Source organism: Mauremys reevesii, linkage group 20, assembly GCF_016161935.1.
Source record: "Mauremys reevesii isolate NIE-2019 linkage group 20, ASM1616193v1, whole genome shotgun sequence".
In the NCBI taxonomy this organism is placed as follows: Eukaryota; Metazoa; Chordata; order Testudines; family Geoemydidae; genus Mauremys; species Mauremys reevesii.
Window position 1 is genome coordinate 16,658,184 of NC_052642.1, and position 288,358 is coordinate 16,946,541.

General features: G+C 43.3%; 5 protein-coding genes and 1 long non-coding RNA gene across 13 annotated transcripts; all 6 read right to left on the reverse strand.

Annotated features, from left to right (window-relative positions):
• Window positions 1-215: 215 nt before the first annotated feature.
• Window positions 216-79,154, reverse strand: LOC120387429. Of its 2 annotated transcripts, XR_005590162.1 has the most exons (6): window positions 79,090-79,154; window positions 78,726-78,909; window positions 18,126-18,225; window positions 14,352-14,461; window positions 14,055-14,252; window positions 216-288 (listed from the first exon to the last, which is right to left on the reverse strand). It is a non-coding gene; the product is annotated as an uncharacterized LOC120387429 (long non-coding RNA). The 2 variants fall into 2 exon arrangements; XR_005590161.1 differs by lacking the exon at window positions 18,126-18,225.
• CCDC182 (coiled-coil domain containing 182) lies at window positions 33,038-33,764 on the reverse strand. The gene has a single exon (XM_039508169.1). The coding sequence runs from the start codon at window positions 33,656-33,658 to the stop codon at window positions 33,197-33,199; it is 462 nt and encodes a 153-aa protein (XP_039364103.1). The 5' UTR covers window positions 33,659-33,764; the 3' UTR covers window positions 33,038-33,196.
• Window positions 79,155-84,505: 5,351 nt separating the features above from the next.
• Window positions 84,506-88,889, reverse strand: MRPS23 (mitochondrial ribosomal protein S23). The gene is made up of 5 exons (XM_039508167.1): window positions 88,760-88,889; window positions 87,848-88,024; window positions 86,361-86,438; window positions 86,126-86,249; window positions 84,506-84,976 (listed from the first exon to the last, which is right to left on the reverse strand). The coding sequence occupies exons 1-5, from the start codon at window positions 88,801-88,803 to the stop codon at window positions 84,821-84,823; spliced, it is 579 nt and encodes a 192-aa protein (XP_039364101.1). The 5' UTR covers window positions 88,804-88,889; the 3' UTR covers window positions 84,506-84,820.
• Window positions 88,890-98,556: 9,667 nt separating this feature from the next.
• Window positions 98,557-221,861, reverse strand: CUEDC1 (CUE domain containing 1). Of its 3 annotated transcripts, none has more exons than XM_039508133.1 (12): window positions 221,740-221,861; window positions 193,793-193,954; window positions 128,349-128,988; window positions 123,730-123,857; window positions 116,691-116,817; window positions 114,321-114,504; window positions 110,859-110,942; window positions 108,513-108,599; window positions 106,202-106,295; window positions 105,089-105,147; window positions 103,676-103,746; window positions 98,557-102,841 (listed from the first exon to the last, which is right to left on the reverse strand). In XM_039508133.1, exons 3-11 carry the CDS (start codon window positions 128,637-128,639, stop codon window positions 103,679-103,681), a joined length of 1,122 nt encoding a protein of 373 aa, XP_039364067.1. In that variant the 5' UTR covers window positions 128,640-128,988; window positions 193,793-193,954; window positions 221,740-221,861; the 3' UTR covers window positions 98,557-102,841; window positions 103,676-103,678. The 3 variants fall into 3 exon arrangements, with proteins under 3 accessions (XP_039364067.1, XP_039364068.1, XP_039364069.1); XM_039508134.1 differs by lacking the exon at window positions 221,740-221,861 and adding an exon at window positions 220,714-220,843; XM_039508135.1 differs by lacking the exons at window positions 193,793-193,954; window positions 221,740-221,861 and adding an exon at window positions 220,714-220,853.
• Window positions 221,862-230,489: 8,628 nt separating this feature from the next.
• VEZF1 (vascular endothelial zinc finger 1) lies at window positions 230,490-246,098 on the reverse strand. Of its 5 annotated transcripts, none has more exons than XM_039508128.1 (7): window positions 245,913-246,098; window positions 239,141-239,946; window positions 238,405-238,468; window positions 237,230-237,413; window positions 235,445-235,576; window positions 233,110-233,154; window positions 230,490-232,807 (listed from the first exon to the last, which is right to left on the reverse strand). In XM_039508128.1, exons 1-7 carry the CDS (start codon window positions 245,943-245,945, stop codon window positions 232,380-232,382), a joined length of 1,692 nt encoding a protein of 563 aa, XP_039364062.1. In that variant the 5' UTR covers window positions 245,946-246,098; the 3' UTR covers window positions 230,490-232,379. The 5 variants fall into 5 exon arrangements, with proteins under 5 accessions (XP_039364062.1, XP_039364064.1, XP_039364065.1 ...); XM_039508130.1 differs by having other exon boundaries at window positions 239,228-239,946; window positions 245,913-246,097; XM_039508131.1 differs by having other exon boundaries at window positions 239,249-239,946; window positions 245,913-246,095.
• A 26,917-nt stretch (window positions 246,099-273,015) lies between these two features.
• SRSF1 (serine and arginine rich splicing factor 1) lies at window positions 273,016-277,043 on the reverse strand. The gene is made up of 4 exons (XM_039508136.1): window positions 276,710-277,043; window positions 275,905-276,089; window positions 275,379-275,551; window positions 273,016-275,131 (listed from the first exon to the last, which is right to left on the reverse strand). Exons 1-4 carry the CDS (start codon window positions 276,901-276,903, stop codon window positions 274,937-274,939), a joined length of 747 nt encoding a protein of 248 aa, XP_039364070.1. The 5' UTR covers window positions 276,904-277,043; the 3' UTR covers window positions 273,016-274,936.
• Window positions 277,044-288,358: the final 11,315 nt, after the last annotated feature.

The window sequence follows — 288,358 nt, forward strand, 5'->3', positions numbered from 1 at the left end:
TCCTTAATATAGTGATACTCTTATAGCTCTTGCAGTCTATTGTGTACACTGTTGGAAGACTAAGGACTCTCTATTCTAAGAAAGCTCAGTAACTATGTGCTAAAAATCCTCCAGACATTTTTCCTAAACATCCCTCTTCAGCATAACTTAATACTCCAGGTTTGTAGTTATATTTTCTGCTCACCAGGTGCAAAAATATTAAATCAGCAACCTACCCTCAATTTTGTTCAGTTAGATGGTAAGCTCTTCTGGGCAGGGGCTGTGTCGTCTTCTACTTCTAGACAGCACCTAACATTTTGGGGGCACTGATTTAATATAAACAACAATAATACTAATAAATAGAGGAAAGTATTTAGGCTTTTTCTTATCTGCATTAAGTTTGAGGACACCCCCTCCACCCCATAATAAAATGCTTAGCATTTGTATAGGGTTTCACATCTTCAAAGCATTATACAAATATTTTGTTCTACTACAGCATCTTTCGTCCAAGGATCCAAAGGACTTTCTACACCTTACTTCACTGACAACACTGCGAAATGAAGAGAACACTACTCACGCACTTTTAAACAGTGGGTCTGAGCCAAATCCCCAGATCTGAACTGTCCCAAATTTTTGTGATTTGCGCTCTCCTGTATCCATTTTTGCTGATGGAGTTTAAGTGACTTGACCAAGGCTATGCAGTGAGTGGGTGGTAGAGGTAGGGATTAGAAACTTCCAGGTTCTATCTTGTCATCCCACATGTAGTCCAGTGGACCAAGCTGCCTCCCAGTTTTCTGTTGTAGAAGTGGTGGGTACTCTTATAACGATATATTAATGTTATAAGACCCTCAGATATGAGCATGCAACTCCTGCCGATTTTGGTGGGAACTGTTGGTGCCTACTTAAGGGTAGAACTGGACCTAAATAAAAGGAGAATGTCCTGGGCAAAGATTAGGGGAAGACTTGAGAAAACAACAGGGGAAGGGACAGTATCTGAAGGGAAAAAGGGATTGTGGAAACCCAAGCACTTATGGTACAGTACACAGACTCCTAAGACTAGCAGTTTCTTAACAGAATTGCTGTTTAAAAGCGCCTGGCTTTTAATGACTGGTTTTGTAATGCAGTCCTTCTCCCCTTCCCATCAGGCTTGAATTTCTGATTCAGTTACCCTATTTTAATAGACTGCACCCGATTCCCAGTAGTCCCCATGGGGGTTTATAACAACATCCTTGCTCCTTCATTCTGCAATCGCTGTGAAGTAGAGTGTGCACCCTGGGGCCAGGCAGTTTGAACTTGACACCATTAATTTCTTGGGAACACAAAGCTATAACACCGGCTCATGTATGTACACTCCATATGCCGCTGGATATATAGACTGAAGCTTAAACCAAAAGACATTTTATTCCAGCAACTTAATGCACTCTCTTTCTCCCCAGCTTTTCCCAGCAATCCAGTTTGAAGAACTATTTTTAATCTCAAAACAGTCTAAGAGCACTATATCACCTGTCCCTACTGAGCACGTACTGCTTTGGGGTTTATATGCTTGTTCCCAACTCTGCGTATAAATACTTTGTATTTTAGAAGCACTGTGTATAGATGATCATCCAGTGTGAAGTACTCAATGAGGGCATGCAGCCCCTTGCAGAATCAGGCACCGTGTGAGGAAACTGGCACCCAGTGGCATCCTATGCAGCTGTCAGTAGGAGGTCCACGTGCATCAAGCTTGTGGCTTAATGGCAAAGTTGCCATTGAACTGAGTAGATCACTAGGACCATTCAGCAGAGATAGCAGCTGTAGCGTTAGTAATTCTGTAACTGACAGCACACTTCAATATTAAGAACATGCATCCATCTGTCAGTATCGATAGCCAATGACATTGTGTAAATGCAACCTCTGCGGAATACCCTGTGCTGGATTTATTGATCAGATACACTCTGGAGATTAAGCTCATTGGCTCTTTGGAGTGTCATGTGACTTTGGGCATATTAGCGCAACTAGGTCAAACAAAGTAAGGTCACCGATGTAACACAGACATGGAGTGACAAAGTGTGACCTCTCATTGTGATACCAGCTTACAACGTAGCAGTGTTTATTTCTTGCAGCTCATGGTTAAAAGCTTGTCCTGCACATCCTTCTGTGCATTACAGTTTGTATCAATCAAAATAAAACTAGGCCCCGAAATGCAGCCAATGCTAAAACGATGAAGGTATTCCACTTAGAGCCTTCAAACATGACGCTTAACAATGCTCTGCCATTAGCAATCAGCGCATCAGCCCGGCATTCTGGCCCGTTTCATAGAAAATCAAGAGGCAAAATAATTGAGTCAATAGTGATACAAAGGGATTGCTCCTTCAGCCCTATTCTTCGGCTAACAAGCCTTCAGCAGGGCTGAAAATTCAAAAGCTCAGGGAATCAAAAAAGAATTGATTTGATTCAGAGCTTCAGTCTAGGCTGTATTTAACACATCATTTTTGCTTGCTCTGCCATACAATAGAAGCTGTTTGAGGGAAGAAGGACTTACTTTGCGGGGGGGCGGGGGGTGAATAAAGGAGAACACTAAGCAAGAATCACAAGGGCAGGAAAATTCACTCGCCCTTCAACTTCATAGCTGGAATACACTGCACACAAAGCCAGTTTCAGTAGGTAACGGTTCATGAATACGCACAAGCGGCACCTTCTAACACCTCTTTGTTCAGATGGTCTGGATCAGCCCAAAGAGCGATAGACACAAGCCATGAAGTTCGGATCTCAATCTGAACTTACCCCAGTTTGAGGGGGTCTGGATCAGATACTCTGATATCAATCCACCCAGCTGAGTGGGCTTGAAGAGCTCAGAGCCCAGACTTGGATGTAGTCCCAGCTCTAGCTTGGAGAGAAATGCGGGAGTCCCACTGGACAGAATTCATATGAATGTTTCTCCATGTTTGATCCACCTGGGTTCACATTCCTCTGTCCTTGGAGTTTCTATTTCAGGTTTGAGTGAAACTCAGATGGTAACTTCAGAGTTTCAGCAGGTTTGGCACCAACCACCTAAGCCTCTTCAATTTTTTTTAAATGCAAAACCCATGACCTGGCCCCAGGTCTGCATAAAATTCGTCATGGGGATCTCTAAATCACCTTTCAGTGGAAGCTGGTCCAACTCTGGAGTTTGCAGCATGATCCAAGTGTCACTGGACATTATAGTTATATTCCCAGTTTGTAAGCGTTATTTTCACCCTTGGCACAAACGCTATATGAAGACAATACAGTCTGCAAAACTCCGGCACAGCTCAGATGAATAAAGGATGCTATTCAGTCCTAGGTTAGAATTTTCTCACTGGGCAGTGCTTAAAGGCAAATTCTACAAGTGGAACTGTCATTCACAGCTGGGAACTCTATGCAGGGTAACAATTACAACTTGTCTCTTACTGTTGTTGTATTTCCTTTGTTTTCCTGCCATAGACTAGCAGCTTGGTCAGTTTCAGTCTGAGGTTAGGCTGTTGTCCCAGTCGACTCTGCATTGACATGGATTTTTTTGGCATCATCCCCGAAGACTGACAAGGTTTCATTCATCTTCTTTCCAGAAGTGACACCATTAGGTTCTCAGACACTGTTAACATCTCCTCAGGTTTGCTTTCTGGTCTCACGGAGAATTCTGTAACCATGCTATGTCTCATTAAGTCAGTGGGTAAAATCAGACTATCATGGAGAAAGAGAAGTAACCAGTGACACAGACCAGGTCTGCTGTTTTGTGTTCTCTCTCTGCTTCACTGGAACCATTGATGATTACTATCCATCAGGATCAAGGACAGCCAGTGTGGTTTAAGGGCACACAAAGCTCCTTGCAGATGACATTTTATTACTCCTGAGAAATCAGATAACTTTACTTCAGTAGGAACAAACATGGGATACTTCTGCCCAAAGGGGGAAATAGGATTTCTGTTTCAGAATGGTACTGGTATCCTGCTAATTCAGGCCCAAACATAATCACAGATCGCTTCTCTATGTTAATAAAATGGCAACAAACAAACAAAAATTGCAACCAACTTGGGGACGCTTCAGTCCTGTGGTGGGGTTAGCTCAGGTGATTAAAATGTGGTGCTATAGCTATTTGAATAATCTTCTTAGTACAATACTAGTGATCATGCCCTAATTCCCTCTCCAAACAACTGGATGGCCTAATTAGAGAGGCTTTAATTAAGGACAATTAAAAAGCTACGGCAGGCTTCATTTAATAAATTGCAGAGAAAATGCAGTCACGTACCTGGACCCACTAGTAAATAAACGTGTGCAACTACCAGGGCATGTAGAACTAGTAAAAAAATAGCAGGAACATCCTGGAAGTGCCGCAAACCTCTCTGTCCTTCTCAGCTACCAGCTCCTTCCCACCCCACAAGATCCACAGCTGAACCCACTTCCCAGCTATCAGAATGCCCAGATGATATCCTGGCCATCTGAAAACACCTAAAGAGCTTAGTGTCTTTTGAAGTCTAGCCTCCCCTGCAAGATTCCATTTCGAATGATACTTTGCACTTGTACAGTGCATTTCAACTGTGAGTGTTCAATGGCTTTACAAAGAGCTATTAGTGATAAGCCTCAGGAGACATCTTTGGGGCAGTACTACCATGCCCACTTTACAGATGGGAAATAGAGGCAGAAGAATTAAGTGATTTGACCGTGGCATCACAGAGAAACAGTGGCAGAGCCATAAATAGAAGCTGAATGTCCTTATTTCCAGTTCACTGCTCTGTTCATTAGACCCTACATTATTTTTAAACTATTTCTTGCCTAAAAAAGAAAATACAAACAGCATAGGTGTTTCTTTTAGCTCTACAGTCCTCCAATGCAGGGAAAGATGTTTTTTCTTCTTAAAAAAAAAAATTATCTGTGCTTATAACCCAAACAACAGTTTGAAAGGCCAATGTACTACAAGGCGGCTGCCCAATGCAACTTAAAATGGCAGAGAGACTAAAATCTAGAAGTCAAGTGGAAATTCCAATTCAACTGCACTAAGACTACTATAACATCTTTACTAAAGCTGGCTGGGAAATTTGTTATTTTCACACACATCATTTTGATTAAAATAAAAATGTTTATGTTGAAAATGAACTATTTTCACAAAACTCCATATTGTGACCAAAACAACTGGTCCCAAAAAAATCCTTTGACCAGCTTTAATCTTTACACACACATCCCATTTACAATCCAAGACGATGAGCAAACAATTGCATGTTTCAAAACGTGTCACTTTTCTTCCTATTCGCTGTCAATAGGAATAATAACAAAAACTAAATACCCGTACACATGTGCGCATACATATATACAGGTTTTAAAGCATTACCACTGATGCAAGTAAATTCAAAAGGTCCTGGCTTAACACCCTGGTGCAACATAGGCTCAGAAATTTTAAACAGACTTTGGAATAGAAACCTGTATAAAAAACACTCCTGGCACACGAATGTGAAAGCTGTTTAGACTATTTCAAGTGCACTATTCTGTACATTCCATAGCACGTAATGACCCTTAAATTATCACTAAAAAAGGGGGACTGCAACTTTAAGGCTATTATACTCTTAATGAAGTCCATATGCTCTCTGCTGACACAGAGGGGACATTTAAATCCACCACTGAGGCAGCTGATTTGATGTGTTGACGAGCAAGTCATGTTGCTATAATAAGAAGTGTTTATTTGAATAATAAGGTCAGGGAGTTAAGTAGTTGGTATTCCACTCCTATGAAGCAGTTTGCACAGTGTCACTAATAATTAAAGGGGGTTTTGACTAATCTAGTTGCTCTTCCTAAATATACTCCACTCTGTTCAAGAAACTCATCAAAGCAGCAAAGTGATCTTCGAGGTTATTAATCTCCTTTGCGCCACAGCTGGAGCAAATTTATTTGCTTGAATTAGCATGTAATAAACTTATAATAAAGCTGCCATATCCCTCACTTCAGAGATATAGTTTGTGTAATGGGTAGTTAAATCTAGGTAATGTAGCAATAGTCTTTAGGCTTGGAAATCATAGCAAAAAATATGTAGTGCTGCATTATCTCTAGTGGTTGGGCTGCAATGTGACTTCTTCCAAGTCTTGGCAATTTTACAAAGCCTGCTGAAGATCATGCAAAGAAAGGAGCTATCATGGTGGAAATTACTGATGATGCAGCAGTATTCATGCCAGTAGCACAGCTCTCTCCCGGGCAGACATTGTTCACTGCTGCTCAAATATTTATCATCTGGTAACCATCCTGCCTTCTTATAGCTGTGGCCTGAAGACAGTACAGCAAGATCTAGTTAGCGGTAGTCCTCAACCAAAACCACGTGACCAAAGCACCCTTTGAAGTTTGGGGAAGTTCAGAGCCACAGAAGCTAGATCTCATACTGATGTCAGCTCAAGGAGAGCCTTACGGAAGAGGCCTTTGTTTTTGGAGCACGGTGGCATTACATTCAGACATATGGTTAAGGTCATGATTCATCTCTGTGTACACATAAGGCCACTGATTGTTATGAAAGGTTCCAGCTCAGATTCCAGGGGGAAAGATAAATGAAGATTATCAGATTTGAAAGGCATAATCCTCAAATATGGGGAAAACCAAGGGCCAGAACAACAGGATTGGAATAAAGGACTGATGAGTTTAATGGATACAAATTCTTCCTCAACTCTTCAGAATTCAGAAGCGTGCCAGCACCTAACAGTGACAGAAGGTAGAAGGAAATGAAACCAGCCTTCCTCCTGCATGTTCCTACACAAAGTCATTGTGTTCCAGTCAGGGGCGGCTCTAGGCACCAGCAAACCAAGCTGTTGCCTAGGGCGGCCAAATCTAGGGGGCGGCAGGCTGGGCCGCGGACGACCGGACCTGCCGCAGGCATGACTGCGGAGGGGGGCGCGGCCGCGCGGGCTGGACCTCGACCTCGCGACTGACGGACCGCGGGGCGCTCCGCCGCGCCGACCCGGCCCGCCGTCCGCGCCCGCCGCGCCGCGGGGGTCCGTCCCGCCCCCGTGTGACGTGGACCTGGCCGCGGGGAGCGGAAGGGGGGCCGGACCGAGGGAAGAGGGAGCGCGCCACACACTGCCTGGGCAGCCCCTAGCCTATTTTCTCCCCCCTCCTATGGTTCCAGTGACATGATGAGTGGAGGCTGTTCATAGGAGCGAGAAAAGTTAACAATCCTTAGGCACTGCCCCATGCAGTGAGCAAGTTTCAAGTCCCCCGTGCAGCCACGCCTGGGCTCATAAGTGTACACTATTAAAAAGGATGGGTCATCGGTGGAGAAAGGGCATCTACTCCTCAGCCTCACTCCAGCTAGGAGGGAGGAGTAATCTGAGACCTTCTTTAATGCTCACCTTGCATCTGTGTGTAGATAGATATTCCTTGCCTGCAATGTGCAGGACCAAGTCCCAAAGGGGACAGTCAGAGCTAATTTACAGCAGTGGGCAAAGATCCTAATATAACAGATGCAGGACAGGATAGGCTTTGGTCCTCCTATGCCGACCACGGTACTGCAGCATTTCTGAAAGCCAATCATTTAGCAAGCCATTGTACAAAGTTGAACTGGGTTGAAGGGGGAACCAGGGAATCAAGTTGAGATAGGATGGAGGCAAAACTGGCTGAATGGAGGACAGAGAGTTGGGGCAGGCTGGAAAGACTTTAATCTAGTGACAACTGATGCTAAAGGAACGAAATAGATTTGGCATTAAATCTGCTAACACCAGCAGGAACCGTGGAGAGGATGAAATCTCTGAATTGGGTTGAACTTGGTGCAGTGTATCAAAGTAAGAGGAATTAATTTGCTTCAGTTCACTAAGTTGAGCCTTTATAGTTTGCAGTTTCTCCCACACAATAAATCCTGTCTTTCTCAGCATAACACTTGCCTTCCAATCTTTAAACAATAAGAAATGGCTGAATATGGACGAATGTGGCTAGATATCAAAGTTCAGCTACACAGGGAAGGTTCACCCCAACCCTTCCTTCTCAATTGTTGTTATTCTCAGACGCTGAGCAGTGAATAATTTCTTTCCTTCCCCCATCCCAGCCCCACCAGAGCTTTTCTGTATTATATAAGGCCATGGGCATTAGCCAGAGGTGTCAGACAAGGTATTAAGGAGGTGTCAATGGTGAAATAGCAGGGATTACAGTAAAGTCTAAATAAGGTGTAAAATAAAACCAAAAGGTGATAAAGTCATTGATAAGAAAAGCTGGAGAAAAAGAGGAGTGCAATTATTTTTCATCTCAGTTGTTCAGTCTCACAGCGCATTATTTGTAGCTTTCCAAGACTTAGGTAGGATTCCCTCCCTCCCTTTTTTGTACATCATATTCCCCTCTTAGTAATGTTATGGCTCACAGGTGTTTTTACAATAAAAGAACAGCAAGAACCCTCTTCACAAAAATAATCACTGTCATTCCCAAGTTGGCTGCGTTACATTCTGTTCTCCTACTGAGTTTTCATATTGAGGGAGAGTCATACTGTGCATGCTATGGATGCATTTTGTCAACTAAATATTAAATGGCTGACACAGTCCAGCATACGGGGAATCCCCATTGCTCTGAAGCACTGTGAGGAAGTTCAGATCTGGTAGGCTTGAGCCTGTCTCCAGTTTATTGTGATATTCCGGACTGAACAGTCTTACAGAGTCACACAGGATCCTAGCCAGTAGCTGGGAAGAGGAAAACCAAATGTGAGCCAAGCAGATGTACCTAGTGGTGTGGTCTGAGCATCATAAAGCTCCACCAGGACAAACAAGAACGACCATGTAGATAGTAGGCAAGGAGCAGTGGCAGGCCACCTGATGTTGTGAGAACTCCTACCTATGCCTTACCAGAAAAATGAATAGGGGAAAAGACCCAAGCCTACAAAGACAACACACAGAGCTGGATTAACCATGGCCATTTTGGTTCTCGGTGGTTTGTGTAAACCCTTTTTGGGAAGACTGATCCACCTGGGTTTCCTTGCCGGAGTTTTTATGATTCATTCAAACAACAATCAAAATCAAAAGTAGCAGCCAAATTTTGCCCAGTTTCAGGGAATACACATGTGAATCCACTACATTCACCTCCCTAACATCCTAGACCGTGGGCTCCCCCAATCATGCCTGAGTTTCAGATGAGACAAAACAGGCAGGTTTCACCGGCTTTCAGATTTATGAAAAGCTTTGCACAATTCTAGTCAAGAGGCAACAGCAGGGCACTCAACAGGGGGCAAGCGACCGTACCCATCAAACCGCATTAAACCAGTGTTATTGTACTCCCACACACAGCCCTTCTGAATGGTAATTTAGACTATTTCTAGGGTTCTTCCATTGCTTCTCCTAATTGAAATTCTCAGTTCATACCTTTTGAAATAATTAAGAGCCAGAATACTGTCCAGTGAAACAATACTTGTACAATATTTGTATAATACAAATAATAGTCTAATCTGTGCCCTCTGGGGTGTTGCTGCTCATGTTGCAATTCCCTAGTTGTTTGGTAATGTGCCGAGCGCACCACTAGCCTGAAGGCGAGCATTACAGGTGCTCCAACTTCAAGAGGGTTCAACTAGTGAAACGGAGGAAAAACATCTAATTGAATGTTGCCAGGATGAGACTCCGCATTTTCCAGAGAGATGTACGAGCCAGACATGCACTTGTATCAGCCCTAAAAGTGAGGACACACACAGAGTTGGCTTAACTTGCTAGTGCACTGCACACACCACTAAGGCTCTCAATCCAGTGGGGATGCTGCATCCACAAATGCAACCCTGCAATGAAATGTAAAGTTTTCTTTTTTATTTCAATAGAAAAAAAATGTCCTAAGGAATTATATGCTGAGGACTAAAACCTATAGAGTTACTACTTATGTATATGAAATTATTTCATTTTAAGTGTCAGATTCCCAGCCCTGGGGTCTGAAATCCTCTATTAACCCACACAGTCAGATGCAATGGCACTGTCTGTCCAAGTTGTCTCCATTTTACAGAAGAAGGATGGAGGGGTTTTTTGGGGATTAAGACACTGAAATGGGATTTAGGAAATCTGCCTCAGCCTTAATCACTCTGTGCCTCAGTTCCCTGTCTACACATTGGAGACAAACCTACTCCCCTTTCCCACACCTTTTATCTCCCATCTAGCTGGTCTGCTCTGAAGAGTTTGCAGGCTCTCTCTAGCTATAGAATCATGGAAGTGTAGGGCTGGAAGGGAGCTCGAGAGGTAGGCTGAGGCAGGACAAGTAAACCTAAACCTTCCCTGACAGGTGTTTGTCTAACTTGTTCTTAAAAACCTCCAGTCATCTGGATTCCACAATCTCCCACCTCTTCCAGAGCTTAACTACCCTTATAATTAGAAAGCTTTTCCTAATATCGAACCTAAATCTCCCTTGGTGAAGATTAAGACCATTACTTCTTGTTCTACCTTCAGCACACATGGAGAACACTTGATCACCACCCTCTTTAACACAGCCCTTAGCACAGTCTTCTTTTCTCAAGATTAAACATGCCCAGTTTTTTTAACTTCTCACAGGTCAGGTTTTCTAAACCTTTTATCATTTTTGTTGCTTTCCTCTGGACTCTCTCCCATTTGTCCACATCTTTCCTAAATTGTGATGGCCAGAATTGTACACAGAATTCCAGCTGAGACTTCACCTGTGCAGGACAATTACTTTCTTTGTCTTACATACAACACTCCTGTTCATTCGCCCAGAATGACATTAGACTTTTTTGTAACTGCATCACATTTTTTACTCATATTCAATTCATGATCCACTATAACCTCCAGATCCTTTTCAGCAGCAATATCACTTTGCCAGTTATTCCCCATTTTGTAGTTATGCATTTGATTTCTCCTTCCTAAGTGAAGTACTTTGCACTTATCTTTATTGAATTTCATCTTGTTGATTTCAGACCAATTCTCTAATCTGTCAAGGTCATTTTGAGTTCTAATCTTGTTCTCCAGAGTGCTTACAAGCCCTCCCAGCTTGGTGTCATCAGCAAATTTTAAAATCATACTCTCCACTCCATTATCCAACTCATTAATGAATATACTGAATAGAACCAGACCCAGGACTGACCCCCACAGAACCTCACTAGATACAATTCTCCCAGTTTGATAGTAAATGACTAGATAATTACTCGAAGTACAGTCCTTCAATCAGTTTTGAACCCACCTTATCATATAGTCATCAAGACCATGTTTCCCTAGTTTGTTTATGAGTCTGTCAAGTGGACCGTATCAAAAGCTATGCTTTTGTACAGTGCTTACCACAATGGAGACTTGATCTCTGTTGGAGCCTCTTGGCTCTACAATAATAGAACTAACTACAAATTATCAACTCTGACCTGGAGTGGCCACCTGTTGTTAAGAGGGTTGTTAAGTCTTTGTGCCCATTCAGTCTTTGGTCTAACTGTTGGGACTGTCAACAAAGGATTCCAATTAATGCCCATTATGGCGTGTTTCATTACGTAGACCAAGACTACCGAATCCATGTCATATACAGGGGCGGCTCCAGGCCCCAGCATGCCAAGTGCGTGCTTGGGGCGGCATGCTGCGGGGGCCGCTCTGCCGGTCGCCGGGAGGGTGGCAGGCAGGGTGCCTTTGGTGGCATTCCTGCGGAGGGTCCGCTGGTCCCGTGGCTTCGGCGGACCCTCTGCAGGCATGCCTGCGGGAGGTCCACCAAAGCCGCGGGACCAGAGGACCCTCCGCAGGCACGCCTGCGGGAGGTCCACTGGAGCCGCGGGACCGGCGAGTGGCAGAGCGCCCCGCGCGGCATGACGCCGTGCTTGGGGCGGCGAAATGTCTAGAGCCGCCCCTGGTCATATAGGCCAAAAAACCAAGACAAAGAAATTCACACTCACTACAGTTCTGGGCTGGATTCAAAATGATGATCTCCAAGTGAAAAGCACACCAACTACCCCCTGAACAATCCAGCCTGCCTTCACGGTTTATTTAGTTTGATTCAAGTATATATTGATACAGGACACAAGTATTCAGACTAACAAATACAGTGTTAGGTGACATTAGTGCACAGTAACAGAGATGCGAAAATATATCCTGTAGTAGCCTCCACCTCCCATAATAACTCTGCCTACTCAAACTGTCTCCTTCAGCAGCTCCCAGAGAACTAGCCTATAACCTTTCTTTTATAACCTCCTCCACCTCCCGAAGCATGTAAACCTCTTATAAGGACTAACCACTCCCTCCCCCAACCCCCATGCCACATTGTCCTATCTGCCTGTCCCCAATCCCTGCCTGCAGCGCACAGCATCAATATTGAACTTTGAGCCTATATGGATGGTACATAGTAGTATGTCTTCCTGTTAAGAAGGGACAGATCAAACGAGAAACCAGACCAAGCCTTTATGCAATCTCAGAGGCAACACTGTACAGCAACATAGTAAGAGACAGGCTCTGCCCTGGAGAGCTTGCAATCTAAATGGACGAGCCAGACAAAGGGTGGGAAGAGAAATAGAGGACCAGGGAAGGAACACAGCAGACCAATAGTAGAATTAGTATTAGAATCCCAGTGTCTCGAGTCCTGGAGTAACATTTTCAATAGTGCCTGAGTGGCTTAGGAGCCTACATTCAACTGATTTTCAATGGGGCTTACACTCCTAAAGTCCCTTAGACATCTTTGAAAATGTTACTCCCAATCTAGTGCCCTAACCACTGGCCTATGCCGCCTCTCCAAATCTAGCTAACTCGCTTGCATTCATTTTCATTTTCTGTCCTTCCAGAAGCACTGAAATACCAGCGACCTGGGAGGTACTGAAAAACCTCACAAGAAAGCCTCTTTTCACGAGACTTCCAGCTGAATTTTGCAGACCCAAATGGTGAAAACAAAGGTCTGCACTCAGGAACATGCTGTGCCACAGGAACATTCAGCACTTTACAAAATAAGAGCAGCTTCTTCATTTACCATCTGAATTAGATACAACACACAGCAGAGTATGACAACAGACAACACTTGGAGGAGGGGGGAAGAACACACGAAACGAAGATCATGTAATTTGTTTGGTTGCATAAGCGTCTTAGTCCCAGTTGTTTTCATTTGTTATATGAATAAAATCAGGTAGGAGAGCAGAAGTAGATGGCAATGGAGTGTGATTAATGGTGAAAAAGTAACCAAGAGGGAATTCTTAAAAGGAATTTGGAGGAGAGTGAAGGCATCTGGGCCACTGGATTAATAAATATCACCTATCATCAGTGCAGTAACTGAGCAGCTCTACAACATTAATAGATTTATCCTCACAACACCTTGGTATCCATAGGCAGGAAGTTTGATCCCCATTTTTACAGATGAGAAACTGAGGCACTGGGTATACTAAGTGACTTGCCCAAGGTCACACAGGAAGACCTGATAGAGAGTTTTGCAGACCAGAACATCAACCCAACAGCTCCTAAATGAAATGATTCCATCTTTTTTTTTTTTGGTGCAGTCCAAAACAGCAAAGCCAATTAATCCACGTTATCCACTAATCAGCCTCTGCATTTCTCTTCTTTATTTTTAAAAATCCATTCTTAATTAAGTGAGCCTCAGATCAAAATTCTAAAGACTACGGGCAGCATGGCCAAGATTTTCAACAGTGGCTAGAGATTTTTGGGTGCCTCAGATTTTGGGGACCTGACTGGAGACACTTTAAAGGAACCTGGTTTTCATAGGGTGCATGCTCAGCACTTTTTGAAAATCCATCCCCTTTTAAAGTGTCGGGAGCTGAGCCCCCCAAAATTGAAGCCTGCCCCCACCCCCAAATGACTAATCCCTTTTGAACATCTAGTCTTGTGTCTAGATGAGTCAGAAGAGTGGAGCTAAGCCTAGCTCCAACGCTGACTGACTGAGGAAGCCACTTGGCCTCCCTGTGCCTCATTTTCTCCATCTGAAAAAACAGGGATAATATTCTATAAAACCCACTCAAACCTACTACAGGAGCATTGAGAGACTGCCTATAAAACACCTCGAAGCTCTTCAGTTTAAAGAGGCGCTACAGACGTACAATGTATTATGTTTTAACAATGTGCTACTTTGTATTTGTTCAATTTTAGAATTTCTTATAAACTGTTGGCAAAAAATCCTAGAAAGCTGAAAACGTACACAGGGATCTCTCTATCAATTTGTGCGTAATGTAAATAAAAACATACCGTATGGATAGCACCATGAACCCAGACAGCGGTAGGTACGTTATCTATGGATCTGACAGAACACTGTTTTGATCAGGATTTCTTGGGTTTCATGGTCCTTTGACCATCACATGACATCCATTGTTACGCTGCGGAGAATCATCCGTTGCCATCCCCAGAGTGAAGCCCTTGCCTTCCAGAGCTACAGCACTATATTATCTGAGATATGAAAAACACAGATATTTTAAGATGAGAGTGTCAGCAAGGGTCAGTTTCAACTTGGCTATCAAACCGAACTGTCAAGACGAGAGGACTCACCTCCATCCTGCAAGAATACATCAATCATTCAGACAACCCTCAATCAGACAATAGGAGCTTTCTTGGAGGTTCAGCAGAGATTAAGAAGGTGGAGGATACAGCATTATTGCCTAAAAAAATCCAAACAAATGATTTAGGAAAGCAGGGCATAATCTTAATTTCTGAAAGTCTTACTCTCACACTTGTCAGCTGTTCCCTTATGTTGAACACTCCCCCTCCCGTTAGGGCTTTGAGGAGTCTCGTGCCCTGCCCTGGGAGGAGGGAGACATGCTGTATATTTTTAGAACTATAATCAGAACTACATTCCAATGTAAACTCTGACATTCACAGTGCAGTTTTTCCAAGTGGAGGGAGACAGCACAACTATCCACCAGCTTCACAGAATCCTCCAGGCTGCTCCCAAGCCTACATCACTAGCAGGCAGATTGCATTGAATAGAAGAGGTTTGCCAACTCATGTGGCAGTGAACAGATAGGTCTCAATCGATCTCACATACAGACCGCTCAGCTATTTTAATATCTGTCCAAGTCTGGAATCTGATCTAGTGCACGCACTGCCATAGTAGCTAGGTGTCCTGTAAATGAAGTGAAGGTTATTTACTTGTAACTGAGGTTCTTCAGGGCGGGACTTTGCATATTCCCACTCTTGGGATATGTGCCGGCCAATGCCATTGAACTGTGCAGCTTTCTACTAGAACTGCCTGGTCAACTGCTCATGCACTCTCCCTGCCCTCAGGCTCCAAGCATCTTCTGAGGGCGTGGCTATACCACCTCACACAGTTCTTTACACAGCTAATGTGGAGCGTCTAGAAGATAGGACTCTGTACTCCTGGGGGCATTCTGCACCATAATAATAAAAATTCTGCGCACAATATTTTAAAATTCTGCACATTTTATTTATCAAAATAACACTACAGAATTACACCAGTTTCAATTATTTTGGTAGTTTATTTCAAAATATCTGTCAGCAATATGTCTAACAATACAGACATACAAAAATTCCCCCAGGAGTAGAGACAGTTAAAGAAACCCTATGACAACCCAGTTCATTTCTCTGCTCCCTTCCCCGCCTCCCCTTTGCCCAGATACCCACACCCCCTACCCACCAGAAAGGGTCCTGCCCGGTGGCAAGACTAAAGTATTTCCTGTGTGATGAGCTACTGAAATATTAAAATAAGCTTTTTAGAGACTGAGAGCAGCAAACCAAATCTAGAAAGGATAGAGAAGAAATAATGGATCCTAGTGCTAACATTGTGAAATGCATCCTTTGAGGGTACACGTTTAGCTTTCTTAGATCTAAGGTTGGACGAAGACCTTCATCTTTCTTTGGAATTAGAAAACAGCAAGAACAGAATGCTTGATTTCCTCAGATTTATTGGAACCACTGCTGTAGCACCTTCTGCTAGCAGAGACTTTCTCTCTATTTTTAACTGCGCCTTGTGAAAGGGGTCCCTTATAGGGAGGGAGGGTATCAAACTAGATGGTACAATGTTCTTTATAGTATCCAACACCCATCTGTCCATGGTGATCTTTAGCCACTCATAACGTTGGCTTAAATGTAAGGGAAACAGAATTCAAGATTGGTTTGCTTGCTATCAAACCTACAGTCTAACTGTAGGCAAAGAAGAGGTGCTAAGCAAATCCTTTTGCTTCATTTTGGGCTTAAATGGCCATCTCTTGTATGACTGAGAAGCAGAAGATTGTTGCTGACGTTGCTGTTGGTAGTGATGTCTTCCTTTGTTAAAATAAGAAGACAAGAATTAATCGGGAAGAAGGGGGATAAGACTGTCTTTGGTACCTTAAAAATGGTGTAGACAATCTCCTTTTGAAAGGCTGTAAAAGACCCAAAGAGCCATCTGTAGATCTCGTTCCTTTCATTTCCCCCCGCCCCAATAAATCATCAGTTCTTGAACTTAATAAACCATCACATTCAAAGGGAAGGTCCTCAACTTTAGACTTCTCCTGTGGAAGATTAGAAGAATGCAACCAGGCATGTCTTCTGAGAGTTACTGACCTTGAAGTAATACCTGAGATATCAAAAGACGCCATTAATGCTTGCTTCAGATTTTGACCCTCCTTAATGAGAGCATTAGGGAGTCTTGAGTGTCCTTCAGATAGGTTTGTGGTCAACAAAGATTTAGTCCCACAGGTGGAACTGGTATCTAGCCATGTCTGCTAGATAATTAGCTATTCTCATGTTTTAGGAAGAAAACTGTTCTCTTCTCCTTCCCTAAAGTGTCTAGTTTTCTCCCACTATTAGTGGGAGTAGACTGTATACCTCCTGATCTTTGAACTGTTGCAGTCACTACTATAGAGTTAGGCAGAGGAGAAAGAAAACCCCTTATATGGAATATGGTGAAGCTCATCAGCCTTGTTTGCTAGTGGAGGACAAAAAGAAGTATTCTATATTAATTAATTAACCAGGCACTTTTCTTAACTATCTAAAGGGTCTTGATTCAGAGAAGGCTCAGGTACGTGTGTCAGCAGTTGGAAGGAACTGAGGCAGTAACTGCAGGTACCTTATTTATAGCCGTGCCCGTAGAGTCTGATGGCGGGGGCAGGGAGTGCACACAATTGGTTGACTAGGCAGTGCTAGTAGAAGGCTGATCAATGGCACCAGTTGGCACCTATCCCAAGAGTGAGAATATGCAGAGGAAACTCGAAGAGCTAACATCAAAGTCACTTTGCCAGCACGCCGCCCTCTCTTTAGGCTGCTTCCTTAGCTGAATCAGGCACTTTGACAGTCTTCCAGGAAAGAAAGTCAGACTACTCCCTAGCTTCACTATGGGGGGGTGGGAGGAGAGGTCTTATGTAAAGAGATGGGTATCAAGACTCTGAATGTGGCTAGATTCAGCTTCAGCATAATTTTTTGCCTGTACGGATTCCAAAACACACACACACACACACACACAGAGTTTGGCTGATTTGCATGCATGAGAGAGAACATGCTTTGGCCCTTATGAGTCCTTGGGCACTTCATGAACTAAAGGAAGGCCTGTGTGCCCAACTTCAAAGCTGCATTGATCGCACTGTTACCCCAAAGATAGTAAGTCCTTTTCTCCCCATTTAAGCCTTATGATCCTGTCCCAGCTTACTGAAATTTACCTCCACAAGCTTTGAGTTCTGGTGGCCAATTCACTTCCCACTAAGTTATACAAGGACACGGCAGCTCATATATACACTTGCAAAACTCCTTTCTAAAGTACTGTTCAAGTTCCACTTCAATCATCCAGCCCACGTTTTTCACTTCAACTTTCATTAACACACTTGGAAGGTGTTTTTCCACAAGCTAAGCGTCCGTTGGGTTCTAGTTGGAGCAGACAAAACCCATTAAAGTCCATCCAGATTTTTGTTTCTTTCAACATCAGCATATTAGGTCAGGCTGATAACCACGTCAAAAGTGACTGTTTGCCTGCCTTTCCCAGGGTGGTTCTCTAGTGGGGCTGTCATTTGTAGGTCATGTGAAAAGCCCATTCCATTAGAGGCATGTCAGTGACCGTAGCTGGTCCCAGGATGGTTCCAGCTCACAAGATTTGTGGGGTAGCTGCATGGCACTCACCACATATTTTTTATTCAACATGATTGCCTAGGCAAATACATCCTGGGTGTAATTCCAGTGACCTCTACAGAGTTACACCAAGGGTGAATTCATTCCTGCAACTGAAGGTTCTGCTCTGTGTGAAAAAAAATGATCGACAATGGCAGTGTCTCTTTGATTGTGCATGGTTGTCTTTTCTTGCACACAGTTTACTAAAATAAAAAAAGTTCTACTTACCCTGATCTCTGACAACATGCGTCAGTCAATGGTGCAGCAGAACCAGCACTGAAAGAGGTCTCACTGAAAGTGCAGACAGGACTAAACCACTCTGAACATCCTTTCAGACACGGAAAATGTTTGCCTGTTGGTTTTGTTATTTTAACCAAAATCATTTCTACTGCAATTAACAAAAATAAAGTCATGTGAACATTTCTATGGGTGTTAGGTTAATTTATTTGTTTGCTTGTTTTTTAGGGGGTCAAACTTGTCCTGACCGTGTCCCCTGGTGCTGCATTTAGGAGCTACTAGCAGTCAAAGTGGTAGTAGTTTATTGGGCTATACTTGTGGGTAATTTCAGTATTTAATTTCTGGCCAATTCTTTTAATATTGCCAGGTCCCCAGACAACAACAGGGAAGACATTTCAAAATGAGCACATGTAACAAGCATGTCAGATATTTTGCCCACTCGGCACTAGGAAGCATCAGACTCACGATCTTGACCTACCTAGTCCATTTCTTTCTTTCATTAACATTTTTTCCCCTGTAAGACTATTTATACAGCTGAAGCTTTGCAAGGTTTGCCATGATACAGCACATTGCATCCTGCTGCTATTTCAATTTCATTACAGCATAAACAGCAGTATAAGTGAGATTAAAAACACCCCTCTTTCCCTCATACTAACAATCTTCAATTTATTTTTTTAAAAGCTATTAAAGGCTATTTTAAACAACAAAAGGCTGGCCACATGAGGAGAAAGACAAGCAAACAGGTGTTGACAGTCATCCTCGATATCTGCTTCGTAACAAGCAAAAAGAAATACCGCAGACTGCCCTCCCTGCCTCTCAGTGAGGCTTGGAAGCTAGCTCAGATCTGGCAGGTGTGCGGACGACATTCGTTAGAACAGATGCGACAATAAATAACACACCAGAGCTTTGACGCACAAAAGTACACACTATATAGGGGAGGCCGGTCATTCTTTCCGTGTCATTTCTAGCTTGCATATGTCTATCTTGAAACAGCCTCGCCTAGCCCCAGTACCCGAAAGAGAGGGACGGTCACATGAAAACTCTGCGCACGGAAAGGAACCTCTAACAAGGGGGAAGCACAAGCAGGGATGAATACAGGAGCCAAATGTCTGGTTCCCCGCTCTACCAGCACGCATCTAGGCCCATCCCTTCTTGTAGTGACTGCCCCATCTCAAGGGCTCAACCTTCCTGGGCCCCAGAATGTAATCACAGTCCCCATCACAGAACTTAAGTAGAGCCTGTGTGGCAACATCGTCACGTCAGTCAGTCTGAGGGCTAGAGATGCAAACAGAACCACCGGTCAGTCTGTGTCCAGCAGCCCCAGTAAAGAATCCTCTTTGCATTCATTGCAACAGAGCCCAGTCTGCTCTACCTCGAGGAACATGACAAGCCCCACAAGCTGCCCACACCTTTGCTGGGTCTACAAAGAAACTCCACCCAGCCCCTTGTTTTTAGAATAAAGGCTTTGCCCTGGTGAAGGCTACCCTCCAGTCCCTTCAGCAATGCAGCTTCTTGCTTTACCAAACCTCTCAAGTTTATTCTCCACCCCCCCAGCCCCACTCCTTTCCTTTCCCAGTTTGCTTTCTTTGATTTATGGAGCATGGGAAACATCTTTCAGCCATTCTGCTCTCGGACCCCCTGAACAGGCAGCAGAGAGGTCTCTGCACAGGGTGAAAGCATGTACCTTAACAACTAGGTGAGGGAAGGGAGCAGCTGGAGGAAAATGCATTGGCTGCTCGCGCTCCCTCCCCTTTCCTAGTAAGGTCGGTGGAAACGCTGGCAAATGTGTTTTTTTTAAATGAATTGGTCTCCTTATGTTCTCTTGCATTGCGCTGAGCACAGCCTGAGGACAGGTCTGATTCCTGCATAGACCGGTTTATCATGGGAATCAATAAGAAAGGGAACTTCTATTGCTTGTTTCCGTTTATAACATTTCCTTGCAGCCAGTCTCAGGAGCTGCACATTTAGCAATCCAGATAGGAAATATTACTGCTTAATTAGAAATGAAACAAACAGGGTATGCACGCATAGGTTAGCGGCTGGGTGCTGGGAGAATCGCCATTTGATTGTGCTGCTGAGATAATTCTAACTGTCACATTCAGCTGTCAGAAGCGGGTAGTGGATATAGCCTTGGGGAATCTCCATAGGGAATGCAATACCTCGGATTAAAGCTAACTGGCCACAGTAGATCAATGCTGCTCCACAAGAAATACAGCTGCAAGCGCATTTATCCAAGTGAAAGTAACGAATCTCCAATAGTCAGACGTGCCAGCTGAGGGTGATGACCATTTTCATTGATGACGGATATTACCAAATCAGCCACTCGACAATGAAGTGCTCCGATTTTTTTCAGGAGGATCCTGATGTTTCTATCGCTGATGGGAGCCTCATGCAACTCTCAGGAGTATTAAACTAATAAAGCATCTGCTGGAATACCCAGTGAGCCACAACTTAGTTTGAGAAATGTCTGTTATGGCGGAATGACACTTCTCTTGTTCGCTCTGTGCTGGCACAAAGAATCAGACTAGGTGCTACTGTACTATAAAATATTACTAACAGGGCTGGCAGCAGTCCCAACCAAGATCAGGGTCCCACCAGGGTAGGTGCTAAACAAACGTAGCAACATAGAAAACCCCAGTCCCAATCAGCTTGCAATCTAAATAGACAAGTCACAGGGCAGGAGAAATGATGCACCGTTGTCTCCATTTTACAGATGGGGAACTGAGAGATTAAGGTACTAGCCCTAGGTGGGATTTGAACCCCTCCCAATCCAGAGGGGTAACCACAAGATCACCCTTTCTCTAAAGTATCAGAGGGGTAGCCGTGTTAGTCTGTATCCACAAAAACAACGAGGAGTCCGGTAGCACCTTAAAGGCTAACAGATTTGGGCATAAGCTTTCGTGGGTAAACATCCACTTCTTCAGATGCATGGAGTGAAAATTACAGATACAAGCATAAATCTTTCTCTAACGAGCAGCCCTGAGAACTTAAATACTATAATCCCAAAACCAGGGACAGCACAGATAGCGGCAGTGCAAGCTTACCGTCCTGCGTTCACGTTGTGCCTCAATCCTAACTCAGCACCCATCTCTGCGAGGAAAGCAATTTAGTCCTCGGTCTCACTGCTGGGAGGGCCAACTGCGATATGGACCCCGCTCTACAATCAATGGAACGAGGCACTGAGCAGCTGTGCAATAGGTAACAACTTTCAGCTACTACCAACCTGGTCTGGATTCAACCTACAGAGACCCAAATGTGAAAAAGAGCTCTGCATCCCTTCAGCCAGTCTGCTTGCCAGGCCAGTTTTCTAAGGTCAAAAGATACAACCTTCAGTAGTTTTACTGATTAAACCTCCCCAAATGGCATCAGCATGACTCACGCCTGCAAGATATCGCACTCTAGTGGACAGAGCCCAAGACTGGGAGCCTGGAGAGCTGAATTCTATTCCCAGCTCTGCTGCTGACTCGCTTGGGTCAAGTCATACGTGGCCTGAACCAACTCTCACTGAAGTCAACTGCAATCTTTCCACTGACTTCAATGGGAGCTGGAGCAAGCTTTACGCCTCTGGGCTTCAGTTTGCCCATCTGTCAAAAGTCATCTCCATTTATGCAGGGTTTTCAGATCTAGAGAGGGAAAGTATTAATGGGAAGCGCAAACTAGGGAAGTTGGGGGTGGTGGCGAAGCAAGAGGAGCCCTGCATATGAATTGTATATTCCCTCCTTTCATCGTTGCGCTGTATTATTGCCACACAAAGTGGTTATTGCTGTATCGTACAAGGGGAATCGCGGGAAATCTTATTTTAAAGAGAGACAAGACGGGAGAGGCACTTCATCTTATAGGGTGATTGAAATGTAATCTGAGTTCTGTTTATATACAAAGCACATGGAATATATTTCTTTGTTTAACATTTAAGCTGTACAATAGACTCATTGAGATGCCACATCTTGTTTCCAAAAGCGTCCCAAGGGAAAGTCGGCTGGGGAGGCGAGAGAATGAATCAGTCATACTTACTGCTCAAATACATAAAGCATCATCTGTTCAAGCAGAGGGAATGCAAGGTACAAATAAAGGCCCAGATCTCCCAGAGTGCTCAATGCCTGGGACACACAGTCGAAGGGAACTCGTGGGATGATCAGCAACCCACAGGATCAGGCCTGCTGGTTGGCTATAGCAAATAAAAATATCCAGATCCATCTTAAGGTCGGGTCACTCCCTGCAGATGGCATGCATGGTGCATGCTGGAATCATCGGACTTGCAGCAGCTGCACCAACTCACCTTTCTCTCAGGCCACATTATAATTTGACCCAAGAGGTTGAAAGTGGCAGCATAGATCCAGATTGCTTCTCCCCCTCCCTGATTCCCCTGGTGGCAGCAATCAGCCATGCATTACACTGCTGGCCACTCAATGACACCCTGTTGATTCCGGGTGCCCTTTGAACACAGGGTCCTGATCCAAGGCTCTGGGACCTAAGGAGAAGTGCAATATGCAGCCAAAGCCCAGATCTACAGATACCAGGCATTGAATGGATTGGGACCTCTCAAAACCGGATGGTTGGGCTGACCTGGCTGATCTAACAGTGCTGCTGTGAACAGAAAGGAGTGCTACCTGGGCACTTTTGCTTCTGGTCCTGCAAGCTCTGAGGAAAATTTAACAAAATGACTTTTGTGAAGCTTCATTAAGACTCTGAAGGGCTCGTGGTTCATGCTTGGCTTAATTGCTGGGGAAGATGGGGAATGGGATAGTGCATGGAAAGGGTCTTATTTCAACCTGTCCCTGACAGACACAGCCCCCAAAGTTAGGCCTGGGTTCAGAGTTTGATGCATATGCAAGTCCCATCGCAAACCAGGGTGGAAGCCTGGAAGGAACTCAGCCCATCCCATGTTCTACCTCAACAGGCCCCTCCACTCATCCACATTTCCAACTCCTGGCTCACGCACAATTCTGCCCCAGGCCCGCTCGACACTAGGAAAGCTGCTACAAAAATTCCAACCAGTTTTAAAACCAGATGGAGCCATGGCTTAGACCCGATCCAGGTCGCTGGAATCATTTTGAAGTAAACAAGTTACAAGACCACCTTGAAGTCGATGAGAGAGGCTGAATACTTGGCGCTTCTGGGGGATGGGGGAGGACCCACTTATTTATGTGTCTAAATACAGACTTTGGAACTCAACTCCAAGTTCCTATTTTTGCAAATGTTGGCCCCAATCTAGGGGTAACCTAATTTATCTAAATATCAACTGGCTCTGTGAGCATGGGTAAAAAAAAGATTGTAATATTTGCCTCAATTTGCCCATGTCTTAGATGTGTATAAAAAACACACACTATTTCACAGCGTCCTGGGAGTTTTAATTATCCAATGCTGTAAATCACCTCTAGTATCTCAGATGAAAAGTGCTACAGAAATGCAAATTACTACTACAAAGGGCCTTTAAAATGGCTTGTTTATCCAGATTCATATTATCTATCCGCATATGATGTATGAGCAGCATGTAAAATGATCTGTCGTGTTCACTTCCTCTGCTAGTATTGAGGGCAGCTCCATGTGTGCATTCATCTAACTATCCAAGCCCTGCTACTGAAATGATCTTTATCAGTGTATAACTCATCTTACTTAAAAGAGATCACCCATGCCTCGTGCCCAACGTTTTCCAGGTTCATACAAGACATGTAGTATAGGAAAGCGGCTGATTTACGCAGTAATATAATAGGACAGGTGGCCGGAGCTGAAGACCAACCTTAATCATAACACTTGTCACATTTATACTTCAATTTTGAGGTATATTTTTTTCACATTTGTTGTGTTTTATATGAACCAAAAGGTAGATCTACATTACAGTGGGGAGCATTCCTACCCGTCTGGGTAGACAGACACCTGCTCTACTCCAGCTAGCGCTTGAAAAATAGCAGCGTGGACACTGCCACCTGGGCGGCAGCACAGGCTAGCTGCCTGAGTGCAAGCTCGTCCAACCACCTGGGTCAATTTCTATTTTAATATAGTAGAGCTAGTGCATTTCTGTCTAGCCAGGCTGGGAGGCACACTACCAGCGGCAGTGTACACGTACCCAAAGATACAAAGGATTTGCCATACCAAATCAGAGCACTGATTCCATCAGAAGCCAGTAGCTGCTGGCTCCAGGGGAACCCAGAGTCAGCCTGTAAGTTACAGCTGATCACAGTCACCCCTTACTATATGGCCCCAAATTGATGAGCATTGTTTCCTCCCTCTGCTGTCCTCACTCAGTATCATCTCGGGAGGGGAGAATTCCCCTACTCCCAGCCTTTAACTGCCCTGCATTGTAGCTACCATCTTTTTAGTGACAGAACAGATCCTCCATCCCTTCAGTATCCATCCAGGTCACTCCTTAAAGAGCAAGAGTTGACTTCTACTAGCCTGAGCCAGGGACCGGGATCAGGACTCCTGGATTCTATTCCCAGCTCCGCCAATAAATCACACCCTTGCACAAGGGGCTTTATCTCTTCATGCCTCAGCTTCCCTACCAGCGAAATGGAGATAATGCCTCTGGGGTGTGTTCGGCTTGATTAATTGGTGTCTGCAAAGTGCTTGGAGAGCCTGGAGGCTGCTCTAGATATAAAATATAAGTATTATTAATAAAGAGCACAATTTGTAACTTCCTGGCTGCAGTGAATATCAGTTTCTTTATTTAAACACACTTTCCCATGCGCCACTCTCTCTGTTGGTTACATGGCATAACTATGGTCTAACCTGGTTTCTTGGGTGTTTTATTATGGAACATTTACACTACAGTCGCATGTAGAGGCATAGATAGGTCAAAGATTAAAGTGCTCTAGAAATCAAGGTGTATGCAGGAGGAAACCAGTTATACTAATTTGCTCTTTATAATTTACATTACATCTAAAAGACCCACAGATCAGTGCCCCATTGTGCTCGGTACTGTACAGACACAGTCCAGGTCCCAAAGAGCTTCCTATATAAATAGGAAAGATAGACCAGGGTCAGAGAACAAAAGTATTAGTATCCCCAAAACAGAGCACATATAGATCAACTGATTTGCTCCATGGCACAGCCAGAAACTGAACCAAGATGTCCTGAGTCCCAGGCCAGGCCCTAACCACAACAGCATCCTTTCCTGTCTCGATTTAGACCGAGTTGTGTTTTACCAAGGTAGCACTTGGCTATTTCAGTTTCTTTCAACTCACAGAGAATAGTAACAAGTCACCTGAAACGCTGGGAGAAACCAGACTATTTAGGAAAATAAATGGGCTTTTTTCCTTAGGCGATCAAAGCGTTAAATAAAACATCTAATTGTCATTCCATATTCATGAAGCGGGGTCTCAGTGAGAGTACACCTGTTGGGGGATGTGCATGCTTTGTTTTCCAGTGGGAATAATTGGTGTTCTGAATAACAGACAATTTGTTTGTTAGCAACATGTTTCATCCTTTTTTAAAATACGAAATCATTCATATTTATGAACACCTCTGTCACTACCATATGTTGTGCTCCATCTCCATATATGAAACAAACTGCCTTTAATTTTTATAGCTACACAAAAAATGAGCAACATCTTAGTAGAACAATTAGATAAGAAAAAAGATCATTTTCCCCGCATAGTACAAGTATTTACAGCGATCTTTTCCCCCATAAGGAATGTATTTAATGGATCATTTATTTAAATGTATTTGCAGGCCAGCAGTGGGGCTGATAATAGACTAGAAGGCATTCTATTTACAAGAAGTGAGTGAATTTAATGATGTGTACTGTGTTGCCAGCCCCAAGCATTGGGGGAAAAAAATCATGAGTCAGGCTCCCAAAGTCATGAAATTAACTTAAAAATAATAAGTCTGAGTTCTTTTTATTTGCCTTCTGCTTTTTGAGCATTAAGAGTGCACTCTGTTACATTTTCATACTTTTCTCTGTAACCACGAGAGCTAGAAACTTACTTTTTTTTTAAAAATGAAAACTGATGTGTGTCATGTGACTCCATGGGCTTGAAAAAAGCACCAAATATCCCCATACTCACACCAAGAGCTGGCAAAAATTGGCTCTAGTGATGGTGGTGTCAAGAGAGTTCGAGCACACGTGCCAGAGAGTGGGTATATTCACTGTCACCCACTACTGGATGGAATCATAACTTGACATGCAGGTCAATCATTTTACCTAACTTTGGGCCATGAAACTGACTTGTCTTCAAATAACTGTACAAACAGTAATGCTCTGAACCGCACCCCGTTTCCTGACATCCCCTGTGAGGAGGGTGTTATTGCCACATTCATTTTACAGATGGGAAAACAAAAATAAACTCAGTGATTTTCCCAGGTCACCCGGAGAACTGGGCAGATCCACAAGTATTCCTATCTCCCAGCATGAGAATTCTCAGGCCACCGATTCATGTCTTGATCTCACATACTCATGAGAACTGTAGATACCATATGTACACAAGTAGAAGGTACCACCACTTGTGGTTTCTAACAATCCTATGCTGTGGTGTTTCTTTTTCTGCTGTATCAGTAAAATCAATTCAGATTTAGAAGTATGCAGGGGTGTGACATGGGGAGAACTCACTGCCTGCAGTACTCTGGACAGAAAAGTCACTCTTTGGATTTAGTTGGAGCTGTCCTTTACATCTTTAGATAAAAGGCTCCAGACCATAAACTGGAAAGTCACTGTATTCAATCCCATGGCCTAGTCGCTCTAGTGATTGCTGCATTCACAATCTGAATCAATTTAGGATCAGCTATTTCAAATCTGTCAGCTCTTATTACTGTAGCTCACACAGCCCTACCAAGCCTAGATAAAACAGCAATTTGATTAGCATGTGTGCGCGCATTATGTGTATGCATAATATCCTATCCAAGTCTCATTGCTTTAGTAAAGATTAATAGATCATAGCAAGAACTTATGGGGGTGAGGGGAAGAGAAGACAGGTCCAGTTCTCAAAGATTCTAATAACAAAGTGACACAGAGAATGCCAGGTAACACAATACAAATATGTGCTGGCTGCAAATGTATTAGCCTGATATATATAGGGTATTACGATATAGATAGTGCCCCATATGCATATACCTCAGTAATATCCATACTAAGCACATACATACATATTAGTTTTCTCTTGCATATAGATTCTCCACAGAGCAAAATCTCAAATCTGTTTCTGAAACATCACAAACCCATTCTCTATGGGGCAACTCCTGCTTTTACTACTACTATCAGGAATACTTAACAAGGTATATATTCAAAGCACCATACAGATATTACTTACTGGAACGAGCTACGGTTTTCAAAAGGAAACCCTCAAGAAGGGGCAAAAAAATAACATCCCATCCACAGAGCTTTTGATCAGCCAATGAAAATTAGTTCAAATGATTTAATGCTTTTCACTTGTGTTTCACCGCTAGGGTAGATTTGGGGATGGAGTTCGTTGGACTCCAGAAAATTCTCTCTCCAGTCAGTGCAATTCAGTGAAGATCATATTGTATATGATACAAGCTTATCATCTGTAGCATTTATAAAGCCAAGCCTTTGACATTTAAACAAATCTTTTGGATTAGACTCTAGCAAATTCCCAGGAGGGGACAATGGGAAACCATATGCATGTAGCATTGGCCAGCTGCCATAGTTAGACACAGAGCTTACGCACAGGAGTGGGAGCTAGGCCTGGGATTTGAGATATCTTTATTCTAGTCCTCACTCTGCCACTGACCTGCTGGGTGACCTTAGGCAAATCACTTCACCTTTCTGTGCCTCTTTCCCCCTCTGTAAAATGCTGCTAATGATACTTGTTACCTATCTGCAAAGTGCTTTGAGATCAGATAAAAAGCGCTACAGAAAAGCTAGGTACATAGAGTTGGTTTTCATTTCAGGGCTGCCCACACCACCTCTTAACCTAAGGTGAGCAATGCCCATGACAGACAGCATACAATGGCCAGGAGAGGATCTGGACCAATCACACACGGCAGATAAATAATTAATCGTGTGTCATTGTTTAATACTGAATATAAACAAAACAATCAAAGAGTTAACAGTTTAAGAAGCAAGATCACTGCAGCCAGCCCCACATTCCTAAATATTATTTTAAATTTGCAAAATGCCACCTCACTAAATAATCAAACTCTGCTGCTGCATCTCAGAAATTGCCACCTGCGGCTATTACTCCAATTTTAAATGCATCCGCAAGTCAATCTTTGTAAATTCCACATTAAATATTGATCCACCCTGGAGAGGTCTAATACAGTACGTTTAGCAAAGATGTGTTAAATTCAAATAGGAATAAGTAAGCCTGGAAGCTCGTCTACATACAATCAGAACGGAAAATGATCTTGCTGGTGACAAATAAGCCTGCGTTGGCTAAACTCCTTTCCCACCAGGTAAAGTGGAGGCAAGGAAGGGTTCTGTGATTTTGGTGGGTGGACTGGTCACTAAACAAAGGAAGAGCTGAGTGGTCACTGTCCCAGGATCTCTCAGGCAATAGAGTGCATAGCCACAATTCAAACATCATTCAGACAGGCCGAGTTCCTGTATCAGTTGACATCAGAGTTCCAGAGGGCTTGACATGTGAATAAGGGAGCATCTGAACCTCGTAATCTGAAGAGGCCTGAGAGTGCCTTGTTTCTCTTGGGGACACAATATCTAGACCCTGCACCACCAATGTTACAATCAGAAATAACCCTGCCTCCCCAATTTGGAGAGACGGGGGTGAGAGAGAACTGTAGCAAGTATCAAATTAAAGCCCCTGCTTCCAAATCCACCTCTACAGGTTTATTTTCAAGCACAGATAAGCTATTTTCCAGAGAGGGTTCAGATGCACTTTTAGGGCTCAGATTTTGGCACCAGCAAACCCTTGCCCTGCTCACTCTCAAATCCTAATTCCAAGCCTCAGCCTGAATTTAGCCTGGATCCAAATGCATATGCAACATCTTAAACCATCAGCTGGTGAAAATAGTGTTTGAATTATTCTGGGGAGAGATGGAGAACCACAGAAAAAACAAACTTTCATGGAAATCAAACAGGAGGGCATCCTGCCCCGGTAGCCTTCTTTGAAAATCCAGCCGGTCTGGTACAATCTGATGCCTTTCAAAGACAACAACTGTGGCTCTTCAGAAGTACTTGATAGCTGGGGATAGTTTCTGCTATGCAGGAAGGGCCATCCCTCCCATCTCAAGTCAAACTCTTTCACTATTGAGAATACAGGAGGGGATGTTATTTTAAATACACGGTCACTTGAAAAGTTTTTTAAACCGTTCTCTTAAGCAATCACAAGAGAACCCCACTGACTGCTCTCACTGCAACAGTAAGAGTGGAGGGAAACCCCACTGCATTACAGCCTATGGCGCCAAACACTGGAGTAAATAAAAACTCTCCTCCCCTTCCCAGCTCCCTTTCTCCCTGCATCCTGCCTCTCCAGATCATCTCTCTCCACCCCTCCCATTTCCATCCCTCCAGCATCTCTCCCTTCCTTTCCTCTCGACTGCCTTATGGTGATAAGGAAGGGGGACGAGTCTAAAGCAGCCCCTTATATATTTCCCTTCTCAATCCACATAGGGCAGGGGTGGGAGAAAGAGGGCTTCCAGGCCAGTCAATACACTAGCTCAGAGTAGTGCTCCTAGCCCCTACTCTGCCTCCCAATATCCACACTCTGCGCAGCCCCAGCAAATCTCCACATACTCTGGGCTCTGCCCAAATAACAACTCCTCCTCCCCTTGGGTTCCACTGACTCACCCCTCCCTCCCCAGGTGCCATTTTCTTAGACCCCAAACCCCTGCCCACATTTTGTTTCCTCCATCCCCTCCGTGCAGTCCCTTACTTACCCAGCATGATTCTCCAAACTCTAGGGAAGCCAGGGCCTCCAGGCCAGCTCCTCTCTGCAGTGCTGAGTTCAGTGATCCCCAAAGTAGGCCATACGGCGGCCTTACACCCTCCCACTTGAGTTAAGGGCAGAGAAGTAGCTAGAAGCTGGTTCCCTGCCTGCCTCAAGCCAGCTACACACACAGCTGCAGCTAACCTGCCTTAATGTGCACATGTGTAGTGCATTGCCCCGGCCATTAGAGCAGCCCCAGTTAAAGGAATCCCTGTTTGGCTGCACTGTCCAGTTTATTTTTGGTCACACACACCCCACCCCGAATTTTACACGGCAGCCCCCACAGTCAATTTGAAGACATCTTAACTCCCCATGAAACCCCTCCTGATCAGAATACTGATCCCTGGTGCATTTGGAGCAACAGAAATGAGAAGGCTGAAGGTGAATTAGAAAAATGTCCATTGTTTTTCCATCTTGTGAAATTTAATTGGTTTTTCTAAAGTAATAATGATGATGATGAAAACACTGTACAGGAGCTGGAACAGACAGGGGTCACTACAGGCAAATGGAGAAAATTAATATGTACTTATTATACTGCCTCATTATACACTTCATTCCTTACCAAATCCAGGAAAATAAAGCAGAAGCCTACCAGGCCAGAGGGCAAAAGGAGTGACAAACATTGGGCCTGATCCTGCAGTGTAATGAATGAGGGTGGAGACATATGCCCTCAGAGACCCCACTGACTTCAGCATAGGGGTCTGCCTGCATGCCCCATATTGCAGGGTTAAGGCTGGGGCCAGCAAACAGCTCCCTCCATTGTGCATCTCATTATCAGTCTTTGGTTTCAGGGACTTTACAAGATAGCACAACATTTTTTCCCCCAGTTCAGGGCAATATTTTCCTGCTGTTATCCTGTGAGCCAGCCCACGTTGGTACAACATAAATCTAAATAGAAAATGTGTATGTGCAGGTTGGAAATGCCTAGACATCCTGGAAACATCGGCTTGAATCCACGCACTCTGACTCAGCCCTTCATCCTTCTAAGGTACATAACCTCAGGTCCATGTATTTTACAACGTGAGATGTGAGGGACTTTTTCCTAAGACCTAAAACCCAAAGCCCTTGCAGAGAGATTAATGATCCTGTGGCAATTTCTGTTCCAGGAAGGGTTTCAGCGGGTGGTTTTGGCTAAATTTTCCCCTCCACACACTGTTGTGCAGTGCACTGACTACCACACTACACCAGATGTGGCTGCATTTTACTGTTACTGTATGTATTTATGACCTGATCTTGCCCTGGGATGTGTGCAGAGGTCCCCACTAACTTCAGTGGGACTCTGTACAGGTACAGGGATCTGTCCACATGAATTCACTTATAGGATTGGAGCAACAGTTTGCAATGTTGTTTGAAATTCTCCACGATGAAAGGAGACATAATTAATATAGGTTGTTTTATATGAGTAAGGAAAAGGATCTGATGAAGAGAGAGGGCAAAAACAGGGTCGTTTGGGGTTTGTTAATCAATCTCCAGAGTCGGCTGTGATCTGGAAAGGAAGGTTTCCATTTTATCTAAACCCACAAAGTTTGAGGCAGACAGTTCAGACAGCTTCAAGTCTGATTCACCTGTAACTATTAAAACTACAGGAAAATTGGGCCTAAGTCAAAACTCTTGATTAACTCCCCCACAAACTTTGGAAGTGTTTGGATCCAGACCTAGATGTTGCAGCTAACATACATATGGCTATAGGCGTACCAGACATTTTATTTTACAGTACCATAAAATTTCCTGGCTATAGAGCCTTCCATTTGGGGATTGTGAGGCTTAACTGAGTCTCACAACACCCCTATGAAGGGATGTGTTTTACATATGGGCAAACTGAGGCACAGAGCAGCTAAGTAACTTATCCAAGGTCATGCAGTACCAGAACCAGAATCCAGATCCTCAGACTCCCAAATCTGTTCTTCAACTACAAGACTCCCTCCATCAATAAGAAGAAAATATGAACTCAGAGCCTTTCTTTACATGAAAGGGTACTGGAGACATGATGATAAATTCTGGAAATACGTTTTTTTATTTTATAGGATACTTAGATCTAACTAGATTTGTCCAAAAGGTTTATCCCATAAAATGAGACCAGCAAATATTTTCCCTTTCCCCCACAGTCCATATGGCCTCTGCCATTCGTTTGTGCGTCACTGATTCCTAGCAGAGAGCGAGCTGAAGGTCACCAGGGTGAATTCCCTTTGCTGCAATACATTTTTGTGAGATGGGATCAATATCCATAAGATCAGCAGCAGCACCATTCACACTGACCGGGGGGAGAGCTTGGAAAAGAATGGAGCCTGCGCAGAGTCAAAGGGGGAAAAAAAAACTTTAGAAAGAAATAGTGTTACCAAACAAAAATCACTATCTGTGATCTGTTCCATTGCTGCTGCTGCTGCCTTTTTAAAATTTCTTTTTCTATTTATTCTGGAATTGTGGGGGAAAATGAGCAACACTGGAGTTATTTTTGTATGTTTTCTATGCTATTATGGGAGACTCAGAGGAAGAGACTGGGGCCAGACAATGGTGTCTGAGACAACAAGAAGGACTAAGGTATAGGAGGATGGAAGGGAAATCAGAGCTGGGGAACAGAGGTAACTTCCTGTACTAGCACCAAAGCCCCCCTTGTTCTATAGGGTTAAATTCTCTCCTCCTCTACATGTGTGTGTCACTGAACTCAATAATGCAGAATCAGTTGCTGCATTACAGAGACGAGGCACAGGTAACTGGGAGTAACAGGCACGCTCCAGAGCTCAGTGAAGTCACTGGGAGTATGTGTGTTGAGGTCAGTAGGTTTTAGATTAGGCCCCACATGGCTCTAAACACACATCACCTCCAAAGGGGTGGCTCTGAGGACACAGATCACTCCTGTTTTGTGATGTCAGCAGAACACTAAATGTATAAGGCCTGATCCTTTCAGGTTCCAAATGCCCCCAACTCTCATTAGCAGCAGAAATGGGAAAGGGAGCAAGGAAGGGCAACAAAATAAAGGAATGGACAGTCTTCTGTCTGAGGAGAGAGTGAAAAGATCAGGACAATTTAGTTTAGACGGCAAACGAAGAAGTGGTATGTAAAATCATGAATGGTATAAAGACCCTCTTTTTATAGCTTGGTTTCCAAATAGCGAGGGTTTTGGCATAACTGCTCAGGTATTCAAAGATCAGTCTTGCTTGTGAGTCCAGAGCAGTTCTCAGGTACGACACTATTATTTTTCCCCGTTGTCGTTGAGGATTTATATACCTAGACATTTTTCCTCCAAAGCCTCCTCTCTAGATCAGCACATTTCGCCCGCAGTTCTTTCTCCCTCGGCAGTAAGAATGTGAGTACTTTGTTCCGTACTATGCCTCTGTCTTCTTCTTCCCTCAGCCGCTGCTCCACATGGTTGCTTCTGGTTTCAAGTCTTGTTACCACCTCCATCATGTAGCTCAGGGTGCCCTCTATTTTACAGATCACCCTTGTCACCTCTTGCTTGAAATCCTTCATGTCCCTCTGCATGTTTTTCAGTTCTTGCTGCAGTTTTTCCACGTCTGATGCATGTTGGCTGCACATGGCCGATGCCAGCGTCGAGAGGAGGCATCTGGCTTGAGGATTATTTGTCTCCACTTTTTTACTCGTCAGCATGTCCAGGGTCATCGGAATAGTCTCTTCTTTACACAGTGCCATTGTGCTTGTCTCAAAGAATGATTGGATCTGGTTTGCCATCTGAAGTAGCAGGGTGAAAAGCAGGTACCAGGAGTGAGTCCCTCAAGCGGACATGTCCTCCATCACATTCCCAGAAGTCCTCCTCTCAGGGCAATGGTGAAGGACAGGTGGACCAAGGCATGGGATTGTGACCTCAGGAGTAACTCAGCCAATTGTAACACTGGTGGCATTAGCTCATTTACATACTGCAGGCCTGTTGAGCGAAACACTGTTAAACTGGGAGCCAGAGTCTGGTGTCAGACACGTACATTGGTTTAAATCTAAATTAGTGGAGTTATTCTTGACTGTGCTCAAATCAGAATCCTGCCTTGTTTCTTTAAAGCACCATATTCCCCTATGATGCTAGATATACATTATCAGAGAATCACAGAAGTTATAGGCAGAACACACCTATTAGATCCTGCAGGCTACCTCCCCACTAGTGCAGGATTGTTCTCTATAGAACCTTTTCTAGTATTTTGTCCAGTTTAGTTTTAAAACACCCAAGCAACAGAATTTCCACTGCTTCCCTAAGGACTGTTTCACAGCCTAATACATCTCACTGCCAAAAATTTCCTGATACTGGGTCTAAATGTTCTTTTCTTAGTTTCATCCCATTAGGCCTAGTTATACCCCAGTGTATCACACTAAGCTATTCCTCTGTCTCATTGGTGGCAGGAATAATAATAATGCTGAATTTTGCTTCTGCTTGAAAAGTCTAATCCCATAGCGATCCCATTAAATTTAGCCCTCTTGTTACCACATGATTCTGAAATACATTAGAGCTTCGATTTTGCATAAGACTTGGGTGACACCAAGCTTTGGTAATCTCAAGAGACGGTACAGTAACCTAATCTCAGGTGAAGGGGACACACAGACATTTGGGAATGAAATGGCATTTCCTCAAATCAGAGTTCATAAAATAGGGCTTTCACCTGTATAACCCTCTGAGAACATACGCATCATGGAAGAGAACATAACAACAATGCCTAGCCATTCGCGTCTTTAAAACCCAGTGCCAACAGCAACTAAATGAAGACCCCAGTTCTGCAAAGGGATCTGCACAGGCCATGGGAACAACAGACTGGATTAGACCTGAGACCTGTCTACTCATTATCCTATCTCTAACAGTGGCCAATACCAAACACGTCAGGCAGTTGTCAGGTAATCTGTCCTTCCCCCCACATTAGGACTCATCCTGAGCCACCCTAAGGGTCAACCTTATTCCTCCTTGACCTCCTATTGTTGTCAACAAGACTCCATATGGGAGCAAAGCTCCTCTTGTATGGACCGGGACCTAGAAGAAAATTCTGATTACATCAGCACCTTGAAATACAATAATGGTATTAACGACACAGAGCTCTTACAGGGCCTGATCGAAAGCCCACTGAAGTCTCTGAAAAGATTAGGATTAGGCCCATATATAGCACTCTGCATCTTCAAAGTCCTCCACAAAGAGTAACTAATATTATTTTTAATGATTAGTTTCATACGACAGGATTTGTGCAGGTTCATTTGGCACTGAGCCAGCTGTAACTATTTGTAAACCATGTGGGTTTTTGGATTTGGTTTATTAAGATCCTAAATATAGTTCTCTGGTGACATCAGTGCCAAGAGAGCACTTTTTTTCTCCATAGATCAAAGGTGGACTTTTGTTCTCTCCATTGGGAAGAGCGAGTATGCTGTAGCTCTGTCTGTTTAATTTCATTTTGATTGATCCTTCAACACTCTAACTCGTCCTCGAAATATCTTGGGCAAAGTCCTTGTTTTGATCAAGAGGGGGAAAAGGAGGGTATTGAAAGAATCTTAAGTAGGAAGAGCTAAATATAGTTAGGGGAGGAAAGGGGAAGGCCCAAGATGCCTTTCTTCCAGATAAAACCTCGAGAATGTTCAAGTAACCTCATTTGTGCCTGCACTCACTGCTTTGGTCAAAGAACTTTAAGAGGCTATAACCCCACACACTGTCAGTTTCCATGAGAATGATGACAGCACATGGCTAAGTAATTAAAGCTGCAGTATCATACATGGGCTCCAGGGTTTACCATGGTCTGATGAAGGACCAGGTTGCTTTCAAACCCCAAAACAACAACAAAACAAAATAATTTCTATCCTTTAGTGTTCATAGAAACACCCTGGAAAGCATGTGAACTGTACAAGCATTCAATGTGTGTTCAGGGCAAAGAAAAGAAATACCATTTGGTACAGACAGTACTTCTGCATGGTATGTTTGGGGTTCAATAGTTCCTGCCGGCCCCCCAAATCCTTACAAATGTAAAAAGTAATAACAACAACCATGACATTCCCGTGGTCTGTCTATTCATTCCCACTGACTACAGAGGCACCTGCTGGTGAGTGAAGAAAGTGCACAGTCTTCATTCTCTTTGGGGGATATAAATAATCATTAATAAAAAGGAGACCATATTTATAATACACACCCTGTTCACAGGGATGTTGTGTGGAATTCATGAATGAATGTAAAGTGCTTAGAGTGCCTTGAATGGAAGGGCTACAATGGAAGAGAATGGAAGAAGAATGGTCTTGTCATTAAGCTAATAATTGTGAGTCTGGAGATGTAGGTTCTCTTTGCATCTCCGCCACAGATTTCCTGTGTGATCTTGGGCAAGTAATTGAATCTCTCTGCCTCAGTTTCCCCTCCTAAAATAGGGATACTACTTCCCACTCCACAGGGTGTAAGAATAATTTCAATAGCGTTAGGAGGGGTTCAGATATTATGGCTTTTCTAAATGCCATAAAAATGCCTATAAAGCATGCAAAGTGTTGTTGTTACAAAACCAATACACAACAACTCCAGCACATCTTCTGTGTGAATGGGGAAATACTAGATTATCCACTCCAACACAACTCCACACTCTCCCATGGGATTTTCAAGGAATCAAAAATGAACGTTAAAATGTATCATCATTTATATTTGGCTTCCTTGCAAGATCACCCCCTGCTTCATTACTCCCTGCCTAGAGGAGCAGGCGTGGATGCTGATATGGATATTTCTATACAGAAGAGAGAGACATAGGGAAGTCAGTCTAGAGGTTAGTGAAAATGAAGGGGTGTCAGGATGTCTGGTTCTACTTCCATCTCTGCCAATGACTCATGTGACATTGGACAAGTCATTTCATTCCAATGTGCCTCAGTTTATACATCTGTAAAATAGGAATAACTACCTCCAACAGGTGATTTCAGGCTTTTCTAAAGTACTTTGAGAACCTTGGTTGAAAGATAAACATTGGCTTCAATAAAGTTATCCCTTATTAACATCATGTAAGTCAGAGGAGAATCAAATTCATACTCAGGATTACCAACATCCTCAGTTCCCCAAGTATCCATGGAGACCCAAGCACTTTGAACATTATAAGATACACTGGTTGGGTGAAAAGAATTCACAGAACAGGATCACATATATATAACATGATCTGATATGTGATATGTGGAGGAGAGGGGGAATGTTAGTTATAGGATCTAATGTATATGGGAAGCAAAAGTACCAAAGGGGGCGGTAATTTTGACACAACCATCTCTACTAAGGTCGCTGGAGAGTTCATTGAACCTTTCTGAAAAGCATATTTCTGAATTTTGAGTTGAGAATCAAACTAGGAAAGTTTCATATGGGTTGAGGGCTTGGCTACACATACTTCACATGCCTCTATTAGAGGTACTTCCAGCCCTACGTTTCTATGATGGAGTTCCAATAAAAATACAGTTGGTGGGAAACAATCCCTTTTATTTTTTAACCCCCCAAATACTGTATATATGCCTAGAATAATATGAAACTCATGCATAATACCCAGATTCAAACCCCATTTCCTAACCACTCACATGAAATTTTCATTACAGATTACTGCCCTGTAGTGGAACAGAGGGCAGCTTTATTAGAAGACACTGCACAGCAGTCTAGCAGCAGAAGAATGTGCCAGTTGACAGCTACAGATATTCCTCTGTGAGATACGGCAGAGTGGTGGAAATGAAACAGATTATATAAAAAATTTAATTCAGAGCAGTTTCTGGTAAAGAGTCAAAGAACCATACAATTCAACATTTATATAGACAAGGCTTCAAGGGAACTCTTAAAAAAGAAACTGGAGGTAATGTTAAGAAACTCTGGCTTGATTTTTTTTTTTTTTTAATCAGTACACTGGTTTGTACCATTTATACCCTCCAGCAAAACAGTGCAGGAAATGTCCCCGGCTTTTATTGCCCTTGTTTGATTGCTGTTGCTTACTGTCCCCTGCCCCCCTCCCATTTTGCTTTTGCATTGCACTCCTCTTGACATGAGGGCAGATGACACATTTTGTAATTACTCTTGTCACCAAGGCAATAATGCATTTTTATGCTTGTTAAGGATGGGGCATTATCTTCCCCAAATGTGTCCACGTGTAATTCCCCCACCCTTCCTAGCCGCTATGTGCTGTGCTACAAAAATAACTTAAAAAGAATAGAGAAGAAGACAATCCCTTTTCTCTGTGATTAATTAAGGCTGAAATGGAACCCCAAGGCACGGAACAGTAAAAATACCTGTATAATTTCCAAGGTGTTGCAGCTGCGACAATGTTCCGCAGCCCCGTGACTTTCCCCCAATGTCATTTGTCATAATTTGACACTGATAAAGAGCTTCTCCAGTGCTGTGTCTTTGCAAGGCAGCGAACATATCCATATCAAAGCCTCTTGTATCCTCCTTTTAGAAACAATCTGCTGCATTTTTCTGGCCTAGTTTCCTTTCAGATCTCAAACATGTGTTCCCCCCACCCCCTCTACACACTCACACTCTCCCTCTGGCCTGCCCCCTTCCCTCTCTTTTCCCTTGTTCTAGAGCTCTGACGCTCCTCTAGAGGCTAATGATTAAATATTCTTTGGGAAAATGGTAAGGGGTCATTCAGGCTCCACATTCCACAGTATTACAACTTTTAAAACTCAGATTAATGTAATCCATCAACCACAAACACACCCCTGCTAGCATTTTAATTAAAATACATAGGACGTCTTTGTGGGACCATATAATATTTGCCAACAGTGTGCCGCATTCTATTCTAAATTAAGCCAGTGTAAATCCAGCATAATTTCACTAAAGTCAAAAGAATTACTCTGGATTTACACCAGTGGAATAGGGCAGAGGCTGGGACAAGGAGTGTTCTGTAAATTTAATTTTCTCTGCTTTACACCAGGTAGTACAGGAAGGAGTCATTGAACTACCTGCAGACAAAGGTCTGAGCAGAACAATTTTGTGGGCCCTTACTAGCCTGGAGCTGCCGTAATATTATTCTGAGTAACATAAAGCTAAACTTTTTTGTAGCACAGTGGAAGACAATGTCTGCCTGTTGGGATGTCAACATGAATTATGTGGACTTAAAAAAAAAGCACATCCTTCCCAAGTTACTTAACTTGCAGGCCACTGGATTACTGCTTCCCGAAATCGGTACTTTACAGCTCCAGCCATTTCCACTCAGCTTACCTGGGAAACATAAGATGAAGCATACTCATGTCTAGGGCCAGCTCCAGGGTTTTTGCCGCCCCAAGTGGCGGGGAAAAAAGCCGAGATCACAGTCAGCGGCAGCTCCACAGCACCACTTTCTTCTTCGGCAGCACTTTAGCAGCAGGTCCTTCCCTCCAAGAGGGACCAAGGGACCCACCACCGACAGGGGTGGCTCCAGACCCCAGCACTCCAAGCGCGTGCTTGGGGTGGCATGCCGCGGGGGTCGCTCTGCCGGTCGCCGGGAGGGCGGCAGGCGGCTCCAGTGGACCTCCCGCAGACGTGCCTGCAGAGGGTCCGCTGGTCCCGCGGCTTCGGTGGAGCATCTGCAGGCATGCCTGCGGGAGGTCCACCGGAGCCGCGGGACCGGCAACCAGCAGAGCGCCCCCCGTGACGTGCCGCCGTGCTTGGGGCGGTGAAATCACTAGAGCCGCCCCTGACCACCGAATTGCCGCCAAAGAGCCGGACACGCCACCCCTTCCCCTTGGCCGCCCCAAGCACCTGCTTCCTGTGCTGGTGCCTGGAACCAGCCCTGCTCATGTGATGAGTAATGAACCACTGGGAATTTCTGTCCAAGTAGAAGCGTTAATACACATGATCCGTTATTAGAAAGGGTTATTGATAACAGGGAGATCCTTACACAGCACAGAAGAGTAAGATTACTTTGATAGTCAATAATGATGATTCAGTCCCCAGACTCCAAAGCTGTCTGTCTACTTAACACAGAAGAGAGGGGAAAGACGTTCTTGTGACCAAAGTACAGGGTGGGGTGTCATGAGGTTTGGGCTCTATTCCCAGATTTGCTGTATTCCTTGGCATAGTCCTCCTTTGTGCCCCAACTTCCCCATCCATAAAATGGGGATAATAACACTTCCTTACCTACTATGAAGACTCATTCTCATTCAGTATTCCATAGTTTTTAAAGCACCTTAAGATCTTAAGATGGAAGGTGCTACAGAAGTGCAGAGTATTATAATTAAAGCTGCAGCTGTAATTGGGAAAATGACTGTGAAAATGGCACCTCCTTATTTCCCATATCTGCTCCCTGCATGTCCTCAAGTCACAACACTTAATTTACTAACAAAACAAGCACTTACCCCATTAGAGTTGCAGAGCTAATGCAGATAGAGGAAAATGAACTGGCATCTATGCTGCCTAGTCCATCAACAATGCAGTAATGGAAGCTAGGAACCTTTTTGCATCTTTTGATTTGCAAACTGAGTAAATTTGATGTGGAAGACCATGAGAGAGAATAAACAGGGAACTCCATAATGCTGTTTTTACAGAAACGCTTTTCTGTTTACAATGGCACTTTAACAAGCATTTTCTTGTTTTTGAAAAAATACAGACAGGGCAGATAAAGTTACCAATTAATTAGCATCACATCACAAATGTAGCCTCCGTATTCCCCAGCCATATGGTAAGCTCAATGCGCTTCCAAAGAGCAGGGACATCCACAAAGGCTTTATTACAAGGTAGCAGATTAAAGAACCCTCTGGTTATATGGAGATCAGAAAGAAAATACCTTATTCTGGAGCATTCGTGGGGGTCAAGGAACACCGAAAGGATGTTGAGAGCCAGTTGACTTTGTGAGAAATGAGCATCACTCCTAGTCAATATCACCATGGACAAGATTTTAACTATTATCCTAAGTCAACCCTGAACAGGACTGGACCCACAACCGTTGAATCTACCTGTCTGGCTCAAAGACAGACCATCTGTTTCCATCATTCTATAAATAAATTCCCCATACTTCTAATTAAATCTCCCAGTGGGCTGAAGTGTGTGTCCAGCAATTAAACATATCTGAGATGAAACCTTAGCCAGCCATGTAAAATCAGGAGATTCTCTCCATTTCCACTATGACTGTGCAGCTCCAGTGACCACAAAGAGCATCTGTGGATGGTATTAGAGGGCCATAAATAAATATGAAGTGACCATATGCAGCTGCTGATGGCAGTAATCTGTAAGAGGTGTTCCTCCCTCTCATTCAGCAATGCCACAAAAAGCCACAAGAAAAAAAAATCTGAAATCAACGGAGGTTTTTCTGAGTTAGCAGCACAGGATTCTTAGATTAGAGTCCTTAAATTCTTAGGGGAAAAGAGAAGATTTCTGGGCCTTTATGTGGCTTTTCTCTGAAGAGCCAAGGGGTTTGTATATGGTTTGTACCTTTACGTTCAGAAGGGGATGATTTAATGGTTTGAAATACCCAGCTTTCCTAGACCTGCATCATATCTCAGCACGATCGACTCGATCCTTCCTCCTTCTGAAGCAAATACATTCATGCTCTCTGCAGTTTACTATGTGTGGGTCTTTAGATTGTCACCTTAAAAACTTAGGTCCTCCCTGTGTGACGATGGCCATCTTGGCTGATATGCCAGAAATTGAACCGGGACCTCCAGAGCTAAAACCATCAGCCACTAGATCTTGAACTAAAGATCTGGACCTGTGGGCTGTAACACTGATATCCTCTGTTCATCGGCACAAAGGGGAACCCAGAACATACAATCACCAGTGGGTTACACCTGCTTCATGTGGATATTAAAAATTCCAGGGCACTTTTCATGTCCCAGCCAGCATTTCCCATGTCCCTGACTGCTCAGCACCAGTTGGCTGCTTCTCTCACCCCCCAGGTGGCTACATTTCAGTAGCGGAGAATATAAATCCTGTGTGCTTAGCACTTGGGGATCCTCTGGGATGAGTGGTACCATATAAATATACAGTAGTTCTCATTGTTAGCTGCATTGCTGTCCCTGAAAGCTCATGCACTGTCTCTGAATTGAGTGATGATGATGATGATGATGAAAGGTCGAAGTCATTAGTAAACAAGGTCCCCAACTGAATTTAGCCAATACACTATCTATTTTTGCCTTTCTCCAGGAAGTCGTGTTTGCATTTTATGTCAGTGGATATCTGCCTCCAAGAAACAATGCTTGGCTGACAGGAAGACAACAACAAAAATCTGACCACAGCCAGAGATCAGTGGCACTGAAATCTGCTTCCAGATCCCCAGTGCTGTGCATATGTTTTCTAACAAGCAAATGAGTCATTCCTCAGTCTGAAGCTCCATTTGCAATTCAGTAAGACACAGCAGGGGGGTCTGTGCTCCTTCTGCATTAGCCGACCTGTGTCAGCATTTTCTTCTGAAGCCCTGTAGGCTTTCTGGTACACAACAAAAAATCAGAGGACTTTTCAAAGCCTTAATGGTTTTGAAAACAACATGGAGAGTTTTCTTTATTGCAGAAGAGGTAAATGAGGTCCTTCTGCCACAGGGACAAATTGGTCATCATAATAACATAAAATAAAATAATAATAATAAATAAGTAAAGTATCATACAACACCAAGTACATACAGGTGAGGACTGGTGTGATACACTTCTGTTACTCAGAGATGCTGCTAAGTGTGAATTACTCAAAGTAAAGATAGTCAATTACAAAATGAAAAGATACAACCTACAATTAAGACATTATTTAAATGAAAGCAGATAATATCTTGCCCTGCCCAGGATGACTGACTGCTTTAAGCCTGTGTTAGAATTAATGTTGAAGCACTGATATGCCAAGGTCCTTTTTCCTGACACCTACCTTCCTGCCTTTTTGTAGCCCCAATAAAAATGTCCTGGGCATGATTCTACCCAGAACACCTGCTGAAGCACGGAGTGGTCTTGCAGGAGTGAGACCACCTTCACACGATTACCTTGCAGAACCAGAAGTGAACTACTGGTCAATGCCTGTCCTGGATGGTGGTTTCAGGTTTCTCTGAACTTTATCTTCAAGAAGAGAAGGAAAACCAGCCTGTCCCCCAACAACCCCAAGACAAGGCTTTGATTGGAAGTTCTCCTCCTGTCACTGTGTCCTCCATCTTTGTAGGAAGTAATCGAGGGACAGAGCTGACTGCACTCTGGGCTTTTAAAGCAGCATGGTGTTCACACCATCCCTCGTGCTCTGCAAGGGCAGAGAGACTCAGCTCCACTTTCAGACTGATTATCAGATTTTGCACTTACCCAAAGCACTTCATAAATATTAAATCACTAAGCTTCACCCCACCCTAAGGGGGGCTTCTCTTCCCAATGAGCTGTTTTATGCACACACATGTTGAGGGCACAGTTTAGAGGGCTCGGCCACTTCATATGTTAGACATCCTCTGCCAGGGGCCACTATCCAAAATATCAGGAGGGCGGACACGATGTAAGAGCTCTCGCCTAGCTCTAACTTCCAGGATCCTCTACACATACACGTTATACGCATTGGGCTACATTTTCTAAAGTGACTAGTGAGTTGGGGTACCTCCACTTCTGGGTGCCCAACTTGAGACATTTGAAAGGGTCTGATTTTTAGAGAGCAGGGGCTCAAAACATTCTGAAAATTAAGCCCCTCGAAGGTGTCTTGAGTGGGGCTCCCCAAATTGCTAGTAACTTTTGAGAATGTAGCTCATTTTCTTTGTTTTCCCCTTCACTTCCTTTTTCCCTGCATGTCTCACCAGCCCTTTTCAGCTTCATAGTTCAGCCTACCTCCTGCGCCAGCACTGAGCAAGCTGAGGCTTTCCTCCTACAACACCCTCCTTAAAACATACTTCCTTCAGCATTATGCTCACCGCTAATGTCCTCTTTTCTATCATCTGTTCCCGCTCTTGTGCCTGACCTTGTACTCCTAACATACAATTCATCTAACAGAAAACTCCACAACTAACAGGATGTGTGCCAAGCAAAGCAATTCATGTGAGTTTCATCATGCATCTTCCCCCACCTTCTCAACCATCCCTTCGTCTATATTATCCCTAATATAAAACCCAGTCTGTGAGGTGCTGAGCATTCCTGCGAGGTGCTGAGCAGCCCCAACTCCAGCTGAAGCCATTGATCATTTTACAAGACGGAATCCTTACATTACAGCTCCTTGCAGCAGGGCCATTGCTCTCCAGAATGTGACTTTCTGACTGAATCGTCACATGCACCCTTTACACTGGTGCAGCCAGAGGGACACTGACTACAAAAAATGGGCAACCATGCATATAAGTACCTCATTTGCCTTCGCAAACAGATGTGCATGCAAATCATGCACGTTCAATTTAGGAGCTTTGAAACTTTGGTCCATTAGGTCCCTCCCTGTTTAACAGAAATTAGTTTTTGGCATCCTCTGGCTAAACACAAGCACCCAGTCCAGCCTTTCATTTGCATTTGATGTAGCAGGTCTCAAAGCCAGGATGATTTGGTCTGTACGGGGAGGCTGGTGAGGGGTGGAGTTTGGGGTCTGGAAACAAAAATTCCATCGGGAACAACATCAGAGTCGCTCTGGAACAATGTGGCTTTAAGAGCTGCAGTCCAAGTCAGAGGTGATGACTGAGCTGCTGAGACCCTGCTATTTCCAACAGACACACAAAAGGGAGGTGGGAATCAATCAATCACGGTTGGCAGATTGTGCCATCTATTTGCACCTTGCTTCTCAGTGTGTTGTTTGCCAGGGGGGAGGGGTCAAAGTTCATATCAAATGTCATTAATCATCTTCCCAAAAGCTGTGTGCTTATTGGACAGTCCTATTAATCAGAGGCCTATCAGGCCTACAGCCTGGTTAGGGCTCCATTGTCCTGTTCCTTACCTATCATAGAAAGATAAGATTATCAGTGACAAGCCGGACACCCATTGAGTAACACTGGAGTGGAAGAATAGGATTTTTTATTTATTTATTTATCCTCCTGTCTCAAAGATGAGTTGTTTCTTGTCTTGTCAAACCACATCCTTTTCTCTAAAGAATCAGCTTTAAGAATCCAATTTGTCAAGCCGGACAATCATTTGAGAATCCATAAAAAGCCTTGGTGACTTTATCAAAAAAAATAAATCAGAGGGTTTTAAATGGTGACTGAGAGGGATTTGAAACCAGGTTGAGTGGCCTACATCAATTAATCTTCAGAGAGCTGGGGCTTTGTGATGATGAAGTGGCAGAGAAGTGTCAAAGTCTAGTTACTGGGTTTTAGGAGATAGAAGATATTGATATTTTTCCTTTCCTTTTTCTCTCGCTCACCTGCTTCTCGCAGTACAAATGGTAAAGAAATATTCACCTGGACTGAAGAGTTGCAAAGATAAAGGGGTAAATAAGCACCCACATCTCTTGGCAGGAATTTTTTTAGGCTACTCACATGGCAACATGAATTGGGGTTGAATTTCCTCTTTGCCTCTGTTTCATATCCTAATAGTGAGGATAATGATACACACACCCGGGGGGGAGGAAGGGGAGGAGAGTTATATTACTATCAGAGATGGACTCAAGGCACAACATTCCGATCAAGATTTCAAACACTTCTAATTTCAGGGGGGGGAAGGGTAGAGAAGCCCATTTTAAAGACAGGGTCTGTTTGGAGGAGCAGAAAGTAGCCTGAGGTAGAAAGTGCAGTGGGAAGTAATTGTGCTTGAAAAACTTCAGACAGGAGCATCACTGGAACATGAACTCTGTGTTCCCCAGAGGCCTGAGACAAAGTGCAGATTGTTGCAGCACCAGCATTTCTCTGTGTTGATGTCAGCTGGTCTCCTAAAAGGCCCATGCTTGCCAGAGGAGGGCTCCTGCCCTTCGCGAGCACGGAACCCGGCTGCCTGCACCTATTCAGGGTGAAGCAGTCATACTAGCCAGTCTGAGGTAGCAGGTGAACTATTGCTACACATGACCCTGAGGTGATATTCAGGGACAGAACTGAAGACAATCAAATCCTATTCCTCTCTTAGTTATTTAGATCGCATCGGTCATGGTAGTGTCCAGATGCTGACTGCATAGCACACCACAGCAAATGGCACATTCAGCAAAAGGGAAGTGCGCTCAACTACTAGGAAAAACAATGTGGAGTCCTTGTGACACCTTAGAGACTAACAAATTTATTAACTACTAGGCTCACTTGTCTGATCTCTTCACTGTTCGGGTCCGTTCCTTGACATGTAAAAAAGCTGCCACCCACTAAATCTATATTCTTGATGCTCGTGGAGGTGAACTGGACCTTCTCCAGAGCAGTAGATACCTGACTGATATTTCTGGTGATGTTAGAAAACTGTAAGCTTAGGTAGTATACAAAGCATCATGTCATATCTGTCTGAGGCAGAGGCAGTGGCAACTTTGGGCAGTGGGTATATATGCTGCACATTATACACATTACATATAAGCCTTATGGGGCCACAATCAGACCACCACTCATTGCGTGGAACCCCTCTCTGCTATTCTGTCCTTTCCTTGCTTTCTGTGGCTCTGGGAGTCTGGAGTCAATATCACTAAAGCCTTTTCACCCCAAGAATTCAGAGCTGCTAAAAGTGGATTCATAAAGGTGACTCAGACTATGAAATGAGCCTACTGTATTCACCTGTCACTACTCCTCTGCCACAAGCATTTCACTACAAGAGATGGCCATTCCTGAGCTAGCTCTTTTTGTGGTGGGGAGTTTATCAATGACATGAATTGCTGCAGATTATTGATAGAATACTAGGAATACTCTGCACTAGTACAGTGTCTTCCCTGGGAAGATCTTCAAACACCTCTCACTTCTTGCACTCTGAGGAAATAGGCAAGCACTGTGACAGTACAGTATCCATTTTCTGAATACCATGAAATAATTTTGGATAATCAACAGTCCATTTGATGTAATTAATACACATTGAAGGGCTGATCCTGTTTAGTTTAACAGAGTTTTGGGAAAATGAGGTTCAGATAACTGAGGCTGCATTGTATCCCCATTTTACAGACTAGGAAACTGAGGCACAGGTAAGCTGGATGACTTGCCCAAAGTCACATAGTGGGGGAGGGGCAGAGCCTAGACAAGAAGCTTGGAATCCCAGTTCCCATTTTTGTGCTCTAAGCACTAGACCACGCGGCGACTACCAAACTCATCTTATGTCACATGCAGAATTTCAAACTCAAGTCCTTAAGAGAAAGAGCTGTGTGCTTTACCCCCGCCCCCAGCCATCTTCCTCTTAGCTAGTTGTTTATGTTACAAACACTTAACCAGAATATCCTTGAGATACCTTGTTAGCTCAGTTATGGAAGGCCGAGCAGAGCTGATGTAGACACGTTAAAGCAGCGACAGATTCCTACAGTACTTTATGAAACCTGACAATCCAACCATTCTCCATTACATGTGTTTTGTTTAGCTACTATTTGGAGAAGGGGGAAAAGGAGAGAAAATGATAAATAGCTTCAGTTAAAATCTGGGGTCTGAGAAAAGTATTGAAAGCCTAAAGAGGGACCTTAGGGATTATGAAATAAAATGAAGAAGTTGGTAAATGAGGTGTTTGACTGAACATATACAGTCACCTGAAATAGCAATGGATTTTCCCAAATGCTTAATAAAAGCTGACAGCCCATATTGTTCTTCACTTTCTAGTTACGCTGCTACCCTGGGAAGCGTGCGGCCGAGGGATTGGAAGCCTAAGGTAAAGGCACCGAGACCAAAGAAACACAATCAAGAATTAAAGTGACTTAGAGGATGAGGGGATGAACACCAGGGACTGGGGAGGGAAAAAAAAAGACCTTGGGAGCGATGGAAGCACCAGGGCTTGGAGAAAGGACATGCTGCCACTCACCAATACCGACAGCAGAATGCAGGGAGCTCCAGATGGTTTTTTGTTTTAGTACAATAAAAAATTTAATCTGACAGGCGAGTGTGTGATGCTGGAAATAATAATTTTTAAAGAGGAACCTAACAGCGGGATCAAAGGTATCTCTTACTGCTACAAAGAAAGGAGACCGGTTTTTCTTAATACAGTTGTGAGTTCATTTATAGCTTTAAAATGGCATTTCATTTCAGAAGTATAATATAAAGGACACTACAGCTGTTTTCCAGTCTTGAAAAACAGATTGGAATTGGAAATTGGCCAGAAATGTTATAAGTTGGGGCTTCGAATAGAAGGTGATATCTTTGCCAAATAAATATGGATGTGGATTTTTTTCTTCCTTCCCCTGAATATTTTTGCACTGTCATTAGGTGATGATATAAAGACACTGGCCTCCTGGTGCAGTTTAATTGCTCATATATAGAAAAATGATGAGCTCAGGCACTGGCTAGGATACTGGCAGCCTTATTAATAGATGATACCTATTCTGAGTTTAATTCTCCTGCACAAAGAAAAACAGATGCCCCCAGTGAGAGTCCAATTCAGCAAAGCACTTAAGCATGTATTTAAGTGCTTTGTTAAACAGAGAGGGACTTAAGCTTCAGCTTACACTTAATCATATGCTTAAATCTGCTGAATTGTGACCTGAAACACTAGCAAGAGCTAGGTTTCATATTAAGTCAGCATTTGTGTTTATAGTCTTACATTTTTTTCTTTCTGGCTGATCTATAGCCCCTATATTTTTTTTTTATCCAGCACTAAATTATTCCTAGTGTAAATCCAGGTTACCTCAGGCTCAAAGCATGAATTGTTTTAAGTAGCACAAGGTTTGATCCAAAATCCCAGCTCTTAATTCTCCCAAACATCTAAAATTCCCCTTATTTATTTCTCAGATTTATCTCCATTGTGTTAATGGACACACAGGGTATGTCTTCACTCCAGAGTTAACTTGGGTGATCAGTGCCCAAATTAGCCTAACCCAGGTGTAGGCAGCCACGCTGCGAAGTCATACTCAAGTTAGTGTGTCCTCACTGACACTGCACTCACATGCATGCATCCCTAGGACCTCTGGGGGCACATTCCATGATTCTTTGTGCTGCAATAAACTGAGCGACTCTCTGATTCTTTCCCAGTGAATTGTGGGAGAACTTGTCTAGCCTTCTGGACACATGAGGGAAAATGTGGGAAGTCAGTTGAGGACCTTCAGCAATCGAATGGCTCAGACTGCATCCTCACTGCAAAGTCAGTGAGTTACCAGTCCAAGTGAAAGCAGCCCCCTAGCTAGCCCAGTTTGAAAGCACCAATTAACTTGGGTGAGAGGGTTTTGTGTGTGGATGTAAAGGGAATTAGGGGCAACACCCAGGTAAGACCCCAAGTTCACTCTGTAGTGAAGACATATGATAAGATTGTGGAAGATATTAAAGAGTGTACAGGGGACAGGAACAGATATATGAGGCACCCACTAAAGACAAGGAATGTCAGAAGGAACCGGGGGTGCTGGAACAATTTGTATAGTGGGGGTGCTGAGAGCCATTGAACCAAACTGTAAACCCTGTATATGATGGAAACCAAGACGGGGTGCAGCAGCACCCCCAGAATGCCTAGTTCTAGCACTTATGGAAGGAAAGCATCTAGACACAGTTGGTGTGAAGGCTTAGTAGGAGTTTGAGTAGCAGACTGAGGGCTTTTTTATATAAACACTTAGTTCACGGCAATCTGGAGCCTGCTGCGCAGTGAGTGTCCACGGGGACCCTGCTACTATGCACTAAAAGTTCTGTAATGCACTTTTATCTACTCTGCTTTGAAACAGGAGTAGATTAAAGCGCACAAGGGAACTTTTATTGCGCAGCAGCAGGGTCCATATGGACACTTGCTGTGCATCAGGCTAGTGAGAGGTAGATTTATACCTCAGCTTGCCCCTAACTACAAATAAGGGGGCTGCTGGAAGGGATTTGATGGCTTTCTTTATTGAGAGATTCTTTGCTATAATGCTGCAGAACTGTTAGGGCCAGATTTCCAAAGCAGGACACAACAGAATGAACTCACCCATTTCACTCAAATATGCTCCTATTTGCTTGCATTGAAATAGCAGTGTGTGTGTACAAATGTGAACTTTTGCTGACAAAAATCATGCACCTGCATTTTTTCTCCCTCATTTGATCCATTAGCCAATGGGTTAATGCGGGACGGTTTCAATGAATGTAAGTGCAGAAGCAAAGCAGCAAATGGCTCTGGATTTTTAAAATCTGGTGAGTGCATAGAATAGAAACATACACATTAGACATGAGCCTAAGTGTCAACATTAAGATCTGGAATTCCAATCCCACTTTTTCCCCTCACACCAAAGGGGCCCATTTCTAATTTACAACCCCAGGCAAAAGAAGAACTGCTAACTTAAAGATAAGCTTGTTATAATAAATACCATAAATATAACCAAAAAATAGACACCAAGAATGTTATATGCAAAAAAACCCTACCTTACCATTCTTATTACTAAAAAAAAGAAAATACTAAGATAATGGAGGTAAAGAATCAAATACTCTCGTAGTTCATACATTTCTCACAAGCATCTACACATGAACATTATTAACAGACAGTCCCATAACAACCTTACCTATGCCCTCTATATATTTTTTTTATTTTTCATGTAATACAGTTGTGTGCATATCAAGGTGCCAGGTCAAACCTAACACCTTATTGCAAATCAAGGGGAAATTGTCTTTCCAATTTCCTAAGATGTGACCTTCAACTCCTAAAAAGGCCAACCAGTCATACATTTGGAAAGCTCACTTCACACGGTGCACATGAAGATTATCATTTGCATTCACCAAGGATTCTAAAGGCTCAACCCAATTCTCAAATAACTTCTGGTTATCATGTGACAGATGGTAGCTTGGAAGTGAAGCTACAACTAAATTGATAGCATCAGAAAAAGCAGGGTGTACAAATGGCTTGAGAAAAGGGATGATGAGATGTGACTGAACGGAATCCAGGGACTGCAAAGCAATAAAATGGGAAAAGACCTGCAATGCAACTGGATGATGAGAAAGTCTTTGTGATCGTTCAGTGAAAAGAGGAGTTAAAGATCATTGGAATGGACAAGACAATCTGGTGGCAGTGCAGAGTTGTGATTGCCTCCAACATGATGGGAGCTAGCAGAAAAACAAGGGGTAGATTAGCAGCATCCACTTTCCAAGGACTGGCTTAACCTATAAGCTCATTCGGGCAAGGACTTTGTCTTCCTCTGTATTTTGTACAGTGCTAAGGAATAATAATTATAATAATGGCTAAGAAAGAGTGACCCTCGTACTTCATAGAGTAAGCACAGTGGGGAAGAGAATAAGTGAAGAAAATGGTAAGAGGATGAAAGTAACAGACAACTTTGTTTTAGCAGATAGCGTTTTTGATGGATTGCATTTTTCATTTTGAGTCGGTATCTACCCCAATGTCCCACAGTGCACTGTGCTGTGGGAAGTGCCATTATTCAGATGAGAAATAAAACTGAGATCGCAGCCACTTGTGGGCTTTAGATATTTCATGACACTTCTCACTGGAATGTTAACACTGATATCCAGGCCAAATTTCAATAACATTCAGTCTCATTAATATGGCTGGTTGAAAATGTTCCAAACTTTTTTTTAAAAAAACAGGAAAATTGGGGTTTCAACTGAATAAAAACGTTCATGAAAAGTGTCTGCTTTCCTTGAAAATTGTAGCTTCTTCAGCAGAAAATTGAAAATTTCCAAACCAAAACTGTATCAATTTTCAGCTGAAAATTTTACAGTTTTAGTGTTTTCACAGATTTTCATTTAAAAAGTTTAAATTTTCCCCAGGAAAAAAAATGTTCCAACCAGCTGTACTCATTAAGATTTTCCTGCAGTTTCAATTGGACATGAGATCTTTCACTTCCCCTCCTAAATGGGTACACAGAGTCAACGTCTGGCATTTAACAGTTGCTTAGATGAAGAAATTCCTAGCTTTGGAAGGTAAGATATAAATGTGAGCTGGAATATCATTACAGAATTAATGGCCTTCATCTCCAAAACTGCAAGCATCTACCCAGTGACCAAACAGAGCACCTCCATTAGTTCAGCCAACAGAGGGAATCTGTACAGATGATAGGATCTGATTCCCTCCAGTAGGAGACAATTGTACCAGAAACACATACACCAACCAATTTGTTACAAAGAAGATGTTACTCATTAATGGAGAGCATAGGGCCATCAAAGCCAAACAGTGAGAGATCAGCTTGTCTGAATGTAAGGCATGTTGCAATAATTAAATGCGGAAGGAGGGTTAGTAAAGAGTGTGTAACCCGGCAGGTGGGATCAAACCTGAGACCTCTGGAGCTTAGTGCATGAGCCTCTACAGCATGAGCTAAAAAACAACTCACTGTTATCTAAGGCTGTAGAGCAGACTCATTAACTGCTCTCTAAGTGGTCTCGGTACCACTCGATGGAACAGAACGCCAGACCCAGAAAGTGTGTGGGTTACAAGTGCACCAAACTATTCTAGGCAAATAGCCAAACTCTCGCGTAAACAGATCTGGGCTGAACCTTTTGTTCTCCAGAATTCTGAAACAAGTAGGAATTTACCATTCAGAAAATTCAAGAGGCTATTTTTCAGTGGTTGATTCAACCAGCATTGCTATGACTTGATTGGTCCTGAATTCTGCTTGACTGACACAGGATATGCCCAGGCCAGGAGGCAATGAGAGATTCAAATAGGAAAATACACATAGGCAGCAGTTAAGGTTGGACAACATGGACCAGATCTCCATCTGGTGTAACCCTATATAGCTCCATTGAAGCCAATGACGCTACACCTATTTACACCTGCTGAGAACTTGGTTCTATCTAGATGGAAGCTAATGGAAGTTTAGATGGAAAGAATGCATAAGCTGGCAAACAGAAGGTGAAAGTCTGCCTGCTTGGAAAGGACAGACTGACTACAAGCATTTAACGATAGAAACCTGCATCAGCCTTGTTTAATGGATCCTACCTCTTTATACTTAGATCAAACTCTCTAGCGCATATAGTTTGTAGATGGATATTTTTGAAGGATATTAATGTATAAGCCACATTTTGTATGCATCCTTCACTCTCCACCTCCCTCTTCCAGCCCTACTATTACTGAAGCCTGAGAATCTTAACCCCAAGTGAACATTCATTTGTATCCTGGGAGTAACTGAGTGTACTTTGGGCTCTGAATTCACACATCCAAAGATTTTCTAAAGGTTATGCAAAGGTTAACAAACAATTAATATGTTGGATCAGCACGCTGGCTCTGTTTGCCTAATTTCTGAAATCCAAAGGCTATCAGGCAGCTCAACAGCATGATTCTAAAAGCTCCAGTTCCCTCAGTGCATTTATACTGATACTTCGTTCTTAAATCCAATTCCAGCATGTTGGCTAATTTTTGGTGATGAAGATAATGATAAGTAGCAATGTTCCAACAAGCATCCATTTCTTTTACCTTGGACATTTTTAAAGTTGTCTCGTCTCAAAATATATGCCATGTAGGCATTTTGCATGGTGACGTGTTAGTCTTTGTACACCAGGACAGATGGATGGGTTTTTCTGTATTTCTATAAAACCTTTTATTTTGTTACAAGCTCAGATACTACGGTGATGAGCAGAGTATAAACACATAGAGAGATTAGATGGACTAGAATAGATCAATCTGAGGTCCTCCAAGTTCTTTACAAATGTTAATTGAGTTTCAAAGTACTCAGCAGAGGCAATGGAAATATTTTAGATAGGAAAACTGAGGCACAAAGAGATTGCCCATGGTCACACAGTGAATCAGAGCTTCGAATGGAACCCAGGAGTCCTGAGTCGAATCTCTTGCTGAATTTACCGAGTAACGCTCCCTCCAAGAAACACTTAGAGGCCAGGGCCAATATCAGAATAGGCATCATGTGTTTTTATAATAGCCTTGCTTGTATTATTAATTACATCTCAGATTATTAAAACTGAAAATAATTTTAGAAAATAACTTTACTTCTCACCATGTCTGCTAGCGATTTGCTGTTGCCATTCACTCATCTTGGATGGTAAACTAAACCAGTCCATTTCATTTTTAGTTTTACTGCGTTTTACTTTCAGGCTTCTCATGTACTAGCACAGTTTTGTAATTTTGAACTTCGAGAACCCCAAAGGAAATTTTAAATCCAACCCAAATCCATTTTCATTTAAACTGAAAACAGTTCATGAAACCTTTTATTTATATTTTGGAATCCTAAATACTGGGTTTAACAGAATTAACAGTGTCCCTTTCACTGCTTCAAAATAAAATGGACCAGAATAAGAAACATTTTAAAACTCTTTCACTTCTGCATTTAGGTTTCTAAAAGACATTTTGAAGACATGGGACCCATTGCTGCTCCTGCAGAAGTCAGTGGCAGTTTTGCAATATACTTAAATGGAAAACATCAGGCCCTTAATAAGTATTGGTTTGGAAATGCAGATGTATTTCTATCAAATGCCTAACAATATCCTAGAAAGTCCTAAGGAAAAAGTGAATTAGATGAGGAATTAGAACAGGACTTATATTAGATCTCTTATTAGAGAGTTAGGCACCCGGAACATATAGAACCCAGAACTTGTCAACAGAATGTTTGCAACAATTTAAGTGATTACTCATTCCTGCTTTGCTGAAGTGTTATAGGTATGTGCAGGATAAACAATGAGGTATCTCACACAATGGAATTCTCTAGACATTTATGAGAGAGTCAAATGTCATGTACATAGAATGGAGTTTCTGTAACCCAGCATCATTCTTCCATGTTATACTCCAAATCTCTGACAAAATGTTGGGAAGGAGAATAGGGCTTACTCCTGAAAGGTTCTGGAAACCTATAACTTCACTTGACTTCAGTGTGAATGGCGGATGTTCAGCACATCTCAGAATCAGGCTACTAGACCTACAAGTAGAAACATTGGGCCCAACTAGACCTCAGCTGGTCTAAATCTGTGCAGCTCCATTGATTTCACAGTGGTTTGTACCAACTGAGGAACTGGCCTACACATTCTAACCTGATGGAGTATGGATGTGAGGAGAGAAAAAATGAATAGTAAAAAGAAATTCATGGCCTAAGTGAGGCACTGGCTGCCTAGGAGCTTGGAAGTGCTGAGTAAAATTTGAATTGATCCATGTTCAATTCCCTGCTCTGCTACAGACTTCCTGTGTCACTTGAGGCCAGATCTGCAAAGATATTTAGTTGTGTAAAGAAGCAGATGGGCGCCTAGTGGAATGCTTAACAGAACCCAGGGACCCAACTCCCACTGAAGTCAATGGGAGTTAAGCACCTGGGTGCTTTTTTAAAGTCCCACTAGGCACTGATCTGCCTAAATAGCATTAAAAATCTGGCCTCAGTTCCCCATCTGTAAACCAGAAATAGTAGAACTGCCCTACCTGTGAGGATAAATACATTAAAGACTGAGAAATGTTCAGATAATTCGGAATTGGGAACCATATATGTACCTATGGATGGGATGGAGGGCCAGAAGAGGTGTGGACAACACTATCCTGAGGAGGAGTTAGAGTTGATGCAGGCAGAGCTTCACAAGTGGGATTCTCTCTCTTTTTAGGAAGTCAGAGATCCCCTCCCTTTGCCCCGCTGGATAAATTGAAAGGAAGCAGAATTTTGCACAGTATATAAGTTATGCAACTTACTTTGCAAGACATTCCAAGTGGGGGACAGAGATGGATGCCTTTTATTTTACTTTTTTAATATAGCTCCTCAGGCCCTAGCAACTGTGATAGTGATACACAAAGATATTAGACACCGAGCAGAAGATGTAGACCAAGAAATTCCTTGTATCTCAACAATGTTTAGATTAACTTATCAAAGCAGCACTTGGAGGAATGGATTCATGAAACTTGGGATCTGGGCTCTGCTCCCAGAGGGCCAGGATGATGCAGTGAGTATGAGCAAAGCCGCAGGTAGACTGTGCAGCCCAACAGCTGACCAGCTGCCTGCTGGAGCGGACTCATGCTCAGAGGGCTACCTCTTGGGAGGAAGAGCAAGGGCTCGGGAGTGGGATAAAGTCAAGAGCACACTTAGAGCCTGGGAGGCTGGAAGGAAGGGGTTGTTGCAATTGCTGATGCAATTTTTGTGACTCAGGGCCCAGTTTACTCCTAATCCCCCTGCTAATACCAGTGGAATCTGTATTATTTTTTTAAACCACCACTCTGATCAAGCAGTTACAAAAAAACCCAAACAGCTGCCATTTTGCTGGAGCACGCCATAAAGCCATGTGGGAGCTGCCCACAGCAGCTCTAATAGCTAAACAAAATTGTTCCAAGAGCTGTGCACAGAAAGCAGCCATTGCTACTTCTCTATTAGAAACATAATTGCAATGCTTAATACCTGGAAAAGGACAATATGGACAGGGAAAGACAAGCTGGACCTGAACCTCTGAGGTGCAGAGTGCCCTCTGCATTCCTATCAACCTCTAAGGGTACTAAGCACTGGGTATGATTAAGACTAGTGAGGGAAAATATATCTGCGAGTTGCAGTAGAGGGTGTGCGCCTTTACAAGAAACCAGACAAATAATTTCCTTCCTAATTATTTTGCCAGGAACCGATATGAGAAAGAGCCTGGATTTCCCTGGATTAAATTTCCAGTAGGTTATGTAGATTATTAAGGGACTGTTAATGGGAAGTGGGATATTGTGGCAGCAATAAAAAGTAGATGCTGGATAGGAGAGTTTGCAAATATCTGACAATTATCATGGTATGAAACTCAAATTGATCTATGCAGCAGCAAATGGCCCCTAGGAATATATCATGCCTTGTCCAACATGATTAGTACTTAGCTGATGGAATTTATACATGTGACAAAGACACCTATATTGTTAGATATTGTAGCTGGCAGTTAAACCTACCTACTGGTATTGAGTGGGGCTGATTTCTTTTCAATGCCTCTCTTTTCAGAGGTCTGAGAAACTAATGTCACCAATATATAGTGAAAAATTGGCAACTGTTCCCTTCCTTTTCTCATTGGTAAACTTGCTTGTTTTATTCCAGGCATTATTGTTATTATTTGTATTAAGAATTTATATTTAATAAGTAGTAGGTTTACAACAAAAGGAAGTACTTCACACAATCTACAGTCCACCTGTGGAACTCATTGCCATGGGATGTTGGGAAGGTCAAAATTATAAAGGGGTTAGAAAAAGCATCCGATAAGTTCATGGAGGATAGGTCCACCAATAGCTATTGGTCAAGAGGGTCAGGAACACAACTTCATGCTCCAGGTGTCCCTAAACCTCCAATTGCCAGAAACACCCGGCACTGGCCACTGTCAGATAATGGATTAGATGGACCAGTGATCTGACCCAGTATGGCCATTCTTATGTTGTAGGTAGTGCCTAGGGATCAGGGCACCATTGTGACAAGAGAAAGGGCCTGCCGTGAAGAGTTTACAATAGACAAGACAAAGGGTTGGGGGGAAAGGATGCAACATACAAGCAAAACGAATAATGGGATGGTCTGCAAATGTCATGTTCGTTCAGTTAGTTAGTTTTGGGGGTGTTTTGTTTGTTTCGTTTTGTGGGGCAGGCACATTACTGGGAGCAGATTAGCTAAACAGAGAGACAAACGCAGGGGCGAGAGGGGAGGCTAAAAGGAGAGGGTAAGGAAAAAAAGGGACGCAGGCAGAGTCTGAATCCTTGGTCATCAAAATCAGGATGCAAATGTAGAACATTAGACTGTATTAAAATAACCTGATCAACACTGGTGCTTTGTCTTTTGCAGTCCAGGATGTGGGTTTGCTTTCCTTCAGGATCATTAACCCTTTACTTTGAGGAGAAGGAAAAGAGAAGTGCCACTGCCCCTTTGGAGGATAACAGCTCTTGCTGCTGGCCTTACAGCTTGTAATGATAGAGAAATGCAATCAGTAACCATGCAGCAGTGTCACAGCTGGGCTCTTAATGACAGTTGAGAAGGTGACTTGTCAGTGGATGAATGAGACAACTCCTTTGTCAGGCACTGAAGCCCCTCATGTTTCCACTGTCCCACTCAGTGCTAAGCGACAGCCAAAGGCAAGGAATGCTTAGACATGTAGTCCTTGCTCCTTCTTGCCATACTGTAGCTGCATTCCAGGGAAAGACAAGATAAGATGCCTCACAGGCAGGGTTCCTTAACTCGGAGAAAGGCTGAAGTCACCTTACCACTAGCTGTATCTCAGTGCGAGAGAAAAATTTTGACTAAAAGGGAAGGAGAAGCAAAATACACTAAAAGCAAAACGTCCTGTTTCTCTCTTAATTATAATCCTATTTTGTGCAGGAAACCTGTCTTTCAGTTTCATTTAATGGTTAGTTTCTATTTCAATTCTTCTTCCACTCTATTCTCTTTTATAATGTTCAGTCCAGCTGGGTGATGGATTGATAAAGGATCATCTGGCCAGGAACTGACTTGCTTGGAATGGCTAGCACGTGCACCTAACGTCTCTATCTTTTTAAATATTTCAGTTATTTGAGATCTTTATTTCACATTTCGATTTCCTGTAGTACAGTAAATTTATCTTAGTCACTCAGTCAAGTTCTCTACTGGCTCTTCCTCCCCCTTATCTTTTCTTCCTCTGTACAACCGAAAACATCTACATTATCTTTGCTGCCGATAAACCCAACTGGTGGTAATCCACAGATCATTTTGATAGGACAGCATCCAAGTCAAAGGCAGAACTTTGAAGTACTGTGTTTGTCATGGGCTGTAAGCTCATTGTTTAAACCCAGCACCTACTTCTTTCAAGGTGAAATGTATTTTACAGTCTACTGAAGTAGAAATGTTCTTGGATGCCTGCTGAGCAAAGATGGCACCTCCAAGGTCCAAGAAAGATTTGTAAGGATTGATTTAATTATTTTTTGTAGTTAGAAGTTTTGCGCCATCTATCTATCTATCTATCTATCTAGTTTCCAAGGGATTGTCTGCACTTAAAACACTGAAGTGGTGCAGCTGTGCTGCTTCAGTGTAGACACTACCTATGCCAACGGGAGGGGGTCCCTATTGGTGTAGGCACCCACTTCCCCGAGAGGGAGTAGCTAGGTCAGTGGGAGAATTCCCCTTGACCTAACACTGTCTACACTGGGGATTATGTTGGTTTAACTATGACGCTCAGGGGGGTGGATTTTTCACACCCCCGAGCAATATAGTTATGCTGACCTAATTTTCTAGTGTAGACCAGGATTTATATGGCTGCCCTCACCATACTGTCTAAGTAAATACAATAGTGAATTTAGCCACCTACCACCTCTGTGAGGTAGGAAGGACTGGTGGAGAACTGAAGTACAAAAAGATTAAGTGACTTGCCTAAGGTTACACAGGAAGTCTGGGCCAAGAACTAAACCCAAGTCTCCTGAATCCCAGCCCAGTGCCTTAGCCTGAAAACCATCCTTCTTCTCTTAAAATCAAAAGCAGCCCCAATGTAAGTGGGTTCATTTACGTCAATGGAATCACACCCGCTCATATCAGGAGTGGACAGATTCAAATTCCTGGGGCCAAATCCTAATCTATTTGATCTGGGTTACAGCTAAACAGACAAATGCCCTTTTTTCTTCATCCCTTCAGGGTCTGGCACAAGACAGTGACCGTTTCAGGGGGTCAGTTAAACTACGATCTTACTATAACCATGCTGCTGATCCTGAACCCCAGTCCTGATTCAAGTTCTTCCTAAACAACATATAGAACAAGGGGATTTAACTCCCGAGAGGCAGGAGGGTAGGCAGTAGCAGCAATCAGTATGCAGACTGTCTGCTTCATTGGCCCACTCACCCCACGGTAGAGGTACGAACCCAGCAGGTAGAGAGATGCAGCCATGGGTTAATAAAGATGAAGAACAACAACAAAAAAGAACATAACAGTCGCCATCACATAATCTGCCCCAAGGAAATGAAAAGCTGTAAACCACAGCGTAGGCCTGGCTACCCTCAGGGTGACGATGCATTTTGGTCACTATTGACTGGGCTCTATTCAGACCAGTGACCTCGAGGTGAAAGATACCTGGATCCCACTGAGGAGACACCCAGTCTCTTAATCTACATGTAAAAATCTTTTACACATTTTTTAACTTCGGAGCCATTAAATCACTCTCCGCTTTCCTCCCTCCCCCACGAAGAATGCTACACTAGTGAGCTCAAGTGGATGCCAAGGTCGCAGCTTTGAACTTGAAGCGAGCTGCATTGCCTGATGAGGCGCAGGAGAACGCCGTACACTGTACATTTCAACCTCTCTTCTGGAGTATCCGTTGCTCATTTCCCAGCCCTGACAGAGGCTCAGCATGTCCACATGCAGTCACCTGCGAACATTTCCCATTACAGACACATCTGCCTCCCATAGACTCGCTCACAAGAAGAAATATGAACAGTTTAGATCTGAGCAGGGGAGGCCTGCTGTGGTGCTGTCAAATGCTGTATAAGGGAGGGCGGGGGGAGAGTCCGATGTTCTGACTCAATGCTTCAAACTAGTAAGAGACCTTCTCTCTCTCCCTCCCCACAGCTCTTCGCTCTTCAGTCAGAGACCCTCGCCGGTGGCACCCAAGCTTCTCCTTTTGCTGTGTTCACACCAGTTCGGGATGATAAGATCCCAGGACATAACAAGATAATTTCTCATTTTGCATCAAATGACGGTTTGAGAGATGACTAATATAATCTCTCCCTGGGAGTTTGTGATCCACACTTTGCCCTTGAATGCTGCTCAAAATCACTGAATGCAGCAAAGCTGGAGCTCTGTGGATCAGCTGCTTCATATATTTGGCTGGCTGGTCTCTATAGGCCCAGCTTTTTGAAAATAGGAGAGTGGGCATCTCTAACTATTTCTATGATAAAAGAGTTTGCATTCCAACCAACTGAAGAGGATATTTATAAAGACGGAAGTGAGAGCAGCAGCCAGTGTGTCCAGCTTTTGCACTTCTATAACACCTGCAGTCTGAAGATCTCAAAGCACCTTATACTTGAATAAAACCTCACAGGCACACTTTCCTATTGCGTCACTTCTTTTTCCTGCTCCCTCCCACACCAATCTGTATAAATTACACTCATTTTGCACACCCCATGACTGACAAATCAGTGCAAGTGACACTACTTTACCACTTACACCACTTATTTGATTGACTTGCAACCCTGTTTAACTGGAATTTGGCCCAGATACTGCCAGGTCTCAATTTGGCCTATGGTCTCTGACTCTCAGAGCTTGTTATATAAACTGGGTAAAGAAACAATACAAATCATAAGAGATCACAGAGAGGAAGATGAGCATATCACAGTGATGGATGGATACACGTGTACGTATTGGGGAGCATGAATAGCCCATGTGTTTAATATCTCATAAATCTCATTGCAGATACCTTGAGATCTAAAGAGGGGCCCAGGCGAGACTCTTTTATCAGTGTCATCCTGAACTTTGGAAGGATCAGCTAAGCAGAACTTGGATCAGAACTACCCCTGGGTTTGATTGTAGTTCTGCAAAACCAAAACCCAACGGATGAGGCTTTATAAATACAAAGCCAAGAAAACACCTGGTGTCTTTTTGTCTTTTTCCAGAATTAACCGTCTCATTTCTGGCATTTCATCCCTTTCATTTTCAAATCCAGCTGGAACCAGGAAGAAACATGAAAAATGTTTGGTTTGAATTCTGATGAGGGAGAATCCTAACTGTATTTGATGCAATTTGCCATTTCCCTACTTTCTGGAAGCTGTGTATATATCTATTTAGTTACTTGTATGGCCCCCATCATCATAACATCCAAGCTCCTCATAGTGAATTCATCCTCGCAAGCACCCCCCTGTGAAGTAGAGAAGCATCATTAATCTCCCCAGTTTCACAGATGGGGAATTGAGGCACTGGGAGACTAAGCTGCTTGCCCCAGGTCCCCAGGGAGTCTGGGGCAGAGCCGGGAACTGAATGCAGGTCTCAGTCCCGAGCCCCAAACACAAGACCATCCTTCAAGAGAAAGGGAGCAGCATTCAGGGGCTCCCCTCTAGCCCCTGCTCCCAGGGGCTATTCAGCTCTGCAGTTAACATGAGCATAGCCAGGCCTTACTGGAATGTTCCCATTCTATTCCACGCCTTTGTTTCACTGTGCAGCTAGAGAGAGAGAAAAAATAATTGGATAGGAGTTCAAATAAAATGAAATGGACTCTGATGTGTTCCTCTTAATAAGCAGCCATCTTGAGTTTAAAGGGGTTCACTGTATGGGAAGGGCTAAGCCAGCAGGACAAATCCCTGTTTGTTTTCATTTTTGCTGGGCGTAGTCAGCATCCCTCAGATTGACAGAGGGAGCAGGCGATGCACACGAGCAGTTTCCCTGCTAATCAATTTGACTGACATTGGGAGCAGCAAGAGAGAGGGAAACCCATCACCCTTCCCCAACGTCATCTCATTTGCGAATGTCAATTAGATGATCCAGACTGGAGTTGAATTTGCTCTGGGTTAAGGTGTAGGGGAACAGCCTAAAGGCTAATAGAGTAAGATGCTGTTATGCTGAGTGTGACTCTCAGATGGGCAGTAGAAAAGAAGGGCGGGATGACATTTTGCCAGCCTGTATTTGTAAGGGTTTAAATGATTCCAACCACTCCCTGATTTTCAGACGCAGCCTCTGACCTTGCACCTGCAACTAACTGCAGAGGCCAAATAATGTGGATTAATTTTCTAGCACTTAAGTGACTGTGGGCACAAATCAAGTAGTTGTCAAATGTCTACATACTATAAAAATGCATGAGCAATTTTTTGTGGATGCAAAATCAGAGGCCCAGGAAAGAGGGAGAAAGGGAAGGGAGAGAGAAGAGAGAGAGATTAGAAGACTGTATCCTAAATTTGAAGTAGTGTGAGCAGATGAACTTTTCCATCTCTGGCTACTATTGTTCTAATAATATGGGTGTTGCCATTAACATATCCATGTTTACCACACTCTGGTGTCTGTGTCCCAGCAGCACCTTCCTCTGCTAAGAAGAGAACACAAGTGTGATATCTCAGATACTAGTGTGGGGTAACAGGTGACTATTTAATGGTGACCATGTTACTTATTAGTGTTTTACATCTTCAAAGCAGTGCACAACCATCACCATTAGGTCACCCTAATTATCCCTGTGAGTCTGTTGAGTATCACTATCTCTGCTTTACAGACGAAGAAACAGACACAAATTTTCAGTGACCTGCCCAAAGCCACCTCTGAGCTGGGATTGGAGATCCTGGCTCACAGTCCCATGCTTGGTCCACTAAGACCGTGCTGCCTCCTCTGTCTCTTTCTCCTAATCACACACCCACTATCAGCCACCCTTTACAGAGCGTTTCCGAGGGCTGCTGCCACTTCTGGAGTGCAGAGTGTAATTCATCAACAGCACGGTGGGTAGTGCCACCAGCAGGAGGCTCTGCTGGACTCATGATCACTGCCAGGAACTTGGGGGGGGGGGGGGACAGATTCCCACTGAGACTCTGAGTCAGAGAGGAAGATTTGTTGGAATATTCCCTTCTGACTCAGACTCTTGGCTCAGGAGAGAATTCAGTCATCAGGCTTATGGGCCTGGGCTCTCTAGTTCTTGTTTTTCCCCACTTGTTTATTAAGTAAATGCTGTTATTGTGAACTATGAAACGGCAAAAGCGTACAACTGTTTCACTGTCTATGCCCGGGCCCGAGGGATAGGCAGTAAAAATATACATTTTACTGGAGTCGGAAGCGTCAGTGGGCGTTGGGTCAGGCCCACTGAAACCAATGAGAGTCACTCCAGCGGGATTGGAGCATATGCAGTAAAACAGGCCACGGGGCACTAGCAATGTGGGCAGCTAGAACATGAAACTAACAACTCCTTTTGAGACCAGCAGGGTGGCTCTGACATGATCCTTTCTGCAAGGTTCCGTGGCAGGCCAGTCAGAGTTGGTACGGTCTGAGCACGGAGAGGCGGAGTTTAAACACCGCTGTACTGGGGGCTTCATTGTGGGAAGAGTGTCCTAGCCACTGTGGGGCCCACACAGACACAGCAGGGCTTCCCACAGCCACAATCCAAAGGAAAGGGCTGTTACACCCAAGGGTTAAAGTGCAGCTCACTCCAGCCAATTTCCACACAGAAAGGAGGAAGCCGCTCTGGTTCCAACCCTCTTCCTAACAATCCCAGCCCAGACTGCCCCGTCTGTGCCACGCTTACACTCCAATCGTACACCACAAGGAGGACGTGTTCGCCTGTGGGCACAGCCCAAGATCAAAGAGATGGGGATAAAAGTGGCTCTACACCATCTCTGCAGTTCCCCTTCTCTTGGAACCTGTCGGGGGCCAGTTTAACCCCTCCTCCGCATGGCAACATAGAGCAGCCTCGGGACTACTCTAATTTGCACCTGGCTGCCTCTGACTCCAAGGGGCCATTCCAGCAGCTGGGGCTCTCTAGGTAATAATACAAGAGCTCTTGCTGAGCACTGATTGCCCAGAGGAAACCAGAATTTAGTCTAGATATATGTGAGTGGATGGGAAAGGAGTGAATTTACATGGGGGGGGGCATTTTTCTTTTTAAACGAGACAAATTAGCCAAAAAGAAGAGTGGTGAGGATGGGGGTGGAAATATCCTGTTATTCTATCCAAATATCCCACTAAGCGACTTCCCTTCTGAAAAGGTCTGAAAGAGTTAAGGCGGCTTCTTTCTGTCTCACAGGCTGTCAGCTCTGCTGGTGTGCCATGTGGCGTCCCTGCCGACACTAAGCAGTCACATGAAACAGACAGCTGTGCAGAAGCCATCACGTCATGAATGACATTTATGAGTGTGTGTATAAAAGTCCCAAGACATTTGGGCTTCTTTGTCCTTCCCCAGTACAGCCCTCACTTTCCCTTCCTGCCCTCCCAAGTCCAGCTGGTAACTCCTTTGCTTTAAAAGCAAAACTGCAGGGAGAGAGAACTGCGGCTGACTGAGAAATGGCAAGCGAGTCCAGCATCAGCTCACAAGGGACTTTGCAAGTGTCCTCTCTCTTCTTATATGTGCTGCAGCCTGAAGGGCATTGAAGGGGTTAACCCCATGACTGCCCTCTCTGACATCATCATAGTGCCTACAATCCAATAACTGCACCATGATGAGAAAGTTTGCATGTGGGCCGTCTGCACTTTGCTGTTGCTTGTTAACCCTTTGAGGGCACTGAGCTTTTCATGTATTTTCAAAAGAATGGGGCTCTGAGTACATTGCTTCCAATGGTGCCATCTCCACCAGACTTCAGTCTTCCCATCCTCCCCGGCCTTGGTTAATTCCTCTTATTCGCCCCTTGAATTTCCAGAGAGGTCACAAATACGAGAACATTTCCGCCCCCAGACCACAAAAGTTTAAATGTCTCTGCAATGAAGAGTGGAAATGGAGTCTGAGACGCCATGGGAAACATCATCCCTAATAACAGCTTCATCATCCCCATGATCTGACTGGGGAGCGAGCAAATAAAAAGCCCTAGCTAAAATAAAGTTGTCTTCTTGTTATTTCTGTTTTCATATCAGCACTGTCTGAACACCACAATCTTGCTGGACTCTGACGGATCGACTACTGTGAAAACAGCACCCCCTGCTGGCAAATATTCTGCACAGGCTCAAGGAACCTAAGTACTAGGACTGCCAAACCTGAAATGGACAGATTTATTGTTGGTAGAGGTTTGATGAGAGAAAGAATGGTCTGCTTCACTGGCAGCCTTCAGCTATCTCTCTTTCACCTCTAGGCTAGATTCTGTCATCGATACCAACAGCAAAGCACTAGGGTAGGGATAGTCAATTATTTTTGGTCAAGGCCAAATTTCTTGGTCAAGGTTTAGTCAAAGTATAGACTCCAGAGAAACGTTTTCACATCGCAATAATGATGATGATGAAGAATAAATAAATACAAAGATTTTGGCATCTGTTCAATAGCATCTGACGGTCTGGATTTTCCCCATGGTCTACTTATTGACTATCCCTGCACTAAGGTATGATGCTCCATCCCCAGCCCATAGTATCTTCTTTTGAACAGGACTTTAAAATAAAAGAGGTAATTGGCCTGCATATTTTTGACTGTACTGAAATTTTTAAAGCATCAGTAAGATATCAGTGAACAAAAAGAGAATTCTATCATGTATTCATACACACACACACACACACACACACAGCAGATAGGTAAAGATTTTGTTCTGAACATTAATGTCCAGCTTTTCAAAAGCAGCTTCTGACTTTGCCAGCCCAAGTTTATGTTCCTGAAAAACCCTAAGATTTGGGTTCTGCAGCCTGCAATTGCCCATTCCAATTGATAAGTTCTGTAGAAGAAGTGAAAGGTCTCTAAGGATTACAGCACGACAGTGAGTCAGATGTTCTGCTGTGCCACTGATTTACTGTGCGACCATGGGCAAGTCACTTTATGTCTCTGTGACTCTGTTTCCCCATATGGGGAGGGGAAATTAGCACGCTATGCCACAGTGGTTACAAAATCTTAATTGGTTAATGTTTATAAAGCATGTTGAATTTCTCAGATGGAAAATCCAAAGTATTATTGTGTGTATTTACAGTGTATATATTTTATATGGGATTTTTAAATGCCTCAGGGAGGCATTCTGGGGCCAAAATCAATTGAGTTTGGTCATCTAACGGCATCTCACCTCCTGGAGGGTGGAAATACCATGAGAAGATCTGAACTCTTGTTGTTTCAGACCCATAAATAGCTCCTTGGCACATGAAAACACGCACAAAAATAAATATACCAAGATATTTATATTTATGTTCCTTGCCATGTGATTTGCACATGCAAATGCCATATGCAGGAGCGGATTTTGTGTATGCCAAAAAATTGGGTGTGAAAAACTGAGATAGTAATTTAATATGGCATGTTGAGTTTCATCTGAAAACTTTCAATTAGTCTACAGTCAATTACTCTGTGACTTTCAATTAGTCTACAGTGGGAATCTTGGGAAAAATTCACTAAAAGGTTGAGTCCAATATATTGATGCCAACTAATTATTAATAAGGGAACAATCCTGCTTTGACATTGGGTGGGGTAGATTACATGGTATAATAAGTCTCTTTAATTTATAACCTCTCTGGTTCTAGGATTTGATAGTCTACAGCATCAGACTTTCTAAGAATGAATATTCAGTTATGCTAGCTAGGGTTTTGACATGCTGGTACGTTCCCACGTAAGTAGCTAACAAAAGGTTTCTTTTCTTTCTTTCTTTCTGCAGAATGCAAACAATTCTTGGCACTCTTTTTTTTTTTTTTTTTGTTAAGTAAAAAGCTTTTTAAAAAATACCCACCAATCTTGTCTGCTACGAAATACATGACCTTTCACGTCTCTCAAAAATCACTGGGATATTACATGCAAATTTCAGTTTTCATTAAAATACCCATTATCTCAAAATCCCATTAATATTCACTATGAAAGAGTACCTAGGAAAAACGGAGAAAATCCTTATTCTGGTTGTATCTTTATGCCTTTCCTTGTGTCACTGTCTTTTCCCAACATTCTTTTCCTTTCTCCCCGGTCTTTACACAGCCTATTTAAATGCAGGATTGTGTGTAGCACCTTATAAACAGAATTTAGCAATCACAAAAGGTGTGGAACGGATAACCCTGGAAGCTGAAGTCTTCTCTCTGTCAACAGTACAGAGAGCACCAGTGCAAGCTTCCCCACCAATAAGCCTCAAACCCCAAGCTGGGAAGACCACCTCTATGGGTAACTTCACTCAATGGTCCTTGGCCTTTGCTGAAACTGCCAAATTAGTGCTAGCTTTGGTGGTGATTTTAGTGATACAGAGCCCTGTCCACCAGGAGAGGGGCTGAGACCACCAACCTCATTTCACATAAGCCACCAGATGGATACAACTTTCAATCAGAGCTGGATTAAATCAGAAAGCTAGAGATGAAAAGCTCTCTAGCCCATTACCATTTCTCTGAGCCATCCAGTCCCCTGGAATTAAGCATGGCAGTGGGGTTTCCAATAAATATGTCTACAGATCAGTGATTTATTCATAGGGGGAGCCATGGAATTTCCTAAACCCTCTTAAATATCTGTTTCCTGGCTCCAAACAGTCAATAACTTGCCAGCAAGGGAACATATTTGTCCTCTCCTCAATATCTGTTTTCTGCTTTTCATTATAATTTGCTAAATAATACATTACAATGAGTTATTTATCACACTCGGCAGCTTCAAGATCTTTATATGGCTCCCCCTCCCTAGGAACTTCACAGATAAATCACTTACACAAATATCTGACTGGCACTGCCCTAGTTCTGAGTTTTCTCTTCACGTGTACAGCACCTGTGCGCATTGGCTGTGAGGCTCCATTTAAGACCCATTCGTCACTAAATTAAACAGCAGCTCTTTGCCTCAGGATACTGATGTCTCTCTCTATTACTCTTCTACTTGTGGTCCTTCTATGGATGCCAGGCAAAGGGCAGAGGGAAATAAAAATAATGAGAGAGAGAATAAGGGGGGGGGGGGAGAAAGGCTCTTGGAAAGTGCTGCTGGGACCGCCGTTTCTTCTAGTCCTAGACACTCAGACAATCAGTGGAAAATACTAGCCTGGTACCCCAGGAAGGTGGAATCATATATTGAAATAATTGCCAATTTGATTTGTGGTCTTTGGGATTTTTGTTATACTCTTTAAGGAAGGCTGGATAGTCTGGGCCAGCGTAATTAATGGATCAAGTGCCAACTACATTGAATACCACATTTTGATCTATGAATCTGCACACCAGCTGCGTTCCTTGGGCACAATGCAGATCGCAAAGCCTATGACAAAGTGTGAGAGAGCTGGGGACACACATTTTCAGCGGAGGGGATCTGGCTATGGAACAAATTCCCTGAGGAGATGAGGCAAATCCAGAGTCTGACCACCTGCACAATACATTGCAAAGCTTTCCTTTCTGAGAAGGCCTTTCACCACAAACGACACTCACAATGAAAACACTCTTTTTACTCCCCAATCCCTCTCTTCCCCCAACTGCCTTCCCTACAAAAAAACATACATGTCAGAGATGCCGTGAAGTCCACAGGGAACTTTGTTATTAGTGGTTTTACTTGTAAGGCACTCAGACACTGTGGTGCTGGGTGGCAGTATAAAACTCTACAGGTGCGGCTACGCTGCAGCTAGGTAATTCCCAGCTTGGGTAAACGTACACACGTTCGCTCTTATCACGCTAGCATGCTAAAAATAGCAGTGTGGCTGTAGCGGGAAGAGTTAGTTGTCCTGAGTGAAATCCTCTCCAAGATGCTAGGTACGAACTCAGGTGGCTAGCATGAGTCACCACTCATGTCAGCTCAGCCACGCTGATCTGTCTGCCAGAGCTGGGAATTACACCTCCCAGCTGCAATGGAGAGATACCCTAAGACAGACAGGCGGACTGTGGTTAAAGCCCTGGCTTGGGACTCGGGAGACATGGATTCATTTCCCAGCCTTGACATAGATTTCCTGTGTGACCTTGAGCAAGGAACTTACTTCCTCTGCCTGAGCTCCCTATTTGTAAATTGGAGATAATATTTCTTCCCTTTGGCTGCTTTAACTTAAGGGACGGCTTCCGTCCCCCCATTAGCCCAGAATCCAGAGCGTGCAGAGGCGGCTTACAGGACCACCTTTGTCCCAAGAGGCACAGCCCTGAATCTGTTCCTCAGTCTTTGGCTTCTCTGCTAAAACAGCGAACCAGGCAGCCCATCAGTGCCAACTGTAGGGGTAGTTTATGCATCTAGACCTCCCCATCTGGGAGCTAGATTGAGTGCCACTAAACTCATTCCATATGGCTCACTCAGTCGCTACCAGTCTTTCGAGGTGAAATCCTGGTCTCATTGAAATCAATGCCAAAGCTTCCATTGACTTGAACGTGGTCAGAATTTCACCCTGGATCTCTATCAATCTAGACACTATCTGAATCAGTGGTCAAGAAGCAAAGGGTCCTATAGTCTGTTTGCTAATCCCACGCACCATCCATTCCCTACTCCCTGCATCCACAATTGTGCTCAGCGCAGGTCCCAGCTATAAGGGACAGCCTAGCACTGTAACTAGGATGTGAGCCTAGCCAGTTCTAGTCATGCCAGAGACCTGACAAACACTAGTTGAAACCTGATTGTTCCTTTGTAGTGTTGTAAATGCTTACAGATGTTTGTTGGCTTTCATCTAGTCTGTGCATTCCAGTGGAGAAAAATACCAGATACCTGTAAATATGTAAATATTTTAATCTCTTTTAAAAAAAAGATGAGCTTCTAGTCTGCCTTTTTTTTTTTTTTTTTTTTTTTTTCCCTTTTTAACTGCAGGAGCCTGGATTTGAAAAGGCTGGAAACATCCTCTCTGCTGCATGGGCAAACCACAGAGGAAGGATGATGATGATAATCTAAATCAAACACTGTAGCAGATCTGATTGTCTTCATTAACTCCTTGAGCACTAATCTCAAACTCCCCTTCGTCTGCTGGCAAGATTTTCAGGGACAAATGAATGAAATCTGGGACAGTGAATCTGAATATGTGGCAATGGATCAAGCTGCCTCCAGCTGTGTGCCAATACATAATATACAGCGCGTGTATATTTACATACCTTCAGGACTGAGAGTCTCAATTTGGTAGACAGTTGGCACAATCGCATGCATGAATGGGAAACACAAACTGAGCCAAATCTGAAAGTTAGCCCAAAAAAAGGGGAGGTGGGTAAAGAAGGGAATTTGGCTCTGAAGCTGTATCTACATTATAGAATTGAACCATTTGTAAAACACAGGTGGCGACAACTGAATTAAGCACAAATGATTTAGTGCACTCACTCTAGCCATGGCGAGCCAGCCAAAGGTGCTCTGCATGGCAGCCCCAGGTCTAGTTCAGAGCTGTTTTAAATTGTTTCGGGTGCAGTGGCCTCTGGGTACATAACCCACAGCTCCTGGCACAGCTCCCGCAACAGCCCATTTCAGGATATTTTAAAAGGCATTGAGGGTGTCACGGGGAATTGTGGAAGTAGAGATCAAATTCTCATAATTTCATAAGCAAGTCCCACAATTCCTTCTTTTTTGGACTCTGGAATACAGGGCCTCAACATGTGCACCATCATAGGAAGATGAGTGATGTGGCCTCAAGTGTAGCCCTTTGGATAAGCAAAATCGCACACACTGTATGCATAAATCATATAACTGTATGGCAAGCACGCAGCTGGGCATGCAGTTACCTGAGTTTGTATGCAAAAATGTCAATATGTTGTGGGTGAATCTGCAGTTGAAAATCTAGGCAGGGCCCTGGGCTGGGAGTCCAGAGACCTGAATTCTATTCCCAGCTTAGCCACAAACATGGTGTGTGGCCTTGGGCAAGTCACTTCACTTGTGACTTCTCTTTTCTCCTTCTATCCTTGGTCTGTCTCATCTATTTAGAGTCTAAGCTATTCAGAGTAGGGACTGTCACTCACTATGAGTTTGTACAGTGCCTAGCACTCTGGGGGCCCTATATCAGTTAAGACCTCTAGGTGTTACTATACTGTAAACAGACAACCATAGAATATCAGGGTTGGAAGGGACCTCAGGAGGTCATCTAGTCCAACCCCCTCCTCAAAGCAGGACCAATTCCCAACTAAATCATCCCAGCCAGGGCTTTGTCCTAACCTTAAAAACCTCTAAGGAAGGCGATTCCACCATCTCCCTAGGTAACCCATTCCAGTGCTTCACCACCCTCCTAGTGAAAAAGTTTTTCCTAATATCCAACCTAAACCTCCCCCACTGCAACTTGAGACCATTACTCCTTGTTCTGTCATGTGGTACCACTGAGAACACTCTAGATCCATCCTCTTTGGAACCCCCTTTCAGGTAGTTGAAAGCAGCTATCAAATCCCCCCTCGTTCTTCTCTTCTGCAGACTAAATAATAATAAGTATTAGACTTCTGGACCATAAGATCTTTCACTCGCACATTATCTCTCAGTCATGGAGATGTGGGCCTTTTCCATACAGGGCAGCTTCAGTGGAGCCCAGTGTGAATCCTGCATATCCAGCCGCACCTGGCATTACAATACCGCATCAGCTTTGCTGTCATCAGCAACTCCTGCACCCTCCGAGGGCAAGGGGCTAGGCTTTGTCCCCACATACTGAATTAAAAACTACATCCCCGAGCCCTGTTTGCCTCCTGCATCTCCAAAATCAATGTTGTTTGCTCCCAAACATCTAGTGGCAGAGGATGACTCAGCTAGGCCCCTCCGCAGACAATGAATGGGAGAAAGGCACATTGTGCGGCAATGACCTCATTTACAATAACATCAGCCACTCACGACATCCCCATTGAACATGAGCTCAGGCGATTGGCCTTCACGAGTGGTGGAAGTGAAGAAAGGATGCTGTGTTCCATCACGGAGCACAGGGAGTGGACAGAGCCTCGCTAGCTTTCCGATAGCCAACAGTTGCAATGATGGATTTTAATAAGAGTTGCAGTGAGATCTGCACGCGTGCAGGAAACTGGTAATTTTCCAGGGCGGGGAGCTGGGGAATTCTAGACTGAGTGACTCACTAGGAAAAAGAAATTGGTTTGTTCAAATTGGTGTTATTTCCCCCTTAACTGCTGTGTGCGTGTGGTTTTCTTTTCCTTTTTCCTCCCTTCCAAAAGAACTCAGTGTTGACTGTCTTTATGTGTGCAGTCAGGACGAAGCAGGGAAGAGATTAGTAAATGTCTGCACGCATAACACCCGTGGTCCAGAGACAGACGAGCAGATGGCCGTTCTTAATCTCCCCATCCTAACTGTCACCCCAGCTCAGGAAACATGGGAAAACTCTCATTGGCTCCACTTATTCATTTACTAAGGTCTCCGTGTGCTCTTGGGTGACAGTGATACTGTTTGAAAGCGCTGAACTCAGAGGGGAGGAGCTGGCGAGCTCAGTGTTTAGGGGGAAGAGTTCCTTGTGTCTTCGTTCCTAGTTTCGATCCGGCTTGCTCTGTCTTATGTGAAATTGCTTTTGTGTGGGCACACGTGCACTCAGAATTTACACTGCCCAGTTATGAGCTCATATGAATGTCTGGGTTCTATTCCCATTTCCGCAACTGACTAGCCATCAACCTGGTGTGAGTCACTTAGCCACTCAGTGCTTCAGTTCCCCCCTCTGTACACTATTTCCCAGAAGGGGCTGCGATGAAGCTTAATTAATAGTCTGTAAAGCTTAATTAATTGTCTGAGATGCTGTGACAAAAGGAGTTAGCAGAACACCATTTATATTATGGGAGTGACCAAAGGTCCAGATTAGGACCTGGGCCCTGTTGTGCTGTACAGATACTAATGGACAGCCACTGCCCCATTATTAATTACTATTATTTTTCCTAATATTAGAGGGAACATAATTTGGGGACAGAGAATGTGCATTTCCCATAATCAATTTTTTCCAGCTCAGCAACAGTGGAACTGACCTGTCAAAACAAATTATTGTCTGTGGAGGCTCGTCTCTCATTCCACCTATGACTGTCCCTTGCGTGGTACAGAAATATTGACTGATATTCAAAGCGCTCATTATTTTTTATCATAAAACACTGGCCAGAGTGGAATCATGGTCAAAACTGGCCAAACCTGTTCAAATAGAGCCAGTTTTTCCTTCACTGCAAGCAATGTATGAAGAAGCATTAGACTGTAACCTTGATATTCTTCCTCTTTTTTTCTGCAAACCTCTATGATCTTTAATAAAAATAAAGCTTAACCCTTCCCCTCCCTCCCCCCCGCCCATTCACACGTACACACAAATTAAGGGAACCAATACACAAAACTTCACTTTGAACCATAAATTCTCATGGGTTTTGCCACAGATTATGATAACAATACTTCCATCTGAGGCCTTGAAAGCAGTTGGCAAACATTCATTCATTAAGCTTTCTTGTTTCATATGGTATACAGGTAAACTGAGGCACGGAGTGACCAAGGTGAGCAAGTGGTAGAAGAGGGAATAGAATTGAGAAGTCTTGGCTCTCCTGTTCTCTGCTCTACCTACTTCATTATCCTACCTCCAAAGCAGCCATCGCTACATCACAAACCATTTGTATCTCTTTAAATAGATGGGGCCAAATACACTCCTGGCCTAGGAGTAACACCCTTGACTTTTGTGGAGTTGCCACAGGGCTGAATCTGACGCAGGATGTTCACAGGTGACTTCTGTGCATTATCCTTTTCTACCTACTGCCCTTGATTACTTCAGTGCTGAAACGCAGGCAGCCTCACCTAATCGGCCCTTCGTTTAGCCAGACGACTGGGGGTTTCCAAAAGTCTCCCCCTGCACAATGACTTTATATACACTAACAGCCGCCGCGGTCATTCCCTGGGTCTCGCTCATGCCAAGGGGGCTGGATTCTTTGGAAGTGTCCCCATGGAGTACTGAGTGATGTCGGCTGTGCACCGACACAGCCAGCTGATAGCACCTGTGTCCCGACAAGGGCCTCATCATTTGGTTCCCTTGCTGATTACATTGTCGGAGGAAAAACTGGTAAGATGCTGGTGATTCTGGCTAAGTGGGAGTGGCACCAGCTCTCCCTGAAGAACCTTAAAACCCCTCTCACTAACCATGAAAGGGGAGGTCAGTGCTTGACAAAGGGCAGGTTTTTATTGCTGTTGAACTGAAACACAGAGGTCTCTATTCTTCAATCAAGGAAGATACAACTAGAAGGAAAAGTTCTAGTTAAGCCTTAAATGACCTTTCCAATTATATAGTGTCTTCCATCCAGGGAACGCACACTGCTTTACAAATACTGATAAGTTTAACCTCACAACGTCCCTGGGAAGCAGCTATCATTGTCCCATTTTACAGACAGGCAAAATGAGGCTCAGAGAGGCAAAATGACTTGCCCAGCGTGTGTAGCCGAACCAGGCACAAAACCCAGTCCCTCTGTTTTAACTGTCAGACCATCTTTCCATTTTAGCCAACTAATCCAAGCTACCGAAGAGGAAGGGACCACCAATGGAGGGCAGGTAGGATGGGGAGGGTACAAAGGGAAACGCAGACATTAAAATGCATCTTCTTTTTATTTAAAATTGTATGTCAATTAGTTGCAGTCCTCAAGCTCCTGGAAAGCTGTCTTGGTGTTGCAATGATTTTGGGTACCATTCCCCTGAAAGCTAAGGGGTAATCTACCATGTAGCCCTACCATCTCAGGAAGGATAATCGCGGCAATTCTGGACTGGACTCTGAAAAAAAATCTCATAGGGCTTTGACCAGACCAAGCTGCTAGGTAAAAAACTAATCTTCACCTGCCAGCCTTCTAAACTTTATGGAACCCCAGAAAATTTATGAGAGTTGCTTATTAAAAAGTTCCCCAACTCATTTCTCAGTGTGTTTGATGTTGATTTCCAGTTAATTTAGTGCTCCTGAAAGCAGCCAGCCGATTTAAAATCCATGAGATAGATGGAGCCCCACTGGAGGTGTGGCTCATGGAACTAGCCAGATTGACAGCTCTGGAGAGTGAAGTCCTCTGATGAGCCAGAGACAGGTACAGTATGAACAGCATCGGTACGGCTTTCTCAAACTGCTTTGCTAATGGGCTTCAGCTCTCAAGGAGCAACTCACAATGGTGGGAGAACAGTTCCAGTTTCACGACCCACTTAGTTTATTAGGACCGTCAACAAGGATGTCAAACGTGGCAGGTTTCTGCGAGGTGGACATATGTCCTCAAGGTACTTGGCTGAGTCCACCAAATTCAATTCACACAGGCTAGATGGTAATGATTTTCATCCTGTTCAATGCTGGGATGGATTCAACTTACAAGTGAAAAGCTCCATATGTCCTCACTGGTTCTCTGAACCACTCTCTCGCTCTCTACCACCCTCCACCCCCCATCTTTATATCACCTTCAGATATTAAGGACTCTATATTTTAAACAAATTTGAAATAAACTCATGGTTTTTACTGTAATCTTGTGTCTGTATCTCCCCAGCATGATTTATAAAAAAGCTGAGGGTTTTATTTATTGCCGACTCAGAATTTGCTATCTCCAAACATCCAGTTCGCTCATTATTTCATTTTGACTTTTTCAGAACCGAAGAGCTAGTCTAGTCCCATGACTTATTCATCAGACTATGATTTACACACATAATACAAATCCGATCCTGAATCACGAGCTAGGGGCAAGCCTCTATAATTCATGCCGCTCCCTTACACACCACATGGACACTAGGTCCCCTGCTGGAGCTCCACAGAGCGCTCTCTCTACAGAGCAGATTAATTGTTTTCCCTGGGATGACTCACTTCCTGGCACCTCCTATGCTCAACATGGTAGGAATGGTCTGGCAATTCTCCTACTGCTGTCGTTGCAGTGACCCTATGGATTAGCCACAACATCTACAATTACAAATGCACAACTGAAACAATTTGGCCTGATACTTACTTACACCAGGGTTTGGGTAGCATAACTCCTTTGGATTTAGTGTTTTATATCCACTTTGCACTGGTATAAGGGATCACACTGGGTGCAAGGCAACAGAGAATGCGGCTGTGGCCTCAATGGAGTTCCCCCTGATTTAAGGCAGTGTGAGGGAAAGAATAAGCAGGAGTCAGGATCACTTCGTTAAAGCAGAATTAGACACTGCCAGGACAGGGAGGTTGTTGTGTTCTCAGACAGCAGCCCATGTACCCGTACGTGGGCAGAGCCAGGCATGTGCCACACCATATCATTTAATCACTCCTTTCTAGCCAATATATACAGCACTGTTCCAAGAAGCTTATAGTAACTTTTTGCACAGCATATATTTCCTTTCATCTGAGCATCTCCGAGTAGCCTCAAACAATTCAGGAAGTCCCCAGACCCCCTGTGAGATAGGTAAGCATTTTATACCCATTTAACAGATGGGTAAAATTGAATCACAGCAAGGTTAAGACCAAAATTGTACTGTAAGCCAGATCCTCAGCTGGTATAAATTAGTGTAGCCCAGTCTACCAGGAATAGACCCAGAGTCCTGAATCCCAGTCCCTTTCTGTAACCATGAGGCCATGCTGCCCAGCTTCACCTCTCTAGAAATAAATCCCTTGGTAGGTAGACAACCCATAGGTGCAGAAGTGATCATGTCTGGGCTGCAAAGCACCTCTCTCCTTTTTAAAGGCAGACAGAGCATCTCAGCATCCTGCTACCTGCACCATGAATTTCCTTTGGCATTTCCAGTCTCACACATGAGAATTCATGAGACCACAATAGGAAATTAGGTTATTTTTAAATAAGAGGAGGAAACGGTGTCTTTGTGTCAGACAAGTGGAAGAAATCCAGGACCAAGAGACTGCAGAGCCTCGCCACTTCAGACAGCAGGTGCTCTCCAAGATGTGGTTATGGCAACAAAATAAATGACGGATAATTGCTTTTGTGACAACTTGCCAATTAAATTAGACTCAGCAGAATAACATAATGACAATTTGTTATGCTCTGGTGGGCACTAACATACCAATCATAATTAAATGCTATGACTGAAATAGAATGCTGCTCTACACAGGAATATATAACCCCAATTCCCTCCCAGTGAAACATTATAGGTTCAGTCTTCATTTTAATTTCTGGAGGATAATAGCATTAGCCCACATCAGAATGAGCTTGGAATATGCATACAAGCAGTAGCACAGGGAAACAGGCCAAGATGAGGACAGCAGAGTTGCTTGAGCTCCTGTGGGTACCCTCCAAAACACTCCTTATGCATGGGTGCCTCAAAATAGTGGGGGACACGCTCAGGTCACTCATATCCTGGGGAGATTTCCAGATCCCTGAACAGAAGGAGCAACCAAAAGAGACAGGGCTCGAGAATCCAGCCCGGCTTTTAACACGCAGCCTAGTGCTTGCTGGATCAGGACTGTGGAGGTTTAGTCAGGGCAGACTGAGTGCCCATGCAGTGCAGACTGGATCAGTAAAGTTCTTACATGGCCCAGCATTAGCTCTCAGAGCTCTGATTTAATGAACTCCCATTAACTGGGAGCACAACACAACATCCCCCTTTTACACCATTCCCTGAATCACTTCACAACTAGGCCCTGTTCATTAAAACAAAGACTTAGCTCATAGTTATCTAGATGAAAATAATTCGCTATCAGGTTCCCCACATAGCCCTAGTTATCATGCAGTAACCGTAAGTGAAATGCACTCCTGTGCAGAGGAGCCAACACAAGGCCTTTGCACCACTTAAGTCCCACTTACACCCTCTTTTGCGGGCTTAAGTGTTGCCTAAGGGCTCGTGCTGCCTCTCTGCACTGGATGAATTTCACTGGGTAACAATAAAGATTGACTTGTTTCCAATATCACTGGACAGTAGAGTGCCAACCTTTCCACAGGACAGAACCTAAACCCTTGCTCTCTGCTACCAAACCACAGACCCGATGGCAAACTAAGGGCCACAAGACTCAACCGTCTTGGATCGCTGGCTATGTAGGCCAAAAGCAGGCCAGGGTATGCAAATCCCAAAATGTGTAGAGTCTGGGTGAACTGAACTGAGATCTGACCCACCCCAAGTTTTGGTTTCGCAACAATTAAAACCTGACCGAAAAGGTTCTGAAAAACAAAACCCAACCTCTCAACCTTTAGTTGTTTACTAACCTGGTTCTTCCAGGATTGCACTCATCCTTCCTCTGCTCATCAATAATCTCTCCCTACTCTCCCTTTCCAGAACTGTTGTCCCATGTCTTGTTTATCTTAGACTTAGCTCTTTGGGGCAGGGAATGTTTTTTCCTCGATGGAAGTTTAGAATGCTAATTAGCAAATTGTGCCATGTCTTAAACTGCACCATGTAAATCCCCAGCACTATAGAAGCAACATTTAGTATTTTAAAAAAGGATAGCTCAGTGGTTTGAGCATTGGCCTGCTAAACCCAGGGTTGTGAGCTCAATCCTTGAGGGGGCCATTTAGGGATCCGGGGCAAAAATCTGTCTGGGGATTGGTCCTACTTTGAGCAGGGGGTTAGACTAGATGACTTCCTGAGGTCCCTTCCAACCCTGATATTCTATTATATGATTCTATGAACCCTACTGTTCAAATGATATTCTTTAAATAAATATGCTCACTGTACATAACAGATGCCATTAGAGAGCGCATTGCTAAGAAGCAGCGGGGCACGGAGCTGACGCAAAGCTCTCCTGAGAAGTAGGTGTTAATAAAGCCACTTACTTGGTGTTCTCATACGAGGTGTGGATATCACACATACAGAAGCCTCAGACTCCAGTTTTCCTTGGGTCGACAGTTCCTCAGAGAGCTGCCTCTGCTGCCACGACCGCTTTCCTGGCAAATGAGTGTAAAATGACCAGCTCGTAGGCCTAGCCTCCTAACCGTCAAAGACCTGCCGGTGTAGACCCTAATCGGAATGAAAGAAAGAAAGAACGAAAACGTACCCAGATCCTGTTCCTTGAGGGGAGACGGCAATTTACACTGATAAAAATCTATCTAAATTCCAGGAGTGCAAAGGAAGCGCCAAGTTATAAGATTGTCGTGCTCCTGGGTAACAAAGGCCCTCGTACCCTTTGGGAAATCTCACCGTATCTTTTAGAAGACGTCGTGTATGAAGAACGAGACACCTTCACCCACCCCCCCACAGGAAACTAAAGCTCCAACGGACACAGCTCTCTAGAAGATTCTGTAAGGAGGCCCCAATCCCACAAGTGGGACTATGTAGAGGCCAGTTGAAAAAGAACAGCATTTTACTACAATGCTATTTTGGTTGTAATGAGTGCTGGAGTTCCAGTATTTGGGGTTCAGAGTCACAGCTTTATCTAAAAAGAGACGACATGAAATAACTTATTACTCACCTCTCTGTAAAACGTGGAGCTGGCAAGGCCTGATCAGCTGGTGTTCAGCAGAGCGGGTGAATTGTTTTGGATGCCCCAAATCTAGGATATGCTCCTGTAATTCTTACTTCCACTGACCTCACCATGGGATAGCATGGATGGTATTTAATCTTCCAGCGTGTGCCTAATAATATAGTTAGAGATGTGTTACTGCTCACTAATGCATATCCAAGCTCCAGCACAGTCTAGCTTTGTCTAGTGGTGAATGCAGGGGATGAGAAATCAGAACTGTAGGGTTCTAGTCACTGCCTTTACCTCGCTGTGCAACCTCACACACATTACTTCAGTGTTTGTGCCTCACTTTCCTCATTTGTAAATCAGGGACAATTGCCTATTATATCAAGAAGCTGCCCAAATTCACGGCCTGCTCCTACAATTTATGCAGCTAATCCCATCAATGGAGCCCCTCCAGTTTATACAGGCTGCATGAATCCACCTTGGGCTAGTTCTTTCCCGGATGATACCACACTTTGAGTACTAGGGTCTCTCTCTAAAAGGCTTAATTCTGATGATTGATTTATCTATAAGGATTTATCTATAACACCTCATCAGCGTGAGATTCGGTTGTAACAGGGCATGTTTTGTGTACTATTGTCCAAGACAGAAAATGGGGTTCAGTAGCAGACTCAGTGCATTTGCAGTCAGACAGTGTGGACATACAGAAATCTCCCTTCCTGGCATAGTGCTAGACCTTCAGTATATTTGCATCACTTACCTTATTGCTAATACCATTATAGCAAACTAGCAACCTGAATGCAACGTCTATTGTAGGGAGCGTGTGGTCAAGTCATTAAAGCGGGAGATGTTGGGAGTCAGGATTTGTAGGTTCTAATCTAATGACTCTGCTAATGACTTCCTGCGTGACCTTGGGCAAGTCCCGCAGGCCAAAAATTTCAAGCACGGCCAGTGGCTTTGGGTACCCAACTCGAGAAACCTGGAACCTTATTGTCAGAAAGGCAGAGCACCCACAGTTTCTATTGCCTGAAAATAGGATTTCTGGATGCTGCTAGGAGTGAACAGCCTAGTAATCAACACACTGGCATATACTGTTACTTAAAGTAGCTCAGCAGCCATGGTGGAGCATGGCAGGCAGATGGGCTGCTACATGAACTCCCTCTGGTTGGCTTTCAGGAAGAAAGAGGTCAGCAATTTAGCTCAGCAAAGGTCAGATGGCTGCTCTATAATGGGGTGTAGGATTCCGAGGCAGCTAAAGCCTGGCTCCAGTCATTAATGAGTGTCACAATACCGGAAGCCAGGTTTGCCAGGCATAAGGAAATTATTTGAATGCATGATTTTGTCCTGTGAAGGGCAAATGACAAGGTCACATCTGCTCCTTTTACACAAAACCAGGAGAGGCCTTTCTCAGAACACCACAGTTGTTAGGCGGTAGATTAAGTGAATTAGACAATGCAGTTTAGCTTCTTATGTCCAAGTTTAGCTAGAACCTCTATTATTACATCATCTTCAGTTCTGATTACAACAGTTAAATATCCCTACAGACACCAGATCCTAGGGAACACAGGGGATCTTTTTGATGGATGTTTTGCTTTTTCGGTGCTAGTATGAGACTGCAGTAACAAAAATAAAAAGGCAGGGCCAGTGTTAATACTAGTACAATGCACATCAACAGCAATTTTCATCTGTGTATCTGAAATTACTTTATGCACGCTCATTAAGGCTCTCAGGCAATGAGGAATACAATGAAAATACATGAAGAAGTGAGAGGAGAGATCTGAGAGAGGAAACATTGTCACTGTTGCATGTATTCATTAACAGAATTACCAAAAAATTAGTTTTCCTCCCCTTCACACATTTGTCTACTGTGCAATAAAATAAACGGACGTGCTTACGGGGACTTCGCTCCTTTGGATTCCTAGATTCTCTGTAACTCCCACTGTTCACTCACACAGACTTTCTCAAAACTTGCAATGGTATAAAAGGAAGCTGACCTATACCTAGACCCCTGTAAATAGTGAAAATGCTTCAGCTCCATCTAGTGGACAGAAGCCAAGAGAACATGATAGATGCCAACCAAGCTTTCCACAGCGACATTTGAAAACAATCAATATCTCATTACTAACCGTAATCACAAGCCGGTGTTTGTTTTTGTGGAAATATACCTCAGTGAGGGACACACGCTCACTGCACGTGTTGGTGGTACAAAGTCCTAAAAGCCAAAATAATTATTAGTAGTGACCTGCATACACACATGCCCAAAGTAGGAGTGATTGATTGCGTATCTTTTTCATCTAAGCTCCTAACAAAAACCCAAAGCTTCAGATGAAGCTACTGACCTTTTGCTAACTGCTGGAAGGTAAATGCTTGATAAATAATAAATAGCTCACCCCAGGCTTTCGCTTAGAACCTTTTAATTAAAATAGTTGAGCTCCTCTAAGGTCACAGTGACTGACGTTTGAGTCTGAGCACGGCAAATGCATCCATCAAGTGTTAAGTATAAAAAAATGGAGCTCTGTTCCCAACGGTATTTTCTCTTGATTGTATAAAATACTTAACTTCATGTCTTTTACTGATGGCCCCAGATTCCCCATTACCTATCAGCCCGAGCAAATCCTCAATGCAGTAGAGCAACCCCAACTGCTTGGCTCAGCTGGAAGCATCCTCAATATGGAGGTCAGCCAACAAACTGCTATAGACTCCAAAGGCGATTTTTACACTGCAAGCTACCTAAAAGCAATTTCCCTATCTATGCCATGTGAGGGCCAACTACCTCCCTCATCACCAGGGAGACCTGACCCCTGCCTGCTCATTTAACATGTGCACTCACTTATACATTTCTAATCTTTCCAGTTAATTGGGCCATATTATCCACTTGAGAATAATAGCACACATGCACTCCACTGAATTATACAGCTGCAGACCTATGGCTACATGATAGTGGAATATGGCACAGTGTCAAATGTCACTGATCACACATCTGACAGCCAAATGACTGTTATCATGCACATCTCCTTTCTATCTTCCATGTCATAGCAGTTTAGTTTATAAATCAAGTTTGGGCTACATCATGTAGCACTACTAATCTAACGCAGCAACAGTACAGAAGAGCACGTTGTAATAGATCCTTTTTTATGTATAGTTAGCAAAACTGATGGGTAGGGGCTGGATAGTTATAGCCATTGTTCAGTCATGCAGGGGAGAAAAGGGAAGTAATGTCTCCCTTAATCTCCTCCTCAGATTGTGACTCTAATCATGAGGGAGAGAGCCAGGACTACCCACCGGCTACTCCCTACTGTGAGCAAATGGGAGGGGGGGGGGAAATGAGGCAGAGGAGGCAGGAAATGAGAGAGACCTTTGCTCCCCTTCCCTCCCTCCGCTGACTGGCCAGAGCAGCTGGTCAGGGCACAGTGGGAATAGACTGCTCCTCAAAATGGGCTAAAATAATTTCCCCACTCCTCCAGAGAAGTAAGGGAGAAATATTGACTCCGAGTCTTCATTGCTTCTCTTGTCTGGTCCTGGGGCCATATAGCTACATACACAGGGCAGATTGTGAGGTTTTAATCTAGCCCTGAATTTGCAATCAGACATCTTTATTGCTCATGATGGTTTAGAAGGATGGATGGGGCAGAGAGCAAAGCTTGAGTAAATAAAGGCTAGACCTTGCTATAGCAGCAGTTTGAAAAGAAAAAACTTCCTCTCATTTCTAAGTTTAGCAATTTGTTACAGAAGTAACTGATAGATTACATGATCTCCTGCTTAGTCTCTAACACATGAAGAGTTATATGTGATTTCACTTCATGACTCCTTTCCTTTCACACTAATTTGTTTTTGTTTGGAAACTGCATCTAATTATTTACAGGTTAGGAACATCTTCCACAGTAATAAATGCAAAGGAGAGAACATTCAAAATACTGTCTCCATAAACACCTTGACAAGAGTCCAGACCAGGGCAGTAGAGACAACACTGCATTGCAGGAGATGCAGAACTATTGGTCCCTCTCTTGAAGAACCCATGGCCTTCTCAGCTGTTTATACTAGCACTTTTTCTACCAGTAGCCTAGCAGTAACCAGCATAGGAAGGTTAGTGTAATTTTTTACAACTATGCCATCTAACTTTACAGGAGAACGGTAGGGGAGCAGTGCTGAAAATTCTTGGTGTAGTTTCACCATTCTATGGTGGCTACATAAATTTGAGCAGAATGCAGTTTTTTCAGAAGAAATGAAACATACAAGAGTTTACACTCAAAAGCATTTTAAACCCCATTTCCGGTTTGCATCCTGTGTTGCCAAACTACACACAGTCATCATAAAAAATTGCTTATGGCACCGCTGCTACAGGTGACAGTGAACTGAAACACACAGAACATTCGTTAACAGGAAAAAGCATAGATTATCCAGCATGAAACCCATTGAAAATCCCTTTAAAGGATTCTTGCCATTTTCTAGGGAAGAGGGGGGGATATCTAATGTTTATTTTTTTAAACTGATTGTTAAAATACATAGGACAGCTGTTTGAGTAATTGTTTTTGCTTTATACTGAAACACAAAACCCCTAATTGTAAACAGGGGACGTTAATGAATACTGAACAGACATTTTCTGAATACAATTGTTAGCCAATTGGTTAATCTTGAGTACAAGTCAACAGTTGTGTTAATAATTTCTCTCTTCCCCACCTCTCATCCACAAAGCCAAGAGACTCCTCTCCCCCAGACTACTTCACTAAAAGCTCCTGCCGCTAACTACGTGTAATCTTGACCTTTCTCTTCACAGATGATTATCAACTGCCTTACAGAGTTACAGCAAGGGCCCATTGCAAGATTACATTTATGGGTATTGTTATGGTTTAGCAGAGTATGAATAAAGAAAGCGGTGAAGTAGGAGAATGTAACTAGAAGATTAACAGATGCCCTGTTCAATATATACAGTAGGCCTTAAAAGTAGGCCTTCTCTACTAAAAGTTAAACAATGACAGTCGCTGTTTTATGCAGATATTTCAGCAGGTAAGGCTACAAAGCATACACCACTTCTACAGTAGAAGAAGAATTGCTTATTTAACAATGATGAGACAGTCACAAGACCATTTATCCTATCCGACGTGAGAAGATAAGCCCCACCGCAACAAAGAAATGACACACCTGGGGAGGGTGTAAGTTTAATTAAAATGTTTAATTGTCTAAGCCATTATTATCTCTAATACATTTTTCATCTCAGAGCGCAATTCAGAAAAATAATCCTCAAGACCTTTGTAATGTAAAGAATTATTCCTACTTGACGCAGAAGAGTTAAGTGTCCTGCACAGGGTCACAGGCATCAATGCTGGACAACTAAACCATGCCTCCCTTGAGTAAATATCTTCCTGTCAAAGAGTCTGTACAGTTCGGACTACTGGCATTCAACAGTTCAGAGGCCATAAACATGTTACAACACGTGCCAAGATAATAATGCTGAGAAACGTAGAACTGTTAGGACAAGGGATTTTCCTTCTTCACGTCTGTTGATTCGAGATGCTCCTCCTCCTGGTCTTGCTTCTGTTCCTGTCTCTCCTCCAACATGGTTTGAAGATTCATTTCTAACACAAGATCCCTGGTTTTGGCCTCTTGACGAGTCTGTTGTGCTACCTACAGTTTACAGGAAGATGATCACCATAAAGTACAGCTACAAAGAGTCCTGACTCCCCCACCCCAAGGGTTTCATGAAAAGTTGATTAGAAAGCTGTGGTCCTAGTGTGTGCCCCAGAAGAGCCCAATGCATAGACACTTGAAGAAATAAAGCATCAAGACTATAATTTACTATCATCTTAGTCTGAGTTAAGGTATGAGGAGATTCAAGGCACTAAGCGTGAGAAGCATAAAATATAAGTGGAAAGGGGTTGCCACCTGTCAGGGATCTGGGAAAGACTGACCCAACAACAACAACAAAAAAGAGAGAGAGAGAGAAAGGTCACAACTAAACTGAATTTCTCATCTTTCCAACTTTTCTTCACCCAGCAACAATTCTTCTTCTTCCTCCTACTACACTTTAACTTGAACCACATCCTTCTTCCTCCTCAGCAACTTTTGCAGAGGAAAAAACAGTGCTGGTGCTCAGTTTACCAGTTATAATTATATCCCAGTTATACAGTATATGTTATATTCTATAACAATATCATACACACTGCCATAAGAATATTCTATTAGCATATACATTCTTGTAAAGGCATCTCATTTATTTTCTAAGTACTGTACCACAAATATCACTTATTTCAACACTGCTACCTTTTACAAGCACTTAATGTATTAGGAATTGACACACTAGGACCACCCTTATAGGAGAAATATTTTTTATAAATTAAGAACTGTGAAAATATTTTCCCCTGAAGCGGATTAATATGTCAGTGTCTACGTCAAAGTGACAGAATAGCCCTTATTATTCTTTACATGCACTGTTTGTGAAAGGTACTGGCTTGACAGATCTGGAGATTGAAATCCTCCATTCAGGCACAGTGCATTCTCTGTCTCAGAAATGTACCTCAACCTTGACATGGTATGACCACTTCTATGGCAGAGAGGGGAGTTAATTCTCCATGTCTAACTCAATTCTTGACTTTTCTGCTGAAACTTCCAAGAAGGGGGCCCAATTCCTGTCAATTTATGTAGACACCCAGGTGCCATAAAACAGTAATGCCTTTGTCACTAATGTCCTGGGATGCATATAAACTAGTGACCTAAAAAGCGGTTCTGTATCAATTGACCAGCCACCTTTCTGAGTTTTTTTTAAATAATGCATACATTTGCTGTTCCTTTTCTTCGTAGAATGATCCCTCCTGCTAAAAGCTTCTTTCCTGTTTCTTCAAACAATTTTTCCGGCTCAATTTTTCCTTCTTTTTGCAGTTCATTGAATTTCTCAACAAACCTAGAATTCAAGATGTTTGTTACTTACCAAACAGTAACAACAAAACATTTTAGTCCATTAATTAAACAAACTGAAGAGCTAATTCTAGTTTAATTCTAACATGGAGCTTACCTCTGGCAGGTGGATTTAAAGTTTAATTGTGACAGTTCAAAGGCTTTTGGACCATTCCCATATGCTTCATAAAACGTCCTATTCAATAAAATAAACACAGTTTGAATTTCTCATTAATCCGTGTATAGGTGATAAGTTCTGGCAGAGAAGTTAATGAACTTGTAAAGCCAGAGAACAGTTAGTTTTGGATAGAGCAAAGATGATTTCCCTAACTACTACTCTTCCCACTCACTATATTTTACATTTATATACTGTTTTTCATTCAAGCATTATCACTTTTTAAAAAGATGGGTTAACTGAAGCACAGAAAGGTAAAATGACTTGCCAAAGGTCACACAACAAATTAATAACCATGACAGGGGTAGAACCTGGGTGGCCCTTGCTCCCGGTAACCTGTTATAAATAAGACCCTGTGGCCACTAATACTCAGAATAAATGCAACTATACTAGTTCTTGAACACTTGTTAACTGGTACAAGCATTCTGTTGACACAAAGCGCTTCACAAGAGCTCCAGGTGGTTGAAGTGGTGCGGTAGATGCCCTTTTCCCACTGTAAACCAGGCTTGATCTAAAGTGATGGTTTTCAGGTCTACTTCAGTGATTATAAACACATACATCCACAAATGCAAGATGGAAGGATCATCCTTAGAGGTTTTTAAGGTCAGGCTTGACAAAGCCCTGGCTGGGATAATTTAGATGGGAATTGGTCCTGCTTTCAGCTGGCAGTTGGACTAGATGACCTCCTCAGGTCCCTTCCAACCCTGATATTCTATGATTTCCCTATTGTACAAATGAACAGCTAAGCACATAAGAGTTAATTAAGTATCCCAGAGGTAAACAATGGTTAAAGAGCAGTTGTATTTTTCTCCTAATCTATCATTTTAAACATGGAAGAGACATTTTTAAAAATTCTAAACAAATAAATGAGTTACACACAGGAGCAATGGCCCTAGTAAGATGTGACAGCTAGGTACATCTGCTGGATAGCTGTTTGTGCCACCCTCTGCAGCGTACTGCAATTTTCAAAGGGAAACTGAAACCTCTCCTGGGTGTTTCAGGGCATAGATCAGAACTCACTGACACTCTGAGTGGAATATGACAATCTTCAGAAGTTTGAGAGCCGGGGCCCGCATGCTGGAGCTTGGGTCTTCAGCCCTGCAGGAGGCACCTGCCAGGATATGGGGCTTCAACCCCACTCCTGCTGAAGCCCCAAGGCCCAGCAGGCATGCCCCATGTGGCTGAAGGCCTGAGACCCTCCTCCCCTCTGGGCAGAAGCCCCTACCCCACCACAATGCAGAGGTCCCAAGCGTCTTCCCCGACACCCCCGGTAGGTGGAGAATGGGAAGAGAGCGTGGGGGTCTCCGCAAGTCGCACTTTAACTGTATAAGAGCTGCATGAGCCATGGTTTGGCCACCCCCGGTGTAGATACTACTGTGACTGTACTACAGGAAAACTTGAAAGAGATGGAAGGCTACGGCACAACGCACGCTCGGATCTCATCCTCTTGGTACAGAATGGGAGGGATGACATCCTTCACTTTGCCATAGCGCTGACGGGGCTCCCGGTAGACGGGCTCCCTCAGCGGAGGGAAAGCGGCATACACATCGAACCACAAGGGCTTCTGAGCCTCGGCCAGCACCCTGGAACGCAGCAGATCCCGTGTCCTGGGAGAGAGAGAGAGAGAGATGCAGAGGGAGCAGGAAGAACATGAGCTGGGAGCAAGGTGAAAATCAGGCCTGCTGAAAGGCCCAAGAGAGAAGGGATACAGCCTGCCCATGGGAACCCGCACTGCACTGGGCAGCGCCGGGGCACCTGCGCTCCTATAGCCCCCACCTACACATACAGTACCCGCCCCCCCGACACACAGTATTCCCTCTCCCACCATCTCCCCCCACACACACTATCCCCCCCTTCCCACACACATATCAGTTTCAGGGGCACCAGCCCTCCTACAGCCCCTACCTACACATACAGTACCCCACCCACCCACACAGTATTCCCCTCCCCCCCACAATCTCCGCCCATCCCCCACACGCACCATCATCCCCCCCTTCCCACACATATATCAGTTTCAGGGGCACCAGCCCTCCTACAGCCCCTACCTACACATACAGTACCCCCCCGACACACGCAGTATTCCCCTCCCTCCCACAATCCCCCTTCCCACACATATATCAGTTTCAGGGGCACCAGCCCTCCTACAGCCCCTTCGCCCACCTCCCCGACCCTAAAAGGCCCCCCCCGAGGGAACAGCCCGTTTCCCCACACGGGGCAGGGAGGTGGAGCCCGCCAAAAGGGGCCCCACAGGCCAGGCAGCGGGGAGGGGAGGAACCTGCCCTCTCACACCCCAGGCAGTTGGAACCCGCTCGTAGCAGGTCCCGCCCCCGGTGACCCCGTACCGGGTGAACACAGTCCCCAGCTTCTCCAGCCGGCTCCCCGCCATGCTGCTTCCCCACGTCCGTCCTAGGCCGCCCCTAGCAACCGCGGCTCCTAACAACCGCCTCCCCACCAGCAGGCCCCGGCCCGCACTTTCACCCGGAAGCGGAAGTCAGCGGCCGGCCGGACGACCGAGCTGGTGTCAGACCCACACAGCCTATGGCCGAGTGGATTCCCGAGACGGCTCCAGCAGCCAGGTAGAGGCAGCCGATGGCCGAGCAGAGCCGAGGCGGATTGATGAACCAGGCAGAAGCAGCCAATGCCAGAGGTCTGGATGGGGAGGCAGCTGCGATCCCTGATTTAAAGAGACAGCCCCCGTTTTGAGGGCACCCCACGCCGTGTCAGGCTGTCACCCAGGCACATCACACCCCTGCACGGCCGTGGCACCCAAGCTTGTGCTGCTGTCCCCTGTGTGCTGGGCATGGAGGAGCTGAGCCTGCAAGCCACGCACCCAGCCTCATGCCCTATGGCGCACAGGGCTGCCAGTTTTGGTTGGACAGATTCCTAGAGCCTTAGGTTTCATCACATGACGTAATCTTAAATTAAAGATTCATCCTTAATTCCTGGAGCGTCCAGGGCAATCCTGGAGGGTTGGCAACACTAGCAGTACATTGACACACCACAGACACCGCTCGGACAAACCCAAAGGCCGCCACAACCCAGGGCCACTCCCGTGGATGCCACGTGGCAGTTGGGGATGGTCATATGTGCCAGCCCCTTCTGCTTCCCCAGGAAATCTCCTTGCTCAGATGCCAACCCTCTCTGTTTTAAATGATCCCAACTGGGCAGAAGCCCATTTGATATGGCAAGATTTCTGATCCTTAACACGATTTCAGATCCTATGCACGTGCATTCACACAATTTCTGATCCTGTGCACACATGATTTCGGAGCCTGCACACACAAGCTCTTTAAACTAATCCCTGCATCAGAGCAGGCTCAAGCTCTGGGCAGAAAGATCAACTGGAGCGTGGAGGACTACTGAGTAGTAACAGAAAGGATGGAGGGCTTGCCGTTGTAAAAGGACTGAGATGCTCTCAGAAAGGATGATCCCTAATTCTGGCTAAGCTGAATTCAATGTAGGAACCAAAGGGAAGACATGATAGAGTCTGTGCTGACCCGGGCGAATAATGGCCCCACATGCAAAGTAGAACAGCTACAGAAGCAGCAGCTCCGAATAGCTGGAGCTAGTGATCACACTGTCCCACAACATATCCCTATGCTCCCTGCATGCCACTATACTGAGGGCAGCAAGGGGTCTGACACGGGGCTGTTTTGGAACCCTTGTTAACAGGGATGTTCCCAAGAGGAGCTCTGCCAGCTTTGCAGCCCCTCTACATATGGGCTGATACGATTTCATGGGACTAGAGAACTCATGAACCTTTTACTCTGAGGTTGCAGGTTCAAATCCAGCTCAGCATGATAGGGACAGAAAATTGTCACTTAATGTGAAATGAGGTGGCAGCCTATGCTAGTTCCTAGCAGCCAGGTATCTACATCATAAAACTTGGCAATTTTTTGGGCACTCTCAGAAAAGAAGCCATAGATGGAAGGGGCTTAACACCCTTCCTCCTCCTTCCCCCCTCCCCCCGGGTGGCTCCTCCACATCAGGGATAAGGCATGCCTGGGAGGCCAATATGGGGGAAGTTCACAGCATTGTTGCCTATGCACTACCATATTCCTAAAGAAAATATTTCATTCTCAGTGCTATCAGGCCAGCAACTTTCACATACACTCAAATCAAAACATTAAAAAAAATATATAAAGCCTCAAAGGCCCAATACTGAAATGTTTATAAAGGCAAGGGCTCAAATACTATGCCAGGCATACACATAGAAAAGGACATGGGAGGACAAATGCAATCAGCACTACTAGGACAGAGTGTATTAAGTGGGAATTTCTCTGGCAGTCTAAAAATAGCCTGACTGTGGCTTGTTGCTCAGTCAACATTGTGATTTGTTTCTAATTACATTTTGCACCTATGATTAAACATCCTGAAATATCTCCGGCAGGGAATATAATTTCAGTCGCACCTTGCCTTGCCTTGATCACCCTTCCATTCCACAAAAAGAGCTTTGATATCTAAACAGTGTCTTTCATTGGGCGGGGGGGGGGGGGGGGAGAGTGACTCCCTTGGCTATTACAACACTGTCTTTGAGAACCAAGCATTGTGGTGTTGCAAATAAATCATTCTTACAAAGTAGGGCAATTTCTTTGTCAATGGCAATTCATCCAGTGAGGAGCCCAGGCAGAGTCACATGAATGACTGAACATTACACTAAGTGATGCACTATTCTAGTATGTTATCTATTGCCAGCAATGCCTGGTAACTGCCATTTCCTTAGGCTATTCAGCTTGTCCCCTGAGTGCTTGATGGTTAAAAGAGGATATGTCAATGGAAATCAAACGTAGCAAATTTTCAGAGGCCCAGCCCCTAAAGTTGCATTTGTGATTTTTCTCACACACACACTTGAATCTGCATGAGAAACAAGGAAAGATGGATTGGAAGCCACAGTTTGCAATCACAAAATCAGCAGCACCAGGTATGTCAAAATTTAGAAGTGAAAATGGGTTGGTGCAATTTTTAATCCCTGCACTAAGATGAGCACAGATAGAGCCATAAGCCCGTAGGGAGCTCCACTGATTTCAGAGTTCGGCTGACGCTGAACACTTTGGATAATCCCATCCTCCATTTTATGGCCTCATTTTCCAAAAAGGCTGAGCGCCCGATGTTCAACACTTGAAATCAAACGAGCTCTTGGGTGGGCAGCATGACAGATATTGCAATCCCATACAATAGCTTTGTACAATATCGTATTGGTTATGAATAGTTTATGTATGATTGTGTTATACTCCATGGGGGAGGGTTATCACAGCTACTACAGGAACAAAAAACGGGGTTGATGAAGGTGAGTCACTGAGAACTCTAGAGAGATACCGCCTCCGGACTGGTTTGCATAAACTGTTTCAAGATGGGTTTTCTAGAGACTAGGAGACAAAGAAAAGGGCTTTTGGTATAAAAGGATGAGCTTGAAGTGACATAGGGTCTTCTTTTTGATCCAGCAACCAGACAGGACCTTCTATTCAAGGGCCCCAACCCTTGTGGAAGGATTGGGAAGACTTTGGCCTACTAGGATCCCATAAGCTGATGGGTAATTCCTGGCATGTGTAGTGTGTGAATAATTCTGTGAATTGTTTTTATTATGGTTTCTCTGAAATGCTTTTACCTTAGGAATAAAGATGCTTGCTTAGAAAGAGCTGGGTGGTAACTTGTAACTGCTGGCAGTATGCTGTTCATAGCCCTGGGGAAGAAAGCAAAGCCTAGGTGCTGGTCTTTAGGCACACTGGCTTGCTGAGGATATTACAGTGTAAGGCAGAGGGCTGTGCAGCTTTAAAAACCCCAGCCAGAGGGGAGTGGGACAAGGGTCCTTACCCAGAGATGGTGATGGCTAGAAATCTGAGACCAGACTGGGCACTCCCGGAGTGGACCATGGAGGCAGGGGATACAGGTGCAGTTACCCTTACACTGTGACAGGCAGCACCTTTGAAAATCAGGCCACTTATTTGGATGCCTAAATATAGACTTAGGCTCATACTTCCAAAACTCTTGGTCTTAAGAATTATTGTCAGTGAAGATAATGAAGTGTCTGGGTCTAGAATGTTGATAGCAAAATCCCAGACTTGAAGCTAACAGTCGTAACCACATTACACCCACCAAACACATGTAAAAATGTACCAAAGCCTGTTGGACACACCTCCTTTATGATTGATTTGTTTAATCTGTTTTGCCTTAGCCTGGTCAGACTCCTATCTCAGCTGGTGGATGATGAAGGACATCTGAGTTGAGGGGCAGGCACAATCCTGGGAAGAGGGACACCCGTATAATTTTTATCAATTTCTTTCAAAAGGATGAGAGTGTGAATGAACAGTAACTGTGACAGGCACTAAATTTTTCCCTTAGGAAGAAAGCACATCTGAGAGTGCGAGAGTACAGCATCCATATGTCTGGCAACTTACACAAATTAAAGTCCTTAAGCTCATACCATATGTCTAAGAATAAAGCCCAGCTGGCTTCAGAATCATGTAGCCTTGCTGAGGCTGCAGCTCACTTCCTCCTGCTCTCTCACTTCACACTCTCCCCCTCCAAATAATACTTTGCATTTACCCTAGCTACATGGTTCCCTCCATACGAGGGTCTGAGTGCACTCAGCTCTGTGTTTGTTAATACTTACCCTGCCCTAGGACACCAGTAAGTCCCTATTACAGAGAGGGAAACTGAGGCCTGGAGAGGGTAAATAACTGAATTAGAGGCTCCAGAGTAGCCAGAGGCTGTTCTTGCCTTTGTTGCATTATAGAGGTGAGACCTATGGAGTCAGACAGTAATTGGTATGAAAGGCCAGAAGGGACCATTATGTCTACAAAGGCCCACCTACTTCAACGCTAGGATCAAGCTAGAGCTGCACATACAAGGACCTGTGTATTCTACAGGCCACACCTCTCTGTTATTACTGTTGAGGACAGCTGTTCAATGCTCCAGTTTAAGGACAACTTTGGACAATGGTTAAGCCTGGGGATCTAAACTAAAAGGCCACATTCTCGGTTGCTCTGTAGCTTGCGTTGTCACTTACCCTTGTGTGAAGGGGGTGAGAAAGGATATCAAATAGTAGCATTTCATACGCTCTTTGCACATGTACAAAATGACCACCCCAGGGGCTAGTCTACAGAGAATCAGCCCTGGCTGTTTTGGGGTATTTTCTTGAGGACAGGTGGTACCTTATGTTTCCACCATGTGGCAGCAGATGTAACGTTTAGCCTGTCAGATGCTGGCTCATCCAGCCTGATTTTCTTAGTTTAATTTAATTTTATTTCATTTATGGATTTCACAGCAACACCAAGGTTATCTGCTGTGCATAAATAACCTTCTCACCATTACAGTATTTCCATGAACCTGACTTCCAAGAAACAGAGATCAAGAAGTAATCTATATTTATTAGCTACACTCCTCCGTTTCCCTCTAATTACGGATAGGTCAATGTGAAAAATACATATGGTAATTTCAGACACAAGCCATTCAATCCATCTTCAAATATAATAAACACAAGAGGCAATAAATCTACCTTAGAGATTGTCCTCAAGCAACAAAATTTGGATCCCAATCCAAAACCACCTTAGCGTTTAGAGTGATTTGGATTCAGAGTTTTAGTTGGGGACCATTTTATCATCTCAATTCACACTTCGCGGAGGAACAAACTTCCCCCATTAGAGAGAGAGAATTAAAAAGGAAACTACAGATTGCTGTCCAGGACTGCATTCATGGCCACACTAAGGAGTTAGCAGGCACTAACCCTTTAAACTCATTTCCAAAGCTCCAATTTCCCACTATTTATAACTGCAGTGTTGGTAGGTTAATGATGAAAATTACTTGCTGCAATAGGAAGTTTCCATTCACTTTTTCAGCTGAAGTTTTCAGGTTTTCAGCCTCTCATGCTTTTTACAATTAAGGTAATAACAAATACTTTGTCTAGCACTTTGCATCCAAGGATCTAAAAGCACTTTCTCATGAAGGAGGCTTCACAACTCACTGGGGAGTTCAGGGACCTTTATTTTAGCAGCTGTACAGAGGGAAAACCCAGCAGAGAGATGAGATGTGATCTGGGCATGGTCATAGAGCCAGTCAGTAGCAGAACCAGGACCCCCTGTTGTAGAGGCCTCAGCTCTATACACAGCTCCAAGCCTTGGAAGTTCTTCCAAGCAGCAATAAACTCTGAACTAATAATAGCAACTGTCTTTAGGTTAATCTTACACACATGATCTGCACTGGCTGCCCGTTGGTTTACAGACTAAACTTAAGGGTGTTGCTTTGGAGACCGCCTTCGCTCCTCATAAGTTTATTGGACAGAGAATTCGCTGCAAGGGGCCCTCAGCTTTGGAATCTGCTTCTCCCTGCTGCTCCAAAATACTGCTGGGCTGGTGGCTTTGAGGGTGGGTTGCAAGGCAGGTCTGTTTGCATGGGCTGCTATACAAGTTGGGGTTAAGTCTCCAATGGGGAGAGAAGCTGGGAGTTGAGTTCTGCTGGCTGGCTGGGCAGGGGCACCAAAAGGCTTGGATTTTCTGTAGAAATCCAAAGGACAATAAGCAGAAGGATCAGTTCTAACAGCCCCTTGCTGTGTGGCTTCAGTCTTAGCTAAAGGCCTGTCCAAAAATAAATAACCATCCTTGTGCAATTCACGGATTGGCCACTGCAAGGCAACAGAATCCCAGTCCTGGTGAGGAACCAACATGTTTAACAGCGAAGGGAGGTGGGGAGGGCTAACACAACTGGAAATCAGCAGAGCACCCAGCTGTAGTTCAGGGAAATGAAGGCAAGGTCAGGAGGCGGCAAACAGGATAATACACCATGGAAGGCAAGAGCAGGAACATAAGAACCGCCCTACTGAGTCAGACCAATGGTCCATCTAGCCCAGCATCCTGTCTTCCGACAGTAGGCAATGCCAGGTGCTTCAGAGGAAATTAACAGAGAGCTCTGTTAGGAGAGCCCTCTGAACCCATGGTCCCCTCTGCAAGTGCTAATCCATGCTTGTGGTGGGGGAACTCAAACATTGGCTTAAAGCGCCTCTCAGGCTGATAATTCTCCCCTAGTTACAAAAGCAGAAAGATCCAGTACCTGTATGGTCCCATCACTGTGGTATCCAAGTGCCAGTATCACTCAGGAAGGGAGCTCAGGGCTCCTAACTAACTGGCTACAGTTAGGTCTGGAGCTGTCTATTTATCATGCACCTTAAATACAAGAGCATCCTTCCAGAGCAAGAATAAGAGGCTAGTGTTGTCTTAAAGGCCAGTGAATGCTAATAAGTCAGCATTAAAGCCTGCTGCGGTGTGCCAATGCAGTTACTGTATTGCGGCCTGCAACGGCTGACTTAAAAAGATGCATATGAAGGCATGAAAAGTAAGATCAATGCCTGCTTCTCTACTCATCCCAAAAATAATCCATCAAAGATGCAGCACTGATTTAGGTCTTCTGAACAGAGGCCAAACTGCGAAAAGTTGTCAAGTTCAGAATCAGACAGCCTCATAACGTTAGATTCATATTTTTTCATCATGTGTTTGGTTCTGGCCATTCATTCATCATATTTATAGGTGCACTTATCTGATTACCTGAGCCAGGCAAAAATCTTCCTCAACAAAGTGGGCCAGAACCTCAGCTGCTGTATAGCAGCAAAGCTCCACTGATACGCTATGTTGATTTACATATGCCAGTTGAGGATCTGGCCCCTGTAATCACAACTCGCCTGATTTCAGGCTTTACCCCAAACTTGACACAGACCAGAACTGTGCAACTTACAAGGCATTCCTGGTGGATTTGCACAACAGCATTGCCAAAACTGTCTGTTTTGCTCAGATTCCTCTTCAAAATTTTAGGAGATGTTAGGTGTCAGAACACAAAGCACACACTGGGAAAAAGCAAAGATGCTGTCACTGACTGAGGAAGTGAGATCCACAAGCTCCACCTTGCTTTAAATTGTCTACCTTCAATAACGTTTCACACTTCAAGACATACTGATCCAGCCAGTGAGTGTAAATATATGGTGTTGAAAATTAAGAACACATATTTCAGAAATAATACCTTATAATAAATGTATTCCCTTTCCACTAGAAGACAATGTGAAGGAGCCTGAATGTACGTTTGACAGACATGGGGGAGTTGATGTATTCCAGACAATGAAACAGTTTAAAGAAACTGCACGCACTTCATCCCGAGAGACTTATTTTCAGCATTAAGTGGGTAACACCATATTTTTGATAAAATGCAGTTCCACATTAATATGGCTGACTGTAGATGTGCCGTGAGCTTACACACACACATCTGATGTCACAACTGTCCCTGAGCAGCCTGGATCAGCAATTCTTGTTCATAAATAAAGCCCAGCTACAGAAGATCTGATATTGATTTCACTGGCTAAGAGCTCCATCTAATGCCCACTGAACTCAATGGAATGACTTGCACTGGATCAGGTCTTAAATGCCTACATATGTCAGAGGAAAGGGTGTGAATGGTACATGCCCTATACAGTAGAATGCAACTGCCAGGATCACGCATTTACTAGGGAAATCATTCCTCAATGTTTCCTAAGGTCAATGGGCCCACCTGACTCTTACCCCAGCCTGTGCAAAACTCATGTAGATGGGCTTTGCACAGAGCCAGGGTGTGATGCTGCCTGCCAGGCTGTGATGAACAATCAGAGACATAAAGCCCCCTCACTCACCTCTAAATCCTGCCTTAGAATCTTTGGTCCAAGCGAGGGCTGCACTGGTAACTTGCTAGAAGCCTGAAGTAGGTCAATGCACGTTTGATATGGAGGGGCTGCCCATGGAAGGAAGAGGTCTCAGGACATGTTGCTTCCTCTTGACCCTGCAGTCACTGCCAGCAGCTCCCCTCCATACCAAAGACGGAGACAGATACATTGCAGGACTTGACAGCAGGCAGTTGGGTCAGAGGCTACACCTGTTTGATTCAGAATTCCTCAAGCCCTTTCCCCCTCATGATAAAGCTTCAAATTTTTCTTCTTGATCCATACTCTGAGCTCCTTCACAAAAGGTGTTCTTGAGTCATGACAAGTCCGTGACTACCACAACTAACATTAGCTCTCCCTGCACCAATCTGCTGCTCCTGCAAGGTCAAGTGGCAAAGCATTCAGAGTCTTTCTGGAGGAGGCAGAGGATGGAGAGCTGCTTATGACAGGGATCACATTTCCAGGAAAAGCTTTCCTTGGGTTTACGAGTCTCCTGTACTGTAAAGAGGGGTGTTTTTGAGTAAAAATTTCATGTTACAGTTTATAACCTGCCCCCAATCACCCATTAGCTGCCCAGGCATTCAATTTAGGACTGGATGAAAAAATTTCCATCTAAGCCTTTTTATTTTGAAACCCGCGGCTCATTCAGCACACAGCTGCAGCTGTGACATCCTCAGGGCCATACAGGTAGTAGATATATTGCATGGATGCAGCCCACATATCACACAGAGAGCTACATATGCAGCCCACAATGGTAAATAGGTTGAGAACCACTGAAATAAACTTTTATATGAAAAGCATCTGGTTTTTGCAGATTTTTTTTCCAGATGTTCAATTTTTCAACAAAAACTGAAATATTTCAATTTGGATATGTTACCTCAGTGCCTCTTCGGAGTTGTAATGTTGTCACTTCATGTCCCTGATTTTCTATGGGCCAGGCTTCCCAGACAGACTACATCTCCCATGATGCACCCCAGCCAGGGATGGCCTGATGAACAGCTTCTGGTCTCCACAAGGGGAAACTGTGGTGCATCACCGGAGTTATAGTCTAAAATTTTCAGTGGGGGGCAGGAAAAAGCCATTTGCTGACCAACTGTAGTTCAGATCACTTTGGCAAGAGCTTGTTGGAGCTCTGCTATGGCAGTCGGGCTGTTCAGAGAAGTCCTCCTTCCTATTGCTTTGGAGCCGCCTACTGGATTGTGCACTACACAGTCACCATGAGTGAGGCAATAAGAAGCCCTCACTTCGAAGAGCTACTCATTCGGTAACAGATGAGCCATCGAGAGCAGTGTCCAGAACCGAGATGAAAGAAAAATTTGTTTCACTTGATTCTCAGTTTCACTTTTTTTTTTTCGTGGCCATAAAAAATCAAAAGCAAAGAAAACCAAGGCATTAGGAGTACAACATGACTTTATTATATGAATTACTATTAAACATCTTTAAGAAAAAAATACTTATAGAAATAAGTTCTAAAATAGCAACACTCACAAACATCACAAGTCTTTTTTGGTTTTTAAACCATTTCGTATAGAAGCGATACAAACGTCACTGAGTATTGTACATTTTTCTAGAAGAAATGCATTTCAGCTGTCAAGCCTGTCTTTGTGACCTTTCCGCTTGTTAGACCTGAATTTTTAAAAAGGAAAAAAGAAATCACCCTTCCTCCTCCATTACAATGGTATTTGGTGCCCTCGGGACATTTGGAAATGGCTATATGGTTACATCATTCAAAACGACTGCGTCACGACTAGGATCTAAAGGTGCATTGTTAGAACGCATTAGCTAGCACGTCCTAAAAGTCCTGCATAGACAAGGCAGTGTAACACATGCTAAACTATGCATGTTAACATATACACTGCCTTGTCTACACTAGACATTTAGTAGCTAGCACTTGTTAGCTACCACATGCTAACACCACACCTACCTTTAGATCCTAGTCTAAACAAAGCCAGAAAGATGTAAACCCCCCTGCATATCAAATGCAGTTCAAAGAAGTCATGTAACAATATTATTCTCCTCCCATTCACTGCAATGCTAAGTTTCTAAAAAACCACCAAATACTCTTTACTCTGCCTGGCTTTTTATATGCCTACAAATGTGGGTCAAGGGAGCATCACATCTCAGTATGGGCTCTGTCCTGGGGGGTTCTGAGCACTCAAACCTCCAACTGACTTTGAAGAGAGCAGTGGTTCTCAACTTTTTTTCATTTACAGATCCCTAAACAATTTCAAATGGAGGTGCAGACCCCTTTGGAAATCTATTGTCTATATATAGTTTTCAGTCTAAGTCTTTCGCGGACCCCTTAGACACAGTCTGCAGACCCGACCACACGTTGAGAACCACTAGAATAGAGGACGCTCAGCACCTCACAGATGTGTTCAGTACATCTCCAAATTGGCCCTAATAGAACAATGAGGCAATAAGCCGCCTCTGGGCTAGTCTCCAGCTGTGCCGCTGCAGGCTTTTAAATGTAGATACAGCTTGAGATTGCATTAAGAAGATGACCTTGAGGAGCTATGTTAACTGACACAATGTCTTAGAAGTCAGCATAGAGAGGGAGAAGTTGTGCTAAGCATTGTGTCAGCCGGCCATGGTTAACTCTATGGTTCTACTCAGCTTTACCCATGACTAGATGATGAAATGTTAAGCCCACCTTGTCCTTGTCTATAGTGACTGTTAACACATTGTTAGTTAACATGACTCCATAAGGTTGTGCTATAACACAACTTGATTTCTAGAGACGCGCCAAGGAGTAAAAGATTTCAATAAGCCTAGCACTAATTTAGCAGCAGGGCAGCTGCTAACATACAACACGTGTGTCCTGTGGGACAGGTGCATTTGTATTTTTCCCCTCCTTCTCCCTCTAATCCACAAAGCACTTCCTGGAGACCAAGCTGTCTTAAAAAAATGCGTTTCTGCTGGGACAGGCAGCACAGTTTCCTACCAGCAAGAGTCTGAGCTTCTGTTTGTTCGGCCGCTGGTGCCTTTTTGCATTCATGGAAACTTAGCTCAAAGTTAAGTCCTCAGTAGTCAAGAGGAGTGGGAACTTTTACAAGCTGATCTGATTCCAAGCTTGATTTTCTTCCAAACATGCAGAGCTGCTTTAGGAGAGGGAGAAACAGCCAAGCACTTATTAAAGTAGGAGCCAACTGAGGACAGGAAAAGGTGGGTGGGGGAGAAACAGACCTTCTAATTCTAAGGCTGGGGATAAAAGTCACTCCTCCTCCAAAAGCCCTTCTGTTTCCAGTGGTAGTGCTCCAGCTTCACCCTTAGCAACCAATATGTATGTACACGTACACACACACACATGTACACACACAAGTACACACACACACACTTGGGGCCTTACCCTGAGTACTGCTGAGCAATATAGTGCCCACTGACTTCAAAGGGGCCAGTGGGTGCCTGGCAGCTCCCAAAATCAGGCCCTTAGTCACTTCCTTTCTCTGAACAGCCTCGAAAGCATATTCCAGGAACCTCATATCCTGCGTGCTGCAGAAGCTTCCAAGCCACTGAATTCTTGTCTGAGCACAGATGACCTCATTTGAAACTATTCTAGTCCCTGGAGCAGGCAAATTTCTCCCGCCACTCAGGAGGTTTTACCAAAAGACTCATTGATGCTCCTCTCCCTTTTATTTTTTTAAAGGAACAGACACCAAAAACAGGCTTGGGGTGTGGGTGGGGGGAGTTGAATCTTTAGAGGATCTTTAGTGTTTGAGAACCTCAAAAGTTGCTGGGATCCCAAGGCATGGCTGCTGTTCGCATCCTGATTCAAGCCTGCATGCACTTGCCCACTGTACTGTTTGGGGTTTGCAGCAGCTCATGTTCTGACTGGGAGGTCAGGGGCACAATAGCGACAGTTGAGGTGTTAGTGTAGTATCCCAATCACGTTCTGCCAGGAGGACGTGTCACTTCAGCAATAGACACATGGACCCTTTTATCAGGAACCTCTTGAAACTCCGTGCCACACAGACTCAAAGTCCTTCTTCACTGAAAGGAAGTGCTGTGTGTGCCTGAATCCACTTTGGCTCATCCCTACTAGTTCTGAACAGTGTATCAAATTACTCAGGCCCAGACGAGGAAACCCACCACTGCCTTCGTGTTTCCATTGAGTAGCTTGATTGAATGCCAGGTGCATGGAACAAGAGCCTCATGCTCAGCAACTTTTAAAAAGAATCAGTCTTGGCACACGCTTCAAAGGCATACAGATTCTCCAGCAGATTTTGAAAGGAGCCTGTCAGGGAGTTTAAGCCTGCAATGTGGGCTTTTGTTACAAAGCCTAATAGAAAGGCAATGAAAACAGGTTTTTGTTGGACTGATTGCTTGTATCGGTGCGTCTTCCTGCTGCTTTTGCAACCCAAACGCTGCAGCGCTTGTGCTACTGCATGGGACGCAGAGAGTGAGACGGACTAGTCTATTCTCGCTACCCACACTGAGAAGTAACTAGTATTGATGCAGAAAAGAAAACTTGCTTGGAGGGAGTTATTTCCGTTATTGACACTGCTGTTAGTAGCACAGGGAAGGAATTTATTTATTTATTTATTTTTAGCCTGATAGTGTCCATTTCAATTCCAATGATTTGAGCGTTACTTTTAATCCCCACAATGTTCCACTGTGCCACCAGATTCCAAGCTCTCTCCAGAAGGAGGGATGTCATCTCACACTGATTGGCGAGATCTGAACCAATCTCCTCTTCATTTCATGTTATAAGAACTGCTCTCAGGTCTGTGCCCATAGACCATGTGAGCTCAGCTAGAGAAAACCCACTCATGTCTCAACCCGAGGCCCAATTCTGATCCCACAGAAGTCAACTGTGAGACTCACAATAAGCAGGATTTAGCCTATGATGTACAAACTCAGAGGTGAATCAAATAAGGCCCCCATCTACAATCCCCTCCCATCTAATCTGGTAAGTGTTTCCAGACCGCCAAAACTCATTGCCTGCTACATAGGGAGCAGCCAACTGTCATGAACAATCCAAATGAGAACCCGTGGGATATGTTCTAATTCAGAGATCAGCAGGGAGAACTAAACAGCGTTGAAATTCAGCCCTCCCCCACCCCCATTCCTGCTCTGTAAAGGTACCATAATATCACAAGAGCAGCAGCACAAAGCTAGAGAAAGTGGTACATTGGAGGAGAAACTGGCCCCAGCTTGGTGTCTAGTTCAAGGCATTTTTATCAATGCCTGAGGCAAAGGTTTAATTCAATGTGAGATGCCCAGGAGAAGGCCTTTTCTTTTTAAAAAGACAATTTATATTATCCTGCCTATTACCTGATCCGGATCCTGACTTATTAACTCTTAGTAACAACAACAATAAACAACATTTTTCAGGTCTTTTTTTTATGTGCGTAAAGTTACACAGATTGCTACAGTGATATGTTTAAAAATGGGCAAGCCAGAGCCCATCTGTTCAATGTATTATTGTTATTATTGTTTTTAATTCATATCCAAATCATGTTTATATCAAAGACGGTGGGGGATAGGCCATTATTCCCACAAGCTTGAAATCCGTTATCTTCACTGCAGTGACTGAGAAAAATTCAGATCAGCTGCTTAGTTTTGGTTGCATTTGCTGGATAGGAAAGAGGTGTTTTCAAACCCGCTGGGAAGAAAAAATTGTGCCTCACTTTAATACTTGTACTTCAGAAGAGGATGATAGTGGGGAGAGCCAAGGAAATTGTTTTTTCTTTGCAGCCATCTTCTTATTAAGACTTTAACAAATAAAGCCCAGTTCAGGCAATGGATCTGGGATCTAGAAGAGAAGGGCAGGGAGGGGGAGAGGAAGAAGTGTATTCAGTCAAAGCTGCTTCACTCATGGTGCTGAAACAAAGCCTGTCACTGTCCACTGGATATTTTTAAACCAACCCACAAGGATTCACTGAACTTGATTCATAGGAACAGGCAGGCATGAATATTGGAGCCTCTGCATGGTTTTCATCAGAAACCTCATGCTGAGTCCACCCACATACATTCTTCATGGAGGGCAAAAAAAAAAAAGGGAAGAATTGGCCCAACAGTTTCTCTTACATTCTTCAGTACAAAGGTCAAAGTACCTGTTGCTATCCACACAGCAGCTATTAATGGGGCTGAAGGGGCAGACGTGGGAACAACAATGGCAGAATAAGTCCCTGTGGGTGACATTCACCCCAATGCAAGCCCCATGTGCAAGGCTTTATGCACAAAGACCTACTTAGATCCTTAACACATAGCACAAAGAACTCCACACATCCTCTCTGAGGCATGGTGATTTTCACCCTAAGTCACCAAGGATGTTGTGGGGCTGGTGCTATCAGCTGTAGCTGAAACAAGAGGAAGTAATCCATCCTGAGAAAGCCAGGGAAGAACAAACAGCTGAAGCCAACTTTGCACTGGAGCACCAGGGGTAAAGCTCAAGGCACTTGTTTACTCCATGACAGCATTCAACAGATCCTTTGAATTTTCTTAGGCTGGCACTTTGTCCATTGGCCCAATTGTCTAATCTACATCACTCAACTGATCGGGGGTGCGACGGGGAGATGGGCTTACAACAGGATAGCTGAGCTGATTCCTGTAACTAGCTGCACATTACTCCCCAAACACTTCTTACCATTTATTGTCCTTCTTTTGGCCTCTCCTCTTCCTCGTGTAGCTGCTGCCTTCTTGCTTGGAAATCCTCATCTGAAAGGTATGAGACAGAGCTGTGTGGTCAGAACTTCAGGAGATCCTTCCCGTATCTAAACAAGGTGGGTGGGAAAGCTGCAGCAGTGTCAGGGGACTGGAAGGGCCTGGGCATTGCAGAAGGATATGGGTGACTGTCATTCTTGGGTCACTGGTTGGTTCAAACCTGCCCCGGGCTAGCAGTGAACAAAGCCACTACTGTTAGATGGCAGTTCAATGTCCTACGTGAAATGAGTAGGTGGGTATCAGCCCATTTCCTGCTGCACGAGTGCCCACTTGTGCAGCTGGCACCTTGGTTGGCTGCCTCAGAAGATGGGCCTTGGTGTGAATGGGCTATGGAGACTGTACCACCCTCTCACCCCTTGTGGTGCTTTTCCTGGGTCAGGGGAAGAGGCTACTGCTGTTGTGTTGTCTTATAGACAAACAGTGGACTTCAGGTCTCGGGGCTGCTGATCCACCACCTGGTTACATTTCCGTTAAATCAGGGGTTCTCAGACTTTTGTACTGGTGACCCCTTTCACACAACAAGCCTCTGAGTGCGACTCCCACATATACATTAAAAACACCTTTTTATATATTTAACACCATTATAAATGCTGGAGGTAAAGTGGGGTTTGGGGTGGAGGCTGACAGCTCGCAACCCCCCATGTAATAACCTCATGACCTCCTGAGGGGTCCCGACCCCCAGTTTGAGAACCCTTGTGTTAAATCTGTGCACCCCTGTTGCAAAGCCGAGGCGAGCGTTACCCACCCAAACCTACAGAGGGTGTTCTTGGCCCTTGGGGAAGGAGGCCCTACTTCATTTCGCTTGGTGATCCCGTCGTCTGATGAGGAGCTGAACTAAAAGAGAACGGGGGGCTGAACAGCCAGAACACATGGGGGAAGGGGACCAGGAGGAAGGGCCTGCTCACCCCAAACCTCATTCATATACCTTGGTGAGTTAACACATGGGTGGAGAAGTATCCGTTGTACAGTACAAGGTTTGAAATTAAGAGAGATGGGAGGAGCCTGGCTAAAAAGTGGGGGAGTTCCTCATCCTGTCTCTGGCTTGGGGGAGCTCCCCCATGCTGTTCCTGGTGCAGAGAGAGCTCCCCCATTCCTGTTTCACTTTACATTAGCCACAGGGATGGTCCAGGCCTGCTAGCTCTTTGCGTTAGGAAAGGGCGACTCAGGGAACAGGTTCCAAACAGCTAGCGTCACAGGCAGGAAGGAATCTGCAAGGAAGGAAGCTCCATTTTTGGTGTGCAACCCCTGCTATTTGGGGTCACATACCCCCACATACCACAGCAGTGGGCAAATCAGCTGGAGACTTGCTCTCTAGCAGAAACAAGCATTGTCTTACCACATGAGTGTCCTTCAACGTCGTCGAGAAGATTAGCTGTGGAAGCCGCTGTCCCCATCCTGCACTCTCTGTTAAGGAAAATGTTTGACAGACCGGGATGTAAGTCACAGACTTGCAAACAGCCCATCACAATTGACTCCAAGGGTTCGCGGTAGTTACCAGGTATGTTTCCAGTTGCATTCTGCTGCTATCTGGCATGAGATCCGGGTCATAACAGATCAAGGAGGCCATGACAGTGGCACTCAGGTACCAAGGCAACATACTTCGGACAGTATTAACGCAGCCACCCTACGGAGAGGAGTCTGGGGATAACAAAGCCCTTTTACCTCTAGGTCTTTATCCGTGTGCCAGCTAAAATGAAAATGGAGAAGAAGGGGAGGAAGAGCTGATGGATGAGTCACCAGCACTGTTTCTCTTGCATCACTGGAACTGAGCCGTGTCCTAGGACTGGCATGATAATTATTTAGCACATGTGCTTTTGAAATTAACATGCCACTAGAGAAACTCTCCCCACAAAATACAGTTTCAAGGAGGCTTCAGCAACAAGCGAATCATCTTAGCTGGGATCAAATCAAAATATCAGCTCCAAACATACCAAGACTTCAGGGAAGTTCAGAGCTGGATCCGAACTTGCATACATGATGAGCCGTGAATGTTCGCTGTGGCTTGGATCATGAAGGCTGTAAACATGTGCCTTTTGGTTACTGACATTGTTTTCTCCCTGAGCTATAGCTCCCTTCCACATGCACAAATCTTTGCCCTAGTTTCGGGGCTTACGTGAGATTTAAGTGGTGCATGGACCAGTGATTCTCTACCTTGTCTATACCAAGAAACCTCTTCCCCATGCCAGGATCCTCCCTCCAGGATCTTCCTCCCACCCATCCTGTTAAAATTCTTCCCCCTCCCCTCCACCCCATTGAGGAATATGGGATGGTCAGAATGGTTGTGTCCCCTAGCCCTTTCCATGACCCCAAGGTGGAGAACCCTGGCATAGGCCTCGTTCGAGCCCTCTGCAGCAGAGTTTTGTTCCAAGGTGTGGGAGCTGGGACTCATCCTCAGGAAGCTCAGTGTGATCAAGGGGTGGGATGACAGCATCACATGCTGAAAGGATACACCTGGTGCTTCAGTAAGTGTTTTCTTTTTGACTTCTTCATCTTGGTCTTCTCTGAGAAAGCCCTGGCAAGTTCAAACAGCTTCTTGCGTGTAGCTGAAAGGAAACAGGCAGGTGAATGGCTTGCTCTTAACCAGCCATCAAAAGTGGATAGAAAACAACAAGTATGATAGATGCCAAGTTCCCAGGCCATCCATTTGGGATGATGGGGCTTTGATTCACCCTCTACATGCTGCAGGGCAGGGGATGACTGAATCAAGATGAATTTGCCTGCTTGAATGAAGAATGCACAATGCCTTACTGCTTAGCCTTAGGAAACCAAGGACCCATAAACCTTTCCAGGCACTAGTACTAGTTTCAGTGATCAGAAAGAATATAATTTGATCCCTGCAGGAAGGATTCAATTGACTACACAAAAGCTCTAACTATTCAGACTTTTTTATTGTGATTTCCATGACATTCTTCATCCATGACTAAGCCAAATTCCCTCTCTCCCTCCATCCCCATCCCCACACTAAACAAAGCTCAAATAAACTGTGGCCCATGAGTCAGTCAAACTGCATGAGGTGCCCAATTTATTTTACAACAGGAGAGTAGCCTGTGGCTTGCTGGAAAGAAAGAAAAAAAGTGGGAAGAGTCTCTTTTAACCCCTCCTTCTCTAGCCTCTATGTTATTATTTAAACAGAAGCTAGAAAGGATTTGCTTCTATTCCCAGGAAGCTCAGTCCAATCCATGATACGGAGTCATGCTCTACAATACATACATCGAAGACAGGCATACACACAGGCTTGCAGCATGAAGGAGCATGCCAGATCTGATGTCAGAGCAGCCCAAGCAATTTAGCCAGTTTCAGCACCTATATATGGCAAAACCCCACTCATCGCCTTTGTCTATCGGAGGAGACTCCTAACTGATCTGCCGGCAAGTGGCAGAGAAAATCCATCCAAGCCACATCTGTCATCTTCTGGGGTGGGGTGGGAAGAAAAGAAAAATCGATTCCACTTGAAGAACAAACTCATTCAGGAAGCAGTGCTGCTCTCCCACATCACGGGGACCCTCTTCATGAGCGATGGAGCCTACATCATGGCCTCCTCCCTCCCCCTTTACTGTTTTAACCCATTTGCTTGCTGGAGATCTGGTATCATCCCCACTTTCATCCCCAGCCTAGACAGATGGGGCTAAGTGCTGTACATGACCGTCCCTGCCCCTATGAGCTTAGGGTCTGGGAGAGAGAGACATGGAAGGCAGGGCTAGAGTGCAAGCTTTTGGGGGCAGGGACTGTCCCTTTGTTCTTGTTTGTACAGCACTTAGCACAGTGGGTGTCTGATCTGTGACGGGGGCTCGCAGGTACTATGGGAAGGCAAATATTATTAATGTGCTGGGAAGATCAGAGGAAGAAACATCTTGAAGTTTTGCTTTTCTTATTAACGCCCTTCCTGCTGGCACTGTGGGAGGAATGAGTCCAGAAAAGGCATGTGCTGAGGGAAGAGGAGTGGCTTGGTGACTCAGGATGCAGAGGGCGTTCCTGGCACAGTGCTGCACCGAGGTGAACCTGGGAGCCTAGCATGGCTAGTGTGGCTGGGGGCTTCCTGTGAAGCCCATCAACAACATTGCTGAGGTTACCCAGAATGCAACACCTAGGCACTCACTGGACAGGCAGCAGGAGACCAGGAGTCAGACACGCATCTCCCACCCAGCACTGCTACCATGGCAGCTTCCTCAAAACCAAGCTTTCTCATGAATTTGAAACTGGCACAGGGGAGGTTGGTCTATCTCTGACCAGGGCTGCACCCAGGGCAGAAGGAAAGCACAGATGGGCGCAGAGTGTGGGGCGGAGGACCCAGAAGTCCGGGATTACAGAAGGCAAATGGAAATCAAACCCCAATCTGCTCCAGGCTTTGGAGATGGATTAGTGCAATTTGGATTTCCCTATTTGATACTCCTAGTTCATTCTCGCCAGGCTTAATGCAGCCTTACACAGCACAACGCATTAAAGCCCTTTCTAATCAAAAGCTCAACTCTCAGCTAAACATGCCTTGCCCTGTTAGAATCACGGGGTGGCTTGACAAACATGAATAACTTCTGAGGCTTGGAGGGGAGATAAGAATCCTGTATCTTCGCAGATCTGTGCATACCCGGGTACTGGCTTGCACATACACACACACATGCATGCATTGCAGAGTGCTTTAGCAGAAAAATGCCTTAGCACTAGATTCAGTGCTAAAGAATCCTTACTGCTTCACCTCCTCCGCCTGCCCACCTCCTGCCACGCAGCCTTCCCTCTGCCAATACGGAACCTAGAAACAAACTCACATTTTCCCATGTGTTTCAATTTGTCCCTGAATAAGGCATCTTCAGACACAGCACTGCTGGCCTCGCTGGTTACAGGGGCTATGTCACCTGAAATGCAAAAATCTGGTCACTAGGGGTTTGTAGGGGTGGAGCAGGATGTGCAGAGAATCTAAGCTGAATCATCACCATTGACCCAATTTCAGCTCCAGTGAAACAGTGGCCCTCTACCACAAAGCAGCTGGCAAGCATCTCTGTCCTGGGCTGAATAAGACAGAATAAGAAAAGAGCACACATAAAAGATGGAGACCAGGGAGGAATTACCAGCAGTTCCTAGTGCACAAAGGGATAGTCTGTTCTATCTCAATGAGACAAGCCAGGTGGGATGCAGACAGGGTTGGATTCTGTGGGAGGGGACACTGGACGGGAGACGGGATGGAGGTCAGCAAGCACAGTGCTACCTAGGCCTCTTGGGATCAAAGTGACCCTCCACATTCAGTTGCTTCCAGTACAGTCCTCCCTTTAATAGGATTACAGATAAGCGATTACAGCTGTGGCTCTGTTGATTTCAATGGAGCTGTGGGTGATTTCTGCCTGCCTGTGGACTTGAATCTCCAGTGCTCTACAACTTTGCTACCTGTGCAGAATGAATGCAGAGCAGCTGTAGGTGCTACCACTCTGACCTGGCAGCTTTCACTCCTGTGCACAATGGATGCACAGGAGTGAAAGCAAAAAGACTACACAAAGTGCAAGGCCCTGCAGAATCAGGCCCCATCTAGCAATGTCTGTTCATACAGAAAAAAAAATTGCCTTCTGCTGAACAAAAAGCCTCTTGCTTCTTTGAGAGAAAGTGACTCCAAGTCACCCAATCTGCTAATTTTATTTCTCAGTTGGTTATTAGATCATGCTCCAAGATCATTCACATTACCATGATGACATAGACAGTTAATTAAGAATGGAGAGAGTTTAGAAGTCTCAGCTGTACTAGTGCAGGCAGCTGATCTGGGTGAGTCACAGCTCCTTGTTAATCGTATCCTTGTGCTTCGCACCCCCTTTGTCAAATCTGAGCACAATTGAAATTCCGTAACCTTAGCCAAAATCGTCACGTCAAGCCTCGATGAATAGCTCCATTCGCCATGTCCTGCTCTGTAGTTCAACATGAAGATACTGACAGACACCAATGCTAATTCTGTCCTTTGGAGGCAGCTGCTATGCAGTCCCTAAGGTTAATCAAGATTACTCAGATAGTTGGTATGCCTGCAAGGCATGATCCCCGGCTCCTGGGCTAGACAAGGGCATGTTTTGTTATACTTGGGAACTAGATCAGAGTTCTCTTCATTCTACCTCCACTCCCAAGCAAAATCTTCAGAGCCATGCGTGGCAAGAGAGAAAAGGACTAAGATGGGGAATGATGAGGACTCTTTTAGCCCTGGGCCAGTGTAGAAGCAATGATGGTTTCCAAGTTTCATTTGATCAAAGCTCAAGGCATGTGCTAGACTCTAGACCTGAAGAGAGAGCGGAGTAGAAAACGGCATCTTACTGTCTCCTTATTGCAACCTGACTGGAACCTAAGCTTTGCGAGTGCTGAGGGATTGTGACAGTGCAGGCGCTATTAATACAGTGTCATGTAGGCCGGGGGAAGTAGCAAAGAGGCTAGCAAAGGTGTGCCACCCTTTTCTAGGTCATTTTGCCCATTCCCAGCAGCTCCGGCAACTGAGAGAAAACAGAAATTCTCTGCTGCAGGATAGGAAACTTAAGGGGGAGGTTTTCCAAGCAAAGACAAGAGTTAGGGGCTCAACCCCCACTGGCTGTTCCAACTTCCCTTTGTGCCTCTGAAAATCTCCCCCATAACTTCTACTCACACCACACTATTTTTACAGTCATCAGAAGTCTCCTGCAGCGTCCCTGCCAATACCCCCTGGGGAGAATTCCTTTCCAGCCCCAAACCTAAGGCGTTTTGGAGAGAAGAAAGGGCTTGGTGTCAATAGCCACCGAAAGGAAGGTTTTCACCCCCTGCCATTCATGTCACAAGGTATGTCTCCACTGCAAAAAAGGTGTGTTCTTCACTCTGGTTAAAACAGCAGTAAAGATACGGCAGCTTAGCTTTTAACTTGGGTTAGCAGCTCGACTTAAAACTGATAAAGCAGCCTGGAGCTGAACTTGAGCTGCTACCCAAGCTGGCATGTCTTTACTGCTATTTTAACCTAAGCTGGCTAATTTGGGTTAGAACCCACTTTTTTTTCTTCTCAGCGAAGACCCACCCGCAGTGTGGCCCTCTGCAGACAACGCAATGGCAGAAGCCTTAGAAATACGAAAGCAGCTACCCGGAGATCTCTGTGATCATATGCTGATGCACGGCTTGTAAATTACCTGGTTGTATAGAAGAAAAGCTGAAATCATTACTGACGGCAACACTGGTCGACTTGGATTTTTTTGACTCATACTTCAGTCGATCTGAAAAATAAAAAACATTCAAAAAGCCCTGGAACCCTGAATCATTTATTCTATTCTCCTCGACCTAGCCAGGCATTACATTGCACTCACTGCCAAAGGTGTTTTACAGCTTCAGTGTAACAAGGTCTGGAATGAGGAAGGGAGTCTGGGGCAGGAGCAGGGGAAATTTTTTTTCTTAATCTTAAATTTGTTTTTATGGTTTATGAAAGGGACAGAACTGACAGTCCAGAAGGCTGAAGTCCTCCATCCACAGGGTAGGTACAGCCCTTGAAGGCAGTAGAGCCAGCTTCCCCACACTGCTCTGCCAGCGTGCCTGATCCCTACAGGGACCACACTGTGGGGCTGGATAACTGGGAGTTGGGACTGAGACCCACCAATAGCATTGTTAAAAACAGGAAGTCATTTGGACTGGCTGGCTCAGTTGAATCCAAATCACCGAGCAAGCATCTGCTTCACCCAGAGGCTGGGTTTTTGAATGGAAATGAAATAGCACAAAATGTGACCATGTTAATATAATCAACTCAGGCAACAAATGCTCAGACTTAGGTTTCTAAATGGCAGACATCTAAATCCAGATGTAGGCACCCAATGAAGAGCATCCTGATCGTCAGAAATGCTGAGTACCCCTGACTCCATCTGAGGTCAATAGGAACTTGCAGGTGATCAGCACTCTGGACAATCAGGCCCAAAGTATAGTGCGAGCTGAAATTAATTGCCATATGTTGTGATTGGACTTAATGATGTATGATTTGTGAGAGCATTTTCAGAAACTTGGTATGTCACCAGCACAACGAAATACACTTAAAGAAATTGGCTTGTATGGTTTTACTTTCAAAAGCTGACAACTCTTGTCAGGAAAAGATTAAAAACAAATGGGTAATAATCCTTGTGTCTGTTAACTACATGCATCTCTGATGGTGTCAGAAGAGAATATTCATGCTTCTGAAAATATGGATTCAAAGACAAATCACAACCCCAGATCAACACATCTTCTAATGCTGGGTATGTTTAAATCAAGATCCAGGGTCAGATTTTACAGATAGGCACCTCTCTTTATAGTGAGGCTAAATAAAGACCCTGGGGCTGAAGGCCCTTTCTTAATCTGAAACTATGGGGGCATTTGAGATCTGGATCCCAAATGTGCAGCTTTGTTTTGAAGCAGTGCAGTTAAGCTAGACCTCAATGCTGCCTGCTCTGCTTTGTTCTGGGTTCCATCTGTCAGCAAAGTGAGCAAACGCGGTCTGAAGTGCTGTCTGCTGTTCTGTCGAGGAGCGGGATCCCAGCTGGCAATAAGTGATAGCACAAGAAAATTGGGCAAGTGCTTTCCAAACAGTCTTTTTGCTGCGCTGGAGCACATGCTCTCTCCACTGTGTCCCTCTGCCTCAGAGGAAAAGTGAGGCTACATAATGCTTGAGGAATCAAGAGAGGAAGTGAACTGTGCCCCCAACACCGCCGCAGGCTCTGAATGCTAGCACTCTGCACATGTAAAGCATAAAGCTAATTGGTGGTAACTCTGTGCCTCCACATCCCAATCCCAAGAGTATAAGCTCAGACCCCCTTCAAAACCAACAAACAAGGCAGTCAAGCAACAAGTGCAATCCCATTTCCTTTACAACTGTTCCCTCTGAAAGGATGAGACAGCTAGAGCACAGTGGGTATGAAAATCTTTGAGAGGTGCAAAACCCACTGGGCTGTAGTCTCACTTGAAGAACACTGCTCCAGCAAGAGTATTTCAAAGGCTGGGTGGACCTGTTGGACAGTGTGTGTGCATGCACACACACACTTATTTTGTACAGAAAGCTGTGTTACTGCAACGTTCAGTTCAATCGTAAAAAGTCAGGCAAGGTAAAGTCTGAGGGACCAGCAGCCAAGTTAACTCAGCATGTGCGCCCCTCTCTACTTATGTTATATACACTAAACATATATTCACTATATATGTATTCAATCAGTAGTATAAGGCACCATTTGAAACCTCTCAGAAGAGGTAACGGTGGCAATCCAACACATAAGGCTAGTGTAACACTGAGGGGCAATCCCAGATATTCACGGAAAGATGGAAATATTTCTCTGTTGAACTGCTTTTTGAAAACAAAGAATGCTGTCTGTCCAGAGCTGCTCAGAGGTTCAGAACATTGGAGCAGGCCTGGGGGAGATAGATTCAAGGTGGAGCTGTATCATGAATGAATGAAATGTATCACATGGCCCTTAATCACCATTCAGGTGCTACACTGTGTTGTATTTAGTGGTTTCTATTCATTTACCTAAGCTTCATGCACCACCCATGTTTTAATGGCAGAGATTAGAGAAGCAGGCTGGAAAATGCTAGTCTTACCATGGCAAAGGAGAGAAAATGAAAATCGTAAGTGAGCAGCTGATTTTCTGGCTCTGATGGACAGGAAGCTGAGCATTTAAATTAAGGCATTAGGATGAGCTTTCCCAAACCAAGAGTGAAACCTGTGAGTGACAAATACCATGATTGGTGAGATGAGCCAGATAGGAATATATTAGTCTGTGTGTTCAGAATTAAAGTGACAGAGCAGAGAGGAACTGGCAAGGAGCTGGCTCATAATTCAAGAGACCTCAAGTCACCAAAACCACTGAACTTCTCCTTGTAGTGTCATCAGAAAAGCTGCTGAGAACAGCTAGCAAGAGACGCTAGACAGAAGGTGGTGAGAAGTTCTGGGAAACCCAGCAGTATTTTACAGTGACAGAGGTTACAATGCTAAAAGACAGAGATGATCATATACCAAACCCTAGTAGAATTATCCTTTTTGTAGGCAGAGAGAATTAAAAGGGAAATAATCAAAACAGCAATATCAGGGGAGGGGGGACAAGGATGTAATGATAAAGCCCAACCTTTGGAGACCAATCACAGCTGATGGAGTGTTTTGTCTAGGTCTTTCGGAAGAAGTGGGAGGAGGGATCAGAGGACAACAGATGAAATTCCTGGCCTCACTGAAGTCAAGGGGAGTTTTGCCAGGATTTCACCCAATGCTTCTATAGGTCTGATGGTCACGAAAGGGGTATTAACTGGTGGGGAAGATGGAAGGACTTTGCAGCGTTAGGAGACCCATGAGCAAGACTCCTAAGCCAGGCTAGCAGGAACAGAAAGCACCCCTGCCATCAGCTTTCAATGGGTCTGAGTCTCCATAGCACTGCACCCTCAGGTTATTTACACCAATGCAGCATAAGTGCAACATGGGTGGGAAACGTTGCCATTGTGGTGTAGTTGCATTTTTCACTCATTTTGTATTGGTGTAAATGATGACACAAGGTGTAGGGCAATGGAAAATGAGACCCAATGGCTGGAAGTTGCAGCAAAGGAGGAATTCAAGCATATGAAAAGCATACACAGAAGTCTCTGAAATAGCTTATCACCTCTCTCAAGGGCCAGGAGAAATTCCCGGTTCCTCTGGAGCTCCTTCATGAACTCTTCGTTCTGTAAGAAGAGCGCAATTCGCTCATCTTCCAGGTACTGTTTCCACTTCCTCTCTTGGTCCAACGAGCCCTGGGATCTCTGGCTGCCCTCGCCCGGCACAGTCTGATGGCAACTTTGTGAACTCTGGACAAGCGTGTGACATAAAGGAAGAGTCAATGAAGGCCTTGAGCAGCTCATTACAGTAACCAGTGTATGTGACTAGAAGCCAGGATTCAACAAAGCACTTGAGCATGTGTTTAAGTCCCAATGACTTCAATGACACTGAAGCATAAGTGCTTTGCTGAATCAAGGTTTTAACTCTTGTGAAAGGTGCTGGAATATCAATATCGAAGATTAAAGGTCTCCATCTAAAACAGAATCAGCACAGTTTGGACAACAGCAGGCTGTACTTCCCTCTGTAATTCAGCCTTACCAAAGGACTTCAACCCTGATCTTGGTTAAAGTGAAAATCTCTACTGGGAAAAGCAACTGTGAAAAAGGCACTCTCTTCCCCAGCATATTTGCTCCCAAGCAAAATCAGCAGCAGATATGCTGACTACATGGTGCATACATTTTTCCTCGTCTGTATTTCTCAGCCAGCCCAGCAGAGCCAACTCAGCTGTGGGATAGTGAACTAGATTCTCTTCCTCCTTAAGCATCATCAGTAGAAGTATTTACCAAGTTCCAATCAATTACACATGTGCAAACTTACTGAAGGCAATCAGTCAATGAGGGGTTCGTTTGGCCTGGCTTTATTGCTAGTGATGTGTGAAAAGGAAAGTACCCAGCTTGACTCTCAGATCTCAGGCTGAGTCAGCAGGGCTAGCTATTGGAGAGAAAAAGTTTGTGTTTTTTCTTTTTAACTTGGAATCTGGGAACATCTAATCTGGAAATCAGAAAGTCACAATGAACATGGAATCCCATGAAACCACCTTTATAGTCAGAGCCTCACTTTAAATACAAGAATTAATCATCAGCATTCTTCTGATGGCTAAATCAATATCAAACCAGGGCTGGACCTGGCTTTGACATGGGGAGAAGTGTAAAGCCTCTTGCTGAGGGAAGCCGAAGTGGCACAGCTTTTATTTTCCCCATCTAACGGCTGAAAATGCAATTTACCATCTGACAAATTCCACTATCTGAGGCAAATCCTAACATCCTCTATATCTCATTTCCCTGCTCATGCATGTATCTGTGCATGCAGAATAGGAAGGAGGAGAAACATTCCATCCAGTAGCAATCTCACCTTGCCTACCATATTTATCTGATTTGTATCTGGTCTCAGAGGGCCATAAAAAGCAATAGCTTACAATTCCCGAGGAAGGAAAAAGGCACGAGGACCTCTCTTCCCCCAGAGCTCAGTGAACAGGCAGCTTTCTATTCCCAGAAAGGTAATATAGCCTGAGAAGATGAAGCTCCAGGGCAATAATTTATGAAACTGTGGCAGAAGTGCCTTCAGAGCCAAAAGGGAAGGGAAGAATCTAGCTGTCTAACTGGGTACTTATAATTTAGCCCCCTTCATTGCATTTTCTGCCTCGCCTTTCCTAGCCTATAGGAGAGACATCTTAAGGTATGGCTTTGTTTGCTTGTTTATATACATGGGAGTTGGGTGGGCAGAGAAAAAACTGTGGGAAAGTTAAGTGGAAGAAATAAGCTTTGCATTTAGGTCTGAGAGTAGTTAGCTCAGTGGTCATTCTAGCTTCTTGCAGGAGACAGCTCCCTATTGCAGCTCTGTCAAGATGCATAAATTGATACACTGTGAGATGCCTAGCTATAGAGTTTTAGGACCATGCTAAGGAAGTATTGATGCTGAAGTCCAAAGGCAGTTCACAAACCCTAATTTATATGGCACCATTAAAATGAAGCTTACCTCTGGGGTGGGAGGGCAGCAGCCAGCCAGTCTGCAACATATTGTATAATAGAGGGGGACAAGGGAAATTTTGGCCAGGGACACCCACAGAATGCCTACTCCTATGAAACCTGCCATGATGCATCTTGGAAGCCAGAGGGCTTGTCTATACTTAAAAGGCCACACCTGCTGAAAAGTTAGGGTTGTAAACCCTATAGGAGAAGGCTGATAGCTGAATTTTAAGTTCTGATATTTCTACAGGTTTGTAAAAAACTTGATTTTGGCACATCTTAAATTTTGGGATGAATTTAACCTCACAGCATCACTAGGTTTTCACTGGAAATGCCCCTTCATGGTAATCTATGCACTGCTCAGTGAATCTACTTCAGAAAGATGAAGGACAGAACCAGCCCTGCTAGGATTTGAACTTGTCACCATAAGGAGTCTAGGTGCTATACACGTGAACATATTCTCCTCCCACCTGCACACTGTCCATCTGCTGGGGTAGGATGCGAAGGAAATCATCAGGAAGGTTGCCTAGTAATGGTGGATTCCAGTTCCTGTACCGTCTGTGCACCTGAGGGCCACTGGAATTGGGTACATCAATCCTGCAGGCCATGGAAAAAGACACCGAGATGAGAAAGCAAATCATTTCAGCATTCTGGCTCACTCTGCAAACTCTAAGAACCCAGCTCCTCAAGGTGTGAGTGCCCTAGATTCCCACTGACTTGACTAGGAATTGAGGGCCCACCTCAAGCATTCAAAAAAAAAAAAATCACATCAGCCATCATCCCCTTTCCTCCCAGAATCACAAGCTTGACTTAAAAATAATTTTAAAGTAACTAATTTGGGGTTCTTTTTATTTGCCGTTGAGTTTTTGAGCCTTTTGGTATCATCACGTTTTCAAGCGTTCCTCTGCTGGACATTTACACTTTGTTTTGTTACTCAAGATTCTCAGATAATGACACGAGGAGCTGGGGTTTAAGAAAATCACCAAATATTGTGAGAGTTGGCAACACTGAGAGGGTTATGCCTTAACTATGTAAATCACACCCACTGAACCCCACAAAGTGCAGCATTGCATAATTGCCTGGGAGCGTTCCTTTGCGGAGGGGAGGAAGAGAAGAGAAGGGCCGTGTTTGCTTCCTTAAAACCCTCAGGCATAGGGCCAGAGCTGAGGCAGGACACAAGACTTGATAAGCCAAGTGATGTGACTGGGTGTGGCAACCTTTAAAGGATAACATGAAGTGAAGTTTTGTCTGTTTCAGTCCCGTTGAAAGAGGATGAAAAAAACAAGCCCCTGTGGGGTAACTGCTGACGGTTAGATTTGGCCAGAGGGTGAAGTTCAAGAGCCGAATGGAAGTGACCCCTGCAGTGTTGTAATGGCCACTACAGAGCAGAAGGCACATCACTAACCAAGAAATCCTTTGACCTGCTCTGCGCTAAACCTACCACTGAATTGCTTTGTAAGGCTGGAAGTTGCAGCAGACTCTTTTGCATGTCAAATCTGTCTGCTTCGGCAATGGGTGAAGAACACAGCTGCAAATGGAACCTATGAATCTGAATTCACAGCACCCTAGGCATCACTATCAGTGATGTATGCGGATGGCAGGTGTGACATTGCGCTCTATATGCTTTTATGAAAATATGCTAATGAGCGTGAACATAATGTAACTGGAATATGCTTCATGCAAAAGGTCTCTTGTAAAGTATCATTACAAAGCTTATAATCTACTGAGTGTGGTCATCCTATTTGTATAAATGTATCACTCTTGTATCTGAAACTAAATATATGAAAAATAACTCTGAGGTCCTATTGTAGTTATGTAAAGTGTGGGCCATTAATGGTGGTTTGGAATCTTGATGGCTCCCATCAACCAGGACAACTGACTTGACTGTGGATGGTTCTGTTTGCTTGCAGGCCTTCCTGTGAGTCAGGCTGGGAGGAATGAGGGCTTGGAGTCTTACAGTGACATGTGATCATGTCACCTGAACTGGAATCCATCTTTAACCTGGTGCTTTTCCATTTAGAAGGAGGGGTGGGAACCCAGAGAGGGACAAAGGATTCCCGCCTTGTGCAAAAGATATATAAGGGAGTGGAACAGAACAAAGGGGGCTACAATCATGAGAAATCCCCTAGCTACCAACTGAGCTGGAACAAGGGCTGTACCAGGGGAAAGGATTGTGCCCAGACTAGGAAGGCGTCCAGTCTGTGATAGAAGCTTCTTGAAACATCTGAGGGTGAGATTTTATCTGTAATCACTTTCTTACTGTATTAGGTTAAGACTTGCGTGTTTTATTTTGCTTGGTAATTCACTTTGTTCTGTCTGTTATTACTTCAAACCACCTAAATCCTACTTTTTGTATTTAACAAAATCACTTTTTACTTATTAATTAACCCAGAGTATGTATTAATACCGGGGGGGGGGGAGAGACAAACAGCTGTGCATACCTCTTTATCAGTGTCATAGAGGGCGAGCAATTTATGAGTTTATCCTGTATAAGCTTTATACAGGGTAAAACGGATTTATTTGGGGTTTGGAGCCCATTACGAACTGGGCATCTGGGTGTTGGAGACAGGAACACTTCTTAAGATGTTTTCAGTTAAGCCTGCAGCTTTTGGGGGACATTGTTCAGACCCGAGGGTCTATGTTTGCAGCAAGCAAGCGTGTCTGGCTCAAACAAGGCAAGGTTTCCTGGCAGGGAAAACAGGCTCAGAGGTAGTCTCAACACATCAGATGGCAGTCCCAAGGGGGTTTCTGTGATCTAACCCATCACAGCAGGCAGTCTGGATACATGGGTAGCCTGTATCCTCAGCCCTTTATCACATTATGGGTGCATGGGCCGTGCCTTGCTCACCGTTTCTCCTATCTTCCCCTATATGTACACTCAGATAATGTGACATGGGACCTTCCTGCTCAGCCATTTCTTGCCTATCAGTCTCTTAATACTTTCATTTGCATTGGTCAATTCTTTCTGGAGTTCTGATGGGGCTATTTGCCAGAGCATTCCCCAGAATCACTGAATGCAGACACAGAAGAGACCCATTAGGTCACCACAACCAGGACTGTCCCCTGATTGTATCTTTCCTAATGCTTAGTTTTAAAAGCCCTGAGCACTGGACCTCATTTCCTTGGGGAGGCTATTCCACAGCCTAATTGAACCCACTGCTAGAGTGGTGCTGCCTGCATTTCTGGGAGTTTGAAATTGGCTTCTTTTATTTTGCATTTTCTGGGGGAGGGAGTTTCTTCTGGGATCTTCATCCCCTCCCCTCCGACCCCAAACTCCAAATCTCCCCACATTTGGGACAGGCTTGGCCTCTGTGTCAAGGATTTCCCCAATAAACAGCCTCCCAGGAGAAGTTATTATTTATCTGTCAAAAGTCGGCATATGAGGTGCTTTACACAAGCAAGATGCACCGCTCAAAGAACTGAATCCTTGTCCTGAAGAGCTAACAACCCACAGGCACTGGGAGGCAGGCAGAACGCTGAGAACAAATGCAGAGCGGAGTCTGGATGCTCTTAGTTATCAGGTTTCCAGGAGCTGTTTGAAGCTGGAGGGGCAGCGGGGGCCTGGTGTACGTTAATTGAGAGGAGTACAGGGCAGCTTGAAAGAAGGCACAAAGCTGGCAGGGGGCAGAAGAGATGAGGAGGAAGGTGGGAGGTGAGGAGCTCCACTCTGGCAGATTTCGTGCTGACGTGGAAAGAACTTATTGCTTTCTCTAAGAGCTCAGGAGCTGTGGATTTTATTGTCGGGGCTTGCAATGAAGCATAAAAGTCAGCAGAGGTGGCAGGAGGTGATGATGACTGCGTGTGAATGTTAATGTCTTCATTACTACTTATACACGGGGAAGAAAACAAATAAAAGCCTCTTCCCAGGCAACTCCCACTTTGGAACTCCCCTTTCAAATTCTGACTGTACCCATCCTGCAGAGGCGCCGGAGGGACAGCAGGAATCAGCCGGAGAAGAATCAAGTAGTGTTTGGGTTTGATTAAAGGAACCGGGAAAGCATATTTCTCCCTCCACTCCCAGGACAATTCTACATCAGTGAATTGCATCACTTGACCCTCCACAGCCACACTCTCTAGGGGAGCATGCTTCTCCTAAGCCAGCCTCAGCAGCTGCAGATCTTATGGAATCAGCAGAGAAGGGCCAACCCAACTACAGATCCCAGCACACAATGCTGGGTCAAAACCAGCGTGCCCCATGCCGCCTTCATGGTGAAAGATGAGCTAGCTGGATAAATCCATTTTGTACGCACCAGGCGCAGCCCTCGGGCTCTCTGCCAATTGTCAAGGCTGCCCTCAGGTCAGTAATGTGTTGGCACCTCTGTGCGGAACCCCAGGAGGACAGCCACTGGTATCCCAAAAAGGCAACTTCAGAGTTACAGTATATAGCAAACAGGTGTGTGGTTGTACTGATAAGCTATTTGATCATCTCTATTACATACACATACACACTCACACACACACACGCACACCAGTATTATGCTTTATGGGGAAAACTAAGCTTTTCTAGCCTAGATGCACCGGATAGCCTGTTAGTATATCACAGAATAAGGGAAACTAGAGACAGAAAAGACACCACAAATGTAAGATATATATATTTAAGTGCTTTCACAGGGAGAAATACTAGCTACAAAAGGGCTTTCTCATCTAGATCAGAAAGGCAGAATAAGAAACAATGGCTGGAAGTGAAAGCCAGACAAATTTCAGTTAGAAAACAGGCCACTTTTAGCAGCAAGTTTGAACAAACTACCAAGGGAAGTGGTGGATTGAGTCTTCAGATTAAGTCTGGATGCCTTTTGGAAGGTAGGCTTTAGCCAAGCAAAGTTACTGGGCTCAATGCAGGGGTAAATATATGAAGTTTAATGGCCTGTGATAGTCAGATGACCTCTTCTGGCCTTATGCTCTATGAAAATTTATCAAATCCCGGTCCAACTGGAACTCCCCAGTTGTCACAATGATACACACCCCATGGCCACTCAGACATCACAACAACAAGGATAAAATCTGGATCTTCTTGCTCCAGAAGTCCAAGCCTCTTCCAGCCGAGCTAAAGGAGAATCTCAATGAGCTCTCAGCAGTATAAGGCTCATTACACCATTTAGCACTTTTGATTCCACCACTACTAGGTCAGTGGACAACTATTACAACTTGAACATACCTACTGGCCAGTTCATTATAAGCTCGTCTAATCAACAGTACAATTTAGCGATTGCTCCTCCTCCTCTCATATGCAGAAGACAGAGCTCAGTCCAGGTTCGTAAGCAAAGCATAGCCTCTGTATCGTAGGAGGCAAGGGGTAAACCACCCTCCAGATGTTGGGTTGGGCACACTTCCGCTACATGAGTTACTGTCTGCAACACTGCTCCACAGTCACAGCACATGGAGGAAATGCGTGGCTGTCTATGGTTGCAGCTACTCTGGATGAGCCAAAGCGTACCCTGTTGAGGCTGGTCCAAGATCGACGATTAAGTGGACAAAGAGGCAGGTGCAGCGATGGACTCCTGAATTTACTCAGTGTGTTAGACTCTCTCTCCTATCGGTGCTTCCACTCTAAGAACCTAGTTTTTAGCTGCCTCGTGGTGCTGACTATCCACACATGGTAAAGGGCCAGTAGTATTCCTCTCCAGCAGTGGGTGTCAAGAGATCAGCCACTGTCTTGCACACCGATCTGCAAGAGTGGGATTCCTCCCCTGAATGTAAGCAGAACTTGGAGTTGGCGCTGCAAGTTGTTTCTTGTTTTAAATGGGGCATCAGTTACCCGGAAATGTAATAGGCTGATTTTCACATGTCACAGCTCTCCAGGCAGACTTGACGGTCATGGCATCTTGTCGAAGGTCTGCCAGAACAACGTGCACTAACACAAACTGGAGTATAATTCAAGCAGCCACTAATAATACAAGTGGCCAAATTCAGTTCCATGTAGACAACCCAGGCCATAGAGCAGTTTTCAGCTGGAGCAAACACCAGAGACAGATGTATGAAGGACCAAAGGGTCTGCTCCCCTGGAGACTCCTGATTGTTTTTGCATCAAGGCGATATAGGAAGAGATCTTAATTTTCGGGTGTTCCCAGGGAGCGCGGCATGTCAGGTTATGGTCAAATTTTACTCCTGAGTATGTGACAACTGATTGCTAGGACATATTGAACAATGAATGAAGTCTGGCCTGAGAAATGCAGTGGGCTGTCTACATTTAAAGACATATATGCTATTTCTATAGCCACCATCTCGGTTACTCTAGATTTTCTGACTATAAAATCTCTTTGTTTTCAGCAATGAATAGCAATAGGCTCAATGAGAGAAACCACCTGCTGTTGTTTAGATGAAACAACAGCTCACCTCTTTTAGCTAATTTTTGACATTCCATTCAATCCACAAGTTATTTTCTGGGCCTTTCAGCTGTTGGGTTTCTAGAGCCTTGCAGACATTTTCACCCAGCTGTGATCTTCATTCATCCCCTCTGGCTTTATCTCACCCAATTTTAATTAACTCTCACCAGCCCACCCCACAAGGCCAGCCAAAACGCAGTGAAGCACCATTCGTGCAGCCTCGGAATGTGTCTGGCGCATCTGCCTTTCAAAAACACTCGACCTCTGGCCAAAGCAACATGGTGAAATAGAATATATGGCAGACAGCGGCAAGGAGAGTGTATTGAATGGTGTGCAAGCCCATCTAATTAGCAATACAGGCGAAAGGATGGTTCTTTTCCATTCATGCTAAGCTTTCTATCCTGAGGGAGTAGGCTGCAGGACAGTCTTTCACCCTTTCTGGTGGAACATTCCATCAAAACCTACTGTGACTACAGGAAGGGTGAAAAATTTTGTGCTGCAATTGCACTAAACTTTGCTCATCCGGGTTTTGATTTTGTGTCTGGTGCAGTTTAGATCCAGACCCATCCTGCCACTCCTGCAAAGATAAGACTCAAAGATAAATGGTTCCAATTTTTGCCCTCCTGTTGTAAACATCCCCACTGAGGCGGCGAGGTTCCTGGAGCTGTCAGAATCCCCATCACTAGTGCTTTGCACTTCTCTTAGTTACCAGTGCCTCCTCCACAAGGCAGTGTGCACAACATCATCACTAGCCCCAAAAGAAAGCAGCCTGGTGTTTCTGTTATCTACTAGCTTGCTTCATTTTTATGAACTGGTGGCTCCTAATCCTGTGGGTCTGATTCCCTACCATTTCAAGCTCAGCAATGTGCCAGCCTATGTGGCCCGGCCCTCCCAGCAAGCCAATATGCATAGTCTGGCATTCCCAAGCACGCTCGTATATGGGTGGGAGACAAAACCTTTTGTTAAGGAAACAAATCCACTCTGGTCTATAAAAGGAAACTACTGGCAGTGAGATAAACATTTTGAAGTGCACTTGCTCCACCCCAACAGTGTCCTTTCAGAGATTCAGAGTGTGACCCCAACACTAGAGGCTCCCCATTACGGTAACCCAGAACAAGCTTGCTCCTGGCTATTTCCTGCGAGGCAGTGGACTCATGCTGGGAGGACTCCACGCCATGGCTCTTACCTGGGAGGGGGGCTCAGTGGAGCTTGTGGATACTGCCGGTCAAAGACATGCATATCATAGGCAGGGGGTGAGTAGACAGGAGGAGGCTCTTCATCCGAACTGTCCGGTTCCAGTGTTCGCTCCAAAATCTACACAAATAAATGAAGGAGAAAGAATAAGAGACCAGCCACAGGTCAGCAGAGGAGAGCTTGGACAATGCAAGACATGCCTAGGGAGGCCCGATCCTCTCCTCTCACATACGCAGGTGTAAATCAGGAACAAATCTATAGATGTCCATGGAGCTGCACTGGTGTAATGTCAACATGGGACCAGAATCAGGCCCCTCACATACTTTACAGCAAGCTAATGTGGGGCTGCCAAACCCAGCAGTGTCCCTTTAAGACACATTGTAATAAATCAGTGGATGGGAAACTTGTAGTTATCAGAGACAACTTGACCACCTAGTGGAAAAATGGCTAGCTGAATACACATAATCTCTACTCCCTGGAGGAAGGGGCAGGGATAACATCTCTCCCATTACACATGTTGTAGTAGGACAGCAGGCCTCAGGGGCCTCAGCTGATCAGTTATAGTATTTATCACGGGTGAAACTAAACAAGCAAAGCAGATACCGTACAAGCACCAGCAGGTAGAGCCGGGTGCATTTCATTTTGGTTTTTAAGAGTGTGCAACAATTCCTGCACAAATCAGGGTCCCAATCTTGAAAGGGCTAAGCACCCAGGGTTGGATTCTCAAAAGCACCTCACTTAGGCACACCAGTGCCACTGAAAGACATGAACTTTGCACACTTAGGTGATTTTGGAAATAAGTCCCTCCCTCAGCAACTTCTGACTTCTATGAGAAAAGTGAGCACCTTCCAGGATCAAGCAGCTGGCATGGCAACTCCTGGCAGGCTGCTGACTGCGGCCTGCAGCGCTGCACAGTGCAGTCATTCCTAGTGTTGCCTTTCTCTCTCTCCCTTGTAACTCCCTCTCCTCACAGCGTAGGGAGAGTCTGCAGTTCACACCCCGAATGGTGTGGAGGTAAGTGCATTCTCCACACCTTTGCATTGCTCTGCACATGCAGTCCTGCGCTGTGAACACAGACCCCACGAAGATGGCCGCAGTGCACTGAACTGATTTTAAACACAGGCTTATTTTTCTCTATTAGGTGCCCAGCTCCTCTGTAATCTCTTGGGGGAGGTACATGACCAGGCAAGGAGCTGCTTCTTGACCTCCTCTAAAAGTTGATGCTTCCGGTGACTGTGTCTTTAATTTGATTCTAGCTTTCTGCATCTCTCACCAGCAGTGACGTCACTTATGATCTGCCACTGAAGACTAAGGCATCTCTGTTCCCATCCCCACGATGCCCTCCAGGAACAGACTTCATGAAGGGCCTGATCCAAAGCTGGCTGAAGTCAATGGAAGTCTTTCCTCTGACTCAGTGAGGTTTTGGCTCAGACATCAAGTGCCTTTTAAAACAAACTGATCTAGCCGCATATTTCACTGATTGAACCATGCACTCGAATGTGCGCCTGCCTCACTAATCAAACTGCAACCTGCTTCTGAACTTCTTGTATACTTTACTGACTGGCCTCCAGACTGACCCATTGCCTGGCCTACTTTACAAAACCCAGAGGGCTGCATACCTTGACAACTCACATGCACTTGGGAATGGCTCTTAAACAGTTACTTGGTGCTAATGACTCAGTTCATTTAAAAAGAACGGGAGTACTTGTGGCACCATAGAGACTAACAAATTTATTTGAGCATCAGTTCATTTAGTGCTCCTCTGCAGAACAAGCTACAGAATGTGAGGCCTCCTCTATGCCTAAAACTTAGGTCAAACAAACCACATGGCTCAGGGGTGTGAAAAATTCATATCCCTGAGAGATATAGACACTGCCCAAGATACCCAAGATATAGTTAAGCCAACCCATAGACACTGCTAGGTTGACAGAAGACTACTTCCATCGACCTAACAACTGTCTCTCAAGAGGGTGGGTTTGCTATAGCAAAAGAAAAGCTCATTCCATCACTGTAGTGTCTACACTACAATGCTATAGCAATGTAGCTGCCATGCTACCGCTGTAGCGCCTGTAGTGCAGACATACCCTAAGGCCTGGTCTACACTAGGAAATGAGGTCGGTATAACTATGTCGCTCAGGGGCGTGGACAATCCAGTTAAACCATCCTAACCTCTGATGTACACAGCACTAGCACCTCTTGGGGAGGTGGAGTATCTATGCCAGCTGGAGAAGCCCTCCCATTAGCATATGTAGCAGCTTCGCTGAAGCACTACTGCTGTGCTGCTGCGGTGTTTTAAGTGCAGACAAGCCCTACGTAAAATTCCATAGTGATGACTTATCTTCACAAGCTGAGGTCACATTCTACGTAAAGAGAGGTGCCACCTGTGTCACCAGAATTGGGCTCTTGTGGTTTAGAGACCTATTTACTCTTCTGAGCTACTGTAGTTTGGTAAAGAGTCCTGTGGCACCTTAAAGACTAACAGACGTATTGGAGCATAAGCTTTCATGGGTGAATACTCACGTCGTCAAACACATGCATGACAAAGTGGGTATTCACCCACAAAAGCTTATGCTCCAATGTTAGTCTTTAAGGTGCCACAGGACTCTTTGTCGCTTTTTACAGATCCAGACTAACACGGCTACCCCTCTGATACTTGTAGTTTGGTAGTTTCTTAATAGATGGAGCAGCTGGTTACTGCCAGAGCCTCTCCCCTGTGGAAATATGGATTGAGATCACATATGAAAATGAGTCTGAGGATAAATGAGACACTAACCATTGACATCTCTCACTCTTGTGATGGATGGTTCTCTTCAGGAAACACCCACGACTGGAATAAAATGGGGAGGAGGGTGGGTGCTCAGGATTGAGATACATTGACTGAGCAATGCAGGAACCAGGACGGGAATAGCAGGAGGTGCTACAGATCACGATTCATGGGGCACTGGCTGAAGTATGTAGGAGAAGAGCCTGTACAGTGCCTGCTTGCACTATTGGTGGGACAGGGCTAACGACAGAAGACCTTCCTTTTCAGAGGCCCTAATTTCAACCACAAAATTAGCTATAAAAAGAAATACACTTTGCTCACCTGCAAATTGCTGTGTAATATCAGTGGGTATGATGAGGAGTCCTGGATTGTTGTTAAACAATTTTCACTTTATATTAGAGGATCTTACATTGCCAAACTAGCATTAATTGAGTCTTCCAACTTCTCTATGTGAAGTAGGTAAGTAAGAGGCCCATTGACTGTCAATGGGATTTTGGCTCCTAAGTGTCCAAATCCCTTTTGAAAATGAGATTTAAACTCCTTAATCAGTTAGGTGTTTCAACACAGGGCACAGGAATGCCTAAATACCTTTAAATATCTGGGCCTAAATGACTTGCCCAAGGTCATACAGTGAGGTCAGTAGCAGAGCTAAGTATGAATTACCAGGAGGATGAATTCCCAGTCCCCTGCTTTAATCACTTGTCAATGTTACTTTGCTATAAATATCACCATGACACATCATGTTGTTAGATGTCTGTGCAGTTCTTTGGGGGGGGGGGGTGAATGTGCACCAGTGGCAGCTCCAGCTGCAAATCTTAGGTATGTAATCCTCTGCAATTCTCCTCAGGGGCACATGCACTCAGAAAGGGCACTTTTAAAAGTGCCCCCCAGGCTCTGGCTGTTGCTACTAGCTTGTTCACTGAAGTGCGCATGCCCTCTGGCTTTGCAGGCCCCTGCTGGAAACAGTCCATGTTCTAGGGTTTCCCCATGGACTTCATCTGGAAGATCCAAGGGTAACTGTGAAATAAAGGCAGGGATATCTATTTTACTTAGATATTTTTTCTATGTGGGGCAACGTCCCAGGCGACCCGACGGTGGAATCACCACTGGAAAGACCAAGAAGAATCCAAGAATGAGAACATTTTCTTTTTAACAGTAGACAATTTGGAGAACCCAGCCTGCTTTCTTGATACATAATGCAGGCACAAAACAACTGGAGACAGGAGGAGGAAGGGAAGGAGGAGGCTGGTGCACATGATGCCTACAGCAGACAGAATGATATAGTTAACAAGGATCTAGGCCCAAGTCACAAAAATACAGCTCCCTCTTGATTGCATGACTCCAATTAGAAGAAATTAGACCCCCAGCACCTGCAAGATCCCATTGCCTTGACATTGGAAGTCACAATTCCCTTCTTAGAAATCCTTGTCTTGTCACGTTGTTTTTAATCCATAAATAGTCAAAGAGCCTCTTGTAATCTGAAGCCAGTTTCCAGCTGCCCATTTTGCTAAGCCTGACACACAGTCTGTCCTTATCAGCTTTTGCAGGTAGAACTCTCTGCTCTCACTCTTCCTACCCACCCACTGTTCTTTTCTTCCTACTTTTTGTTCCTATGAAACAAAACTCATCAAAATAGAGTGAGTGGTTACACCATCAGAAAGTGCAACTGAAGTTATCAGACACATGCCTTTGCATTTTGCCACTCAACATGCCTTCACACAGGAAACGCCGATAAGAGAACCCAGGAGTCCAACCACATAGTCCCTGTCTATAGACAAGAACTCCGATTCTTTTCCTGGATGCCAGTGAACAAAACCCATGCAAGATGTGGGGGTAATTAATGTTACCTCTGGGGGAATACTGTCATCTGAGTCCGAGCTGTCATCATAACCGCTGCCGTCTAAATTCATCTGTAAGAGCTGGTCAATGGTGGCGTCCACAGCTCCATTGTTAGCCCTCAAAACACATTCAATAATGTCATAATCCATATTGGGGAACATAGTCTTGAAATCTTCCATGGCCTGGTTGAACTCCAGCCGTCGCACCTGCCTGGTGGGCCGGCTGTTGTTGAGTTCCTGGGCGGAAGAGCTGTTCCTTGAGCCGCCATTGCTGCTGCTCCGCCGGAACAGGCTTGTCATTTTTGAGAACTGTTTTTGAAAAATGTTTAATCTTTTAAAACCTACTTTAGAAATTTAAAAAAAAAAAAAAAAAAAAAGAGAGACTATAAATCCTAGGTGAGGAAGAGGTGGGAGTGGTGGGCGCCGCCTGCCAGCTTTGTGGTCAAGAAGCTACATAGCCATCCTTTAATGCTACTGCCCAGTAATCCAGCACACAAAGGGGAGACATCCGGGATGCCTCAGCAGAAGAGCAGGAATTGCTGTGCCAACATGGAGCGGCCTGGTTCCAAGCAGTTCTCCACTGGGGTCCTGTGCAGGACAGGTCTTCAGCAACACAACAGACTCCTGAGACACGGGAGCATAATGTAACCTGGGAACAACAAACAAAAAACACACTTGGAACAGAATCGTGAGGAAATAGATCAGAAAGGTTTTTTTAATAGAAAGAAGGTTTTTTTGGTGGAAAGACGTGGACTTCCCTCTAAATATTTCAGGACGTTTGTCAAAAATGATCTTGAAATCATTGAGAGAGAGAGAGAGAGAATGTGTGAAGCACCTGGTTTTCAGTAAATGAAACATTTCAAAAAAATGTCAAGAATGTTTCTGATCAAAATTTTGATTTAAAAAAATAAGTGAGGGGTGGAAAGGAGAAAAAAATAAGTGAAAATGGGTGTTTTCTCCAAGCATCTACAGGGAAATAACACAATTAAAAAAAAACAACAACAAAAAACCCCTTCAGTTCTGACCAGCTCCATTCACAGCACACATAGGTCATTTACACTATGTATGTTTATTCTGTTTGGCCAGTAGCGAGGCCATGGAGCTTAACAAACAGTGTCACAGTGGCTAAAAGCTGTTTGTACCTATTAGCTGTTAATTACCTATTATCCTGTCACAAGGTCTAAGGCAGGAGACAGTTCCCAGGATAGAATAGGACGCTGCATATATTAAACTAATTCTACATTCTACCTTAGCCACATTAAGTACAGATAATAAGGAGACTTATCTCAAATACCAAGCAGGAGTGAAACAAAGCTGGAAATGGGGCCTAGGTCTGCCAAAACTTTGGACACATCTCTCCGGGCAAAGAAATACAACTGGTATGCAGATACCACGGTAATGGGCATCAATAGACAGAGAAATATACTTTTATCTCCTAAGCTGGGAGGAAAAGCATGACTAGGCAGACCACAATTGTGTTTTTGTGTCTGTCAAGTTCTGGCTTCCAGTGCCGTTCTAACCACTAAGCCACACATTCTCCCTAAACAGCACAACGCTGTATTTTCAAATATTTATTAACATTTCACAGCGACTAAGCAGACGTGTTTATATAGCACTTATGGAAATGAACACAGTTTTCTGCAGAGGGAGCTTCAGAGGGAGATTTTAAAACTGTCAAACATTTGTATAAACACAGTCATTTGGATTTGCTACTGAGAAAGAGCAGTTCAGTGTTCTCATTCAGAACAAGAACCGCAAAAGGAACCAGCGTCACCACAATTTGGAAAGCACATTGCCTTACTCCCCTTTCCAAGTCATCATATCTATCTTCTGGCGCGGTTATAAATTCCTCTTTAATAAATCCCTCCCTTGTACATTAGAAATTCATGGCAATAACAGCTCTAAAGGGAGGAGGTTAGCCTGCTTTTTAAAAAGGAAGTATTGGATTCCCTAATCAAAGGAATATGATAACTTCCAAAAGAATGTGTCCAGAAAAAAAAAACCTGTGCAGCCAGTCATTCATTGTTATTCATATTACAGTAGCACACAGAAACCCAAGTCATGGACTCGGGACTCTGATGTCCTAGGCACTGTACAGACACAGAACAAAAAGATGGCCTCTGCCCCAAAGGGCTTACCATCTGAACAAACAACAACAACAACAACAACAACAACGGCATTTTCTACCCCAAAGAGTTACAATCTAAATAAAACCATTCAAAATCTCCAACTGCAGTGTTATTATTTATAAATAATTGACTCTCTAAACAGAGAAAGTAAGTAAAACCAACTTTGACAATTTCAGAACAGCAGATAAATACTTTGCAAACATGGCAAATCAAACATTGGGAAAAGTCACCAAATCCAAGATTCACTTTAAAACATAAACTAGGACTGTCAATTAATCGCAGTTAACTCAAAAAAATTAATGGCGATTAATCGCCGTTTTAATCGCACTAACAAACAATAGAATACCAATTGAAATGTATTAAATATTTTGGATGTTTTTCTACATTTTCAAATATATTGATTTCCATTACAACACAGGATACAAAGTGTAGAGTCCTCACTTTACATTATTTTTATTTGCACTATAAGAATGATAAACAAAATAAATAGTATTTTTCAATTCACCTCCTACAAGTACTATAGTGCAATCTCTTTATCGTGAAAGCGCAACTTACAAATGTAGATTTTTTTTGTTACATAACTGCACTCAAAAAAGAAAACAATGTAAAACTTCAGAGCCTACAAGTCCACTCAGTTCTACTTCTTGTGCAGCTATTCACTAAGAGAAGCAAGTTTGTTTACATTTACAGAAGATAATGCTGACCACTTATTTACAATGTCACCTGAAAGTGAGAACAGATGTTCACATGGCACTTTTGTAGCCAGCATTGCAAGGTATTTACATGCCAGATATGCTAAACATTCATATGCCCCTTCATGCTTTGGCCACCATTCCAAAGGACATGCTTCCATGCTGATGATGCTCGTTAAAAAAATAATGTGTTAATTAAATTTGTGACTGAACTCCTTGGGGGAGAATTGTATGTCTCCTGCTCTGCGTTTTACCTGCATTCTGCCATATATTTCATGTTATAGCAGTCTCGGATGACTGCCCAGCATGTTGTTCGTTTTAAGAACGCTTTCACTGCAAGTTTGACAAAATGCAAAGAAGGTACCAATGTGAGATTTCTAAAGATAGCTACAGCGCTCAACCCAAGATTTAAGAATCTGACATGCCTTCCAAAATCTGATCGGGACAGGGTGTGGAGCATGCTTTCAGACGTCTTAAAAGAGCAACACTCCGATGCGGAAACTATAGAAACCCAAATCATCAAAAATGAAAATCAACCTTCTGCTGGTAGCATCTGACTCAGATGATGAATATGAACATGCACTGGTCTGCACTGCTTTAGATCGTTATCAAGCGGAATCTGTCATCAGCATGGACATATGAATCTTTAGCACATATGGCACGTAAATATTTTGCAATGCGGGCTACAACACTGCCATGTGAATGCCTTTTCTCACTTTCAGGTAACATTGTAAACAAGAAGTGGGCAGCATTATCTCCTGCAAATGTAAACAAAACTTGTTTGTCTGAGTGACTGGCTGAACAAGAAGTAGGACTGAGTGGACTTGTAGGCTCTAAAGTTTTACACTGTTTTGTTTTTGAATGCATTTATTTTTGTACATAATTTTACATTTGTAAGTTCAACTTTCATGATAAAAGAGATTACACTACAGTACTTGTATTAAGTGAATTGAAAAATACTATTTCTTTTATTTTTACAGTGCAAATATTTACAATAAAAATAAACAAAGTGAGCACTGTACACTTTGTATTCTGTGTTGTATTTGAAATCAATATATTTGAAAATGTGGAAAATCTCCAAATATATTTATATAAATAGTATTCTATTATTGTTTAACAGCATGATTAATTGTGCGATTAATCACGATTAATACTTTAATTGCTTGACAGCCCTACCATAAACAGATTATATAGCTCCTGCCTTTCATTTAGAGACACGGGGCCAAATTCATCTCTAGATTAACTCCACTGATTAACAGACTTACACCAAGGACAATTTTGGTCCATAATATACATTTTCAAAGGCTTTTTCTTAATTGGCATGTGGAGAGTTCAAGACAACTGTTCAGAAATTGTATTTAATTACTAAAGAACCCAAATCAAATTATTTTAAAATAAAAATGTCAGAAGGACCTTAGCAAAAAATCATGTAATCAGATTAAAAACCATTAGGCAGAGCAATAAGTCACCCATGCATAACTGTTTGATTATCATGTGTATGTATTATGCATGAAAGTTATGTTCCTTATATTAACCAATTCATGTTAGCAATAAAGCTTCAGGCTTTTACACCTTGAGTTATTCTAAGCAATTTAATAGGCTGCACAGAGTAGCCCAGTATCCAAGCAAAGAACAATGACAATGCAGTAGTGATCCCTCCAGGGAAGTGTACTAAGCCCAGCAGAAACATTAGACGGATGCACTTAATTTTGCACTTCTGTTTGAAGTCTCTTTTCAGAACAATGCCCTGTTCTGTCACTGATGCCTCATGGGAGCACTCTGTTTAGTAAGCATTCTGGAGTGCACCAATGTCCCCCTTTTCTTCCGTCTTATTTTGTATTCTGCATTGTAATTGAAATCAATATATTTTGAAAATGTAGAAAAACATCAAAAAATATTTACAATACATTTAAATTCATATTCTATTATTGTTTAACAGTGCAATGACCCCAGTTCGTAACCAACTCCACTACTTGCTTCCTGTCTTTAACCTGGTGTCTATCCCTGACTTCCTGGTATCCTGACCTGGCTCAAACCCAATTCCATTACATATCTCCTGCCTGCAACTCAGTGCCTGACCCCAACTTCCTAATACCCTCATTTGGCTCGACCCTAACTCCATGGCATGTCTCCTTATGACAGCTTGATAACCGACCAGTGCACGTTGGCCATCCCCAGCCTGGCCTTGACATCTAGCACTGTAGTTGTGTGACATGATCCATATTGGGGGGGCGGGGGAGGGAGACAACGACACATTTTCCAACACTGGATTCAGGGTAGTGGGGGCCTTGCTGTCTTTGGCATCCAATGACAAATGCGATACTTCTATTTCTCCAGGTAGGGAGTTGTGGGTTCCCATCCAGCAGGCAGTCAGTGTGTAGGGGCAAGGTGGGTGGGCTGGGTGGGGAAGCGGGCAGCAACCTTGTATGTTGGTAGCCTGAGGTCACTGTAAACAGAATTGCCATCAATCCATTGAACATGTTATATAGTAACAGTCATAAAATAAATTCTACCACATTCCCATTGTACAAATGGGGAAGCGAAAGCATGGAGAAGGGAAAGTGACTTGCCCAATGGCAAGGCTGGAAACAGAACCCGGATCTCCCAGCTCCAGGTCCCTTGCCTCTTTCCAAACATAATATGAAAGGACAGGGAGGTGCCAATATGACTCATGAGGAATATCAGTAGAACTTCCTGTATCACATTACTACTCAATCAAGTTCTGCTCCCAACCAACCTGCCCTCCCTAACCTACCCACAACAAACTTTCCCTGAATTCTGGCCCAATATAGCAGGTTAACAGCAGGGCTCTGAAAATCACGGTTTATGCGGGGAAAGTAAGAAGGATGTTTTGTTGTAAAGTTGTTCGGGTCATCAGTGCAGACAGCAGTACAAACCACATCCTCACCCAATGTCTGATAGGTCAGCCAGTGTTCACTGAATCTCACACCAAAGCACCTAGCCTTGAGCATTACAAGCTGTATCCTGCACAGGTCTTTAGAGAGAGATGTGCTTACTGTAAACAAACTTTTCTATATGAGAAAGCACTTATTACTGGGCAAAGCCAGACATGCGTTAACTGTGACATTTCACAAATGTATTCCTCTGCAGCATTTCCTCCTGCTTTTTGAATTTAACATGCTGGGATTTTTTCATTTCTCACATTCCATCAGATTTATCAATTAGTCTTCCACCTACGCTAGGAAAACAAGAGCATTCAGTCTTGTTAATGTTGCTGGTTTATGCTGTATATATAGGACACTTTTCCATTAGTTCTTTGAAAAGGAAGGTCCCTGTTTGGATTTTTTTTTTTATGGTTAATCTCTCCTGAGACTGTTGCCCTAAATCCAACCTAATTTGTTGCATTTCCAAACCAAGGCCGAGATCCTGCAACTAGAACCATGTAGGAGGATTCCCTGCACCCACACTGATCCAACTGCAGGATTGGGGCCTAAAATTATGACACGCCTATTAATTATTATTAATGGACCAGGACCCCACTGTCCTAGGTACTCTACAAACACAGAACAAAAAGACAGTCTCTGAGCCAAACACCTAACAATGTAAATAGTACAAGAGACAACAGATTCATACAAATAGTCTGAGAGGGAAACAATGCAACAATATTGTCAACATGATACACTAGCAGCCTAGGTGTTGTCAAGTTTTTTTCTAGGGGTTCATGGCAGAGAAGAGAGATCCTGATATTAATTTCATGAGAGTTAAGAGCCACTCAGCATCTTACAGGGCTCAGCCTATACTTTGCAACTTCTACCCAAAAACTGAAAAGAGCTTGACAACTGACAAGCATTACATCTCAAGTATTTTGCATATGGGGAAACTGAGGTAAAAAGTTTAAGGGACTTGATATAGACTCACTGTGTGATCTCGGGCAGAGCCAGGAATGAAACCCAGCCCTTATGCCTTCCATTTCCTTGCATTAGCCACTAGACCATATTTCTTTCCCCTTGTTCGTTCAAAGGCATTAAGTCATGTAACTGTAGACAGAACCCAGCCCTGCATGTTTGGTCGTTAACCTGTTGAACATGTAGCAGTTACTAATAGGCCTGTCCTGCTTCACCATCTAATTATCTGACTCCAGAAAGCAGCAAAGTACCATGGTGCATAATCGCAAGAGAGTGGAATTCCTTTGTCAGAGAAACCGTGGTAACCGGTGAGGAAACATACATTTTCAGTGTTACATTCTGGCTCCTGGCCCCCTTTCACACTTACATTTTATTTTAAACTACCAAGACAGTCGCAAAGAGAGATTGAGTGCAGTCCAGAAAACCTAATGTGCTGATTAGACAAAAATACCTATTACAGATGTTTCCAAAAGTAATGAATACTGAAGAGAAATAAAAGCAGTGGCGAGCCAGGATATCAGCTATGAGGTAGTAATAGTAACTACACAGAGTGCTACAAACACTTTGATTTCTCAAGTCAAACAACAACAAAATATCTCATTGGTGCTCCCACCTGCTAGGCTGATGATGATATGTCAATTCACATTATAAGCCAACACACGATCATTATGCTTTCCTGATGTTGGTGGAAGAAGGGAAAAAATAACAACTGAGTCTCTTTAAACCCACCTCAGAAAAAAACTGAATTGGTGGAAGCCTCTTCTTCATGAATTGATTACTAACCTCTGACCAGGGAACAACAGCAATCTAGGAATGACCCTAGCGACACCTGTGGTTAAACTGTGGGAATTCTGCAAGGGATCTTATGTGCTATTCTGATCACCCCATGAGACACAAAGAAGGCCATTCAAAAACATGGCAGCTTATTATAAAGAACAGCTTTGTAAAGACAAAAATGCAATTGCTACAGTCTTAGAACCTCAATATTCCAAACATTCGATAAAAGAGAGTGTCTTTTTTGGTTACTTGCTTACCAGAACTCAGTGGTTGTCAATGGAATTGATCCTACAGGACAAGTGGAATTTTAAGCACCTAGAACCACACAAAGAAAGAGCAAGTGACCTCCATTGATTGGGTGTTAGTCTGCTCTTTGGACAACAAGGGAAATCTACAGCTTGGTTTATACTCCATGGCAAAATGCATATGAATATGTCACTTGAAGGTACATTCAGACCACACTAGCCGCTGCTTATGATTCATCTAGTCAATTGCTAGCCGTACACGTGTCTTCATACACTGGGCCAAATCCCATGTCCTTACTAACTCTCTGATCCCAACATTTGTGGCCACAGTCTGCCCACATGGAACAACTTGTAGGACAGAGACCTCAGGATTTACACATTCCTTACTAGGACACAACTCCCATTCACGTCAGTATTTAGCCCCCAGCTTAGGAAAATGTTCCTGTTCAGGAAGGAAGCCTAAGCACATGTTTAAGTTCCAATGCAGTCAATGACCCTGTAGCATATGCTTAAAGTGAAGCACCTTGTCTGAATTTTTTTTTAAATTGTCTTTCTGAGCTTGTTTCTGTAAAAAGGGGCCCAGTGGTAAACTTTATTTTAAATGCATCTTAAACAAAGCCAGTTGATATTATCTGTCTTTGTCATACAGGGGCATCTAATTTAGTATCCTTTAAAAATAGCAGTAAGTTATGAGGTTTAGCCTTGTTTAAAAGATGCTATGCCTGATGCAACTGTAAAAGATCATTTAGTAAACAGAAGAAGGATAAAACAAGCCCTACTCACTACCCTTCTAACCTGTATGGTATTGCAGGGGGGAATTATTTTGGGGAACTTCTATGGTCTGTGCTAAACAAGAGGTCAGACTAGATGACAACAATGGTCCTTTCTGGCCCTAGAATCTATGAATTGCTGCATGCCTAATACTATCGGTGCTCAGATAAATTATTTACATTGTGCTAGAGGGCCTGCTCAGAGGTGCTTACAGTCTAATTTTACTTTAGATGGCTCTTCCCTTTCCATGTGTGGGTGAAATCTACCCATGGTCACAGACCTAGCTCAACACCCATGCACCCTTTTTTGATGGTTTAATTTGTGCATAATTTGTGTACTGGCCCTCTGCACAGGGGGGAACGACACCCTAGGCTCTGGGAGGAGCCTGAAAGCATCCTAGTATGTTGCTTTATATGTCAAGAACACAGGCCCAATATTCCAAGTGCCCAAAGAGTCCATTGATTTCAGTTGGGTGCTCAGCACTACTCAAAATCAGGCCCCATGTCAGCAAGAGACCAAGTCAGCTTGTTCTAATATCAATTATTCCTTTCCAAGGTAGCTGTTAGTCAACATGATATGGGAGACTGGGACAATTCATCTAAATTATAGTCCACGGTGCTTAGCATGTCTAAATGCAGTAACAGACTGAATAATTGAAAGCTTCTGGTCAGAATATTTTTAAAATTAGGTATGTGTACAATATGCTATACGTCAACAAGGCTCCACGGCATGTCTTGGTTTGAACAACACTAAGGGACTGCGGTGTTCAGCTATTTCCAAAACCATGGATGACACAATACACTGTAGTTTGGAAAAAGTTTGCTGTGAAGTCTGTTTCAGTCTGTCAGTGATGCCTTTGAAGAGAAGTATTAGAGCAGAGATGATACATTTTAACCATAGATCTGTGCCTTTTCCCTCATGTGCCCCTAAGTTTATATATGTACAGGGACACAATTTGCAGTGATGATAATCCTGGTTGATTTACTGTAAATCCATTAAAATATCTTTCTTTATTAGCCCATGCACTTCAACAGTACCTGTTATCAGAGAATTTCAAACCACTTTACAGATATGGATTAATTTAAGATCACAAACTCTCTATGAGGTAGGTGAGATCTTTACCTTTATTTTGGGGTATTTCCTCATATTCTGTTTGTTGACACTTCTTTATATCGCTTGTTTGTTGACAGTCTTCTTTGTATTTCATGTTAACGAGCAAGTACAGTAAAGGAATACTTGGAAATATTGAACACAAACCAGCTAGACTGGATGACAGGAATCAAAGGTTCTTAGAATTACTGCACTACTGATAATTATTTTTGTAAAGTCAATGAAGCATTGGAGAGATGCCAGGAGGTTAGAGAAAGTCAAAGGTTATGCTGATTTTCAAAAAAGTAAAGATGAGCGCTCTTGTCCATTACCAGCCTAACTGCTTTCTCGTGTAAAATAATAGAACAAATAAAAGAAAAAACACACTCACTGAACAGCTGGAAAACAATGCGCAATAAGCAGTATAGATTTTTACAGCTTAACTGGAAACATTCAGACACAGAAAGTGGACATTTTTATGTACTCAAATGCTTCAGTTTGTGATTCAGGAAATCATATGGTGTGATATTATTTGGTAGCTAGAGCTAGGTACTGAAAGTCAGAACGCCCGAGTTCTGTTCCACTCTCTCACCATGGACAAGTCATCTGGGCTGAGATTTTAAAATTCACCTTAGGGGATCTGGACACCCAAATCCCATTAAAATTAATCCCACTAATAAACCTCAGCCTTAGCTTCTCTATGCCTCAGGCTACCCATTTGTAACATCAGGATTGTAACTCTTATCTACCCATTGTCCAATCATTTGAGGACCTCAAAAATTCTTTACAAACTTTTATTATATCCCTATTTCACAGGCAGAGAAAGCAAGGTACACAGGAATTACATCACCAAAAGAGTCAGTGACAAAGACAGCAGTGGAACCCAGGAGTCGTGGCTCCCAGATACCTAAGTGCTAATCATTAGACAGTACTGCCTCCTATACTCCCTTCCTCCCCCAGATATGTTCTACTTGGCAGTAAAGAACCTGGCCTATAGGTCACTGTATCCAGCCTGTTAAGCTGACTCAGAGAACAGTATGGACAAATTATGCATTACCTATGAACCCTCCAGAGCCTTAGCATCACAGAGGAGCTGAGGTTGGGGGACAGCTATATACCAGACTCATTAGTGAACAGTGAAGAGATATTAATCTAATGGCAAATTATATTCAATTATGGGAATGTCTAAAAGTGCTGGGGAACCAGTTTTTCGAGCTCACCAAAGAACAAACAATTCTCCTGGGGCTGTTTGCATCCGACTCTAAGTGCCACTATGTGCTGACGAATGAGAGCTTCAATAGCGCAGAGCGAGAGCATCTGTGATGGCCCTGCAGGCCGTCTGAAGTGGCGGGGAAGTGAGACAGCTCATTTTCACCATCTCTCAGCCTCCAGTTGCACGGGCTTTTGCGTCTGCCAGGTAGGAAAGGCAGAGGGCACTCAGAGGAGAGGGAGATGAAACATACCAAATGCACTTGAGAAGAAATGAAGTGCACAAAGACAGCCATGCGTTAAGGGGGCGGGACACATCTCAGCTCATGTTCACAGTACAACGGGGTTGAACACCTGGGCAGAATGGTATGAGAAAAATCTGCGAAACATTGGGAAAAAACCTCTCTTCCCCCCAAATCCCCCAAACAGCACTTAATGCAGCAAAACAAACCCATGGAAATAACTTTGGATCAGGAGAGAAAATAAACCTGTGAGGGTTTTTACATAAGGTTCCATTAACTTGGTGAAGGAGGGTACTACGAATGGACCCTGATTAGACTTAATGGGATAGAATTTACCATTGGAGTCAATGGGGTTACTCCAGGAATGAATTTAGCCCAACAATAATACTTTGTAGTTCCATAGAGTATTTCATCCAACTATCTCAGAGTGCTTTACAAACAGCGATTAACTCATGAAGTACATGTTCTTACAGCCATTCACAGGTGCGGAAACTGAGACTAAGAAAGGTTAATCAACTTGCCCAAGGCCACATGGTGAGTCAGTGGCAGAGACAAAGTCTTCTGCTCTAACCATTGGAGCAGCAAATCCTAGAGCACAAGGAACTGTTCTGTCACATCAAAGAGTAGGGGCAAAGGCAACAGACAAGAGCCCCAAGCTTCAAAAGCCTCCACATTAGCCTGCTCTCAACAAACTTCTCCTACTTTCCCGTACCCTTTGAACCCTCACTCCACCCACTTTTGGTTGAGTAGCTGGCTGTGCTTCAAACTGTGTCGTAGCATGAAGGGGGCGTGCCCAGAGCTCCACACTACTCTGCCAGCAAAAAGAAGCCACAAAAGCAACACCACACTACACTACTCGATGTGGCCCAAACAGGGGCATATAAGGTCCCCAGTCTCCTGTCCCGCACCCCAGAGAGCAGAGGAGTGGGAACCAAAGGAGCCTCACCCCTATTTAATACTTGCCTGTTTCTTTCCAAGCTAGACCAGTATTGCCTCAAAAGCCAAGTAACCTTTAAATGCTGCACTTGCTTCTTAAGACAAGGCTCTGAGCCAATTTCTCCTTTCACATACATGTTGACTTCAGGGGAATTAAACCTGATTTACACTGGTCTCAGTGAGATCAAAGTCAGACCTCATGTTCCTAAACTATACATTAAGGGCAACATTCACCCAGGTACAGCAGGCCAAGCGTAAGTCCCTGAACATCAATGTGTATGCCTGTGGAGACTTCGGGAGGGGCTGGGCAGCGAGCCTCCTGGAGGGCAGAACGCTGGTCAGCATCCACCATTTCCATGGGAACTGTCAAATCTAAGTTATGTTTGCATTTAGACCAGATGACAAATAGCGGAGTCCTGGACCTTAAAAAGACTAGCACAGGGGTGGCGGTTGGGCTAAGAAATCCATCCTTTGTGCAGCCTCCTTCATATAATCATTGAAATTGTTGCATGCAAGACAGTTGTAGAGTAAGGATGGTGATTGGTTGAGTTACCTCTGTTATCACAACGGTCTAAGACTTTTGGCCCGGCAAAGATACACGCCTTACTGTAGCTATATACCACATGGGTGTAATCCATAAAGTCAAAACAGCTTAGAACTTAAAAACTGGGTAACAGACTGTGAATCCCAGTGATAAGTGAACCTGGTGATATTTTGAACAAAAAGAGCTCTCAGCCACGCTTGTAGCTATTTCTATTGCTTCACACTGACTCAGCAGACATTCTAGAATGACACACAGAGTGGCAATCCTGGAATCCTATTATACAGATTACTATATGCTGCCTTCCTGTACTCAGGGGTATGTGCGCGCACACACACACACATACACACACACACACACACACACCCTACCTCAGAGTTCAGTCTCTGCTTCTGTCCATGGCTGCTCAGAGCCTGCCTCTGTTTTTCATTTGCCCCTTGCTCCCAGGAAAGGATTATCCTATTATTTATCACCTCACATAATACCACATGAATCCAGAAGATAAAACTTTCAGTAAAATGCCAAAATAGACATCTGATGCCTTTTGCTTCCCCTGTATCTTGCTAGGCTAGTCTCTAACTTGGCATTCTTCTTATAGCTCCAGTTCCTGGAACCAATTTAAAACAGGAAAGATGAAACTGTGTCTGTTTTTCTCCCTCCTGGCTGCACAGCGCAGTTTGCAAGCATGATCCTCGATAAATAAAGAAGACAAACAAAAATAGAATCCACTTTTGATTTTTTTTTTAAACCCTCATGACTTTTAAGCTTATTTAATGATTTTCTGAATGCTTGGAGTTGACACCACTAGATACCCAAAGCTACACACATGACAGGTCACAACCATACCAGCTCCTTTTAGCCCCAGCCCTCCCTATACAGAAAACCTGTGGAGTGATATTACAGCAAGTATCACACTGATCAAAGGAATACAGAAAATTACAATTCATTCCAAACAGGTCCATTTATTTGTCACAGCACTGCATTCCACCCAAGGAAAGGAAAGGGGACCGGCAGATGGTTCGAGTAAAATCTCATTAGCTAATTCAATTGTTTTTGACACCCCTTGGAAGAGAATGGTTCATTACCATGCAAATAGAGAGCGTCCTCCATTCTCAAGCTTGTTGTCATATAGCACAACGCAATATTATGATCCTCAAGATTTATATTGCAAGTGCTGTTCAAATTGTGAAATCACAGCAGGGTTAGATCTCTCAAACATTTTCATGCACTTTGTTCTAGGGGGTCATTTCAATACTCTGGAGAGCAAGGGGGAGAGGATAGCATCTCTCTGTATTAACAAGATAAAACCTACTATCCTTTCCTGAGCACTTCATTGGTTTTAAAACCCAACATGTAAATTGTTCTAGCAAGCAGACAATGCATGATCTCTGGTTCAGGAATAGGGCTAAGGATCATGACAACCCAGCACATTTTGTTTGCCCCTCTTGCTTTTGTGAGACCAAATTCACTACCACAGGTTGACAAGATGTTGCTACCGCCTTCCTGCATGGAACTGGTGTTGATGTAGAACCCGGAAGTAAGTTATTGTTATATCACAACACAGGAAAGAAACTCTCTCTTTTAATAGCTGCATATTCAAACCGAGCAGAGTCAACACAATCATTTCCTAAATGTTGTTATTCTACAATCCAACCAACTGCATAATACCCACAGGAGTTCTAGCTGCAATAATAAATAATAATCATTTGCTCTTATATAAGAACTTTCATGTGAAAAATCTCGGGGGGGGGTGGGGGGAGAGAAGAGAGAGAGAGAGAAAAGAAGTTATTCTAGAAAATGCCCAAACACACATCTGCCTGATAGACTGACAGGCTGCTTGGGAGGCATGAGGTTCTGCTTGTCTCAAAGAGCGTGTGCTTGCATCAAGCTCACAAAGCACTACAATTTTAATCCTCTATCTGGGTATTTATGTGGCTCTGTTGCTGGATTATCCAAATGTCTTCCAAACACATCCATGCCTCACAAGGGTGCTGCGAGGATGACCACATGAAGGATTGTGAGGTACTCAGATACTACAGTAATGGGGGACCTTCAGATAGATAGTATTTAAAAACAGAACAACGATATCATTTTTCATAATTTATATACGTACACCTCTACATATACAAGTGTGTATATAATATACATGGGGGAGTAGAAGTTACTGAAGTCACAAAGAAATATGAATGAGTTTTTCACTTAATTTCGTGAGTGCTTCATTCTGTGCCTCTTCTTATCTCTTGTGGGAGGGCGTTCCACAGTCTAGGTCCAGCTGCTCTGAAAGTTCTTGCTCCAGAACTCCTAAGTCTCCCTCTCTTGGTAGGCAACTTCACTGTTCCAGGGGAATGCAGCTGTCATGGCAGGTCATGGATGGAGGGGAGTTCTCTGATACTGCTAGACCCAGTGCCACAAAGGGCTATACATACCAAAACAGAGACTTTAATTTGGATTCTGCATTGACTGGAGAACCAGTGCAGCAAGCTGAGTGCCAAGGCGATATGTTCCTGGGGACCTGTGCTGCTAAAAAGAGGCTGCTGAATTTCTGTACCAGTTGGGGCTTTTTCAGGTTGTGTGGGTTCATTTCTAGATATAAGCTTCTTCTAACTCCACATACCACCTACAGATATTTGCAAGACATCCCTTAGTCTTTACATTTGCCTGTAAAATTAATTTTAACAACAGTACACGCTGTGAGGCAAATCCACCAATATCAGCATGAAGAAAAAGTATTTTTTTAAATTGCTAGGTGTTTTATGTTCTGCTGATGAAATTAAACTGAGCCTTAAAAAAAGAAAAAAGTAACAGACACACACACGCACACACAATAATTGCTTTTTCACTGTAAAAGAGGGCGGACTTATTTCATCCAGGGTCTGCTTATCAGATCATTAGCACAGTCAAAAACTCCAGCACTTAGACATCACTTTTCAAGCTGCATTCCACAGAACACAGCATGGATTGCTTTGCAGCAGAAGAGATCTGATTAGACCACCCTACTAGTGTTTGGAGTACTTAAATAGTACTAATGGGTGGCTTACCCGAGATCACTTATTCACGGACGCTTTAAAAACTCCCGCACCCCAATCTGGGTCTATGCTGGTTATGTGCTATGTATGTATCTTGTGAACCTTATAACCTTACTTGTAACCTCTCATAACTCAAGCCTGACCCCAGATGTACAGTACCTTCCTTCCTAACTTGTGTAAATTTGATTTTAAACATTAGCTTTAATATATTTGAAATTGACACTGGGGCTGAGCTTCCGCAGGCAGCAAAATTCTAAGTAACTGCAACTGGGAAACTGGCATTCCTCTTTTGTATTAATAAAAAGGCCCAGGAGCTAGCTGGTGTACTGGGACAGAGCAAAACTGTGGTCTCATTTACCCTCTGACTGACGACAGCAGGGTTGCACACGTTTAACTGATGGCACAATTTGACCCACTGTGCCCATCAAGTAACATGCCACCTTGCTGTGTATTACTGACCAACATGCTAAGCAAAAGATATTCTCATTGTCACCATAAAGTAGGGCTTAGAAACTAATCAGAGTAATCCATGGATAGGTTCACCTAGTGTATGTTTTTGCAGAGAGACCTGGCGCTGGGAAGAGCAATTAAAGAAAATTTAAGCGTGTTAATAGCACTTAATTTCTGTTGCCCCTTTCAGCAAGGGATTTCGAAGCAATGTGCAAACATTAACTGAGCATTCCAACAACCCTCTGAAATATTTTAATAATAATCATTTTACAGATCGGTGAACCACGGCTCAGAGAAGTTAAGCAGTTTGCGGGATGTCACACAGGAAGACACAGCTGTAAATGGAACACAGAAGTCCTGGTTCTATTCTCCTGTCCTGCCTCACAGAGGCCATATTTACTGGTTCTCTGTTAGTTTATACTCAGTCTCCAGTCACAGTCTTCCTTAGAGAGGACACACAATGCGTTGGCAGTAACAACTGGCATTCCACAGAGATGTTGGCAAAAACACAACTGAGTTGGAGATAATTTGTTAAACTGAAAAGGAAGAGTTTACCAAGAAAGCCCAGGGATTGGGGGAGGATCCTTTATCTTCATCTGAGATTAATAAAAGCATATTCAGCAAATATGCTTGGGGTTTCTCCCCCCTGCTCTCAGCAGATTTGGTGAGCCCAGATCTCTGTGTCTGCCAGTGCTATGCACCATGTTTCACACATCTGGCAAAAGAAACCCAGGCTGCTAGGCTGGCCAAACAGAATATTTTAAACTGCAATTAGTAAAAAGTTTACACAGCCATGGTACCTTTTTACGCTACAGAGGTGGTGTCGGAGTCCTCTCTGCTAGCTTCACTGGCAAAGTCTGTTTATAGAGGACCTACCACAAGGGTCCATGATTGGAGCTACTGTTTATTCCTGTAAGTCCTGAAGAGCCAACATAGCTAAAGGAGAATGAGCTGGATTCTTTCCTGCTTTGTGCATTTTCAATAACATTAACAGTTACTTTCTGACTGCAGACTCCTCACTACTGTGATGGAAGAGGGAAGAGCACAAGAACAGTTGGATGTTTTTAGAAACAATGCCTAGTGTTGACACAGAAATAGGCTAGATCTTCACTGTCTCATAATAACCAGGCTAAAGGCCCATGCATCAGCACATGTATCATTCTAACACAGCTGAACCGTGATCATTTTTCCACAGTCCACATACAGATGTGGCTGGTTTTGCTATTCAGATGGGGCCTTCAAGACATCATCCTTGGACCTGATTGGCAATTGAAAAGCACTCATCTCTAGGCCACTGTTTGGTCTTCCATACATCTGATATTTCAATTGTCTTGAATGGATTTCCTAATAGCTTGAAGCCGTTGGCAAACACACCCCAGCTTTGAAGGAAACTAAGATATGGATCAGAATTTTCAAAGTCAGCCTCCTGCCTCTCGTGTTTTGGTTTTAAAATTCTGATACCTCTATTATGGATCTGGGAGGGTGGAGGAGTTTGTGATAAATCAGAAAGATGAACAAGGTGAGAGACCTCATGGAAACAAAAGCAAAGACCTCATGGAACAGCAAAGGGCTCTCTCCTACTAATGCCTTGCAGAGCGAGTATTGGATTGTAGAGTCCTGGTGCAAAACTCAAACCCAAAGCATTCTGAAATGGAGCCAAGAGTGTGACTGACTGAACCATAAAGAAGCCCTTATTTAATGATGCTAAATGGAGGACAGATAAGACTTCCTTGGTTTGAAGCACATGTTCTCCACATACACGTTGTTATTTGAGTTGTGTAATTACACTGCAGAGCTGTGAACTTATCCAGTGTGTGAGAGAGTTACGTTGACTCTACATAGCTGAACTTTATCTGTGGGAGATGAGGCCGGCTAATACCTACTAGGATTAGATCTTCAACACTTGACTCCATTTGAAGGAGGAGGCTGACCCTAGAACTTCCAGTTGTCCATTTAAGGATAAATCAGAATTCCATAAAGAACAAAAAGGGACAGAGCCAATATTTCAAATGCCAGCTCCAGACTAGGGTAAATGTGATTAATTATCAGAAGGGCCTCAGAAGTTATCCCCTGGTGGACTGGAAATTGGTGTGATGAAAGGAAGAGGCCAAACACAATGCTTAAAGCCTCCAAGTTGTGCATACATGAATGACCTCACTCTCCAAAATCAAGATTTCAGATGTCCAGAATGCCATACGTGAGCAGTTAATGATCTTGGCTGGTCTGCTAAGCTGGTAATTTCACCCTGGAAAAACAGTCACTCAGCTTGTGGGTGAGAGAGGGGACAGGGTGTAGTAGCCTAGATGAAGCAAGGGAACAGCTGTAACAGAGGTGTGACCAACTGTTTACGGGCCTCCAAACACAGGGAAGTCTTGGCTTTAAGGGCAAATAAGAACATTCCAGTCCCAAGCATCTGCTGCAGCTCAGACAACAGATGGAATCGCTTAAACTCAGCGAAATGAGGCCAGCCTTTTTCCCTCTTCTACTGCCATACCATACTTGTAAGTTATCTCCGCAAATATGTTCCAACAGCAACTGTGCTATTTACAAATGTAACAGGTTAGGTACTGGGACAACATCCATTTCATGAGCCTTATCCAGGCACACGTAGACTCTCTATGTTCTGTGCTGCATTATATATCATCCACAAGTTTTGCGAGTTACATTGCTAACCCAAAGTAGCTGATCTTTTCTCTGTAGGAGCTGAGGGCATTTCCAGGATCAGACCCTTACTGCTACATTGGAATACTCTAACAGCTGATACGTCAATGGAAAGAGCCTTGTTGACTTCAATGGGGTTTGGATCAGGCCCATTGCCAATATTTTTCAATTTATTACAACAGCTCCCCTTATGAGATGTTGGGATTTATTTTTAGCAGGAAAGCCAGGGAAATTCTCTTCTTACCCCCCACCGCACCGCAATATACTATTTGTGCCACAGCTCAGCAACATTCAATATCTTCCCAACCAAGGAATATATTTTTTTCTCCTCCTCTAGATGTTTTGCTGTGCTTGGCATGATCATTTGTAAAGTCTTTACAACACATTAGATATTCACTGTAGGACAACTCTATGTTAAACGCTACTTATTTCTCTAGTGAAGACAGGCTATTTGACTCAGTCAGCAGCGTTGAGACTTGTCTGTGGCTTCCCAAGTGAAACGTTGAATTTTACAGATAGGAATTTCCTAAATAAGTCACAGGGGAGTCTGTTCCATCAGTAACATAACACACTCTTCTCTACTTAGAAAAGGAACATGCAGCCTGCTTATCTTTGCATCTGAGGCCCTGAATCAATGACGCAGCAGCTCTGAGCTTTCATTAATGTGTATTTAACCATCATGTTCTCCTGTGTTCTTTATAATAATGTAATAGTGCTTTGCGCTTATGGCATTGTAGGATTTCAAAGCATTTTCTGCAAACATTAATTTAGCCTCCTTTAGAGGCAGATATTATCCACATTTTACAGATAGAGAGAGGTGAAATGATATGTCATCAAGGTCACATAGCAAGTCAGAAACACAGCCCGATGGTGAATTCCAGTCCCATGCTCTAACCATTAAACTATGCTACTTCCCAATAGGAAGGAGCAGTGCAAGTGGCATGTACGCCTCATTCAATGCTTTAAAAAAATACTCCCTCCAATCCTGACTCCTTCAGCAATTAAAAGGGAATGAAAGACAGATCATCACATTTCAATGTTTAAAGGGTGGGAGAACACAAGGGCCATTTTAATTATACCACCTGAGACGTATGATGTTGCTTACACAGATGTCTGCAAACATAAATTTGTCCAGTGCAGACTAGGATACGGCTACCTTCTGACACATTAAGCAGTTAAGGGGATAAGTAATAACAGGCTTCCCGAACACAGTGTAGGAGCTAAAACAGACTCTCTTTGCAATGACAGCAAGACGACAGGTTTTTTCCCCTGCAAAGAGGGAGACATACCCATAATGTGCGACATTTAACAGTCTTTCGGCAGCCTGCTTTGGAGTAATCTGCCCAGTTTGGACCTCTGAGGACAGGGAATTGTTAGGCTTTGATTTGATCCCATCCAACAGGAAGTGTACAAGCCAGGTAGCATCTTATTAGGAATTGTATCTTAGATTTTATATCAAGTGCAAAAAACGTTTATTAGCATAACATTGAGACTACAATTTTAATCACACAATCATCAGAAAATACAAGAGTTTTGGAGTAATCCCATCCCCAACTGCACTCCTCAAAACCATTTTGTAATTGCCTGGATCTGCACTAAACACAGTTATGGTTAGCCATACACAAAGAGCCGTCAGCTGGAATGACTTGTTTCAGATCAAACAACAACCAGACAAGACAGAACAAAAGTGAAGTCTCCAGAAGAGAGGACACAGCACATGTCCTTCCTGCACTGAAGTGAACACAAAATGGCTGCCTGAGATTTACACAGAGAAAAAAACGAACAGGTGTAACAGTTCCATAACTAAATTGTCTCTATACAGAGATCCACTTACTATAATCCCTGGCTCACCCATGTGCTCACCTGCTGAAGTGAGCCATATTAACCTGTTGCTGAGTTCTCCTCTGTGGCATGAAGGAGGATGCAGATTCCCCCTGCTCAGAGTCCTCCTACTGCTGTTTCGCCATCCACCAGCCTCTCTGGAGCATCAGATACCAGCAGCTTTTAAACTACTTTTAGCCCTCACCTACCCCCTGAAGAAGTGGTGGAATTCAGATCTTACTACCGAACACACTCTGCAGTCACCATACGATTAAATAAAGTCAGCACAGAACAGAGGCCCACCGTAAATGGTACAGCGCCCTAACAGCACCCAGGAGCACAGGAAGCTCGGTTGTTTCTATCTCAGCAAGTGGCAATATGGTTGATTACCACTGTGGACCTTGACAAGGCTCTCAGCAGAGGGGGTATCATCAGGGCGACGGGTACTACAGGACATTCCATTCTTGTTCCACTCAGTAGCATAGCAGATACAAGCTTTCCATGCACTATGGAAAACGTGGGAATGGTCATATGAAAGGAGAGAGGAGCCATGGCCAAAAGCAACTTTACAGAGTGGAGGATAGAAAAGACAAGGTAAGTAAATGCTGAGAAACAACTCTGCCTAGATGTTCTCTGAACCCTATCGGAAGGCTCAACAGCAGATTGTCATTGGAAGAGGAGCAAGGAAGCAGGTCATAGTGCTAGAAGGATCGGGGTCGTCAAGAACCACATAGATGTATGGCTTGAGTGTATATGGCCTGAGAAGATTGTGGTTCTATTTTATTCTACATGGGTTCTTATACTGCCCTCATCACCAGGATATCTGAACACCTTGCATAAGCAACATGACTAACATCTGTTGCATACAGAACCAGACTAACACGGCTACCTCTCTGATACTTGATCTGTTGCATGTGATTTGTTCTCACTCTCCCCCTGTGGGGAGAACTGTGTGTGCAGCGCAGTGCTTTGTTTTGGGTAGGGTTTTGGACTTTGTTTTTCAAATGTCCAAGCTGCTCTGTGTGTGTGTTAGAAAAGCTCAGTCAGAGACGTTCACCTTGCACCTGGAGCAGAAGATGGGGAACTTTGTGATGGCCCCAAGTAATTGGAGGAGTTTGCTCCACAGTGCCAGATCTGCCCTCAAGTAAACTGTGTCTCCTGCACAGATGAGTTTTACCCTTCTGGTAGAAAGTTTCACGGTGCTGGAGGAGTGGAGCTGCTAACCCCTGTCCTTATTCTGGAGCTTTAGGCAGTCTTTTAGATATCTTCAATGGACTGGGCCCAGGGTAAGGACCAAGTGCATGAACTTGATTCAGTATTCCATGGGAAGCCAGCGTAGAGAGCAGAAGGCAGGTTTGATGGGTTTGCGACAGTCCATATTGCTGGGGATACACGCTGTAGTGTTCCATACAACCTGAAGTTTCCTAAGGGCTGATGGTTTCATGCCCAAATATACTGCATTGTGGGAGATGACAAAGCATATATAACTAATGCCAAGTCATTGTTAACTAGGATGGGAGGAGTTCCCTAGCCAACTGGGGATGGCAAAAAGCAGTACTTGTGGGTGCTGCTTTTAAGAGATTAGTTTCAGCAAGGAATTCAGGAGCAATCCTAAGCCATATACTGAACTGACCAATTATGTATCAGAGGGGTAGCCGTGTTAGTCTGGATCTGTAAAAGCAGCAAAGAGTCTTGTGGCACCTTATAGACTAACAGACGTTTTGGAGCATGAGCTTTCGTGGGTGAATACCCACTTTGTCAGATGTATTATGGGTGCCTTCAACCACAGGAGACTGCATCATGGCTGAAAACTCTTCAAAGTCCTTTCCTCTGCCCACCAGCATCGCCTTGGTCTTGCTGGTTGAAGGTGAACCTGAGTTGTTCTTCATCCATGAGCTGATCTCACAAGCACTGGGCCACCTTAGGGGCAGTGGTATAGTTGTATGTGGTGAAGGATAGAGCTGTATGTCACCTGCATATTGCTGGTGCTTGAATCTATGTCCTCTGACTAGTCATCTAGTGGCTGCATGTAGATGTTGAATAGGACCAGAGAATCAATCGATCCTCAGTATGTCTGCCGTCCTTATTTACAGATGCACAGCGGATGCACGGGTGACAGGTCATGCCCACTGCCACCTTTGACAAGCTGCGTGTGCTGCATAAAGCTTGGGATGGTGTTACTGAGGCACATCTGAAGATATGCTTTCAAGGATCCTTTGCAGGCTAGGAGAACATATGGCTGGTATGGAGTGCTCACACACAGCATTTAGGAAGCATTCAGTTCGCCTAGCAACAATGAGCTTCTAGCCCATTTACATTCCATTTCATTCTAGGACCAAAAAGCAAGGTCTAACTGATCCCATGTTTATATATCCAGTCAGGCAGGGGCACGGAGGAATGTAAATAATGATGGATGAACAGGGCCAGAAGCAAAGGAGTTCTTAACAAAGGCCTCAATCCTACACAGATTTATGCCTGTGAATGTAATGGGAGTACTCACGTGCAAAATTCCAGATCAGGGCCTAATTGTACATCCCTTGTCTTTGTGGCAGAGTGAAAAGCAACCACGGAAGAAAGAAAAGTCCAGAATACAAGAATATTTTTGAAGAGACACTGGCCAATTAAAAATATTTGCCTAGTCTATGGAATTTTTTTGTATTAAACCATACATCAAATTTTCTTTTCACCATTTGTTTTCTTTCTGTATCCCTCTCACCTTGGACAATGAAGATAGTCCTGTTCGCGCCACTTTAATACAGTCTGCCTCATGCTGTAGCACAATGGTTGGGCTGTAAAACACTGTATTTAAACCCAAACCAAAAATTCCCCCTCCCTGTTTTCATAGATTTTAAGGCCAGGGGGAACATGATGATGATCTATAGTGACCATCTGTGCATCAGAGATAGGGCCCTATCAAATTCACAGCCCATTTTAGTCAATTTCACGGTCAGAGGATTTTAAAAATTGTAAATTTCATGATTTCAGCTATTTGAATCTGAAATTTCAGGGTATAGTAATTGTAGGGGTCCTGACCCAAAAAGGAATTATAGGGTGGTCACAAGGTTGCAGTACTGCTACCCTTACTTCTGCACTGATGCTGGCGTCCACGCTGCCTTCAGAGCTGGGCACCTGGTCAACAGCTGCCGCTCTCTGGCTGCCCGGCTCTGAAGGCAGCGCAGAAGTAAGGGTGGAAATACCGTAACCCCCCTAAAACAACCTTGTTGCCCACTTGCAACTCCCTTTTGTGTTAGGACCCCCAATTTGAGAAACACTGGTCTCCCCCTGTGAAATCTGTATAGTATAAGGTAAAAGCACACAAAAGACCAGATTTCATGGGGGGATATCATATTTCACATTTTTCATGGTCATGAATTTGGTAGGCCAGAGATTTTACCCAGTGATACCTGCATTGCACCCAATAACTTGTAGTTCTACTAGAGCATCTTTTTAGAAATATATGTTTAAAACATCCAATCTTAATTTAAATAAAATTCTGAAAACATTTCCATGAATAAGATGGTTGTGGGGTTGTTTGTTTTTTTAAGTTTGACAATCTACAATTTGGGTGTAAACTATCAGACAACCTCTCTTTAGACTGGATGTGCAAATCATTGATAACCAAACAAAAAACAGCTTAGGTTAAACTGTTTAGAATGCTCTCCCATCTCCCAGACCCTTATAAAATGGTTTTCTTATGAAGGAACTAACAGTACCGAAATGTAGCTGCTCAGCAGCTGCAAGTTTTAGCACAGCAGCATTTATAATACAATTAAAATTAGGTTTAAAAACTAAATGATTGTAAACAAAAATTATAGCACTTTGCTCTACCAAATTAAAAATTTACATTTCATGGGAGTAAAACAGAGGATCTAGCCTTTGTATCCCATTAATCTTTCTAAAATATCCTCTGTTAAACTTTTCAGTTTCACGTCAGAACAATGTGCATGCACAAATACCAGGTTTTGCAGCCTGGGAAAATTGCTTGCCATCAAATCCTTTTTCAGGGAAACAAAATAAGTACAAGAGGATCTCTGTTAATGCTCTTTCCATCATATATTAAAAATGCAGGGTTTAAGCCCTTTTTAAAAGTAAAAAGCAATCATGATAAAAGTGAAAGGATGCCCTGTTCAAGAATCCATATCGTGCACACGCCTTTGCGTCAAAAAATAAATTACAAAATCTTACCAGAACTTATCATGTAAAGCTCAGACCAGGGCAAAGGAGAAAATACAGATGATTATTGAAAGCTGTAAAGCAATTCTGGTCAATGGAGTGTGTGTGTGTGTGTGTTTCTGAGTTGGAGAGATTAAGGAGACAAGCAAACAGATTTAGAATGTGTACCAGAATGAAGTGAAATACAGCTTGCATCACAACATAAATCTGCATACAGCTGCTTATGGGAAAATGTGTGAGGGCTGCATCTTCCAGCCTGAGTGGTAAGGGAGCTATCAGCATGCCTTCAGAAAGTACCCAATTTACTCTCAGTACAACAAAGATCCTGATCTCTCTTGATTTTTCACATACCCAAATGACCTAACAGTAGTAGATCCCTACCAGGACCACCAGGAATTCCAAATTAACCATGACTAAATTTGCTCTATGATTTCAGCAGAACGATCATACAGGGAATGTTGCAAGCATTAAGCAAAACACAGTTAAAGGTATGTGTAAAAAAAAATTTACATTAAAACACAAACCAGGCTGGCAAGATTTATTCTGAACATTAAAAGAGCACCTACACCCCAAACCAGACTGGGGCTCCATTCTGATGGGCTCTACACAAAGGGACTGTAAGCTCTTCAGAGCATGAGCCACCTAAATAGATATGACAGACATAGGGTGGGAGAAGGAAAGTAGTATCCTGGGGACAGAGGCACAGACAGATTAAGTGACTGGCCCATGGCTACAGAAGGAGTCTGTGGTACAGCTGGATATTGAACCTAGATCTCGCCAGTCTCCAGACAACACTTTATCCACAAGACCATTCTTCTCCTTTGATTTCATCTTGTATAAAAAGGCACAACCAGGAGTGTGAGGCTGACTAAAGCAGAGGGAAAACACAGTCCAGGAGGACTCAAAGAAGAAAGAGATGGTGAGCCCCCACTATTTTATGCCAATATCTCCATTCTCTCTCACATACATGCACACAAAGCCAAATGAGGCATTCCATCCACACATGCTGCTCCATTCTCTCTCTCTCATTCTCTCTTAAGCATTCACCTGACATGCCTTCCTCCCTACATTAATGTTGAGAGCACCCCACTTCACACCACAATCCCCAGATGTCATTAGCAGGGAAAACAAAATAACCTTTGCTCTGCTCCAGCAAAGTCAAAATCCAGGAAGCGTCTGAAAGTACTTGTTATTGACGAAAACCGCCTGATCTCCACGGATAGCCAGGAAGAGCTCAGCCCCTTGCTCCACACCCGCTCAGAATCACTGTGGCAGCAAGAACAGATCCAAAACAAGTGGGGAGATCTTCATTTATTGAGTTTAACAGTTCTGATTTCTCCCACCTCCTCATCCCGAATGAAAACGAACTGGACATGGCAGCAGCAAGAAGCAATAAGAGTAGAAATTAATTTAACGGGGAATGCTGGACAGGGATCTTTGTTCTCTAGCAAGATTCAGTGGTTAGGAAGGGGGTGGGTGTGAAGAACAGAGTCCTCACACACCCTCTCCTATGGTCTTTCACCCCTTTTGGAGGAAGAGCTTATAGAAACGATGTAGCCAGAGAGATACAGAATGCCATTTGCTGGCTGCCTGCCAGACAAGGAGTAAAATAAGAATATTGGCTGTACCGCTGTGGGGCAAAAAACCTCCTAACATGAAATCAGCTTTAAATTTATTTACTTTATCACATCTTATACCTGAGCACACAGGGGAAACCATAACCGAGAGATCAGCAAGCCACTCTGTTCACCACCTTAGCTTGTTTTTTGTGTGTTTCAGATCCTGCAGAAACAGATTTCTCTCACTAAGTACATATGACCTTATTTTTTAAGGTATCTAGATGCCTCAATCCCATGAGTTAAGAACCTAAATACCTATAAAATCTGGCCCTTAATTCCCAAAAGTTTGTATTGCTGCTACGGTCATGTCTCCTTCCTCTGATTTCTCCTACTCTGCAAACAATCCAAACTTTTACTATTATGTGCATTAAAGTAATGCCTAGAGGTCTCAGCCAAGATTAGGGCCCTATTACATATGTACAGTACCTAGTACAAAGCAAGAGACCGTTGCTGCCCTGAAAAGCTTACAGTCCAAATAGATAAGACAGACACAGGATGGGAGAAATGAGGTATCATTACCTCTTTTTACAGATGGAAAACTTAGGCAGAGCAAGCTATGTGCCCCAGGTCACTGAGCACGTCTGTGGCAGAACTAGGAATTTAATCCAGATCTCCGAACACAGTGCCTCCTTGCTCTGTATCTCCAATGCCCTTCACAACTTAGCTCCTCCTTACTCACCCCCCACTTCTCCATGCCATTGTTCACCCCTTTATGCAGTAACTCCTCACTTAACGTTGTAGTTATGTTCCTGAAAAATGCAACTTTAAGCGAAACGATGTTAAGCGAATCCAATTTCCCCATAAGAATTAATGTAAATGAGGGGGGTTAGGTTCCAGGGGAAAAAAATTTCACCAGACAAAAGATATATAAAGATTTTATAGAGAGAGAGAGAGAGAGAGAGACAGACAGACAGACAGACAGACAGACAGACAGACAGAGAGAGTATACATTTTAAACAAACAATTTAATACTGGTACACAGTGATGATTATTAGTATCAGAGGGGTAGCTGTGTTAGTCTGGATCTGTAAAAAGCAACAAAGAGTCCTGGGGCACCTTATAGACTAACAGACGTATTAGAGCATAAGCTTTCGTGGGTGAATACCCACTTCATCAGACACATGTGGTGGAAATTTGATGATGATTGTGAAGCTTGGTTGAGGTGGAGGAGTCAGAGGGTGGGATATTTCCTTTACTGCTAAATGATGAACTAGCAATTGGCTGAGCCCTCAAGGGTTAATGCTGTCTCTACACAAGGCAGCAGGAATGGAGGGAGATATGCACATTTCCCCCTAAGTATACTGCCTTGTTAATTAGATCAGCTTGCTGATAGGCAGCTGCTGCAAGCTCTCTCCATCCTGAGTCCTGGTCTGTCCCCCCTGCTCTATGGAAGATGGGGTAAGTGGGGTGGAGGAGTTGGGGGGAGGGGGACACCCTGACATTTTCCCTCCTCTTCTTGCCCCCCCCCACAGCAAGCAGGAGTCTCGGGGAGCAGCTCCAAGGCAGAGGGCAGGAACAGCACATGGCAGTGGGGCGAGGGACACAGCTGAACTGCAGGCAGCTGCTGCACAGGGAACTTAGGGGAGCAGGGAGCTGATAGGAGGCTGCCGGTCCACACTGGTTCCAAGCCCCCACCTGCTAGCTGCAAGGGGCTGGTCTTCCTGCAAGCAGTAGACAAAGCAGGTGGCTGCCAAACGACGTTAGAAGAGAGCATTACACAACTTTAAACAAGCATGTTCTCTAACTGATCAGCAATATAAAAACGTTAACTTGGACAACTTTAAGTGAGGAGTCACTGTAGTACGATGAATGGCAATGGGGAAAGAGGATCAGGTTTCAAAAGGAACCTAGCTGGATGTGACACCAGGGGCTCAGGGTTGCAAGCTAAGGCCTTGCCCACAGTGACAAAGGAAGCCAGTGCCAGAGCTGAGATTAGAACCAGCTCCCAACCCAAGTTCAGTGTCTTGCTACTACCTAATGTTAATGTTGAATTAGCTGAGCATAATTAACATTAGGCCATTATAGGTCAGCTTGATATTAAGACATAGGATAGCTGGTATGGAAGGCCAACAGGAGAAAGGGGAACCAACGCTACTGATAATTGTGAAACATGGCCTAGTATAACAGCATATTAGCAATGGAAAATTAATAAAGAGTCTTGTACAATGTAGGCCTTTCAGGCCCAGGTCTGTTAGCAAAACCAAATTGCTATATAGACAAAGGTTAACTTCTGCAATTAAGAAACCAGAGAACTGAGGGGAACTGGGAAGCTCAGCTAGAATGCTGAGCCTTATCCATGCAACCCGCAAAGGAGGGTCTTACAGGCAGGCAGACTAAACTGCCCAGAAACAATAAAAGGAAACACCATGTATGAAAAACAATGCTAATTTGCGGTTTTAAACTTTATAAGCTCGTAAAATTTGTAACAGGCAGAGGCTCTGGCTGGGGTAAGTCATAAGCTGGATCAACCCTTGGGACATGGTCAGAGCACCTGAGGCCCTGCCTAGGCCTTATTAGACTCGGAGTTGGGGTGGAGGGGAGGGAGGGGGATGCAGGAAACGGGTCAGGTCAGGTCAGGTCAGGTCAGGTCAGGTCAGGTCAGGTCAGGCTGAGCCGGACCACGCTCTTGGGTCCGGAAAAAAATCGCCCCCTTTAGAGCTGTTGGGAGGGACCAGGGTAGTTTCGCCCCTGGCGAGCTGCCAGAAACGCGCCTGTGTGTGTGGTGAGGCGTGCTGTGTGTGTGTGTATAAGGCACAACCCGCTTGAAGAGAGATTGAAGTCCTGACTGGCAGGCTTTGGTAAGTGGCTAACCAGTCAGGGTGCTTGTGTTGTTCCCTATCCTGTGTCCCTTACCCTCCATATCCCCATGGTGAGCACTGCCTTGTAAGAGGCCGCAGAGTCCTTTTTTTCCCCCCCCCCATAAGCCCTCCCTTCTACTGCAGCACCGTTGGCTTGAAGGTGGTGCCCAGGGCTGTTCAGTCAGCCCGCCCCTTGTCCGCTTTCTCTGTTAGTTTCAGGGAAAATGCCTGTGTTCCTGCCATGAAACAAGGGCAGGCCGAGTTGGGCCATTAGTGTAGAACGTTAGCATCCTGGTGTGATTGGCTTGAGTAAAGTGTGCTGTGGTGAGCATGGGGGCCAAAGGATCTATATGTACGTACATTATAGGTCGTCGACGTGTAAATATTTAGAAAATGGAATTGGTATACCAGAAATGATCCAAAACTGCAATTTTTTGACCTTGACGGGATTGTACACCTCAGGGGTGCACCTTGTCAACGCCATGCCTGTATTGTGAAGGTTGTTTTGTGTCGGTTATAGGTTTGGGGTTAGAACCCCTAGAGAATAAGGTTGGCCAAGGCTCCCGCAGCAATAGGCAGACAGTGGAGGGCCGTAAAAACTAGCTGTAGTAATTGAGCTAACAGCCCGTAGATGTGCCAGTGAATGCTGAAATAATTGAGCGTTACACCCTGACTGCTTTTGTCCACTGTGCTAGCATGTCTGTTAAGTGTTTTATAGTTAGCCCTTTGGGGATGCCTGTCAGCTAGGTTGTAATTGTCTGGGAAGAAATATCAAAAGATTTGCTTTGTGAATTAAATTGTGCAATCTGTTGTACCCCAAATGGTGTGTATCTGGATGTGTCTGATCCTGCCTACAATGAGGTCTCTCAAACTAGACCGAGAGAGGAATTTTACTGTGCTGTTCATGCTGTTGTTTTCAGTGCTGAGAAGGATTGTATTAAGTCTAGACATATAAAAATGTTATTAATAAATAATATGCATCAAAATGTGATGTGTGTATGTAAATAGATAGATGGGGTTTAAGTCAAAGCCCGCCCAAAAATGTAGCAAGAAAAAGGATCGGGCCCATACAAGCAGGCAACCGCAGTTTGAGGAAGTTAAAAGAAGGAAAGTTAAAAGTTAACTCTATAGTTATTGGAGAAAATTAAGCAGTAAAACTATGTATAAATATTAAAATCTTGGTTTCTTTGCAGTCATTCCTTTGGGAGTGTCTGGAATAATCCAGGCAAGAGGTTATATAAGTAAAATTATTTGACTATAAAAGATAGTCAATTTTGTTTTTATAATAAATTAAACAAACAAAAAGAAACTAGTGTTAATTTTGGTATTTAATATTTGATCCTTAAGGTAATTTAATGTGTTATAAAAAAACCTGACCTGTCTATGGAACAAATACAGGAAATATGGGGAGTAATTAAGTAATTCCTCAGTTTTGCCTGCAATCAGTAAGGAAAATTATTTAGATTAATTTTGTTTGAATGTTGTAATTGTAAGTATGTGTTGTTTTAGTAAAGTATTCTCAAACTGTGAGTAGCAACAGTGATTATGAACTTAATGTACTGAAAAAAAAAATTTATAACAAGTTGTGCAACTTCATAGATCTAGTATGGTTAAATGCCATGCAACTATCAACAGTGCCCTGCTGGCTTTGGCTCAGATGGACATTCATTTAATAAATAACACAATGATCAAATCCTGTTAATTACCAACACTGCTGTGAAGTGCCGAGAACTGACCCCTGCCCCATGTTCTCTCTGTGACTCTCTCTCCATGACTGATCTATCTTCTTTCCTTCTTCCGTTGTTGCTCTTCTAGACAACAGGAGTAAAGGACAGGATAAAGATGTGGCAACTTTTCCTTTTGTCTGTGCTAGCAACCTCTCCCTTGCTGCCTCACTGCCGACAGCTAAGTGAATTAAGAAAATGAAACTTGTAGTGTTCCTCAAACTCTCCTCCCTTATGAACTTAGTGGTGGATGGGCGGGCCTGTCTGTGAATATCTGGATTGACTTTATCAACATGCCAAACGGTTGCTCATATGAATATGTGTCTGTATAGTCTCTGGATAAATTGGAGCCTGCCCTTGTGCAGAGCTGCCTCCCATCACAGTAGCAAAGAAATTGTTTAGGATTTTTATTCATGATTCGGTCTCCTGTTTTCTATAAAACAGTAACCAGGTATCCACATTCGGTCTCCTGTTTCTATAAACAGTAACCGAGGTATCACTTTATGGTCAGGACATGCAGCAAGTCTGCAAGACTAACAAACTAGCCAAACTGTGTAAGAAACAATCTTTGACATAGATGCATTCTATGACAAGGTAGATAAAATGCTAGTTTCTATGGAAAAGTCTGTTTTCCTGCCTAGAGGCCATCCCTGTAGCAGATAACATCACCTGTACCTTATTACAGTATTCTCCTCTCGTACTACAAACCCAGAGGCATCAGGAAGTTGTGTCACACGATATATAACCAATAGCTGTGGTAGCCCCCTAAGAAAAGAGAAGAGAGGGATTCAAATAAATTATACTTAATGCCACGTTAGGAACTATCATTCAAATTGCCGCTATTTGTCCAAGTATTTGTGAAACCCAACAGCCTGAAGGTAAATTCAGTCTTATTACTGGGCGCAGTTAACTCAGGTGTAGGCAGGAATGGGTGGATTGAAAGGTATTAAGAGGTGGTATTAAATATCACTGATGCTGGGAAGGCATTGCAGTGGGATCTGGCATGTTTGGGATTTCCTGAGTGACCAGCTACTGGCCATTCAGAGTGATCTTAAGCACCAGGCTTGGCCCACGCCCCTACAGACATCTCAGGAGTACCATCTGACCTGTGGTCATGAAGGCATAATTGGAAATTCTCTGGGTAATTCGTGTGCATTCACAGTACCTCCATACCTCTAGGTACATATAGTGGGGACTATCAAAAGGAGGGTTGTCCATGCATATTTGTTTTTGTTATTGTTGTTGTAAAGCTTGTTGTCCCTGCCCTATATTTGCTTTGTTTATGCCACTTTATTAGAAGTTGATGCCATTGATTTGGCATCAAAAGGAGGGAATTGTTAGGATTTTAAGGGTCCCACTTTGCCCCCAGTGTGTGTCCTTGCCCCATGTTGAATTAGCTGAGCATAATTAACATTAGGCCATTATAGGTCAGCTTGATATTAAGACATAGGATAGCTGGTATGGCATAATCGAAAGGCAAACAGGAGAAAGGGGACCAACCTACTGATAATTGTGAAACATGGCCTAGTATAACAGCATATTAGCAATGGAAAATTAATAAAGAGTCTTGTACAATGTAGAGTAGTTGTATTGAGCAATTTGGTAAACAATAAGGCGCATATTAACAAAGATTTCAGGCCCAGGTCTGTCTGCAATTCTTGTCTGTCTATATCAGGGGCATGAGGGGTGATGAAGAAACCAGAGAAAGGAAGCTCAGCTAGAATGCTGAGCCTTATCCAATGCAACCGCAAAGGAGGGGTTTAAGTAAATGCTAATTTGCGGTTTTAAACTTTATAAGCTCGGTAAAATTGTAACAGCAGGGAGAGGGTTTTTCTGCGGTTTTAAACTTTATAAGCCGGTAAAATTTGTACAGGCAGAGGGAGTTTTTTACTCCCTGCACCCAAAATAAAGGCGTGGTCAATTTTTCCACGACACTAACAAATGCAGCCCTCAGCATTTAACACAGGCCTCTGTGCACGCTCCATAAAGATCTCTTTCCTACAACTCTGCCTGCCTGCTGCATCACTCCTTGCTAATGAAACCTCCTTCCCTCAGTGCCAATGAGACCAACTTCTATCAGATGTTTCTGCCATAATCTCCTCCCCATCTTCTTCCAACCTGCCCCCTCCACATTTTGCCTTTGCTGTCTGAGACCTACCTATTCTCAGGCAACTTCGGCACAATGACAACCCTGCCCTCCTAAAGCCATGCTGTAGTGGGGGCAGAGCACGCCGGAACAGCATACCAGCACTTTGGCAGTACGGAGGATGCCATTTTGTTATCAAAATGGTGTCCTCCACACAGCATGACGCTGCCTGGGGAGCACCATTTGGTAGAGCTAAATGGCGCCCTCCGCACAGCATGCGCACGAGGTCATGCTGGCGGGGACACTCCCACACTTGCAGGGGAGTTCTAGTAGTGTCCATTCAGGACAAGACTTGCCCATACCAGAAGACCTACAGCAAACTGCCTGATTGGAATAGCTAGGAAGGTGGCAATCAACGGTCTACATAACCACTTGTGCGTCTACCCATAACCCTTCCCTCTCTATGCTACACCCTCCTCTTCAGCTACGCAGTGGAGATGGTCTTATCTATTGTATATCTGCACAGTGTCCCAGTGCAATGGGGCCCCACTCCTGGCTTGAGACTTCTGAATGCTACTGCAATGTAAACACAAAGAAGGAAAGCATGCAGCGCTCCAGTAATTTCTGCAGAGATGCAAATTTATTATCATTGTACCCATGCTAACAGAGAGGAAGGATGGGCAAGTGGTCAGGGCACCAGTCTTGGACTTGGGAGACCTGCAGGCTTAATTTGTAATTTAAGAGGTGCCGGGGCTCAAGCAACTTTTTTATATTCATAACTTATGCACCAAGGCCAGAGGTGCTGAGGCTATGAACTGCCAAGCCTAGAGATGCCAGGGCTGAGCCCTGGCAAGCTGTGGCAAAATTAAGCTCTGGAGACCTGGGTTAAATTCCCTGCGCTGCCACAGACGTCCTGTCTGATGATGGGAAAGTCGCTGAGTTTCTCTATGCCTCAGTTTCCCATCTGTAAATGGGGTGGGTAACACTGCCCTCCCTCACAGAGATGTTGTGAGGCCGAATACATTAAAAGGTGTTATCTTCAATACACATGAAAGGCGCTCAGATACTACAGTAATGGGGGAACATATAAAACAGAATAAGTTGTAAAGCTGTAGTGACTGGACCATAGGGTTGGGAGCTGGTTCTAATCTCAGCTCTGGCACTGGCTTCCTCCGTCACTGTGAGCAAGGCACTGAACTTGTCTGCCTCCGTTTACCCATCTAATCCCACTTGCCTGCTTCTGAGGGTGCAGGTGCTGAAAGTGTTCTGAAGATAAAAAGGCAATATGTAAAGTGCCAAGTACTATTAGAAATCTGAGCAGCCGGCAGACACCACTGAGCACAGCAACAGGCAACTCAACTTTCGTTAGGTCCCCGCCTCTGCAGTTTTCCCAATATGTTCCTAACCAGCAATTAGAAAGGGCTCTCCTACCCACACTTCCGTCCAATTAGAATGGCTGTGTTTATAAAACAAAAACAATGCTGTGATGTTAATTAAGTTCGTGTTAGCTCCCAGCACTGGAGCAGGCAATCTGTTGCTTGAAAGCTTGAATACAAGAAGTACACACACAACAGATTTTCTCGACCCTCAGCCTCTGCTGAAACCTAGTGGTATGGCGTCATCAGCAGGCCCAACAATACCGATGGTACTTATCTTAGCACTAGGCAACAGAAGAATGCCAGCAATGCGGCACACCTCTTGGACAGCGGGTTGGAAAGCACCTAACATTCTCCAGCAAGCCATTGGGATGGGGTCAGGTAGTACAGATCTGTGATAGGAACATGGGCTCAATGTAAAAGCAGTTCAAGTGGGAGGAGGATCCTACAGTTCTGTCATCATTCGGACGTGAACACTAACACACTTTTAAGCCTAAAAAAATGGGTTGGGGGTGAAATCAGACACTAACTTGACACATTACAAAGCAAATGTGGCTTTGACACTAGTTCAGGGGCAGGGAGCTGATTTTTCTGAAATAAAAGCCCAATCCCAATTTAATTAAGCACAGTTCTCATTACATTTTAGGGGATTGTTTGGGAGGATAGGGGGAGGTTTTGCCTTTCACTGTAGCGTGTTCGGTTGCCCTTTTAAAATCCCAGATCAATATATTAAACTCCAAAGAATATCGCTAGTGCTCCTGGGGTTCTGTCTCTAGTCCCCTCCCTCCTTTCTTCCTGCCTAGCGCTCTTCCTTCACATTTCCTCCTGTGCATCCTGCTGCCAGCACAAATTCAACGTGGTGAAAGCTAACCTCTCCAAGCTCACCCCTCTCTGTCCCTTCTGGAAATCTCTCTGCCCTGCACATCACCCAGGCATGCAAACTTGGCATGTTACACTCATCTTTCTCCATCTCCCCCAATCTAGACTATTGCCAAATCCTGTTAACTCTTCATTCCTAGCTCTGAAACCTTTGCCAGAGTGGAGAGATGACCAAAATGGGGGAAATCACCTATTCTTTGCTCTGAGTAAAAATACTAAGTTCCTCCATGAGAAGCATCCCCTTCCCAGTGTTTGCTCTTGTGCCCTGCTCGTCTCTACCCATTATGACACTGTAACAAATACATAGATACCTAAGACTTCACAATTGTCTCTATGCCACACCTTACCACCACTCAGCACTTCATGGTGACAGCAGAGAAAGAACTTAGATGCTTCTGGTTCCCAAAACACTTGAGGAAAAAGTAGACTCTCCTATAATTTTTAGTGATTCAGGGCCTATGACACAGTTGTGAAGTTTCAGTTCCAACCAGTAGAGGGCAGTACATGTGCACACTCATGTGGGCACACACCCCCTCGCCAGCTGTATCTTTATAACAATAGTTCAGGGTTCTATGGCTCTTACCTACATAACAAGTGGTGTTGCAAGAGGGTATTTAATATATTTTATACACCGAGTTTTAAAAGAGCAGGCAGGATTTTTTTTCAAAAGGGGTCTGAGGGTGATAGGCACCCAACTTCCAGTGAAATGTGGGTATTTAAAGCCTTTACAGATTAAAAGATTCCATGACCTGAAAGGACATTATCATAATCTAGTCTGACCTCCAGCATAACTAGGCTTCAAAAGGATAATATTTTTATTGCTAAATGTCAGTAAACATTGATTTCACAATACATACACAAACAAACAAAAAAATATTTCTATCCATGACAATCAAAATTTACAGACAGGCAAAGAAAAATGCTGTTTGAGAACTTATTAGAGTCAAAATTCAGTAATTTAGACTTTGGACTTCTTACAAACGGACTAGCAAATGAACATTAAAAACAAGTATGATATGTTGATTTAAGGATACTGTATTTACTTGGTATATTTTAATGTGTGATGTTGACAATTTGTGCTTCGTTTATAAAGTTTTAACTTTTTTGACTCTCAATGTCTACTCTCACTAAATGACTGCCTACCCAATTGCATAAATTTCCCACAAATAAACATCTATAATACCTGTCAAAATAATTTAAAAAAATTAAAATCTAATTCTGCCAAGTATATGCATAACACAGGCCAAAGAACCTCTGCCAACAGTTTTGGCATCCATCCCAATAACCATGCTTTGAACTATAACATATCTTTTAAAGAGAGATACAGTCTTGATTTAAAGACTTCAAGTGATGCCAAATCCACCGCATGCTTTAGGCGCCTTTGGAAATTCCGGCCTAAAGCGTTAGATATGTCTCTCTATATTAGGAAATGTAGCAATTTGTTTATATTTTTGACCTCACAAACAAAAAAAGTTTCCTTCCCTTTCTGCCAAGTCCTGGATTCACCTGATATCAGATATTTCAACAGCTACAGACTAAGGAATTTTGCTCAACAAGATTATTCTCGTTTGGGTTCTCTGGCATTCAAATTAAATTTAAAAATGAAAAGAGTGATTGTGGCAACAAAAACAATGAGCACAACTGAAGATGCTGCTCCATCCCAGGCATTTGTCACTCATAAAGCTGTCTCCAACTCTTCCCAATTCAACCACTCAGTTTTTCAGAGACAGATTTATGGCAGGCCATTGTGGGATGAACAGATGTCAGCTCTGCACAGCACCCAGTAGGTTTATAAAGCAATTTAACTCAACTAAAAGTCACTGAGCCAAATCCCACTCAAGCCTAAGGCTAAACTAAACTCACCTCCCCCCACCCTAAGTCCTCCCTCTCTCTATGACTGTTGGAAATTTTCCTGTCTTCCCCATCACCCAGGCTTGGAAACTTAGGCCCTGTTTCTGCAATGAGGCGCCACAAGTGCAGAGAGCCCGGCATGGAGTTGACTACAGGGTATCATATTGGAGAAGGAGGATACACAGATGTCCAAGTGGGGAATTGCACCCTCCTTACACCAGGACCGAATTTGGTCCACAAACAACCCCTACAAAAAAAACACCACACATCCTGCTCTAAAAGAAATTACATTTAAAGGTAGACTGATCCCATGAGCAAGGGTGATTAACCACCACAAAATGTCTGGCCTTCGGTACTTTTACCATAACTAATCTATGGTTTTCACACATATTTGCCATGGCAGAGTTGCAGCCCTAGTTCTAAATTAAGTCTATATTAATGAGATAGCACAGGTACTTAATCAAAAAGTTCCTTGCCCTGTAAGGCTGCTTTGCATGTGTTTCATCAAAGGTAATTTGATCTTGGTAGGCCGACATTCCTAAAATAGTTGAGGGAATTCAAACATGAAATGAGGTTTCCAAGAAGGGATTTAAAAAAAAATAGGTCAAGCAACTGTGAATGATAAGAGTAACCCAGTATCCCTTTGTATAATTTAAATGAATCTCTGTAAAAATCTACCTTGTGTCAATGTAAAATAAATTAAATGCAAGAGGCTGCCTTAAGCAAAGCTGCAGATACAAAATCCTTCTGCCAGGTGACTGAAGAGAGACCTTTTCTCCTCTGGCTTTCCTTGCTGACATCAAAATGCATTTGTCTCCATCTGAAATCAGTTTAAGTTTCCAGCCTATTTTACAAGTCAAATAAACATGGAGCGCATTGAACACCACACATGAGGAAAAGATGGCAGAAATGCAGAACAAGCCAAAGAGCTCTACCACAAGAAATTTCTGGTCTGCAAGGAACTTCACAGATGTGGCATCATTCTTTTAATCAAAGCAAAGGAATCTTACATTTAGTGATTAAATTATCTGACTTTTGCTTTATGAAAACAACTAACCTGAAACCAGAGCTTGCTGTTAATTGCAGCCTGCAGCTCTGCCCTGCATTGCTCACCAACTACTGAGACTCTTACCATTCAACACAGAAGGTAATCTTCTACCTTTTTAGCCAACTCCCAAAAATAACAGTCGCCCCACATAATTGTCCCTATGCACCACAGCAGGAGGGCAGCATGGGGTGGAACGCTGATGCTCCTGTCCCCCAAAACAGGTCCCTGCCCGTGGAGCTAATCCTACAAAAAACAATACTGTCGTAATGGTACAGTGATTGCACAGATCGCTACAGTACATTGCTGTAGGGTAGCGTTTTGGATCATTACTGTAGAATACCGTAGTGTAAAGATAAAGGGAATCTTTCAGCTGTTAGCAGTATAGGGCCTATGATACACAGCTGAGAAGTCCTAAATGCATCCTGCACAGTGGGCAGTGGTACACACGCACACACACCCCTCTTTCATTGTATTCTTCTCTTTTCTATGCCACCCTTGAGAACTGCGCCACATGGAACAGGCAGCTGTGACATGGGCACTAAGATGACTGAATTCCCACACTTTCTTTAAATCAGAACCTAAAGAGACTGTAACATGGGAGAAATATTATGTACACACTTGATGGGGTACTGTAAGGTTTAATGCATGCTTTAGTAAAACGTCCTTGGAGGAAAGGTGCTACATCAGGGTCTGATCTAGAGCCTACTGAAATCAATAGGATCCTTGCCATGCTGCTCAATGGGCTTTGCATTAGGCCCTCAACACAGCCTGAAACACGGCACGCACAACAGTAGAACTCAATGTACTGTGCATTCCACGTCAGCACAGAGGGCAAACCAAACCAACAATCCAGATGTGCAGCATGATGCAAAGAATGCAGCAGGCAAGCAGTTAAATGCAGGAGCATGTGATCGAAACCAGCCAATCCCCAGCCATGTAAATCCTTGGGTAACACTGCTTAGGCCTGATTATTTCTGTACGAATTTCCTATATATACCACTGAACTCAAGGGCACAGCTGGAACATTAAATGTAACGGACAGCTGGTGCGGCTATTCCTTCCCAAGGCACGCGCACACTTGTTTCTCCAGAGCCATTGCCTTATGGAGTCAAAATCAGCAGGAAGCAAGCATTTCCAAATTACAAGCAGAACGCTTATTAACTGCAAAGCACAGAAATTTAACAAGACACCTTGTCCTTCTAGTTAAGCGTTAGCAGAAGCAGTTTAATTGAAAGGGACTAGGATTTTCAAGGACTCTTTCCTATCCTACAATGCTTGGAAATCTCCCTTTTCCCCAGCACATCCTTCCTCACAAAAGGGAGATGGGACAGCAGGGGAAAAATGTCTTTTCTTCAAAAGCAGCCTTTAAGTCATGTTCTTGACAAAAACCAATGACACTAAGGTGAGTCGCTAATAATCCACTATAAGCTTCTTAATGGACAGCAGTCCTGACTGATTTACACAGACAACATCACACGCTGTCACTCTGCCACAATCAATGGCTACTAAATATTGACCATTCCCATCCCAGTGACCCTCCTTTCCTGGCACAGTTTTTAGTTGTTCCTTTCAATTCCTCAAGTGTGTGCTTTTTGTGCTGTGGATTCTCACGCCCCTCCCCTCCGCCCCCCGCAGGAGGTCTTTGAAATTTGATGGCAGGCAAAGGCTGCACAGCTTTCCAAATACCTCCAAGACACATTGATGCTGAGCACCAGCCCATATGGCCCCTTTTGTTTATTTACATTAATAACTATGTTCAGACGGGACCCAGTGTTGATCTTATGCCGAGGTAACTTCAGTGGGGTTATAAGCAAAGCCAAACCCAAAGTAATTACCAGTCCTGGACCCCATCCTGCAAGGTACTGAGTGACCTTAACTCCCACTACAGAACCCTGCAGTATTAAGCCCTCAATTAAGATCGTGCAGAGAAATAATTAATTCAGGGTAAGAATTCAGGGACGATTCATTCTCTTGGTCCAGAGATGGGCCACACTGCTCTTGCACAGATAGGGGAATTCATCCACCACCACTGCAACATTCTCCTAAGCTTTTGCTGGGACCTCACAGAGGCCTCTCCACCCCTCAGTGGAGCCCGTGTAAGGACTCCAGGGCAATAAGTAGCCAGGAGCAGGGCGGGTGGGAGGAAATTAATATTGTCCCTTCATCCACACTGCAGGGATCAGGGAGGAAAGAAAATTAATTCCTCACCAATTCCATGATGGAGGGTCTTTGGGGCAACCACTGACTGTTGGAGTCCGGACAGAACAACCCCAGGAGTGCACAACCCCTGCCCCCCGCCTCCGCACAGCCTATCTCTGCAAGGGAAACTTTATGTAGATTCCCTCACCTTCAGACTCCTCCAGTAGGATTTCCCTCAGAAGGGGGTGATCAGACCCTTTTTTAATTGCCTAATCTTTACTTCCTCTATCTATCCTATATTCGCATGACTGGTTTATTATTTGTATTACAGTAGTACCTTGAGTCCCCAATTGAGACCAGGGTCCCATTGTCCTGGGTGCACATACACACAGGAAGATACAGTCCCTGTCTCAGAGAGTTTATAATCTGAATAGACAAGACACAGACAGCAAAAGGAAGAATAATTATCCCTCTTTTACACAGTGGGGACTGAGGCAGAGGAATTAAGTGACTTGCCCAAAGTCACTCAGAGTTTGTGGCATTGCTGAGAATTAAACCCAGGTGTCCCAAGTCACAGTCCAGGGCTTTAACCACTAGACCAGCCTTGCTCTATATTATTAGTATTTCTTTCGTTTTGACTTCTCCGCTGTGCGTGAGGCTTTTGTGCCTGTGACTGTTGTTTTACTCTAATCCAAGGAGATAACCATTCAAAACAAGGAAACCAGCTGGGTCAATATTACCAATCTGGCTCCAATGTATATTTAATATAGCATCTTGGCTTTTTGTGTGTCCCCCTTCCACTACCAGCTAGTGAACTGGTTATTGCTCTCAGTCTGAGGTTACTTCTGATGTCAGTCTCTATGGAACAGCTGGTTATGCTACTTTAAAAATTAAACAACAAATATTTTTGTTTAAAAAAAAAACCAACAAAACATGCATACAACAATCAGGTTTTTTAAGTGATATTTATCCATAAAATGCTGCTTAAAAACCCCCAGACAGAGAACCAGAGGTACAATCCAGCAGAACGTTTAAAGTATCTTTGCTTTTTATAATAAGGAATGGATTGTTGCCCAGTGGTTAGAGCAAGGGGGATTGGGAGTCAGGGCTCCTGGACTCTATTCCCAACTCTCCCACTAACTCATTGTGTGACCTTGGGCAAGCCAGCAAATCACTTAACCATGTTCGTAAATCCCACTGACTTAAAGTTTTAAACACGGCTCACATACGTTGTGGAATTGAGGCCTATAACTCAGTTTACCTAACTGTGAAATGTAGACCACTTCTCTTATGGGGTGTTGTGCAGCATTGGTAACACTTGGAACACTTGTATGAAAAGCTATGCAGGTGTGAAGTAGTAAATTTTAAATATATATTATCGGTAAATTATAAATACCACATATAGGCGATGGTTAATTACTATATCAGTGTGGTAGGCACACATTTCTGTGAGCCCAAAGGCCTCAAAGCAGGAGACAAATTTCATTACAATTTACAATAAGGAGAATAGATACTGTTCTGTATAAAGTATCTCCCAAGAGTCATTTTGAGGAACTAGGATTCTTCTGCACCGCAAAGCAATGTCACAGCTGGTTGACTAAAAAAAAAAAAACAACAACAAAAACCACCTTGTGTGCAAATCTATTGAGATTCTGCCACAGTTGGGAGTTAGTTGATAATTACTATGGGAGAAGGAGACTCAATGCACAATTAGCCAGTTGGACTCATTGCCACAAGACATCTTTTGAGACCAGGAGATTAGTGAGGTTCAGAAAAACATAGGATGTTATATGGATAACAAGAATATCCAGAGTGGTTATATTAGGGATTTAAAAGAAAAAACAAAACACAAGAGTTTTGGAAGGGAGATGAACCATACTGCTGCAGGGCATAAGCCAATTTCTAAATTCATAGAGTTCAGGAAGAAACTTTCCATGGGGGCAAGTTACCATAACTGACTACTGCAGGATTTCTTGCATTGTCCTCTGAAGCAGCTTACACTGGCCTCTGTTGGAAACAAGGTACTAAGACTATATGCACCGCTGGTCTGATATAGTATAGGAACCCTATGTTCCTATGAGTGTGGCATGTACAGTCAAAACAGTGATCATGTTTTTTGTAATCACTTCAAAGCCAGTTATTGCTCGTATGTCACATGCTGCTCTAGAATGCTTTCTTACTGCAGCTTACTCTTCCATTCATATCTGCAGGCTCACTTATAAAAATCCTTCTTTGAGCCCAGAAGAGTCCAAAGGGGCATTCAGGATTCAAAATTGGGAAACCACCATTTCTGTCACAAGCAATTACCCTGCAGCAATAACATTTTGTATGGACTTACAGAAACTCTTCCTAAAGGTTCCCACAGTGTTTCATAAACAGAGCACCACTGAAACAAACCCATCTCTGAGGCAGCACTCAGGAGAATGGTGGGGAAGCAGGAAAAGAAAATTCTGGACCAAGGCAACTGGGAAAACCTCTGGGTCTATGAAAAATACTATGGGGGTATTATCTCCATTGTACCGTATACCTAACATATCGCTTTTCTAAGGAGTGAGCAGGCATTATTTGCTGAAGGGAAAGCAGTCACTGAACCATTTGCCTAAGGCTCCAGAAGTCAGATATCTTACCATGCAATCTAGTTAGCAAAGTAACATGCAATGCAGAGCAGGTAGTGAGACAGATTGGAGATCCACATGGCACACCACACAGCAGCAACACCTTCCAGCATCTCTGGGGCAGAGTGTCGTCTAGAGGCTAGAGCACTGGATTGCAAGTCTAGACTCCTGGATTTTATTCCTGTCTCTGCCTCACTGCAAGACCTTAGGCAAGTCACTTAACTGTACCTCAGTTTACCAATCTGTCAGACGGGTATAACACCATCCATATAAGGGAGTTTGTCAGCCTTGAAAAAGCCTTAGATGTATTGAAAGGGCTCAGCCTCATATAATACTTTAAATCCTTCCAGATAAGTGCAAAATCTCTTCCTATTCCTTGGCGTTCAGCTACTATTCCATCATTATTCCTAAGTCATACAAACAATAAATAAGATGCTGCAGCCATTTGCTGATTGGACCTTTCCCTGTGCATTATATTCCACCAGTTCTCAAAGAATTGTTTGTTTAGTTTAAACTGGATTCGGACACCACTGTCTAACATCTGAATCACGCTAACGCTTCATATTCATCAGTGTTCAGGGTTGAGCTCAGTATAAAGACCCACATATGCTGTGGCTTTTACTCAGACACACCACATTGCAAAGCAAGTGGCTTGCAGGCAGTTGTATAACCAAGTACTTAAAGCTAGTTCCTATTTGGGGAAACCCAGCTGCAGTTGTAATGCAAAGCCCCTGTGCCATATGTCACACAAGCCCATCTTTAAATACGTATCCCTCTTCTTTTGTGCTACGTTCCAGCATAAACCCTCACTGGTTCCAAAGACAAAAGTAACAGGAAGCCATGTGTAGTAAAATAAAATCATTCTTTAGAGAGAGAAGTAATCAGCCACCCTTGGGAGCCAATAATGAAGGTCAGAATAAATATAGGGATCACCTCTGGGGCAATTTTCAGATTAGACTTGGTCAGCAACTGCTAAACTGTAGGAGAAAATGAAAGATAATCCACTGTGGGGGCAAGGGAAATCTTTAATACTTAACACCCAAACTCTTCTAGGGCTAATTATCTTGGCTGATTCTCAAATGTTAATTTGCCATTTCAAATCAAGAGCCTCAGAAACTGGAGATGGAAATGACTTACTGGATCTAGAGGGTAAAGGACTGTTTCCCTGTAGTTTTTCATTGAGCAGGTAAATAAGGAATTACTTGGCTTACCCTGCAACTCTTGCTGAAATCAATGGAGCTATGAACGCTCACCACTTTGCAGGATCAGGTCCTCCTTGCCTTCAAAATAACAAAGATGGGGTGATTTTGTGAGAACAGGTCCAAATAATAATAATGATCAGCAATCACAAAAGACTATTTTCCCCTGGTTGTTATAATTACAAGTTAAAATTTGTCAAACCTGTTTGAAACATAAAGAACCATCCTGGCTTGAGTTCGGAGAGGACCATGCTCAAAATAAGTCATGGCCCAGGTGGGTGACAGCACAGAAGTTAACTCTGGGTAACTGAACTCCTGTTAACATTTCTATGCTCCTTCAGATTAGCACCCATCACTACTGTATCAGAGTGCCTATTTTATCAAAGAACTGCAGCTTCTCATGCTGGGCCTTACAGCACATGTAGCTGCATAACTAAAAGGGAATGTCATCCCTTTCACTCTGCACTGCTCCTTTTAACATGAAGGAGGTTTCCCACCTGCTCTCTTGGGTTTCAATCAGATCCAGAATGTTAGGCCTGATCTATACTAACAAGTTTTGCTGGCATCATAACATCAGCTAGAGATGCAGCTTGTGCCAACATAGGTACTTTGACAAAAGCCCCAGGGGAGATGCAGTTATACTGGCAAAAAAGTGCTTTTGCTGGTATAGTTTACTTCACTCAGGGAGCTGGTATAAGCTATATTGGCATTTGTTCTAGGACTTTTTGTGAGGATAGTTATAGCAGCAAACCTTTTAAGTGCAGACATGGGATTAGAGTCTTTCACATGAAGAAGACTTTATATTTCTTCTTTCTTTATATGTCATTTCCTTAATCTGAAGTTATCTAAATCAAACCCAAAAACAAACAAAAAAAACCCCAAATACACATGTGCACGGCTTGGCAAACAGACATAGGGCTCAGTCCTATACTTCACTGGGAGCTGGTGGCACTCAGGCGCCCCCCCAAGCTGTTTAGCACTAGTTGAGCCTATAATGAAGCATGTTGCTGTTTCAAACTAACATGCCAGCAGGGCTGCTGCACTGGTTGGCATGGACAAAAATATTCAAAACACACATGTAAATACACCAACAATTTTAACAGGCCCTGGCAGCTTACACAAAAACCCTCACACACATTTACCACCACAGGACGAGTACTAAGATGCAGTTTTAAAGCCATCAGCACAGGAAAGACACTATGTATTATACTGCAGCACCTAAATGGTTTGCAATTACAAACATCTCTGACTGTTATTCTCCTGCCTTCAGAGTGTAAGGGCCCTCTGCTTGATGTGCAAAAAATCATTACTGATTTGCCTAAGGCAACATAAAGCAGAAAGATTGCACACGTTTCTATGGAAACAAAATTAGTAGAGTAAAAACCACACTCATGGGCATTGTAAATTATTTACCAGGACAGGCCCCTGTCCATTAAGATCTGATAAAAAGATTTAAAGGTAATCACTGGGCAGAGTGTTGCAACCGCTTAGTTTGGGTCACTGAAACCGCAGTCGAAGAGAACAATTTTGGTTTTCTGGCCATGTGTACTGCATAAACCATTTTTGTTTAGAAAGCACAACTCACTCCTGTTCGAAGGGGGGGGGCACACAAATCAACACAGGTGGCAGAGAAGTTTGAATATTAACTATCTTTCAGATCCTGCATTTTTGTCATCATATTTGCAGTTTGGAGATTTCTTTGGTGAGGTGGAGGTGCAGCAGGGATTGGGCTGAGTGATATGTGAGAGAAGATAAGCGGATGTGCAGCCAAGGATGCCATTCTGTGCTCCAGATTCTAGGCTTTAAAACAAAAATCAAGTCTCTTGCCCACATGGCTGCACCATGTCTAAGGGTATGTCTACCATGCAGTAAAACGCCCGCAGCTGGCCATCTCAGCTGACTTGGGCTCAGGCTGCAGGGCTATAAAACAGCAGTGTAGATATTCCTGGTATTTCTAAAGGAAACCACAAGAAGGGTGAGGGGAGGGAGAGAAAGAAATACTTTCTCAGAACAAAAACTCCACCTCTTCCTTTCCCTCCCATCGTTCAGGACTTCTTTATACATCATGAAGAAACAAAAGATGGCACAAACCCAATTTAAAAAAAAACAAAAACAAAAAAAAAAGACACTAGCAGTTCACCTTTAAGGCCCATCTGAAAGAGGACACCTCCAGCAGTACAGCACACCTTAACACACTTGCGGGGGCACTGTTTAGGTATGACTCAGAGATTTAACAGTGTGTCACCAACACCACTTCTGCAGCCTTTAGGTGTTTCCTGTACAGGTCATCCGTCTAAATACAAACCTGACATGGCCCTGCTTAGCTTGCAAGGATCACACTTATAAGTTGGTATCACTTGAAACTGCAGATAGAAAAAAGTAGAGTAATTCAGTCTCAAAGCCAATAAGGCATTTGATTGGCACACATGCAATCCAGTGAACGCACTGAACTGACATCTAGGTACAGCTACAGTAAGTGTGTGTTGTATTCTTGCTATGCAGTGACATAGCATCTTATTTTAAATAGCCCTCCTCTTTTATTCTCCCTCACACAGTGTGACATGGCTCAGTGGAGGAGAATCTCCTTGGAAAACTAAACTTCCAGGTGATGGATATTTAATTAAATATGTCAGATATCCATCCTCCAGGGAAACAACAGAAATGTTTCCAATGAACCTTGAAAAAAAGGGATATTACATCTTCTGGTACATTTGGGCTCTTAGAGGGTAAAGCAACAGTTCACTAAAAATCGTAGTTTAAAGTTTGCTCTGTTTCTGTTGGCATCCCGATACAACGGACAAGAATTTTACATGGAAAATATATGGAGAGATTAACCTGGATTTAAAATCAGTGTGATGTTCAAATAGGCTCTAAAACCCTTTTCAAACTTGGAAGCACAGCTTGGACAAATTGCAAAAAAAGAAAAGGCACAATAGATTAGGGCAAGTCTGAAAGTGGTACTAATTATAGAAAAGTTGAAGGGTCCAGGATTACATGATTTCGACACATGAAGAGATGATCAGAAGAATAGATAGGAAACTGGATGTTAAATTTAGAAGTGGAGGGTAAGAGAAGGGTTGGAAGACCTAAAACTATCATACAAAAGGATGTGATTAGCGAGGCGTTTACGAGAACTGCTTCAAAACAGACTAGAATGGAGAAGGACTCGATGGGCCGACCTCACATAGATGGGATTAAGGCTAAAAGATTATGAGATTTCTCAATGGCAAGAGAAGCTGATGGCTTTCTTCCATTGTCTCACTTCGACAGACGCCTGAACTCTCTTGGTTCAGCCTAGACACAAACAAACAATAATGCTGCTGCTGCCTCCACCGCCTCCTGTGCTGATTTATTATGGCCAGCCACTGAGTAAGGATAAGGTCTTCCCCAAAACCCCATTATGCTTCCATTTAATTTTCAATTAGCATAATTAATTTCCACATATAATTCACAATGCATCGCAGTCCAGATATTTAGACCAACCCAGAGCAAAGGCAATTGTCAGCCAATGGTAGTTCACAATTTAGAACAGGACTAAATGTTGACATGATTAATTACTACACCTCTACCCCGATATAACAAGACCAGATATAACACAGGTTCGCATACAGCGCAGTAAGCCCCGGGGCTCCGGCAGCGGGGCTCGGGCAGCAATTTATAGGGCCCGGGGCTCTGGCTGCTGCGGGGAGCCCCGGGCCCTATAAATCACCGCTAGAGCCCTGCCACTGCTACCCCGGAGGTGCAGCAGCAGGACTCGGCCGGCTATTTAAAGAGCCCAGGCTCCCCGCAGCGGCCGGAGCCCGGGGCTCTTTAAATCACCGCTGGAGCCCTGCCGCCACTACTCTGGAGCTGCAGCAGTGGGGCTCCGCCGGCAATTTAAAGGGCCCAGACTCCCCGCAGCAGCCGGAGCCCGGAGCTCTTTAAATCATCGCTGGAGCCCTGCCACCACTACCCCGGAGCTCTGGTGGTGCTTTAAAGGGCTCAGAGTTCTGTCCGCTGTGGAGTGCCACAGGCCCTTTAAATCACTGCTGGAGCCCTGCTGCCACTACCCTGATATAACGGGGTATCACCTATAACGCGGTAGGGATTTTTGGCTCCCGAGGACCGCGTTATATTGGGGTAGAGGTGTATTTGTATTGCGGTAGTGTCTAGAGGATCCATTGTGCCAGACACTGTACATACACAGAACAAAAAGATGGTCCCAGCCCCAAAGAACTTATAGTTGGAGTATAAGATGAGATATAATAGGTCAATACAACAAACAGAGGGGGAGCACAAGGACACAACGAGACAATATTGGTCAGCATTATAGGCTGTGTTCCCAGCATACCAGCAGCTGAGCTTTCTGTAGGCATCACAGCAGAGGTCAGTTTTAAGGAGGGATTTATAGGAGGACAATGAGGTGGCTCTGCGTGTGTTTACAGGGAGCTCCTCCCATGCATAAGGGAGAAAGGCTGGCATTGATATAAGTTGTATCTATGTGCAAGGATGCCAAATGAGTACCGTGGGACCGCCTTAGATAGTTGGGGGACAGGAAAGCAAACACACATTCTTTTCCATTCCCTTTTCTGCCCTCCTCTCTCCAATCACCTTGATCTTAATCATAACTAGTAAAATAAATAAACTAACTGCATTTTTGTTAAGCTTCTAAATGTATACCACTTGGGCTGCATTTGTACCATTGGGAGGCTTGTCCCCATCTTTCCCTAAAATCTTAGAGGGAAGAAACCCTGTTAAATGGAGAACAAGTCCCAAATGTATATTAGGGGAGTTCATGAGCACATCTGTCTCCTCAACCATGGGCAACAACTCCAAAGGGTGCTAGTATAATGGACTTAGTCACTACAGGATAACAAAACCACTGCTACATCTGCATTTCCAAGAGAATACTGCCGTTTGTAGGACTGCCACAGAAATCTTAACTAGAACGGTTTTCATTCACCTATGCATTGCACTGTTAGCCAGGTATGTCACTCCCTTAATTCCACTGTAAACTTCATCCGAACCTGCATTGCCACTCCTCTACTGTCTCCTTAAATCCCAGCTCTACAGTCCAGCAAGTAGAGTATGCTGCAGCTTGCCTCCACAGCCATGTAAACAGCACAACGGCATTATCCCCCACACTCCACTGACACCACTTCCTCCATTGCAAGATCCAATCCACATAAATATTTCTATATTCCCCTCTCTGATCTCCCCATTTGTCTCGCTCGTTTCCACTCTGTCCCTTCACACAATCTGGATACTCTTGGTGCAACAGCTTTTTCCATCAACTCTCCATCTCGTTTCAAATCCCCTGTGAAAACAGTTTCTATCACCTCCCTGTACCTGCTCTTCCTTTGTTTTCTCATCACTCACTTTCTAACCGAGTTTTATAGCCCCATAAAGCATTCTGGGACATGGTTTGCAGGGAGTGAACCAGTTCAAATAGTTGGATTTCACTGCTTGATCTAATTTTAAGAAATGCAAGCTTCAGAAGTAATTCCACCTAATAACAGAGAGCCAGAAATATCCAGGTACCTCTAGCTTTGACATAAGAATGAAGAAAAACAAGGTTTGAAGGTGCTGCTATGCCTGATCAAGAATGAGAATGCAGTTCAGCACACCATACCTTAAATGTTCTGAAGAATATTTACATAGTCTGGGGATGTTACACTTATGTCAACTGTAAACTGCTGCATAAAAATATTGGGAACAAGACAACATTGTTATAATTTACTCTATAATTAGGTAAAATGTTAAAATCTGCTTCAAGACTGAATATCACTGCAACTTATCTAACAGATGGGACATGCTTCATTTTCCAGAGACGATCTAACTATTTTCTTATTTCTAGTCAGTTAAAAATTTGCTTTCATGTGACCGGACAGCAAAAGAACCTTTAAAACAGGTATGTATAATTAAACACACACTTAAATGCATCCATTTGCCTTAGTTAATAAAGGCCTGCTATCTATCCCTGCCTCAATGTGGCCTTTCAAGAGGACAGAGTAGCAAATGAGAAATTGACAAGCTGTCAGACAGAAGGAAGAAATATCATTTCCCGAAGTCAGAGCTCATTTTCTAGCAATAAAACCAGATATAGAGCTGAAAGGAAACACCAGGAGCACAGGCAGCAGCATCTCAATAGACAGACACAGCTGGCACAGACACCCATTTAACCATGTGTCCTGGCTGGGCTTTGCTTAAACGGGGACTATTAATGGATATAGAGGCAACACCTTGGAATAATAAAATCCATTTGCAAATGCAAGAACACAGCAGCTAAAAAGCAGGTTAGTATTAAACTACCTTCTGACTGAAGAAAAGATGTCAGATAAAGATGAGCATATTACATTGCAAAACAAAGTTATTTTAAGGGCACCACTTTCTGCCATTCCACATGTACTTGGCTAGCAACAAATTATGCACATACACATGTTTGGTTGACATAAGATAATTATTTCAATATTTGAAAATAGAGGTAGTAACTATATATGTGGCAATTATTGTCAAATAGCATTGGCTGAGTGGATGGCATAAGTGGCTGCAACCCCTGAAGAATCTGCTCAGCTGTTATTGGAAGATGCTCAATTTCCATCTGCAGGTTGTTTTTGCTGAGTTGGAGTCCAGATTATGAAACAGCCTATTTTTCAGCTAGAACAACAACAACAGATGAAAAAGGGAAACTACAGTGTCCTCCCAGGTACCAAAAAGGAAGATCCCAGACGTCCATCCTTTTTACATTCTCCCTTTGTTCTCTTTCTTTTTCCGTTCTTCATCCTACTTCCTTCATGTCCTCTTGGAGCCAACTGCTTTTGTGGCAAGGTCGAAGGACAGTACAGAATAGGTACGTTCATCTCATACACATTGCCACTCAATGTGGGGATTCAAAGACGTTTTTAGATTTTTCTGAGTTTGATGGTGAATTTCACCCTAGTACAAAAGAGCCCAGAAAAGGCTCTAAAGGACTTGGGTCCAGATCCTCAAAGGCATTTAGATACCTAACTCCCATTGACTTCAGTGGGAGTTTGGCACTGAAACACCTTTGAGGATTTGGGCCTTATGCCCTGTTCCAACACGCCTAAGAGTCAATGTGAATCTTTCCATTGACTTAATTAAGCTTTGGCTCAGGTCCTTAATACAGAGTTTTTACAGGGCACTGGTGTGAATTTCACAGTATTTCTTTGCTTTGTATATGCAAAGAGGATAACATGCACTAAAAAAAATACACCTCTATCCCGATATAACGCTGTCCTCAGGGGCCAAAAAAATCTTACCGCGTTATAGGTGAAACCACATTATATTGAACTTGCTTTAATCCGCAGGAGTGCTCAGTCCCGCTCCCCCCCGGAACACTGCTTTACCGCATTATATCTGGATTCGTGTTATATCGGGGTAGAGGTGTATTATAAAGACAAAACGGCCCCATAGCCCACTCTGTAGAGGGTACGGTTATTGACATTCTCTGACTGCCACTGAACAGAGAGAAGAATTTTCCTCTCTGGGAAAGGATTTTCTTTCTACACACCATCTGAAGTTTGAGAGATCCAGAATTTAAATTCAGGTGGATTGGCTTAAGTGAAGTTTCTATACACACATGCCAGGTTCCGGCAACTCAGCCTTGCCTAATCTTTCAGCCAGGGGCGGGTCCAGGCCCCAGCACGCCAAGTGTGTGCTTGGGGCGGCAAGCTGCGGGGGGCGCTCTGCCGGCGCTGCGAGGGCGGCAGGCAGGCTGCCTTCGGCGGCTTGCCCGCAGAGGGTCCGCTGGTCCCGCGGCTTTGGAGGACCTCCCGCAGGCATGCCTGCGGAGGGTCCGCTGGTCCCAGGGCTTCGGAGGAGGTCCGCCGAACCAGCGGACCCTCCGCAGGCAAGCCGCCGAAGGCAGCCTGCCTGCCGTGCTTGGGGCGGCAAAATGCCTAGAGCCACCCCTGCTTTCAGTGGCAAAGGCTCAAATCTGAGATTTTGGTCCTTTGCCTCAGCATTGCAGAATTGTGCATAACATTTTATTGAAGGGGCAAAAACACTGTCACTGTGAAGAAGCTGCATTAGGCTTAAAAAACACTCATGTACTCTAAACTACTGCAGGAAAACAGACGTAACTCTGCTTCAGACCAATTTTACTATATACCACTTTGGAGGCTGGAAGATGGAAATTGCTATCCGAGAATGGACTAATGATCCATCTATTCTGGTATCCTGTGCCCCACAGTAGACAGTATCAGATGCTTCAGTAGAGATGTAAGACTCCCCATAAACGTATTTTGCAATAACCCAGTCATGGGGGAAAACATTTCCTAACCCCAAGCACTTAGTCGTTAGTTTATTTCCCGAAGCATTAGGATTTGGTATCCCATGTAAACCTGTAGCCACCCTAATGTTGAGGATATTCTTATTTTTCATATGAATGTCTAATCCTTTTTTAAGCTCTACTAGGCTCCTTGCCTCAATGGCATCTTGAAGGAGTGAGTTCCACTGGTTAATTAGGCATGATGTAAAAAGAGCTTGACATTTCTTGCCTTTTTATTTGAATTGAGTGTCCCCTTGTTCTCCTATTATAAAAAGAGAGGCATCCACTTTATCTTCTCTATACCTGTCAGCATTTTATAAACAGACCTATAACTAATCTAGTATCTAGGAACTTATCAGGCCCCCCAATACCACAGTATCTGAGCAACCTCATAACCTTAATGGATTTATCCTCAAAACATCCCTCTGAGGGCAGGGCAGGGCTATTATTTCCATTGTAGAGAGGGGGAAGTGAGGCACAGAGACTAAGTGACTTGCCCAAGATCACACAGGAAGTCTGTCAGTACAGAGAATTGACCCCTGGGTCTCCTAAGTCCCAGGCTAATAGGTTACTGCCCTAATCCCTAGAGCAGCAGTCCAACCCCCATTTTAATGGGGTCACCAGGGCCAGCATTAGACTTGCTGGGACCCAGGGCTGAAGCTGAAGCCCAAGCTCCACCTCCACCCAGGGTAGTGGGGCCCAGGCTCCAGCCTCCCCCCCCCCCCACACACATTCCACTGGGGTCATGTAGTAACTTTGTTGTCAGAAGAGGGTCACGGTGCAATGAAGTTTGAGAACCCCTGCCCTAGACCATCCTTCCTCTCATCACCACTAGTGTCTCCTGCTTAAACTAGTCAACCCCACCCTTTTACTTAAAACCATGACTCCTCAGGGCTCCAACACAAAAATAAAGAGAATCCAAAAATATCATGACTTTCAACAAAAAAAAATCTTGATATTTTAAGCCATGATATTGCACCCCGCCCCCTCAAGTGATGATTTTTGGGGATAGCAGTACAAATGACTGCAAATAATCTCTGTAAAATTATCTTTGCCAAAAAGAAAATGCACATTTGTTGGGAAACAAAAACAAACAAATTTCAGCATGAGACACCGTGGCCTTTGTGAGGATTTGACTCTGCTTCTTCAAAATCATTCTCTTAAAAAAAAAAATTTGCTTCAGTTCTCGGTCTTTATTGAAAATTCAGTGCACAAAAGCAAATAGCCAATTTTTTGCAGAGTTTTCAGAGTGAGAAAAAGTTTTCCTGACATGCTGAGAAAAGGGGGAGGGGGTGGAGTACCATATCAAAGAAGGCAGAAACAGCTAAGCTCTTTCCACACACTGAAAGGATAGAAAATGACTGGAAATTGCTCTGTATTCAAGGAAAGTGTGTATTAAAAATGAATGCAGTTTCCCTACCAAGTTTATTGCAACTGTAAAAAAGGTCTCTCCTATTCTGACTATATTTTCTGATGTCCAAATTGAAACGCGTTAGACTTTAATAGGCTTCAAGTAACAGAGGAAACAAATGAAATCATGGAATATTTAGTAATAAGCTACTCTGCTTTCTGTGAGAAGACAGCTGTGGTTCCCCAGGCCTGCAATCCCTCTGAGATCCCTTATCAAAAGGAGAGTGCTCCTCATTACTTGTCACATGGATGCTGATAAATAGAAATACAAGAGGAACCCTATGCCATGTGGGAGGCGGGAACTCTGCCTTCCCGAGAGCCTCCATGTTTGCAAGAATGGCAGGTCACTAAGCCATGTGCAAATGAAAGTGGACTTAAAAGGAAAGGAATTGCACCAGCTGTCTCCAAAGGGAACATTAATTAAAGGGGCAGCACTCCCACTCATTTGCCTTGGAACTCAAATAAATATACTATGGGGAGCATGAAAGTTACAGAGTCGCTTTTTCTTCCCACCATAAATAAAGCCAGGGGCAGGAGGAGGCAGAGGACAAGATATGGCTGTTGTTCTCATCCCACCCAGGAAACAGGGATTGGGCTCACATATATTCAGAAGTTGGTGTTTATTTTAATTAATTAACCAAATTAATTTGTGCTGACTTTCCCAGTGGTAAAAGTGCAGCACAATTCAGCAGCAACAACATTATATACCATTATTATGGCTCTGTTGTAATCTTACTGCAGCTGAGCCACAAGCCAATGGGAGTTGAGAGCACTCAGTCCCCCTGTAGGATCAGGCTTGACCAGCACTCGATTGTTGTGTTGCAGCGCTAACCTGTATCCACATTGGAAAGGTTGCATTAGCGGCTGACCAAGCAAGCTCGCTTTCAGTATGCCCTATATTATTCTTTGTATTGAGGTAGCGCTCTGGAAGTTCTATTCATGGGCCGGGACCCCATGGTACTAGGTGCTGTACAAACACAAAGCAAAAAGATGCGCCCTGCCCCAAAGAGCTTAGCCTATCCCTCTCATCATGCCAGCTAACTCATGGCATTCTCATCATTAAACACGACGACTGATGGGTTTGTGTGTGGAAAGGGATTGAGTTAATGAAAACACTCAGGCTAAAACATGTGGCAATCCACCAGCGAAGACAAGTCCTAAAGACAGAGCCCCCTTTTCAGTAGTCTTTTAAAGGATGGATGGAGCGAGCTCATGCTGCAGGGAGATGTCCTCATCCCAGGGCCCCAGACAGCACAGCCACCATGGCCTGCAAGTTTAAGACATGATGGCCTGATCCTGTAAAGGGCAGTGTCCGGACACAAATAACACCAGAGTTTAGGGGAGATTTTATGCTACAGATCAGTGCTTCTCAAAGTCGGGCCTCCGCTTGTTCAGAGAAAGCCCCTGGCGGTTCGGGCCAGTTTGTTTACCTGCCGCGTCCGCAGGTTTGGCCGATCGCGGCTCCCACTGGCCGTGGTTCGCCGCTCCAGGCCAATGGGGGCTGCGGGAAGCGGCACAAGCTGAGGGATGTGCTGGCTGCCCTTCCCGCAGCCCACATTGGCCTGGAGAAGTGAACTGCAGCCAGTGGGAGCCGTGATCGTCTTTCCCTGAACAAGCGGCGGATCGGCTTTGAGAAGCACTGCTATAGATTGCTCATACATGTTGATATGGTAACACTCAAGGGCCCCAGTCAAGATCAGGGCCCTGTAGTGCGAAGCACTGTACAAATACATATGAAGATACTGTTCCCATCCTACAATGTTTCTGATCTGAAGAGATTAAAACTATAGACCCCACTCGGTGTTTCTATGCTTAAGGTATAAAAGAGAGTGCAGTTCTGCCCCATAACCAAAACAAGGTGAGTCTTTTCATTGTGAGGTCAATCACTGTCTATCAGGGGGACAATTTTCTAGCAGTATGGCCTGAGTTGAGCAAAGCACTTCAGCACATACTTTAATCCCACTGGGAGTTTAGAACATGCTTAACTGAATCAGAGCCATGCTGTTTGAGAACATGGGGTGGACCTTAAATTGATAATCAGTTTATAGGCAGTCCCAATACCCCATCTCTGGCAGTAGCTAGGCCTGATTCTGATCTCACATTGGAGTCAATCAGGTGCATCTCCACCAAAGTCAAGTGAGTTACAACAGCGCAAGAGAAATGAGAATCATCTCTCTAATGTTTCAGAGGAAGACAAACATAATGCACAGACCCCGCTGCATAATGATGTAGGTGGAGGGAAAGCTCCTTTTTTGACCCCTGAGCATCATACAGAAGCACTGGATTCAGTTATCTGTGTCATTGTCTCAGTTTGCACAATCATTATCATGAAGTTATCCAAGCCCTTTTATAAAACCTGGCCACAGAGTCTGACTCCGCAAACCTCCACAGCAGGGAATGCCACAAGGACTACACGCTGGAAGCAGGGTTTGCTTTTTGTTTCTTCCCAAACTACCACCCTTCAGTTTCATCTTCTCTTACACCCCACCGGCATCATCTCCCCCCTCCGCCCCACCCCACAGAATCTCTAAGAGGCTATGTCTACACTGGCAATTCAACGACGACAAAATTTTTGTCTTTCAGAGGTGTTAAGACACACACACACACACCACAAAAGTTTTACCGATGACAAGCACCGGTGTGAACAGCGTTTTGTTGACAAAGCTAACACCACTTGTTGAGGGTGGAAGTTCTTTGTCGTCAGGAGAGCCGACAAACTGCGGCTACACTACGCGCCTTTTAACAGCATGGCTGTAGCAACACAGCCGTGTCTCTAAAAGCTGCGTAGTGTGGCTATTGCCTAATATTCTATCACAAAAGAAACAAAGCACAATAATTAGTCCTTCACTCCTCCCCATGCCAGTTCCCACATCCAGCCTTCATCTGAAGCCAGGGGGATTGTATTAGCGAATGTAAACACACATAGTCAATGCTAGAGTTGCGTCCAGGGCTCCTGTTGCAATGCAGGAGACACTAGCCTGATCAGCAAGTCATCGGCATGTAGAATACCTGATGATTACAATGTGAGTTGCATGCCCAGGGGACCTGTCTAGTGTGGAGGTTTACACTGAAGGAGCAAGCAATTAATCTCTATCGTCTTTCATCAACAGTTTTCTATTCCTACTATAGTTGCTCATGAAAATACTGGATATGCATCCAGATTTTTCCCATAAGCAGCACAGCTTCAGATAACACAGTCAACTGCTGTAGATTCTCCCCCACATTCCCCATAGAGGGCACTCTGCATTGGTTTTGGAAGGCATACTTGGGCAAAACTGATTTCAGGTGCAAGTGCCAGTTGTGCTCTGTTACTAGCAGCAGCCCTTGGAGGAAAACTGAGTATTGTGAACTCTTCGGGTCAGGGACATCATTATCCTCTGTGTTGTATGTAAGCTGGGGCCAAAGGAGCTAATGTAATCCTTGGATGTGTAAACTGATGAATGTCAAGTAGGAGCAGAGAGCTTATTTTACCTCTGTATTTGGCATTGGTGCGACCACCGCTGGAATACGGTGTGCAGTTCTGGCACCCACAGTTCAAGATGTTGATAAATTGGAGAGGGTTCAGAGAAGAGCCACAAGAATGATTAAACGATTAGACAACATGCCCTAGAGTGACAGAGTCAAAGAGCGCAAACTATTTAGCTTAACAAAGAGAAGGTTAAGGAGTGACTTGATTACAGTCTATAAGTATCTACACAGGGAACAAATATTTAATAATGGGCTCTTCAATCTAGCAGACAAGGTATAACACGATCCAATGGCTGGAAGTTAAAGCTAGACAAACTCAGACTGGAAGTAAGGCATAAATTTTTAACAGTGAGTAATTAACCATTGGACCAATTTCCCAAGGGTTGTTGTGGCTTCTCCATCACTGACAATTATTAAATGAAGGTTGGATGTTTTTCTAACAGATCTGCTCTAGGAATTATTCTGGGGGAAGTTCTGTGGCCTGTGTTAAACAGGAGGACAGAGTAATAGTGGTCCCTTCTGGCTTTGGAATCTAGGAACCTACATGTGGTGGAAGGATGGTCTAGGTATATGGCACTAATCTAGGACTTTGGGAAGCTGGGTTCTGGTCTACTTTGTCACAGATTTCCTGGGTAACCCTGCATGAGTCATGGGGGGCTTGTCTTCACTGCAGTTAACGGGGGCTCACTGAGGTGTTGCCCCTAACCTGGCTCCCACACACACACACAAACTCTCTCACTCAAACGTGGTGGTGCTTGAAACACAACACCCATCCCGGGCTATAGGCTAAAGCCTGAGCACTGCTTACATTCAAGCTGGTACCCAGTGCCAATCACCTGAAGTAACTCTGTGGTGAGGACATACCCTGGGTCTTGCTGTGCCTCAGTTCCCCATCTGTAAAATGGTGATAACAGCACTGCCCTATCTCACAGGGTGTTGTCTGAATAAATACATTGAAGACTGTGAGATGCTAAAATGTACAGTGATGGGGCCACAGGAATGCCCCGGATAGACAGACAGTATGTAGATGGGGTAGGTAACTCTTTGCAAAGTGCTGCATTAGAAAATTCCCAGACACAAAAGAGTTAAAGTTCAGCAAGGGAAATCCATCTCCCCTGTTTTTGGCAAGCAGGCACTCCCTTTATAGCCATACATATGGACAACTAAATACAATATGCTGTTCAGAGATACTCTCCAGCTATATTGGTTTACAAGGCTGGCAGTCGATTGCTCAGGACTGGCCACGGCACAGGTGCTTTACTAATCAAGAATGAGACAAGCTAACAAAACTCCCACTGCTACAGCCCAGCTGCTTTGCCCCTAAGCTAAGGTAGGCGAGTTCATCTCTAAGGGGTTTGTGGTTAAGGTATAACCATTTGGCATGTACCTTGCCCTTCCTCACTGCAAACCAAAACCCCATCAAGCAGTTTTGTTTATCACACATCAGAACATCCCAGTTGGAAAAAGCTCCGGTACCAATAAGCTGTTTTATAGCCTTGCTCAGGAAATGCTGTCATTCTGTACTTGGTTGCTTGCTTCCAAAGACCACACAGCTGTACTTCGTATAAATCCCCTTAAGCACAGAGCTTTGCATTGCTTTTTCTCCATGCAATAACCCCATAAGCAGGTCACATACTGCATCAAGACCTGGATCACTACTGACTTTTCCCTAGGAGTAAAACATGCTTCCTGCAGGGGGAACAGGACTGGGACTCAAAACATGCATTTCCTGGTCCTGAGTCAGTAAAGAGCAGCTCTACAGCTTTACCCCAAAGCCTTTGCACACAAAGCATACATGAAACAGAAGGCCAAATTCTCTGCTAGTACAAATTGGCACAACTCCATTAACTTCAATGGAGATGAACCAATTTACAATCTGCGAATTTCATATTGGAGTGGGGAATCACTGTGAACTGATGTACTAAAAATATGAATACTTTGCATTTGTATAGCCCCTGCAATCCAAAGATCTCAAAGCAACTAAGCCTTACAATAGTTTCACAAATGGAGAATCTTAGGTACAGACTATTTTCCCTATGGTTGTACAGAGAACACTGACAACCAGTGGCCAAGCCAATAACTGTTATTAGTATGTAATTATTTATATTGCTGTAGGCCCTCAGGGACCAGGGTCCCATTGTGCTAGGTGCTCTACAAATGCATTAACAAAAAGACAGTCATTGCCCCAAAAAGCTCACAATCAAAGTAGGAACAGGAAACGGAGGAAGAGATGGGAGAGGATTCCCAATGCCCTGCTCTTAACTGCTGAACCTGGATGTCTCACATATATCTGAGCAAAACTTAAACACAAACTCCCTGCAAGGAGCCTTTTATCTCAGTGATATTTCCTTGTTGGAATTATTCTACAGAACAGAAATAGGACTTTTCAGCTTGGAAAAGAGGAGACTAAGGGGGGATATGATAGAGGTATATAAAATCATGAGTGGTATGGAGAAAGTGAATAAGGAAAAGTTATTTACTTGTTCCCATAATATAAGAACTAGGGGCCACCAAATGAAATTAATGGGCAGCAGGTTTAAAACAAATAAAAGGAAGTTCTTCTTCACACATGCATCCGACGAAGTGGGTATTCACCCACGAAAGCTCATGCTCCAATATGTCTGTTAGTCTATAAGGTGCCACAGGACTCTTTGCTACTTTTACAGATCCAGACTAACACGGCTACCCCTCTGATACTTCTTCACACAGCGCATAGTCAACCTGTGGAACTCCTTGCCTCAGGAGGTTGTGAAGGCTAGGACTATAACAGGGTTTAAAAGAGAACTAGATAAATTCATGGAGGTTAAGTTCATTAATGGCTATTAGCCAGGATGGGTAAGGAATGGTGTCCCTAGCCTCTGTTTGTCAGAGGGTGGATATGGATGGCAGGAGAGAGATCACTTGATCATTACCTGTTAGGTTCACACCCTCTGGGACACCTGGCATTGGTCACTGTCGGTAGACAGGACAGTGGGCTGGATGGACCTTTGGTCTGACCCAGTATGGCCATTCTTATGTTATTATGTTCTTATCCATACATGCCATGCAATATTTAAAAACAAGCAAGAACCAAAGAGATTAAGAGTGCAGTGGCCTTTATGAATTAACCAGCTAACACAAGCTACGTTTAAGTTCAAACTCTCCAGCATACATAGACTGCTCTAGGCACGACAAATTTAACAGCACTGGGATGGAGTTTCAGATAACTGCTGAGCTGATTATGTCAGTGAATTGGGCTCTCTTTCGGCAAAGAGCAGCATAGCAAGTACCAAGAAAGCAATGAGCTGGTAGGCAAGCAGCGTGCTGGTGAAGAGACATCGTCATGCGGCTGCTATCTCTGCAAGTTCATCAGGCAACAAGGTTAGAACCAAGTGGAATGCTCCTGCATTGTGCCGTCTGCCCTTGGAATTTAAAATACTGGCCACCTACATGAATTACCTACCCAGGCCTCTCCCCAGATAAATAACAGCATTAATTCCATGATGACTGGGCTAGAACGAGATGCAAAGACAGTCTGGGGGAAGATATGTGAGAAGAATTCCTACACAACAAACTGCATCAAAGACAATAAATTTATGTTTGCCCAGCACCTTTAATCCAAAAGGATCCCAGGCAATTTACAGACTGTATGCGCTATACAGCGTTCACTCACTTGCCATGAAGTGCAGCCACTTCTGGGGTGGAAAATGGCAGCTGTTTAATAGCCCACAGAGAAGCGGAAAAATACTGATACGCTTCTCCAGTTGAAATTAGAAAGGAGACTATTTTGAGCAAGCAAAATGCCATTGCCCACATTGAACTGTAGTGTGGACTTTAGTGTGGACACCTCTTCCCTATAACAATGTAAGGACACTGCCTTCTACAGCTAGGTATAGCCAAGATTAGTTTGCAGTAAAGCCTTCATCTTGAACATACAGTCCCAGCATACAGATAGCACAACCAGCAAGTGGAAATCTCACATCTAAATAGGAATCCTACTTCAAGCCAATGTGCTTCCCAAAGACTTACAGGAGTGGTCTTGTATTTGCCCAGCTGAGAAGTCTGACTCTCTCTGGGTCCAATCCTGCAGTGGCTTCATGTTTGGGACTCCCACTGAAATTAATGGAATAGGGACTCGTAACAGGGCCTTGGAGCATGTGTGCATCTCAGTACACCTTGTGCAGCCTTTTGAAACTGGAGCTGTAGTTGCAGCTCCCATGCCTGCTCCCAGTCACGTGCCCTAGAGCAGTGGTTCCCAAACTTTAACAATCTGTGAACCCCTTTCACTAGAATGTCAAGTCTCACAAACCCCCTCCTAAAAACGAATATTTCCTGGGATTTTCTCCTTTACCTGAGTATACATTATAAAAGCAGTGATCTTGGAAATATACAATTTGTTTTTATGACATGCGTATTACACACTATTTATTATTATTTATCATTACAGTATTTTTATTACATTATAAAAATGGCAACACTCTTCCAAGATCTCACTTTTGTAGCTTGTATCACTTTGAATAAACCTGTTATACCACAAGGCTTGTATGTTTCATCAAGGAGCACCAGATGTGAAACAGCATGAAGGTATTTAAGAAGCCAACTCAAAGAGTTCCTCCTACACAAGCTTTCAGGTCTTGAGCAGTCCAGGCAAACAACACACATTACAAGAAAGCTTAAACTTGTCCTTCATAATAATTTTTAAAACAACATTTGCTGCCTATTTAATTTTAAAAACAGCAAAAAATATCCACCTCCCTTTCCATTTCTTATAAGGAGTCTTGAAGTTTAAATCTCCTCAGTGTGATAGATATGCTTGCTTTGATCTGCTTAGCTCTTGGAAGTCCAGGGGCTCCAGGCTGCTGGCCCTGTGCTGCCCAGGGTCCCTAGGGACAGCTCTGTCTGCCATTAGGGAATATTTTCCCAAGAACCCCCTGTAACATTTCATGAACCCCCGTTTGGGAACCACTGCCCTAGAGGGAACCACACAAAGCTTCTGGCCTCCTGGGCACAGCAGCAGATGGGAAGGACCCAGAGTCAGGGAAAACACTCTCAACATCTGTCAGGGCAGTAAGCAGGACCTGGCTGGAATGAAAATTCAGCCAGGAAGCCCTGGAAGAAGGGTTATAAGGACTGTGAAGAAACTTGAGGGCTGTGAGAGGCTGGAAACAAGGGCCAGACAAGGCCCTAAAGGGCCGCAACACCAGGTGGGACACTTTGTTCTGAATCTTGGTTTCTAAGGTCCAGAAAAATCCTGAGCAAAGGGAATGAAATGGTGTCATTGCTTGGAGCACAATTTCCCCTTTCTCAGCTGGTGGTTCAGCCCACCAGCTCACACAGCTACTCACACCCAGCCTCTGCACATTACATTCATCTCAGGAAGAGAAGGTTGTTTCTCTCATCATTCACACTGCCCAAAACAAGTGCCATGCTAGGTGAGTCAGAGGCTCATCTCTTCTCTCGCCAACTTCTGCACCACAGCGTGAAAAAGCAACTGAGCTGCTGCAGCTCTTCACTGCCACATGCTCTTCCTGTTGTGGCTAAGCGACAGTGCATCTGCGTCAAATCGCCGCAACAGGTAGACCATTAACAGAAGGGGAAAACCCACATGAGGAAAGAGTCCCCGACACAAGCAAAATGACACACAGGCAAACACACAGTGTTCAGCACTGTGACTGTAAGATTCTAATCCAACTTTTATTAAAGCATCAGAAATTCTAGAGGCAACTCCAGAGCTCACACACGCATAGCCCTTAACTCATCATCTCCATCCTTCCCCTGCTCCCATTTGCCCTGAGCGCCTACTGTTTCTCTGAACAAATGAACTAGGTGGGGTTAAGGCAGGGTGATTGAAATATTGCAGAACAACTGGAGACAGGAGAGTGAGGTGATCTGCACTACTGGATCCAAACGGCATAGGTGGCTCTAGCCCAGAGTGGATAGGAGAGTACATTTCAAACATAGCACACAGCTCAGCACTGCTGGCAGAGTCTGCTCAGCACTGACAGCGCAGGAGGTAGCTTAGCAAAGCACTGCATTGCTAGAGAGGGATGGGGAAGCTAACTTCACCAGCCTGCCTCACAGCTGGCTCTGGCAGTTGTGCTCAGGCCTACAAAATGATTTCCTACCCATTTCCACCAGACAACAGCCAGTTCTTGTCCACTAGACTCTAGAGGCAAACACGCTAAGCACTGGTCTAACTCTGCTCTGACTGACTTCTATAGAACTGCAGTTTGGCCAACATTGATTGCTTCTGAAAATCTTACCCAATGATTGCATGGCATGACGGCATTAGGATTTGAGGGCTCTGAGAGGGTTCAAGCCACGTTAAAAGTGTGCACGCGTCAGGCAGTCTTACACAACTTCTCACTGAAGGAAAAGCAGAGTCCAGCTGCAATTGCAGAGGTACATGCACAGCTGCCAGCATTTACAAGTATTTCTGTCTAGAGACAATTCTCCATATAAGCTAGATGTCTGGGGGCCATGAGGTCACCCATCTCTGGATGTTTCTGTGTGCTCTCTGGTGCATTTTAGCACTTAGAGCGAGCTTTATATCCAATTAATTTCAGCACACACCCCCCCAGCGAGTGAGATAGTCAGGCAGTATTGTTGCCATTACAACAGAAAGATTAAGCGATATGACTAATTCCAATAAAGTCATCTGTGTCAGAGCTAGGAGCAGAACCCAGGAGTTCCTTGCTTTCAAGTACTACACATTGTCCATTCGGTATCGCTGTCTCCCCTGCTGTTGTGCTGCCCTTTTGTGGCTAGAGGCCATACTAAATGCCTAGCAGAGTAGGGCTAGCTCAATAGGGGGGAGGGATAGCCCAGTGGTTTGAGCATTGGCCTGTTAAACCCAGGGTTGTGAGTTCAACCCTTGAGGGGGCCATTTGGGGATTTAGTTGGGGATCGGTCCTCCGTTGAGCAGGGGGTTGGACTAGATGACCTCCTGAGGTCTCTTCCAATGCTGACAGTCTAAGTTCAGCTGCAAGGAGGAAACTTGCAACAGCCCTCCTAATATCGGTGGTAGCCCATGCTGCATTAGCCCCTAGACCTAACTGTCAGATGTTCTAACTTTCTTCAAAAATTAAGGAATCTATGGATTTCACAAGTCCCAAAGGCCAACCCTGAGTGGCTTGAGGAGTGGGGTTAAAACAGACAGAATTACCTGTGACTGGGGGTACCATGGTTTTCCCTTGTTTTCTGTATCCAGCTTATAGATACTTTCACCAGCCATTCGTTTTGCCATTTCTAGCATTATGATCTTAGTGAGAAGGGCCCGAGATCTACTGCCATTGCTAAACGAAAGCTAAAATTTACCCTTGACAATGGTAGGTCTCCAGATTCATGATTGGGTGAGGGAGAGAAGACCTGTGCAGTGGGCTTTGCAGGCCCCAAAACCTGGCTTTGCTTGCACTAGAAGCCTGAATTGCAGACTCCTGACGATCCCATTGGCTTCAGCTGGAGCTGTGGATGTTCAGCAGCTCTAATAAACTCTGTAGCCAGAGTGGTGAGACCCTCACTTGCATAAGAACTGGTACCAAAATCATCCAGGAGTTCAGAGAACAAAACTCAGCGTAGTGATGAGAGGGAAGAGCATGAGAAAGCAGTTGTTTTGAAATAGCTCTTGCAGCACTGCCAGCCCCAAATGTTCAAAAGTTGTGTTGGGTCCCCAAAAAATCACGAGAATGGCATAAGGTTAAATTAAAAAACAACAAATTTGAGGTTCTTTACCCCAAAAACCCTTCTGGTGTTTGAGCCTTTAGGGGTCACATTTCTGAGTCTTTCACAGCAAATACGAGGGCTAGAAATTGAATTTTTTTTAAATGTAACCTGAGATTCTTACACAATCCCATGTCTCCAGGAGTTGGGACTTTAAAAAAATACCAATGTTACGAGATGTAAAAAAACCATAAACCAAGAATAAAGGCGTGATCCCATATTCCCTGTACAAGCAGAGCTCCCATCAATGTCAAAAGACATTTTATCTGCATGAAGTGTATGAGTTCAAAGCACCCTTTCTGTGTGGGTATACACACTGTAAACAAGAGTAATACAAGTCAGTCATCTATAAGAGCTAAGAACAAATTCAACCCAGTCTGAATCAGCATCCATGGTGCAATCGAAAGAAGGCCAGGTTTGCTGTGGCTTGGGCATGCAAGATGTTAGTTAAAAAGACTGCATGTCAGAGCTTGTAATTCGTTCTTTGATTAGAACTCTGGACAGCCTCCTCGTATTCTGCGCTCTTTGGTTTGCATCTTAACTGCCCTGATACAGGTGTGCCTATAAGCTGGATACAGGGAACAAGGAAAAGTTATGGTACCCAAAGGCATTCATTTTTAACGACTATGTAATAACTTAATGTTACCCATTGTTCAGTGTGTTTCACATTCCTCCCCCTCGGTAGCTGATCCACAGAGGATAACTGCCTGCTACTGCTCCCAGCTGATGGAGTTACTCCTTCGGATCAAGTGGCCAAGATCTCTGGTTTGATGCTGAAGTTTCTCAGTTCAAACCCTGCTGATGATCCCTACATGGGGAAAGTTGCAACATTTATAAATATTAACCATCACAACACAGAGGCAATTATCCCCATTGTATAGTTGGGGACCTGTGCAAGGTCACAGGGAGAGCCAGCACTGGACCAGTAATTGAAATTCAGGCATTCCTGGCTCAGATTATGTCTAATGGCCAGCACAGCATGTTAATTGCCCAGAGGATGCTAAAACAGTGCAGTCAGGGGTGGATGTGACACAGTGTGAGGGATTAGCTTCCTCTCTAGTTTACTGGAGCACCCAATACATTGACTCCCAAGGAATCAGCTCTTTGCCTTCTTCAGCAGCTGATAAAATGCAACGAGGAGAGAGACACAACAGGAAGAACTAGGCAGACAAAGTTCATTTTGCTGTTCTAGTGGACATTTCTGAAGGGCTAGATCAAGCTACATAGAAAAAGCTGGGTTTCCAAATGCCCCCGAATTATATCCTGGTAGTGGGGTCCCATTAACTGATCTTAGACCTAGGTCCAGGTTCTGTGGCTTGGGTCCATTTTGCTAACCCAAGGTATCTACCAACATTTCCCCCCATCCTCTCTCTCAAGCAGACTGAGAAGGAGTTAGCCGCAGGGCAAATTGAGGAGCAGCCCTAGGAGAAGACCCACAACCTTATCCTTAACAGGGAAGTCTAAAGCAAGAAAGCCCCATTACTGGGCATTTCCACGCTGCCCCCCATATCATTCAGCACTGGGATGGGAAACTGGCTTCTCTCCCCATGACTTTCTATTACCATTCACTGCTAGTTAGCAACAAAGCCAGGACACTAGCAAGGACGAAAGTTAATTAACAAATAATATCACTTTAAAGGCAGTTCTTTCTAGAATCCTCCTATCTCTCTCCCTTCCCCCTCTCTTGTTTAGATGTTCTGGGCTTGCTGCTTGTCAAAGGTGCAGAGCACTCAACTGCAGCTGAAGTTCACCTCTGGAAAAAGGCAGGCCCTGAGTGCTTTTCTAGACAGACAGCTTCTCCACCCAATCCCAATCTCTCAGCAGTGGGAGCTATAATTAACACATGCTATAACTAGCCAGCAACACTCTGAGGGGTTTGCAAGAACTTCATTTCTGACTGCATTTGGGCCAAGGATGCATAGAATCTCTCCCTCCCCCTCTCCTCTTTTCATGCCGAATGGAATTATCTTGGTGGTCAAAGCTTTACAGCTTTGACGAAAAAAGATCCTAGGGACTTTTACACCAAAATGTGACACTGAGCGGTGTGATGGCAACTTGCCAGATGCTGGGAGGCTGCACCTAAGGACAGAGAGTTGAGAATGTTTTTGTAGATGGCAAATAAACACAGTGCTAATACCTGCTGGGGCTTGTAAACTCCCGGATAAAGGAAGAGAAAGTATTCCGAGGCAGAGGGATGAAAGGCTGCAGTTTGTCACCTTAGCCCTCATCTTGTGCTTACAGGGAGAGAGAGGCCAGCAGTTGCATTTTAGGAATCCGTTGGCTTATCTGACCCTCCAGCAGTACTTTGGGTGCCCACCCCACTGCCGCGATTTTCACAAGGAGCAGGTGAAAAGAATACATGAAAAGTACCTACAGCACTGAATGGGACTCTCAGATTTTAAGGCCAGAAGGGACCATAAGATTACCTAGTACAACCTCCTGTGTAACATGGGCCATACAATTTCATCTAGTAATTCCTGCAGCTAGCCCAATAACTCGTGCCTGACCTAGAATGAGAGACAGTGTGCGGCCCAGCTCCTCATGGAATTTAGGCTCCTAAATCTCAATAGTTTTAATGAGAGTTAAATGCCTAAGTACCCTGGAGGATCTGGGTCTGTGTGTCTTTCAACTCTAGGTCACTGGCTCAAATCCAGCCAGGTCAGCGAGCTAGGCAAAATGACTTTGGCCATTTCAGTTTGGCTCCCAGTGGATAAATGTCCACACCACATAAACCATCGTCTCAACTGGCATGAACTGCTCCCCACCCTCACTGACTTGGCACTGTCAGCACAGAGGCCAAAGGTCGAATGTAGACTGAATTGCCTGGATGCACCTAATGGCAGAGCAATTTCAGGGGCCAAACTTACAGACCCCTCTTCTCCTGATACGTAGGACTTTACCCTCCAGGGCCGTTCACCTGACACTTTTCACCAGTGCTCAGATTAAGATTTGCAATGTTGTTATTTTTTAAGGATCTGTTTTGATTTAAACAAAACTGTTTGTTGCTGAGAAACCTAATTAGGGGGAGAAAGGAAAATCAATCAATAAAATTACCACGTGAATGTCTGCTTATAAAAAACTGAAATACTCCATTATTTACACAGCTAAGTCCTTGCTCAACCTCAATACACCTACAAGCCCAGCGGATAAACTGGTAGAACCAAAATTTGCTAGAAGTTTATGATACTTGCATACAAGAGAGGGAAGAAAAAGCTTCTCATGAGTTTTCAAGCACTGAAAATATCACACACACACACACACACAAAAGTCCATACCAGAGTCGCCTCACGAAAGAAACAGGGTGATGCCAACAAGACGCAGCTTCTCCAAACACTGATCTGGACACTTTAGACTTCCCTGAAACACTTGCTCTCCTCCCTTGCCGAGGGCAGGTGCTGAAACCACTTCACATGCAGCACCTGAGAGTTCAAAGCTCAGGAAGGAGAAACTAGCTGGAATCTGGAAGACTTCTAAGGGAAGGTAGGCTTGGGAGCACTCTTGAAAGGGAAGAAGCTGTTGTGAGGGAATGTAGGAATGAGAAGCGTGGTTTGGGGGTCTGAGCACTAGACTTCAACTCAGGGCTCCTGTATTCAATCCCCATGCATTTGCTCTCAATACTGAGAGATTTTCAACCAACAAACTTCTCCGAAGAGATGGGACCTAAGTAATGCGTAGGCTTCTGTGGGCCCTCCATGCAGGGGTGAATTTTACCCATGGTTTGGGAAGCACTTAGGGAGACTTGGGGATGAACAGTGCTCTGCAACCATAAAATGGCAGGATTGCTGTGTGATCCTGGGCACTGCACTCAGCCTCTTGGTGCCTCCATTTCCCTATCAGCACAACAGGAATAATTATTGTGGCCTACCTCACTGAGTGATGGTGAGGATCTATTCACCATGTCTATCAGGGGGTTTAAGTTGCTCAGCTGAAAGGTGTTATGGAAGGGTGAAGTAGTACAGTACTCCCGGGTCATTGAAACCAATGACCCAAAACATTGGAGGTTGTCTTCAATGTTTTAAACCCTGTGGAAACATCACTGAGATAGCCTAGGTCTGATAAACAGGGAGAACATTTATAAAGGTGAAAAATCAGGCTGAACAAAACAAACACAAGTGTAGCAGGCATCTCAGTTTTCTATGAAACTCCTGTATCTTGATCTCAGATTGAATGTTGGAGTCGCCTTCCAAAAGCACCCTGGTGATCTAGAAGCACAAATCCCACTGGGTTTTGTGCCCATGGGACTTGGGGACTTTTGAAAATCCCACCCACAAGCCCTTTTGGGTGAGATTTTCAAAGACAAGTGTCAGCTAGGTGCCTAACTCCCTTTTGTACCTTTGAAAATCTACCCCATTGATCTTCAGTGAGATTTGTGCTCCTAAATTGCTTGTGCCATGCCAATCCTACCCTAATTCTTATGTTTCACATGCAATCTGAGCACTGGAAAATATTGAGCTTTATTATTCATGTGGGAAAACGTGTTGTTCAAAGCAGACCCACAGAAGAATGTGTATTCTTTGAAAACTCTGCTTCTTGCCCCGCATTTCAAAGATGCTTGCATGTCTCAAAAAGATGAGATGACCCGAGGACACAAAATCCCTAACACAAATATTATATTTGTTCAAGAACCTCCAAGACATTCATAATACACTCAGAACATTCACTGTAAAGCATATTAATTAGATTTTAAAATGAGCATTAAGAAAAGAACATCTAGTAAAACAAAGTTGTAGCTAGCAAGAAATCAAAGAGGGAATGTGAAAGGACAATAAGGCTGATAAGAACTATAAGACGACAGAGAAAACCCAGTCTCTCTCTAACCTTTTATTCAGGAAATCCCTCTTTTCTCCTGCAGGCAGCACTTCTGAAAGTGTTTTGGTACCTTCATCCTGCCCCGCTCTGCAAGGTGCTGAACAGCCTCAACTAACAATGAAGTCCTTTGGGGTTGAGGTCACCTGGCACATCACAGGAACTGAACTCCAGATGGCTGGGGAAAGCTCTGATCCATTTGACTCTTCCTTGCAACGCAGGGAACTGACTTTCCCCATCTATGCAGCCTTCTGATGTAGCCCTGTCCTCTTACTGCTACGTCCCTAGAGCCTTTTTATGTACAGCACACTGCTCTAATCTCTCTCTTATGCCCTGCGGTCTGGCCACACATTGTCTCTTACACTGTGACAGTTATGGAAGGAAATATTCAAGTTCCCCAATGTTTGTGTCTTCCTCTTACTACAGTCTGTATAGACAACTGAGGCCTGAGGCACAGTTATCGCCCAGAGCCATCTACTACCCACTGTTGATTAGCCTTTAGTAAGCACAAGGCAGTTAGGGTGGCTTTTTGGTCAGATGTGGTCTAGCAGATTGACCACAGGGGGCTGGCAGTAGGAAACCTGTGTTCCAGCCTTGATTGCCACCAACTTCCTGTGTGACCTTGGGCAAATCACTTCCCCTTTCAACCTGTACTCAGTCTTAAAACCATTCAATCACCACCTGTGACTCACAAATGTGCTGTAAATATCACTACTTCCATTTGTGCCTTTTTGACCCATTTTCTTTTTCACTGCTTGCAAAGCTCAATAAAGACTATTTCAAACAACTGCATAAAGCAAACATTAGCTCCCCACACCAGGTAGCTGGAACCCTAAGGATCATCAGCATTGCTCCCAACTGGGGAAGAAGGGAGAACATAAGAACAGCCATATTGGGTCAGACCAAATCTCCATCTAGCCCAGTGTTCTGCCTTCCGACAGTGACCAATGCCAGGTGCCACAGAGGGAATGAACAGAACAGGTAATCATCAAGTGATCCATCCCCTGTCGTCCATTCCCATTCCATGGCAAACAAGGGCTAGAGACACCATCCCTGTCCATCCTGGCTAATAGTCATTGATGGACCTATCCTCCATGAACTTATCTAGTTCTTTTTTGAGCCCTGTTATAGTCTTGGCCTTCATAACATCCTCTAGCAAGGAGTTCCACAGCTTGGCTGTGTGAAAAAATACTTCCTTTTGTTTGTTTTAAACCTGCTGTCTATTCATTTCATTTGGCGACCCCTAGTTCTTGTGTTATGAGAAGGAGTAAATAACACTTCCTTATTTACTTTCTCCACACCAGTCATGATTTTATAGACCTCTATCATATCCCCCCCGCTTAGTCGTCTTTTTTCCAAGCTGAAAAGTTCCAGTCTTATTAATCTCTCCTCTCATGGCAGCTGTTTCATACCTCTAATCATTTTTTTTGCCCTTTTCTGAACATTTTCCAATTCCAGTTTATCTTTTTTTTTTGAGATGGGGCGACCACATCTGCATGCAGTATTCAAGATGTGGGCGTACCATGGATTTATATAGAGGCAATATGACATTTTCTGTCTTATTATTTATCCCTTTCTTAAGGATTCCCAATATTCTGTTTGCTTTTTTGACTGCTGCTGCACACTGAGTGCATTTTCAGAGAACTATCCACAATGACTCCAAGATCTTTTTCTTGAGTGGTAATAGTTAATTTAGACCCCATCATTTTATATGTATAAATTAGGATTCTGCTACCATGTCAGAGCCTGTGCTCTGATCTTTGAGACCCCAAGAGCCTAATGACAACTTGCCAGGGACTTGAAGCTCTGTAGGAATTTGCAGAAATATTGACATAACCTAATTGTGCCTTGGGTTTTTCGGGGCATACTGGGGCGTTGCATGGATACTTTCATAAATGTGCGTAAGATGCTCAGATACTGCACTGAGGAGGCCATGTAAATACCTCATTTAACTGACAGAATTGTAGAAATTTCCAACAATAAGGCCTGAATCCAGAATTCTGTTTTCTCTTTCAACATCAGAACATATAAAGGAGAGCAGGAAATGCAGCTCCCTATGGGATGTTAGGTATCACTCATCAAGTTAAAAAAAATCTGTCTGTTTGCCTCTATGCTGCACATAGAATCACACTCTGGCAAATTCCATGCCAACATATCAATAATCAGAGATCTGGGTCACCCAGAAATAATGCAGTATTATGTAAATACACAGCTAAGTCACTAATAATATTCAGCCAATTGGATGGTTTGTAGCTCATTTTTCAACACAAAATGTTACTGGAGCACTCGTCTTCCACTGATGCTACTGGCAGTAGAGGGAGAAATGTGTCCAAAGCAAACAATTACAACTACTTGTTTATTATCAGGATTTTGTTTTTAAAAGTTAGTGTTTTGTTACAATATTTTAAAATCCAAGGCACCCAACAATATACTGATCAAGGCAACAGAGAAACAGAGCTCCTCACCCAACAAGAGCATCAGATTCTCAAACTGCCAAAGACATTGCAAAACCCAGGTTTATGGGGAGGAATGTAGTGTATAAGAATAGGTAATATCCCTTTAAATAGTTAGTGAGCCCTATAGTGGTATTCACTGTGTTCTATTTTAGAAGCTGCCAAAATCCAATCAGAGCAGTAGTATGTCTATGTAGCTAGTAGAGCTAGTTGAGAATTTGTTTTAACAAAATGGGTTTTTTGTCAGAAAATGTTAATTCATCAAAACCAAAACTGTTCACAGGAAAGGGCAGGTTTAAAATTTCCCGTTTCAAAAAAATTTTAGAAGAAAAAGGTTAGCAATGGTCAGCCAAGGGTAGCCAAGATGAGCTGGGATGGTGTCCCTGGCCTCTGTTTGCCAGAGGCTGGGAATGGGCGGCAGGGGATGAATCATTTGGTGATGATTGCCTGTTCTGTTCATTCCCTCTGGGGCACCTGGCATTGGCTGCTGTCAGAAGACAGAATACCGGGCTAGATGGACCTTTGGTCTGACCCACTATGGCCATTCTTATGTTCGAATGGTCAACAAATCCTGTTTGGACTTTTTTTTTTAAAGTTCCATTTCTTGGTACAAAATTAAAAGTTGCTTTGAAATTTAAGTTGATTTATAGTAAAAATAAAAATAAATGTTTAAAAGGTTGAATGCAAAATACTTTAATTGACTCAATCCAAAAAAAAAAAATTCAGATTTTTTATTTGTGAAAATTTTCAAGATTGACTTTTTGTCTCAATTTGGGATGGGAAAATTTCAAAATTTCTCACAGAAAGGAAAAACCATTTCCCACAGTTATATTACCTAGTCCTTGCATGTTGTATATATTCAGTAAATATGGTTATTTGGATGCTATTGGGCTCCTGTAGTTCCTTCATATTAAATTTGTAGTGTAAAGAGCAAAAGACCCGACAAGGAGGGCTGAGGGAATTAATACATTTGCTGGGTGGGAATGGAGAAGTGTTATTTTATAATTATGCTTGCTGGTGGGTATTTATCTGTTTTTTTCAACTGGGATCAGCAGTCCCTGATATAATGTAACAATGTGCATAATAGGAGTCAATACCATGTGATGGGCACCTATTGAGAAGTTCATCAATCAAAACAAATAAATAGAGACAGTATGAAATAAAGATACCTCCTAACCCAATGTCCTAGAAGCTCTTAATATCAATAGCTTTCAGGAAAAAGTCATTTAACCTGCCAGAAAAAGATCACCTTTCCATAAATTCTATCCAAATAAATCCAAACTTAACAGAGCACTCAAACTCTTCTGTAAAAAATAGAGAGGATGTTTTTTAAAAATCCTACAGAAAGGACCTCATTTTCTATTAAATTCTATGGCAGAGTTGGTTTTTTTTAAGGGTGTTTTTTTTTCAAAGAAGATAAAGTGAGATGTCCAAGTCCTTTAGGTTATTGTTTTTGTTCCAAACATAAATAAATAAATAAATAAATAAAAGCAGCTTGGGCACCTAAAGTTTGGCTAAATCCATATCTAGGCACCTAAGCAAGCAGGCAGATTTTCAGAAGGACTGACTTAAGAGAACCTGCCAAGCATTCTGCCCATTTGAAAATTAAGCTGTTTACTTGGATGCCTAGATAACTTTGTCAAATATGGAAGCCTAATGTTAGATAATCTAGGCCCTGTAGAGTTTCAGAATAATTTCTACAGAACTGTAGAAATTCTTCATAAAATTCAATTCAATTTCATCCCTATTAAGTTCTAGAGGATTTATCTTTAAGGATCAGCCTTCAAAAAAGCACAAGAACCCCTTAAACAGCAACCTATGACTTTAAAGGCCTTTAGCCAGCTAAAAGTCTTAATTACCTATATGCAGTTCGAACTGACTGTGGGTTGGAGAGAGCATGGAAAAGTTCACTACTAGAGACAAGGCTCCTTTTAGTCTGAATGTTTATACTGCTGAAGCAAAGACTCACCATGGCAACCAGCTTTGCCACAAAGCACCGCTCAGCTTGAATTACTGCAAGGACAAATGTTGAAACACTAAATCCCTCTTCTGTAATGCATCAATATAACCTTTGATTAAAGGGAAAAGAAAAAAAAATCCATGCCAGGCCTTTGCTGCCAGTTGAAGAGCATATTTTCTAAAGTTCACCTGCTGGAAAAAAAAATGCAGCTGATTTTCCAAAGAGGATTAATGTCCCCTCAGGCGCAAGCACAAAATCAAGCAACAGCCCCACAATTTTATAGGTAATTAGCAGAGCTCTCAATGGCCTTTTTTCCTCCATGTAAAATGCTGGAATGCATTCAGGGCTCAATCCACCATACCCACTGAAGTCAACAGGAGTCTTTCCATTGACCTCATTGGGCTTTTGGATCAGGCTCTTTGATCCCATCATAGATGATGAGCACCCTTCAGTAAGAGTTATATATACCCCCTTCCCACTTCTACCCCCACCCTCAAACTATGAATTGGACCAGTCACCTTTATCATAACACCCTACAACTTTCGAGGATCTCTGATGCTCAGCTATCAAAAATGCCTCTCCTCCCACTTGGCAAGAATTTTTATATAAATCTGTGAACAATACCTTTTGGCAGAAGCAAACACTTTTTTATCTAGTTTTCATTACAAATTCTTAACGCTTTGCTTACAGAAAGCCTTTGAAATGTAAAGACACTAGATACCAGGCTAGATGAAGGCTGATCTAACTGATGAGAAGATGTCCTCGTAATGCTTTATCATTTTTGTTTTCCAGTTATATAAATCCATGCAGCAAAGGATAGCAGTTTGAATTTCATGATGGAATGTCTGACCGATGAGAAAAGGAGAGAGAGGGGATGCCGGGACTGCATCTAGACTGTATCTACACTGCCTCATCGTTGAGATTACACGGGTGTGAAGAACTGGTGCGCACTGCTGTAACTCCCCCACCTGGACGCTGCGGGCACGAAATCAAAGGTTCCCTGTTCGCATTAATGCAGTCCTACGTTAACGCAAACTAGGAACCTTTTGGTTTACACCGCAGCATCCACAGTGGGGAGTTACAGCGCAGCACTTTGGTGCACACTGCTAGTCACATCACCATCATCTGAACTGTGGGGCAATGTAGACAGGCCCTCGCTATAGCTTGATCTTTTTTGGTGGGGAATGGCAGATGGCTTGAGACAATCAGTAATGGGACACAGAACCTTTCAACTGTAGGTCAATGGTTCACATTTTCTGCAGGTCAGAAGAGGTGAGAGAGATATCTAATGGCTGGCTCCCGTGGAAGATGCAGCAAATCAGGTGAAGACAACTTGAAAATAGGAGGGTTTTTCAAAATGGGCATAGGAATTGCTGTTTTGAGCTATTTTCCCTCTGGAAAGGCCTCATAGGGAGGGATCATGCTTTTGCTGCTGCTTCTACACATAACCCCTTGGTAACAGCAGGAACAGCAATGATCTGACATGACCCTGGTAAGTTACTTTCCTCTCCTCCTGCAAGCCAAAGAGAACCTGCCATGTACAAGAGCAGTACAGGGGTCAATCCTTGCTACTGCAGGGGTAGAGATACACATAGGTAAGCCCCACATGGTACATAGGGTCGACCTCATCTAATAACACTGAGGTAAAATCTATTTGTGCTTTGTCTCCACTAGGGTTTCATATCGGGATTGCTATCTCCATGTGAAAACACATCTCTTCACAGTGAGCACACAGCCTGTGTTCCAAGGGGAGGGGCCTGCCTACCCTGACAAGACAAATGGTGGGAGGGGAAATAAAGGCACTTAGGCAAGAAGTGACATGCTGAAGGTTGAATGACAGGTGAACTATATAAGCTGAAATAAATACACATTGTCAGTACAAATACTGAAATTCTTTCATAAAAGGCCCTTGCTACAATCCGCATAAATTAGGGAAGTTTTGTTGTTATTTGTTACATTATATATTTTAAGCCTGGTCTCGAGAGATTTTGTACCAGTACAGCTATTTCAGTTTCTGATTATTGGAAACCAATCACAACTCTATATTGATAACACATAGGGTATGGCTACACTGGCGATTTGCAGCGCTGGAAAGCCTCCACCAGCGCTGCAATTAGTAAGTGGCCACACCTGCAGGGCACTTCCAGCGCTGCAACTCCCTGGCTGCAGCGCTGGCCGTATACCTCACTCGGCATGGGGAATAAGGATTCCAGCGCTGGTGCTGCAGCGCTGGTCATCAAGTGTGGCCACACACCAGTGCTGTGATTGGCCTCCAGGGAATAAGGTGTATCCCAGAATGCTTTTATAAATTACTCTCTTTGTTTTGTTATGCAGCCTCTCTTTGTTTTGTTGTGAACGAGCTCCGATCGGAGCTCCATTCTGTACCTGGCTGTAAACAATCAAATGAGAGGCAGGGAGAGTGAATGAAACAGAACGAAGCCGATGGGAGCTCCGTTTGAACTGCTTATCTATAAAAACAAACACTGATCACAGCAAACAGGAGCTATCTATACCTGGCTGTGAACGATCAAATGAGAGGCAGGGGAAACAGTGTTGGATGCAGGCTGTTAGGGTTCGCAAACATTTTGTGATTTTTCCAATCTCTCTCTTCCCCGCTCCCTGTCACAGTACACCACAGGGAGTGAGTGAAACAGGGGGGAGTCCGTGTTGGAGGCAGGCTGTTTGCAATTAGAATTAAGACTAAGGGCTCATGAACATTTTGTGATTTTTCCAATCCAGGAAGCTAACACACAGTGTTGGCTCCAAAAATCCCCTCTCTCTTTCCCCCCACTCCCTGTCACAGTACACCACCCTCCACCCCCCTCTTTTGAAAAGCACGTTGGTGCACTTGAATGCTGGGATAGCTGCCCATAATGCAGCACTCCCAACAGCGCTGCAAATGCTCCAAATGTGGCCACACACCAGCGCTGGTAGCTGTGAGTGTGGCCACACACCAGCGCTGCTCCTACACAGCTGGATGACCAGCGCTGCAAACCGTAAGTGTAGCCATACCCATAGTTATACCAGTACAACCCCTAGGGTGGACACAGTTATACCAGCAGCAAAGACAGTTATACCAGTATAAAAGGTTCTTCATACCTTTATTTCCCTTCCCTGTAGGAATAGCTATACCAGTATAAGCTCTTATATACCAGTATAACTATGTCTATACGAGGGGTTGTTGTACCACATTAACTATCCCAGGATAGTTATAGAGGTACAACTTGTGTATATAGAGAAGGCCTTAATACTGATGCCATTTTTTAGGAGGGAGGAGGCTTGATCTTAACATTTTAAGAAAATACAAAGTATGTTCCAAACTGTATAAATGAATAGATATCACTCCTGTAGCACATTCAAACTACCTGCCACATAAAGAAGCCTTAAGTTGCTGCAGAATTCCACACACACTGACAATAAGATCATCGGAGCATGCTATGACAACCTGACCACATGCTCAGCTAATTAGATTTAAATTAAACCTTGCTGAGATTTGAGCTGGCAGAACTGGTTACGTTACTGCTTGATATGAGCTCAGGAGAAGGGATGAAGCTAACAGTCAATCCCAGTTTTAAAAAAAAATCAGAATCACTAGTGAGGTGACGCCTTTAAATTACTTTGGATTTAAGACATTATTCTGCAGATCTTTATGATAAAAACAGCCAGCAAAGGCATCTGGCTGAAAAGACAGTGCAAATATCTGCAGCCATTACAGAAGTGTTCAGAGCTGTGGACACGGAGAAATGTCAGATTTTATTGACTAAATTTTCTCTGTCTCCCTTAGGAGAGAATATAATGAATCAATTCTTTGTGCAGCTCAATCCCCCCAAATTGCCTTTGCAGAATCTTTACATCTGTCTTCGCCTTGCTCAATATTTTCACACCATGAGGCACTTAACCTGATTAGGATATTTTACCCTAATTGGAACCATATGTGAGAAGTGTTACTCGGGGCACCCGAATGCAGCTGAGCTCGGTAACTTCTGGACCATTTGAACCATTTCACCTGCCCTTGGGGTCACTGTTTGAAATGCTGTTCAAGGTGGTAGCGACAGAACACTGTCATCCCTCTGATGGACGTCGGTCACCTACTTAAAACAAATGGATGGTCTCGAGTCCCATCCTTAGTAGGGAGGCGTGCATAATAAAGCCACCAAACTGGATGCAGCACGCCTGGCAGATTCTGAAGGGAGACAAAGGACTGAACAGGACAGAGACGGAAATCTTCACTCACCCCTCCTCCAGACCAGGAGTGAGGCCTGCAAAAGCTCACACAGTCTGTGCTCTGAATGGACAGATTGAAGGGCTTACATATTCAGCACCCTCTGCAATCGCCAAAGACGCCATCATCACATTTGGGGGCCTGAATCAAGCTCCTAAATCCAGATTTATACACCTCACGTGGCCAGTGAGACCTGTGTGTTGTCAGCACCACTGACAATGAGGCTATGCTTTAGGTGCCTAAATCTGGATGTAGGAACCTAACCTCAGACCCCCACATCACTCAATAAAGCAGTGATTAGCACAATGTGACTCATGAGACCCTAAACAGAATACAAGAAAGTGTTCCAAAATCTCCATCTGATCCCTGTGAAATGTTGAAAAAGTGAGAGGGGTGTAGTAGTGTGATATTTACTCATATTGATTGCAAAGAAGATGGTGGGAGAATTATTTTTCTTAAGGCCAATGTTTGCTGATGGAGCAGCCTCAGATATGGGAAGACGTGTGGGTGTGCGGGGAGAAGAAATACGGAAAATCTGAGCACTGGAGAAGAAGCAGGTTAACAATCACTGTATTTTCATTTCCCTTTATTTACAGTACTGTTTCCATTCTCTTTTTACTTCAACCCTCCCCCCAAAACCCAACTTCTCTATCCATTTAAGTTTGGTCTCGACAAAGGGCTTGAATACACTTGGAAGTTAACATGGAAACACAGGACACAGCACTGGATGGGACCTCCTGTGTCATCAGGTTCATCTCGTGCTATCTCAAGCTGTCCAAGTAGGGTGTGAACTTAAAGCACAACAGCAGTGTCTGTATAACTCCATGTGTGGACATTCTTATTCCAGAACAAAAGTGCCTTGTTCCTGTTTAGCTTAACTCACTTTTGTTGGCATAGCCCCAAAGTGGAGAGAGAACCTACACCAATGGAAGCAGGTTTTCCAATGGCATAGGAACACCACCTTCCCCAACTAGGTTAGCTATGTCAACAGAAGGCCTCTTCCATTGACATAGCTACATCTACACTGTGGATTTTGTGGGCTATGTTGGTCAGGGTGGTTTTTTCACACCCCTGACCAACACAGTTATGCTGACATTACTTTACGTGTAGACCAAGCCTTAGTCCCACTGACTTCCACTGAGTAATAATTTTTAAGTGCCTGCAGGCAGATTTACAAAGGTAAATAACTATAGCCACCTAGTGGGATTCATAATTTGCTTATATGCTTTTAGGCACCTAAATCCCATTGATTTCACTGAGAGTTAGGCACCTAACCTGAACCCATCTGCATCCTTAAGTGCCTTTGCAAATCTACACCTTTGGCACTTTTGAAAATTTACCATAGGCCTTATTTCAGTATAAACCAGCCTTTAATCACTTATGCTTAAGGGCAGGCTGAAGCTACAATGAAATCACAATGTCCACACAAAATTTGCACCACTTTAACTGATTTAAGTTAAACTGGTGTCACTTACCCACGAAGACAAGTCGTTCACTAACACATCCTAACAACATACTTTTTATCCTTGCCTAGACGAAGTCTTAGAACACGTCCGCTAACTCTAACAAGACACACTTAAATCCTAGTGAAGACAAAGTCCTTCGAGAAGTCTCTTGCTTCCTCAAGATTATTCTTAGAGACTAACAAATGTATTTGGGGATAAGCTTTCATGGGCTAAAACCCGCTTCATCAGACACATGGAGTGGAAAATACAGTAGGCAGGTATAAATACACAGCACATGAAAAGATGGGAGTTGCCTTAGCAAGTGGGGGGTCAGTGGTAATGAGTCAATTCAGTTAAGGTGGAAGTGGCCTATTCTCAACAGTTGACAAGAAGGGGTGAATACCAAGGGAGAGAAAATCACTGTTGTAGTGCTAATGAGACCAATGCAATCATGATGGCCCATTTCAAACAGCTGACAAGAAGGTGTGAGTATCAGCAGAGGGAAATTGGTTTTTGTAGTGACCCATCCACTCCCAGTCTTTATTCAGGCCTAATTTGATGGTGTCCAGTTTGCAAATTAATTCCAGTTCTGCAGTTTCTCATTGGAGTCAGACTCAGACTCATTGGCCTCACTGACCCCCTGGTATACCTGCCTACTGTATTTTCCACTCCATGTATCTGATGAAGTGGGTTTTCGCCCACGAAAGCTTATGCCCAAATACATTTGTTAGTCTCTAAGGTGCCACAAGGACTCCTTGTTGTTTTTGCTGATACAGACTAACATGGCTACCACTCTGAAGATTATTCTTAACTCTCATTGACAGGTGTGTGTGTGTGTGTGTGTGTGTGTGTGTGTGTGTGTGTGTGTGTGTGTGTGTGTGTGTGTGTGTGTGTGTGTGTGTGTGTGTGTGTGTGTGTGTGTGTGTGTGTGTGAGAGAGAGAGAGAGAGAGAGAGAGAGAGAGAGAGAGAAATTACTACAGGCCAAACACTAAGCTGCCACCTCCTATAGCTAGCAGATTGGAGGCATCCATCCCCAAGGCAAAGGCCATCTGAAATACTTGTGCTGCCTCTGGGCCTTTGTGTGCGGAAGAGGAGAACCGTAAAAAGGTGAAGCATCCCCCATCAGTCAGGACTCCATGCAGAAACAAGCATCCCACAGATAACAGCAAGCTTGCTTCTCATTGCCCGGGGAAGCCAAGAAACCGTTACACAGCGACTGCAGTGTGCTCATGTGATTTGGTGTCTTGTTTACCTTGGGGGCTGGAGCTGTGGATGTCAGCTGGAGACAATGGCTGGATTCCTTTGTGAAACTACAGGGGAGATTTTTTGATTTGTAGATCACAGGACTTACTGAAGGAGAAGAACTATGCCTGGTCGACACCTAAAACTTAGATCGCCCTAGCTACATCCCTCAGGCTGTGAAAAATGTTGTGCCCTGTGTGACATAGTTAGGTCAACCTAACCCCTGCTGTAGATGCAGCTCCGTCTATCAACCTGGCTGCCACCTCTTAAGGGGCAGATTTACTACAGCAGTGGAAAACCCCTTCTATCGCTGTAGCAACAGTCTATACTATCGCATTACAGGGGCACAGCAGTGTTGCTGTAGCACTTGTAGTTTAAACTTACCTCCATTAGGTTACCTAATCTATTTCCTGTGCCACCCCAGGGCAGGCTAGGATTGTCCCTCACAGTGGATTTCCTAGTTTTTTTGTCCAATTGCATTTTTAACTGACACTAACTACATGGTTTCCACTACATCCCCTGATAGATTATGCCACAATCCACTGATTCAACCTAAATTTTCCTTTTCTTAACTCCATCCCACTACCCCCATTGCCATTCTAAACAATTCCCCTCCTCCGAGACACCTTTAAGAGACTTAGTATAACTCTCCATGTCCCCCTCAAAAAAACTAACTCTTAACTAGGAAACTGGTCGACTGATGACAACTATCAGCAATGGATCCTGTGAAACCACTCCTAGCAAATTTAAGACCAACATAGCTGGAGAAAGCACAATGGTAGCTCATTGGAACCCTACTAATGCTTTCTGCAAACCATTTTCAGCACTGATTCAGGGAACCCTATTGTTAATAGCCACTGTCAAGAGCCATCAGTCCATTTCCAAACACAATGGGTGCTTTAATTATCATTTGGCCAAGTAACACATTTACCCTCCTGTCAAACTTTCCTCAGTTCATGCTTCCTAGCCTTAATGATTTCTATTGCTCTTCTCTGAATTCCCTCCAGTTTCATAGAAGTGTAGGACGGGAAGGGACCTTGAGAGCTCCCCTGGACTAGATAACCTTGTATAACCTTTCTGAGCAGAAAGCAACCAGCAAAATATTTTGGCATCAAACTTGGGTCTTACACCATGCAAGGAACACAAATTCTTTTAAAAATCTGCAAAACTGTATTGAGGCTTTGAACAAAACACACAAGCTGTTCAGTGAAAGGTTTGGGGCTTACAGATTTGATACTGCAGAAGCACTGGCTTCACCTTGCACACACACACGAGTCACCAGAAGAATTCACTTACTGGCATCGGCAGGTATAGCTCACATAAGCACTGAAGGGGGTTTAAGCAGCAGCGCATTCCATTTAGGTCATGGAACACATATTTTACTCTTAATTAAATATAAATGGACCTAGATAGGAACTGATCCATTTTACATTCTATAAGGCAGTACAGGTGACACCTTTCACATAGCAAGCCTCTAAGTGCAACCCCCTTATAAATCAAAAACACTTTTATATATTTAACACCAATATAAATGCTGGATGCAAAGCGGGGTTTGGGGTGGAGGCTGACAACTTGCAACCCGCCATGCAATAGCCTCGCGACCCCTTGAGGGGTCCCAACCCCCAGTTTGAGAATCCCTGCTATAAGGCATCTAACACCTTCTGGGTGCTGTCACTTTCACTGCAGTGGGTTGTGAGAAGGAATACTTCTGGGGCACTCAAATACTATGGTAATGCAGGCCATAATAGCACCTAGATAGTTTAGATTAGAGAGGAATCATAAAGGAGTCAGAAGCCAATTTCAGGTTCTATTAGTCATATGGACTATTTAGAGAAATTAATGTGTACCATTGAAACTAACCTTTGTCGTCGTGGCTGAAAAAGGTGCATTTTTACCACAAGTTAGCAAATGCATGATAGCTCATCCCACTGTAAAATCCCCGGGGAGACAAGGCATGATCATTTTTATCACAGGGTAGTTGGGTGAAGTTAACCACAGGTGGAGCTGCATCTTGTCTCCAGTAGGATTTTATAGAGAGAGCAAATGCACATAAAAGTAACTTTTTTTTTCGGCAGTAAACACAAAGCCTTATTTTCAGTGGGGGATACACTGAATAGCCAGAGCTATCTTTTCAAAATAGCCATATCCTATTTTCCTAAACTAACAATGAACAGATATGTAAGAAGAGCAGAAAACAGTTATTTGTGGGCTGATCCTCTGAGGTGTTGACTACCCTCAATCCTCACTAACATTCATGGCATTGAGCATCTTGGAGGATGCTCAGCACGTCCCAGTGGCAAACCCAGGCTGTTTTAAGCATTGTACTTTTTCAATTTACCCAGGAGCAGCAGGAGCTCCCTAATCCTTATTTTATTAAAGGTATATTTACCAGTTGGTCCACCTACTCTGATTCTTATTGGTAACAGCAGAATGCTGTGTTTTCATTGTTAGAAGGAGTTGTAATTTTGCATGCTTTTTTTTTTTAAAAAGTGGATATTTAAAAAAAAAAAACAGCCATGCAATGCATGCACCCAACTGGTCGTGGACATTTTTTTAAACATTTTCTCAGTAGTAGTTTATCAACTGGCTAATCTGCTGGTAAAAATTTTTGCTGAGAGCCAAAAACATACATGGGGCCAGTTTAGGGGGAAAAGATGACAAACATCATTGCAATGATTTGCTGGTCAGTTTCACGAGTATGTCATCTCCAAAAAATCTTTTAATTATTTTGTTCTACATCAAGTCCAAGACCTTTTTAAAATGGAAATAGTTCCAGAGCTCAAGGGTTAACCACAAATACTTTGGCATGCAAAGGATCCGTGTCACATTTTTTAAGCTAAACTCCGTGATGTTCTTAACTAAGATTTCATTAGTTTAAAATGCATTATTCTCTTAAATCCCAGTAAAATAACAGAACTGTGTTCACAACATAAAGACTTCACAGCAATCTGAGAAACTACCAGAAAAATAATTCTATCCACATAACTAGGGCTCTACCAAATTCACGGCCATGAAAAACACGTCACGGACCGTGAAATCTGGTCTCCACCCATGAAATATGGACTTTTGTATGCTTTTAGCCCTATACTATACAGATTTCACAGGAGAGACCAGCATTTCTCAAATTGGGGGTCCTGACCCAAAAGGGAGTTGCAGGGAGGTCACAAGGTTATTTTAGGGGGGTTGCAGTATTGCCACCCTTACTTCTGTGCTACCTTCAGAGCTGGGCAGCTGGAGAGCAGTGGCTGTTGGCCGGGCACCCAGCTCTGAAGGCAGCGCCCCACTAGCAGTAGGGCAGAAGGAAGGGAGGCAATACCATACCATACCACACCACCCTTACTTCTGCATTGCTGCCTTCAGAGCTGGGCGGCTGAACAGTGGTGGCTGCTGACTGAGGGCCCAGCTCTGTAGGCAGAAGCTCAGAAGTAAGGGTGGCAATACCATACCATGCTGTCCTTACTTCTGTGCTGCTGCTGGCAGTGGCTCTGCATTCAGAGCTGGGCTCCTGGCCAGCAGCCACCGCTCTCCAGCTGCCCAGCTCTGAAGGCAGCATCACCGCCAGCAGCAGCACAGAAATAAGGGTAGCGGTACCACAACCCCCCCTACAAAATCCTTGCGAGCCCTCCACAACCTCTTTTTGGGTCAGGACCCCTACAATTACAACACCGTGAAATTTCAGATTTAAATAGCTGAAATCATAAAATTTATTATTTTTAATATCCTATTATGTGAAATTGACCAAAATGGACTGTGAATTTGGTAGGGCCCTACACATAACCGTATACCCTTTGAAATCTGCCCGTAATCCATTGAGGAGAATGGTTACGCATGAAAAGCTTTATTTATTGATATTACAGCCCCAATTCTGCAGCCACTGCTCAGGCAGCTCTTATGCTGAGCTCCATGGGTATTCCATGCACAGAGTAGGTACAGGACTGGAAGCATTACTGGAACGCTCATTACGAGCCTGATCTTGCAATTGGATCTCATCTCCTATTGGATCAGGCCTTAACACGCTTAAGCTATGTCTCTATGAGCTAGGGATAGGATACCCAGCCCATGTAGGCGTACTCATGCCATGACAGCATGGGCAGTGGCAGCACGGTCTAGATGCCCCAAGTACAAACCGGCCTGAAACCCATGGGTACGTACTCAGCACAGCTAACCCATACTGCAGCTACATTACTATTTGTAGCTCACTAGCTCCATGAGAGCTAGCTCAGGTATGTCTATGTAAGCCACAAATCACATTGCTAGCTCGCAGTGTAGATACAGCCTTAGCAAGAAACTGGAAACTCCTCAATCTCTACAGAATAGAGTGTCACAGTCCCTATTCAGCCAGGCAGGGAGTGAGGTCTGCTGAGGTTGTGACTCTGGCCATGTGGGTGGGGAGAAGGAGAACAGAGGCTACTTGCCTGATGCTCCCACTGTAAGCAAGTGGGCAGAGAATGGAAGGAGTCTGGCTCCAGCTCCTCCCCCGCTCGCTGGCCAAAGGAGCTGCTTGGGCACACAGCAGGGAGCAAACCGTTCCATGAAAAGGGGTGAAATTACTTCCTCCCTCCCACAGCAAGGGGACAGCAAGGATGGAACTGTGACTCTGTCACAATTTGTTCTCCCGGCTTCTCCCAGGGAGGTGCACGGCACCCCAGATCCTGAAGGTCTTCCAAATGGGGTACTGCAAGAGTGGGATGTGCTGGCAACTCCAAAATTCTGTACTACAGACACAGCAAGAGAGACCACTAAAGTCATGGTACAGCACAGAATCTCTATAGCATATGTTTCCAGGCCTGAGACACACAATTCAAGTCTTCATCCCAGCACGTTTCAAAAGCTTCAACTAAAAGAATTGCACAGACAAGTTTGTGTATAATTGATCATTTACATTGACCTGCTACACAACAATAGCACGAGAAAGCAGTAATTAGAGCCAATACAAACTAACCAGCCAGCTCACACTTCTTTGCAGTGCCAATTGTTGCCCCAAAGACACTTTTGTGAACCCTGATTTAAAAGCAAAGCCTGGGAGATAACTGATTGGCAACTCAACAATACGCTTAAAATAAGCATCAAGACCCTCTGGATATTGGGCCAATAAAAGCACAAACCAGGTTAGAGCAAGAGGTATGAGACACTGAGCACACTGTGTGTTCTGACAGAATGAAAATCAATAGGAAGGGTTACAGATCTTAATGAGCATGCTCAGTCCTACTGTCCCTCTCAAAGAATTATTTTTTTAAATAATGACAGGTTGTGCCAACTTGGATTATTAGAGAGAAAAATCCCAAACCTGTACAATGTTTTAATTTAAACACCCTCAAAAAAATAAAAATTAAAAGGATTTTCTAAGACTCCTCTTATCCTCCATTTATCCCTATGTGATGAATTTGGAGTTGCTCTGCAGTTTATGAATGCTGCATATTGGCCTGGTTACTGGAGTGTTTATTATATGAATCTACTGGGTTACTGCAATGCAGGACTGTCTAGGAAAACAGGCAAACAGAAGGCTTTGCCTCCTCTCCAGCTAACCTCCAGGACTGGCTTGCACTACAAGGACAGAGCCCAGGAACACAAAAGAACTATAGCAGGGTTTAAAAGAAACCTTCGGGGGAAACCAGAGTGAGACATAGGACTTTGCCGGGGTGTCTGGAGAAGCTAGGCCTGCCTACTTCGCCATCAGGAGATGGTATGGCTCTAAATAAGACAGACATGCATGTAAACTGTTGTTTTAAAATCCTCTCTAACTGCTAAAATAAACAGTGCTTTGGTTTAAGGAGACTGTCTGGCCACTGTATGCCACTGGTCAGAGACTCCCAAAGGGAAGAACTGCAGGTGCCCAAACTCAGTTGGACCTGCAGGGTAAAAGCAGTGCATACACAGGATACTGTAAGCCAGGGCCCAGTCTAGGAATGAAAGAATTGCACAGCTCCACCCTGAGATAGGTAACAGATAGGTAGCCAGTCCATCTGAGACCACAGAGGGTGTGCTCGGGGATAGCTAGGAAGGGGACAGAGGTGCAGCTAGTCTCACATAACCAATGAATTACATTCCACAACAAGTTGGTCCAACTCATTTTTAACACCCTATGCCAACTGCACGGGAATTCAACACAAGATAGAGAGTCACACAGAGTGCACAGCACTTCACTCTCTCAAAACAGGAGCAAATGGCTTAGCCTGTGCTGGCCTCCTACTCCAGCAACCATATTTGTATACAAGAGCGGCAGTGTGACCCAGTAGTTAGGGCAATGGATTGGGAATCAGTTCTGGGTTCTGCCACTCACTTACTGTGCGACTGTAGTTGGGCAAGTCACTTCCCCACCCTGTGCCTCTGGTATCCCTCTAGCCCTTTGTCTTGCCTATTTAGATTGCACGCTGTTTACAGCAGAGCTATATGCTGCAGAAATTGACCTTTTCACTGTAATGAATGTATGTATTCGACACAACACTGTGTTAAGAGACTGTGGACAAAATAGTATGTTATCATGTAATTAAAGACTGTATCATAATGTATATGCACAAGGGGACAACTTAATTCTGGCATTCCCTAACTTTTGAATGCTTGACTTTGGAACCTTCATAATGTTCTTTTAATATAGGTTCTTGTGTGTGTGTCAATTACTAGATTTTTAAGAAACACAAAAGCCATAAATATGGCATCATATTGACACCGACATGGGTCACCATCAGGGTTAGAACCTTTAGATCCACTCCACAGACTTCTGCCACTTGAGCTAATGGAGTAACTGATAGCAGTAGTAGGTAATTGTCCTCTGTGTGGGCCAGAATTAGTGGGAGAGGAGATACACACTTTGCCAGTGGGTTTCTCAGATATTTGCTGACAGCAGAGGTATGGCGAGACTCCGGAGTCTTAGGTTCCATTCTGGACTCTGGAGGGGAATGTAATAGGAAGCAGATAATCTTCTGCCCATTTCCCCCACAAGCTTAAACCCTTCTACCCAGTCCCAGCCAAGCTGCCCATTCCAGTCCTGTCTCTTCCCCACCCCTGGCTCCTTGTCTACCCAATCCCAGTCTCAGGCTCCCTGCCCAGCTAGTCACAATCCTGCCCTACCCCACCCCGTCTCCTTATCCTATTGTCTCTTATTGCCTCTCAACCCCCAAGGCTCCTAGTCTTCTGTCCTGGGCTCCTCATCTAATAACAGTCTCCCCCTCAATGCCCTCCCCAGCTTCCCTTTCCCCGGCTCCATGTCCCAGTCTCTCTGCCCAGCCAGTCCCAGTTCTCCATGCACAGCCCAACTCCTTGTCAGATTTTCCCCCATCCATGCCCCCCTTACTGGTTCCTAGTCCCAGTCTCTTCTCTTCCCCATCCCGCCCCAGCTAATTGTCTGATCTCAGTGTTACCACCAGCCAAGTGGCTCTCAGTCCTGCAGTGTTTAAAGTGTGAGTGTGGTGGGTGGGGAGGGGTCACAAAGAGTCAAAGACCTGGCCAAAAACAAAAACAAAAACCCACAAAAACTATTAAGAGTCAAGCTGAAGGTGGCTGAGGAGTGCACCTTAAAGACTGTTTTAGCAAAGCTACTGCTCCCACATTGTGACAGCTCCCTCACATTTTTTTCTCAGACTGCTGCAAGCACTGAAATCCGATCCTCCCCATTTCCCTCACTGGATCACAGTCCCAGCCTTCCCTCCCTAGCTCCCAATTCCAGCCTCCCTTTCACCCTGCCCAGTTTCTCTCACCAATTCTCCAGTCCCAGACTCCTTATCCCAATCAACTCCTTTCCTTCCTCACTAGTACAGCTTTTGTCCCCTTTGCATTTGACTCACACAGCTTCCTTCTCCACATGCCTAAGTGTCAGAGAGGGCACAGGAGAGACAGGCTCCTTGCCCTCAGTTCCCGGGGCCAGCCCCACCCAGCCCCAGTGGAGCTGGGAGCAGCCATTACACGGAAAGTCTGGCTTTGCCTGTAGGCCTTAAAGGCTGGAGCATGTTCAGACACTCTCTGGGGATGATGCATGCACAGTCACACACAGAAGCTGCAAGAGGCTCAGTGAGGATGGAATCTTCTGTGAGTTTAGCTGCTGACATCAAAGAAGTCTCTATGTGGGAACTTGGTCAAATTTGGGTGGATTTTCACGGAGATGGCAAAAGGCACATCCCTGATACAAAGGTCATCCCCCTGCTAAATTTCAAGCTGCTGCTCCAAAGTATTGGAACCCTAGAGCTGTTGAAAGAAAAGATCTCCAGAGTTTTTTTTAACATAAGCTAAGGGAAAATATGTGGTTTGCCTCATTCTTGGAAATGGCTGTACTGTTGTGACTGAAATTTTCTAAAAACAAATGAGCCAGAGGCAGGCACCCAGCATGTAAAATTTTAGCACAAACAGTTAAAGTTTGGAAAAGCTATATGTAACTGAAAACAGGGTATTGTAATGGTAAATGTCAAGCAATCTTAACAGAGGACAGCATTACCAGCTCTGCCTACAATTAGAGGATTTTTCTGTCTCCAAACATTTGCACCCCAAGAACCTGGGAAAGCTGGGGAGGACAGCACTCCCAGTGACTGTTATTGGGAAGTGCTTCATTCCCACTTCCTAACATTAGAGGTGATCCCTTTTAAGGTCTCACCACAACTGCTAGGATGTTCTATTCAAATTAAAGATGAGCAAATAACATTCTCAGTTCAGCAGACAGAGCTCCCCTGTAGCAAGAGACACAAAGGGACCAAACTGGGGGCAATTAAAAGCAACACCCCCTGAAATGACCTAGACCCTGTCCCCTCACATGCTCCTTGTCAAAGAGGAAGGAGCCAGCTATAGCAGGAGACAGTGTGTGGTTGGCTGCTAGAAGACCTCCCACCTCCTAGTCTACATTTATACTGTGTTCTGTCACTACAGTGTTTGAACAACCAATGCTTGCACCCCCTGAGGGAAGCTGGTAGTGGAATCTGGTGGGAGCTGGCCCAAGAAGTACCACCAAGATAGCTGTATATAGCTATATGCAGTATGCACAGCACCTCCACCAGTGAGAATAGGTTTCTGGGAGAGGAATGGGTACTAAAAAGGTGGTACATGCTTTGTAATTGCAAACCCTAGAGAAGCTGAGAAGCAGCAGCCAATCTCCAGATGCATACAATTATTAATTATATTAGAGTACCACCAGAAGGCCCTAATCAGGATCAGGGCCCCATTGTGCCAGGCTCTGTCCAAATACAGAGGAAGATACAGACCATGCCCAGAGTCTGCTTACTATCACAGAAGCATTTACTTTCACTACTGCCATGGTGTTGATTTTTTATTTTGTTTTATATTATGCAAAAATAAATGAATGCAAACATATAGGGGGCACTAACTGCTTGAAATAACAAACAGCAATGCAGTGAGTGCCAAGAATAATTAGTGTGCCAGTCCCAAACACCACAGCTTACTGTAAACCACTGCAGGATATAAACATCCTAGCCATTCTTAAGCCCTTCTGAGCTGCTCAGTTCACCCCATCTATCCTAATTCTCTTGTTAGACTGTTAGCTCCTTCCAAGTAGGAACTACCTCTACATTGTGTTTGGTATGGTCCTAGGTACACCATCAGCACTTTTTATATCTATAAAGAAAGGTAAATTTTGATCATCTGAGAGAATAGACTCCTGTGGCTCAGCCTGTCAAAAAGAAACCTTTCCCACAGGTGCATATTAAAAATTACACCCACAAGTCTAAGATCTAGGACCTTATCCTGTGTGCCTTAGTCATGTGAATAGTCTCCTGGCCTCAGTGTAACTACTCAAATGGGGGGGGGGTCTGAAAACAAATCTAGAAGCCGCTAGGTAAGATACCATAGGAAAACAATCCTATGCAGTGAAGGGTAGACAAATTAACATAATATTTTAGTTCTTTTCCATCTTTAACTTCTATCAAAGTCCCAAACAGTTTCAGTACATTGCAATGTACAAAATGGAAATTTAGCTCAAGTGAACTGGAGCTAAGAGCTAAGTCATTCTATGAAAAACTATCTACTACAAGACTTCCACTGCAATTTTTTTCCCTGAATACTTCACATTTTAGTTGCTGAAATTTTGGTTTTGAATCCAGATATATATAGGTCAACCATCTGGTGACCTGATTGGATGAGAACAATTTCATTGAGATAGGTCTATGGAATATAACCACATTGCAGAATAATGGTTTCATATCACTCAATAAACACCATGGCAAAAACAAAGTAACTCATCAAAAGCATTTGACAGCAACTTGAGCATATATTTTTAGAGTGGCATACATTTATCTTACAGCAATTACTTTATTTATATTCCACCTAACATATGATTAATGGTGTGTCACTTTGTCTGATAGACAAACGTGCAACAGCACTATGAGACCAGTACCAAAATGCAGCATTCTGATTGGCTTAGGGTGATTCAGACAATTAGAAACTATTTGGGCCTTAAAAGTACAGCTCTAAAACAAACAAAATAAATATGAATAAGTCAGTTTGCCATTGGGTGCATGTTTGAACTCCTGTATTTACTAAAGGGCAATCGTCCAGAAATCCCATTAGTAAAGTATTGGTCCCAGGTGACAGAAAATGGACAGATTTTTTGATCAGTTGATTTTAATGGACTTAAGCCTTTAAGACATATCAACAATGAACAACACAACAACTATAACTTCTTCCCCTCCATAAACATGCCTCATCCCTCTTCTGCCATCTATTAAAACAAACAGCCCAGGTTATAAAACTATACAGCCTACCTAGCTAAAACACCAAATCCTGTTACAGGTTTTTGGACTTGATTTCCAGTCATTCAACTTTTTTTTTTTTTTGTATCTTTGCAAAATAGTAATAACAACAACAACAATATTTTGAAACAACACAAAGGAAGAGGGCTATGGGAAAGGAGAAACACAGCTTAACAACAACCTGTATATAAAGCCGGGCTAACCTCAGCAGGGCTCCAGAGAAGGGGTGGGGAGATTTGGGGCTGGGGGAATTCTGCTTGGAAACAGAATGACAAAGAGCCCCGGGGTTCACTCACAGCCCCCCCCCTCCCAGCGCTGGCTGCCCCACAGAACACCCCCCACCCCAGAGGGAGCCTAGGGGGAGGAGGAGGAAACGCTCACACATGGATCCAGCTCAGTGGGGGATGTGGCTGGAGACGGAGCCCGTGATCCGTAGGTGCCACAGCGCCCTAGCATGGAACGAAGTCCCCCCCCCGGCTCCCTTTCCCATCCCAGCCCGGCCAGGCGGGGACAGCCTGGAAACCCCCCTCAGGAAAATCCGCCCGGCGGGGAGAGCCCAGCCCGGTGAGGGCCTCTGCCCGGCTCCGCCCGCGGGAGCGTTGCCTGGGCACTGCCCGGCCGAGCGGGCTGGCACGGGCGGCCGCGCAGGGTCCGGCTCCGGGTCCGGCTCCAGCCGGGGCTGCCCCGGCCGCACAAAGGCAGCTCCGAAGACCCCCGCCGGCACGGGACGGACAATTCCTGCCGCTTCCTTACCCGGCTGCCGCGGCGGCTGCTCCCGGGCTGCTGGGGCAGAGGCGGGCTCCGCGCCGCCCGCAGCTGGAGCGGGGCTGAGGGGGCGGGCGCTGCCCCGGGAGCCGTTGAGGCGGGTGTGAAGGGGGGGAGAGACAGGCGCGCGCGCGCTCGCGAGCTCCCCGGGAGTTCGGCTCCGAGCTCCCCTCACGCAGCCGCCGGCGCAGCTCGCAGGCTGGGGGCGCCTCGGAAATGGCAGGGGCTCTGCTCAAGCTCCAGCACGGGAGGGAAACGCGAGCCCGGCGGCTTCCTAGCGGCCGGCTGCCTGAAGTGCAAACGAGCTCCTCGTGCCCGGCCCGCCGGGCGGGGTGGGGGAGACCGGCGCAGCACCCATGGGCAAGAGCCCTGGGATTCCCTCAGGCGAATCTTTATGGCACCAACGCACCGGGTCTCTAGCCATGGGGCAGGGAATTAACATCCCCCCCGCACAGAAGGGGGAACTGAAGGAGGCAGAGGTTAAGCAACTTGCCCAAGGTCACAGAGTGGAGTCAGTGTCTTGATTAAAATTCAGGCTCCCAGGACCCATTGCTAAGCACCAACTGTTGTCTCACCCCGTACCTGAGAGCTAGTATTTGTATGGCATGGGACGTCACTGTACCTAGTTACTTAGGGCAAAACACAATGAGCCAAATGCATCCCCAAAGCAGGCCCCTGAAATTGAAGAGGGTTCTCAGCCAGGCTCCAGAGATTCAGGACTGCACAGCCTTCTGCACTGCAAAGTGTGAGGCGTTCACCAGAGTGCTGAGGCCTCCTCTGGAAAAAGGAATGGGGGAGGATCCCAGTGTGGGAACAGTTGAGACCCACTGCAATAGGATTCCACCAGAAGAGTACTGTTTCCTTTCTTGATAGTGACCTTTACGTGCAGTGGCAGGAAACAGAAGCTAAAGGGACTAGAAAGGGCCAGAGAATTTAAAATAATGTGCACAATGTAGCTAGTGATTAGGGTGAGAAGAGCACTTACATTTGGCCTATCCCGAATGTGGAACATACCTTTTAAGAAGCAGAGGTGTAAATATTTATATTATGGTGGTGCCCCATGGCCCAATATTTAGAATGCCCGGTTGCTGCTTGGAGTAATGCTCCACCATGTACTGTGGTGCTAATGCTGAAGAGACTATGGAATCCACTGCAGAAGCTTCTCTAGAAGGGTCAGGTAAAGTCTAGATTGTCAGTTACCATAGCAATAGGTAGGGACTAAGGCCCTGAATAGAATTTGTCTCAACAACATTCTGGGAATGAGCTTATGTTGGCATAGCACTTTTTGTCCTGAAGGTTCCCAAACACACTTTGTGATTGTCTGTAAATTAGGTATTGGGGGAGGAGGGTCCTTAATTTTGCATGTTTGTTTCAGTATTAAAGAGGGGTCTTGAAAATCACAGAAGTGTTACCTAATTTATAGACATCCCCTTTACAAACGTAACTAGCTTTCCTGAGCATCAGCATGGTGTGGATATAGAATAAAGAAGAGGATAGTTCTTAAGGATAGGGCTTAATATGAGATGTGGTCTATAATAAAGGATCACTTCAACCACAGATAAAAGGGTGTCATGGCTGGTGTGTAACTTGGCAGTGTTTTTGACAGCTCCCATCAACATCACATAACAGTTTATGACAGGAAGTGATCTTTTCTAACAAATTACAGGGAAAACTTTAAATTGAATATACACAACTTGTCCTCTTTACCAAAGGACAGAATTACATCCTTAATGACAAGTGGTTAAGACCTTGGTTTCACTTCTAGAGATAAAGCTCCTCAATGACCTGTGCTGGAGCATAGTGCCCCAGCTACTGAGTCATCAACACTACTTCGTGCAGCACCTAGTAGTTCCTTAAAGGTCTCCCATCCAAGTATGACACGTCTTTGTCCCTGCTTAGCCCATGCTTATAGCATAAGGGACAACGGTTGCAGGATATAATTGCAGAATTGTACTATGGTTTTACTATGATTATAAGATAATATCCTGGTCTATATTAAAATAACTCAACTTGGAAGGGTACATTTACAAAGTGTGTGTGTGTCTTATCCTTATAGCATCCTTGATCCTGTTGCCTAGCAGTAGATGTGCATGGGACAGCCAAAGATTGTACATGACCCTGTGTATCAATCAAGGCTGGACACGTTGGCTAGTAACTTTACAAATAAGTTACAAAGATGGAGGCAGGAATGGTTTTGTGATATATATTCTTAAGAGTCATTGTGCATTATATGTATGTGGAAAGAATAAGTGACAGAAAGCAATTATATACTTCTTATTTCTATTTAGTGGCAAACTCCCATTGTCATTAATGGGAGCTGGAGCTGGCCTTGAATAATTTGGTCATGTGCCCATTAGCTCTGCATCTGGGCAGGTGGCACTGAAACAGACACTGAGGTACCAAATTAGCTGTCTACGAAGATTCTTACATGGTTCCCATCACCAGAGTGTCTGAGCACCTGGTTATGACAGAAAGCCTCCTATTCTGTGTTCGTACAGTGCCCAGCACGGGGCCTGGTCCTTGGCTGGCCCTTAGCCATTACTGTAATAAACCTGATGATTAATAATATTAGTTCCATACCAGTACTGGACGGGACAGGAGCGGCGCCAGGGTTTTTGGCGCCCTAGGTGGGGATCCTTCCGCGCTCCCGGTCGTTGGTGGCAATTCTGCGGCGGGGAGGTCCTTCCGCGCTCCCGGTCTTCGGGGCACTTCGGCGGCGGGTCCCAGAGCGAGTGAAGGACCCACTGCCGAATTGCCACCGAAGACCTGGAACGCGGAAGGACCTCCCGCTGCCGAATTGCCGCCCCCCCAAATCCTGATGCCCTAGGCGACCACCTAGGTCACCTAAATGGAAGCGCCGGCCCTGGGAGGGGACCTCAAGGGGCTCCCAAGAGCATCTTGTCAGAATCCCACCATCAAATGAAAGGCAAGTTTGAGGTAACTTCTCTGCATTAACCCCCCTTCTGGAAGCAGATTTTATAAGGTCCTAAGCAGTGCATTGGTCTGGTGGGTGAAATTCATCCTTGTGCAGAGAGACCAACACACAATCTATGCACTGATTAGTCCTACCTTGGGAATGTAAGGACACAAAGATCTTATATCATGGCCCTTTGCACAGAGGTCACTTTCACCCCAGTGCGATTTTTCACCTTTGTTTAGCAGCTAAGCAAACTGTAGCCTGGATAAAAATACATAATGCTCTGACTGTGAGTACTTGGGAATAGGCATCAATTACAGAAACGTTAGTGAGAGTGTTTCTATAACTTTTAAAAATTTCAAGTACATGTTGCTATAAATATTTAACTTTACAAAGTTAAACGCAGACCAGCTTGAGCACTATCTTTGACATTTTAATGAATTTGCAGTAAGCCATTGGCTGACCTCTTGTTTGCTGCTCTGGAACTGCCTGATGGAACTTTATGCTAGTAATATTATACTGTTGCTGTGTGCATCAGTGTCCCTGTTGCACTAGGATTAGCCGTTAATGACACTGAGCGCTTACAATTGTGGGAGTGAGAAATATAAAACTCTAAGGAATTCTGTGAGTGCATTTTAATCTAAACAGATCAAACTAATAGGACAATGGTTTGAAAAGGGAGATCACATATTAAACATGGAATGTGTATGATTTTATATAACAGCTGTGAAGGATTCAGGCATGACTCTAAAATGAGCTGTAACTGGGGTATTATTTTCTCTCTGAAAAAAATCACATATTTCTTACAAAGCAAGATGTACTCTAAAGATTACACTGACCACATATTTTCCCCCAAATATTACATTTTAATAAACTGATTGAACATTTTTTACAATCTGAAACGGCTAATACACCACTACCCCGATATAATGTGACCCAATATAACATGAATTCTGATATAACGGGCTAAAGCAGCACTCCGGGGGGGGAGGGGGCTGTGTGCTCTGGTGGATCAAAGCAAGTTTGATATAACACGGTTTCACCAATAACGCAGTAAGATTTTTTGGCTCCTGAGGACAGCGTTATATTGGGGTAGAGGTGTATTAGGGTTAAAAATAGAGTCCTACATCAACAAAGAGATTAGTGATCTTAAGTGTCCAACTTAAGACCTTTCAGGAGCCTGATTTTCAGAAAGTGCTGAGCAAACCCCCTCCATTCTCCCCTCTCTGCAAATGCAGGTCCCTTATCAAACTCAGGCCTTTACTAACTGTTCAGTTTTTACTTCTACAGACAGGGAAGCGAGGGAGTATTCTTACAATATTTCCAGGCAATGGGTAGTAGGTCCATTTTTGAGTGTCAGAGTTTTCAGAAGGGTTCAGCACCGAAAACTGAGGTCAGATTTTTCAAGAGAGCTCAGCTGCTATTTAGACATCAAAATAAGTGGGCAGATTTTCAACAGTTCTGCCTATTGGGTGCTAAGAATTTTTTTAAATCTGGCCATTTTTTAGGAACTGATATGGGAGCACTTCTTTTTAAAATCTAGTTCCAATTGCGGGTGCTGAGCACTTGAAAATGAGGCCCTGAGCTCTTTTGAATAACTGGCTTTAAGTGACTTGTCCCTAAAATCACAGAGCAAATCAATTTGAAATTTGGAAACAGAACTCAGGAGTCCTGACTCCCCATCACCTGTTCTGTTATTATCATTAGCACCACTAACGTGCTTGCTGATGTGTATTCCAGAAAGTCCTTTTCCCAGACAACTGAGAGTTTAGTAGGTTCCAATCACTAGGACCCAGATCTCAAAGGTATTTAAATATCTACCTCCCATTGAAATCAATGGGCAACTCCTTCACTCTGCCTTGATTCTAATGGTTAAAGTTGTTTTTGTTTTTTTAGAATAAAACCCTGTTAACAAAAACACAAATATAATGCCACTTCTTTGCCACACTTGTAAAAATATTTATTGTAAAAGAAAAATAAATTACTCTGTTTAAAGAGCTCCTTTTTATATGTTCAGTATTGGCCAAATGTTATTTGATCTGTACTGCAGAGATAGAAAAATATTCTTTTAATCCAGGGAGAGGAAAAATACTGAAACCTGTTTTTTGTTAGACTGATCAGGTATAAAATATCTCTCATGTCTGTACCCTTATTTCCTCTGGTAGCACCAACATATTTGATGACTTCAGACCTTGACACACCAAGCAAATTAGCATTAAAATATCAATTCTCTTCATTGTTTCTTGGGTTGTTATTGCTTCAATTCATTATTCATCATTTCAATAGTGCCTAGAAGCCCCAATTAGGATCAGACCCTCATTGTGCTAAACATAAAAGAAGACACGGTGTCTGTCCTTATTTTCACATCAGAATGGTTACAATCCAAGGCTCCAGTGTTGTAAACACTTAAGCACCAAAGTATCTTTACCTACATGAATAATCTCACTGAGTTTAATGGTACTACTCACATGAGTAAAGTTGTCTGTGTTTGCAGACTGAGGCCCTAATGTTTTACTGTCTTTAACACAGTGTTCCCCACCTTCTATCTTTCAAGAACTTTAGGGAGACAAAGTGGGCGAGGGAATATCTTTTATTGGACCAACTTCTGTTGATGAAAGAAATAAGCTTTTGAGCATACACAGAGCTGTTCTTCAGATCGGTGTAAGCCCAAAACAATTGGAACAATTTGTCAGCATTGTGGTGGATTCTCCATCACTGACAATTTTTAAATTAAGCTTCGATGTTTTTCTAAAAGATCTGCTCTAGGAATTATTGTGGGAAAGTTCCATGGCCTTTGCTATATAGGTCAGACAGGATGACAATGGTCCCTTCTGGCCTTAGAATCTATGAAATCTTGTTCCTCGCTAACAGAAGTTGATCCAATAAAAGATGACCTCACCCACCTTGTCTCACTAATATCTTGGGACTGATACTGCTACACAATGCAAGCACTTTAGAAGCATTCTGTTTGATTCTCCTCTCATGTACACCAATGTAAACTGGGGGGATATCACTCAAGTGCCATGGTGTTACATTGGCTACATGGAGGGGGGAAATCAGCTCCTTTCACCAGCCTTCATAGAACTTTTGGGAGTAAGGTAATAGGGCTGATCATTATTTTTTTTTAAATTAAATGTGGCTCTTTGATTTATATGCCCTTTATAATATTATTCAAACATTTCAGAATTTTTGATAAAATTATCCAAAATGAAAAACATTTTGATTCAAACTCAATGGAATTTAAACAAATAAAAATTAACACTTTGGATTGAGGTTTCCTTTTTCCCTTTAATTTCATTGAAAAAGCAAATTGTGGTACTAAAAATGTTACATCACTCAAAAATCAGTTTATGAAAAATGTGTATTTATTTACAGCAGAGCAGCATTCCCAATTTTAACCAGCCCTAGAGACTAATATTAATCTCCATTCTACAGATAGGGAGACAGGTGCAGACAGATGAAGTAACTTGCCCCACGCCTCCAGAGCCAAGATTAGAACTGGAGTCTTCCAGGCACTGAGGTATTTCAGGATGTGTTCAGCTGTTCTTTTATAATCACACTATCTTTGCAAACACACTAGTTGAAGAAAATGCAGAAGTCAGTTCAAGTTTTCAGCAAACTGCCCTCCTTCCTAAAATTATTCCACACCTGAAATGTTGTATTTCACCATCCAGCCTCATCTGGCCTTACAGAGCCTAAATGGTGCACTGACAACTGAACTGCAGACAGAGTGTATTTTTTGAGGAATAACATCCCCTAAATTGCAAAGTCACAATGTGCATGCAGAGCAAATCACATTCTTTTCAGTTACTGGGATTTCATGCTTTTGAGACTGTTATTTGTTCAAAGTCTTTTACAGTTTTGGCACAGTGTGAACCTGGGCAAGTCAACTTGCTTCTCCCTGCCTTCATTTCCCCATCTGTAAAAAGGGGTACTACCAGCTCATGTTTGCATGAGGCTATGGTGCTTAATTAATGAGAAAGGACTTTTGAGATATTGGGATGGAAGATGCTATAGAAAAACATAGTGTGCTTAAAGATAGATCATCGTGAAGATTCCAAGTATAGAAAGTGCTGTTGCTAGCTATGTTATTTTGCTGGGTTGCTGTCTTGTGCCAGTTGTGCCAACAGATTTTAAGCTCTTTGGCACACACGCAATATTTTATCTATTACTGAGCACATATTAAACATATGACATTATATACAAATAATGTATTTCTACAGTAAGGAACAAACCACTGATGAAGATTTTGTTTTGTTATTAATAGCACTACACTGGGAGTATTGTTCCAGTTCTGTCTTAGCTACCCCTTGATTGAAGAGAATACTGGTACAAGTAGATGAGTCAGAATTACACTTTTTAACAGAAATCAATGGCTAATTCTGTTCACTTTACTCATGTGACTCAAAGTGAGCAGGATTTAACTCATCCATCTTTGCTCCACAATTACTTCAAGCTGACTTTAGTAAGTGTATAAAGTGTAAGATCGGTTTACCTATTTACACCTATGTAGGATGATCCATACTCTATTAAAACAAACAAACAAAAAAAATACCATGCTGATTACTTGTAGTAGCAGGTATTGTTCTACAGAAAGGCCAAATCCTAAATTATCTGCTTACCCAAAACTGCCATTGAAGTCTATAGGCGTTCTGAATGCACAAGAAAAACAGGACCAGGTCCCAAGGCATGCTGGTTTAGCTGATTCCCATGATAGCCTCTGCCATAAATATTTACTTTTCTGTCACTTAACATAGCTTCTAAAATCACAGGTGAGCCTAGTAACACATTAGCCCTTCTTGCACCCAGAGGATTTGGCAGGTCACTGATTAGATCTGAATTCTGGGAGAAGCCATTCTGAGAATTTGATTGAAGACAGTTTTAGTCACCAGAAGCCATTAATTCACTGCCAAGTGCTTATGAAATCCAACCCTTTAACATGTTCCCTCTGACATCATCATCCACATATTATTCATTCTAAAAAATAAGACATCTATCTGTCATATCTGGTGATGAACGAGGGGGACAGACCCTGAAAGAACTCAGGTGACATCACTTTCACTGGGTTGCATTAATAGGCATAAACTGTAAAGGTGCACCAAGGCCCAGAATTTAGCAAGATTCAAAGGATTGGATGTTTATACAGATAAGAATATCCACAGTTAGGACAGTATTTAATGCAAATAAAGTGAAATCCTGGCCCCACTGAAGACAATAGGAGTTTTAACACTGACTTCAGTGGAGCCTGGATTTCACCGAAAGAGTTTGCAAGGGCTAAAAAAACCTCATGCTTCAGAGTTAGTCAATCTCTCACAGGCCTGATCTACACTAGGGGCCGGAGTCGATGTAAGATACGCAACTTCAGCTATGTGAATAGCGTAGCTGAAGTCGAAGTATCTTATTTTGACTTCCCTCACAGCGCGGGATCGACAGCCGCAGCTCCTCCTGTCGACTCCGCTACCACCGTTCGCTCTGGTGGAGTTCTGGAGTCAACAAGAGTGCATTTGGGGATCAATGTCTAGATGAGACGCGATACATTGATTCCTGATAAACCGATTGCTGCGGTGGGTAGTAGACATACCCACAATCACAACTAGGAGGCAGATTAGCCCCTATCTGCCTACTGCATAGATCTTGCATCTTCTTCTGAGGCATGGGGAGTGCTAACTACTTTAGAAACAAGATATTGGCTTAGATTACCCAAGGGCATTATTTAGCATAACAATTCCTAAATTCCTAACTAGTCTAAATATAAACTAGATGGCTGCTCCAGATTAACAGTTCCACTGTGCCTTTGTCATTTAAAATAAAATTAGACCAGCAGTGAAATGGCCAAAGTTGCCCCATAAGCCATCCATCCCTAGTACATCATATCTTTACAGTGGCTGACCTTGTTATCTTTCTATACTTTAGATTAACTAATTTGGTTAAAGGTAGGCTGCAATACATGAAGTGTAATTAATTAACTTAAATTTATCAAAAGTAGTTTGAAATATTCTGTGAGACGGCCATACAAGTAAAATTGTCAGAATAGGGACAGCTGAGGAGCACGCCTTAGGAGAACAATTTGTAGTCAGTAAAAATTAAATGGTTTACCCAATTAAGAATGAGACAGGTTGAAGATTAGTTAATGCAGCCTTTTAGATGTAAATCAGGTAACTTTGAGCTGAGCCAGTTAAAATAAAAAGGGAAAGACAATACCCTTTGCCTCCTCTGTTGTACTTTCTGCTAAGAGCAGTATGGTTAGTGGTTTCAGAATTATTCAAGAAACATCCATTCTCTAGCACAATGGGGAATTTCCTTATATGTGTTTAATGAGTTTGTTCTTCTGTAAGAACTGAAATGTGACTGTCAGAGCACAGAAGTGGACTGAAAGATTCATTCTGAATATTACCTTAATTGACAACATACAATGAAGTCTCACAGTTGTTTATTATATAATTAATTCATAACCATTTCTAGTACACATTTCCATATTGTTTAATGCTTTTATTTTTTTAAGCTCAGGGACACCCAAACTTCACCCGAGAGTCACAGAAGCAGCTTGCCAGGTGCTAGAAGGCTGTACCTAGTTTGTAAAAATGGTGCAAGTTGATATCACTTTCATCTGTAATACAGAGGTTTAGGGCTTGGAGACTACATATCCCAGCATGCAATGCCTGATCATGATTGGGCTGCTAAGGAGAGACAGTGACAGATTTTGCTGGGCTGCATTTGATTACATGCCTCCCTTTGGCCACATCAGTTTAACTCATGTAGCTGTCTGCATGCAATGCTCTACTGTGGAAAAACAAAGATCTTTGTACTGCTGGAGTAAAAACAGTGGTAACAAAGTCATAGCTACATATTCTTCTCTACATTTTTGTTTATTGAGACAAACTAATTAAAAGGCACAAACATAGGGCATATGTTTACATGGACATTATAACAAACATATACATTAAAAGTGTAGGAATGTGTTTCCTTTCTGCTAAACAGAAAGTTCCTAAGCTTTTATATATACAAAAGTTGTACAATTTGATGTCCTAAAGTACAAAAGATCATTTATAAAATTATTTTACACTAAGTTCTATTTTTTTGTTTTACTATGTAGTCCAAGCCCCTAGAACAATTTCACATAATGAAACAGATACCTGTCCCCTGACCTAGAAGTCTGGTATTTGCTGCTTGTACTGACCTGGCAGGGTATCAACGGAAGCAGTCCATTTTGACTAGTCAATCCTGCTAGGATTCTGTAAGATGTGTACACACTAATCTCCATTGCTTTCAACTTCATTAAGATAAAAACAACTCTTTAATTTTTATTTTTTTTTTAATGTAGAGTCTTGGTTTTAGGGTGTCTTTTTTAAACAAAGTTTTAAAAATGTGAATATGTGACATGATAGTCTAAAAAGTATATCTGTTTCCCTATATTTTGCTTTCTACTTTATGTACAGATAAACAGTCTAAGAAATAAAAAGCACATGTAGTTTTAACATGTGTAACCATTTGTGGAGTACTTCTGGGCTGGACAGCTCAGACTGTCATGCCACAAACACCACAAACTGATAGAAATGTGTTAACACAATAGAAGAATAAAGTAAAAATGATGATGTTTGAAAATATTTACAAAGTTGAACAGATCTGCACAACACTTGATTAAGAAATACGGGAGAAATTAAAGACGCTCTTGGCTTGTCCTGAAGGGGCATCCTACCTAGTTAGTGGTTAGAATAAAAACTGTATACAATTTAATATAAGACAAAAACTTCTAGTGAACAACTAACACGTCTGTCCCCTGCTGCAACATCAACAGGTTCTGATTGGGAGAGAGAGGGCATATACATCACACCCCAGCGCTTCCAGAGTCTTCCAGCTTAAAGCAATATTTTAATAAGAGTCAAAGCATTCCTTTTGCTCCTAGATAAGAGTCCCATGGGGTTTTGACTGTTTAGAGACCATGTTTACAGACATTTCAACTCCTCTTCTGTCAGCCATGGCTGTTTCTTACCAAACATTAACAGTTTAAAAAAAAATGTTGACTACAATGCTACATTTCCTTAGGGTAATATGTTGGGTAATATTTACATCTCCAAATATCAGGTCACAATCCCTATTATATGTTGAAGTTAGAATGATAAGTTATCATATGCTTTGCATATCAGAGCTGGTATCACCTTTCCCATAGGGAATGCTGCCTGAAATTACCATATTCCCAAAGGTAAAATGCATATTTTTCTCCAAAATGCATTAAAAAATGACAACATTGTAATGCATTTACTCATAAAAAACATTAACACAGACAAAGATACTACACTAGCTCTGAATCAGTGGATTTAGAACTGGCAAGTTAAAATTAGCCATCCACCCTGTCAAGCATATGGAGGGGTCTTTGCTAGTGTTTGGATTAAAATCATTTCTTAGTTTATAATTTCTGGGATAAAACAGTAATGCTGATTTTTAATGACTGGTTTTTAACTGTGGCAAGTAACCACCTGTCCTATATCAATATCATCATCGTCAGTTAACAGTAAAACTTGCTTTAAACAAAGTGATAAATTACAAACTCTAGTTTGAACACAATGAGCCAAATCAACAGGGAAAGATGCTATTAGGGTCTTTAACTGGTGCACGTTAAGCCAGTTATTTAGTTTGACTTTATTATTATATTATTAACATTATTATTATTATTATTATTAACTAAAAAACCTGCTGGTAAGGATTCAGTTTTAATCCCCTTTAATACTGTTTAGATTCTTTACCAAGGAGGAGATGTGGGCAAGGCTTGAGGCAGGAAAGGCATGCTCTCTACCGGTCTCATTGCTATATTTAATGGACCTGCTAACGTCATTGGCGTTTGGAGATTCATAGGAGATGTTATAGTGACTGGATGTGCTATATTCACTGGAGCAGTTACTGGGGTAGGTAAATTGACCGGTGTTGTGAGCGTTAATGGAGATGTCATGGATAATGGACTTGTTATAGTTACAGGATGCCCTAGGTTCATCGGACTGGATATATTAACTGCACTTGATACATTTACTGGACTTCTCATGCTCATTGCAGCTGCCACTGTGACTGGGTTTGTGATAGTCCCAGAAGCCACAGAGGACGTTATATTGAATGGAGTAGTAAGAGTCACAGGCGTAGTAGCAGCAGTGGAGGTTTGGCACAAGTTAGCAGCTTCTAAAAATGAGACATAAAAAGACAAAAAGTTTTAACACAAAAAAACATGGACAAGATTAAAAAAACAAGAACAAGTTCTGGAATAATTTTCTTCAGAAAATATTAGTAAGTTAACTGTTAACATTCTACAGCCTACAATAAATATAACTTTCATGCAGCTCATTTGAATTCAAAATTCTTTCCTGAGAAGTCAAGTGAGGTTGTCTTATAAAGAGGGTTTTGATGTTCACAAAAACAGTATTGTACAATCAGAAAAATCCTCTCAAGAGGAACATTATAAGTAGAGAAGAGAGTGTACATACCGAATGGTACGTACTCTATAGCCTTCTCAAAGGTGAATTGACATTCTGTGAAGGTTTTAAAAAGTCATTATTAGGGACTGATAAGCAAAGCTAATTTCAATGTTTACCTGCTTATTTCAGTCTTAATTATTTCTGCTAAATTGTTCCACTGATTGTGGTAAGTTTATCTTAGCAATTTTCAAGTATACCCAGTCAGTAGATCTTATAACCCCCATTATCTCCTCAGCTTTTACATTAACTACAATTCCACACCAATATTTTACTTTGTTTCGCAACAGAGACTATGGCTGAACAAGCAAGAACCAAGAGGACCCTGCACTGAGATGGAGGATCCTGGGTCTGTTATAGACCCTGTTGGGTCTAGCAAGGGCTGGACACTTTGTGGAGAAGATACAGCAAGGCTCCATGGAAGAGGCAGATGACTCCACTAGATATCAGCACCACCTGCTGGTTAGCCATAGAACAACGCTCCAAAAACAGAAGCGGGTTGGTGGACGCGGATAAAAGAAAGGGATGACTGCTAAAGAAATCGAAAAAATATATTCCGTATCAATGTTATGGCATTTTTAAAAATGTGTCTTGTTTCACATTTGTAGAGTAGGACACTAAGCTCAGTCTATATCCATATTTCAAGAAGTAAACTAAGAGCCAAGAGTCCACCCTTGCCATGCAGGCTATTCAAATGTATTAAGAGAGTGTTTTCTTTTACATTAGCCCCATTTGAGGGTCACTGTTGATTGTTCAGGGTCAATAATCAGGTTCGGAGGGAAAAAAGTGTCTGGGGGGATTTAAAACAATTATAACAACAAATACCTGAAATTAAATAAACTGTTCAATTTAAAAATTCCCCTGTGGTATTGCAAAACCAACACAACATGTGGTGCTAATTAATGAGAACCAGCATGAAAAGGACCATGAACAAGAATGGAACTGACTGGTCTAGTTTTGTCTTCCAAACAGAGTGATTTCTTTAGCTATAACACCCTCCCCATCCTCTCCCCAGAGATAGGGGGGTTCTTCAGGCACCACAGGTTTCACTAAACAGTATCAGTTTGACTCTTATTGAAAAACTTGGCACAATACTTTCCCCACCCCCGTGCTCCTCACCCCCACCCTCCCTCTTTTTAATATAATTGGTTTTGTAAAAAGCACTTCGACAGATACATATGATAAGAAAGAAGGAAGTAGAAACAAGGCATAGAAGAGAATGAGCAGAACAAGCCTCACTTTGGTTTTCCTAAGTCTTTCATCCCCATAGCATTGGAGCACTAACCAGGTAAATTTTAATAGTTTTCAGTTATCACTGTTTATAAGGAAAAAGGTTAGGCTGTTTCTAAACAACCTATCATTGAATTAGAAAAATCTTTGTGGCAGCAGCAATCAGAAAGGGAGCTAGCTGCCTTGTACAGAAAAAGAGGACTGGAATAACTGATAGAATATGGAGGAATTGTGAGGAGCTTGAGGGGAAAGATGGGTGGAGAATATTTATTGTTCAAAATTAAGAGTTAATTAAAAGGAATAAATGGACAGCAGGAATTCATTATAAACCATTTAATCAGAGGGAGCCACATGACAGAAATTAGAAACCAAAGGGTTGTGAAAAGAATAAACTAGAGGTAACTGGAGATTTCAAACCACACTCCAAATGAGACACTAAACTGAAGCAATCTATTCCTTACACAGCAGGCACATTAAACAACAAAAGGGCACTATTCAACTTTGAATACAATAGGATAGGTAGAGGTGAGCAGTATCTTGGCAATAGTGACTAATCTAGTTAATTTTGTAATTAGAAGGAGGACACCAAGCAATGGAAAAAACAGTATGAATTTCACCAGACTTTGGACAAATACAGTTATGTGATGGGTACAAATGAATCAAATAAAATGGGAAAGAAGAACAAGGATATGAAGAGGGGATATGAAAAAAAAAGTGTTTAAACGGAAACTGATGTCTACACAAAAAATGTCTATGTATGAGATCTAACAACTGGTTGATGTTTTAAAGAAGGTCCAGAAATCACACAGAAATCAAAGGCCAAACTCTGCCTTTGAGTACAGGGACAGCTCCCATTAACTGCAAAAGGAGGCTTATGTGCACATTCAAGGGCAGAATCTGATTGAAGATAAGTAGTAAAGAAGATCATTTGAGAAGTGAGTGTTACATAAGGTTATCACAGATTTTTTTTTAGCTTTTATTTTTATGACCAAGAATTAATTTTCATGTGTCAATTTTTGCCATTTCACATTCTCTAAAACACTTTCTTTTTGTAAAACAGATTAGAGTTAAAAAAAACAAGTAAATCAAGATCATAGATTATGTTATTTTGTTTTACCTTTCTTCCTTGCTTTGACTGCTTCTTCCCATAATCTCAGAGTCTCTACCTGCTTTCCAGGCCAGTTTGTTACATGTTGTTGTTGCTGCTGCTGCTGCTGCTTCTGGTTGCTGGTCTCCTCACTCATGCATGCTATGCCAGTCAAGTAAAAACATACACAAATTCACCTTGGAAATGTATGCTCCTTTCTACTGAAAGGATGAAGGCTTTTGTTTAAGTTAAAAACATGTTCAGAATCTTGAAAAGAGAAAGATAGGAGTGTTTAAAAACATTTAATTAGTGCTGTATTTCAGTAAAAATTACCTCTCTAAGATCTAGAGAAGTGCAAGCTATGAACTGCCTGATTTCTCTTTCAGAGTGAGTGACATCTCATGGATGAGAAACAAAGAGAATGAAATACAGGACTTTAAAATGGAATGGCTTCTACGGTACTTATACAGATCAAATTTCCAGTGATCTCCAGGAGGCAGCTGAGTCAAGTTATGTGAAAACACAGCACTAATTACTTAAAAAGACACCTCTCACCCCTTCTTGAAATCAAAATTAAAAACATTTTTAGTTCACCTTCACATCAGAAAATAGCTATCTACTCCTGGCCACAATTGCTGCTCCTGCCACTTTCATCTCTGCCTTTTGTGAGTCCCATAAGCTGTTTAGGTTCACTGAACTAACAATGAAAGGCAGACTAGTTGGTAATGTGGGAACAAGGACAGACTCCAACAACCCCTACTCCAAAAATAATTCACATTTTATTTTCCACATCCAATTCAGTAAATATTTGTCAAACTTACTAGATATTCCAACTGTCCTCAAACTTCTGGGAATAAAAGAACACATTAAATATGAACTAAAAGGCAAAATACTGTTTGAATGTTTTAAGGATGGAATTTTCAAAAGAACCTAGAGGGGTTAGACACCCAACTCCATGAGACTCCTTTGAAAATCCCAGCCTAAATCACCAACATGATGCATAGATTTAAATTTCAAATACTTTTGAGAGAGCAATCCTGTCTCTCCTTCACTTACTTGCCACTCCAAAATTCAGGATTCAACATTTCTGCTGAGGATATTCACAAATTTTAATGCCAGAATTACAATCGTCTAGTCTGACTTCCTGTACAGCACAGGCCAAATACCACCAATGCCCAAAACGCATCAGGCAATGCAGGAAAATGTTTTGCTTGAAGTGTTTGTTTTGTCCAATGCTTCAAGGAAAAAACATTGACAGCCTTGATCCAAAGCTCATGGAAATCAGTGGGAGTCTTTGGCTTCACTGAGCTTTAGATCAAGCTCAAAATCCTGAACAGAAGACTTGCCAAGTTTTCAAATATTTTGCTATAAAAGGCAAATGTGCCATTTTTAAATCTACACACATTCTGTTACTGATTTAAACTCCTGGACACTTCCCCCTCTTCTGCTTTTTTTTTTTTTTTTTAATTTTGCAGTTAGGGTAGTTCAGGATGTATCCAATTGTACTCATAAGTTGAAAGACAGAGATATTAGGATCTTCATACTTAAAAATGAAGAACTATTTTCTCTCACTTCAGGGCATTCCTCCAAGAGAAAAGACAAAATTCCTAGTTCCAGACCAGTTCTACATAAACTTCAGCTCAAGAAGTTGGGGTTTCATGAAGAATCCATTTTCAAGGATCTATTTTCTGATAGGTGCAAACACCTAAACTAAGTCACGGGTGTATTTTACATTTGAAGAAAGTCAAAGGCAACTCATGTTGCAAAATGTTTAGAACACATATTTACTGAAGTGTTTTTAAAATGTTCACCTACTTTTACTGATGCCTTGTTTACAGGTATTACAGTTGATACTTTGGCTCTGCCCATGTGTCTTTAAGTGGCTGGTGATATACGCTGCACTCAGAAGTTTACCACAGATATTACACGATACCTTTCCTTCATGGCGCACCATGTGTGTCCGCAGTCTGTCTTTGGTGGCAAAGGCAGCAGTGCATGTCTACATGAAGGACAACAGCATTTTTTAAGTGTAGATCATCTTATTCCACTGGGGACCACATGGCCCATTTAAAAGTATATTTTATTTTTTGGTGCTACCGTACCTTAGGCATGTTGACGATGTTTTGATTTTACATGGATTTACAGTGAAGCCTATCTCAAGCTACCACTTTAGAGATGGAACATAATCTAACTGCTTAATGGAAATGGTCTTCTGATAAGTGTGGAACAGAAGAATACTCTATACTACTGGGCCTACTTTGGAGCAATTTCTTAAAATAAGATTGTCTTGCATATCTAAGTGATAGATGGTTTATAAATACCTACAGTAGACAAGGGTGGTCTCTTACACAGAGTTCACTGTATATTTCTGGTTATGATTATTTTTTATTACTCAGTTAGTTTAGTTCCAATCCAAAAATTAGGAAAGGGAAAACAAAGCATTTCTTTAGAGCTATTCTTTTAATACAAAACGTTTACTTATAATATGATGAGTTACTAGAGACAGGTTGGAACGTGCATGAATGATTCCAAGCGAAACCATAGAATAGTTGATTGTTCAACACTTGTCAAGTTCTGCCTCTTGTTTTTAATCTCCAATTTACTTTCACCATGACAATTTGCTTTCGATTTCAAGCAAAAGTACTCTTATTTTCATAAACATTGCTAAACAAATCCTACACATCACTTCAGCAATCAACAACAATTTGAGGATTTAGTCACACTGTTTTTAAAGGCAAACTTGACTTGAACAATAGTGTTTGGGGAATAGCAAATAAGCCTCTAATCTTACAAATGGTAGGCACATCATCCTCTTAAGCTGCTTCTACACTGGTATCCTAACTACAAGCAGCATAGACAGAGCCATATTCCAAACTTTGCATTCAAGGGAACCAGGTAAATCAACCCAGTCCTTGGTGGAATACTCAGTTGACAATGACTAACTGTACGATAAAAAACTTATGCTATTAATAAATCATGTTAACCCTTACTTGGCATTTGAAGGGTCTCTCTGTTGAGTGAACGTGTTTGACATGACAGCTTAAGTGATCAGGCCTGTGAAAGAACAGAGGTACAGAACAGAACATGTACCGTTACAAATAGACAGCAAGGATTCTTCGGCGAGCAGTACTGAACATTGCATTGATTGCCATTTGCATCCCACCTCCCTTTCAAGCACAAAAAAACAACAAAAAAAACCCAAACTCCCCTTACCTATAAAACAACCCGCTAGAATAATGCAAAATGGTTACACTAGGACCAAGCCAGCAAAGTTTAAAACTCAGCCATGTGTCTATTATACACCTGGAAGTGCTACAGTTAGTGAATTTTTAGTACTTGTAAAAAGGAGTTGCATTAACAGTCCTAGAGATTGCCATTTGCTCTAGTCACGGAACAGATACAGCATAGCCAGCAGCAATGCAAGCTCCCCCACATTGCTCTGCCAATGAAACCTCAATCTTGATCTGAAAGGGGTTATGTTAAAGGCAACATGACAGATCAGTCTCCATGCCCCATTCAATCTTTGACCCCTACAAAGACTGCTAACAAGGGGTCCAGCTAGCACCAACGGTGATGTGGACACCTTTCCACTGTGACCTGGATTGAGGCCATCAGGTCATTTCAGAACATTGAATAACCATAAAACAGTGACAGCTTTTAGTCATGATCAAATAGTCTTAGATTGAGACCCACACCCTAAGTAAACAAGGCTCTTTATCCCCTCACCAATCTTCTAAGATGTCTGGTTCTCCTAGCCCCTTGCTATGATAGTTTAACCCTTCTTGATTACGAAAAGCCAATACTTGAGCTCGCCTGGGATTTTCTACATGGTACCTCGAGAAGCCTTTTCCACAAACACCACAGGTGTATGGTTTGGTGATGCCACCTTCATGAGACCTCACGTGATAGGTCATGCGGTCCTTCCTCTTGAAGCGCTGATTACAAATTGGACATTCAAAAGGTTTTTCATCTGAGTGGGATAGCTTATGCCGGTTGAGGTGGTACACATCCCGGAAGGCTTTTCCACACATCTCACAAGCATGGTTCTTCTTAACAGGCTTGCTGGGCTTCTTCACTGTCTGAGTCACAGCCATGGCTGTTGCACCAGCACTACTGCTGGGGTTGGTCGCAGAGGAAGATGTAGTGACCGTTGACAGGATGCCTGCGATAGTTGAAACCAATGAAGTTCGGCTGTTGTCGCCAGCAATAGTTGAGATTAGGGGCACCATTGTGGTGGGAGTTTTCTTTGGCCGTGACACTAACTTTATCCCTGTGTGGCAGGACTCATGGCGCCTCAAATGGTAGCTGTCCCTGAAAGCTTTGCTGCAGTAGGTGCATACAAAGGAGGTTTTAGGTTTTTCCTTTTTAATCCCAACAATAGCATCCTTTAATGTTTCTGGTGCAGGCTGAGGTTTCTGGGTTATTGGTAAGGGTAGAATCGGCTTCTGATCAGGTGGCTCAACAGCGGAGCTCAGGAGGGGCAGCAAACTGTTCTGTGCTGCCTGCTGTTGGTGATGTGAGGCTTCATGTGCCTAAAATCAAACATTCACACTTCAGAATTTCTGTTGGTGGGCGCTCACTTTGACATGCTGAGAACATTTACAGGCAAAAGGAAAGCAAATCTTAAGCCAAAAAGTCACTGAACTAACAAGTACAAGAAATTATATAAGTCTCACTGCAATGGTTTCCTGATTGGATAAACCACTTACATTTAAATCCATGTGTTGTGCACAGTCTCTGCAGTACATAGGTGTAGGAAAGTGCAATCACATGAAACAATTTTTAAATATCTTGAGGGCAACATTTCTTATGGCAAATCACCAGGTATTCGTCAGGCCTTTTAACATATTGCTTGATTTCTATCTCAATGACACTCCCTACATAAAAGTGATCATATGGAGACTATACCAGATCTGTGACGGCAGATTATGGGATGTACCGAAGGGGTTGACCAATGTGCCAGACAAGTGTTAACATTAGCCTGATGGATGGTTACATTTAAAAATCCTGTAAAAATTAAACTGCAGCCACAGTGAGCCAGGAAGAAATGAGGCATCTTGCTTGAATCTCTCTCTTTGCACTACTTTGTTAGTGCTGGAACTGCATTTAAATAATTTGTTTCAAGAACTGTTATACTCTAGATTTAGAGTTATATATTAATGGTTTCCCATGGCATTAACACAATGACTAAGATGCTCTAAGGTGCTCTTTGTTTATGGAAACTGATGAGAATAAAGACAAGTTTCTTTTCTCTTGATCACCAACTCTTTCACAAAAGAGAGAGGGGCTAGTCAATAAGCACTGGTAGGAATCTGGTGATTTCTGGAGCACAGACTTACAACAGAAGTTATTCTTTAAAAAAAAAAAAATTAACTGATAAATGCTGACAAACCTGGACTGCTGCATCTCTGAGGGCAGCACTAGAAATATCTCTGCTATCAGACCACAATGAACATCCTTCTACTTACCAGTACCCTCTCCTACCTGAGGCTGGTAGCAGAGATGGTGCTGGGTATTTATATTGGACAACGTCCACTTCTGTAATTAAATTTAAAAATGGATCTAGTTAAACTGGTGCAACGCCCTATTAAAGACACTCAAACTGGTTTAAAACATACTTAACATTATTTAGCTTAAAGTAACATTAAGCCAAATAAGTATAAGCATGATTTAAACCAGTTTAAAAAGGTATCTATAACTAGTTCAGTTATAAAATCAATTTAGTTACAGCAGTGCAACAGAACAGGCCTGTGGCATGAAACTGATTTTATTTAAATTTGTATTTCTATTAATACCACATCTTTCCAAGACTACTCCTCTGTGCTTTCCTTTATTAAGCGATATGTACCTCATTTTACATGGTCTTCCCACATTTCGGATTTGCAAGTTGACTAAAAGTAGGTAATGATTTGGAGCCTACAGGACTGTCAGCTTTAATTTTGCATCAGGATTGTACCATTATTAAGCATATTCAAATTCATACCCTTTCGCCTTTACCCAATAGCCAATTGCTTAAAGCCCTTTGAAGACTTTACTATTTACAGAAGCAATCTGTGACTTTCTATTTTGGTGGCATCCAAGCCTTCTTTCTTTTGCCTCTACAGCACATCAATGATCAGAAGCAATGACTACAATATTAAGTACATCTAAGTAGGAGTTTTAAGACTTCCATGCAACACTACAATCATTCACTCATTCAGGGTGCTTATGTACTCACTTTGTCTTCCCATATTCACAAACCCTGAAGCTTCAGACCATAACAGTGTTCTTTGAAAATGGGTTGAAAGTGCACACAAGTCTTAGCCCATGTGGATGAGAATGCCTGCTCTGCAACACTCCCATACTATTTGGTGGGAGACTAGTTCACAGCTTAGCGCAAGCTGTTCTGTGTGAAAGTCCATGGCATTACTTGCTTTGATTACTACAAGCAGTTAGGGTAACTGGTCCACCTCCCTGTACTTTTTAGGTCTATTCAGAAACTTTGGATGCAACAAATATGTTGGGCTAAGTGTGGACATACCAATGTGCCTCAGTTAACAAACCCTAAACACGCATTCTTGAAGATGGGAAAAAGGGCATTCTTGGCAAATGGTGCAAGTGTGGAACTCCCTCAGAGCCTGAGTTTGCTAACAGAGCACTGGTTCCCAACCAGGGGTACACGTACTCCTGGGGGTAGATATTTGCCTAGTTTTGTAACAGGCTACACAAAAAGCATTAGTGAAGTCAGTTCAGGCTAAAATTTCATAAAGACAATGTCTTGTTTATTCTGCTCCATATGCTATACACTGAACTGCAAGTACAATATTTTTAGTCCAATTTATTTATTTTATAATTATCTGGTAAAAATGAGAAAGTAAGCAATTTTTCAGTAATAGTGTGCTGTGACACTTCTGTGTTTTTATGTCTGATTTTGTAAGCAAGTAGTTTTTAACTGAGGTGACACTTGGGGGTTTGCAAAACAAATCAGACTCCTGAAAGGGGTACAGTAGTCTGGAAAGGTTGACAGCATGAAGCTCATTTCTCCCATCAAGCTTTTGCATGACCTAAGTGATATTTTGTATTGTTTTACTTTCTCCTGTTTTATAAACTGATGCTTGCTGATGTGTAATACATACAGATGCCAAAATAGGTACAATATAAAACATGAGAACATTTCATGTACTAATAACAGTACAATTTTAATTATTTTTTTTTCCAGTTGCCTTTGCACAAGATTTAAAAATCTCGGTCAACAGAATCAGACGACACTTAATTGGCGCTTTCTGTTCAGAGCCTTTTCCAGTCGGGCCATAGTAAATGTGTTTTCACACAGAATACAAGTGGTTAATATCCTAAGATAGCTCAAGATATACAATTTCAAAGGGAGAGCTAGCAGATCGGATAATAGGGAGTCCAAATCCTTTGGACAAGGTTCAAACTTATACAGTCTAAGGACATTTTTAAGCCTTAAAGAACCATTAGCACTGCAAGATAATACAATTATTTCTGTTGTACCAATATAAATGTCTGACATGAAACAATGTCCTTATAAGGCTGTCTGCTATGAAACCATCTCTTATATAAAGCTACTTACCTTGGCTCTCAGATACTCCACCGTTATTACCAATATTACCTTTTTAACAAAACCTGTCTGCAACAAGCAGCATACCTCAGTTTCCAAGGATCCTCTATATTAGAGCTTTCTAAAGAGGGATCAGGCTGTATTTTTCCCCTTGCTGTTATAGGAGGGAATGCACACAATGAAACAGCACCTGCTGCCTGCCTTTTGCAAGTTGTTTTTATTCACTGTTTTACTTGATGTAGCATTAATGTCAAGTCAACATTTGTGATGTTTTGATTGCCTGGAAAAAAAAGTCTTCCATGCAAAATATAGTATTTCTCTCACTAAGCAAACTTTCATTCCAGGAGGATAGCAAACAAAATAAAAACTGTATTTCATGACCCAGGGTGATAGGCTGTGGCACTGTGAACTTCCAGTGCCAGAGGCTAAGAGATTTTTGCTCTGGAGCCTTCACATCAGAACAGCAAATTAGCATCAGTGAGTCATATCTTGAATGCCCTGTTTGAGGGATGATTTCTCCTAACGTTAACAGATACAACTTTCACTTTCCAGGCAGGTACAAAGTGGTTTTCAAAATATGAATGTGCTAGAACACTAATAAAAAAAAATGAACCAAAGTTGCTTATTCAGTATAATCTATATTTCAAAAGGTAAAATTAATCAAGGTAACACCTAAACATGATCAATATCTTTATTAGGAAAGGAGGATAAAAATTCACTGTACACATTTAATTGCCATTAAAACTAAAATTAAGACATTTAATCATTTCCCCCAACACCAACTGGTTAAGAATTACAGTTATCCACACAGGGTTTTAAATATTCCCTTTAATTATTTTAAAAAATTCCTCTACAGATGTCACAATTGAAAACCATGTGAAGTAAACATTGCCTCTCAGCACAGTATTTGATATTTAACAGTTACCAAACAAAAATAAAGGTGCAGATTTGTGAAATGGATTTTAAATTATGAGCCTACTAATTATTTGTTCTTGTTTTGGTCAGATGGGGTGGGGTGAGGCAGTAACAAGATACTACCTATAACTTCACCAATCACCACTATGTTTAGGTACATTAGGATAAACAGTATTGCAAAGCATTTGTTTTATCAAAAATGATTCGAGACCTACTAAACAGTCATTACAAGGTTTTAAAGTTTTATTATCTGGAAGGATGGAAGAGGAGGGAATTTCCATGTCACATCTTTACAAAGATGCTTACTAGTTATTCACCATTAATTATATTTTTGAGAAGGTAAACTGCTGAATCCTTAATCAAATGAAGAAATACCTACCACAAAAACAAACTAAAAAAAATGTGATGTCAGTATTTCAAAAGTACATTGCACTTACAACAAAAAAACACAATGAAGCAACTGAATTACTGATGCTTAATATCTGTGAAAAGACAGAGTCATCAAATAACTATAAGACTCCACACTAAGAATAGTTGTTCTTAAAAATATATTTAAAGGAGGAGTGCAGTATATTGGGGAGACAGAATAACTGCTAACTCAAGAAAGGGAGGTGTCCCTAGAATGAGGGAACTTTACTAAGTTTATCTATGTTCAAATCACAACTGCCCACTAGAGTGAGAAAAATTATAAATCCTTATCCAAACTGCGTGTGTCATCGCTGGCACCTATATGGAACTATATTTTATAGTTTCATATCTGCTGTACAAATGAATATAAAAATATTTAATACGAAATAAGAGTTTGTATATACAGTTTGAATTTGCAATAGCTCAGACTGTTAGATTTGTTTTCTTCTTAAGAGAACATTCTAAGCATGTTTTCAGAGGCAGAGCACCCAAGTGAGTGACTCATCTCTTAGTCCTTGCAAGACTATTATTTTTCCTTTAAAAAGAAATGTAGCATTCGCTTTACAGATTTATTCATTCCAGTCAGGTTTTCAAGCAAATGTCATGTTTTTCTTGTTTTAAAAAAGCCAGCCAGGACAAGGAGTAAGCAAGAGGTCCAGGTTTGTAATTTTCAAGGTAAAATAATCCTCTTTGCACAAGGTGATGTGTGTGGCTTCCCCCCCCTCCCCAGAGGGGGGAGGGTTGCAATTACATATTTCACATTTTCAAGCTACAAAGTGGTACAAGGTTTTAGAGAACAAGCCAGTGAGTGAAGGATCCAGGTTATAGTTCACAAACACGAGGGCAAGAGAGTTTTTGGGTATTTTACAGTTTCCTTTTTGGTATTATACAAACTTTGTATTGTATTTTTGAGCATTAGGGCTGTCTTGAATACAGACAAAAACAGTGACTCAGTTTGCAAGTGGAGGGATTACTCTCCCCTTCTGTGGTTTTTCTTACTTGTCTCTTTAGTACTCAGTTCTTAGGAAAATCCATCTCCCGCTCCCTATTTTAAATGAAATCCTATTTTAAATTAAGACAACATCCCTCATCAGTCACCGAGGCCGGCTGTTTCAAGAGGGATTAATTTATTCTCTCACATGCACCGTGTTTGCTCCATCGAGGTGGGGTGGGTTTTTTGGGGGAGGGGGGTGTGGAAACCCCACAATGATTTTTATTATTATTTGCAATAAAAGGGTAAAAAACATCAGCAAAACATTTTTACAAAAAAATAAATCAGGAGGGCAACAATTTTTAGGCAATAAAAAAAAGATTAAAGATTTGAGACGCCCCCCCCCATGAATCCCCCGCCGCGGCACGGAGCGGAGGCAGGCTGCTTAGCCAGGCGCGCTATAGCCGGCCCAGCACGGCGCTATAACGCAGGATCCCCTCTCCCCCCGCGGCTCCCCCCTCCCCCGCCAGCCGGGGTGGGGGGAGGAGGCCGGGCGCGCGCGCTGACTGACAGCCCGCTGGCCTAGCTGGAAACCGCGCGCTGCGCTGCGGCCGCTGCCGCTGCCCGGGGACGGAGCGGCCCCGGCCGGTGAGGGAACGGGGGGGGGGGGGGTCCGGCCTCACCTGAAAGAGGAACGCGGTCCAGTTGGCCTCCATGGCGGGGACTCCCGGGCCTCGGCGGCCTGGTCTGCGGCGGCGGCTCCGGCTCGATCCCCCCTCCCTCCCCCGGGCCCCAGCTACATGGAGCCGACAACAAAGCGGCGGCGGCGGCGGCTCAACATGGCAGCGCCGAGCGGCCGCTTCCGCTAACCTCCGGGCCGCACCACTGCGGGAGCGGGGGGGGCGGGAGCGGGGAGCGCCGCCCGCCTCAGCCCTGCAGAGGAGCGCGGGCGCCCGGCCGCTGGCGGGGGGTGGCTCCACCCGGCTTGGCACGCGGGCGTCGGGGGGGGGACGCCGCTTCCAGCCGCTTGCCGGAGCCCAGTCGCGCCCAGAGCCTGGCCCGTCCCCCCCGCGGCCCTACCAATGGGACCGTCCCAAGCTGGGGAAGCTGAGCTCGGGAGAGAAGATGGAGGAGAGAGAGAGGAGAGTGTCCAGGGCTGGTCACCTCCTGCCCCCCCCCCGTATATGGGGAGGGGGATTGGGGAGGGGGAAGGAGCATCCTTTCCTCTCCCCCCTCAAAAAACCCAGCCCTGCCCCCTCCCCTCCCCCGCTACCATAAATAGATCGGAGGGAAACAATACAAAATATCCATAATTAATTAGGAACAATTAAAAGTTTTTTTTTGGGGGGGGGGGGGAACCTCCTCCTCCTCCCTGCAGCACCTGCACCAGCAGGTGGAGATTCTGCAGCACGCGCTTCCCATGCATGATGTCAGCATCTTTAAAAAAAACGTGTTCACTCTTAAGTAAAATCTCTTTGAAAATAGAGAAGGGGGTGTGTGAATATATACAACCCTGGGCAAAGCGGCAGACCATTTTATCCCGAATGATGGCATCCAGGGCAGCTCACGGAAATTGTGCAAGGTGCACCTGTTTCCATGTGAAACCTGCATATAATCATAAATGGAGGGATGACACCAACAGTTATGGGTGTTTTCCCCCAAAAAACGTCCAGACTGGCCTATTGATGCAGTATCATGTCTGTTTCTATTCAAAACCTGGAAAAATAATACACCTTTAGTTCAGCTTCACTTCATCATCTTATCTACTGAGGCCACCTGTGGCTTATTTCGAGGCCCATCTCTTATTTTGTGGTGTTAGCATCACAAAGTCCCACATCAAACTAACAGTCTTGGGTCGGTATTTCTGCAATAATCGTTCAATTGGTTATCATCTGACACACACATGTATGCTGTGGTGCCACTAATAGAACATTGTGGGTTGTGTTGCTCAAACAAACTTCAACATGCATTTTTCAGATAGCTGCATAGGTACAGCCATTGCGGTTGGCTTGAAATCCCCCTTTAACTTTTTCCTCTGCAGTTGCTGCAATCTCCATCATGACTGCAGGGGTTCTATATTTCCATTCCTAGTCCCCCCTTTGCTTCCCAACTTCCACCCCAAGCATTTTCTTAGGATGACCACACCTTTGCAAAGCTAGTCCTTTATTTCCTCAAAAGGTAGGTGGTCTAATGCTATTTTAAAACAGGGTTAGCAGCAAAGAATCCTGTGGCACCTTATAGACTAACAGAAGTTTTGCAGCATGAGCTTTCGTGGGTGAATACCCAAGCATCCGAAGAAGTGGGTATTCACCCACGAAAGCTCATGCTGCAAAACTTCTGTTAGTCTATAAGGTGCCACAGGATTCTTTGCTGCTTCTACAGAACCAGACTAACACAGCTACCCCTCTGATACTTAAAACAGGGTTGTGCCCCTTATCTGTTTTCCAGTGTAATTTCTCTGGATTATCCAAAGTGCACTCCCCTCCCATGAGACTTATATTTTCTTGATATATGTATTAAAGCACTTAACTTACGAAGCTCATTTGTAGCCAAGGCATCTCTAATGCATCATCTAGATGCAAATTAATGCCACAATCCCACAACCCCTTAAGTATGTGTTCATCTTTAAATGCATGAGCAGTCACATTAAGTACATACGTAAGTGTTAGTAGGTTTGGGACCCAACTGTTGCATTGAGCTTACTGCTCTCTGCCTTTGCTTACTTTAGTTGCTCTTATTTGTATGCATGTTCCTTCTCTAAATAACAGCACTGAAAGTGTACAGTCGGCACCGTTACAGACATCACAGATGGCTGTTGTACATTTACAGTGTTTCCCCATTAAGTGCAGGAAATACCACAAATACAGTGGTAAAGTCAAATATTGAAGCACAGCAAATGGATTTTTTTAAAGGATACCCACTGTACGTGGCTTTTTACAGAACAGGATAGTTTCCCAAGAAAGCTGGGAATTGAGTTGCAAAAACCCTCCTGGGTTAGCCCTAGTCAATCCTCTTTACTCAGGCCAAGATCCCAGTGACTTGGAGTCTTGGGTGCACAATGAGTACAAGATCCATCAGCTTCTTCCATTCATGCTTTAGGAAGAGAGACCACAGTGGGTGTATAAGAAATGCAGGCTTGTTACCACTGATTCCTTGGGAGCTTGGACTCAGTAAGGAGGGCTCAAGAGGGCCCCATCATAGTAGGTTTCCCATGCTATTCCCTTACCAACACACACACACTGAAAACCTGTTTTTTTCTCATAAAAATTAAGTTACATATGTTTAATCCAAAGACACACAGACTTCCCTGACAGTAATATTTCACTGCTAATGTTTCACTGTTCGCAATAGGGGAGGGGAGGGTATCTAGAAAGGATAGAGATCTAGTCCTTAGACTGAGGGAGATCCAGGCTCTGTTCCCATCTCTGCCATTGATTTGTGGGACCTTGGGCAAATCACCTTGTTTCTGTAGTATGCTGTTTCTCTGCCCTCTGTAAAATGGAAATATTTCCCCACTTTATGCAAACATGGTGAGCTGTAACTAATTCTGCTGATTCAGTCTTGCAATTTTATCACAAAATCTGGTAATATTTGTGGTTGTTCTTAAAGACCCAGCTCCTGGAGTCAATAGATTTAATGAAAGCATAGATTCTTATGTAAAAATAGTTCTTAGCCATATGGTTGCGGAGAAAAGCGTGAAAACATTAACCCTAAAAGGCTCAAAACTAGAAGGCAAATAAAAAGAAGCCAACATTCATTATTTTAAAAAACCCATGATTTTTAAAGCCAGTCTCTTGATATTGGGGACTTGACTCACTTTTCACCACTTGGGATTGATCACTGCTGTAACACTTCATTATCCTTGGACAGAAAGTGCTAGAGAGGTGTATTTTTCCATTGTTATATTTAAAAGCCTGGTGTGCGTTTTGAAAATTCAAGGCACTAAAGAGTAGCCCACTATAGACTCTTACAGTACAGCTTTTTTGTCAAGACGTGGCTGACTTGATCTTCTCTGGCTGGTCTGTGCTAAACAGCCTTGTTTACAGAACATAAAATGCCAAGTGAATGCTCATTTTCACACCTAGCCTTTTCAAGCCATTAGATGCACCACTCAGGAAAGTCAAATATGCTCAGGAGATAGAAAGGCCATTTTTAATTAATGTTCCCCCACCTTTAAAAAAAAACTGAGCACACAAGTTCTTTTCCTCTCACCCCCTCGCTTAGTAATGATCTACATGTTTACACATCATCCCTGCTGAAGTAAAGCAGCAGCATGCACACCCCGTAGATCTGCTACCCTGCCTTTGACTGGGGAGAAGCAGGCCCTGGTCACACTATTGCGACTGGGCTTTGTGGGGTAAGATTTCTTCCTCTCCTGTCCCCCATCTGACCTGCCCCCTCCTCACTTATTTACAGGGAGGTTTCCCTGGGGGCTGGGGGATTAAATTTAAGCCTCTAGTGCAGGGGGGCTGGACCAATTTGTACAGTGGGGGGAGTGGGTGCTGAGAACCATTAAACCAAACCGTAAACCCTGGATATGATGGAAACCACTTCAAGCCAGCGGCAGCACCCCTAGCTCCAGCATCTATGCTCTTGTGCCCTTGAATTATGAGGATTATTTTGCCATGTGTGTTTCCATGGGACGTTTAACAGCGCCCTTTATTTTTAACCTGACTGACTCACATCCAATCTTTCCTACAAATGCTCCCCGCCTCTGCTCCCTCCCCCTTCAGGGTTAAACACAAGCCAGAGAATTATAGCTTGAAGGGGGAGGAAGAAACCAAAACAAAACACCAATCCAGGCAGCCGCAGCTTGCCAGCCCGCTGCGTTTCCTCCTTCGCGTCTTTCAATGTGCTGCACTGATTGTGTCTTACACACACACACTCTTTTCAATCGGTTGCACCCGAAAGGAGCGGGAGGGCCGGGGGATGCTGCTGCTGTAGCAGCGGAGATGATGCTCCATTAGGCGGCGGCTGCAGCCGCTGCTCTTTGCCGGCAGCCCGCTAGGGATGTGCTGCTTTGAGTGGGGCGGGGGGGGGAGCACAGAAAATACCGCAGCCCTGCTCGGCTCGGCGGGCATTGCGGCTTCCACAGGGCAGCCGAGCGCTCGGAGAAGGACGAGAGCGCGGACAATGGGTGTGTGCAGCTCCCGCTGCAGCCCGGTCCCAGCGCGGAGCCTGACTGCACACGGGAGCACGGGCAGGGCTCTTGTTCCTTTGTGGGTGGGTGTGGGTGTGTGTGGAGGGGGGAATACAGCCCCGGCCATTCCGAAGAGGAGCCAGACGCTCCGCAAGCCGCCCGAGCGCGCCACCGGCTAAAGCCACCGAGACATCACCAGAAGAGAGGCTTGAGCAGAAGACACGTCTGAGTCGTGAAACGTGGCTACAGGGAGCATTAACGAGGATCTGCCCAGGGTTATTTTTAAGCGGCCTGGGCGCCCTCGTTTCGTTTCGGTGTATGTAGGAAGCGTGGCTTTTCTTTTGAATTCAGTTTAAAAAAACAAAACCAAAAAAAAAACCCCTTCCAAAAATACCAGTGTTGTAGCTGATCTTCCCGAATTTTGCTGGTGGATTATCTGGAGCGCCCCGATTTAGACTGTAAACTCTCTCACCTTCATTGGAGGGGACAGGGTGTCCCGGTTTAAAAATAGCTCCTTCTTTCTAGCGCTAGATCTCAACCACTTCCTTTCTCCAGCCTGTTCCTTAGCCAGGTGTTAAATAGGTCAAAACATTTGAAATGGTGTGACTGAAAATGTTCCCTTCGTTTGTTCAGCTTTCAGGCCCTTGTGATGTCCTAATTTCAGGTTTTGGGATCACAATACAGCCTTTCATGACAGACAATTTACCCTTTGTTTCTGGGCGTGCACACAAGGCACTGCAAATACAGGTTCTGCACTGGAGAGTTCGGTCTCCTGTGTGCCAAGTGCTTTACCCTACGGGCAGCAGTTCAGTACACAGAGCGCGGCCAATCAGTGCCAACTCACGCCTTGTGCCATTTGTCACCAGTGGGGAATTTGGACACTCGTGGGACAGGAGATTTAATCATGAATTCGAGAATTTCTCAGTTTAGTCAAAGCTCCTGTTTATAGCAGCCTAATAACAGTTTGAAGGTGGTTCTTTTAAAAGTGTGGAGAGGGATTTCTCCTTGCTCAAAAAAAGCCTTATAGACACTCCATGCATCTGAAGATGTGATTTTTTTTTTACCCATGAAAGCTTATGCCCAAATAAATCTGTTAGTCTTTAAGGTGCCACCAGACTCCTCGTTGTTTTTGTGGATACAGATTAACACAGCTACCCCTCTGATAATAGATACCCCTCCCATCATCTGTAGACTTGCAGTGCTGAATAACTCAGCAGTTCCTGCTCATAGTTCAGCTCTAGGGTGCTACACGGGCCTTTCCTTCTTTGTATGACAGTGGCACTCCTGCACGCCCCACCCAGCTCCAAGGAGATTCCCCTCCTGTAAGAGCAGCACAGAGACAGGTGCTGTGCAAGTTCCACAGTGTTGCCAATGGATCTCAGTTCTGAGCAGCAGTAGCCGTTGGTTCTTGAACCTCTTTTTAAAAGAAACTGCCAATCATTCCAATTTGTGCAATGGATAGATAGACTGTGCAATGGATGCCCACACTTTTGTGATTGTGGATAACTTGGTAGAATCCTAAAACTGGGGAGCCGAGATCAAGTTTGGCTGTAGGTGACAAGTGAAAGGGACTTTGAAGTTCTTATTCAGGTCAACCAACTACCCTCTCAGCCAGGTTCATTCATAATCATACAGCTTTTTACAATAACCCATGTCTGCTTAGAAAGGTCCAAGAGTGGACAAACTGGAGTCTTGCATGTCAGGATCAAAATGAGTTGGCAGGCTGTCAATACAATCTATCTGTTTCTTACTGGACCAATGTCGATATAAATAGAGGGGCTGAAAAAGCAGGAGAACTAAACAAAAAGCAATGGTAAGAAATGATACTATCAAGCTGCATGTCCAGCAAAGTGCTGCAGGGATCAATGTTGGGCCCTGCTCTGTTTAATGTTTTCATATGTGATCTGCAAGTGGGGAGTAAATAAAATAATTAAATTTGAAGATAATTTAGATTCACATCTGAAATAATTAGTGTGCATGAATCCATAGTTTGGGTTCTTTATTACATGTTAGACAATATATGTGCTACCTTATGGCTACATTGCAACCTTGTTCAAAATGCTAAGCATCCGTGTACAATGTGTGAATAAGGGACAAAGAAAAAATTCACTACAGAGCTGTGTCACTAATTTTTCTCCCAATGAGGAAAACTTGCTCTAACATCCCTATTTCTTTGACTGTTTAGCAGGCTGGATATTTTCCCCAGATGCTTTTTTCCTTATTTTATTACAGACAGCAAGGGTCAGAGTACATATGAAGAAGAAAAAGGCAGAATGCAGCAGTTGAGTGATAGAGCAGCATCAGACGTGCATCTTAATAGGGTGCTAATTGAATGGACATAAGTTGAAAGCAGAGGGTGTGTATTGGGCTGTGTATTAATTAAGGAACAGTGCAAATGCTCAGTTTTGAAATAAAGACCAATTTAACTTTGTTTTCTTGTGCTGTGGTGTTTGGTAACACCTCTTCATACGTGCTAAAATTCAGCTACATTTTTTTGTTGGCTGTTTCACAGACGAATGGAGGTGTAAGATTATTGTTTTATTTATAGACTGAAATAGACCGAAGTGTTTGTATGATTTAGGATTATTTATAAATAGTGCAAACCCCAAGGGGACTATCCCAATCTAGCCTTTATATTCCCTCATTAAAATTTTCAGGTAAGATAGTCAATAGATTTACACTGGTTTCCTTCAGGTTCTACCCTACAGTCAGAGGATAGACAGAGCTGGGAAGGGAAGGGAGAGATTTCACCCAAATGGGAAGAGAATCACCACGAGAAACCATAAACAGCTCTTTGTTGTCACACAACACTTCTGACATGCAAAATGTGAAACATTTGAGCAGTTCAGCCAGTTACAGGAATTTAAATTACAAATTGCCAACACCTTGTTAGCCCTGATTTTATTCATTTAGCGTGGGCATAGTCGTCTAGCCAAGCAATGGCATCTTCAGTGATGTGATGCAGTTCTTCTAGGCCACTGCTGGACCTAGTCAGCAGATATTCCTTGACAATGTGCGTCATCGTCTGTGTTGGGCCGCGGCTGCACAAAGCTCTGTCACGAAGGCGCCAGCGACACTGGTTGGCTGCACAGAGACCTTGTCCAGTCTGGAACCTGTTCAACAGGAACCATTGGTGACGGGGCTGGTCAAAACCAGGCGGGCAGATTGTGGGACTGGCGACGAGGGACTGGCTGGGGATTAGAACAGATCCATTCCTCTCGCCAGAGTGTTTCCGCCCTAACATCCTGGAATGGCGGATGGGCGACGTGACAGCAAACGTGCAGCTGGTGGTGTAAAAAGGTCATTGTGCAGCGGCCGGCTGGAGTTGGCGCAGACTTTCTCCAGTCACTTGCCAGGGGCAACCTCTCATCTGATATGAGGAGGAGCGATATTGCTCAGACCTGGGAGCCATGGGAGTGGAGTCGGGACGCAGGGTGCCGGAGATGAGACGCTTGGCCTCATGTAACTGCGAATCCACCTGATCACCACCTTCACCTCTCCCATGCATAGGGATTAGGGTTACACATAATAATGAGAGACAACAGGAGAGGGTTTGCAAACCCTCAGTGATCAAGTTTAGGTTTTCATAAGGCCAAACATGTCCATCTCTGGCCTGAGAGATAAGGCTAGTAGCCCGTCCTCAAGTCCCACCTTTGTCACAATGCCCGCAAGAAATCTATTTTGTGTATCCCATTCTCTACTCCTCATGTCAATTATCTTCTTATATTGTAGTCTCCTTGGGGCAGTGACTGTCTCTTCTTTGTACAGCACATCCATCTACCACCCAGACAAGTGGATAATCATCCAATTACTGCTCTTCTTCACTGCAGAATTAACTTGAGTTATAACTCCAGTCCCAACCACACGCAAACCCTTAATTCCATTATGGGGGTGCTTTTAACTGAAGCTTGCTGGTTGGTCAATAGGTACAGGCTGCAGTTTGAGTTAGCACAGCTTGTCAGCTGCTAACACAATCACCCTGTGCAGTTTGAGGATTATTTTGCAGCATGGCTGCTCTCACTCAAGTTCACTTGGGCGTGGATAACTTGAATTAACTTTGCAGTGAAGCGAAGCCCTTAGTGAGGGCTAAGCTGAGGAGCAGCTTGACAAAGTGGCAGCTAAACTTATTTATAATACATATATACAAGTGACATCTGATTTTTAAAGTGCATGCAAATATTTTAAGTCTATCCCATTTCCTCCTCTTCCTGTCAATTATCTTCTTATATTGTCATCTCCTTGGGCCAGTGACTGTCTCTTTCTTTGTACAGCACATCCCACAACAGGGCTTCTGGATACAAGTATAATTTGAATACTGAACAGAAGCAAAGACCATTGGTGGTTCAAAATTAGATACCATTTATTCCCTTTCCCTGAGTTTAGCAGACCAGGAGAAATGGGTCTGCTTCCTCATCCCCTCTTTATTTATTTTTTTAAATGAAGTGTTCAGTTAAATAATCTAGACCCTGCTTCCTGGACAGCATCACCCTGCTTTCTCTACAAGTGACTTCTAGAAACCTATTACACAATGTTGCCCAATTTCCCACTAGACTAAGTTACAGTAAATGTCAGCACCTGGGCTCAGACAATTTGTAGACCCCTTGGGATAGTGCTTCCCAACACTCTAGGGTTTAGCAAAGGTGACCCCCAAAAGGGGAAAAGGGGATTTAGGCCCTGCTTTCTTTTAAAAGGGAGGCGGGGGGTGGGGACAGAAGAGAAGAAATTCCTCCTGCATTGTAAATTCAGGTGTTACCTACCCTGGACTAATGAAAAACTCCTAGAATGAAGATGTCAAAAATCATATGTAAATAAAACTTGATTAATTGAGAGAGGGAAGTCATTGCTATTCAGACTATTTGTAATTTTGTTGTTGTTACTGATTGCTAACACCTATTACTAAACCACTTAGAAAAGCTTTCTTTGGGTACGTCTTCACTGCTGGCCATATTGGCGGGTAGCAATCGATTTCTCGGGGATCGATATATCGTGTCTCATCTAGACGCGATATATCGATCTCTGAACGTGCTCCTGTCGACTCCGGAACTCCACCAACGCGAACGGCGGTAGCGGAGTCGACGTGGGGAGCCGCGGACGTCAATCCCACGCCGTGAGGACGGTAAGTAATTCGATCTAAGGTACTTCGACTTCAGCTACGTTATTCATGTAGCTGAAGTTGCGTATCTTAGATCGATCCCCCCCCCAGTGTAGACCAGCCCTTTCTTATGGGTTCAGCACCTTAATTCTTCAATTAAAGGCTGAGAAAGCTACAAGTGCTGATTCATCCAAGAAATCGTGACAAACACAAAGATCAGACTTGAGATTCCTGCTGCTATTTCCTTTGCTTAAAAACAAAGAGGAAGAAACACTTATTTCCAAACAAGGACATGAATCATTCTTAATAAATAATAAAAGAACAAAATAAATGAAGACTATGAATTATTTTTTCCCCTTGACATAGCACGTCTAGAACCTTGCAAGGCAATAGGAACAGGAGCAACAAAATTCTTGCTTACCTCAGACAGACCTAAAAGCCTGTAGTCACTTCAGAGCTGTAGAAGGAGAAGCCTGTCTTTGGAACAGGATGAACCTCAGCATTGTGGGAAAACCTGTAGGGAGAAAGGGCTTGTAGGAGATCCATTTATAAAAGGGGTGTCTCCGTTGAACATCTGGGAATTTCCTTTATCCAGAGCACAACTAGAAGTCTAAAAAGCCATTTAAAAAAATTATTAAAATATATGCCCCAAGGCAAAACAGACTTCAGGTAACTCACCTATCTGTGCCTCAGTTTCCCAACCTATAAAATAGGGATAATGACACTGCTCTGCTTTGTTAAAATGCTTCGAGATCTACTGAAGAAGAGCTTTGTGGAGTTTGAAAACTCGCCTCTTTTACCAACAGAAGTTGGTACGTCAGCAGCCGCCCCATTGGTTTCCCCACCCCTGGCTCCCACTGTCTCCCACCCACCAGCAGCCCCGCTGATCAGCACCTCCCACTCCCTCCCCACACCTCCTGATCTGAACTGTTTCATGGCCTGCAGGAGGCTCTAGGGAGGAGGTTGAGGAGTGCAGCGAAGGGAAGGGGTGGAATGGGGGCAGGGCCTGTGGCAGAGCAAGGGGTCGAGCAGTGAGCACCCCCCGGCACATTGGAAAGTTGGCGCCTGTAGCTCCAGCCCCGGAGTCGGTGCCTGTACAAGGAGCCGCATGTTAACTTCTGAAGAGCCGCATGTGGCTCTGGAGCCACAGGTTGGCCAGCCCTGTGCTAGTGGTTCATCTGAACCAATGTCAGAACTGTCTGGTAATTTCTACAGCCTAAGGACCGGATCTTGAGGGTGTTGAGTGACCTACCCTCCCTTTGCTGTCAGTGGGAATTGCAGGTATTTAGGACCTCACCAAAGGTGCTCAGCAGCCACAGGACCAAGGCTCACGAGAGGGATGGTTTCGTTTTTTCCAGCCTTGCTCTCTGAATAACTTGGTTTTGACCAGCCTGCCCAAAGATCAGGAACTTAAGAATGTTTCCAAATCCCCAATGCCATTGCACTGCAAACATTCTCACAGTTATAAGTTGCTATCAGAGACTGCAACTTTGTGCAGGAAACAAGCCCACATTATTCATGCTTACTTGTCTCAATTAATAAGCATGTCCTGGGAGACACAGAGAGGTCAGAGAGAGGAAATAAGTATTGGCAATCTTGTCCCGTTCCGCATGTAATCTAAGTATCTGGTTTATTTAAAACGATCAGTCAGGAAACAGTTAACAATTGTTGTGTTTGAAGTGCCACCATTACACAGTGCTGTCTGAGCGTACAGACAAAAAGCAAAAATAATGTAGATGTGTGACCTGCCCCCTCCACTCAATTGGATGTTAACTCAGAAGCCTACTAATGACAAAGTGATTTTAACAGAAACATCAGTTATGTTAGGGTGACAGGCAGGACTTGAGTGATAATTGTATTTTATATCTATATAATGCACCTCTCAAAGCACTTTATGAAAGCATATAAGGATTATTATCCCCATGTTACAGCTGGGATAACGGATACAGAGATTATGAGCCGTTTATGCCTTCTGAGCAAGCTGGTAGTGGGCTATGAGGCTTTATAAGGTCTTGTATACATTTGTTCTCAAGGTATTTCAAAGATGCAATATTTTAACTAAATGTAAAACTGTTTGCTGAGGTGCACAGCTGTGATTTCAGCTCACGAGTACGTGCTTGAAATGCTAGGAAAATGTTGTCAAATATTTTACTTTAGAGGAGTCCCTTTCTGTTTATGCTCCGCTCCCATAGAGACACAGCGCACTTTGAATTTCACAGCTTCAGGGGTAGGGGAGTGAAGAGCCCTTGAGTGTATACATAAGTTGAGGATACATTCCTAAGAATTTGTTCTCAGTGAGCAGTTTCTTTTAGTTGTGTTCTTAATTCCATATTTTATTTATTTTCTTCTTTGCAATCCAGTCTCTCCTTTTCCAATTATTCAGTGAAGTTAAAAGGAGACACATTTAATCATGGAGAAAAGGAAATATTGTTAAAAGCAAGGTGAGGACTTATTATTGCAGGAACTTATTGGGACAAGAACAGCAACTTAAGTTTTGAAGAAAGTACTAGTGGTTCTAATGGATAATAGCTACTGTTATGCCAGCAGTGGTTCTCAACCTATTTACCATTCTGGGCTGCATATACATCTCTCTCTGTGTTATGTGGGCCCCATCCACACAATATATATACCATCTGCGTGACCCGGTATCAAGTGGAGTGCCCCAAGGGTCGGTGCTGGGGCCGGTTTTGTTCAATATCTTCATTAACGATCTGGAGGATGGTGTGGACTGCACCCTTAGCAAGTTTGCAGATGACACTAAACTGGGAGGAGTGGTTGATACGCTGGAGGGTACGGATAGGATACAGAGGGACCTAGACAAATTAGAGGATTGGGCCAAAAGAAATATGATGAGGTTCAACAAGGACAAGTGCAGAGTCCTGCACTTAGGACGGAAGAATCCCATGCACTACTACAGACTAGGGACCGAATGGCTGGGTAGCAGTTCTGCAGAAAAGGACCTAGGGGTTACGGTGGACGAAAAGCTGAATATGAGTCAACAGTGTGCTCTTGTTGCCAAAAAGGTTAATGGCATTTTGGGTTGTATAAGTAGGGGCATTTCCAGCAGATCAAGGGATGTGATCATTCCCCTCTACTCAGCACTGGTGAGGCCTCATTTGGAGTACTGTGTCCAGTTTTGGGCCCCACACTACAAGAAGGATGTGGATAAATTGGAGAGAGTCCAGCGGAGGGCAACAAAAATGATTAGGGGGCTGGAGCACATGACTTATGAGGAGAAGCTGAGGGAACTGGGATTGTGTAGTCTGCAGAAGAGAAGAATGAGGGGGGATTTGATAGCTGCTTTCAACTACCTGAAAGGGGGTTCCAAAGAGGATGGATCTAGACTGTTCTCAGTGGTAGAAGATGACAGAACAAGGAGTAATGGTCTCAAGTTGCAGAGGGGGAGGTTTAGGTTGGATATTAGGAAAAACTTTTTCACTAGGAGGCTGGTGAAAAACTGGAATGGGTTACCTAGGGAGGTAGTGGAATCTCCTTCCTTAGAGGTTTTTAAGGTCAGGCTTGACAAAGCCCTGGCTGGGATGATTTAGTTGGGTTTGGTCCTGCTTTGAGTAGGGGGTTAGGACTAGATGACCTCCTGAGGTCCCTTCCAACCCTGAGATTCTATGATTCTATGATTCTATGACCCTGAGGCTGTCACATGGGCTGCAGCTGTGTGCTGATTGGGCCGCAAGCAGCCTGAGAACCACTGCTATATATAGAATATAAACATGCTAAAGGCTCTCTCTCCCTCTGCATTTTCCAGGACATCAGCTGGGGTCAAGTAAAACGTCCTCTACCGCAGTGGTTTTCAAACTTTGTTTCTGGAGACCCAGTTGAAGAAAATTGTTGATGCCCATGACCCAACTGAGCTGGGGATGAGGGGTTTGGAGTGTGGGAGGGGCTCAGGGCTGGGGCAGAGGTGTGGGGGTGAGGGCTGCAGGGTGGGGCCAGGAATGAGGGGTTCAGGGTGTGTGGGGGGCTCGGGGCGGGGGCAGAGGTGTGGGGGTGAGGGCTGCAGGGTGGGGCCAGGAATGAGGAGTTCAGGGTGTAGGAAGGGGCTCTGGGTTTGAGGGGGCTCTGGGATGGGGCAGGGGGGTGGGGTACAGGAGGGGGTCAGGACTCTGGGCTGGGGGTGCAGGTTCTGGGGTGGGGCCAGGGATGAAGGATTTGGAGTGTAGGAAGGGGCTCTGGGTTTGGGGGGGCTCTGGGCTGGGGCAGGAGGTTGGGGTACAGGAGGGGGTCCCCCCGCCTAAGAGCCAGACCTGCTGCTGGCTGCTTCCGGGGTGCAGCGCGGTGTCAGAACAGGTAGGAACTAGCCGGCTTTAGCCGGGCAGCACCGCCGACAGTACTTTTAGCGGCACCGGTCGGCAGTGCTGACTAGAGCCACCGTGACCCAGTGCCTTCCATTCCATGACCCAGTTCTGGGTCGGGACCCACAGTTTGAAAACCACTGCTCTACAGTACAGGGTTGCAATTCCAAGCCAATTAATAAGCATATCGGACATGCTTCAAAGGGTGACCCATTGAATCCTCCTTGGCTAGGAGAGATGATAGCTAAAAGGAAAGGTGTGCTTGCCTGTAAAAGAGGGAGGACACCAAAGATACAAAGGATCTAGCTCCTCGAAAAAGAATCTGACAGTTGCCCAGTTGTATGCACAGCAATCATTGTCTCTGCTACCATGAAACACAATTCCTACAATCAATCAGCTAAAGTGTTTCTCCCTGGAGGGAATGAAGACATCATTTGTACACTGCATTTCTCTTCTTTCCAGTGGCTCAAGGTCTCTAGGAGATCCTGCTAACAAAAAAATGCAGCCACACGATTATCACAGGAAGGCTGATGTTTTTGAAAGCTCTGTGGAGAACTTCATCTTTTCTTTATAATTAGGATGTCTGGAACATCATTCCACTTTTCAAGAGGAAAATAGGATGCAGGAAATTACCAGCAAAGTTGGCTGAATTACTCTGGTTAAGCATTATTGAAATCAATGAAGAAGCGGCAAGAAGCTACTCAGAGAAAAGAAGCTTCATTAACAAGACTCGGCAGGGATTTTTGAAAGAGCTTCTTGACTTTTTGCTTTTCTGAACTCCTCAAAGACAAGCTTGAGGTGGATGCATGTGCATTGGGGGGAGGGGAAATGGGGAAAAGGAATGTGGGAAATGCAGTATGGACATACAAAATGGAGATAGCAAGAGGAACTGTTGAAAAGACAATAGGATTATTATTGTGATTAAGAGAGTAATAATCAGGAGTGTATAATGACCAGCACTGGGGAAATCAATCACCCTGGGTAATTGTATGTATATTACTAATTGAAACTGTAGTTTCAGCACAGTTCAGAATATTCTTGCTAAAAGATTGACTTTTGTTGGCAGGGAAAAGATAGTTTGTTTACTTGGTAGCTGCAAAACCTATTACAGGGTGGCCCAACAGTAAGAGCGGAGGACTGGAGGGGGGTCAGGACTTTGAGGTTCTCCTCTCACTTTGTGATCTTGGACAAGTTACTTAACTTCTGCATACTTCTACTTCGCCAGCCTTAAAACTTATCTTTTCAGTCAGCCTACAAATGGTTCCCGCCTGTACGCGCTGACGATGTCAATTTTTGTGTGTGCATGCTCAGCTTGGTCTTTTCAGCACCAGTATGGGTTACCATCTGCACAGAGATATGATGAAAGCACTGTTTCTCATTCCCAAGGCAGTTACTGCCAGGGAATATTACTAAATGACCAGATTTATAAAGGTATTTGGGCACCTAAAGATGCAAATAGGTTCTTCTGAAACTCCCATTAGGCACCTAGCTGCGTCTTTAGACACCTAATTACCTTTGTAAATCTGATCCAAAGTCCCTAAACCAACAATAGACACTAGTAGTTGGAAATATTATGACCCCTTGAATCTGAATGAGACTACCTTATGACACAGTAGGGAAAAGTTATGAGGTTTCTGACCAAAACCATAGAAATCAACCCATGTCTCATTCTAGACCCGGGGTAGGCAACCTATGGCACACATGCCAAAGGCGGCACGCGAGCTGATTTTCAGTGGCACTCACACTGCCCGGGTCCTGGCCACCGGTCCAGGGGTCTCTGCATTTTAATTTTACATGAAGCTTCTTAAACATTTTTAAAACCCTATTTACTTTACATACAACAATAGTTTAGTTATATATTATAGACTTATAGAAAGAGACCTTCTAAAAACGTTAAAATGTATGACTGGCACACGGAACCTTAAATGAGAGTGAATAAATGAAGACTCGGCGCAGCACTTCTGAAAGGTTGTTAATCTGTTCTAGACCCTTGAATGCTCAAGTGACTGCCTTCCATCACATTTGTGACAGTCCCGTCTTTCCGTTCTATGTACATACTAGTGAGGCTGGTGAAGTGTGCTATCTAGAGGTTAGAACATAAGATGGGGCTTGACACTCAGGTTCTCTTCTGTATTCTGCCACAGTCAGGCTCTGGGATTTTGAGTAAGTTACGTAAGTTCTCCATGCTTGTTTCCCCATATGTAAAATGGGAAAAGAAATTAAATCTGATTTAAGAAAAGGGCTGTATGTGCAAAGTTTTACTCAATTTACATTTAATACATACACAGTTTTTCTAAACTTAATCATAATTCCCTTCTGTACTTTTATTAATAGCAGGACAATCAAATGCATGTTCAGTCTAATATCTGTAAATCTCTCAGTGGACTGCATTCTTCACTTGTAGGGAGATGGATGATTTTATATATTATAGATAGATATATTGCATAGTTTCTTGTTCCATCACTTAACTTCTGTGGATCCTATAGTATGTATAATCCTAAACAGGGGAATGGAAAGCTGACAAGGCTTCTAAAGGCCTTGCATGTTCAATGAGTCTGTTTGTCTGTGTCTAATGAGAGAGACAGGAGGTAGAAAGACTGTTTTATAGATCATGTTGTTTTTCATTCTCCCTATTTCATGGTGTAGAGCAGCCTCCATAGCTGCACTGACTTCTATTGTCTGGTTTTCTCAGTTCACTTTGCCACACCTGCTACAGAAACCCTTTCCTGTTTCCAGTGGAATTCTAGCCATCCTCACTAATCTTCTCTTGCCTTTGATGTCCTTGTGAATCTCAGCTTTGTCCCCTTTCACTCCAGGGCCCTCCTCCTCAAAAGCCTCCCAGGGCTCCCAGAGCCTCCCCCTCCTTCCTTTACCTTTTACTGCTTGTAACACTTGAGTTATTCCTTACTCATGGGGAGAATTCTTTCCCATAATGTCACCTTTATTCCCTCTTACAAAAACATGATTGGGCTGGCTTCTTTTGTGTCAAATTTTGAACTTACCATTTGAGTGCTACAGGATACAATACTATTGTTTTTAACACTGTAGTCAAATGTTTAAATATTAAAAATAAATAATGATCAATTTTAACCCATGAATTGGAGGCCTAAATTAGTTGAGAGGTGCACTTCTATTTCCTGTTGGATGTCATATGATACATCTGAAAGGGAGCATGGTCCACTGAACAAGAGACGACAGGAGAACTGGGTTGTATCCTAGCTCTGTCAGTGACTGTGATGGGGGTAAATCACATTGGATTTCTGCACCTTCCTTTCCTCATCTGTATAAAGGGGGATGATATTGACCTTTCTACTACACTTTGAGCGATAACTGAAATATATAAATTTTCGTTTCTCCATTGTATCCTCTTCCCCTAGATGTGTCATATAGTGATACTAGTGGATTGTTTGCAGGTTCTAAAGATTGCACCATCACTTTTATCATTTTATTTTTCCAAATGGCCACTGAGTGGACAAGACTTCTTTTATAATTTTTAGCAGACTGCCATTGAATGTACTTGCTTTAGAGAAAGCAGATATACATTACTTAGGGAAGCTGATGTATAACAAATCATCGTCTTTCTAGCAGCATGTGTGCACAATTGAAAACATACAATAAATGGGAGAACAGCACTTTCCTGTGTCCCTGTAACACTCCCAAGAACACTTGTTCTAGCGCTATACATTGATTTTAAGTTTTTTGAACTAGGGATCACCTGCTTTTTTTAAATAGGGTTTAGTGAAATGGTCTGGAACTATGACAGTACAATACTACAGAACTATATTTCTGCAACTTTGGGGGAAAAAAGTGCCTCTTCTTTGCTTTGTGCATATGTTCCATTAATTAAAAACTCAAATTTACAGTTGTTTCATTCATAATTCACTCAATCTGACTGGTATAACACAGGTCATAGAATTTCATGGTTATTCCTGTATTGAGCCTTGTAATTTGTGTCTGAAAAAACTGTTATCTTTCAGAAAGGTATCCAGGCTTGATTTGAAGAGTTCAAGGAATGGAGAATCTTCCAGCTCCTTTGCTAGTTTGTTTCACTGGTTAAGAAGCATCACAAATTTATCATAATCATTGATAAAAAACCAAGGCTTTGCCTGGCACTATCTACTTCTCCTTCACTAATCTCAGGCCAACCCCTCTTCAGTGGGTGGGGAATGGTTTGTAGTAGATGTGGAAGGTTAACGATGTGCTAAAAGTGTGGTCACACCATTAGAGCACCAGCCTCAGTGAGATGTGTGTTCTATTCTCTGCTCTTCCACAGACACTCACACAAATCAGCCTCTTCCCCCCTCTGCACAGTAAAAATAATACTAAATTAAGTACCTCATAGGGTTGTTGTGATAAATAGTAGCAGAGTTTCCAATTCATTGAGTGGAAGACAGTAGGAAGCTGACAGGATTATGATACATTCTTTACAGCATAGACCAGTGGGTCTCAAACTTTTTTACTGATGACCCCTTTCACATTGCAAGCCTCTGAGTGCAACCCCCCCCAATAAATTAAACACATTTAATATATTTAACACCATTATAAATGCTGAAAGCAAGCAGGGTTTGGGGCGGAGGTTGACAGCTCCTGACCCCCCATGTAATAACCTCATGATCCCCTGAGGGGTCCTAACCCCGTTTGAGAACCCCTGGCATAGACCATGTTAGTCGTGTCTAGTGAATCACCAACCTCATTCACAATTAACAGGACCTGCTCCCCTTCTTAGAGCATCCCCTCCCATTTGTGATGTCATGACCTCCCTTCCAATCATGGAATAGCCCAGTGGAGACTATAGCAATTATCTATCTACAGAGAAAAGTTGCATCACTTTAGCTGCCATGGTACAGCTAAAGCAGTACACCCACTCCCCCACTAGTATGACGTTGTGGTTCCCCCTCAGACCTCTTCCCCACAGCCTCCCTGTTCAATTACTTATGTCAGGCCAGCTTGTGTGTGAAGTTATACCGGTGTAATGAGTTCAGATTGGAGTACTATATTCTTATATGGGAAGAAGAGTAAGTTGCACCAACATGAGCACATTTGCACTCATAAAGTGTCTGCACTACAGCTGTATAACTGTAGAGGTTGGGGGGGGAAAAAGTCACCCTCTGTCCTTAACCATCATTGTATAAAAGTAAAAAAAAAAAAAAAAAAGTTTATCTGAGGCCTTAGAATTTTTCAAAGCTCTAATGCCAGAATGCATTTGTCCTTTTTGAAAGCGTTAATGGCATTTTCTTTTCCTGTTCATTTCATCCCCTATTCCAGAAGTTCTCCAATTGTGGGTTATGATCCCATTTTAATGGGGTCACCAGGGCTGGCTTAGACTTTCTGGTGCCCAGAGCTCAAGGCCAAGCTGAAGCTCAAGCCCAATGACCCAGGCCAAAGCCCACTGCCTGGGGCTGAAGCCCTTCGGTTCCGGCTTCAGTCCCCCCTCTGGGGTCATGTAGTAATTTTTGTTGTTAGAAGTGGGTTTGAGAACTCCTGCCCTATTCTGTTCTCAGCTAGTAATAAGGAGAGCCAGCACTGTGTGACCAGGCGACAGTCTGCAAACCACCAGCAAGTATTCTACAGAAGAGTTCTGGGATCCTCTGATGTAACAGCTGTCATTGGGTATTTGGAAAAAATAGCCATTCTGCATTACTCCACTGAACAAATATGTATATAAATCCAGTTGGTTCCTTAGTGAACAAGTAGTCTTTAAAGGTCAGATAAATTGTATTTTCTTAGTGAATTATAAATGCAGAGTTTCTGATAACATTTTATTTAATAGCAGAGGAACTGCTGTAGCTATTAGAGGCAAACTACAAGACAGATGTAAAGGTATTTAATGGATACAGCACCTGCTCTATGGATATAAAAGCCAAATTAACATTTATATATTATGTAGGTATGTTATGTTTATTAAAATATGTAGCTGTTTTCCCAGTATATCTTCTGCCTAGAGGTGGTTATAAAAAATACTTCTGGTCAGTTTTTCCTTCTTTTTGGATTTAGAAAGTTTTTAATAAAGGAAGTCTTCCCCCACCAGACAGCCACGCTTTTTTTTTTTTTTTACATTAGTCATTTCTTGTCTACCCTGGAAAACTCAAACAACAACTTAAGAACAAGTAAAGTGGCATAAGAGAATGAAACCTGAGAGGTTGTGGGGAGGATTTTAGGCTGCCTGTTAAAATTGGTGTTTGTTTTTGTTAACATCTGTTTAACTCCTGAACAAATATACACTGGGCTGACAGGCTGTATACGTTAAGATTTCAGACACTCACCTTTCCATTACAGTATGACAGTTTACCATCAACCTGAGTTTTCCCACAGTCTTATTTTAGAGACTGTAATAAAACAAACAGAACACTAACAAGTTCAAGTTGTCTTTTTACATCACAACAGCAAACACAAACAACCCACACACCTTTTTTTAAGTTATTTGCATGTCACCGATCTTGCCCACTAGATGGCTCTACTGTCAAAAGAGGATTTCATTTGTTTTTTCTATCCTTCCTGAACTGTAACTGCCCATTTTGTTTGCCCTTCTCTTTAAATTAAAAGACCCCCCCCCCCGAAAGTAAATCTTTTGTTTGGCATTTATGAAGGGATTTTCTTCAGAATAATCCATATTTGTCCATTAATGTGTCTAGCAGCCTGTATGGTTAATCACGAGCCTGTACGCAGGGATTAGCAGAAAGCACACATGATTCTAAGGACTACACAAGGCCGCACAGTGAGTCAGAAGCAGGGCTGAGATTAGAACCAAAGTGTGTAGCCCATAATCCAAAACTCAGAGCCTTATAAACACTCTTCCCCACATTCTCAACAATGTACACCATTCCAGCAACATGCAGAAGGGAGTGAGGTCATAGTAAACAAACGTGCAATTTACAAGGATGTGTTGCGAGGCACAAGACCTGAAGCCCTGTTTCTAAAATGTATTCCTCATTGTCCTCTTTTGCCAAGTTATTCTATTTACATTAACACTGAGGCATCTATGTGGAATTAATTTTAATTCAGATAAAACTGTGACAGACACTTGTCAGACCTGTGATAAAGGCTCAAAATGCACTAAGATTACATAGTCCAACTTGTCCTTTAAAAAGAATTGAGCAGACACTGCATCATTTTTCAAGAGAATGTACAGATATCCACAGCTATAATAGGGAAACATCGGAGACTGGTAATAAGATAAAAGGACACAGGTTAAAATCCATCCTGTGACAGTAGCGTGTGTATGTTTTTACTGGTGCCTGTTTTGTGATTTAATATTTGACCTAGATGATCAATACTGGACAAAGTTCAATCATATCATTTGATAGAAAGAAGATGCTTAGAGTTACAGAAAACTATGTTGCAGGACTGTAACTATTACAATTAAATAGAGATGAACCAAAAAACTTGGAACTCAAAACAATGAGGCCTACCAGATAGTTACTGGACTGGATGTCAGGAAACTTTTGGAGATTTAGCTAAACCACTTGCCAATATAGAAGTGGGTTAAAGGACATGTTAAGAGTATTAAAATGGAGGGGTAATTATTCATGCAAACTGTGTCCATTTCAAATTTTTAAATGACTATACGTTAGTGCCACTGCTGTGATTTTGTGCACTAAAGATGTTTCAAACATTCAACACTGCTTTGAGTAGTGGTTAGATAGTGCATTGAGTAATGATATATCGTAACTCAGACTTCTTGTCTAGTTTCAAACCAATTCTGCAGTGTTGGCGTAAGAAGCAAGTCACTTAACCTATTCTGTTCCTCATCTATGAATTAGGATACCTATTTAAGAGGGAATGTTGCAAAATTAGTTGGTTCACGTGCACAGAACTTGGCCTTCAACTAATTCATTCATAACTGTACACAGTTATTGTCAATTTAAAATATTTGTTTAAAATTGAAGTTGATTTAGGTTGTACATTAACTGGAATGAACGTAAGTATGTTTGGTTGGAAGTGTAGATTTTATAATACTTTCATTGTAGTTAGTTAAGGTAAAGCTACAATACCAAACACTGTTTTAATTACACTGCACAATTTAGATATTATAACTAGGGATGTTGTTCTGCACTGAATACAGTGGACACTACAAATATCAAATCAATCTAGTCCTATTCTAGACTATGACATAGCCACAGTTTGCGAGTGACAAGTCTAAACAAGCTATTACCAAGCAAGATTCAGTGATACATTAAATTAGTTTGGTATCTTCCCAAAGGATTCAAAACCAATAATCATATTAGCAATAGTGAAAAACCATTTAGTTTCAGATTTATTAGAGGGTGGATAAATTTGATCAAGACAAAAACTTATGGAACAGGGAAATAACTAAGTTGGGGCAAATAGGGGGGCATGAAATGTTTACCACCACCTAACTCTGCACTGAGATGTAAATTAAATTGCAGGAAGTCAGACAATCGAGGAATGCAAATTTGAGAGGGGGAGGGGGAAGTCAATTGATGAAGTATTCATGATAAAGCGCCTTATGAAACTCAAAGACTTTAATGTTCCCAGTAGCAACCAACACTTGGATGTTCTACTTCAAGAAATGGAGTCAACCAAAATCTTATCAGTGAGCAAAAATAAATACAAATAGCATGTAAAAGGATAGGGCTCCATTCTCAGTCATGTTGCTTTTCTAGTTAACACATCAGAAAGGGGAACTGGGGTACCAATATTTTATTAATCATTTTAAAATGAGGTCTAATCTTTGATTGTTATAATACAAGAGACTTGGGGATCATGGATTTCCTCCTTGCTTTAACTGTAGTCATTAGGGCTGTTTTATATATTAGATACATCAGAGTAGCAGATCAGTTCATTTGACAAGTCCATCCAAGTGTTTGTTTGGCACAACCAGGATGAGAAACTTTAAAGTGTGATCTCACCATGTCAGATAAAAAAGTAAGTAGTTTGCATTGAACGACATAATGCTTTTAGATAGGGCTCGCTGTGAATTACTTGACAATTTTGGTGGATTCAATTATTTTTTCCTCCAGAAGGGCTTTCCAGAGGAAATTCTGACTTTGAGAAAAACACTCCAAGTCTCAAGAATTTTTAATGGCAAATGCTGTCATGGTGCCTCATGCCTCCATTTTCCTTTATGGGTCAGGTTCCCCACCACACAGGCTACAACTCTGTTGATGCACCTCAGGTAGGGATTCTCATGATGCACCACTGTGGTTCAGAATGAGGGGCAGCCCTGGTGCCTCACTGGAGATGGGGGGAGGGATAGCTCAGTGGTTTGAGCATTGGCCTGCTAAACCCAGGGTTGTGAGCTCAATCCTTGAGGGGGCCACTTACGGCTCTGGGGCAAAAATCAGTACTTGGTCCTGCTAATGAAGGCAGGGGGCTGGACTCAATGACCTTTCAAGCTCCCTTCCAGTTCTAGGAGATTGGAGATATACCTATTATTTTTATTGTGTCTGGTTAGAGAGGGCCCAGCTCAGAGAAGACAGAGGATATTAGGCACCTAAACTACAAATTCATGAGGCACTGTAGCTAAAACATCCAGTTTCAAACTGAAATGAGGAAGTTTGTCAAAGATTCATAAAGTTCTCAGTATTACATTTTTCAAAGGAGCTAATGACACCACATTTTCCAACCAGCCACTGGTAGGGTCCATATTGAAGTAGTATCAACACCAGAGTTTTAAAAAAAGGGCAGATTTTTTTAATCCCCCCTCCCTCCACAGCATAACTCTGTACATAATGTACTGTCACAGTGTATTCTATTACAAACAAGCAGCTGCAAAAACCAGGGATAAAACCCAGAAACTACGTATTGAGAGAAAAAAATATCCATCAGTGGATTCACATTGAGATTGTGATGCTGCTACTTTTGATATCTGAAAAGATTTACATGCAGGAATGCAGATAAATAGCATATTCTAAACTCTAGCATGCACTGCTGGGAGAGAGAGATGCTCAAACTCAGTGAATTTTTCCTTGCACAGCCATTATATCATAAAAAAGGGGAAGATGAGATTTATAACTGATGTTAAAGTGATGGCATGTTTCTCTAATGGAAGCACAAGAGTGGTTGTCCTTCCTATGAAAAACAAAGCTATGGGGGCAGCTTTAAGTTACATTTCCCTCCCCCCTGAAAGCAGATTGTTTAAATTTTCACATTAATTTAAACGTTATCCTTCTATTACCTTTGGAACATATGTATACCCAAGGCATGGCTGGAAACTTCACCCTGAATTTTAGGAAGTGCAAGAGTCACATGGTTTAACACAAAGCATTTGTCTTTCCTTGAGATCACAAGGTGAGCATACTCCAGCTGCCACAACTTGTGTAACCTTATTCTATTGATAGTTCAGGTGTCTACATGGCTCCTCCAGTCTAGGTAACAATGGTGCCAAAGAGACATGATACAAAGATAACAGCTTGCAAGGAGACAGATAGATACATGAGAGGAGAGACTCACAGAGACCACGTCCATATAACACTTTTCCTAGTTCCATCTAAAACAGTTTAAACCCTTCTCTAATTGTAGGTCAGTAACCCACTGTAGTCCATTAGTAGTGTATTTTGGCTAAAAATTGCAGAAGAGATTGGAAAACATCCCTTTTTGAAATATTGAAAGAAAAGAGCATTTTGCACTATAACAATTTTATTTCAGGATCTCAAAGTGCTTTACAAACATCAGTGCCTCAACACTGTAATGAGGTACATAGTCTCCATGTTACAAAAAAAATGGAAATTAAAATGACTTGCCCATTACCACACAGGAAACTTATGGAAGACACAGGAATAGGGAACACCAGTTGCCATGTCCTGTACCCAATCCATTGAATCATCTCTCCTCAGCAGTCAGCAGGAAAGAAAGAAACATCTTCAGAATTATTCCATTTCTTTCTATTTTTTATATATGAAAATAATAGATGCTGCTGTTCTGTTTAAACTACAAGAGGTAACATCCTCCAACGTTTTAGAAGTACGCTGTTGAGTGATTCTTTAAGGAAAGAACTGTCTGCTTCACATGGACATTAAAAAGCCCCTGGCAATATATATATATTTTTTTAAAGAGTAGGTGTTTACATTAGGCCGACAGGCCAGTAAGTCCTCCTCCTCCTGGCAGACAGGGTGCCAGTACACATCTGCCCTCCATTCCATGGTGGTTGTCTTTCACTAGGGCTAAGTGTACTTTGGTTGCAAACCACTTTGAGATAACCCTGGAAGCAAATGATTTTCAAGTATTTAACATTAAACATCTATAGCTTAAGTGCACATGAAGCGGTTGTAAAACTTCCTGTATATCTATTCACAGGCATGTTGCTTACCTGTCAAATTTTCAGACTGCTGGGAGGTGCAAGTCAGGTCACTTTCAACTTGGCATTTTATTTTTTTTTAAATAGTCCTTTAAAAATGTCAGCTTCCCTACCAGGATTAACCTCATGCCATTCACTAGCATGAAGCTCTGCTAAAGCACAATGGGTTGTATTGTTACACATCATGACAGCATTCCTGGGCTGCCATCATTCCATACTTCCACTAGAAAGCATCCCTGCTCCCCCAACTTCCTTTAGAAATATATGAAAACTACTTGTAATATTGCTCTTTCTTGCACCCCACTATAGGATTACTATATAAAAGTTTTAAACCCACAACTGTGATATGCTTTCTACTTGAATTATTTATATTCCCCATCCACATGGATGCTTTTACTCATTGTCACTGATAAGCTCTACAACGGTATCTATTAGTGAGTAGAGATTCCAGTCTCATTTATGCAATATAAATTGTGCCACATTTGTGAAGCGCACACATTACATTTTACAAAGTAATGTCATTCATGCCAGTAATTTCATATTAGAACAGTGCCCACAAGTTTATTTCATGGAATAAAAATCTAGATTCTCACCTTGAAATGCAATGTACTTGTCATCTTGATCACTCCAGTCTGGATGCTAGCCCTCCCTGCATCCGGAAACAACCTACAACCACCTCTGAAGGGAATCAAATCTTAACATATATTTACACAATTAGTCTGTTTAAAATTAATAGTATGACAGCTCTCCTGTTAGTATCTGTTATGAAAACCACCTGTGCAAGGGCTATAAATCAGACTATGTAGATCTATTTTGGCATCTTATTTTTAACCGTAATCCTGTAAGCATTCTGATCTTTACTCAATAATTACATCTTACATACTGCACTCCTGCTTTTGCTTACTCAGCACTCCACTTCACAATGGTTTTTATATAGTGATTTTATTGATAGTGTAGTTATATTTAAACTTAAGTGATAGCAAGTTTTAAAAGGAGAAAAATTTGGCTGTGAGCTAGTTCTGATGATATATGGCTATGTTTTATAGGCATTTTAAAAAGTTTAATGTCACATTCAGATACTCCAAAGAGTGTGTTCTACAATGACACACCTTGGCAATCAAAAAGGACTTAGCCTGGAGCTAAACAACAGACCCAGGTGTCGTTATTACTCAACAGCCTACAATACAATCATGGTTTAATTACAAGTTTAATCTTCTCGGGATTTCTTCTTGACAACCTATAATATTTAATCTTCGCGCATATTAATTATATATGAAATCCAACTGAATATTTGTAATTCCCCAATTATCTAAACTACTTTAGCATTTTATTTTAACAGTCTGAAGCATATTTTAATCCCTCCTACCATACAGTTATTTACTTTCATCAGGATTACAACCAAGCTCACTCTTTATAGCATGGTCCCCTAAAAGACTTTCCCTACATCTTTTGTCTTTAAAAAGATGTTGCTAAAAAGTTTTGTTAACTTGGCTAAAAACGTGTGCTTTTTTCCTGTATACCCTCAATAACTAATCTATGTCCATTTTGCGAGAGACTGATGCTTTAGATGCAATAAACTATCAGATTACAATAGCAAGAACAAATACAACAGTTTAAGTTTAAAAATCTTACCATACCATTCCAACCTTGTTTGTCTTGGTTTTGAAAGAAAAAAAATTTCAGTGAGCTTGATCACTGTTAAGAGTGACTGATCAAAACATTTCCTATAAAATATGCGTCACAGTATTCTCTTCAAATTAAGAAATCCTCTATATAATCCTAAAAGTTGAGAACAAGTGACCTGCTTAAAACCTCAACTATTAACATTAAGTGTTGGTGTAAAAAATGGACCTTTATGGAACTCAAAATAAAAGCCCTTCTGTCTGAATACTGTTGAGTGTAACCTTTAATCTTATTGCAGTTCATTGTGGCAGGACGTTGATGACCACCTTAAGATTCTTACATTTGACAAATGAGAACAACCATGCAATTTTTTTTAAAATTTTATTTGTCAAAGAAAAAAAGGCAGCAAGCCAATTGAAAACCTACTTAATCTTTAACTCCAATTTATCTTTAAATTTAGAGAAATGACTGATTTTTTTTTTAAACAAACCCCCCTTTTCCCCTTTAATGTTTACCATCTACTCGTGCTGAATCCTTCCAAGGAGATTGCTCCAGCGTACCTCTCCAGGTCCTCGCTTTGCTCCTTTTACCAAAAAAATGAAAAAAAAAAATCCATCGTGCATCTTAAGGGCTCCAATCGTCAAAAATAGGAAAAAAAATCTTTGGAATAGCCAATTGAGTTGAATAAAAAAATCCACACGAATGCGGTTTGGTTGGGGCAGGAATCCACTCCTATGTTCCTGGTAATCTGATCCCGCTCCATGAATCCTTGTAATTCAGCCTCCCTATCCTATCCACATTATGATTTGAATCCAATGATCCAGCTCCAAGGATTGGGATCCAGTGAGCCCTCTCCAATCCAAACCTTTATAACCAGCAAAACCAAAAAAGAGGAGGCAAAAAGTTAGATACTGTAATGAAAAAATAGGATTCTGGGGAATGATTAGTTATGTTTGCCATCAATTAATAAGAGATGTACATTAATAACTATCAATTCCCCAAAACAAACTTTTGAATGGTGATGCTCAGATAAATTTTAGGAATATTAATTATTTGGAGAAAACATTGTAATATTTACATGTCAACTGATAAGGCCAATATATTCACTGCTTGTAAGATGTATTACAGGTTTTGTGGTTGCAAAAAAAATTTGTATGATATTGGAAAAGTTTATCACTAAAGCTATCCACCTACTATATGTCTAAACTAAAGCTAGTATTCCCATCTGGAAGGTAACAAAATTAACTAACTGAAGTTTTCAAACATATTAGTGAGTCAACTGTGAATTAGTCTGAAGGGGAAGGGTTGAGATTTAAGGAATTATTCCCAGCTAAATTTTCTATATTTTGTTTTCATTCTGATACTTAAAAAGTAATAGCAACGCTGTATCAGTCACACAGAGGACATGCAGATTTTAGCAGTATTGATATTATACTCTATCTGGTTTGAAGATACCCTGCATCTACAAATGTATCAGCACTACATAATATTAACATTTGTAATCGAATGCAGCATGACAAACTGAACCAGTATACCCCACCCTCCCTGATTTTTTTTTTTTAAATCTAGAATGGAAGAGAGATACAAAAGCAAGTAATTTAGCCACAATTGCCAACATGGTTTTAAAGAAAAGAGCAATTGTAGTCTACAATAACTAAAACATGCCTGTAAAGTTACAAGATAAGGTGTATGTATATACTTGTTTAACCATGGTATAAGGTCAATACTGCCAATTTCATCTGTGACAATAGCACTTGGAGTCATACCATTGCCTCCATTATTGATCTGATCCTCCTCAATCCTCCTTTTGACAATCCTAAAATGATTGACATGTGCTCCACAATCCTTTAATCCAAAGCATTCTTAATCCATCTCTTCAGATATGTCTACAGAAAGACACATGAAAAGGCAAGATAAAATATAAGATCCCCCAGAAGAAACAAGTTAACCACAAACATCCCAACATCCCCAGCTGGTATAAACCATAGCTGAACACGGAGACATTTACACAGCAATACCACAGTCTGCAGAGTGTGGGTAGTTAACTTTAACTAAATTTAAACAATCCTGGCTATAACATCAATTAAAATACAATTTACCAAAGACATGAGGGGAATGTTGATGTTAAGGAGCAAATACTCACTAGGGATATTACACAAGAATGCAATTCAACACTTCAGCCAATTTGAATAAAACAGTTTGAATTAAAAAATTAAAGACTGTACTGAGTAAAGGAAAACTGTGTACAACATGGGGTTCTACAAAAAGAGAGCATCACTAATCATTTATGTACGAGAACGAGATCTGCTGTGACGGGGAGAGTAGCGTGGAGATCCTCTGCTTCTTCTTGGGGAATAACTGCGGCTTCTGCTGTTGCTTCGACTACGGCTTCTGCTACGACTACGGCTGCGTGACCGAGATCTTCCATAGCTTGGACTTCTTGGGCCATCAACTTTAACACGGATGTAGGCAGTTTCTCCCTATTAAATAGACAGAACTTTCGATTGAAAGGTCTAAGATTTTTAGCTATCTTTTCAGGCATGCTGATACTGATTACATTGATATAAAAGCACAGAGATAGATCTCAAATCTTTAAATGAGAATCTTATTATAAAAGACTCAGCTATCTGCATGTTAGTATAGTAGAGACTTTGTGTCCTTACCTTTACATCCTATTGTTAAGCCCAGTGTATCCAATTCTGGCCCCCCAAAAAGCATGAAACCTACCTCATGAGATCTAAATTTAGTGTTATCCAGTTTTCGCACTGCGTAGGTCATATCTTCTTTCCGTACAAACTCCACGACACCAGTTCCATCTCGGAAAACATCAGCATAACATACATCACCTGCTTCACGCATGTGATCCTTTAAATCCTGCCAACTTCCACTTGGAGGCAGTCCTGAAAGAAAGCAAGTTACAGATCACTTCAAATGCAAACTTTCATTATTTACTTTCCAGTTACAATGCATCACCCCCCACTGTCTGCTAAAGGACTTGCCTACTGGAGTTGAGCGAATGTCTTCCAGCAGGAACCCATATAACATACACACTATACAAAAACATTACTATTATGCTTCTTAGAAGCTGCTTAGCACAATGCTAAAAAAAATACACACAGTATGAAATACAGTATGGCTAACTGAAAAGTGTAGCATCCTTTGCTATTAAGGAATGACTGAAAACATGCCACATTGGAACTGATAGGAATCGATCTCATTATCTTGAGCAAACCAAGAGTATTAAGCAACTTACCAGAAACTATCACTCGGTACTCAGACCGCCGGGACGGGGGGCCATACCTGCCCCTGGGGGCCCCACCACCTCCACCTCCGCCACCTCCTCTGCCGGTGCCTCTGCCACTTCGGGGAAACTCCACCCTCAGACGATATCCATCGTAATCGTACCCATCCCTTCCGTACACCGCATCCTCCGCATCCCTGCACGAGAAGGGGGAGTGAGCAAAGGCCCAGCCACACCACACTGCAGAGGCACAGGCCGGACAACGCACCTCCCTCCCTTTGTTCCCTTGCAGCCATTTTCCCGCCCTAACCCAGCCAGCAGGCAGCGTGCAGCCCCGCCCCGCGCCCAACAGCTGAGGCTGAGCCCGCGGGAGCTCAGCTCACCCCACCCCCCTCGGCGGTAAGGCGCAGACCGCGGGGGCCCGGTGGGGAGTAACCAGGGGGCAGAGCACGGCAAAGTGAAGGCCGGGCGGTGCCCGCCGAGGCCGCTGGAGGAAGGTCTGGGCAGAGCCGGGGAGGAGGCGCTGTCCCGGGGCCCTCCGGCAAGAGCGCGGCGAGTCCCGGGGGCTGCGGAGCGGTGCCCCCAGGGCGGAACGGGATGTAGCGGTGCCTCGACGGGGAGGGGATGTCGCGATATCTCGGCCACGAAGCGGTTCCCCGGCGGGAAGCCCCCGGGAACTCAGCGCGGCCCATTCGGGCTCCTCCTGAGGCCGGCCCGCCACGTGGGGGGCCAGAGGTAGCCCGCTCCGGGGGACGAGCACCGCGGAGGTGCGTCCCACGGGGAGTCCTCGGGCTCGGCGCCCTGGGGCGGGGCTCACCGGGGGTCCTCGAACTCCACGAAGGCGAAGGGCGGCCCGCCGCGGCGGTTCTTGAGGTCGATGTCGCGGATGGCCCCGTACTTGTAGAACACGTCCTCGATGTCCTTGGTGCGGATGTCGGGCGGCAGGTTCCCCACGTAGATGCGGCAGTCGTTGTTCCCGGCTGGGCCGCGGATCACGCCCCCTCCGGACATGGCAGGGTCAGCAATGGCTGCGGCGGAGATGAGCCGAAGCTGGGACAGTGAACGGGTAAGTAAGCGGCGGGAACGGGCCGGGCACTCAGGAGCAGCTACACACGCCGCCTCCCTGCAACCGCTTCAAAATGGCGACTGCCGCTTTCCTCGCGCGGCCCCGCAGGCGCAAGGATTCTAGCACCCACCCCCCACGCAGCGCTGACCCTCCCGCCCGCTCGCCGCCGCTCAGCGTTCAATGGTAAACAGCTCGATGTCGTTCCACCTCCAGAGCGCATGCGCGGCTGAAGAAAAAGAGTCCAACCCGCACCAGCCTCGGTTTTGAAGCCCTATTAATTGCGGCAGCGCAGTCCTCAGCCTCGAGAAACCACCCCGTGTAATGACTCTTATAACCTAGGAATAAACGTTCACCACGCTCGAAAAACGTCCCTTCAGCCGCGGCAGGCCTGGGGCCGTCACACATCCGGTGAGGCGTCCACGCAAAGAAGATCCGGCTCGGGTGGAGAGGAGGGGTATATCCCACCATGCACCGCGGGGGGGGGGGTTGGCGCCAAGGAGAGGCGTTATATCCCACAATGCAGCGGGGGTAGGGCGCGGTAGGCCTTAGGCGTGTGCTGGGCTGGGCTGGGGTGTGGGTCTGAGGCCCTGCGGGCTTCTCCTGGGGCGTGCACAGAGCGCTAGACGGGCGGGTGCCTGCTGCTTTGTGGGTCGCTTTTAGGCGAAGGGGGCAGCAGATCTGGAGCCCAGGCAGCAGCAGCAGCGCTTGTTGGGGGTCACCTCTCTCATTGATCCAGTAGCAGAGCTGCCCCAGAGGGGTCTCTGGGCAGGGTGAGGCGGGCCTGGGCCCTCTGTCTCTGGGGCATCTGAGGGGGAAGTTCAGCTGCCCCAGTGATTCTTCAAGCTGCTTGCCAGTATGACTGTCCTTTGTTGTTTGTTTTATGGAAGTGCCTTGAGATACAAACTCAGAGCTGGTCTGGGCTAGTCATTGTGCTGTGTATTTATACCTGCCTACTGTATATGTTCACTCCATGCATGTGGTGAAGTGGGTTATAGCCCACAAAAGCTTATGCCCAAATAAATTTGTTAGTCTCCAAGGTGCCACAAGGACTCCTTGTATTTTTTATGCTTGCAATGTTAGGCATGGTAAGTCAGGACCTGATGTTCTGTTGTTAGGATCACTAGGTATTTTTCATTATGTGCCCTATTTCTGCATGGAACCTTCAAAGTGGGGCACCTAATTCAGTCCCAGCCATTTCTTTTTAAAATATGCATTTAAATACAATCACCAATGCAGTGATCAGACATATTTCTCTCCTTGTGTAATTCTTCCATTCATTTATTCAGTGAGCCTAATATGCATCTTTGTAGATTTCACTCTGGTGCATAACAAGAGAACAACATAAGGAAGCAGGGAGAAGGAAGGGGAAGATGCAATCACTGCCATGCATGATTCGAGAATACAAGCGACATAAGAGAAAAAAAGCAGCATAGACAAATGAAGGGAAAATATTGGAAAGGAAATAGATTGGAAAGCAAGAAAAGAGAAATACTGTGACTTTTAGGTTATTGGATTGTGTTTTGCGTATGCAGGTTGTTTCCTACATTCTAGTGTATTTTTCTGGTACATGTCACCTCCATACATATTGGCAAGAGGGTAGACTGTTGTTATTCTGGGGACTTCAGTTAAACTGCTGTTTACTACTGTAATTAGATCAATGGAACATGTAATTTTTTAAATCACATGCTATTTTAGCAGGCAATTGCCTCTCTGATGTTTAAGCCTAGACAGGAAAACGTGTTTTCTGAAGGTAGTGAGTAAAATTTACAAAAAGGCCTGAATGACTTATAGAATCATAGGACTGGAAGGGACCTCAAGAGGTCATCTAGTCCAGTCCCCTGCACTCATGTCAGGACTAAGTATTATCTAGACCATCCCTGACAGGTGTTTGCCTAACCTGCTCTTAAAAATCTCCAGTAATGGAGATTCCACAACCTTCCTAGGCAGTTTATTTCAGTGCTTAGCCACCCTGACAGGAGGTTTTTCATAATGTCCAGCCTAACCCCTGCCCTTGCTGCAATTTAAGTTCATTGTTTCTTGTTCTATCCTCAGAGGTTAAGAACAACAATTTTTCTCCCTCTTCCTTATAACAACCTTTTATGCACTTGACAACTACTATCATGTCCCCTCTGAGTCTTCCGTTTTCTAGGCTAAACAAATCCAATTTTTTCAGTTTTCCTTCATAGGCAATGTTGTCTAGATCTTTAATAATTTTTGTTTGCTTTTTTTGCAAGTGTGTTACACAGTTGACTCATATTTAGCTTGTGATCCACTATGACCCCCAGATCCCTTTCTGCAGTACTCCTCCCTAGGCAGTCATTTCCCATTTTGTATGTGTGCAACTGATTGGTCCTTCCTAAGTGGAGTACTTTGCATTTATCCTTATTGAATTTCATCCTGTTTACTTCAGACCATTTCTCCAGGTTGTCCAGATAATTTTGAATTATAACCCTATCCTCCAAAGCAGTTGCAACCCTTCCCAGGTTGGTATCGTCCACAAACTTTATAAGTGTACTCTCTATGCCATTATCTAAATCATTGATGAAGATATTGAACAGAACTGGATCCAGAACTGATCCCTGTGGTACCTCACTCATTATGTCCATCAGCATGACTGTGAACCACTGATAACTATTCTTGGAGAATGGTTTTCCAATCAGTTATGCAGCCACCTTATAGTAGTTCCATCTAAGTTGCATTTCCCTAGTTTGTTTGTTTTATGCCTAAGTCCCATTTTCAAAAATAAGGTAGGCTCTAATCCACAGAAGTATTTAGCTCCTTACTTGATTTCTGGGTCTTAGCACCTAAAGTCAGTGGGACATAGTCTTTGAAGTGTCAGTCACTTGAAAATGGGACTTTGGCTTGATTTACACACTGTTTGTACTGGTATAACTATTTCAGTTAGGGATGCAATTTTTTACTGAAGTGGTTATATCAGTACAACTCCTTGTGTGGATGCAGGTATATCAGTATAAAGGTGCCTTATATGGGTATTGCTTATTCCTCTTCCCTTACCATCTATAATTATACCAGTCTAACTGCTCCCATGCTGGGGAGGTGGAGGGCTGTACCACTTTAATATCAAGGTAAAGTTAAAGTGATACAACTTTTGTGTATAAAGAAGCCCTTAGGCATCCAAGTTGCTTAGGTGCTTTTGAAAATGTTGCCTAGCATCTTTAGCAGTGTCCTTTATCTGCTATGTCTCATTTTTTTCATGTGTTAATTAAAAATACGTGTTTCTGTAAAAAAACAGCAATCATGATGATTTACCATTAGGAAACTATTTTCAGTGTATTGTCATACCATGCCAATTTGACTATTCTAAATTTCTTTCATTTTTCCCTTGTAGGTTAAAATACAGCACTATGTTTTTCTCTAATGACTTTAAAATTGATCTCTTTTTTGCTATTTTTAAAAAAAGTTTGCTACTAATTAATAAAGGAGTTATATGAAAACTCTTCCTACAGTTTGTCTAAGTATATGATTTAATAATTCTAGTGTCATCAAAATATAAACTAGCGAGGGAGCAAGAATAGTGTCTCACTTCAGTTCTGGGAACTAGTAAAGTCTTGGATTCAAATCAAGGGCTTGTCTACTTTAGAAAGTTGCATTAATTTACCTTGAATTGACGTAAACCAATATATTTAAAGTGGTGCAAAGGGTGGTGTGGAAACTCTCATTTTGGTACAATAGTGTTTCATTAAAGGTATCAGAGGGGTAGCCGTGTTAGTCTGGATCTGTAAAAGCGGCAAAGAGTCCTGTGGCACCTTATAGACTAACAAGTGTATTGGAGCATGAGCTTTCGTGGGTAAATACCCACTTCGTCAGATGCAAGGTAGTGTGCATCATCTGAACTGTGTGGCTGTTGAGTAAGTGCATTTTTTAAAATGCAGGGATAATGTTCACAGCTTATTAATTATGTCAGATTATTAGAAATATTTTCTATATTTTAAGTTTAAAACAAAATACTCACTTTCCTAGCACAGAGAAGTCCCACATCATTTGCCTGGAAATTAGACTTTATTATCAAAAGCTTGTTGAATTGCTGAAAGAAGTTCTATAGGGCATCATTAAAAACGGTGAGTCTGCTTGGTTTGGTAAGACATTCTCACTTCATTTTGTCCTCTTTCCTTTATGTGGTGTTAATAGTTAGAACTATGTTAAAAGACTGACTTAATTACTTTTATGAAGTGTCTCTTTATTGAAATATTGGAATGTGTGAATGTTTTCTTTTTACACTTCTAAATGTTGGTAAGTGTTATCAACAGATACAGTACTTTAAATACAAATAGAAATGCTATAGAATATTTGTTTACCAAGCGAGAATCACTTTTGGCTTTCTGGTAAAACACACAGAGAGAGTCATTAAAAATATTAACTTTGTAGAAAATAAATTACCGGAAACAGAATGACAAGCACAATGTTATCTACAGCAATCCCCTAATGTAGCAATAAGAATCACAGTTGTAGAAGGAGAGGTTTTGCTTTCGAGAATGAGGGTGATATAATGCAAGGCCTTCATATTTAAAATATTGAACAGCAAAACCAATATTAACCACACAAAACCAATGTTGGAAATGTCTGAGGGCACCTCACCTGAGCAACACTGAGAGGTATTGGAGTAAAATTTGTCCTAAATGCTCCATTGGCTGCTCCTGGCCCTCCCAAGTACAGCAAGAAAAATAGGTAAGTTTTTGTTTAGCAGTTCCCTAGGCCCCCATTTCCCCCCCCCTTCAAATGTCTTCCCTGTTTTGCATGATGCACTCCTGACCTTTCCAAGTACTTTCTGAATTCTCTTAGCTCAGGGGTGGGCAATAATTTTCACAGGGGGGCCACTCCACAAATTTTGGTAAGTCGTCACAGGCCGCACATTTCTATTAAATTAAAATTTTAAATTCTACCCCTCCACCGCAGTGCCATGTAATAAAATAATTCGTGCAAAAACTGAGGGTGCAGGAGGAGGTGCGGGGTCTGGGAGGGAGTTTGGGTACAGGAGGAAGCTCCAGGTTGGTGCAGAGTCTTGGGGTGCAGGAGAGGGTGAGGGGTGTGGGCTGTGGGAGGGAGTTTGCTTCAGGAGGGGGCTCCAGGCTGGGGCAGGAGACTGGGGGTGCAGGAGGGAGTGCGGGGTCTGGGAGGATTGGATCAATATTGCTTACATTTGTGCATTGAATCATACTCCTAGTTAGGCCATCATGTTATTTCCCTCATGCCTGAATCCACTAGGGGTATTACGGAACAAACATTCCAATTTTTGGCTATGTCAGATTGTGGCTGTAACCTCATCAAATATAGCAATGCTTGATGTGTTTTCCGAACTTAAGAAGGAAATTCAGACCCCTTAAAATGTAGTATAAAAAGCCACAAATGAGAGGCAGGCTCATAATTAGAAAACAAAAAGACTCAAAAGGTTTTGAAAATAATTTTTTTGAGATGTGGGACTGGAGGATTCATTCAGGGGAGTATACACTATGTGCAAAATGGGTGGCAATGCTAATTGAAACCTTCTAGCTTGTTGTTATGTCTCATCACTGTTCCTTGCAGAATTTCTAAACACAGCTGGCTCAATGTATAAGTGAGACTGCTTCTCTGAAGAGATGCTCTTCAGAAGCTTATTTAATTCTAGATGGCTTCTGATTTCATTACTAGTAAGCATGAGAGATCGTTCAGTTTTTAAGTCAGCATCTAGACTTGTCAAGTTAAAGGGAGAACTGCAAAAAGGATTATACCAGGGGTTCTCAAACTGGGGGTCAGGACCCCTCAGGGTGTCGCAAGGTTATTACATGCGGGGAGGGTCAGGGGCTGTCAGCCTTCACCCCAAACCCCACTTTGCCTCCAGCATTTATAATGGTGTTAAATATATTAAAAAGTGTTTTTAATTTATAAGGGGGGTCACACTCAGAGGCTTGCTTTGTGAAAGGGGTCACCAGTACAAAATTTTGAGAACCACTGGATTATACACTCTGCAAAAGTACACATGGTAAAGTTCTGAAAACAATATTACTGTAGTGTTTTTTTCTGTAACTAGTTGTACCATTACATTTTAAAATATTATTTTACTTTATCTTCATATTACTAATAAATGAGTAAAACACTTTTTTAAAACAAAACTTACTTTTCACAATTCATACTGTTTACATTTTGCACTTCATTGGGCATGCTGGTGAAAGTAGACTGGTCGATTTCACTGTCTTTTTCTAGCTTCCAGGCACTAGCACTGTAGTTTTCAGCCTGTGGTCTGCGGACACCTGGGTTTCTGTACACTAAGCTTTCCAAAGGGGTCCACACTGCCGTTAAAATTTTTTTTTGGGGTCCACAAATGAAAAAAGGTTGAAAACCACTTCACTAGCAGAACATTGTGTTCTGGGGCGGAGATGTGGGGTGAGAAAAGGTTTGAACTTAGGGTGACCAGATGTCCTGGTTTTATGGGGACAGTCCTTTTTTTGGGTCTTTTTCTTATATAGGCTCCTATTACCTCCCACCCCCTGTCCCGATTTTTCACACTTGCTGTCTGGTCACCCTAGTTGAACTTAGGAAGGAAAAGTTTTACGTTTTAAAAATGTTTTCATTGAACTTTATTTCCATGAAAGTATTTATATTCATGAAAGGTTCTGCAATCTTTCTCCCCGCCTCCTGATGTTATTAAATATTGTAACAGCCTGTTTCATTTGTTTTCACTTTGCGTCTGAGACTGGTGTGTTCCAAGAACCTGACATTTACAAAGAGAAAACGAATGCAAATGTTAATGAAAATACAACAGAAGCTCTCTCTTTGTGGTATTAAGGTATAAATAAATGAAAAGTAAAATTTGTATATTTGAGTCAATTATTTAAAAAATAACAACCATCTCATATTTGAGAGACAGATTAGCCAGAAAAGTGTCCAAACAACACTGTAAACTGTTCTTTCACGGTGGAGGGGTTCAGGGATCACAGAACGAGAAGAAGGAAAAAAAGGGGGAATTCCTAGTCCTGCGCAGGGGCTGTCCCTCCCCGTTGTTGCTCTGGGCTGGCTTTTCTCTGGTAGGCACCCTGGACTTGACTTGTCTGGGGAGGTGAGTGCAGGCATGGAGGCACAGTCAATGCTGCTTCCAGCAGCATTCAGATAGGTGCAGGTATCTGAAACCTAGGGAAGGGGGAATACCATAGATGATAGCTTTGCCGATACCTACTTCCCAGATCCCTGCAGAGTTTCAGCAGAAGGGCTTTCAGGGGGCTGAATGAGAAAAGGGATGGTGCTCTTACTTCCCTCTCCTGCATCCCCCTGCCTGGCCTCTCTGCTCAATTAAGTTACAGGGTAGAGCAGAGCCTATGCCACTGTCTTGGCTTTCTGGATAGAAGAGTACACTCAGAAACATGTATTTGCTGCAACTTTTAATTTAAATTAATGTTTAATTTTGACACTTGGAATGTACTGTACCCTGGGTCTTTTGTAGGGGACAATTTGCAGGTCCAAGTTGTTTGATTGTGTGGTTTGATTTGCTCTGCCTTTCCCCTTTATTTTTGCTGTGTTTCCCTTTCCTCTGATATTTTATTTTCTGCTCATTTTCTTTAGTTGGCTTTTTATCTTTTGATTTATTCCAGTGCCTTAGGATGTGCAGCATATGTCCTGCTAAGCAGCCTTCATATGGATTTGCCAGTGAATTGTGGGTAATTTACTCCAGAGGTCTAACTGTGGGCTCTAAGCTTTGTTGGAGCTGCTCCTTTAGCTCACTTCATTAACAGAACACTAGCCCGGGGATGCTGACAACCTGGGTTCTGTTCCCAATATCAACATCTCCCTCTAAATTAATTATAATTAAACCCAGAGAAAATGGCGGCATCCTGACAGAGGTGCATAAGAAAGAAGCGAGCAAGGACAAAATGCTAAATAAGTTTTAACAGTTAATAAACACCCTCAAATTGAATCAGTAAGGGAGAAAAGCAAAGTCCAGAGAGAGCATTTTAAATTTGTCCATATGAACTGGCTTGGATAGCGGCTTATATGGTATGCTTTAGGGTAGTGTGGTGTCCCTTGACCAGGGGATATGAAAACCTGTGTCACTGCATAGCTTTGATTTGCCGTGATATTTAAAATAATGGGCCCACGTTTGGAAATCATGATGACTGTGGATAGGATCAAAAGTGTTACTGGACAGTACAGTTAAAGTGATTCTCTCTCTCTACTATACTAGTTTCCTGTGTTTGGTTTTTGGTTGTTTTCTTGCAGGATGTTTTTTTTATCTCCTGTTATTGTTTGTGTGTCTTTAAATATTAATGTTGCATCAAATCATTTGCCAGCTAGGGCTTCATGGGGTCCCAAGGCTGTGCATCTTTCACTCTTCAAGCTTAGCAGGATAGCAGATAGATCTGAATCTTCAAAAACAAAAAAAAAACAAAACTCTATTAGTGTTATAGTAATCATGGGCAGATGGCAGAAGTGAGTAGTAGTTCTGATGTTCTACTGTAGAGGCCAGCATACATACACATATCAATTTTTTACAATTTTTTCTTTCTATAAAAATTAATTGTAAAATTAAAAGAAAAACCATTTTAAGCCTATTTTGTGTTTTGTTGTTTGTTGTAAATTTTAAAAAAAAAAATTTAAAATTTTTTTTTTAATTTTTCATTTTTAAAAAATTACATAAACATTTGACTATAGTGTTAGAAACACAAACACAGTAGGATTATACAAAGTGCCTGAGAATAAAAGAAGCAAAAATGATTAGAAACAAAAATGGGTGAGAATCTTTTATTTGGACCAATTTCTGTTGGTGAAAGAGACACGATTTCAAGCTCCACAGAGCTCTTCTTGAAACAGGTGAAACTGATCAGCTTATTTTTACAACCCAAGCCAAATGAAAGGCAAAAAAGTAAAAGTATTTGGTGAAAAGTAGATTAGATATTTCAAAATGAAATTGATGTGGGAGAGGTGCCTCTACGTATCCTTTGCATTTCTCCTATTCCTGGCCCAGTTCCTGGCATTTGTTGCAGCAGACTCAGTGTTCTCAGGTGGAGCATAGCATGACTCCCAAGATGCTGTTCTTGCAGCTAACCGTGCTCTGAGTGTACCTGACACACTAGGGGTTGGCAGAGAGACTTTATGCTGATTCTGCACCACCTGGGGAACCCTCCTTTTGGGTTGCACCCCCTTTATAGCCTCTTTACAATGTGAAAGAGAAAATTGTGCAGATGATTTTTGTCTAGACAGCATATCTTTCATCTTTCTCAGTTATGATAATATTTCTTTTTGGGTTGGTCTTGCAAGGGGTTGGTGTCGCACAACATTTTAAATAAAAAACTAGAGCAATATAAAATGAACATGGCGCATGTTCAATTAATTAAAAACTGGTTAACTGATAGGTCTCACAGTGTAACGATAAATGGGGAATTGTCATCACGTGGGTCTGCTTCCAGTGGTTTCCCGCTGTTTAACATCTTTATCAATGACCTGGAGGAAAACAAAATCATCTTTGATAAGGTTTGCGGATGAAACACAAATTGGGGGAATGGTAAATAAGGAAAAGGACAGTCGATCACTGATTCAGAGCAATCTAGATCGCTTGCAAAACTGGGTGCAAGCAAACAATATGCATTTTAATATGGGTAAATGTTTACATCTGGCAACAAAGAATGTAGCCCACACTTACAGGATGGAGGACTCTGTCCTAAGAAGCAGTGACTCTGAAAAAGATTTGGGGAGGAGGAGGGAGGATACTCAGCTGAACATGATCTCTCAGTGTGATGCCATGGCCAAAAGAGTTAATGCGATCCTGGGATGTATAAACAGGGAAATCTCAAGTAGGAGTAGAGAGGTTATTTTACCTCTGTATTTGGGGTTGATGTGACTGGTGCTGGAATCCTGTGTCCAGTTTCGGTGACTAGAGTTCAAGAAGGATGTTGATAATTTGGAGAGGATTCAGAGGAGAGCCATGAGAATGATTAAGGGATTAGAAAACATGCCTTATAGTAATAGAAGAAGGTTAAGGAGTTCCTTGATTAGTCTATAAGTACCTACATGGGGAATAAATATGTAATAATGGGCTCTTCAATCTATCAGAGAAAGGTATAGCATGATCCATTGGCTGGAAATTGAAGCTAGACAAACTCGAACTGGAAATAAGGCAAAAATTTTAACAGTGAAAGTAATTAATCATTGGAACAATTTACCAGCATCATGGTGGATTCTCCATTACTGATAATTTTTAAGTAGAGATTGTATATTATTCTAAAAGATCTGGTGTAGGAATTATTTTGGGGGCATTCTGTGGCCTGTGTTATACAGGAGGTCAGAGAAGATGGTCACAAAGGTTCCTCCTTTGAATCTATGAATATGAATAATATTTGCAACTAGGCAGAAAATAGAAATCTGTCATGTATATTAAAGCTACTGGCATTTTAGATACAGATTCAAAAGATAGAGACACTGATACATCAGAAGAAAGAATTAGACTTACTTTTTAAGCAATTGTAAAATAGATGTAATATAGTGATACCATGCCAACTCTGCCACGGTTTCCATTAAAAATCATGTTTCACAGGGTTTTACTACCCAGATGTTTCCAACTCCAGTTAAGTACAGATCAGTGTGCACATGAGGCACTTTTTAAAAATAAAAAGCAAACCATGTAGATTCAGCTGTTTTAAAATTAGTTAATAAAATATATAATCTGAGAAATTAGGAATGAAAAAGACCAATTTTGGCATCTACAACTTTCCGCACCTAGGACTGACTAGTCCCCTATGCTAAATTTTTAATGCAGTAGATTTTTCTTTTTATGATGGTTCTGACTTTTTGGGTACAACAGTGGCCGCATCTCCTATAAAAATAAATAGAGGGTGAAAAAAGTCTAACGCTGAACAAATGTAATTTTGTAGGTTGTTATATAGGAAAAATAAATAAATAGAATTGCGAAAGATAATTATGTTGTACAATCAGCTACTGAGCATGAATGCTATATATTACAGTATTTAAAACATATAAAACATTGTAGTCCATGAAATACCTTACACAGAGAAAGGACAGAGGAAGTTGAGAGTACAACCTAAAGAATTCTTGGCTTTGGGAGCTGGGAGGATGAGGATGGAAAAGAGTACCAAAGTGAAACCTCCTGCTTCCTTCATGGAATCTCTTGTACTACAGTGGTAAGAACTCTGGATAATCTTACACCATATTAAATGGATCATCTTGCCATCCTTAACTTGTCTTTATAGTGTCCAAGTCTTCTCCAGAAGAGGGCCACTTTGTGCTTAAAGTGGCACTCAATTTTTACAATAGATATGAACGTATTTATTTTAGTCTCTGTAATGTCATCTCCAGATCTCGAGGACAAAATTTATTTCCCTATATTTGGATGGTTGTCCCACGTCCCGACCGATCTTTGGTCGGGATGCAATATGTCCCAATATTTGTCCCGAGTGCAGA

Coding starts and splice junctions, on each gene's coding strand:
- CCDC182 (XM_039508169.1), bottom strand. CDS start 33,658: ATGGCAAACCAGATCCAATCATTCTTTGAGACAAGCACAATGGCACTG.
- MRPS23 (XM_039508167.1), bottom strand. CDS start 88,803: ATGGCGGGGAGCCGGCTGGAGAAGCTGGGGACTGTGTTCACCCG. Junction 88,025..88,759: donor CTGGGGACTGTGTTCACCCG/GTACGGGGTCAC, acceptor TCTCTCTCCCAG/GACACGGGATCTGCTGCGTT. Junction 86,250..86,360: donor TTTAAATCCACCTGCCAGAG/GTAAGCTCCATG, acceptor CTTGAATTCTAG/GTTTGTTGAGAAATTCAATG.
- CUEDC1 (XM_039508133.1), bottom strand. CDS start 128,639: ATGACAAGCCTGTTCCGGCGGAGCAGCAGCAATGGCGGCTCAAGGAAC. Junction 116,818..123,729: donor CCACTGAGCCCCCCTCCCAG/GTAAGAGCCATG, acceptor CATGGCCTGCAG/GATTGATGTACCCAATTCCA. Junction 110,943..114,320: donor TCTCCTGGCCCTTGAGAGAG/GTGATAAGCTAT, acceptor TTTATTTTTCAG/ATCGACTGAAGTATGAGTCA.
- VEZF1 (XM_039508128.1), bottom strand. CDS start 245,945: ATGGAGGCCAACTGGACCGCGTTCCTCTTTCAG. Junction 239,947..245,912: donor GGACCGCGTTCCTCTTTCAG/GTGAGGCCGGAC, acceptor GTTTGATTTTAG/GCACATGAAGCCTCACATCA. Junction 232,808..233,109: donor TATAGAGTACGTACCATTCG/GTATGTACACTC, acceptor TCTCATTTTTAG/AAGCTGCTAACTTGTGCCAA.
- SRSF1 (XM_039508136.1), bottom strand. CDS start 276,903: ATGTCCGGAGGGGGCGTGATCCGCGGCCCAGCCGGGAACAACGACTGC. Junction 275,552..275,904: donor GTACCGAGTGATAGTTTCTG/GTAAGTTGCTTA, acceptor GCTTTCTTTCAG/GACTGCCTCCAAGTGGAAGT. Junction 275,132..275,378: donor CTAAATTTAGATCTCATGAG/GTAGGTTTCATG, acceptor TCTATTTAATAG/GGAGAAACTGCCTACATCCG.